The sequence below is a fragment of the Macaca fascicularis genome, chromosome 11, assembly GCF_037993035.2.
Source record: "Macaca fascicularis isolate 582-1 chromosome 11, T2T-MFA8v1.1".
Classification (NCBI taxonomy): domain Eukaryota; kingdom Metazoa; phylum Chordata; class Mammalia; order Primates; family Cercopithecidae; genus Macaca; species Macaca fascicularis.
This window is the reverse complement of record NC_088385.1, coordinates 48870700-49159057: the sequence shown is the minus strand read 5'-3', so window position 1 is coordinate 49159057 and position 288358 is coordinate 48870700. Positions and strand designations below refer to the sequence as shown.

Genomic DNA, 288358 nt, shown 5'->3' with positions numbered 1-288358 from the left:
TGTGAGGCATTTTAGGAAAAATACTTAACTGTATTTTTCAAGTTATTTGAAGTTCAAGGATTATTTGAAATAAATTGAGAGCTGGTTCAGAGTATTGTATAAAGCCTTAATATTTGGAGATTTGACTTTCCTGAAGTTTCACAGAAAATCTCCTTGTTTGTACTGGACTTTATGCTAATGTTAAAAAAAAAAAAAAGACACGTGAAATCACAGCTCACTCTGTCCCTTCAGGTCTCTGCTCAAAGTCGTCTGATGTCAGATAGCCTTCCCTGGTCATCCTGTAAAAAATAGCAGCCTCCCTGCTTTTTCCCAGTCACCATTTAGCACCCCCCAATCCTCTTAAGCTGCTGTACCTTTTTTCATAGCACTGTTAGATATTTATTGTGATAGCTACCTATTCCCTGAAGATGCCTCTGTATAGTTTTGTCTACTGCCATTTTAATGTTGTATATAAAATAAAGATAAGGTCAGGCACAGTGGCTCACGCCTATAATCCCAGCACTTTGGAAGGCCGAGGCGGGCAGATCACCGGAGGTCAGAAGTTCCAGACCAGCCTGGCTAACATAGTGAAACCTTGTTTCTACTAAAAATATAAAAAATTAGCCAGGCTTGGTGGCGCGTGCCTATAATCCCAGCTACTCGGGAGGCTGAGGCAGGAGAATCACTTGAACCTGGGAGGTGGAGGTTGCAGTGAGCCAAGATCATGCCATTGTACTCTATCTTGGTCAACAAGAATGAAACTCTGTCTCAAAATAAATAAATAAATAAATAAAATAAACACAAATAGTAGCCAGTATTCTGTTTTTATCTGAGCTAAAAATTTTTGAGAAAGGAGATAAAGATATTTTGTTTGGAACATTTTTGTGGTTTTTTTCCCCCCAGCTGAAGTGGAGTTTCTCAGCTGTTTACGCTTTTATCTAAATAAAGCCAGAGAAACATGATAGAATAGGAGGAAAGATGCTTATCAAATAACCCTCCTTCCTTTTCCACACCCCCAAGTGATCAAGGAAATGTAATCATCTAGCAAAGGGATGCTGTATTAATAGAAGATTGAATATTTGCAGCAAGGAAGCTGTGTAACTTCCTTCTTCATAATACACCCATGCCACTCTGTAACCTTAAAAAAAAAAATAGAGGTAGAATCTTCAGAGAAGCTTGTGATGTTGCCATGTATGTTAAAACATGGATGAGAGACTGTCTTTCACTCAAAAAATCTCCCAATATAAATTCCAGGGGTGAAAAGCTAATCCTCTAACTGATTTCAACCAGCTTGCTAGGAAACCTAGTTGCTTGAAATTGTTATTTTAATGTCTCAACTTCCAGAGCTAAATTGTCAGTGAGTCAGTTTTCCTATTAAGAAGTTGAGCCAACTTATTTATCCAGAAATTACCATGTTTTAACTTGGGGGTTCTTTATTATAATAAGACTAATACCTCCAAAGTACACAAAATGCTTTCATATTCATCTCATTTATCTTCCTTGCATCTTTATGTGCAGGTCTGACCAAGGTTATCCCAATTTACTGATAAAGAAGCTACCTTTTAGTTCAAGATGCAGCTTCCTGAGGAGCTTTGGTTTGGCAGTTCCTAAATAAAGGAATGTTTGCAGTTAAATTTTTAGAAAGAAAGATAAAAAGAACAATAGAAAAGGAAAGTAAGCAAGCATTTGTAGCTTACCCAAAATTGTTTGATGATGTTTTATTGTTTCATAAATATTGCTGTGCTTATGTGTGTTCTATATTAAATGCTTTTACGTAATTATTGCATCTCCTACTAACTTACATGGCATCTTGGATGAGTCACATAATTTTCTGGCCTTCTTACCCACTCTGTGCCTCAGTTTCCTGAATTGTAAAGTGAGGAGAGGCTGATTGATTTTTTAAGCTCAAAATTTACTTGACTCTAAAAATTTGGAGGCCATAACTTCAGGGGGATAGATAATAAATAACAAATGTGAGCTGGTAATATTATTATTAGTCTCATCATTCTCACTACCTAAATCCCAAATTAGAATTTTTTTAACAGTCTATTTCAAAAGTATTCATATGTGCCAGGTGCAACTTATAGCTTTATATATTATTCAGTGTGGCCAGTTAAAATTCAACAATAGCTATGTTTTAAAGGCATAAGGACCTAAGAGAATATACTCTTCCCCTGATCAAAAGTCTGGTTTGTGGTTTACCTTAGAGTTCAATGTGACAGCTAAAAACAAAATTGCAGTGATATTAGAGAGCAAATTATTAATCTAATGTTGTTACAACAGTGGCATACTTATGTTTATACTAAAAATTACAAATGTGATTATTATATTTATACATGGGAAATGTGGACAATTTTTAAAGTAGTACTCAAATTAGCATGTTCACTTGTTGACGCACAGTGATTAGAACTGTGTTTAAAATGTGCGTGCCCATTGACCAAACAGGGTTTAATTTTGGGAGGCTTAGAGAGGGTTTGCTGGAAAATAAGAATAACCTGACGTTCATTTGAGTTGCATCCCTAACCTAATATTTTCAATAACCCTAATAACTTTCTTATCTTCCAAACTCCTCAGATAAATGCTGGTGTAAATATGCAGTAAGTAGTGAAACTCTTCCTATATTAATCTTTGATAACACATGTTGGCATATGTCCCCATACCTACTGGCCTGGATGTTCCTTTTAGTAGCATTGTAATTAATTAAATCACTCACTTTTCAGCAAATTCTTAGAACCTTAGGTCTTGTTCACGTTCTACTTAGACTGCACCCAAAGTTATAAGTGGCCCACCGGGAAGCATTATACTATCTGTATTACATCTGAGATTAAGCTTTTGAATTGTTCAGATGAACACAGCAGTGAGCCATGGTGTGTCTCCCAGAAGATTCTTCAGTGACTATGAAGTGCTGTACCAATAGGAAGAACTAATAAATGTGACATTAATAATCACCAGTTTGAATCTGGGTCACTTCAGCCATGACTCAAAGATCAGACGCTATCAGATGGTAATGACTGTGTGAAAATTCTGCAGGAAGGCATTTCATTTCTTAATGACACCTTTGTGGGCCTTCTCAGCAGACTGTTAGAGGGCAGAACAGAAATAAAATCGAATATGCCCCTTGGTCTGGAGGCCAGCACTCCAGGGTAGAGTTGGCACACTTCTGCAGAGATGCTTTAGGAGCAGTTCACAGTGTTTTGTGTTGTTCTCTCTCCTTAAATGGATCTGCAGAACCTTTCACCTCTTGCCTCTTTTCCTAACCATTTATTCACTTCAAAGTGATGGGAGCTGTTTTGCATATTCTCTGCCTTGTTTTCTCTTCTCTGAAAAGTAAGGAGAAATTGCACTTACAAACGCATGTTAACCATTTAATGTTAAGCTTTCCCATTTTTATTTCAATTTGGTGGCATGGTTTTCCTTTCAACACACCTTTATTGAGTGCCTGTGGTTTGCCAGGCATTATGGTAGGTTCTGGGAATACAAACATTACATAGGAGTGGTTCAGTTTTTCAAGAGCGCAGTGTTTTGTAAGGGAGGAAGGCATGTAAGCACTTACTGGCAATACATTGTTGTAAAGGCAGGAATAGAGAAATGTACTGGATATAGCAGTAGCACAGAGGCAAAGCCTGAAGTTATTTTTTCTGTGTGGACTATTAAAGGAGGCTTCAAAGAGGAAGAGATGATTGAGTTAGGTCTTAATGACTAAATAGGAGTTTGGCCAAGCCAGTATCAGAATAGCAGAATGGGCCAGTTTAGGCAGAAGGAAAAGTATATACAAAGGCAGGAAACATTAGACAAGCATGATGCTTTGTGAATTTTAAGGTTTTTCTTGTTTTTGTTTTTGTTTTTTTGAGACAGAGTCTCGCTCTGTCGCCCACGCTGGAGTACAGTGGCACAGTCTCGGTTCACTGCAACCTCTGTCCCCCAGGTTTAAGCTATTCTCCTGCCTCAGCCTCCTGAGTAGCTGGGATTACAGGTGCCCGCCACCATGTCCAGCTAATTTTTGTAATTTTAGTAGATACGGGGTTTTACCACATTAGTTAGGCTGGTCCTCAGGTGATCTGCCCACCTCGGCCTCCCAAAGTGCTGGGATTACAGGCGTGAGCCACCGCACCCGGCCCAAATTGCAAGTTTTTCTATTTGGCTGTAAGATGAACTGTACTGTTAGGGACTGATTGCCACCTTTGTAAATCAGTTTAAATCAGAAATAAGATATGAATTTTGACAACTTTTATTGTAATCCTGTCTTTTCTGTGGCTGGCCTTAAGGTTCTAAGTAACAACTCCCTGTGTTCCTTCTTAAATATGGCATTTACCTGGCCAGCCTACCAGCTGTTTATACTTGTGTCTTTTCATCGTTATGTTGTTACAATCTGTACTTATTTACTCTTTAGTTTCACTGCCAGGTTTGAATTTCAGCCTTAAGTGTTTAGACAACATTATGTAATGAATGTTATACTTTTATGACATTTGCTTTAGTACTGTAAGAGCTTTCCATGAAAGCTAATAGTTGAAAAAGAAGCCCGAATGTCACCAAGTGGCCTCCAGATGTGTTTTATTGTGTTGGTATCTGTTTTGTTTTCATATAACCTTTTTTTAATCTAAAAAAAAAAAAAAAAAAAAAAACTTTACCAAGCAGAAATAGCAGACAATAGTCTCATAGGAGATGAACTATTTTCTTCATTTCCTGATTGTTATGTTTTGAACTCGTGCTTAAAAAAATAGCAACAACAAAAACCTATTTTTCCATAGAAGAAAGCCTCCACAACAGTATAAATACTGTACTTTTAAAAGCAAATCATGTTTGTTTGTTTTTTGAAGGTAAACTCACTTCTTAGGTTGAAAGGTTCTGCTTTCTTAGGTTGGAAGGGTCTGTTTTAATATGTTATTCTTCAATGTGGTAATATTAAAATTGTGATTTAACATCTTTGAGAATTTCTGCCATCTAGTTGTTCACTGAGCAATCAGGATGTTTTCAGGCAGTCTGGTGTGTGATATTTTGTAGCATATGTGGCTGAACATGTCAATTTCAAAGAGCTTTACAAGCTTTAATCAATTTTCACAATAACCAGACACAATTTGCTTTATTGATGGAAAGTCCACAGACAGTGGGGTTCAGAGTCTTGCCCATATTTGTATAGCAAAGTGGTTTTCAAACTTTTTTTATTGCTGAATGCTTTTCTCAAGCATAAGATTATCTGGAACCCTAGCATGGAAAGTAGGATTGCTTTTGTTGGGAGCTGGAAAGGTGTTTGTCATAAGGCAGCGATATTTATAAAGACATACACACAAGAATACCTAGTTAAATTTGAATTTCAGATAAATAATGAATAAGTTTTTAGTACACACGTGTCTGAAATATTGCACGTCCCCAAGAAATTATTGGTTGTCTATCTGAAATTTAGGTTTTCCTGGGCATCCTGTATTTTGCCTGGCAACCCTAAACTGGTGACCGTAACCCCATCCCTCAGCTCCCTTCTGTCCTTCCAGCCAGGTGGGGTTCCTGGTTCCTCGAACACAGCTTGAAAACCACAGACAGGAGAAGTCTATAAAAATGCTGAGAAAGAAATAATAGTATATTTTTCTTCTCAGTCCTAAATTTAGACAATATTACCACTTCCTTGGCTGTGTTAGAGAATCTTCATGATGATGCATACATGGCCACACATAATAATTTTAAAGAATTATTGCTCAGCCAGATGCAGTGGCTTATGCCTTATAATCCCACCATTTGGGGAGGCCAAGGTGGGTGGATCACTTGAGCCCAGGAGTTTGAGACCAGCCTGGGCAACATGGCAAAATCCCATCTCTACAAAGTACAAAAACTAGCTGGGTGTGGCAGCATTGGAGGATTGATTGAGCCTGGGAGATGGAGGCCGTAGTGAAGTGAAATCTTGCCACTGCACTCCAGCCTGGGCAACAGAGTGAAACCCTGTCTCAAAATAATAATAATAATAATAATACAAAAAGAATTATGCTTTGCTTTTCCTTTCTTTTATCTTAGAATAAAATACTTTCTCTCCCAATCTTTGGGAATAATGTTTAAGTCACCTATTTGTAGAAGCTAAAGCCTTAACTCCTGTGAGTTAAAGAGAACTGATGGTATAATCAGAATTGCAGTTGGCCACGTAGAGTCAATAAAGAAAAGAATGAATAGGAGTTTGTGAGTATGCCTCTAAAGCAGCCCAGCGCAGAATTGTCTCGTGTGGACTTCTCCTTGTCTATTGGTCTATTTGGCAAGCACATCTTTTAGTGGTCCTGGCTTGATGGCAATGCCCATTGAAGTAATTATGTTATTTTGCCCTAATATTTTAAAGCAGCCCTCAGATATTACTCTTATTTCTCAGGTCAACTACTCCACAGAGCATTTTATTTATTTAGCCATTAAATGTTTTAGTGTAAGTGAGTACAGTCTGATTAGCAATCAGAAAGCACTAAGTTTGTTTAGGCTGAAACACTCCTCCAGTGCCCAAGGAACTCACTGGATTAACTGATTTTTTTAAATCTTTTTTTAAACATACAAGAAACTGAGGGCCATAGCCTGGATCTAAGGAAATCTATGTGCTTTGGGTTTGATGCTCTACATGGGTGACCTACTAACTCTGTGTAAAATTTTGTATTTACAGAATGTTAGTAGTGGTTTATTTCCTGGTGGTATAGGAATGCGTATAATTTTATTCTTAAATTTTTTTTTTTTTACCTTTCAGACAGAGTCTTGCTCTGTTGCCCAGACTGGAGTGCAGTGGTGCTATCATGGCTCACTTGCAGCCTTGACCTCCTGGGCTCAAGCAGTCCTCCCACCTCAGCCTACCAAGTAGCTAGGACTACAGGTGCATGCCACTATGCCTTGCTGATTTTATATATGTGTGTGTGTGTGTGTGTGTGTGTGTGTGTGTGTATATATATATATTAGAGATGAGGTCTCACTTTATTGCCTAGGCTGATCGCAAACTCCTGGACTCAAATGACCCTTCTACCCCAGCCTTCCAAAGTGCTAGAATTACAAGCTTAAGCCTTGATTTTATTTTTTCATGCCATTCTCATGTTTTTTATATATGTGTGTGTGTGTGTGTGTATATATATATATATATATATTTTTTTTTTTTTTTTTTGAGACAGAGTTTTGCTCTTGTTGCTCAGGCTGGAGTACAATGGCATGATCTCGGCTCACTGCAACCTCCGCCTCCTGGGTTCAAGCGATTCTTCTGCCTCAGCCTCCCCAGCAGCTGGGATTACAGGTGCCTGCCCCCATGCCCAGCTAATTTTTTGTATTTTTTAGTAGAGATGGGGTTTCACCATGTTGTCCAGGCTGGTCTTGAACTCCTGGCCTCAAGTGATCCACCCACCTCAGCCTCCCAAAGTTCTGGGATTACAAGCGTGAGCCACTGCGCCCACCCTAGAGGTATATTTTAAACAATGTTCCTGTGCTTAAATGTTCCAAAGTAGAGATGAAGATCATCTGGGATATTAATAATAATTTTTTAAAATCTGCAAATGTTTATATATCTTTCAAGGTTAATTGTATTGTGAAATCTGCCCAAACTGTTTACACTTAAAATTTCTCTTTCATTCATTCATTCATTCAACAAATACTTATTGAAGAAATATAATATAGACATAGTCCTTTATATCGCAAGAAAGGGATTGGTGAGGTAAAAGGAAAAGAAAAGGAAAGTGAAAGATATAACCCACAATCTTTGTCCTTCAAGACTTCACTGTGTAGTGGGGCAGGACTGGGGCATGTACTCATACAGGTGCCCCTGAAATGGGGAGAAAAGATGATTGGCCTCTATAGCAAATGAGCTGTTTGATGCGCAGTGATAGTAAATGACTTTCATGAGGCTGTGTGTTACTATCAGTACCAGAACACCCAGGACACCTGAATTCCTATTACGGGTTCATACCCCTGCATCATAAAAACAAGTGCAAACTCCTGTCCATCAGGTGGGTCTGAAAAGCCATCACAATCCCTGCTGCTTTCCAAATCCAAGGCCTGGGACCAGGGAGTTCACCTGCTTCCTCAGACAAGACCAGCCCCAAACTGGCTGCAGACTGAGGCTAGGATCCCCACCAGCTTTAAACACAGCCTGAATTTGTGCTGGATGGTGTCACCCTTCTGTAGGCTGGTTTCAATTATTTTGTTTTTTAGCTGCTTTTTATATTCTCTGGGAGGAGACAATAGCCTGTAATTTTATTCCTGTAATACCTCTTCATAAAACCTGTTTACAGATCTGATTTTACTCTAAAACTCATACCAAATCTATGATATAGAGCAGTCCAAAATATTTGCGTTTTTTCCTTATAATATTAACACACGAAAAAAGTTACCATTCATTGTGTTTACCTCCTTTCACAGTTCATATAGGGTAAATTTTACTCTGTTTCTCAGTGGCTGGATGAAGGCAGAATTTGACAGGCAATTTGAGGGGATTTGTGTAATAAAGCCTAGAAAACTAAAGATTTTGTATGTGTTAAGACAACCTTTGGGTCAAAGTTAAATTCACACAAACTATTGCATAGTAAATTAAACTGAGTTATTGTTGACATTAATATGTAAATACTTATAAAAATAATCTACCAGATATACAATATAGTTGCTTTAAAATAAGGCTAAATATTTTATTCTTTATTTTGATTGGATATGTTAAAGGTTATGTCATAATTTAATAATTTTCAAGAACTTACTGAATACAGAATATTTATTTATTTATTTAGAGACAGAGTTTTTGCTCTGTTGCCCAAGCTGGAGTGCAGTGGTGTAATCTCGGCTCACTGCAACCTCCACCTCCCAGGTTCAAGTGATTCTTCTGCCTCAGCCTCGCAAGTAGCTGGGATTACAGGCACCCACTACCACGCCTGGCTGATTTTTGTATTTTTAGTAGATACGGGATTTCATCATGTTAGCCAGGCTGGTCTCGAACTCCCGACCTCTGGTGATCCACCCGTGTTGGCCTCCCAAAGTGCTGGGATTACAGGCATGAGCCACTGTGCCCGGCCCAGGAATTTTTACTTTTAAGATGCACATTTGAATTTGGAAATCCACTAAAGTAGATATGAAAGAACTTTCCTAAAGGATTTTTTTTTACTTATGAATAAACTAGGTGTTTTCTAGAAAGAGAAATATGGGTGCCATTCAAAATTGCCTAATCATAATTCTGTGAGCTGTTGAAATCAAACAAATGCCTTGATCAGTTGAGCTGCCGGATGGAATTTTATCTAAAACCAGTTCAGCTGCTTTCATACTTTAGGACTCCTGTGAATTTTATCACAAAATTACTTCATACTCCATTTGGAAGGTAGTTACTTAAGCATGGAGTATGACAATTGTTTAACAGTGCACAGTGAAACTTAAATAATTTATGACTCAAGGAAAGGAGCTATATCTAATTGAAACATCTAGGGTAGTTCAGGTAGGTGGTCATAACCGCTGAGGTGTCATGCACTATTCCAATTCAGATTGGCTAATGAGCCTATAAGGCTTTGCCTTGCTTTTCTTGAAAGTTTAGTTATCCATTAGCACAGTGCCACCTAACATCACGCTGGGACATTGATTTTGAATTGATTCACAAAGGAGTGCCAGGCGTCACTTCGTGACTATCTAGTCAATAGCAGGTGTCCTCTGCAGATCTTTCATTTCAGTCTGTGCTGTTTAGTTGGTGACACAATCTTTCAGCTTTACCATCCTGAGCAAAATTTCCCAGTGCCACAGTGCTCATCTTAAACATGAAGCCTGGTGAAGTGATATGTTCCCATTATTGATCCATCTGTTCCAGAGATTATGTCACCACAAAGGAGTTAATTGGTCTTGTTTTGAGGGTCATGTTTAATTGCATAGGTCAGCAAAGGAAGATAAATGACTACTTCTTTAAGTCTGTGCCTCACTTTTTCTCTAAGACTGCTGAAACAGTACAATTGATTTCCTTATCGCCACAGCTGGCGCCGTAAGAATGAAATACAAGCTGAAAAATGTTACTGGTATATAAAAACCTGAGTTAATGAGTCCAGATAGTTAAATATAGAATATGCCTAAACTGATTGCTCACAGAAATCTTCCCACATCCAACAGGAAGAAAGGAGGCACTAGATGGCAGTCTTCAACAAACTTGAAATGACATTTCCTCTTAAAAGAAAAGCATTACCTAAAAGCAGTTACTTCTGTTCTGGATGAGCTTAGGCTTGAACTCTGCATCATAAAAATTGCAAATCTATGGGCGTTATGTAATTTAATGTCACATGATAGAATTTTGTTTTGAAATGTAAAATGATTCCTTATATACTTTTAAAGGTCCATTGCTAAACTAATTACTGAGTTATTTTAATACCTGTTTTAACTTTACCTTTTAAGATGCCATCGGAGAGCTTTTTTCAGGATGTAAGAGCTAGGGAAAAAATGATGTAAGAGCTTGGGAAAAAATGATGGTATGTCCATAAAGTGAAAAATTATGCAGCTGTTAAAAATAAAGATGTAGAGATAAAGTAGTATGAAAGAATATTCAGGACATATTTAAGCAGAAAAGGCAGATTATAGACTAGTATATATGGCGTGATCACTTTTTTATGGACAATAGTATGTACTCACTGTATATTGGTATGTCTGTGTTGGTCTCTGAGAGATGGGATTATGGATTATGGATTTTTTTTCTTTCTGCTTATCATTTTTCTATCAAAAAACATATTTCAGTAGACACTGGGGACTACAAAAGATGGGAGGGTAGAAGAGGGTTGAAGAATGAGAAATTACCTATTGAGTACAATGTTCACTGTTCAGGTGATGGCTACACTAAAAGCCTAGACTTCACCACCGTGCAATATATGCATGTAAGGAATTTGCACCTGTACCCCCTAAATCTATAAAAACAAATTCAATTAAAAGGTATATTTCTTCTGAATTATGATAGTTTTTAAGATGTACACAATAGAATAAAATTGCCTTGCTGATCTGAGATGAACTTTTTGAAAATACTGCTTACAGTCTTTTCATTTTATTCATCAAGTATATTTGCCACCTTGCCCTATGTGCTTTCTCATGTTGCTCAGTTAGTATTTACACCATGAGATTTTTGTTATTTAAAATAATGCAGTCTGGGCATGGTGGCTCACACCGGTAATCCTAGCACTTTGGGAGGCCAAGGTGGGTGGGTCACTTGAGATCAGGAGTTTGAAACCAGCCTAGGCAACATGGTAAAACCCAGTCTCTACAAGAAAATACAAAAATTAGCCAGGTGTGGTGGCATGCACCTGTGGTCCCAGCTACTTGGGAGGCTGAGGTGAGAGGATCCCTTAAGCCTGAAAGGGAGAGGCTGCAGTGAGCTGAGATCATGCCACTGTGCTCCAGCCTGGACAATCGAGCCAGACCCCATCTCAAAAAATATATATGTAAAATAAAATAATATAAAATAATGCAAAAAGTGTTCCCTATTTTTCAAAGCATAGTGAAAATGAGGCCGTATATATTAGCAAATTCTAGGCAGATCTCAAGGATGATTTATATGTTAATTTATTTTCTTTAGTTTCATATCCAGGTAGGTACTTATGGACCAGATTCCATTCACAGTGAACATTTATGAAACACCAAAGATGTGCAAATCATACATTATTGGGAATTACAAATATTGGATTGCGAAGGAGATGAAGGTTTTCAAGGGTTATTTTTCCCTATGAGCTATTCTTCATCTGTGTGTATATACATGTGTTTAGAGAGGAATGCAGAATGTATATCCCCACCTAAAGAAGATAACACTTATACCCCCTTTTTTTTTTTTTTTTTTTTTTTTTTTTTGAGACTTAAGACTTGCTCTGTCACCCAGGCTGGAGTGCAGTGGCATGATCTTGGCTCACTGCAACCTCTGCCTCCCAGGTTCAAGCTATTCTCCTGCCTCAGCCTCCCGAGTAGCTGGGATTACAGGGGCCCACCAACATGCCTGGCTAATTTTGTATTTTTAGTAGAGACAGGGTTTCACCATGTTGGCCAGGCTGGTCTCAAACTCCCGATCTCAAGTGATCCACCCACCTCGGCCTCCCAAAGTGCTGGGATTACAGGCGTGAGCCACGGCGCCCAGCTGATAACGCTTATACTTCTTATCTTCTCTCTTGGACATTGATATCTTTGCTCCTACAGGTAGAGAAGAATGTGATTTGGGGAAAAAATTGAAGTATTTGAAAAAATCAGTAACAACACACCATAAGTTTACTTCCGTTTGAGAAATACTCCGGAAATAATCTGGCAAGACTGAAAACTTCTATAGCAGACTGTACTGTAGTAGTCTTTATAAAGCAAGTTCACAAAGTACAGCTCACTCATAAGGAGTCAGTGTAGACTTTTGGGGAATATTAGAGATCATTGAAAAGTGTATCCTGCCCTTAATAGAATACCTCGCACAGAATATGTATTCAGTAAATATTTGTTCAATAATTGATGGTATCCATCAAGGAGCCTTGATCCATCAACAGATCGTCTTGGTTGAAAACCTCTGTATACTTGGCATAAGGAGCTGTAGAGAAGGGTACAAAGGCTCAATCTGCGGGACATTTTGTTAAGGTATGTGGATCTCCCATGAGGCCAGTTTAGTTCCATTGTGAATAATTATTTAAAATAGTAGTATTAAATAATCATCTGTTTGCCCCTCATATGTTTGATTTTCTGCACCCTAAACTTTGAGGTCCTTGAGGAAAACAACTGCAGTATTAGGAGTTTCTGTTTTAGAACCAAGCATACAATAGTGGCTCAAACATTTTTTCCTTGATGAGCAGATAAATGTTTCTCAATTGAAAAGCCAAGTTTAGGACACCAGACCCTGATGACTGTATCAACCCCAGTGAGAGTCACTGGCCACTTCTTTATCTCTGGTGCCTGACTTGAAATAGCACAAAATGTTTGATGAATGGAAGGAGGGTGGAAGAGAGAGATAAAGAGAGAAATTTAAATAAAGATTCAGAGTTTAAGAATGCTTTTACACACATTCTCATTTAATCCTAATAACAAACCTGTAGGTCAATTGTCTCATTTTATAAATGAAGAAACAGGTTCCAGATGGTTGAGAGAATCCCTGTGGCCACACAGTTATTGAATATTAGCAGATTAGCCCAGGATCCAGGTCTTCTTACATAGGTCTGGTCCACTCTACCAGCTTGCTTGAGGCCCACATTTGGAGTACTGTCTGTCTCACAGCCACCTCCCCTTCCAGTTGCTCTTTGCCATCATCCATCCTCAAACCCTCTCCACCATCTGTATCCTTCTAGGTTAGTAGCTTCAGCAACCACCGAGTTTTTCAAACTAGAAACCTGGACATTATCCTTAACTCCTCTTCTCATTTTCACATTCATTCAACCACAGGTCCCATCTAATTTGCCTCCTGGACATTTCTGGAACCAGCTTCCCCCTCCCTCCATTCTTTCATCCCATTCAATAACCCACCTAAAAGCAGAGTGATCTGTCCAAAATGAGGATTTCATGATACCACACCTTTGTTCCAAATGTGCTTCTACTAAGAGCCGTCCACAGCCTGCTCTGCACTCCTTCACGAACCCCCTGCCAGTGTCTCCCTGGCCTTTGACCATCGTCTCGCCCCACAGGCTGGCTTCCATTGTCCCACATATCTTGCAGGGTATAATCACCTGTTTCTTGCCCCTCCTCCCATCCCCAGTTCCTTGTTCTGGCTCATTTTAGGAGAATATACTACTCACCGAGTCAGACTTCAAAGCGGAAGACTTGAAATAAAGCCCTCGCTGCTCCCAGAGGGCCGTGTGGCTCTTCCTTCTGTCCCTTAGCCCAGTCTGACCTCAGCACTCTCCTGTCTCACCAGCCTCTGGGATCCTGACTGAGGTCGGGGCTGGTTTAAAAAGAGAAAAAGAAGGTAGGGAAACTGGATGTGGATGAAAAGCAATTAGCAAAAGTAAAAAGCAGATTTAAGCAAGTACACAAAACAAATGGATAAACCCGCAGGTTTGGCCAAGCTCTATATGGCTGATTTGGTTGTTGAGGGGAGTAAACCCATAGAAACGGTTCCCTTTTTATTTACCTTTTCTCTGTCCCTATGCCTTTTAAGGATCCCATTATTGATTTCATGCTGCTTTATTTAATGCCAATTCATCCTAGCCTTTACCACCTTTGAAAAAGTACCAATTTGGGGCGGGGGATTGGGATAGGACAGTTGCATCCCACATTTTCCCTGTTCTGTTCTCCTTTTCCCCAAAACACATCCCTCTTGAGAGAAGTACTTTCTTAAGTTTCTTGGTTCTTAATGTGACCCCAGATCCTTCCTTCCTTCCAGCCACTGCTGTCCCCCATCCCTCCAACTCGCCTGGGCTGACTAGACTTTGAGGAACCCCTGTTTTAAATCTTCCAGAGCTGATGGCCACCCCACTTCCCCTCTCCTCTTCTCAGGCTCCACCCCAGATGTGCTGTGCTGGCCAGTGTTACCCCAGTACTGGGAGAGCCACTGCTCCCAGAACTCTGGGAATTTCCACAGGCAACTTAGATTTCTGTGAATCTGGGAACACAATGAAGCTACTAATATTTGTTATTTGTCCTTGATTATACAGACTCATACTTAGGAATAATGTTTTTAAACATGTGATATCTGTGTTAAGTCTTTTTAGGTATCTTTGTTTACTTTCAGTTTGCTGATACTAGTGTTCCTGCCCCGACGTATTTAAATAAATGCAAATTAAATGCAAGTTAATCCCTTTTGTAATAATTAAGTTACTGTTCTTTATTACCAGTGGTGTTGAGCTCTACATCTGGATACACGACAGTAAGCATATCCTTTTGCTTTTGTTTACATTCTACTAGGACTTAGGAATCCAAATAATTCTGAGATTGACCCCCCAAAATAATAATAACTACATTCTTTTCGAACTAAGTCTTCCAAAGATATTTAGTTGAATACTTCAGTGAAATTTGGGAAATGTTGGTATTCCTAGAATTTAAAATATGACCTCAAGAAAGATTTCTTTTCTTTTTTTTCTTTTTTTGAGACAGAGTTTCACTCTTGTCGCCCAGGCTGAAGTGCAGTGGCACCATCTTGGCTCACGGCATCCTCTGCCTTCCGGGTTCAAGCGATTCTCCTGCCTCAGCCTCCTGAGTAGCTGGGATTACAGGTGCCTGCCACCACGCCTGACTAATTTTTTTGTATTTTTAGTAGAGACAGGGTTTTGCGATGTTGAGCAGCCTGGTCTCGAACTCCTGACCTCAGATGATCTGCCTGCCTCGGCCTCCCAAAGTGCTGGTATTACAGGCATGAGCCACCATGCCCAGTCAAGAAAGATTTCAATAGTGTTTTGGAAAGAGACCTTTTTCTTATTCTTTTTTCTTTTCTTTTTTTGAGACAGTTTCCCTCTGTCACCAGACTGGAGTGCAGTGGCGTGATCTCGGCTCACTGCAGCCTCCGCCTCACGATTCTCCTGCCTCAGCCTCCCAAGTAGCTGGCACTACAGGCATGCACCACCACGCCCAGCTAATTTTGTTGTATTTTTAGTAGAGACAGGGTTTCACCATGTTGGGCTCAATCTTTTGACCTTGTGATCCACCCGCCTCAGCCTCCCAAAGTGCTGGGGTAAGAGGCATGAACCACCACACTTGGCTGGAAGGAGACATTTTTCAAAGTGGGAGAAGGATGGCATAAGTTTTTTTGATGATATTTCACTTTAGAAATTACATTCTGGTTTGTGCCCATTATCCCAACATAATCATTAACTATACGCATTGTACTCTAAAAATGTCCTGTTTTGCATGACAAATTGTATACTCTCCCTGTCTGTATGCTATTTTAATATTAAACAATTGATCAGGATTTTTCTTTGGCTTGCAGATACATGCCACCAGAAAAGATTTGTTTTTTTAAAAACTCCAATATTGTGCAACATACATATACCCATGATAATTAAACATTTAAAAAATACTCCAGTATGTATGTAGTTTGAGAAGAAAAAAATAATATTCTTCATACTCGTTCTGCTGGAATTTTGCTTGCCACAGGCAAGTTTTTATTTGTGGCAGTCAGTTAGCTCTTTATCCAGAACCATAAAATTGTCCTGTTCACAATTTTTTTTTTTTTTTTTTTTTTTTTTGAGACAGAGTCTTGCTCTGTTGGGCAGGCTGGAGTAGAGTGGCACAATCTCAGTTCACTGCAACCTCTATCTCCTCTAGCAGTTCTCCTGCCTCAGCCTCCTGTGTAGCTGAGATTACAGGCGCCCACCACCACACCAAGCTAATTTTTGTATTTTTAGTAGAGACAGGGTTTCACCATGTTGGCCAGGCTGGTCTCGAACTCCTGACCTCAGGTGATCCACCTGCCTCGGCCTCCCAAAGTGCTGGGATTACAGGTGTGAGCCATCGCACCCGGCCCCCTGATCACAATTAAACTTTTTAAATTAAATCTGCCAAAACTTGAAAGTAAGCTATGTCTTCATTAGTGCCTAGTGTTTCTGGGCAATAATAAACTATCTTAGCAGTACAGTTTCTTCTACCTTTATACAGTTTTTTTTCTTTTCCTTCTGTGATTTAGGATATTGAAACCACTCTTCAGATAATATTCACATCTCTTCTCCACAATACAAAGTTGATGTTTAGATTTTCTCTGTGCATCTGTCTGCAGGTCTTTTGCCTTGCTTTGGTTCTTCCTTGTCTACTTATTATTGAATCTTCACATCTTGAGTTTTTTTCTTACAGTTAATCATTTCTCATTTCTTCCATTGTTAGTTTTAATTTTTTCTTATTTTTAAGGTCTCTTCCAGAGATGCTGTGTTTTGGTATTCACGGTAGTACTTTGTCACCTGCTTTCAATACATCTGCAACTTTTCTTACCTTCCTTTAGTTCTAATATATTAATAATATATTTTGACTCTGCCTTTTAAAAAATGTTTATTAATATCTTTTACATCCTCGAACTGAGTTTCATTGTCTTTTACACAATCTCTGGTCAGGTTTCCTTCGCTGTCCTAATCATTCCTTTTGTACTATTACCATGTTAGCATATATTCTTTAATTTTCTACTGCACAAACAATGAGATATCTTTGCCTTTTGACTGATTTGAAAATGGGTGGGAGCCAGGCACAGTGGCTCACACCTGTATCTCCAGCACTTTGGGAGACTGAGGCGAGTGGATCACCTGAGGTCAGGAGTTTGAGACCAGCCTGGCCAACTTGGAAACCCTATCTCTACTAAAAATACAAAACTTAGCTGGGTGCAGTGGCACATGCCTATAATCCCAGCTACTTGGGAGGCTGAGGCAGGAGAATCACCTGAACCCAGGAGGCAGAGATTGCAGTGAGCCGAGATCGTGCCACTGCACTCCAGCCTGGGCAACAGAGCAAAACTCTGTCTCAAAAAAAAAAAAAAAAAAAAAAAAAAAAAAAAAAAAAAAAAAGAAAGGAAAAGAAAAGAAAAAAAATGGGTGGAACATCATATTTTCACTTATTTTCTTTGAAGTAGCCATAAGATGGGAGTCCAATGACTGACAAATTCTCAGTGTGATTTTTAATTGGGAATACGCCTTGCCAGCCTTAGACATAACTTTTCATAGTTAACTGTACACAAATATTTCATGGTTGCTGTATGTAAGCATTGAGTCATTATCATTAAAAATTGACATCTAAAATGGAAAGTAAAATACATTTCATGTACACTCTGATTAAGTCTCTGGTGAGGATTTGTAACAGGCATATTAGCCTGTAGTTAAAAACTGTTTTGAGCCTTAAAAAATATAATCTTTAAATTTGAACCAAATTAGTTTATAAATTCTTGGACAGAATAAACCTTCATACAGTAAATAACACATTTGAAAACACATATTCATAGAAGATAAATGCCATCAGTAAGCAATTCTATGACTGTTATAAAACTTACAAGTTGAATAGAGTAGAACAAATAGTATTTAAGAGAAAAACTTGGGTGGAGTAATGAGAAAGTTTGGTAGAAGAAAGAAGGTCAGAGATGTGATGGGAAGTGGTTAGAAAGGCCCGTTAGTGAAAAATGCCATTGTCTACTTGCCACTTTTCTATTGTGTTATTTTTAAAAATAGATCTTTCCCTTGCAACACACACAACAAAGGGAAAAGAGAATAAAGGTTATTACTAAATATATAGCCCCTTGTTGGCTCAGTCTCCATCTTGCTGTAGCAGATGACAGTTTATTATTAGTGGTAGACATTTGAAGGGTGTTGGTTTGTTAAAGTCTAACCTCTAAGTCACTTCCCTAACACGATTTTTCTAATATCTTCAAAAGTTTCTGAGGCTTATCTCTTTTTAATCTTGTCTGGAATTGTGACAAATGCCTCAAGGAAGAGGGAAGGATATAACCTGTCCTCAGAGATTTATAGCATTTCAGGCATCACAAATCCTGTAAGACATTTTTGTTCTTTTTGAGGATAGGACTCTATTAATAATTTTTATGTGATTAACCAAAGTTAACAGGGTGATTACTAGTTATCAGAATTCTCAATAGAGCATGTGTTTTTTTTTGCATGAAGATGGGCTTTTGACCTGCCAAGCTTAAGGGATGATTTTTTTTCTAGAATTAGATGCACAGCCATCCTTGTCTAACCGTAGTTGTGAATAGTGATAGACATATGTGAGATAGGTTTGGGGATACTGGTTTCACCCATGACAAAGCACAAAAGTAAATACCTGCCTAGTCCAGAATAAAATATAGAAATAATAAATGCTAGCTCTTAATGGAAAACTGGATCACATATTCTCTCTCTTTCTGTTTCTACCCTAACAAATAGTCCCAGATAATGGAAATGGTATAAGTTTGAATACTCATGTCAGAGAATGTAAATACCCAAATAATTAAAGGAGGCTGGGGGCGGTGGCTCATGCCTGTAATCCCAGCACTTTGGGAAGCTGAGGCAGGTGGATCACCTGAGGTCAGGAGTTCGAGACCCCCTGACCAATATGGTGAAACTCCATCTCTACTAAAAATACAAAAATTAACCAGGCATGGTGGGACTATAAATCTCAGCTACTCAGGAGGCTGAGACAGGAGAATTGCTTGAACCTGAGAGATGGAGGTTGCAGTGAGCCAAGATCTCACCACTGTACTCTAGCCTGGGCAACAGAGTGAGACTCTGCCTCAAAAATAGTAGTAATAATAATAATAATAATAAAGGAGATTTCCCAATTATCTGTGATATCTAAATATTTAATACTTTACCTTAAATTTGAAGAGCTGTTTCCTGTTCATTTCTTTTCCAGTATACAGAGAACTATTGGTTAGCACATTAATTTTGTGAAATAACATTTAGGGAACATGATAGGATTGTTTCATTTTTCTATAATTTGTGTATCATATAAAAAACCCTTCAGCACAGGCTCCAAACTTCGCACCTGGAATGTAAGTTCCCCCATTGTGAGAACTTGATAAAGACATGTTTAATCAATCAAATCACGTAGAATCAATACCAGAGCCAAGGGGTAGGTCAGTTGCCTGTATTTAAGGTAAGAGAGAACAGGCCAGGTGCAGTGGCTCACACCTGTAATCCCAATGCTTTTTGGGAAGACAAGGCAGGAGGTTTGCTTGAGCCCAGGAGTTCCAGATCAGCCTGGGCAATATAATGAAGCCCCCATCTCTACCAAGAAAAAATACACACACAGACACACACACACACAGACACACACACACACACATATACATTTGTGGTTTTTTTTTTAATTTGTTGGGCATGGTGGCACATGCCTGTAGTACCAGGTACTTGGGAGACTGAGGTGGGAGGATCGCTTGAGCCCCAAAGTCTGATGCTATAGTGATCTATGATCTCACCACTGCACTCCAGCCTGGGCAACAGAGCAAGACCCTGTCTCTGAAAAAGTTTTTTAAAAAATTAAAAAGAGAAACTAGGATATTGCCATTAGCATGGCAAGTCTTGAGTGGGCTTTACTTTGGTACATGTTAATTAGGAAGGTGCAGTTAAGCATCTTGACATCAAAATAGCTCTTCTGAATTTAAGGTCTCCGACAGTTCAAATGGCTTGTATAGGTTAATGTTGTTTTCTAAAAGCCGCCAGGAAACAGTTTGAAACGAGATATGATGGTAGGGACAAGGAAGAAAAAGTGATTTCTTTGTAGGAATTCTGATGCATGTCTAGCCCTTCACAGAGGCCTGAGCTCATTGTCCTTTGATTTTCTTTTTGGAAGGAGAAGGGCTCCTTTTTCTTTTTTTTTTTTTTTTTAATTTATTTATTATTATTATACTTTAAGTGGTAGGGTACATGTGCATAACGTGCAGGTTTGTTACATATGTATACTTGTGCCATGTTGGTGTGCTGCACCCATCAACTCGTCATTTACATCAGGTATAACTCCCAATGCAATCCCTCCCCCCTCCCCCCTCCCCATGATAGGCCCCTGTGTGTGATGTTCCCCTTCCTGAGTCCAAGTGATCTCATTGTTCAGTTCCCACCTATGAGTGAGAACATGCGGTGTTAAGGGCTCCTTTTTCAAACTCCTTAGTAAATCCAACTTCCTAATTTTCTGCAGAAATTTACACTCTGTATTGCAGCCTGAAAGCTAGGACTTGTTGCAAATGAAAAATTTATACAGTCATGCAATTTGGTTCACCTGGTTAAATATCAGCTGTGTTTTTCAATCTCCTGCCTGTTTACTATTTGATTGACTAAGGAAAATTAACGAATTCCGTATACTTGCTCTTTGAACAGTGTCATTTACTTTCTCATTGTAGTGCGCCTTTGCTGAGTTTTACACAGTATCAACCATATTTTTCAGCTCTAGCTCCTCTGCAGAAAAATGAAGTTCTTTAAAAGAAAATAAAGTCATTAAAGCCAAGAAATAGCACTTTATTACTTTCTCTAGAAGACTTTTAAAAGAAAGTGTTGCTTTGTAGTTTAGTAGCTCAAAAACAGCAAGCTTGTGGTCCAGCGCTCACTCACGGCTGGCATCCACTGGCCCATGGTAAAGCCAGCTGGGGGACCCAGGCAAGCAGGGTCCTGTTGGAGACCTTCACTGCATTTTCCACAACAGCATCGGAATTTTCCTAAGGCAGTTTCACATCTGGAATTTTAAAGAAAGTTTGCCCTTCCATAAAATGGTAGTAAATCTTAGGAAACCTTGTGCCTTTTTTGTTGTTGTTTTAATTAACCTGGCATTTCTCTACCAGACCATTAACAAATGATTGGTTGTTCCCTCCCTTTTACACCCTTCATGGTAATAATGGACAAAGAGAAGGATTATTAAATGCATTTGTGTGTGTTACTTTTGAATTATGGTAGCACAAATATTTCACAGAACATCTTTTACATTTCTTACATGAGAATATGTGTGCATTGATCTAAGGTGTAAGTATTACATTTTATTTCTGTAAAATAGCACCACTTTGTTATGAAGGTACATAGTATGAGTGGTTAAACAATATTGAAACACATTTCTAGTAGGTGGCTTGTGTGTAGACATGCCTTTATCCAGTTTTAAAGACAACTAGATAAAGACTATCTTACTTGGAAGCCTGATTTGGAGGCTGTCGTCACTCCGATGTGCCAATTACTAAGCATGTGAAGTGTCTCTCTAAAAGCCAATTTTAATGACTCTAGCCTGCTATTAGAATAGTCTAATCAAATTCCGAAAGCGACAGTCTCTTATTTTAAAATGTCAAAGCTGTTCACTTTTTGATTGAAAAGATTGTGATGATTCTGGAATGAGTCACTTAGTGTGTGTTTGAGGAGCCTTTTATATATAGAGAGAGAAAAACTGCATGGTTACATAAAACAGTCATGAAACCTAAAATTTTGATTTGCCAATTTTATGAAAACAAGATGACTCCCATAGAATCCTCAGAATTGTACTCACTCAAGTGTTCCATGCATTGTGCATGACGGATAACACAGGGATAGATCCAGGCCTTTTCTAACTCCTAAAGCAACTTTTAAATGAACAAACATGGACATCTTTTAAAAATAGAGCATTTTCAGAAAGGAAGAGAGGAGTTCTGTTTGCTATTTTGATTATTGATTCCCTCCGCCACAAATTTTAAGGGAAGCATATGTTAATAGGGAAGGAGGATGTAAACTAGAGATGATCTGTTGCTCTTGTATACAGATTGAACTACTTGAGCTGGCAAGTTATTTAGAATGTGAAATGCATTTTCCCAAACAATGTGACCAGATAGAGTTAGCCTGCTTCCTTCGTTTGGCCCTTCTTTCATCTATTTAACAGACACTTATTGAGTTGCTCCTCCGTCCAGGCACTGTCCCCAGGCCAGTCCACAAAAGCTTAAAGGATAATGCATATGTATTGAATAAACTGACTTTATTTTAAAAGCCTTCAACCATTGTTTTAGCTAGGTGCATATCTTTCTGTCATTGAGTAGCACTCACCAGTCACCACTCAGGTAGAAAGTAAAGGCTTTGAGCCAGGCAAGGTGGTAGTCCCAGCCACTTGAGAGGCTGGGGTAGGAGGATCACTTGAGCCCAGGAGTGCTAGACCAGGGCAAGATGGTAAGACCCTGTCTCTCTCTTTTTTTTTTTTTTTTTTTTTTTTTGTAAATAAGGGTTCATTCCTTGGTCTTTGTCCTAAACTAAGCCATAAACTCTGAAGGTAGGGCAGTGTCTCATTCTAGTCTGGGTGCCTGGTACATTCTAGGTGCTCAAAAATAATTGTTGAGCAAAGCATAAAAACTATTTGTGAAGAACATTCAAATTTGCAAAACCCATATCTTTGCATTATCCATTTTAATCCTTCTTTGCACCCCATCAGGCATGTACATATATTGGAAAGTCAAGAAGTTGGGTATTGACTATGTAAACTTCTTGACTAATTATAAACTTGACTATATAAACTTCTTGACTAATTATAAAACCCATTTGTTCAGTCACTTAATGAAGATTCATTAAGGCCCTACTTCGTACTGGATCCTATTTCTGATTAAGGATCTAGATCCAAGAGCACAGACCTGGAACCCGAGAGCCTGTGTTTGACCCCTGGCCATGACACTTAGGTAGCAGCTGCATGATCTCCAGCAAATCAGTGAAGCTCCTTCATAAAGTGAGGATAATAATCCCTCCCTTACAGGGTGGTCATAATGATTAAATGAATTGTATAAAATACTTAAGCCCTGTATAGGTATTATTGTGGTGATGGTCATGGTGATGGTTGTTATTAGAAAGAACAAAGATGATCATGTCTTGTGATGGAATGGGGCAGAGGGAAGGAGCCAGGTCTTCCAGGGTCTTGCTGGCCTCACAAACATTTGGGGCTTCATCCTTGGACCTGGGAACCATTGAAACCCTTTATGCAGGGAGAGGGTTGTAATGAAGTCTGTAGCTTTTTGCCTCTCAAAGCCAGAGACGTTCATTCAGCGAATTCAACAATCAATTGCTTAAGGCAACCTAGTAAGTGGCCACTTGCACATAATCAATAGGGCTTTATGCCTGAATTACAGAAAATAATATGGATTGTATTTAGCAACTGAGTGAGGTGGTAAATGTTTGCTTACCTTCAAAGTGGAATTAAGAGATACATAATATTACAGACCTAACCTCAGGCTATTTGTAAAGAAAATCAAATTTGGTGATTAAATAGTGAAAGGCATGATTCTTTTTACTCTCTGGGCCCTTAGAATAATAGAAGGGTTATATGCACTGGGGTTAGGAGTGAGGTTATTGCTAATGCTGAACAACCAAGTGGTATATAAAGAAAATGCTATATAGAAATAATGGCCATTCTAGAAGGATTCTAGGGGGATGCTTTTTTAAAAGCTATTTTTTTTTTACTGTTACCTTTATTTACTAATTATTAAAATACTTAGAATGTATTTTACCTTACAAATACCCATTTGTTCTATCTCAAAATTTTGTGTTAAGCTATAAAAAGCCATAATGAGAACATTTTCAACTCAGAGCTCTGTGTCATTTGAAACTCAACAAAACATTGAAATAATGATCTTTGTGTTCCCTTGTAAGAAAAAGCTAATTATGAGTATGTAACATTCAGGTAAATATATGTTGTGAAAGGTTTTAAATTTTAAAGGTGGGAATAAGAAAAGCAATGAAAAGAAACATTGCTACACTGATTTTATACTCTCACATAAAGGTTATTGTTTTTCGCATATACAACCACAATAATACTATTTAACCCCAAAATAGTTGTGCTAAGTCTATTCCATTTTCCTCTATAGTCTAACAGAAATTACTGCTTTTCATTTTGTTTTGTTTTGTTTTTGAGACGAGTTTCACTCTTGTCGCCCACACTGGAGTACAATGGTGTGATCTCTACTCACTGCAACCTCTGCCTCCCAGGATCAAGTGATTCTCCTCTCTCAGCCTCCGGAGTAACTGGGATTACAGGCGTGCGCCACCATACCTGGCTAATTTTTTGTATTTTTAGTAGTTACAGGGTTTCACCATGTTGGCCAGTCTGGTCTCGAGCTCCTGACCTCAGGTGATCCACCCTCCTCGGTCTCCCAAAGTGCTGGGATTATAGGCATGAGCCACTGTGCCCAGCCTGAGAATTTATGTATTTTAAAGGAGTTTGAAGAATTTTTTTGATAGCTACCCACCCAAAGCAACACTTAAATGAACCATCCCATCTAAGTGTCCATATTGCTCTACCTAGTGAGGTACTCGTGTAAGGAAAAAAAAAAGTTCTAGTCATTTTGTTTTATTTAAACTAGAGGAATTTTCATCTTATTGCCCAGTACCTTAGGGAAAGAGTTGGTGAAGGGAACGTGAGCCTCGATTTTAGTGGGAAGGTTCTGTGTTTTATAACCTTCACCACGAAGAGAACTGGGCTTTGTTGGCATTAGCAAATTCACTCCCTTTATTCTCTTGGGTTTGGTTAAAAGTCCTTTTTTAAACTTGAAACTTCTTTTTATTCTACTAAGAATTTGCCACACCTCTTGTGATGCTTTTCTTTTTTCCTTTTTTTTTTTTTTTTTTTTTTTTTTTTTTTTGAGACGGAGTTTCACTCTGTTGCCCAGGCTGGAGTGCAGTGGTGCGATCTCGGCTCACTGCAAGCTCTGCCTTCCAGGTTCACGCCATTCTCCTGCCTCAGTCTCCTGAGTAGCTGGGACTACAGGCGCCCGCCACCACGCCCGGCTAATTTTTTTTTTTTTTTTTTTGGTAGAGACGGGATTTCACCGTGTTAGCCAGGATGGTCTCGATCTCCTGACCTCTTGATCCGCCCGCCTTGGCCTCCCAAAGTGCTGGGATTACAAGCGTGAGCCACCGCGCCCGGCGGATGCTTTTCTTCCTCACAGGTTTTCAGTTTGCCCTTTGAGTAACTTGTAAACTGCAAACTAGTCTAAAAGGGAAATACAAAAGTCACCTCCCACCTTTGGAAGACATCAGTGTCTATTCCGTCTCCTTTTAAAAAGATAACTAGAGAAATCAATGGCCATAGTTATCTTGGAAATATAATTTTTCTCCAACTACCATTTTGGTCATTTGTGTAGGCCTTTACTCAAATCTAAGTTTTCAATGTGAAATTATGGGTTATTTTACTTTTTCCTTTTTTTAGTCATTTGTATTTTGTATTTCCTTTACAATAAGAATGAGGAATAAGAATGAGGAACACTATGTAATGAGCACATAACATATGCAAGACTTACATGCGTTATTTGTTTTAATCTTCACAGCAACAAACAAAATGAATTGTTTTAAGACCCTGTATAGTGTCAGCTTATTTAATATCATCACAGCTTGATGGGTGTTTTGGTCTCCTGTTTTGTTTTGTTGGTGGTGGTGGTGGTGGTTTGTTTTGTTTTGTTTTGTTTGAGACGGAGTCTCGCTCTTGTTTGAGACGGAGTCTTGCTCTTGTCGCCCAGGCTAGAGTGCAATGGTGCAGTCTCGGACCACTGCAACCTCTGCCTGCCGGGTTCAAGCGATTCTCCTGCCTCAGCCTCCCGAGTAGCTGGGATTACAGGCGCCGCGACCAAGCCCCACTAATTTTTATATTTTTTAGTAGAGATGGGCTTTCGCCGTGTTGGCCAGGCTGGTCTCTAACTTCTGACCTCAGGTGATCCGCCCACCTCAGCCTCCCAAAGTGCTGGGATTACAGGTGTGAGCCACTGTGCCTGGCCTTTGTCTCCGTTTTTAAAGGAGAGAACTGAGGCAGATGTTCAGTGATCAGCTGCATGTCATCTGGCAGTAGAACCAGACTTGAACCTCGGCAGTCCAACCCTACAAGCCATTGTCTTAACTTGCTAGAGTACCACTCCCTCCATCACATTCGGAGTGCCTGCTATTATCTGTATTTTACAGATGAGGAAACTGAAGCTTAGAGAAGTTAAGTAACTTGCCCAAGGTGACATTACCTTGGGCAATGATGGAGCAAGAGGGACACTCAGACCCCCCTGTCCCCACACCCCCCCACCCCCGCCCCCTGATTCTTGAGCCAATCTGCCTTTCAGTAACACAACACAATGGACTTACTGTTTGGAGATTTTTTTTTTTTTTTTTTTTTTTTTTTTTTTGAGACCGAGCCTTGCTCTGTCGTCCTGGTGGGATCTCGGCTCACTGCAAGCTCCGCCTCCCGGGTACACGTCATTCTCCTGCCTCAGCCTGCCGAGTAGCTGGAACTACAGGCGCCCACCACCACGCCCAGCTAATTTTTTTGTAGTTTTAGTAGAGACAGGGTTTCACCGTGTTAGCCAGGATGGTCTCTATCTCCTGACCTTGTGATCCGCCCGCCTCAGCCTTCTAAAGTGCTGGGATTACAGCATGTGCCACCACGCCCAGCCGAGGGAGGGGGGAGGAAATTAAGAACCTGGGGATGACACATAAATATTCATATTCTAAGACAGGGGTCCCCACCCCTAGGCCAAAGACCAGTACCAGTCCTTGGCCTATTAGGAACCGGGCTGCACAGCAGGAGGTGAGCCGCCGGCAAGCGAGCAATACAGCCCGAGCTCCACCGCCCAAGAACGGGATCTAACCTCCCTAGATTGAGCACTTCCTATGAGGATCTACTGCCTGATGAAAACATCCTCTCACACTCCACCCCCGTGTCTTCCATGAAACGGGTCCCTGGTACCAAAAAGATTGGGGACCGCCATTCTCAGAGACCACTTCCCTATTTGTCAGAAATGTGATTGTGTTTACTCCAATTTAAAACAGGGTCTTTACGTATGTTCCTAATACAAGTGCTGCTTGCTACTCCTACTCACAGCGGTCTGTGCCCAACTCTTAACTTCCTTCCTCAAGTCCCTCTGGACAGAAGAGAGGAGATGCCTTCCTCCTGACGGTGGGACCCCCATTGGTGATTCCTGAGACTTTATTGCTAATTCTTTGACTTCGGCTGTAATGACAATAAGAATAATAAAGCAAATACAACCACCTTTGTGGAGCACTTGCTCTGTTCCGGATCTGGACTAAGTGCTTCTCATACATTATCTTACTTAGTTTCCTGTTATTAATATTCTCTCCATTTTACAGAAATAGGAAGTAAGGTAGAGTAACATTAAGGAACTTTCTTGGCCTGGCGCGGTAGCTCACACCTGTAATCCCAGCACTTTGGGAGGCCAAGGTAGGAGGATTGCTTGAACCCAGGAGTTCAAGACCAGCCTAGGCAACATGGCAAAACCCTGTCTCTACTAAAAAATACAAAAATTAGCTGGGCGTGGTGGCATGCACCTGTGGTCCCAGCTACTAGGGAGGCTGAGGTGGGAGGTTCACTTGAGCCCAGGAGGCAGAGGTTGTAGTGAACCGAGATTGCATAACTGCACTCAAGTGCAGTGGGGTGGATCAGCTGCAACAGAGTGAGACCCTGTCTCAAAAAAAAAAAAAAAAAGTAACTTTCTTGAATGTGTACAGGTTGTGAATGGCTAATGGAGATTTCAGTCAATATTTGTCGTACTTGACAAAATCCATCTTCTTAGCCTCCGTGCCATACTGTAGGCTAAGGACTGTAGTAGTTTTAAACATCATAGAAATATAGTGGGGCTTTTTGTTTTTTGGGTTTTTGGTTGAGGTGGGGTGGATCAGCTGCTTCCCACCTCTTTTAAAAATTCAAAATCCTTTATTAAGTTGCTTCAGAACTATATGGTGTCTGCTTATGAAATTAACTGGACTCTAGCATTGGACCCATTGAAAAACAGACAGCCGACCTTTTGGAAGGGAGGATGTCCAAATAAACATCTCCTCTTCCCTTGGACCACACACAGGGAGAAGAAACCAGCTTCAAGCAATTGGCCCTAATGTGTGTGTTAATCTTTCCTCCACTCTCCTCCTTTATTTATTTGCCATCATACAGAGATGGCACCCTTATTCTTTACAGGTGGATCAATATTTACAGCCATTCAGTGGGGACTTTGTTGGCTCTTCCTGTTCTGCAGGCTGCTGTGTAACAAAAGCTGCCTGTTTTTCTGGGACCCTCCACATCTGCTAGCAGAACTGCAGTGAGTATTACTTGGGGCTTTGACTGATGACCAGTTCAAAGTCAGTTTGTTTGGAGTGCTTACAATAATCTTCCTGTTTGCTAGGAAGTAAAATAACTCTGCTACACACAGGTATCAGACCCAGAAGGCAGATATGTGGTTCACAGTAGACATTTATTTCTCCATCTTTATTTTTTCTCATGATCACCTCAACATTCTGATGTGTGATCACAACCATCTGTACAATTATAGTTATTGAAGCTACTGTAAGTTTAAAATTGAAGGTTGCATAGGTGCACATTAACAAGGGTGGTGCTGATAAATTTTTAAAAAGAGGTAGCTGATCACAACAGCATTTTAAAATTAATGAATGCAATTGGCTTTAATTATAAAAAAAAAATACGTATGTCTAGCAGGCTTCCTCAATAAGGCTTTTTTATGCTGACTGTGGCACATTTTTCCTCAAATAATTGCAGAGCTCAGCTTTATCATTAAGCAGATGGTTTCTATTAATTCCCAAAGAAAGTAAATGATTGCAATTAACCAAACACTCAAAACTTGAGGATTTTAGAGTTCAGCCCTAGTACTTCAGGCAGGAATCTGTGTGTTACCCTGTTAGTCAAGGAATGCCAAAAAGGAGACACTCTCTTGACAATTTCATAATGTCTCCTCCCTTATAGATGGGCTTTGAAAGTAACTTCGAGCATTCTCAAAGCTAAGTTACTGCTAAAACTCTGTTGACTTGCTAGTTCTAAGTTTTTGTGGTGTTTTCTGTTGATTTGTTGTTTTGTAGTAGGAAGAGAATTGGTAATTTTCTAGATACATCTGAGTATCAGTTGAAAACAGTTCAGAAACTCTGTAAATTCAGGTAGTACTATAGGGGTTATGTCTTTTCAACAGATACCACTGTGTTTCTTTGCTCTATAGTAGGACATTTGAGAGACTGTTTTGTTAGTAGTTTCAAAGAAAGGATAAACTGATAGAGAATACCCTTATGCAAGTCACCCCTTCTCTTCAAGTAAATAAACTAATGTTTCCAGTGAATTTCTTCAGACTTGTTGGTTTTAACCAAATGATACTGCTGCTTCTTTTCCTCATTTTAAAATTAAGTCATTTACTCAACAGATTTTTTGTTTCTTTCTTTTAAGATAAGGTCTCGGCCGGGCGCGGTGGCTCAAGCCTGTAATCCCAGCACTTTCAGAGGCCGAGACGGGTGGATCACGAGGTCAGGAGATCGAGACCATCCTGGCTAACACGGTGAAACCCCATCTCTACTAAGAAATACAAAAAACTAGCCGGGCGAGGTGGCGGGCGCCTGTAGTCCCAGCTACTCGGGAGGCTGAGGCCGGAGAATGGCGTGAACCCGGGAGGCGGAGCTTGCAGTGAGCTGAGATCCGGCCACTGCACTCCAGCCTGGGCTACAGAGCGAGACTCCGTCTCAAAAAAAAAAAAAAAAAAGATAAGGTCTCACTCTGTTGCCCAGGCTGGAGTGCAGTGGCGCGATCATGGCTCACTGCAGCCTTGACCTCCTAGACTCAAGTGATTCTCCCACCTTGGCCTCTGAGTAGCTGGGACCACAGGCATGTGCCACTATACTCAACAGATTTTTGTTTGGGTGGACTACTGTGTGCCCGGTTGGAGGACAAAAGGAGAAAAATATTTTGTCCCTGATTTCAAGGGGCTTGCAATGTGGGTGCAAAGTCAGACCTTGTGAACAATAGCAATACTGTGAGGTATGTGGACAGCGGAACATTTCAGCATGTGCAAAGGTGTCAAACAAGAATCAGAGCAGAGATGCTACTTGAACTTGGGCTAGAAGGATGAGTGGAAGTTTCCCAAGTTGTCAGTATAGTAAAGAGGGAAGAGTGTGAGCAAGACAGGGAGGCCCCCAAAGCAGGCTAAGCTCAAGGACCTCTTAGGTAATTAGATGTTGCCGGAATGCAAATTTCAAGGGAAGCATGTTGGAAGCTCAGGTCAGACTGGTAGGCTGGGGCCAGATAATGATGCCCTTTGGAGCCTTGCTAAGAAGTTCAGATTGTATCCTGTAGGCGATACTCTATGTGGCAGCAGTGTGGTGGATGGATAGATTAGAGGAGGTGGAAGCAGACTGGAGAGATAAGTGAGCCATCTATTACACAAGCTAGGGAAGAGAGGGAAGAGTCTATGGGGACTTGTAGGTTCGGGTTTAGGCAGTTGTTGGGAGGAGGCTTGTGCATTCTAGAGAGAGAGAATGTGTGGTGCCTTTGAGTCATTGAGGTGGAGATGTCAGTGAGGGGTGGGGGTGGGTTCCATGATTTCGGACCCTAAAGGAAAGATGTGGCTTTGAGTCATAGTAAACCCTAACCTGAGAACTCTGCACGTGACTCCTGAAAATGTTAACAACAGATATTTCCACCTTTGTTTTTTTGTTTCTTTAACTTTTTATGTTGTATTGATGCAAATTCCTTAGGATGTGGATTCTGCTGTAGCCAGTTTGAGGTGTGTTCTTACCCCTGACCAAGCTTCATCAGTTTGATACCATGCACATCTGGGAAATGAGGAACGCTGGGCGGGTAGCAAATTGTTCATTAATATTGCCCCTAATGGTTTTATTCTAGCTTTCTATGGAGAGAAGTGACCTTTATCTAGGTGTTTTTTTTTGTTTTTGTTTTTGTTTTTTGTTTTTTTAGAGAAAGGGTCTCACTCTGTCGCCCAAGCTGGAGTGCAGTGGCCCGATCTTGGCTCACTGCAACTTCTACCTCCCAGGTTCAAGCGATTCTCCCTCCTCAACCTCCCAAGTAGCTGGGAGTATTAGGCACATGCTATCACACCCAGCCAATTTTTGTATTTTTAGTAGAGACAGGGTTTCACTATGTTGGCCAGACTGGTCTCAAACTCCTGGCCTCAAGTGATCCACCTGCCTCGGCCTCCCAAAGTGCTGGGATTATAGGCATGAGCCACCACGCCCAGCCTCACCCTTCTTAAACCAAGTGATGGAATCTTCTGAGACTCAGATTTGCATCTTTGTCATCAATTTCAATTGGAGGTGAGGGATGGACAGGATAGCACATTCTCTCCATCTGAAATAATGACCTCCATGCTACTCTCCTCCTCTCCAAATCCCACCTCGAAGACTCAACACAAATCCCACCTCCTCTTCTTTTGACTGTACCTTCTGAAAGTGAGCCTAGCTTTGCTCTTCGGAACTCCTGTAGTGTTTATTATTTTGCACCCTTTATTTACCACTTAGCATTTACTACTTGTGAAGTTAGTCATTCCAGTGTGTGTAGATGCCTTTGACCCCTTCTAGATGGGTATCTTCTCAGCAGTACCCTATGTTATACTCTTTGGGTTCCCCGCTTTTTGTCTTCTATATTGACTTATGCTTAGGAAGCACATAATAAATATTTATGTGTATGGTTTTTTACTACGGCATATACAGGTTGAGCATCCCTAATTCAAAAATCCAAAATCTGAAATCCTCCAAAATCTGAAACGTTTTGAGCACACCAACATGACACCACAAATAGAAAATTCCACACCTCAAGTAACTGGTTGACCTCAAGTGACTGGTTGCAGTTAAAACTTTGTTTCAGCTGAGTGCAGTGGCTCACTCCTGTAATCCTAATGCTTTCAGAGGCTAAGGCAGGAGAATCACATAAGCTCAGGAATTTGAGGCCAGCGTGGGCAACATAGTGAGACCACATCTCTGTTAAAAAACACAAAACAAACAAAATTTAAAAACTTTGTCTCATGCACACAATTATTTAAAATATTGTTAAAAATTACCTTCAGGCTATGTGTGTAAGTTGTATATGAAACATAATTAAATTTCATGTTGAGACTTGGGTTCCATGTTCATGATATCTCATTACATATATGCAAATATCCCAAAATTCAAAAAAGTCAAAAATCCAAAACACTTCTTGTCCCAAGTACTTCAGATAAAGGATACTTAACCTGTACTATGAATGTATAACCTTAATTTTCCTCTCATAAATTATCAGTTACATAGCTGCCTTTATTAGGTATATAACATTGTTAATCTGAGAACCTTGGAAGTGGGTTTATCCAGCTCCTAGCTTTTAATCTGAATTGACCTAATGGTAATAGATCATATTATTTGACCATAGCATACATTATCCCATTCAGTCTTTAAAAATAATATCATGAATTAGGTGTATTTTTTTTCCCATTTTACAGATAGGAAAACTGGGCCTTAGAGAAGATAAGTGACCTGTCCAGAAATACACAGCCTTGAAGAGACAAAGCTGGGACAGGACCCTGCTGGGTTCAGCTCCAACTCTGAGTCCTGGGGTTTATCCATGGCATGGTGCTGCTGGCCCTTGTATATATGTTATATTACATAATCTGCCCAAGGGCCTCATGAATACCTTTTGCTAGCCTCATTTACAGATAAATAAACTGAAATTCAAAAGTTTTAGGTGGCATACCAGGGTTATTAATTAGGTCTGTCTGGCTCCCAAACCTTTGTTCTTTCCACCATACATCACTTCCTCCTAGTAGTGGTTGCTAGGAAGATGCCTCAGTAAAGGTTTGAAGTAGCTCATCGCTAAGACTCTTCCAATTCTAAGTTTCTATGTTAAAGGAGGAAGATTTATCAGGGAAACAACTTTTCAGGGATAGAAATTATTCCAGCTATAGAAAGTAACTTCACACCTCCTGTTGATTGTTCCTATATTAGTGAGAATGCATGAATACTTGGAACTTGCTGCTAATTCAAAACAAAACAAGCGAAAACTTGGGGTGTATTTTGTCAGAACTGTTAACAAGTAATAAGAATGGCTGGTTCAAGTTTCTTTCCTTTCTTTTCTTGTAAAATAGTTGAAATGAAATGAAAGTGAAAGGCCCAAGGACAGACAACAAGAAAACACATATAAAGGTCTCAGAAAAATCCACAAAACTGCATAATTCAGCCAGTAAATTTAAGAGTTTTATAGCCAGTTTAAGAAATTATCAAGTGCTAAATGGAAGATTCACTATTTTATTTTGTTTTGTTTGAGATGGAGTCTCGCTGTGTCACCCAAGCTGGAGTACGGTGGCATGATCTCGGCTCACTGCAACCACCACCTCCCAGGTTCGAGCAATCCTCCCACCTCAGCCTCCCGAGCAGCTGGGATTACAGGCACATGCCACCATACCTGGCTAATTTTTGTGTTTTTAGTAAAAACAGGGTTTCACCATGTTGGTCAGGCTGATCTCAAACTCCTGATCTGAAGTGATTCTCTCACCTCAGCCTCCCAAAATGAGATTCACTACTTTAGAAGATCTCAAATGAAGAAGAATATTTAATTCTTTACTCAGTTTGCATCAGATATCCCTGAAAGCTGGATAGTATAGACAGTCAGCATTAAGTCAGGTGAAAAGTTCCTTCCATTGTGTGAATCTGTTTTCACTTAATTTTTATATCCACTATTCTCATTTTGTCTCTATATAACATAATTTTGTCTGTGATTGATTACCAGTCCATTTCAAATTTATGTGTACTGTGATTTAATTAACTTTACCCTTAAGCGATGTGTTTTGAGACATATTAATGAGGTGGGAGTCTCTTCAGAGTATTCATAACTTATACATCCTTCTTTCTTTTTTTGACTTGGCATCAGGCTTTGAAATTCTACAAGGCAAAGGTTTCTGAATTCTGAGCCTATGTGACTCCAGGGAAGATCTTCCTATATATTTTCTGGTATGTCTGTTCGTCAGTGTTTATAAAAGATTGCTTTCTTACATCTAAATTCTTTTCTCTATTGCTGATTAAGAAATTACTTGGAAGAAAAATCTTTTGACTGTAGATTTTTTTTTTTACTAAGTCATTCAAATAACTTTCAAGACTCTCCCTCTATATATATATATATATATATATATATATATATATATATTTTTTTTTTTTTCCTTCTTTTTTAACACGGAGTCTTGCTCTGTCACCAAGGCTGGAGTGCAATGGCGCAATCTCAGCTCACTGCAACCTTCGCCTCCTAGGTTCAAACAATTCTCCTGCCTCAGCCTCCTTAGTAGCTGGGATTACAGGCACATGCTACCACACCCAGCTAAATTATTTTATTTTTAGTAGAGATAGAGTTTCACCATGTTGGCCAGGCTGGTCTCAAACTTCTGACCTCAAGTGATCTGCCTGCCTTGGCCTCCTCAAGTGTTGGGATTATAGGTGTGAGCCACCGCACCCAGCCCCAAAATGTTTTAATGTGTTGAGTTTTAATGTTTTCAAAGAACATACTAAAACAAGATACAAATAAACAATTTAATGCATGTGACTTTGGGGAATTATGTATTTCTTCTCCATTCTGCCCATTGCATACTTACAATGAGAAACTGCAGAATGCAGTGTAGCTTTGTGCATTTGGATATGTGTGTCATTCATTGAATGACATTCAACAAGTTTTTTTCAGTGCCTGCTAACTATGTGCTAGGTGCTGTTAAAATTCAGTGTGAGGACAGAGATGGTGGCTCACATCTGTAATCCCAGCACTTTGAGGGGAAGAGACTGGGTAGATCACTTGAGCTCAGGAGTTCTAGACTATCCTGGGCAACATGGTGAAACCCTGTCTCTACAAAAAATTTTAAAACTAGCTAGGCGTGGTGGTGTGCACCTGTAGTCTGAGCTACTCAGGAGGCTGAAGCAGGAGGATTGCTGGAGCCCAGGAGGTTGAGGCTGTAGTGGGCCATGATCATGCCACTGCACCGTGATCATGCCACTGCACTCCAGCCTGGGTGACAGAGCAAGACCTCATCTCAAAAAAAAAAAGAAAAAAAAATTCAGTGTGGTAGTCCTATGGGCTCTTTTCCACTTGTCCTCCAAAGCAAGGGGAAGGAAAGCAGCTAATCCTCATCTGTGATAACAGGAGGTCAGACCAGACTCAAGTTGTAAAATCAAGTGTGGTAGTCTCTACATGTTATTTAGAAATATAGAGGTAAATCTCAGAAGAAATAGCTCCAAGAGACAAAAGTGGTTGCCTTCAGCAGCCAGGTAACTGCCATTTCTGTTGTAAGACTTTTAACCCTCACTGTTTTGCTCTTAAAAACGTGCATATATAATACTTTGATAAAATAAAACATAAAAATTTTAAAGAGTGTAACTAGTTCTCCCAGAGGTTTAGCATTATCCTTAGAGTTTTGGATAGAGAGTGAACTTCCTGATGGAACTCTCCTGTCCTGCAAAGGGTAATGCTCGCCATCTTTTACTTGGCATATCTTTAGGGGTCTGAAGTTAGGTCCATAAATGTAACATTATGGGAGATGGGAAGATGGGAGTAGGGGAGATTTTGCCTCAGCAGATTCCCAGCCCAAATCCTGAAAGTTGCAGAGGATTTTAATTGATAGTGATGATAGATGACAAATACAACAAAAATTAGTTGCAAAAGTGAGAAGGTCATTGAGGATTAGTGCATTGACACAGTACAAAAAAATATATCTACTATATAATTAGCTGTACATTACATATACTGACAAAGAAAAATACATACCTTTCTAATGGAAAAATCTGGTGCTGACCAACATAATCAAGTGATCACTCGTAAATTTGGTAATAGTGAGGCAGCCTAGTATGTTTCCTGATGTGCAGAAATGAAGTACAGTTGACCCTTGAACAACACAGGTTTGAAATGTGCAGGTCCATTTATATGTGAGTTTTCTTCCACCTCTGCCACCCCTGAGAGAGTAAGGCCAGCCCCTTCTTCTCTTCCTTCTTCTCAACCTACTTGACATAAAGATGACATGGATGAAGACCTTTATGATGATCCACTTCCACTTAATGAATAGTAAATATATTTTCTTTTCCTTATGATTTTCTTAACATTTTTTTCTCTAGCTTACTTTATTATAAAAATACAGTATATAACACTTATACAAAATATGTGTTAATCAACTATGTTATCAGTGAGGCTTCTGGTCAACAGTAGGCTATTAGTATTTAAGTTTTGAGGAGTCAAAAGTCCCACACAGAACCTGGATGCAGTGGCACATACCCATAGTCCCGGCCGTGCGGGAGAATGAGGCAGGAGGATCACTTGAGCCCAGGAGTTTGAGTGCAGCCTAGGCAACATAGTGAGATCCCATCTCAAAAAAAAGAAAGTTATACATGAATTTGTGGCTGCTCAGGAAGTCAGCACCCCTGACACCGATATTGTTCAAGTGTCAACTGTACCCAGTGTCACCAGTGAAACCTTCTTTTGAAGAACACTTAGCCTGAATCTTAGCAAGCCTTTCACAGTTGATAGGAAATAGAGGGGTCTCTTCATTCATTTGAGCTGCTATAACAAAATACCTTAGACTGGGTGGCTTATAAACAACAGAAATGTATTTCTCACAGGGCTGAAGACTCGGAAGCCTGAGATCAGGGCACTGGCAAATTTGGTATTTGGTGAAGGCTTACTTTCTGGTTCATAAATGATGCCTCTCGCAGTGTCCTCATATGGTGGAAGGAGCAAGGCAGCTCTCTGAGGCCTCTCCCATGAGGACAATGAATCCCATTTGTGAGGGCTCTGCCTTCATGACCTATTACCTCCCAATCGCCCACCTCCTAAAACCGTCACACTGGTAATTAGGTTTCACTATATGAATTTGGGGATTTGAGGACCAAACATTCAGACCATAGCAAGGGGCTAGCAGAATATGTTAGAAGTCAATGTAAACAACCAAATCTTGAATGTGGGCCCTTCTGCAAGACAACTGTCCTGCAAAATGCCATGCACAACCTTATTGGAACCTGGTTAGGAGGAAGAAATAGCTACTATTAAAACATTTTGTAATATTAACAACAAAGGCAAAACAAATTATTATTATTATTATTATTATTTTGAGACAGAGTCTTGCTCTGTCACCCAGACTGGAGTGCAATTGCACAATCTCGGCTCACTGCAACCTCCGCCTCCTGGGTTCGAACAATTCTCCTGCCTCAGCCTCCTGAGTAGCTGGGATAATAGGCATGCACCACCACGCCCAGCTAATTTTTGTATTTTTAGTAGAAACGGGGTTTCACCATGTTGGTCAGGGTGGTCTCGAACTCCTGACCTTAGGTGATCCACCCGTCTTGGCCTCCCAAAATGCTGGGATTACAGGCGTGAGCTACTGTGCCCGGCCGCAAAACAAATTTTTAAAACAAATTGAGAATATTGAATAGAGATTAAATATGTAATAACATTATGAAAAAAAATAATATAAAAGCCCTAGTTTTATTTTCTTTGATAGCATAAAAAAATAAAACCAAAGACCACACAAACCATATCTTGGTGACATCTTACACCATCATATCAAAGTTTTTGGCATTTCTGCCCCCTTGGCTCTCTTCTCACACCCTGTTTGTGGAGTGATGAGGGAGTAGCTTCTAGCTCTGCTCCTTATTAGGCTGCTGAAATTTCCTGGGCAAGCCGTCTTCCTCTCACAGCTTCATTTTCTTGATAAGATAAAATAATTATACTAGCCCCCTGAGGACTGTGTTCGAGTGAGTTCTAGTGTGACTTTGTAAACTTGAAAGGACTACACGAATGAGAAGTTGCAAGCCCGTTTCTCTTCTTGGCTCTGCGCTTCCTGAACCCTATGGCTAGAGGGGAGCATGGATCCCCTTCTTGACTTGCTGTGTCATAAACATGATCTTAAATGTGAACATGCTCACTATTCTACCTTCAAGGAAAGGTCAGCCTAATGTAGGGAACAGGCATTTCTGATCCTTTCTCACCTGACTGTGCTGATACACAAGCTCTTTGGCTAGTGACAGTCACCTAGCCAGCCTTGGGGGATGTTACTGGGACTGCTGTCTCTTGACTTTGATGAGGAAAACAGGTCTGTGCTCAAAAAAAGAAAAGTGGGGGTCCAGGCATGGTGGCTTATGCCTGTAATCCCAGCACTCTGGGAGGCTGAGGTGGGAGAATCGTTTAAGCCCAGGAGTTTGAGACCAGCCTGAGCTACATAGTGAGACCCCATCTCTACAAAAAATGTAAAAATTAGCTGGGTATGGCAGTGTGCACCTGTCCTGACTACTTGGGAGGCTGAGGTGGGAGGATTGCTTGAGCCCAGGAGGTCGAGGCTGCAGTGAGCCGTGACGGCACCACTGCACTCCAGCCTGGGTGACAGAGCAAGACCCTGTCTCAAAAAGAAAAAGAAAAAAAAGAGAAGAGTGGAGTTGGCATGATTCTTGCATAGGAAACAACAACCAAACTAGATAATTGAGGACAAAAACAATCTTCTTTGTAATCTGAGTAATTTTTTCCTTATATAATACAAATTATGCATATAATCATCACCAATTTCTGTTTTGTTCTAAGCTATCTGGACCTCATTTCAGCAAACGATGCCTAAAAGTTTTCCTCTGGAAAAAAATGCATCTTATGTTACCAACTGTATTTGTATATTAATATATTTCTTGAAATTGTACTTCAGTTCTTTGAATTATTTGTCTTTGAATGGGGGTTATAGAGCAATTCCAAGTGAGCAGCTAACACACTTGTTTAAATGAAAGAAAACCAAATACCTCTCTATGCTACCCATAAATAGATATGTTGTAGAATTTGAAGGAAGATTTCTAAATACAGCCACAAAATGAGAGGATCTTAAGGAGTAAGGAGGTTTGATGGAGGTAGAAGAAAATATTTCGGCCGGGTGCGGTGGCTCACGACTATAATCTCAGCACTTTGGGAGGCTGCGGCGGGCAGATCACCTGAGGTCAGGAGTTTGAGACCAGCCTGACCAACATGGTGAAACCCTATTTCTACTAAAAAATACAACATTAGCTGGTGTGGTGGTGCATAACTGTAATCCCAGCTACCTGGGAGGCTGAGGCAGGAGAATCGCTAGAACCCACGAGGCGGAGGTTACAGTGAGCCAAAATCACACTATCGTACCCCAGCCTGGGCAACAAGAGCAAAACTCCATCTCAAAAAAAGAAAGAAATATTTCATGACCACCGAGCTATGATGAATCTCTTTCAGATATAACAAAAATAATTAGCATTCATTTGAAGCTTACTATATGCTAAATGTTTGTTTACTATAAGTGCCATATGGTCAGTATTGCATTTAATGCTCCCAACAATCCTTGCCTTCCCATTTTACCAATGAAGAAACTGAGTCTTAAAGAGATAATTTTCCTAAGACCAACATGATGAGGAGGCTGAGTAGAGAATTTGTTTTCAGGTAGCAACTCCAGACCCAAACTCTGAACTGTGACACTGCAGCCATCTTTCTATCAGAGCCACTTATCCCCTCCTGGGGGAAAAGTTCTGTCTATCAGTTATCCTCCCCACAGTGAAGTGGGAGTTGGAGGAATCTTAGCACAAACGTTTATTGGCTTATGTTATGTAGCACGAGTAAAGCTATGGATTTAATTCTTGAAATATTTCCATCTTTTAATATGAAAAACACCATCTTAAACAAAACCAGGGAGGTTCATGATGTACACACAATACAATTCCTGATTAACTTGACTAGGTGGAATGAGTCTATGTCGTACTGATCACAGTTGATTTTCTTCTCACACTGCCTAGAATGCCCACTGGGAGAGATAGCAAGTATTCTCTAGGACATTAGATTGTAATTAAAAGGCTCTGTTCCACTGTTTCTTTAACTTTCTCTGAAGTCCAAAATCAAAACCAGAACCCTAGCATACTTGACATTTCTTTCAGTCTTGTGCATTAATAAAACATTTTTTCTTGTTGCTTTGTCAGGAATACATTTAAGAAGGCACAAAGGACTCTTTTTTAAAGAAACAGTGCATAAATATGTGACTTTTTGAAATACAAAAATGACTGACCTTATAAATCTAACTCTAAAGCTTTTAATTAATAACTGATTACAAATAGAGATTGCTGAGATTTCTAGAAAAATAGGAAATTTTGGATGGAAAACTATCATAAGATTTGTGTTCATAACAAGACAGCAGCTCTCTTATTCAGACATTGCTCTCTATTTCAGGGTAAAATATAAAGTCTCAGTAATATAAGGACACAGATAAAGTTTCTGATTGTATTACTTTTTTTTTTTTTTTTTTTTTTTTGAGACTCCTCTCGCTCTGTCACCCAGGCTGAAGTGCAGTGGCACGATCTCAGCTCACTGCAAGCTCCACCTCCCAGGTTCATGCCATTCTCCTGCTTCAGCCTCCCGAGTGGCTGGGACTACAGACGCCCGCCACCACACCCGGCTAATTTTTTGTATTTTTTAGTAGAGACGGGGTTTCACCGTGTTAGCAGGATGGTCTCCATCTCCTGACCTTGTGATCCGCCTGCCTCGGCCTCCCAAAGTGCTGAGATTACAGGCGTGAGCCACTGTGCCTGGCCAGACTGTATTACTTTTGTGAATATTTTAATCATTTTCTAACTTCAAGACAGAACTTTGACATTCAAGTTTTTGTCCTTTCAGGAGACTATTCAGCATTCCTTCAGCTATCAAATTACATTATATTTTTCAGCTAGTTCTTAAATTATTTGATGTATGCTATATTAAAATTTAAAAATCATTTTAAAGTCACTAAACAGAATTACTTCCCATGTTTTTTCTTAAGGTTGAGATAGCATAGCTACTATTCTCTAACTTTTGGGAAATCTAAGGTAATAAATGGTTAGATAAAAGACCTAATGTCTTTAAAAAAGAAATAAGAAACTGTATTTATGTGTCACATTGCAGCAATTTGCAGCAAATTGCATCATATGTAATGCACTTAAAGATAGGAAAAGTTACTTCTCTTGTATCCCTACACTGTGTAGTCCATAATCAGGGATGTGAAGAGCAATAATGTGTGGTTCTGTGTCTTAATGAGCTTAAAATCTAATTGAGAAGACAAAAAAGATACACATCAAACTATTAGGGCCTTAAACCATATGGTATTAACTCTAGTAGAAGTTCAGAGAAGGGAAAAACAATGATGAGCTAGAATCTTGATACTCCATGCTCGGGACATGGAGTGGTCCTCTGACCAGCAGCAGTCCCATTGTTCAGAGTTTATTAGTATTGTAAAATGTCGTCACCTCCACCCCCGCACCCCTACCTTCTGTATCAGAATCAGCGGTTTAACAGCATCCCCAGGTGAATGCTATGCACATTTAAGTTGGAGAAATGCTGAGCCAAAACACTGCAAGCACTGTGTTTTTGACCCCACATCACTATCCAATAGAACTTCTGCACTGATGGAGGCCATCTATTTTTTTGCTGCCTAGTATGAAGCTACTAGTTGATGTGGCTGTTGAGCAACTTGATAAGTAGCTAGTACAGCTGTGGAACTGAATTCTTATTTCTAAATCTAAATTTAAATAGCCACATGGACCTAGTGGCTACCATATTGGACAATGAAAGAGAAGAAAGAGCACTGGATATATATATTTAGAGACAGGGTCTCCCTGTGTTGCCCAGGTTGGTCTCGAATTCCTGGGCTCAATTGATCCTCTTTCCTCAACCTCGCAAAGTGTTGGGATTACAGATGTGAGCCACCACACCCAGCCAAGAGCACTAGATTAAGAGTCAAGAGATTTAATACTTTTCCCAACACAGACACTCTTTGGAAGACCTTGGGAAAGTGTTTTTAACTCCCCTTTGCCTCAATTTTGTTTCCTATAGATGATAGGTTTCATTGCATTATGTCATTGTTTTATTTCAGTATTACTGTAACGATTGCTTTGGTTGAAAGAATACGTCTTTGAACAAGTGAGTCCTGAGGTGGACATGCCCTTTTGGGAGTGTATCTTGGGCAGAGTCCCCAAAGCACAGGAAGGGATAAAAGTTGAATTTACCAAGTAGTGGCTCCACAAAGGAGGAGAGCGTAGTTTGCTAATCAGCACATATGAAATATTCAGAAAATGTCTTGTTTTCAACTAAATCTCCAAGGCTTCAATCACTAACTGGTACACAGTAAACAGTCATTAAATATTTGTTGAATGATTGAATCAAAGTGATGGTTAAATACTCAGTAAAACAGAGTTGGTATTCAAGCCTGTCTGATATGGTCAATATTACTGGGTTTTGTTTGGTTTGGGTTTTTGTTCCCTGGCAGATTTGTTTAAGAGTAGCCTCAGATGGGGAGACATGGTGACTCATGCCTATAATACCAGCACTTTGGGAGACAGAGGCAGGGTGGTCGCTTGAGCCCAGGAGCTTGAGACCAGCCTGGAAAACATGGCAAGACCCTGTCTCTACAAAAAATTAAAAAAAAAAAAAAATAGCTGAGCATGGTGGTGCACACCTGTGGTCCCAGCTACTCCAGAGGCTGAGGCAGGAGGAATCACTTGAGCCCAGGAGGTTGAGGCTACATTGATGAACTGTGATGAACCATGAACCATGATTACAGCACTACACTCCAGCCTGGGTGACAGAGCAAGACCCTGTCTCAAAAAAGAAAGAAGTCTCTGCTTAGGCCCCAGGTGAAGCAAAACAGATAATTTATTAGGCATATTTGTGTTGAGTGAGGTGTTTTAATTTAGCAACGCCTCAATAGGATCTTTATGTTGAAATGTTTGTTAATGTAAGAATCAAGAAGAACCAAAACAACTCTATAGGTGGATTACATGTAGTTTTACCAAAGGGTTAATTTAAGAGCATGGAAGATGCTTATTCCCATTCTTCCTGGTGGGCTCTCATCTCTTAGGGCTCATCTTCAGTGGAGATTGTCCATTGTCAATGGAGAGGCCTTTCCTGACCCCTACTGCATCCGGATCTGCTCTTTTCTTTCTTTCTTTCTTCATCTTTTCCTTTATTTCCCTGACCACCATCTGTAATTATCTGTATGTTTTTGTGTGCTTCTATTACTGACCATAAGCCCTACTTTATGCAATAAGTAGGAGTTTTGGTCTTTATTTCTCAATAAAATAAATCTAGGTCAAATATTTCCTGGACCTACTTGAGGGTAATAGGAACCTTGTTGAGGATACAATGAGGAATGTCAGAATAGCTAGACAGTGCAGAGCTAGTGATGGGGGAATATTGAGAGAAAATGTTGAAGAGGAAGGTGGGCTAGTTTTGTCCTTAGGGCCTTTTTTTGTGTGGGAGGGGAATTGTGAGGGCACAAGATGAAGAGTGTCAGCAGAACAAGGCCCTGCTATGTGAAGTGGGTGCCATGCATGTGACATTCCTTTCTGTTTTGTTTTACTATTCAGAGTAAATTTAGTCTATATTTAGCATCTTTGCCAATTTATGTATTTTCTCTCTCTCTTTTTTTTGTGGGGTATGGCAGTACAAGGAGGTGTTGGTCACATTGCTATTTATTATACAATTCCCCCAAGCACTCTGAATGGCAACTTTATAAATAATGACTATTTATGATTGTTGTCTAGACCTAACAAATGGTTATTTAACAGGCAATGAAATAATTTACCCACGGTTCTTATACTATATTTACACACACCACTTTTAAGGGGCAAATGTTAGGGCTTATGCTCAAAATGTAAGTCTTGTTCACAGTAGTGAATTATTCTCTATGGACAATGAAATTAGTACTCACTGGTATGAAACGCGGGACGAAGACAAGTACAGTTATTTTTTAGGGATCAGGTTCTTGGAGTTGAATGTTTAAGTCATCTTAAATCTAATCAGTGCTGATTGGAAAATATTAAATAACATAACCATTACTTAACTTCACAATAATATAGATTTATTGTCAAACAGGTAAAAAATACAGAAAAAAAAGAAGAAGAAAAAAAAATTTATCCCCAGAATAACATGGTAAACATTTTGGTATATACCCTTCTAGGTTTTTTCTCTTATTCATGGATTTTTAAAGCATACAATTAGAAATATACTGTACTTACATCATGATCTATTTTAATATCTCAATGATTTTCTAGATCTAAGCCTTATCTATAGCTACACTATTTAATACTGTAACCACTAGCAACATGGGCTGTTGAGCACTAGAATTGTGGCTAGCCTGAATTGAGATGTGTTCTAAGTGCAAAAAACGCACCAGATTCCAAACACAATTTTTAAAAAGCAAAATATCTCATTACTAATTTTCATATTGATTACATGTTGAAATATTTCAAATATGTTGAGCTAAATAATATATTAACAAAATTAATTTCACTTGTTACTTTTTACTTTCACTTGTTACTTTTTACTTTTTCTAATGTGCTTACTAGAAAATTTAAAGTTACAAATGTCAGTCATTTTCTATTTCTGTTAGACAACACTGGTCTATAGTTCTATAGCTGCATAGTTTTCTATTATATGAGTAAAATTATTTGACCAGTTCTTAACCACCATCTTGCTGAATCCTCAAGATACTTCTTATTTTTTAGTATTAAAAATTACGCATTGACCACCTGTACAGAGAGATCTTTTTTACATATCTTTGATTGTTTCCTTAGGATTTACTGTTAGAAGTGGAATTGCTAGGAAAATGAAAGTTATTTCTTTCTTTCTTTATATTTTTTGAGGCAGGGTCTTGCTCTGTTGCCCAGACTGGAGTCCAGTGGCACAGTTATGGCTCACTGCAGTCTCAACCTCCGAGGCAATCATTTCCACTTCAGCCTATCAAGTGGCTGGGACTACAGGTGCATGTCACCATGCCCGGCTAATTTATTTATTTATTTATTTTTGGTAGAGATGAAGTCACCCTATGTTGCCCGCACTGGTCTTGAACTCCTGGGCTCAAGCAATCTTCCCACTTCGGCCTCCCAAAGTACTGAGATTATAAGCAAAAGTTACTATACCTAGGCAAAAATGTTTAAATGATAAATAATGTTATAAATAAATGAAGAAAGTAAAAAATAATGCTCTTTCTCTTCATTATTCAATTATATTTCTCTAGAAAGAGAGTAAGTATCATTCTGATCATTAGCAGTTGTTCATTTTACATTGAATCAAAAGCACCATTTCAGCCGTATTCAAATTAATTAATGTTAGCTACCCTTAAGCTGTTTTTGAAAAGTCAGCTCTGAGTTGTCCTGTTTTATGTGAATTACAAAGTATTAAGGATTGGAGCTCAGTGTTATCCTTTCTCCTGAATTAAACTATACACCTTTTAGTTTATTGATTGTACACAATTATGAAATGGAAAAGATTATCAGTAGGTATATTTTTAAGCCTTTCCGAATTATCTTTGTAATACTGCGATGGAGGAAGGGTGTAGGCAAAGAAGTTGTGAGCTTAAAAGATCATTTATCAGATGTCCAGAATATTTGATCTGTTACTTTGTGTGAAGGTATAACCTAACATTTTAATACTATTATTATACAATAAAAACAAAGCCTTAGCATCTTTAGCAACAGGGCAATACCACATGAACAAGGTTGTACTTTTCTTATAAAATTAATCTGATGGCTGAGCATGGTGGCTCATCCCTGTAATCCCAACATTTTGGGAGGCTGAGGCGGGAGGATCACCTGAGGCCAGGAGTTCAAGACCAGCCTGGCCAACATGGTGAAACCCCGTATCTACTAAAAATACAAAAATTAGCCAGGCGTGGTGCTGGGCACCTGTAATCTCAGCTACTCAGGAGGCTGAGGCAGGAGAACTGCTGGAACCCGGGAGGTGGAGGTTGCAGTGAGCTGAGATCATGCCATTGCCCTCCAGCCTGGGCTGACAACAGCAAGACTCTGTCTCAAAAAAAAAAAAAAAAAAAAAAAAAAATTGATAAAATACACTGAATTTTTGCCTAAAATGGCCAAGAGAGCCTCTGTAAAACCTTCCTTTGTGGCTTTCTTAGAATTTTTGCATTTTGTACTTTTCTCTAATGTCTTTGGGATTCATACAAAAAATGTTGGGAACCTTTAGGAGTTGCTGAACTGTCATATCCCCTGGTTATTAAAGAAAATGCTGATTCAAGAAATCGAGCTTATGTTTGACGAGGCGATATAGTGTTATTGAGGATTTAGTGGACTGAACAGTGACTTGAATATAATTTAAGGAGAATGTTTTATGGCATTTCTAGAGTATAAAATGAAGAGTTTCTAGTTCCCCATTAGTGTTTCATATGAAATAAAGAATTACATTGTCTACTAGTGGAAGAAGAAGAAATAAAAATCTATAATTCAATCCAACTTGAAAATTCTTATAGGCCAGGCGCGTTGGCTCATGCCTGTAATCCCAGCACCTTGGGAGGCCAAGGCGGGCGGATCACTTGAGGTCAGGAATTCAAGACCAGCCTGGCCAACATGGTGAAACCCCGTCTCTACTAAAAATACAAAAATTAGCCAGGCATGGTGGCACGTGCCTGTAATCCCAGCTACTCGGGAGGCTCAGGTGGGAGAATTGCTTGAACCTGGGGTCGGAGGTTGCAGTGAGTCAAGATAGTGCCACTGCACTCCAGCCTAGGTGACAGAGTGAGACTCCACCAAGAAAAAAAAAAGAGAGAGAGAGAGAGGGAGGGAGGGAGGGAGGGAGGGACGGCTGGAGGAAGGGAGAGAGGGGGAGAGAGAGAGAGAGAGAGAGAGAAAGAAAATTCTTCCTTTTTTTTTTTTTTGACAAAGTCTCACTCTGTTGCCCAGGCTGGAGTACAGTGAGTGGAGCGATCTCGGCTCACTGCAACCTCCGCCTCCTGGGTTCAAGCGATTCTCGTGCCTCAGCCTCCCAAATAGCTGGGATTGTAGGCATGCGCCACCACACCTGGCTAATTTTTTGTATTTTTAGTAGAGATGGGGTTTCACCATGTTGGCCAGGCTGGTCTCGAACTCCTGGTCTCAAGTGATCCTCCCACCTTGGCCTCCCAAAGTGCTGGGATTATAGGTGTGAGCCACTGCACCGGCCTTCCTAATTTTTGATCTAAAGAATTTGAAGAATCAACCCTGCCTTCACTAAGCAGAAACTGTAAGCAGGATTGTCTGTAAGAATCACATTTCTATCCTTTGGCATTTTAAACAAGAGAACTAATATTTTATTTTGTTGGCATTTTAAACAAGAGAACTAATATTTTATTTGGTATAAACAAAAGCAAAGTATAAACTAACTTGACTCTTCTGTCTCCCAAGAAAGTAGACAAACAGCTGCCACTTTGTCAGTTAGAAGTACTAAAATTTATTTTAAAGGCTATTCATTTATATTTCTTTTACCCTGTCTACATAATTAATAGCTTAGTTTAATTCTATTTTAAACTTTTGCCATCTGCAGGATTGCTATACAGTGGTGACATCAAGTCCCATAGGAACATGTTTGAGTAATTAAGACTACAGAAAAGGCTTCCAGAACAACGTTTTGATTACAAATAAAATTCAAAGTAAAATATCCAGTTTTGAAGGAGTAGGTATTTTTCCTAATTAAAAAACAACTAAAAGCCTGTCATTTATTTTAGTATAATTTTGAAAGTGTTTCCATATGTAATGCCACAGAGCTAAAAGTCTAAGTCTGATACATCCATTCATAAAAAAAAATAAAAACAGTAGAGGGACAGGGGCCGTTTTCAAGAGAGCCTTCCCTTAGCCGATGGTGGCTTAGAGCAAAGAGTCATCTTTTGGTTTCCATATGAAGAATTATTTGAGGTGCTACGAGGATTATTTTCTAACTAGTATGATAGAGAAGCTGTGTAGTCTGTTTTAAAAATTACATGTTTGTTGTCTAGCTTACACATACATGTTATGTATGTGATTATTTTTCTTGATTTCATTCAGTCAGTGGATTTTTTTTTTGAGCATTTACTATGAGGATATCCAGTGGAGTCTCACTAACTGGCATATTCTGAACATTTCCAATAACATCAACTTCTGCCTGATTGACAGAATATGAGAAATTCTGATGGTTCACATGTTTAATACAAACATTTGACTTCTTTATAACTTACTGAACGTAGCTATTTAATAAGATAATATTTTTAAAGCAATAATGTTGTATTATGAAATGACATCTGAAGGCAGATGTAAACCTATGCTATAATTTTTAAGTTCTTTTTATTAAAAGGAAGATTTCTTGCAAATGTTGTTTTTCTGAAAATTAAGAGCCCTCCTTAAACACTATTTTATTTATATATTTATTTATTTTCACTTCAGTAAGTCTTCCATAAAAAGTTTCTCGGGCTGGGTGCAGTGGCTTAAGCCTATTATCCCAGCAGTTTGAAAGGCTGAGGTGGGAGGATCACTTGAGCCCAGAGTTTGAGAGCAGTCTGGGCAACATGATGAAACCTCATGTCTACAAAACAATTAGCCAGATATGATGGTGCACAACTGTAGTCCCAGCTACTCTGGGGGCTGAGGTGGGAGGACCAGTTGAGCCGGGGGGGCAGAGGGTGCAGTGAACTATGATCCTGCCACTGCCCTCCAGCCTGGGTGACAGAGCAAGACTCTGTCTCAAATAAGTAAATTAAATACATAAATAAATAAATAAGATAAGGTTAACTTTACCATGGTAATTTTATGACGTTTGCGTTTTATTTTATTTGTTTATTTGCCTTATGGCTAAAAGGTAGTATCTAAAACTTTGGAGATATATATAGTATAAAGAGTATATATAAACTCCAGTTGGTAGCCCCTATTTAATAGATTACTTATCATTAGATACAGATCTCAGATAGCTGCCCATTCTTCCCAATATCAGTGCTTCTTGATCGTGTCTTAAAGAATTTTTTTTCTTTTAATTCCTAACATTGTACTCTCCATTTTATAAATGAAGAAATCAGAGCATAGAGGGATTTAGAAGACGTGTGTAATTCTGAGACCCAGCCCACTACCTTATTCACTTCCTGCTTAACAAATTGAATGGACAAGCATTTGTTAAGTGCCCTCTCTGTGCCAGGCATATGCCGTGTCTTGATGGGCTCCCAGTAAAGTCTGAGTAATTGGCCTTGTCATGAAATGGGACTTCTAGCAGTGTTTCATCTCATTGCCTGCTAAGTGGGTTTTGAGTTGCATCTTGACTTCCACTCTGGAAGAAGAGAAGGAAGCAGTTTTCCTGTAGAAAACATACCTGTAGGCTGGGCAGGCATGGTAGCTCACACCTGTAATCCCAGCACTTTGGGAGGCCAAGGTAGGCAGATCACTTGAGGTCAGGAGTTCAAGGCCCCCTGGCCAACATGGCAAAACCCCATATCTACTAAAAATACAAAAATTAGCCAGGTATGGTGGAACGCGCCTGTAGTCCTAGCTACTTGGGAGGCGAAGACAGGAGAATTGCTTTGAACCCAGGAGGCGGAGATTGCAGTGAGCCGAGATTGTGCCACTGCACTCCAGCCTGGGCTACAAAGCGAGGCTCCATCTCAAAAACAAAAGAAAAAAAAGAAAAGAAAGGAAACACACTCTTAAATTGTACCCTTTTCCACTAATACCATCTGACTTCTTCACTTCTCCTTTTTTAACTGCTCTAGTCATCTGAATGTGTGGAGATAGTGCTGGTCCACAGTGTGACATTGGGCACATCATCTCGGACAAGCCCCACTCACCGTCACCCCTATATCATTCAGGCAGCGTACACAGTCTCTTGATTCTATCTGGTAACTCTCCCTTGAATCTAAGCCCTTGTCTCATCCTGTTGCCATGCTAGAGACATCATCATCATCGTCATTATTGTACATTTTTCTAACTGATCTTTCCGCCTCAGCCTCTTTCAGCACTCCTGCAAGCCTTTTTTTGTTTGTTGTTTTGCTTAGAGGTGTGTTTTTGGGGGGCAACAGTGGCCATGGTCACTGTTCCAAAAGGCAATTCTGCTCATGACCTGACTGTACTAAAATGTGTACCACTTTTCATCAGTGTTCGCATGCAAGGCCCTCTGCAAACTGGTCCAAGTCGGCTCCTCCAGGCTTCTCTATCCAGTTTTCCCACATGCACTCTCAGCCACACACACACAGAACCTCTCACCACTCTCAAGGCAGAAAAGCTGCTGGGTACGTCCTCCCCTCTCCTAAGCGACACTTCCATCACTTTTTTGCACTGTGTATTACTACTCACTGTCCAGCTCCAGATCAGATGTCCTCTGTGAAGTTTCTCTTAATTCCCCCAAACAAACCTCAACCTCCTGCCCCTGCCAATGCCTCAGCATTTTCTTCAAACCTCATATTCTATTCTATACCTCTATTCTGTAACTTATTGCATCAGCATACAAGCATACAGTTGTTCCTCTCGCCTACCAGGTTGTAAAGCTTTTCAAATACAGCATCTTTTAAAAAAAATGATTTTTGTTACTCTAAGATCTAGATAAGTGCCAAGAAATACCCATGAATCGTGAATGCACCTCTGGCCTGAGTTTTTGCCTACACATTCTACTGGCTGAGCTTAATCCACTTTGGAGGTTTCATTAAGATACAGCCACTTTAGCTTCACAATGAGTACATTAGCATTTTGTAATCCTAGAGCACTCTGCTGCATGTTTCCAAACACAAAAGATCCCTTAATTCTGTTTTCAACAGAAGACAGCTCAAATGCCCTATATTACCTTCTTGGGAAGAGGCATTCATCTCCTCTTTGTCCTTTGTAATGGATTTTGGTCCATTGATCATAATGACATTTAACATCTATTTCAACACTTGGCATGTGGCAAACATAGTGCTTTGTATGTATTACCACTTTTATTGCCTACCTCAACAACATTATGGTGTAGGTGCTTCTGTTCTCTGGCTTTTAGAGAACAGGAAGTGGAGGCACAGAAAGATGACAACTAGTCTGAGGATGTAGGGAAAAAAAATCAAACAAAGCTGCTTTTGCTATTCTCTCACTCACAGCAATCAACACAGAAGACTTCTGGGACCTCTGGTCACCAGGAAGTGTGTGGGAATTTCTCCCTGCCAACCACCAGTCAATCAGTTCTGCAGTGGCCACCAGCTGCAGAATTGTCCTCGAATTCAATTCAATTCTGACACTCCTGCTACCTGGAGATAGCAGCAGATCCCAAAGGTTAAGGGCTCAGTCCCACAGGACTTCTTTCCCCACTTTCAATGCCAATAGCAAGCCCCAAGTTATTTTACCGGTGCTTCTGACTGACCAGCTATATATTGGGGTTCCCTCAACCCCCTCCTTGGGTTTGATTAATTTGTTAGACTGGCTCACAGAACTTAGGGAAAGACTGACTGACTTTTATCAGTGCATTCGTATAAAGGATTATCACAAAGGATCCAGATGAAGAGATGCACAGGGCAAGGCACCTGCAAAGGAGCGTGGAGCTTCGATGTTCTACTGCCCTCCAGGAACCTCATGTGTTCAGCTATCGGAAGCTCTCTGAACCCAGTCCTTTTGACCTTTTATTGTTACGTAGGTATGATTGATTAAATTTACTAAGTTGGTGAAACTCCTGCCCCAGTGGTTGGGGAGTGTGGCTGAAAGTTCTAACTCTCTGATCCTGCCTTGGTCTTTCCAGTGATCAGCCTAGAACCTGAAGCTACCTAGAGGCTGCCAGCAAGCAGTCATCCCATTAGCATACAAAAAAGACTATTACATTGGAAACATGTGAAATCACATCAGAGATTCCAAGGATTTGGGGAGTTGTGTGCCAGGAATCCTGGACAAAGACCAACTATACATTTCACGATGTCAGAACTAGTACGTGGCAAAGCTGGCATATGAACCAAGGCTGGATGACTCCAGAATTCATGTCCTTAACCACTACGTCTCACTATCTTCCAAATAAACATCTATTCTAAAAACAATCATAACTGATACAGAGGGATTTTTAAATAAATGTCAATATTTAAACAGTGATTGGCCGGGCGTAGTGGCTCACACCTGTAATCCCAGCACTTTGGGAGGCCGAGGTGGGTGGTTCATAAGGTCAGGAGTTCAAGACCAGCCTGGCCAAGACGGTGAATCCCCATCTCTACTAAAAATACAAAAATTAGCCGGGCACGGTGGCGGACACCTGTATCCCCAGCTACTTGGGAGACTGAGGCAGGAGAATCGCTTGAACCCAGGGTGGAGGTTGCAGTGAGCCGAGATTGCGCCACTGCACTCCAGCCTGGGTTACAGAGTGAGACTTCATCTCAAAAATAAAATAAAATGAAATTAAAATACAGTGATTATTACCAACAGTTTTTACTCTGTGGCTTAATTTTGCTCCTTTGATTATTTCAGGAAAACTTTAAATCCACCATTGGATTAGTAGGGAAAATACTGAAAAAACAATCAAGATTACATAGCTAAAATGTAGGTGCTTGGACTTACTGTCCTTTCATTTTTCTGTAGTATGCAGTGCTTCAAGACAGCCTTGATTGTTACAATCAAATATTATATACAAAACAACACTTTGTAGAGCTGCTGGATTGTACATGTGCTTGCTGTTTCAAATTACCTGTATTGCACAGGCCATGTTAATGGAAAGAAAATTAGCTTAAAGACAGGAAGTGCCTTATTAGCTCAGTGAAGCCATGGTCTGTTCAATTAAAGTGTTAACAAATATTTCAGAGGAAAGAATGTTGAGGGTCATAAATTAATTCAACACAGTTGTTCCTAAGCACTTACTATTTACCTGGGAATGTGTACCGTGTTTGGTGCTTTGAAGATAAATGTTATTTACAAAATGCCTAGCTAATAAAACCTTGCTTCAGAATGCTGTATTTGACATCAAAGATCTTTATGCTGAACTTTGTGGTTGACAAGGTTTAATTTCATTTAAGTATGGGATAGGAGAGTCTTACTGGATAAGTCTGCATATAGATAAAAGTCACAGGTATCCAAATCACCTGTTCTGACTGTGTTTATAGCTGCATTTCCACCTGTACTGTATAATGTGACCCAGATTTTTTACCCTTTAATGCACCCATATGGCTCTTATTTGTAATTGTGCATCTGTTAAGCCATGTGAAATACTGAGTTTGCATGTCTGTGAAAATTCACTGCTGCTACTAGTCTTCCTTCTTTCCTTTTTTTTTTTTTTTTTTGAGACGGAGTCTTGCTCTGTCGCCCAGGCTGGAGTGCAGTGGCCGGATCTCAGCTCACTGCAAGCTCCGCCTCCCAGGTTCACACCATTCTCCTACCTCAGCCTCCCGAATAGCTGGGACTACAGGCGCCTGCCACCTCGCCCGGCTAGTTTTTTGTATTTTTTTTAGTAGAGACGGCGTTTCATCGTGTTAGCCAGGATGGTCTCGATCTCCTGACCTCGTGATCCACCCGTCTCGGCCTCCCAAAGTGCTGGGATTACAGGCTTGAGCCACCGCGCCTTCTTTCCTTTCTTGGTTGTCTGAAGACTCCAAGAGAAGTAGTTAATATCAGTCTATTGTTTCAAACCACAAACTTTGGAAACAGATGCACTAGTGTGGAAAACAGTTTGTCGACATAACTACAAGATTGCCTCTTTGTGAAAAGACCTAGTTCCCTATGTCTTGTTCAGAATTCAAGAGTCGCCCCTATGTAAACTTGGCTGCAGAAAAATTCAGAAAATGAGCATCTTGGTTAACCTTTAAATGCTTATTCCAAGTTCAAAGGGGATTAAAAACCAAAAAATCTCTTAGAATCACCTTTCAACTAACATGAACTGCTTTGGGACATGGGTAGTTTTTATAATTAAAGTGACTAAGGATAAAACGCGTAGCATATAACTTGCTTTCTTCATGAGAGTCCACTAAAAATTCCTAGATCCCTAAAGATCAAATTTATGTAACATATCCACTTTAAAAATAACTGCCAATTTTCTGCTTTAAAAGAGATTCTATTTGCTAATGGAAAAAACAAAACTTAGTCTAGCCAGCAAAGTAATAAAACTTATGTGATGCAATGGTGCTTTTCTCATAGCAAAATGCCGCATAGGATACAAAGGAAAAGTGCATTAACGTGACCAAGGCCCATACACAGCCAATGTACACAGATCTCATTTTCCAATTTTTAGAGTATTTTAAAATTCTTTGTTAAACTTATTGAAGCAAGATATATTTTCATATATATATTTTTTGATACAGTTTAGAAACCAGATTTGATCTGGTTCTCTTGCAAATGGACTACAGTCATTTGCTTCTGCATCATTCTAGTTGCATAAACATGGCAGAAAATAGCCCTAAAACCCCTGATTTCAGACAAGCATGATGTGTGCCTATAGTCCCAGCTACTGAGTAGACTGAGTGGGAGGATTGCTTGAGCCCAGGAGTTTGAGATGAGTGTGGGTAACGTAGATGCTGTCTCTTACAAAAAAGTTAAGGCTGGCCACGATAGCTCACACCTGTAATACCAGCACTTTGGGAGGCCGAGGTGGGTGAATCACCTGAGGTCAGGAGTTCGAGACCAGCCTGGCCAAAATGGTGAAACCCCCACCTCTACTAAAAATACAAAAATTATCCAGGCATGGTGGCATGTGCCTATAATCCCAGCTACTCAGGAGGTTAAGACAGGAAAATCACATGAACCTGGGAGGTGGAGGTTGCAGTGAGCCGAGATTGTGCCACTGTACTCCAGCCTGGGCGACAAGAGTGAAACTCTGTCAAAAAAAAAAAAAAACACACACACACACACACACACACACCAAAAACAAACGAACTGATTTCACTTGAAACATATAGATAACTAAAACCAAAAGCAAATTAAGTCGTTCTAAGAGTAGTGGTTTCACTCTTCACTATTGCTTTATATAGTCATGGTCTTCACATGAGACGTTCTTAATGGTGGGAGAACTGGGACAGGATAGAAGAAGCTGGCTTGTTCTGGGTTATAACTGGTCAGTTAATTTCTTTTTTTTTTTTTTTTTTTGAGACAAGGTCTCATTCTGTCACCCAAGCTGGAGTGCAGTGGTGCAATCTCAGCTCACTACAGCCTCCACCTAGCAGGCTTAAGTGATCCCCCTACCTCAACCTCCAGAGTAGCTGGGACTATAGGCACATGCCACCATCCCAGGCTGATTTTTATAATTTTTGTAGAGATGGGGTTTCACCATGTTGCCCAGGCTGGTCTGAAACTCCTAGGCTAGATCCTCCCGCCTCGGCCTCCCAAAGTGCTGGGATTATGGGTATGAGCCACTGCAGTAGGTCTATTAACTGCCTTTAACTGTGTCCTGTTCATAACCATTTTCAAACACAGTTAAAGGTATTTTCCTTTATCTATTAAATATATGATTAGTAAAGAAATACAGTGTTTCTCAAAATAATGTCGTAAAGTTTTTGCCACTATTCTTTAAACTTTCAATTGTATAATCAATATTTCCATTAATAAAATATAAATTGCCTACATAGACTCTAAGGTATGTCTTTATTTATTCATTTATTTATTTTTTTATTTTTTTGAGACGGAGTCTCGCTCTGTGCCCCAGGCTGGAGTGCAGTGGCGCAATTTTGGCTCACTGAAAGCTCCTCCTCCCAGGTTCACGCCATTCTCCTGCCTCAGCCTCCCGAGTAGCTGGGACTACAGGCGCCCGCCACCTCTCCCGGCTAATTTTTTGTATTTTTTAGTAGAGACGGGGTTTCACCGTGTTAGCCAGGATGGTCTCGATCTCCTGACCTCGTGATCCGCCCGTCTCGGCCTCCCAAAGTGCTGGGATTACAGGCTTGAGCCACCGCGCCCGGCCTTTTTTTTTTTTTTTTTTTTTTAAGACAGGGCCTTGTGCTATCGCCCAGGCTGGAGTGCAGTGCAGTGGCGCAATCTTGGCTCACTGCAACCTCTGCCTCCCAGGTTCAAGCCATTCTCCTGCCTCAGCTTCCTGAGTAGTTGGGATTCCAGGCGTGCGCCAGCATGCCCAGCTAATTTTTGTATTTTTAGTAGAGATGGGGTTTCCCCACGTGGGCCAGGCCGATCTCAAACTCCTGAGGTCTGCCCGCCTCAGCCTCCCAAAGTACTGGGATTATAGGTGTGAGCCACCGCACGTGGCTAAGGTATGTCTTTAACGTATTTATCCCTCTGTCAATAGATGTGAGCACACACTATCACATCATGACATATCTGATTCAAATTAACACATTTGACATTCTTTGAAGCTTGCATTCGGACTGTAGCATTTGCAACACCTCACTGTATTGCTAGCCAACCAAATCTAATCAACAATTTGACGCCCTGACTAAATTAAAGAATATTTTAAAAGTTAAAAAATGTTTTGAAGTGTATTTTGAGGTTAATGTAGATAACACATGAAGTGAAGCCTCAGTCAAATTAAAACAATGTAAGAGACTGTTTGGCAATAGGCTGCTTCACAGTAACTCACCACTGTGCAGAGCTTTGTCTATGCAGCATCTCATTTAATTCCCATCACAACTCAGTGTAGTTAATTTTGCATTTCCATTGCATAGTCGAGGAAAATGAGACTAAGGGAGAATGAAATGTCTTGCCCCAAATCACAAAGTTAGTAAATGGGAGAGTCATATTCTGTCTCAGCGCTGTCTGCCTCCAAAATTCACTACCTGTTAATATTCTTTTCATCTGCATTGACCACTACAGTCTTACATCTTTCTTTTCCACATTTTAGGTTATGCTGGAAAAGCACAGAGGAATTTAGTCACAGCGTGTATTAGGGACTCACCTGTTCTCCAGTGGAGATTACATATAACTATCCCACATCCACCACAGATCTGGTGGCCTGGATAATTTATCATCCAAACCTGGACACTTGAGAGGGTGCTTTTTACCAGAAATAGAGGCACAAACTAGGATTTTCCAGAGCAGAATGAGGACATAAGATGACCCCATATAAAGCAGTAGTCTCAGGGAAGGCATGCCTTATCAGAATTTGGATGGAGGGGGTTGAAATACCCCATCCTGTGCTACTGTTAAAACACTCAAAGCCATCAAGTGCAGTGGCTCGTATCTGTAGTCCCAACTACTCTGGAGGCTGAGGTGGGAGAATGGCTTGAGGCTAGGAGTTCAAGGCTGCGCTGAGCCGTGATCTTACCACTATACTCCAGCCAGGGCTACAGAGTGAGACCCCATCTCTAACAACAACAACAACAACAAATACTCAAAGCCACAGGTCAGATTTCTGCTTTGCTTTCAAGCTACCCAGCTTCAGCCCACCCCTTTTAGCCACTCCTTCTAGAAGTGTTTCCTCACCTCCCCCATCACTGGTCTAGAATCATGGAGAGCCTCTTGTGTAAGTGTTCAGCCACCTGTGAGGAGAGCCTCTTGTGTAAGTGTTCAGCCACCTGTGAATTAACCAAAAGAACAGGCCATTTTACTAACCATTTATTAATATTCAGTCTCCAAGATCACAGAAGGGGTTGGAGTTGATCAAATATGTTGAGGCACAAAAGTCTGGAATATCTCCTGCATCTGGTAAAGTCTAAAGCTGGTGCTGAAAATTCAGTAAAGCCAGGCACGGTGGCTCATGCATATAATCCCAGCACTTTGGAAGGCCAAGGCGGGTGGATCACCTGAGGCCAGGAGTTCAAGACCAGCCTGGCCAACATGGTGAAACCCCATCTCTACTGAAAACACAAAATTAGCCAGGCATGGTGGCACACATCTATTTTCCCAGCCACTCGGGAGGCCGAGGCAGGAGAATCGCTTGAACCCAGGAGGCAGAGGTTGCAGTGAGAAGAGATTGTGCCATTGCACTCCAGCCTGGGTGACAAGAGCAACACACCATCTCAAAAAAAAAAAAAAAAAAAACAGGAAAAAAAGGAAATTCAGTAAAGCAACACTGTGGAGGGAACAGGTAGTTCCCTAAATAATACCACCTAAGAATTCTTCATGTTGAACACATTTTTCAGTATTACAGATGGTAAGGATTACTACTTGAGGGTCATGTGCCAAGAGGGAAGTAATGTAACCCTTCTTTGCAACATTTCAGGTCTGACTCTCCTAAATAAAGCTGAGAATTATCAGTTCTCAAGCCATGGTGCATTTCATTTTTACTTCCTCCAATAAACTGGAAAATGTACCTGATATTGGCATTATAACCATGTTATAACATTTATACTTCTTAACTCTAATTAATAAATGTAATTTGCGGTTTATCAGAAGGCTATAGGGATATTATTGCTAGTGTTTTGAGAAATATAAGATGTATTACTCCTGCGTCAATCAGTAGATATTGCCAAATAAATTTCAAGGTCATATAACTGAACATTACTATTGAACACAGTTTAGTTTTAAATAACAATGGGATTAAAATTCATCTTACAACTTCTATATAGATAAATTCAGTAATGTTTCAGGTTTTTTTGTTTTTTTTTTTTTTCTGAGATGGAGTCTTGCTCTGTCACCCAGGCTGGAGTGCAGTGGCACAATCTCGGCTCACTGCAAGCTCCGCCTCCCAGGTTCATGCCATTCTCCTGCCTCAGCCTCCCCAGCAGCTGGAACAACAGGCGCACGCTGCCCCGCCCGGCTAATTTTTTTGTATTTTTATTAGAGACGGGGTTTCGCTGTGTTAGCCAGGATGGTCTCAATCTCCTGACCTCGTGATCCGCCTGCCTCCGCCTCCCAAAGTGGTGGGATTACAGGCGTGAGCCACCGCGCCCGGCATAATGTTAGTTTTAGGGTTGGAAGACAGATGCAAGGGAGACAAATATAGGAAAATTAAGGATCAATGAGCTATTTTTAATACTTTCAAATTAGGTTGGCAGCTGTTGTTAGTGTCAGGACTTAAATAACTTTGCTTTGTTAAAAAATAAATTCGCAACATATGGATTTCAGTATGCTGTGAATTTATTGTTTGTGCTTATTAGGGAAAGTCGCTTCAGCTGAAAAAAGTAAGAAATTCTCCAGAGGATTAAAAAACCATCCTTGTTAGTGGACAAGTGATCTTGTCTTATCAAGTCTTATCAAGACATCTATCCTCAGCCGGTTGCTGTGGCTTATGCCTGTAACCCCAGCACTTTGGGAGGCTGAGGCAGAGGATTGCGTGAGTCCAGGAGTTCAAGACCAGCCTGGGCAACATGTTGAGACCCCCCCCCCATCTCTACAAAAATTTTAAAAATCAGCTGGGGATGGTGGTACGTGCCTGTGGTTCCAGCTACCCAGGAGGCTGAGGCAGTAGGATTACCCTGGGTGACAGAGTAAGACCCTGTCTCAAAAAAAAAAAAAAAAAAAAAAAATTCCTCAGAAACTTCTAATCTTCTAAATTTACCAACTTTTTACAGTAAAACCAGTCTTCTTGCTAATTAAATGAAGGAATTGCATTAGACTGGGTCTTAAATTCTTAAATTCTGTTATTTTTGGAATTATAAACCCAGGCCTGGGAGAGACATTCTGAGACCTTTTAATTCCCCCTTCAAACTCAATAAATGCATATGCCTATCTAGTGTGAAGAAAGAAACCCATCTATTATGTAGAAAAAAAACATCTTTCAAACTACCAAAGGAAATACCCCACTTTTCTTGTTAAGTACCCAGTATTTAAAGACACATTTGCTTTTTATCAACTGAAATTCCTCTCCTCTTCCTTTAGACTAGGGGACCTCAAGGGTTTCAGGGTGTCCTTAACACCAGGAGGAGGCAGTAAGGCTGGTACAGTATTTGGGGATGGCCTTAAAGACCAGCCTGTGGAAAAACTGATCTAGGAACCTCTGGTTAAGGATGGCAGATTGAGTACACACAGTTAGTTCTGTCCCCTTGCAAAATTTCATTAAAGTGACAGTAAAAGTATTTTTAAAAAAGAGGTAACCCACAAAGATGAATAAAATGGGAAAGAAGAAAATAACAAAACTTTGGAATCTGAAAACAGGATAATTAGTAGCTGACTTAGGAGACTCAAAGAGGCAGATCCTAATCTGGAAGTACAGATTGAGAAGCAAGTTGAGAAGCAATCTGAGTTATTCCCTAGAACTCCCAAAAGGCTCAAGAGGGTTTATCCTTTGGCAAGGGTGGAACAGAGGTTCTGTACACTGTGAGACACAGTTGAGGGAGAGGGTACCTAAACAAAACCAGAAGAATCGGGTAACACACCTCAACTTGGCTGCCACATCATTCAGCCAGGGATCACCCACCCCGTAGGCAGGAGATGGAAAAAGTATTATCTAAAGAATCTGGTTAGCCAAAAGCAAGAGGTGGGGAGAGGGGGCATGGGTGCATGGAGTGAGGACAAAGCTAAGAATTCTGACTTCGGGGGTTTCCCAAGGAAACAGCCCAACCTAGATCATCTTAGTCTAGATGACAGAGTCAAAAACCTCCCTTTCCCTGCCCTCATCCTCCTAAACACAGACAGATGGCTTCCAGCAGCTTTTTAGTATCTTACTATTAAATATGAACAGACGGATGAGGATGAACAGAGAAAGAGAAAGATAATAAGAACAGATAAAACAGATACGAAAGAGAATACTTAAAGTAAACATATCATTGATATTGTCTGAGAAAGAAGATATCCCCTGTAAACAAGAACAGGATGCTACAAAAAAAGGAACCTTCATGGACATGGGAACTCTTGGATATTAAAAATACGAAAGAAGAGGCTGGGCACGGTGGCTCATGCCTGTAATCCCAGCACTTTGAGAGGCCAAGGCAGGTGGAATACGAGATCAGGAGATTGAGACCATCCATCCTGGCTAACGTGGCGAAACCCCCTCTCTACTAAAAAATACAAAAAATTAGCCGGGCGTGGTGGTGGGCACCTATAGTACCAGCTACTCAGGAGGCTGAGGCAGGAGAATGGTGTGAACCCAAGAGGTGGAGCTTGCAGTGAGCCAAGATCACACCACTGCACTCCAGCCTGGGTGACAGAGTGAGACTCTGTCTCAAAAAAAACAAAAACCGAAAAACAAAAACCATGAAAGAAGAAATGGAAGGCCATTTGCTAGAAGTCTTGGAAGCTACGGTATAGGAAATTGCCTAGAAAGTAAAAACACCAAAGAAATGCAAAATCGGAGAGAAAAGATGAGAAAATTTGAAGTCCAGTCCAGGGATCCAATATCTAAATAGCAGGAAAAAAATGGAAGAAATAATATCATCAAATAAATAATTATAGAACATTTCCTGAACAGAAGGACATGAATTTCTGGATTTAAAGGCTTACCAAGTACCATGTACAGTGTTTGAAAGTAGATTCATACCAATGTACATCATCAGGTACTTTTAGTATACTGGAACATAAAAGGTTCTACAGCCTTTCAGAGAGGAAGAGAACAAATTCTCATGTGAAGGATGAAAATCATAATGGCAATACTGGAAGCCAGAGGACAGCAGAGCAGCACCCTCAAAGTTATAAAGAGAAATCAGTTTTGGCTTAGAATTCAGGAGTCTACCAAAGTATCATTTGAGGTTAAAGATAGAAAAATAGGATTTCCGGCCTCTCGCCTTTCGGCTCAGAGGGGGCGAAGGTGCAACTTTCTTCGGTCCTCCCGAATCCGGGTTCATCCGACACCAGCCGCCTCCACCATGCCGCCGAAGTTCGACCCCAACGAGATCAAAGTCGTATACCTGAGGTGCACCGGAGGTGAAGTCGGCGCCACTTCTGCGCTGGCCCCCAAGATCGGCCCCCTGGGTCTGTCTCCGAAAAAGGTTGGTGATGACATTGCCAAGGCAACGGCTGACTGGAAGGGCCTGAGGATTACAGTGAAACTGACCATTCAGAACAGACAGGCCCAGATTGAGGTGGTGCCTCCTGCCTCTGCCCTGATCATCAAAGCCCTCAAGGAACCACCGAGAGACAGAAAGAAACAGAAAAACATTAAACACAGTGGGAATATCACTTTTGATGAGATCATCAACATTGCTCGACAGATGCGGCACCGATCCTTAGCCAGAGAACTCTCTGGAACCATTAAAGAGATCCTGGGGACTGCCCAGTCTGTAGGCTGTAATGTTGATGGCCGCCACCCCCATGACATCATATATGACATCAACAGTGGTGCTGTGGAATGCCCAGCTAGTTAAGCACAAAGGAAAGTATTTCAATAAAGGATCATTTGACAACTGGAAAAAAAAAAAAGATAGAAAAATATATTTTCAGATATGTAAGCTTTCAACAATTTCACCTTCCATAAAAAGGTACATGGGATAGAGTGTGGGTAGAAGTTAACAGATAATGCCTTAAGGGCTGGGTGGGCATAGTGGCCCACGTCTGTAATCCCAGCACTTTGGGAGGCAGGTAGATCACCCGAGGTCAGGAGTTCGAGACCAGCCTGGCCAACATGGTGAAACTCTGTCTCTACTAAATACAAAAATTAGTCGGGTGTGGTGGCAGACACCTGTAATCCCAGCTACTCAGGAGACTGAGGCAGGAGAATTGCTTGAACCTAGGAAGCGAAGGTTGCAGTGAGCCAAGATGGCACCATTGCACTCCAGCCTGGGCAATAATGGTGAAACTCCATCTCAAAAAAAAAAAAAAAAAAAAGATAATGCCTTAGAGCCAAGTGTGATGGCTCATGCCTATAATCCCAGCACTTTGGGAGGCCAAGGCGGGCGGATCACTTGAGGGCAGGAGTTTGAGACCAGCCTGGCCAACGTGATGCAAACCCATCTCTACTAAAAAATAGAAAAGTTAGCCAGGCATGGTGGCTTGCGCCTGTAGTCCCAGCTACTCAGGAAGCTAAGGCAGGAGAATCCCTTGAACCTGGGAGGCGGAGGTTGCAGTGATTCAAGATCACGGCCACTGCACTCCTACCTGGGGGACAGAGCGAGACTCCATTTCAAAAAATATAGATAGATAGATAGATAGATAGATAGATAGATAGATAGATAGATAGAACCTTAAAAAAAGTTAAAGTAGGCCGGGCGCGGTGGCTCAAGCCTGTAATCCTAGCACTTTGGGAGGCCGAGACGGGCGGATCACGAGGTCAGGAGATCGAGACCATCCGGGCTAACACGGTGAAACCCCGTCTCTACTAAAAAAAAAAAATACAAAAAAACTAGCCGGGCGAGGTGGCGGGTGCCTGTAGTCCCAGCTACTCGGGAGGCTGAGGCAGGAGAATGGCTTGAACCCGGGAGGCGGAGCTTGCAGTGAGCTGAGATCCGGTCACTGCGCTCCAGCCTGGGTGACAGAGCAAGACTCCGTCTCAAAAAAAAAAAAAAAAAAAAAGTAGTAAATCAGTGTGTTATCTAGAGAAATGGAGATAAATACTAAAAGAATCAGCTAACAGAGGGGAAGCAGAAAAGGGAAAAAACTGAGAACTGCTGTTTCTCAAAACAAACCTTTTAGGACTGTTTGGTTTTTTAAATGATGTGCTTATATAATTGTAAAAAAAATTAAGTTTACAAAAGAAAAGATGGAATAGGTCACGATGGGCATACAAACTTTCTTTTCATTTTTGTTTGATAATATGGATCTTTCAATTTGACAAGTCCTTTGACAGCATATAATAGATAAATTGTTCAGATTTAATTTTAACTCATCAGCCTTTGAGTTTCCCAAGGTGTTTCTGTAGGTCTGCATGCATTAGTAAAATCATTCTTTTGTAGCAGTAATTAAGTTATATTTAGATAACTATTTCTTATGGGGACACTGACAAGAGATCCACAGGAAAAAAAAAAAAAGATGATGATCTTTCTTCTTCCACTGAAGAACCATGAGATAAGAGAACTAGCAGGTGGAGGTTTAATCGTTTTCTGACACACAAGCATACACAGAGGAAAATATGAAATGCAAAAAATAAAAGGTTTTTAAATCCCAGAATAGAAGACATAGTTTCAGTTGCTGCAACCTGAAATGAATTGTTTTTATTAGCTGATTAATGTTTCATGATTTGGGGATATATTTGTATACCATGTTGTTGGACTATTTTATTGCAGTGATGATGCCTCAAAGGATTTTGAAAAGGACCAAATGAATTTTGAGATAGTTATAGTTTTGGGGCTATTGCATGTACTAAACTTAATAGCTTTCTAATATACAGTGAGATTGTATCCATGTTTTATTATACAATATCTTTTTTTTTTTTTTTTTTGGAGACAAAGTTTCACTCTTGTCGCCCAGCTGGAGTGCAGTGGTACAATCTTGGCTCACTGCAACCTCCGTCTCCCGGGTCCAACTATTCTCCTGCCTCAGCTTCCCAAGTAGCTGGGATTACAAGTATGCACCACCACACCTGGCTAATTTTTTGTATTTTTAGTAGAGACGGGGTTTCTCTATGTTGGCCAGGCTGGTCTCAAACCTCTGGCCTCAAGTAATCTGCCTGCCTTGGCAGGCAGTGCTGGGATTGCAGGTGTGAGCCACTGCACCCAGCCTGTTATATAATGTTTTTTTAAAGGAGACACTAAAACTTTAAAAAGAGAGAGACATAGGGGACAGCATTGAAGATATGTAAATAGAGGGAGTAGATAGTGAATTAATTAAGAGCAAAGAGCAGCTCTTATTCAGTTTTTTTTTCCTGCCCAACAGCATCTTGTTTTGTTGCCCGGGCTGGAATGCAGTGGCTATTCACAGGCATTATGATAGCACGGTGCAGCCTAGAACTCTTGGATTCAAGCACTTCTTCTGCCTCAGCTTCCTGAGTAACTGGGACTATAAGAGTGCCCAGCTGTATTCATTTAACAAATATTGAGTACCTACTATGCACCAATACACAGGTATTGGAGCTACATCAGTGAACAAAATGGACAGAAATCCTTGCCTATGTAGAGCTTACATTCTAGTGGCGTGGGAGGTGAAGAAAGGGACCAAACAAAATGATTACAGGCAGGGCACGGTGGCTCACACCTGTAATCCCAGCACTTTGGGAGGCCGAGGCGGGCAGATCACTTGAAGTCAGGAGTTCGAGACCAGCCTGACCAACGTGGTGAAACCCCGTCTCTATTAAAATACAAAAATTGGCCAGGCATGGTGGCAGATGCCTGTAATCCCAGTTACTCAGGAAGTTGAGGCAAGAGAACTGCTTGAACCCAGGAGGCGAAGGCTGCAGTGAGCCAAGATGGTGCTGTTGTTCTCCAGCCTGGGCTAAACTACATATCAATAAATAATAATAATAATGCCTTAGGGCCAAGTGGGCTCTAAGGCATTGGGATGCCATCTTGGATTTTCATAGCTTGAGAAGTCAATGCCTGACTTCCAAGCTTCAAAAGACAGGCTGACTCTCTAGTTAGGACCAAAATTAGCTGAGCATGGTGGCACATGCCTGTAATGCCAGCTACTTGGGAGGCTAAGGCAAGAGAATCACTTGAACCCGGGAGGCAGAGGTTGCAGTGAGCTGAAATCACACCACTGCACTCCAGCCTGGGTAACAGAGTGAGACTCTGTCCCCCACAAAAAAAACAAAATGATTACATACAATACATACTATGTCAGATGGAAATCGGTGCTATGAAGATAAATAACTCAGGAAAGAGAGATGAAGAATGTGGAATAGGGAGAGGGCAGGCAATACAGTTTTAAATAGGGTAGACGCACAATAGGCACACTAAAATGCTTGCTGAAATTATTGATAAAAACACAATGTACAGCTGGGCACGGTGCCTCATGCCTGTAATCCCCGCACTTTGGGAGGCCAAGGCAGGTGGATCACTTTTAAGGTCAGGAGTTCAAGACCAGCCTGTCCAACATGGTGAAACCCTGTCTCTACTAAAAATACAAAAAAATTAGCTGGACATGGTGCTGCACACCTGTAGTCCCAGCTACTCAGGAGGCTGAGGCACAAGAATTGCTTGAACCTGGGAGGCAGGGGTTGCAGTGAACCAAGATCATGCCACTGCACTCTATCCTCGGTGACAGAGCAAGATTCTGTCTCCAAAAAAACCAAAATACATATCTGTCCATATCTGGAAAGCTTGTCTGAACCCTGAATTTTTTTTTGTAATGTGACCATCCTTTTGGGCATTCAGGCACATCATTGGAGCTAAAGCAAAGACAAGGACCTGGAAAGAACTAGGGAAGGTCGCTTGAATAGCACAACCCCAGCGGGGTAGAATGATGGTATAAGGAGAGTCAGATGCAGATTATGGCCTCACAGACCTCACAGTCCATTAGTCTTTAGCAAAGCCAAGCTCTTGGCAAAATACAAAAGATTCCCTATAATAATGGGAGACGGTTTGCTTGTTTTTTCAAAATTTTTTGCATCCTAGAAATGTACAGAGCACAATATCTAGCTTTGAGAAATAAAGAAAACCTTTCAAGTAAACCTTTGTTCCAGAAGAGATCAAGCTGTTCCGTATTCATCCCCTGCTTCCAGCATTTAGGTGCCTGGGTTTCTTGGAAATAATACTTTTTATGTGTCTCTAATACACATCTCCAAGCAAGGGCTAGGAAAACTCCAGGGTAAGCCTTCAATCATTTTTACAGACATTGGGTTTCCATACCCCCCTCTCCTGTGGAACCTGATTTGGGAAAGTAGGTTTTTGTTTTTAATTCTCAGGGAAGTTAAACAAACAAGGCCAATGGATCAGAGCCCCCATCACAAGGCCAGACCCTCAGAGGAAATTCAGTAAATACTACTTTCTGTTCATCTCATACCTGTAGGCTTTCTCTTTGCATCCTGCAAGCCAGTATAGTCTTTTATTCTTATTTTTATCCACATCTGCAAAATTCATGTGGACACCTGCAGATTACTCTGGGTTATCGTCAGACGTACTTCTTTCTTTCCCTGTCTCTAATTATGTACTAAGGATGCAGCCCCTGAAGCTCAACTTCCATTTCTCCAGCAGTCTCCTCACCCTTGTAGAATAATGAGACCCTGTCTTTTGAGAGTACAGTGCTTAAAGTAAATGGTGTTTAAACTGAAGTTTCCCTCTGGTTTTCTTGGTAAAGACAGAATCCTTGACTGCCCTGCAGGCACAGTGCCCTTGACTCTTCTGGCTGGTCTTTGTTGTGGGAGAGCTGTTGGAACCTGTGTGTAAACATCACAGTGAGGGGCACACCCAGGGCATCCTCTGTGCTGGGCCTGCTCCTTTTGAAGTGTCTGGTGATTGTACCATTGTCATGCCAGTTGGAGGAGTCCTTTTGTTTTACAATGGCAAAGCTCTGAAGAGCCAGCTGATAAGACTTGGGACCCTAGTGTGAAACTGACCCTTTGAACTAGGAAGAATCTTTTCAGATAAGCAAGCCCCGGCATTTTTATCACACAACTTTTTATTAGAGCTTTTAACAGAGCAGGTTAGTGTCCTTACTAGGCACATACATAAAGGTTTTTCAGGCTCTTCTACAATAACACACACATAGGACATAGCCTCCATTTTTACGAAGGTGCAAACCTTCCAATTGCCCATCTCAATAAAGACCTTTGGGAAAATAGTATCAATTTTGGGAATTCATTGATAGTTATTCATTAAAAAAGATTAATTATACCAGGAATAAAATACAAATGAAAGCCAATTTAAAACCTTTAAAAAAATAAAGTTATGCTTTCTCCCTTAAAAATGCTCTTCGTTTTTTGTGTTTTTTTTCTTTTTTTTCAAAATTTAATCAAGACAGGGTCTTGCTATGTTGCCCAGGTTGGCCTTGAACTCCTGGCCTTAAGCAGTCCTCCCACCTTGGCCTCCCAAAGTGCTGAGATTGCCTACATAAGCCACTGTGCCCAGCCTTTAAAAATTATCCTAATAATCTTTTTTTTTTAATTTTTTTGAGACAGAGTCTCTCTGTCACCCAGGCTGGAGTGCAGTGGGGCAATCTTGGCTCACTGCAATCTCCACCTTGCAGGTTCAAGCAATTCTTCTGCATCAGCCTCCTGATAGCTAGGATTACAGGTGTGCGCCACCATGCCCGGCTAATTTTTGTATTCTTGGTAGAGACAGGGTTTCACCATGTTGGCCAAGCTGGTCTCAAACTCCTGGCCTCATGATCTGCCTGCCTTGGCCTTCCAAAGTGCTGGGATTACAGGTGTGAGCCACCTCACCGGGCCATGATTTTGATAATCTTTTGGACAAAATGGCATGAGATATTTCTTAGTAAAGGCCATTAGTACAGCAGGAAGTAGAAAAATATAATAAGTGGTAGTCATTATTATTATTATTATTATTATTATTATTAAGGACAAGGATCTTGCTATGTTGCCCAGGCTGGTCATTCAGTCATTCAGTTACTCAACAAACCTTTGTCCAGTTCCTTCTATGTGATGGCCTATGATGCTGCACTGAGCATGGTGCTCTAGTTCTCCATCCTCCCAAGTCGTCCCACCCAGCAGAGACCACAGACATCAAATAGACAACCAAAATAAAGGGTGAGCAGAATAAGGCAGGGAAGTGATGGCACTGTGGGAGCATCCTTTTTGATACAGAAAGATCCTTGGAACTTAATTCTGGAGTGTGCTTTAAAGGAAGAATTTTATTTTCCTTTTTCAATAGTTCTTTGAGAGTTTCCATGTTTTATGTTCAATTTTGCTTTCCAACTTTTCCTTCATGTTAGCCTAAATGCGTCTCTAGGCAGTTTCCCAAAATAGAATTTTCCATTTCAGACTAAGGAACTGCAGATGAGATCGAGAATTTAGGGTAAATGCCTTAGCACTTGCATTTGAAGTTTAATACTGTCTAAACCCCAAGGAGACAAAAAGGCCTTGTGTGGCTGCTCAGACTGTCAGGCCCATCACCCGCTGTGGTCTCCTCTGCGAGCACAGGGCCCAGTAGACTGGCAGGCTGCTGTTCTCAAAGGGAGCGCATGCAATTGTTTCTACTTCATCACTCTGGGGTGGAGCAACAGGTTCTAAAATAGCTTTTGGGTTTAAACTGGCCCCTATATATACAACTGACCTTTATTCCTAGGGTTTATAGACTGAAGGAATTGGAGAATTTAGGATTTCATAGCCAAAAGACGTTAGAGATCATCTGCCACTGTAGATGAGAAACTGAGGTTCCCAGGGTAAACGTCTTCTAGCCAGTTAGTGGTAGAAGCAGAACTACAGTGACAAGCCCTGTTCTTCTCCATTCCAGAATCAGAATACAGCGCCACAATTTCCAAGCACCCTGAAAGTGCATCCCTATCCCCCGCTTCCTTTCCACTGCTTCTGGTACTTCTCTGCCCACCTGTGTCTAAAGCCAGACAATTTTGAGATATTTTCTATGTGTTCAACCTACAGCAAATATCTTTTCATATATATATATATATGTATACACATATATATATATGTATTTTTTTATTTTACCTCTAAGAAATAAAGCTATTTATGAAGCAATTCCTTATCAATGAGTCCTGTTGATGAATTTTATATTTCTAATTTGGTGTATGTTATATACCCATGTATAAAACAGTTGAGCCCAGACCAATAAATGTTATCCTGAGAACTGCAGTAGGGATTTACAGATTTATTACCACTTGCCTTCTTTTTTTTCTTTTTTTCCCCAAACAGTAGCTCACTTGTGAGAATTGCTTTGCACATAATGTTCAGGCCTACTTGAATTTTAGACCAAAAAAGTTTAATGGTATAGGATATTCGAATAGGAAGGGATGTTGTGCTGAGGTTACTGCCATATAATAAAGTTCCTAGTGCCCTGAAGCAGTATGAGCTTGGAGGATCCTTTATAAAAAATACTTAATCTAAGGCCAACATTTCACCCCTTTCCCTTTTCCTGTTCCCCCTCCTTCTCAAAGCCATATTCTCTATACTTTCCATTTTCCACTAGAGCTCTTATAAAAGAATTATTATCTTTTCATGAGTTCTTAAAAATATAAAAATGGTATCTCAATCGCCATTGAAATACATTTTCACTGTTGCTTGTTTGTATAGTTAACTTTTATAAAACTCCAAAAAGGGCAAATTGATGGATTAATGCAAATGAGATTGACATCATTGCATTTTATATCCTGATAAAATCACACAGGAACAGGAGCTGTAATCTTATCATACTGTGTATCCTCCAATATGTATTTATCTTATTCTCTGGCTATTGAGGAAAAATTAATACTACCAATACTGCGATTAAAGCCGGAGATAAGCTTATGTCTCGTCTATCACATGACTGACTATAGTCATCTTCTATTTCTCTGCATTAAATCAACACAGATGCTTTGGCTTTATAAATGTCAGTCAACATCATTTAGGCTCTGCCGCCTGCTCAGTGCAATGCAACCTTCATTGACGGTATGATGGGGAATGGAGATTAGTTCCTCCAGAAGAATTCTTCCTTACAATAATATGATCATAACAGCTCAAAAAAAAATTCTTCCATATGATGAAACAAATCAGAAGACGGAGCAAGTGAAAACTATAGAACTGGTGCAAGGAGAAAGGAATAATGTTACAACAGAGAGGAGCAAGAGATACAATTGTGAACAGATTGAATCATTTGTCAGTGGCCATTTTAGGGCAAATAACAAGTTGCGGTGTCCCAGTGAGTTAGGGTATGTTTAGTTCAAAAGGGTTCAAAACCCTTTCCAGCTTTTGTCTGTAAGAGTCATGTGTTTTAATTGTTTTTCTGCTTTGTCTACACAACTTGATCTGCTTAGTATTTTCAGTAACTATCCCCTATCCCCCAAATGACACGTGATCTGCTGCTATGTGTCCGTCCGTGTGCTGGAACACTAATGAACACTCAGAACGCAGGGAGACAGCAGCTGCCCAGCAGCCTTCAAGTTTCAACAGCCCTACCCAGCAGGACAGCAGTTAATTTACATCCAAGGGAGCAGCACTCACCTCAAAAGCTTCATGAACATACAGCTTTTGCATAAGAAATGTGTTGAAATTGCAGAAACTATGCATAATTAAACTTAAGCCTTGCATGTTCCCCAAATAATGGGTTTAAATATTAGATGATGAAATGGCCTTGATTTCTAAATTTCTCATTTTGTGTTTTTCTAACCCCTCCTACAAACATTTTAGAGAAACCGTAGTATTCAAAGGTTTTGTGGCTCAAAACCAGTACCCCAAGCTATGCCAAAAGAACATGGCCGGGTGCGGTGGCTCACCCCTGTAATCCCAACACTTTGGGAGGTTGAGGCGGGTAGATCACAAGGTCAGAAGTTCAAGACCAGCTTGGCCAAGACGGTGAAACCCCCTCTCTACTAAAAATACAAAAATTAGCTGGGTGTGGTGGTGGGTGCCTGTAATCCCAGCTGCTCAGGACTGAGGTCGAGAGTTGCTTGAACCCGGAAGGCGGAGATTGCAGTGAGCCAAGATCGTGCCACTGCACTCCAGCCTGGGCGACAGAGCAAGAGTCTCTTAAAAAAAAAAAAACCAGAAAGAACATTATTGGGCTGGGCACGGTGGCTCACGCCTGAAATCCCAACACTTTGGGAGGCCGAGGAGGGTGGATCATCTGGGGTCAGGGGTTCAAGACCAGCCCGGCCAACGTGGTGGAACCTCATCTCTACTAAAAATGCAAAAATTAGCTGGGGGTGGTGGTGGTGGGTGCCTGTAATCCCAGCTACTTGGGAGGCAGAGGAAGGAGAATCGCTTGAATCCAGGAGGCAGAGGTTTCAGTGAGCCCTTATCACGCCTTTGCACTCCAGCCTGAGCAACAGAGTAAGACTCTATCTCAAAAAAAAAAAAAGAAAAGAAAAGAAAAGAAAAAAGAACATTTTTGACTTATATAATTAATGAAGTTAACTTTCATTTGAGAAGGACATCTTAACTCAGACGGGTCAAATCCCTAAAATCACACTTCCCCTTTGGAACTTTTCATAAAAGAGTCCTGAGAGTCACTCAGCAACACGGGTGCTTCATACGCAATATTGAAGACTTTGCAATGTCCAGGTAGAATTTCGCCTTAACCAACTAATGAATGAAAACTTAAAGTAACTTTTTGTTCTTATTCCACAAATTTACCACTTTTTTTAGGAGAGCTGGTAACCAAAGTGAATGATATCTGTAGACCGGTAGTTCCTACACCTGGGTACAAATTGCAGTTATCTATGGAGACTACATTAAATGCAAATTTCTGGATCCTAATTCAGAGTTACTAAGTCAAAATCTATAGGGATATGATTGAGGGTTCTGTGTATTTTAAGAGGCTTTCGAGGTGATTCTTACATTGTGCCAACCCACTCAGCATCAATTGCTGTTGGAGCACAACTAACAAAGGCAACCTGGGCCGAGCGCAGTGGCTTACACCTGTAATCCCAGCACTTTGGGAGGCTGAGGCAGGTGTTATCACCTGAGGTCAGGAGTTTGAGACCAGACTGACCAATATAGTGAAACCCTATCTCTACTAAAAATACAAAAATTAGCTGGGTGTTGTGGCACGCGCCTGTAGTCACACCTCCTCTGGAGGCTGAGACAGGAGAATCACTTGAATCCAGAAAGCGGAGGTTGCAGTGAGCCAAGATCACACCACTGCACTCCAGCCTGGGCAACAGAGTGAGACTCTGTCTCCAAAAACAAAAACAGAAACAAAAAAACAAAGGCAACCTAATTCCCATGCATCATATCTAATAGCAAGTACTGTTGCCTTATTCTACAAATAGAATGTCTTAATCCATTTAAATGACATTTTTAGAATACCTGTGGAGGACAAAACTGTTCTACCTTTGCTGAGTTACTGGCTTCCAGCCCAAACACACACACAAATCCAGATCCATCTACCCACATAGATACATGGCCAAGGGGTGGACCCTTTGCAGTCATAATGGATCCTAACCCCAGAACTGTGAAGTGGCCGTGTTTTTGGGTTTTTTTGTTTTTGTTTTTGTTTTTTTGTTTTTTTGAGATGGAGTCTCACTCTGTCGCCCAGGCTGGAGTGCAGTGGTACAGTCTAGGCTCACTGCAACCTCCACCTCCTGGGTTCAAGCAATTCTCCTGCCTCAGTCTCTGAGTAGCTGGGTCTACAGGTGCCTGCCACCACGCCCAGCTAATTTTTGTATTTTTAGTAGAGACCGGGTTTCATCATGTTGGTCAGGCTGGTCTCAAACTCCTGACCTGGTGATCCACCCGCCTCAGCCTCCCAAAGTGCTGGATTACAGGCATAAGCGACTCTGCCCAGCCAAGTGACCATGTTTTAACCTTACAGAACGATGAGCCGTAAAGTCCTGTCTGTCTGCAAAGAGAGAAAAATAAAGTGTTAAACCAGAAGTTAGCAGAGACAGGAATGGAGAAAGAATGCTGTCTAAATGTCTGGGGGTTTTCCATTTCTGAATTACAGCCATTTTCTGAAGCTCAGCTGCATTCCTGCCCTTGTGTTAGCCTGAGACACCTCTGTATCCTTCCAATGAATTATTGCCCCTCACCCTTTTCCCCCTAAGTTACTTTGGTTTCTGTTACTTACAACCACAGAACCCTAATACAAATCTCATTCAGCAGTTTCAACAAAATTCATTTTCCATCAACAGTAGCTCCCTCATACACCTACTAAGCTTGGGTGCTGAAAAAGGAGAGAAGCAACACATCCCTAGAGTCAGTTCCAGAAGAACGCTAGTTCTGTGCAGAGTTTTCTGCCCGCTAAATGTGCTTTTTGGAGGCAGGTATTCTTTGATTCCCCAGTCGGAGTATTTTCCTTAAAGTCACTTGAATTATAACTAAGCAGTTTCCCTGTACTCTGCCCACCAAATATTCCTGAATAAGAAGTTTCCTTTCTTGGCACCATGCCCAGGACTCACATCCAGGAGTGATGCCTCTGAGCCTTTCCTGGCCTCTATTTTCAGAACTCTGCAATCAGCTGCTAACATCCCCTGCTTGTTACAGGTCCTCACATTTTATGATACAGACTTTTCCTCAGACCTCGCTTTTCTTCCTATCTCATTTTCCTCCTTTTTTAAATAAACCATCCACAGAGTTGATATTCTGGTGTCACATATTTATTATTTATCGTTTAGAACTTCTAAAATCCACATATGATTTTTGTGAAGAAGTGGGTTTTTGATTCTGTTTTTTTTGCCACAGACCTAGAATTTAAGCTAAAGTTGGTCTCAAACCTCTTTTTCCCAAGAATTCCCTTTGTTACTTAATTAAATCATCAGAACCCGCTTTTTGAATTACAGGCAGATTCATGATGGGAGGACCCTGGGAGGAATTTGGGAGGTTACAGGAACCTCAGGTATGACCTAGCACTCATCCCTTTATTAAGTGAGTTGGAAAAGGTATAAAGAAGGTGAGGAGGTAAATCAGATTCCTAGAGCTGAGAATTACCCCAACGGCTAGGGATATTCGTATATGAATTATTTTTGTGCGTTCACCCTTCTATGACTATAAGACTCAGAAGAGAAATCAGCTTTCTTAATTGTTACTTTCCTTAGAACAAGTATTTCCTTAGAACAAGTATTGAACAAGTATTCCTTGAACAAGTATTGAAGTCAGTGGCTCTTAATTGTTTGTTTTGTGTGTGTATGTTATGCTGAAGAGCTCAAATATTCCATCTCTCATAATCATTCTGTAAGGTCTGTGTCTTTTTCTCTAGTTACTTTAGTTAAGATTTGTATTGTGATAGTCTATTTTGGGAAAATTCCAGGGATTTTCGTGTGTCTTAGTTTCTTTACTACCCAGCACTGCAAAGAATCTATCCCCTTGTGTAAAATGAGTGTGAGGGAAGTCTGAACATGCTCATCCCAGGTGGGAGTAACTAAGCCCAGGACTTTACTAGATAAGTAACAGGTGTGAAGTGTTGTCAAAAGGCTCTTCTCTTTGACAGCTGAATTGAGCCATAAAATTTTTAAATAATTTATGCAAGTCTGCCGGAGAGCAGATATAGATTGTTAATCCAAGGCTCAGAATGCATGAGTGTTGATTTCACAGTGAAATGCTTAAAAGTTAATTTTTGTATTGTGTCTCTTATCTTTGGCCTAGGTGAAAATATGCAGATTGCCCCACAAGTCCAAATTAATTTAGTAAACTGTTGCCCATGGACTTAACATGTTCTGTTTGCTCTTAAGTAGAATCAGAGTTTATTGTAATCATATGTTTCTGTTTACATTTTAAAATATTATGAGATGGCCAAAACCAGGGTTAAGAAACCTTTAAAACATCTTTAATTTCAGCTTAACTGCAAGTTTGTGTACTCTTCTTGTAAGCTGGATTTTTCCTCCTCAAAAAGAGAAGCAAAGCAACATGTGGTTTGTTACATTCATTGCTCTTCTTAGCCTGTTTTGCATTAGGAGGTTATGGAAACCTAAAACTGAAACCTCCATAAAGAAAAACCATACAGGGAAGGAAAGAAATAGAGAAAAAAGACATCTGAGACTCGGCCCTTTTCCCGCATCTGCCCTGAAAATACATTCCAGTGTAAAATGTGCATCCTTGGTAGTTGAAAGTAGAGAGGAGAAGAGAATAAATATATATTTTTTTAAATCACACAAGCCAGACATGGTGGTTCATGCTTGTAATCCCAACACTTTGAGAGGCCAAGGCAGGAAGATTGCTTGAGCCTACAAGTTCAAGATCAGCCTGGGCAAGACAGTGAGACCCCTGTCTCTACAAAAAAATACAAAAATTAGCCGGGCATAGTGGTGTGTGCTTGTGGTCTCAGCCACTTGGGAGGCTGAGGTGGGAAGATTGCTTGAGCCCAGGAGTTTGTGGCTGCAGTGAGCTTTGATCATGCCACTGCACTCCAGCTTGGACAACAGAACGAGACCCTGTCTCAAAAAAAATAAAAAACAAATATATATATATAGGTATATATATATATATATATACCTATAAAGTACTTTAGTTAAGTAGGCCTTGTATTTCCCCTTTAAGAACTATCTAAAACATAAAACCATCAGAGAAAAAACACAAACAGAAAACTATAAATGTCCATTCATTCCAGGCCATTCTGTAAATTAACCGTCACACCTGTTGGCAGGCTTCTAGCAGTAGCATGGCAAAAGTCCCAGCCCACCTTCTTCGAACTGCTCCTAGCAATGTTGATGGCAACAGTGAGTATTTTCCTCACAAGCACAGAAAATTTGCAGTACAGATAATGCACTAGCAGTTGTCTTGAATTATTTTCCCCTTATAATTCCACTATTAATTAAATTTGTTATTATATAGCATGAGCATCATAATGCCTAGATGTTTCTGTTATAGGCTTTCAAGGATCCCAGATATTTATGTGTGTGATCATCATGTTTATTCTCCCTAAGAAATCTCTTAATTAGGCATGAGAAATAGAATGACAAGCATTTTTCTGTAGTAGATTTTAATTTGCCTGACTGTATGGGGGAAAAAAAGCCACTTCATGAAAGATCTTCGTAGGAATCAGTTGCATGGTAGAGAAAGTCATTTTAAAGGTTACTGGAAAGGCAAGAAGATGATCATAAATGTTGCTTGGGTAGGAATTTGCTCTCCTCTTTTTTTTTTTTTTTTTTTTTTTTTTTTTTTTTTTGAGACGGAGTCTCACTCTGTCACCAGGCTGGAGTGCAGTGGCATGATCTTGGCCCACTGCAACCTCCCCTTCCCGGGTTCAAGCGATTCTCCTGCCTCAGCCTCCTGAGTGGCTGGGACTACAGGCACCTGCCTCCGTGTCCAGCTAATTTTTGTATTATTAGTAGAGATGGGGTTTCACCATGTTGGCCAGGATGGTCTCAATCTCTTGACCTCATGATCCGCCTGCCTTATCCTCCCAAAGTGCTAGGATTACAAGCATGAGCCACCGTGCCCAGCCTTGCTCTCCTCTTTTATCGTTTGAGCGGCAGCTCCATTTGCAGAGATTGTCTAGCCATATCATTGGATTTTTCAAAAAACCTTTAGGCTGTTCAGATCCTAAAAATGTGATATCATAAAATGATATCCTAAGTCATACTTATAGTTTTCACTAAATTGCTCCCACCAAACACACTTTTCCAATAGGTAGAAGCATTTCAGAGATTTCCGGAATCTTGTTAGAATTTCTTGAAAGAAAAGCTGATAAGTTCAGAAATGGTTGACCGTGGAAATGTGATCTAGTCTATTATAAATGTAACAACGTACTCAGCAGTCTTCAATTGGAACTAGAGTTTGTGTTAAGTAAAAATGTTTGGTCTTCAGCAGGAAGTAGATTGTCTTTACAAGCCCAAGTGATACGAGTTCCAATAGTCTCCTATTATTTGAGCTCATCTGCAATAAATTTTTGTTCGGGGACATATTGTTAGAATTGCCCAGATATGCTGCCAGACAGAATATTAATTCTATTGCTTTTTTTTTTTTTTTTTTTTTTTTGCATTTGTTGAAACTGAAAGATTTTAGTTAAAAAAAAAAGAAGAGAAAAATAATGGAAAATGTATTATAGTCCTGTGAGTTGAGCTATAATCAATTTTGTCTGAAAAGTTTATTAATGGCTGCATTACTTCATTGCCTTCAGGATATCATGTGAGATACATTCAGTAGAATGCATTACACACAAACTAACAACTGAACCATGTTCATGGTCTCTTGTTCAGCACAATCTGCATTGAAATGGAAGAGGTGATGGTTGGGTTGCTGAACTCATCCAAGAGTGCTGTCTTTGACTAAGTGCTTAGTACATACTGATACTGGTAATGCCTGATAGGCAACAGAGCAACTATTACATAAATATCTTCAAATACAGGCTAGTTTTGTTGTATTTAGACAATAAAACGATTTTGTATCTGTAGAAATTAAGATGGTACAATGAACTGCTTCAGAAAGCTCAGGGTGTCATTTGTCTGATTATCTCCAGGGTTGGTGTGTGTTGGAGGGTCCATGTTTTTGCCTTTGTGCTGTATAACTCTTTGGTCCTAAAGGCCAGCAAAGCCAAAATATTGTCATTGAGCTCCCCTAAATGAGACTGACAATCACTGCTTCATTTCTGGCTCAAATAATATGGTATTAAAAATTTCTAGGCCATGGCTGGGCACAGTGGCTCGTGCCTGTAATCCCAGCCCTTTGGGAGGCCAAGGCAGGTGGATCACTTGAGGTCAGGAGTCCAAGACCAGCCTGGCCAACATGGTGAAACCTCATCTCTACTAAAAAAAAAAAAAAAAAGACTACAAAAATTAGCCAGGCATCGTGGCAGGCACCTGTAATTCCAGCTAGTTGGGAGACTGAAGCAGGAGAATCGCTTGAACCCGGGAGGCAGAGGTTGCAGTGAGCTGAGATCAGACCGCTGCACTCCAGCTTGGGCAACAGAGCAATACCCTGTCTCAAATAAATAAATTTCTAGGCCAGGCATGGTGGCTCATACCTATAATCCCAGCACTTTGGGAGGCTGTGGCAGGTGGATCACCTGAGGTCAGTAGTTCAAGACCAGCCTGGCCAACATGGTGAAACCTCGTCTCTACTAAAAATACAAAAATTAGCCGGGTGTGGTGACATGTGCCTATAGTCCCAGCTACTCAGGAGGCTGAGGTGGGAGAATCGCTTGAACCTGGGAGGCGGAGGCTAAGGTCAGCCGAGATTGCACCACTGCACTCCAGCCTGGGCAACAGAACAAGACTCTGTCAAAAAAAAAAGAAAATCTAGATTTATTCTACTTACATTCTGGTGATGCTGCCAAGAGAAAAGCCAGGAAAAGCAAAGCATATTATTTTGCTACTTATAGGAAGCTCTGCTTTAGCGCATTGGCTTTGATGTCAGACCAGGGTTTGAATACAGGCTCCTTCCCAAATTACCTGATAACTTTATACAATTTATCTTACTTTTCTCTTTTGTAAAATGGGCAAATAAGATCCACCTTATTCGTTATAATGATTTTTTTAAAAAATGTACAGGATTTAGTACAATGCCTAGCATACTAGTACTCCGCAAGTTATAGCTGGTATAATAATGAGAGAGGTTCATTTGGCACTATTGTGTTCTTACTCGATCTATCACCAAAGATAAAGTGGTGACATCACACTGATTGTGAAAAATGACTCAGAATTCTAATACATACTCGAGTCCTCATTCTGTTAGTTTTGGGACAAATGGAGAGTTCTGGAGCAGTGAGAGCTCAGTGTAGAAGCCCTTGGTCTAATGGGGCTTCAGGGAACATTTCCTGGACCCATCCTGAACAAAGTCTTGAAGTAAGAGTTAGGTTAACAAAAACGAGCAGTTAGATGGCTCCAAGTAGAAGAAACAGCAGAATGAAACATATGGTTGGAAACTACCAGTTCTACAGCCTGGAAGTGAGGTATGACCAATGATGGAGACAGAGCTGGAGGATCAGTAGGGACTGGAAATGGAGGGGCTTCTTTGCGAAGAGTCTTAATTTTATCTCATGAAGGTTTTGGAAAAACTGAAGAAGGGATTTTTTTTGAAATTTAAATAGAGATAAGGTTTCATCCTGTTGCCCAGGCTGGTCTCGATCTCCTGGGCTCAAACAATCCTCCCGCCTTGGCCTCTGAAAGCACTGGAATTACAGGCGTGAGCCACCATGCCCGGCCCACAGAAGGGATTTTAAAAGAAAATGAGACCAAGCACAGTGGCTCACGCCTGTATTCAATCGCAACACTATGGGGTACCAAGGTGGGAGGATGGCTTGAGGCTAGGAATTCGATACCAGGCTAGGCAACATGGCGAAACCCCATCTCCACTAAAAACACAAAAAATTAGCCAGGGTGGTGACACACACCTATAGTCCCAGCTACTCAGCAGAGCTGGGATGGGAGGATCACTTTAGCTTGGGAGGTCGAGGCTGCAGTGAGCCATGATCGCACCACTGCATTCTAGCTTGGGTGAGAGAGCAAGACCCTGTCTCAAAAAAAAAGAGAGAGGGAGAGAGAGAGAGAAAAAAAAAAAAGAAAGTGAGACTAGGCATAGAGGCTCACACCCGTAATCCCAACACTTTGGGAGGCTGATGTGAGAGGATTGCTTGAGGCTAAGAGTTAAGAGTTCAAGACAAGCCTGAACAACATAGTGAGACCCATCTCTATTAGAAATAAATAAGTAATAATTTTTTAAAAGAGAATGGCATCATTAGATTTGTGGTGGCCAGTGAAGAATGAACATAGGGATGGGCAGACCTGAGAGAGTGAGTTAGGCTATGGTCGTATCCAGACTGGGGAAATGGGCAGGCAGCAGCCATAGGGGTAGGGAGGAAAGATACCAGCATGCTTCGTTTTACTGCACACCACTGTATCATGCTTCACAGATACTGTGTTGTGGCAATCCCGTGTCAAGCAAGTCTACCAGCACCATTATTCCAACACTGTGTGCTCACTTCGTGTCTCTGTGTCACATTTTGGTAATTCTAGCAATATTTCAGGCTGCTTCATTATTTTTATATCTGTGATAGTGATCTGTGATCAGTGATCTTTGATGTTACTATTTTAATTGTTTTGGGGCACCATGAACTGTGCCCATATAAGAATGTAAGATAGGTAAATTTAATTGATAATTTTTTTTTTTTTGAGACAGAGTCTTGCTCTGTTGCCCAGCCTGGAGTGCAGTGGCCGGATCTCAGCTCACTGCAAGCTCCGTCTCCCGGGTTCACACCATTCTCCTGCCTCAGCCTCCCAAGTAGCTGGGACTACAGGCTCCCGCCACACGCCCGGCTAATTTTGTTTTTGTATTTTTAGTAGAGATGGGGTTTCACCGTGTTAACCAGGATGGTCTCGATCTCCTGACCTTGTGATCTGCCTGCCTCAGCCTCCTAAAGTGCTGGGATTACAGGTGTGAGCCACCGCGCCCGGCCATCGATAAATGTTTTGTGTCTGACTACTCTCCCAGATGGACTTTCCCTCATCTTTCTTCTCCTCCTTGGCTTTCCCTATCCCCTGAGATACAGCAATATTGCAGTTAGACCAATTAATATCCCCACAGTGGCCTGTGTGTTCAGGTGAAAGGAAGAGGCACACATCTCTCACTTTCAATCAAAAGCTGGATATGATTAAGCTTAGTGAGTAAGGCATGTTAAAGGCTGAGAGAGGCCAAAAGCTAGGCCTCTTGTGCCAAACCAGCTAGCCAAGTTGTGACTGCAAAGGAATAGTTACTGAAGGTAATTAAAAGTGCTAATCCAGTGAACATGAATTATAAGAAAGTGAAACAGACTTATTGCTGATAGAAAGTTTTAATGGTCTGGATAGAAGATCAAACCAGCCACAACATTCCCCTAAGTGAAAGCCTAATCCAGAGCAACGCCCTCTCTTCCATTCTATGAAGGCTGAGAGAGGTGAGGAAGCTACAGGAGAAAAGTTTGAAGCTAGCAGAGGTTGGTTCTTGAGGTCTCAGGAAAGAAGCCATCTCTCTAACATAAAAGTGCAAGGTGAAGTAGCAAGTGCTGATGGAGAAGCTGCAGCAAGTTATCTGGAAGATCCAGCTAAGATCACTGATGAAGGTGGCTACACTAAACAACAGACTTTCAGTGCAGTTGAATTCCTATATTGGAAGACGATGCCATCAAGGATTTTCATAGTGTGAGAGAAGTCAATGCCTCACTTCCAAGCTTTGACAGACAGGCTGACTCTCTAGTTAGGAGCTGATGCAGCTGGTGACTTGAAGTTAAAGCCATTGCTTACTGACCATTCAAAAAACTCTAGGGCGCTTAAGAATTATGCTAAATCTACTCTGTGCTCTGTAAATGGAGCAACATCCATATGGCTTCTGGACAACAGCACATCTGTTTATAGCATGGTTTACTATTTTAAGCTCAATGTTGAGAACGACTATTCAGAAAAAAAAAGATTTCTTTAAAAATATCACTGCTCATTGACGAGGCACCTGGTCACCCAGGAGCTCTGCTGGAGATGCACAAGATTAATGTTACTTTCATGCTTGCGAACACAACATCCATTCTGCAGCTCGTGAATCATGGAGTAGTTTCATCTTTCAAGTCTTATTTTAAAAATACGTTTCTTAAGGCTATAACTGCCATAGATAATGATTCCTCTGGTGATCTGGGCAAAGTAAATTGAAAACTTTCTGCAAAAGGACTTACCATTCCAGATGCCATTAAGAACATTCACGATTCGCAGGAGGATGTGGAAATATCAACATTTTGAAGAAGTTTATTTCAACCTTCATGGAAGACTTTGAGCAGTTCAAGACTTCAGTGGCGCTGGGCATGGTGGCTCACGGCTGTAATTCCAGCACTTTCGGAGGCTGAGGCGGGTGGACTGCCTGAGCTCAGGAGTTCGTGACCAATCTGGGCAACATGGTGAAACCCCGTCTCTACTAAAATACAAAAAAAAATTAGCTAGGCCTGGTGGCACGTGCCTGTAGTCTAGCTACTCAGGAGGCTAAGGCAGGAGAATCACTTGAACCTGGGAGGCGGAGGTTGCAGTGAGCCAAGATTACACCACTGCACCCAGCCTGGTGACAGAGCAAGACTCTAAAAAACCAAAAAATCTTCAGTGCAGGATGTAACTGCAGAAATATCAAGAGAACTGGAATTAGAAGTAGAAGCCAGGTAAGGTGACTTTACACCTGTAATTTCAGCTGCTTGTGAGGCTGAGGTGAGAGGCTTAGGCCAGGAGTTTGAGACCAGCCTGGGCAACATAGTGAGGTGACATCTCTCTCTCTCGCTCGCTCTCTTTTTTTCTTTCTTTCTTTTTTTTTTTTTTTTTTTTTTTGAGACAAGGTCTGGCTTTATCACCCAAGCTGAAGTATGTGGTGGCTCAATCTCAGTGACCTCTGTCTCCCAGGCTCAAGTGATCCTCCTGTCTCAGCCTCCCAAGTAGCTGGGACTGTAGATGCGCACAACCACTCCTGGCTAATTTTTGTTTTGTTTGTTTTCTTTTTTTGTTTTGTTTTGTTTTTTGTAGAGATGGGGTTTCACTGTGTTGCCCAGGCTGGTCTCGAACTCCTGAACTCAAGTAATCCACCCACCTTAACTTCCCAAAGTGCTGGGATTACAGATATGAGTGACCACGCCAAGGCCCCATCTCTTAAAAAATATTTTTAAATTAGCCAGGCATGGAGCACATGCCTATAGTCCTAGCTACTCGGGAGGCTGATGCAGGAAGATTGCTTGAGCTCACGAGTTCAAGGTTGCCCTGAGTTATGGTGGCACTACTGCACTCTAGCCATGGTGAGAGCAAAATCCTATCTTAAAAATAAATAAATAAATAAATAAATAAATAAATAAAGTAAACCTGAAGATGTGACTGAATTGCTGCAATCTCACAATCACATTTTATCAGATGAGCAATTGCTTTTTTTTTTTTTTTTTAGAGACACAGTCTCACTCTGTCGCCCAGGCTGGAGTGCAGTGGCATGATCTCTGCTCACTGCAACATATGCCTCCCAGGTTCAAGAGATTCTCCTGCCTCAGCCTCCCAAGTAGCTGGGACTACAGGTGGGCGCTACCATGCCTGGCTAATTTTTGTATTTTTAGTAGAGACAGGGTTTCACCATGTTGGCCAGGCTAGTCTCAAACTCCTGACTTCAAGTGATCCACCCATCTTGGCCTCCCAAAGTGCTGGGATTACAGGTGTCAGTCACTGCACCGGGCCTGAGGAATTGCTTCTTAAAAATGAGCAAAGAAGGCGGTTTCTTGATGGAATCTACTCCTGGTGAAGATGCTGTGAACACTGTTGAAATGACAACAGAGGATTTAGAATATTACATAAAGTTAGTTGATAAAGCAGCAACAGAGTTTGAGAGGATTGACTCCAATTTTGAAAGAAATTCTACTGTGGGTAAAATGCTACCAAACAGCATCACATGCTACAGAGAAATCTTTTGTGAAAGGAAGAGTCAATTGATGCAGCAAACTTCATTGTTTCCTTATTATAAGAAATTGTTGTAGGGACATGGACGCAGCTGGAAACCATCATTCTCAGCAAACTATCGCAAGAACAGAAAACCGAACACCGCATGTTCTCACTCATAGGTGGGAATTGAACAATGAGAACACTTGGACACAGGAAGGGGAACATCACACACCAGGGCCTGTTGTGGGGTGGGGGGAGTGCAGAAGAATAGCATTAGGAGATATACCTAATGTAAATGACGAGTTAATGGGTGCAGTACACCAACATGGCACATGTATACATATGTAACAAACCTGCACGTTGTGCACATGTACCCTAGAACATAAAGTATAATTTTAAAAAATTTTAAAAAAGAAATTGTCACAGTCATCCCAACCTTTACCAACTACCATCCTGATCACTCAACAGCCACCAACATTGAGATAAAACCCTCCACCAGCAAAAAGATTACTGAAGGCTCAGATGATCGTTAGCATTTTTTAGCAATAAGGTATTTTTAATTAAGGTAGGTACTTTTTTTTAGACATTGTGCTATTGCACACTCGGTAGACTATAGTGTAGTGTAAACATAACTTTTATATGCATTGGAAAATTAAAATACTTACTTTATTGCAGTGGCCTGGAAGTGAACTCACAATATCTCTGAAGTATGCCTGTACAGAGTCAATAGATAATTTATTTTTCTCTTCTCTTCTCTTCTCTTCTCGTCTCTTCTTTCTTTTCTTTCTGACACAGTCTTGCTCTGTTGCCCAGGCTGGAGTACAGTGGTGCAATCAGAGCTCACAGCAGCCTCTAACTCCTGGGCTCACATGATTCTCCCATCTCAGCCTCCTGGGTAGCTGGGACTATAGGTGCATGCCACAGTGCCTAGTGGGAAAAAATTTAAAAGACAGAAAGATCTAACATATAACTGAATGAAGATAGGCAAGAAGGAGAGTATCCTGAGTAAAGGAGGCACCTGTGATGACTGGGTTTCTAGGTTACTCAGAGTATTAGTGGTCTCATAAACACACTGGGAATAGAAGAGGAAGGAGGATATTTGTTTGGAGGGAGGTGGATCATGTGATTTAGAAATTCAGGCTTTCTAAAGAGATTTCAAGTGAGCCAATTAGTTTGAATTTCTATCAGATCTTTTTTTTCTGGTTACCCATTGTCATATCAGATCTTATAAGCCAAAAAGAGCAAATGACCTAAACAATAAATTTGATTTTTTTATTTTGAATTTTTATGGGTACATAGAAGGGGTATATATTTATGGGGTACATGAGATATTTTGATACAGGTTTGCAATGCATAGTAATCATATCATGAAGAGTGGGGTGTCCATCACCTCAAGCATTTATCCTTTGTGTTACAAAAAATTCAGTTACACTCTTTTAGTTATTTTTAAATGTACAAGTATTATTGACTATAGTTACCCTGTTGTGCTATCAAATAGTAGGTCTCATTCATTCTTCCTAACTATTGAGAGTTCTTTAAATATTCAAACTGGAACATTGAAACTCTAATGAGTTGACCCATTTTTTAAAATCCAAATAAAATTAAAAAAAAAACAGAATAAATGGACTGATAATTAAGACTTAGTGTGCGCAAGATTCTGAGTCAAGTTCTGTGGAGGATAAAATATGAACAAGACAGTCATTTACCACTCCACAAATATCTATTGAGAATCCCCTGGATGCCAGGCAAAGTATCTGCTGTATCTAATGTACCAGGCCAGAGTATCTCGGCACTTTGGATATATCATTAAACAAAACAGACAAGATTCTCTTCCCTAGTCCCTCTATAATCCAGTGCAAACTCAAAGTTGAAGAGAGTAAAGCTCTCCAAACATAAAGGAGAAAATAAATATTAAAAGTAACTTGGACCAAAAGACAGTTACTTACTAGAGCTATGTGTGATTCAAGATCAGCAGAACAATTTGAATTCCAAATCTTGGCCCTGGTGCAGTCTAATTAAAGCTTGTAAACCAGTCTTCACTACAAAATCACCTCCTTTTAATTCGTACAGTTGCAGAAAGGGTCTTGGGATCTCAGATAAGATAAAGAAATGTTATGGAAAGCTTTGCTGGCTGTTTTCTTCTTCCAGGAGGCTTCTGGCTGCTCAAAATAATTCTTTACTGACACCTCTCTAAGAACACCTTGGTTAGTTATAGCACATGGTAACAGTGTTAAAAGCTGGCATACCCAGATTTTCCCTTGTGGAGAACCAACCATCCTAGTTGGTGGAGAGTTTAAATATCAAAAGAAAATACCTGGTGAGCAAAATAGTTTTGAGCACGTAGTTCATGAAACAAAGCAGCAAATATTCTATAGTTTTAAAATTTAGCTGGCTGTAGTGGATCACGCCTGTAATCACAGCTACTTGAGAGGCTGAGATGCGAGGATCACTTGAGCCTGGGAGGCAGAGTCTTCTGTGAGCTATGATTGTACCACTGCACTCCAGCCTAGGTGACAGAGCAAGACCCTGTCTCTAAATAATTTTTTTTTTTTTTAATTTAAGATGGAACAGGCAGGGTGCAGTGGCTCATGCCTGTAATCCCAGCATTTTGGGAGGCGGAGGCAGGCAGATCATGAGGTCAGGAGTTTGAGACCAGCCTGACCAACATGGTGAAACACCGTCTCTACTAAAAAATACAAAAAATTAGCCAGGCGTGGTGGTGGGCACCTGTAATCCCAGCTGCTCAAGAGGCTGAGGCAGGAGAATCGCTTGAACCTGGGAAGGGGAGGTTGCAGTGAGCCAAGATCACGCCATTGCACTCCAGCCTGGGTAATAAGATTGAAACTCCGGCTCAAAAAAAAAAAAAAGATGGAGCAGTATCTATTATTTCAAAGTTGTGTATAAAACCCTAACTACTAGATTGCACACCCCCATTTAACATACTGCTTTCCAATGGCATTTTAATCTCTGCAGTGGGTGTTAGTTGGGTAGTTCTTCCACATGGATTACATTTCAACCTAAAAATCATGTGCCTACTTCTTTTATAATGATAGGCCCCTGAGCTCTTTTAATTGTTTTATTTTTTAATTTTTTGAGACAGAGTTTCTCTCTTGTCACCCAGACTGGAGTGCAATGTTGTGATCTTGGCTTACTGCAACCTCCGCCTCCCAGGTTCAAGCGACTCTCCTGCCTCAGCCTCCTGAGCAGCTGGGATTACAGGCACCGGCCACCATGCCCAGCTAGTTTTTGTATTTTTAGTAGAAATGGGGTTTCACCATGTTGGCCAGGCTGGTCTTGAACTCCTGACCTCAGGTGATCCGCCCACCTCAGCCTCCCAAAGTGCTGGGATTACAGGCGTGAGCTCCCGCGCCCAGCCACTGAGCTTTTCAATATTACATGTGAATAGTGTAATATTTTAAAATACTCTATTTTAAAGGTGAATATCAACAGGAAGATAAAGTTTGAGCTTAGAAGCCCGGCACAATGGCTCATGCCTATAATCCCAGCACTTTGGGAGGCTGAGGCGGGCAGATCACCTGAGGTCAGGAGTTTGAGACCAAAATAGCCTGGCCAACATGGTGAAACCCTGTCTTTCCCAAAAATTAGCCAGACATGGTGGTGCATACCTGTAATCCCAGCTACTTAGGAGGCTGAGACAAGAGCATTGCCTGAACCTGCAGGTGGAGGTTGTAGTGAGGTGCGATCACACCATTGCACTCCAGCCTAAGTGACAGAGTAAGACTATGTCTTAAAAAAATAAAAATAAAAAAATAAGTTTGAGCTTAGAAATATGAGTCTTTCAGGTTACTGTGTCTTCCATGGGCAGCGAAAAAAATGGCAATTCCAAGTGAGAGCTTACATTGGGGCTAAATTGTTGGTTGTCTTTCAAGTAAACCATGGAAATACTGACTCATTTACGAATGTCTGGGTCGCTCCGGCTACCCCTTCCACTGCCCCTACGCATGCTGTACACACCGAGCAGCCACAAGTCCAGTTTATCCACCCTGAGAAATCACGCCCTCCGACACACTATCTTCTCTCCCCTTGACCAATGGGGCAGCTTCAAGACTCTTCCCGCCGGGCGCGGTGGCTCACGCCTGTAATCCCAGCACTTTGGGAGGCCGAGGCGGGCGGATCACAAGGTCAGGAGATCGAGACCACGGTGAAACCCCGTCTCTACTAAAAATACAAAAAATTAGCCGGGCGCGGTGGCGGGCGCCTGTAGTCCCAGCTACTCAGGAGGCTGAGGCAGGAGAATGGCGTAAACCCAGGAGGCGGAGCTTGCAGTGAGCTGAGATCCGGCCACTGCACTCCAGCCTGGGCGACAGAGCGAGACTCCGTCTCAAAAAACAAAAACAAAAACAAAAAAGACTCTTCCCATCTGGTTTCTCTGCAGTTTTCTCCACCCTTCCTCTAATTAGGGCATAAATACAATCATGTCACTCTTCTCTGCTTAAGCTTCTGTGGCTCCCCACTACTCCTAGAATAACTTGGCATCCTTCTGCTGGCTTACGCAGCCATTCACAGCCTGGGCCTGCTGCCTTTGGGCAGTCTCCAGCCTCTCCCTCCTGTGTTCCAGCTCTTTTGGTCCTCAAATTTTGACCGGCTCAGCCTGTACTAGGCCCCCTTCCCTATCCCAAACCCATTCCGTTCACCACTCTGATCAACTACTTTTAGTCCTTAAAAATGCAGCTCAAATGTCACCCCAACTTCATGGTTCCTGAATCTTCACTTCTTACCAGAATCAATGTATCAATACTTCCTCTTATTCCTATGTTAGAATTTAACCACACCTCAAATATTCCTATAATCACCATGTATCATGGTTTGTTCTGTAGGTCAGAAAATTAGACCAGTCATTTATTTTCCTCACTTTTTTGTGTATTTTTCTCTCTTCTTTTTGGAATAAATCAAGATATAGAATATGGATTTAGAATGCAAAGTCTCTAGGTCAAGGGAAAGGTCTAGGTCGAACAGTGGTGCCCTTCAACAAGTAATACCCTGCATCTCAACCAAAGAGTCTACCAGTGAATCCATAGATGGATGCATGAGGGATCAGATAGCCCCTGCCCTACTATGTCTGGCTCTGTGGAAATGTGGGACTGGTGACACCCTCCTTCTCACAGTATCATAAGTAAATGCAGCAGAGAGTCCACTCTTGAAGCTTGTGACTGGAAGGAAGAAAGCATAGAGAGGAAGTATGCATTCATGTATCTTCTCATACCAACTAATACTTAAATTTGGATTTTTTTTTTTTTTTTTTTTTTGAGAGAAGTCTCACTCTTAAACCCTAGGTTTGAGTGCAATGGCTCGATCTCGGCTCACTGCAACCTCTGCCTCCCGGGTTCAAACCATTCTTCTGCCTCTGCCTCCCAAGTAACTGGGATTAAGTCACCTGCCACCATGCCCAGCTAATTTTTATATATTTTAGTACAAATGGGGTTTCACCATGTTGGCCAGGCTGGTTTTGAACTCCTGACCTCAAGTGATCTGCCCACCTCGGCCTCCGAAAGTGCTGGGATTACAGGTGTGAGCCACTGCACCCAGCCTTAAAGTTTCTGCTTTCAAACTTTTCTTCCATATATTAATATTGTAGTATATTTTCTTTATTGTTTCTTCAACAATTTACAAAATTTTACATGAACATTATAAAATGAGGCTGGGCGTGGTGGCTCATGCCTATAATCTTAGTACTTTGGGAGGCTGAGGCAGGTGGATTGCTTGAGCTCAGGAGTTCGAGACCAACCTGGGCAACATGATGAAACCCCATCTCTACAAAAAAAAAAAATGCAAAACTTAGCTTGGGGTGGTGGTGTGCACCTATAATCCCAGCTACCAAGGAGGTTGAGGTTGCAGTGGGCCGAGATCGTGCCCTTGCACTCTAGCGTGGGTGACAGAGCCAGACCCTGTCTCAAATAAATAAATATTTATAGGGTCTGGTGATAGCTCCAGACCCTATCTCAAATAGACAGATACAGCCAGGCACAGTGGCTCACGCCTGTAATCCCAACACTTTGGGAGGCCGAGGCAGGCAGATCACCTGAGGTCAGGAGTTCGAGACCAGCCTGAAAAACGTGGAGAAACCCCATCTCTACTAAAAATACAAAATTAGCCGGGTGTGGTTGCGCATGCCTGTAATCCTAGCTACTCAGGAGGCTGAGGCAGGAGAATCACTTGACCCTGGGAGGCGGAGGTTGTGGTGTGCCAAGATTGTGCCATTGCACTCCAGCCTGGGCAACAAGAGAGAAAGTCTTGTCAAAAAAAAAAAAAAAAAAAAAAGATAAGTTGATAGAGAAAAGGTTTATATATAATGTGAAAATATAAAAATTCATTTATTTTATCAATATAATTTTTAAATGATAATTTCCTATAACCTGCCCTCCCCTGGAAACCATACTACTGGTGTGATATTTATAGTATCTAAATAATTTTGTAATGTATATGTCAGCTTACCAAATATTACTTACAACAATATGATCACACTGTATACTGGGGTTTGCAATTTAATAAATGTTAGATATGTTGCCATGGTACGGCACTCTCAATATTTATTGGAAGATTTTGTCTCAGTTTCTTAACTTTTTGATAGTTTTTCAGGAGTGAAATTTAAGAGTGTATCAAACCACAGACAGGCAGGAGAGGAGTTGAGAGGGTTGCAGAGCCTAAGGTCAGAACCTGAAGTTACTTATTCAGTTAAGCTGAATGCCAGTTTAATTATCTGTTCATGAAAAGTAACAAACATTTCCTGGGGTAGGGGAAGGAGTATTTCAGAATAGTTAGTAAGGGGTAGGGTGGGCAAAGATGGCAGTATGTCTTCAGTAGTAGATAACAACCCTGAACAAGGTCAATGAATGGACCTGGTCCTATATACTCCCTCACAACTTGGGCTGTGGACTCCAGACAGCACAGCTGTAAACACCTATCTGGTATTAGTGTCATAACCAGCTATTGAGTCTTTAGAGACCCACAAAATACTAGAACTGGTGGAGCTTCTGGGAGCATCTAGTTAGAGAGGGAGGTGCCCTGGGGGCTGCCTTGGAAGAACAGGGGTGAGGAGAGTTGTAGGAGGGTGTCAGGAGGAAGCCAGTCCAGAACTTCAATAAAGCAGTGACACTTCCGTCTGTTTCTCTATCGAGATGTTCATTTCATTTTATTTATTTATTTTTTGGAGACAGGGTATCACTCTGTCACCCTAGGCTGGAGTACAGTGGCATGATCTCACTGCAACCTCTGCCTCCTGGGTTCAAGCAATTCTTATGCCTCAGCCTCCCAAGTAGCTGGGACTACAGGCACCCGCCACCATGCCCAGCTAAGTTTTGTATAGTAGAGATGGGGCTTCATCATGCTGGCCAGGCTGGTCTTGAAGTCCTGACCTCAAGTGATCTACCGGCCTTGGCCTCCCAAAGTGCTGGGATTATAGGTGTGGGCCACTACACCTGGCTGATTTTTTTATTTTAGTTGGAAAATGGATTGTGTTCTGTCCTCAAAAGTTCTAAACATTGACCTAATCCAAACTCCAGCATTTTTAGAGATGAAAAAAACAATACCTTAGAGAAGTGATTCCTCCCATTGTCACAGATTTAGTAATTGACAGATAATAGACATTTAAGTCTCCTAACTTCAAACCCAGTGCATCAGGGTACTGTGAAGGGGGAGTTTACCTCCCTCACAAAGGAGGGTCAGGGAGGGGATGGGTACCTCGGATTATTGGAGTAGTAAACCTAAAGAGGGATTGGGTGTAGAAAACGTTAAAGAACCAGTGCTCTCTAATCACATTGCTTTAAATATAATCAAAGGGGAAAGAGTAATTGGAGACCTTGGGAAACTGCAACCTATTATAAAACTTTATAATGCCTGTTAGCCCTAAGAAGAGCTTGGCATCTGCCTTGGGGCCCTTCCCTAGGGATGCTACAGACCCAGGTAATGGTAAGTAGAATTTGCAAATGTTCAGTGACCCACCAGGGTTTAATGACCAATCCGGGATACAACAGAAATGTTTAAAATTGACAAGAAAGTAACACATTTGGCATAAACTTTCAGTGGCAACAAATTTGGAAAGAAACAAAGAATCGTTACAGTGATTCCTTTGGATATCAGTTTCTTCATCTGGGTAAGATGGAGGATCCCAAGGGTTTTGTGAACTCTACATTCATATGAGTGATTTTGTGATTCTTTTAGGTGCCTATCTACATAGTCAGAACAACCAAACTGATGTTCTGGAATATGCTCGCATTGAAAACTAGAACTGTCACCCTATTTAATACTACATCTGCCAACTGCCCCTCAAATTTAGGTCAGATGTCATTTGTGATTATCAGAGCTTTTGATCTCTCTTTTCTATTAAGAAACCTGAAAGACATCTAATCATTTAAATACATTCTTCCTAGATTGCTGGCACTTACAGTAGTTACAAATCCTTTCAAATGTCTGAGACCAAGAGCAACTAACTCTTACCCTTAAAACTAAAAAGGAGGTCTGTTTACAAGGGAAAAAATGAAGGCAAGGAGCAGACAAGACCTCAAGGTCACTATATACACAACACGGAAGAACCAAGGATTAGCGCCAAAGTTGACTTATACTGTGTCCTTTATCTCTTTCTACCAGACCCAACGCAGCTGGCTGACATTTGACAAACAAAATGCTGCCTCTTTCTCTGCCCTTGGCATATTTCTGATTTTCTATTATCTTCTCCTCCATTAGGACATTGTAGTTCAGCTTGACTTTAGATTAGAAACAGAGTTACTTGTACAGGTATAGTATACTTTTGAGGGCCTGAAAAGAATATGTCTAAGTATCATTCATCCACTTATGTTTATGAAATTTGTCTGCTATGTGCCAGGCATCATTCTAGGTGCTGAGAATACAGTAGTGAGTCCCCAAAGTCCCCAACTTCTAGGAAAGGAGAAAGACAACGAACAATAAACAGACATGTAAATACCGGGCAATGCTAAGTGCTCTGCAGACAAATATTGCAAAGGGAGGGAGGGTGATATTTTAGTTAGGGAGTTGAAGGCCTCTCTGTAGAGATGACCTTAGAGCAAAGACCAGGATGGAGCGAGGGAACCAAGCCCTGTGAATTTTTGGGCTTCCTTTCTCAACTGGCCCCTAAAGTGTGATCTGCAAGCATGAATATTCCACCTGGCTGAAACAAAAGGATGCTGGTTGGGGGCCTTGCTCTCCATTCTGCATAAGTTCACCCTTGACAAAAACAACCTCTTTCAGACCAGACTGAAGTCTGTTTCATTCAGATTGAACTCTTCGTAGAAAGCTTGCAACTGTCTGCACACTGCTTCATCACTAAAAAACACTTACAGTGGGTAACTGTGACAGTACCTGTTGAAAACATAACAAAACGTATTTACAAGTAACTGCCCTAGAGGAAGCACGTTTACAACGGCTGACATTTGATAGTGATAAGTGCCGCTGTAGTTTGTAGTTGGAAGTGTTTTGTGGCCTAATGGGTAGCTGTCCTTTAAAAGCTATTCCAAAAAGGGTCTGCCTGGCTTAATGCATTCACCTGCTGATACTCCCTTTATCATAATGACATGATATTTCAGGGTTTCATTTAAATCAGTAATTGATTGCACATTTCTCCTATAGGTAAGTAGTTGAAATCTTCCCTGAGGAAGCCCAGAGTGAAGCAGGGAAAAGGAAATCTGACCTAGGTATTCATGGTTAATTTTACAGATCCACAGAGGAAAATGGTAGCCTTTGAAGTCTTCCCACAAATCCCTAAACCCTAAGGCCAGAAGAGTTCTATATCAGAACGTTTTGGGAATCGTCTTCAAAACCGGAATCCATTTGGCCAATAAAGAGTCTTATTTGAATTACAGATTGTGTTGTCTGAATCAGTGTTTCCAAACTAGTCTACCAGCGGAGCCACAACTTTTCTGTTTCTGCCCCTTTAAAAGAGTAACAAAAAAAAAAAAAAAAAAAAAAAAAAGAAGTCTTAGCTGCCTTACTTTGTAGCTGAGATAACAGAATTTGGTCACAGAGTGATTTACTTGACTGATCTATTTATGGCAACTTGTTTATGTATTTTTAAATCACGGTTACAATGAGCTATTGTTCACTTGTATGCTGTAGAACCATATAGGTTGCAAATCACTCCCAAGGAATCCTGATGGCACAGGATTATTTTTTAGCTTAAAAAAAAAAAGATACCAAAGGAACTGGTGACCACTTTAAATTGCTCTTATTTACTGACATTTTACAAATTGATGAAGCTCTTAAATATTGCATTTTCCCCTTCATTCTCTTGGTATTTCTCTCACCTTGTGATAAGGAGGCTATGGTAGAAACTAAAATTTGTAGTTCAGAAGAGATTAGACCTCTACTGATGATTACTAATCTATCATTTTTTTTTTCTGGGCTTGCTTTGAGGGTATGTTTTGCTTCTCTTGATCCTTTCTGTAGACAACTGAAGCCCAGCTCCACTTTCTCTCAGTGTACCTACAAATAGCTCAGAAACAAGATTAGCTTCAGTATGGGACACTTCCTTGTGTTTGAATAATGATATTCACTTAACCTATTTGTAAAAACTCTCAATAGTGTACTTGAGTTAGTACTTCGCGTGACCTTGGCTCCTATTCTTTGCTGTTATTTACTGATAAAAATAAATCTCCTGCGCTATGCGGTAGGAATCACTACGAAATTCAGGGAAAGTCCTAAGAGGATTCATATGCTAATGAGCCCTTCCAAGTGAGAACTTGCTTAAATGTGCCATTTGCTGACATCATTGTTATGGGCAGAGTGGAGATGATTTCTTTAAGAGGTGGCCTTTCATATTCTCCCAGCGTTTCGTGGCCCGCGCGTGCACCTGCGGGAGGGGGAAGTTTACATAAGCGTCCTAAGGTATTTGCATCTTAGCGGCTTCACTCACTGGGCTCCGGAGAATGGAGCGGGCGGGCGGCGGTAGGTGCTCGAGCGGCGAGGCTGGCCAAGTGGGTGGGTAACTTTTCGAGGAATTGTGCGCGCAGGACCTCGTGGAGACCTGCCAGGGGCACGGTCAGCAGTGACAGTTCCTGGAAAGCGGGCGGCGGCGGGAGCAGGCTGGGCAGGCGCCGCCCGCGGGCGGGAGCGGGGAGCCGGGCCGGGCTGGGATTGCCAGTCGGGAGGCGGGAGGAGGGCGGGATCGGCAGGAAACGAAATGGTTACTTTTTTTTTTTTTTTTTTCCCCCTACTGCGGGGTCTGATTACTTCTGAAGATCGCCGGCCCCAGGCGGGCTCCCGGCGCTGAGCGGAGACGAGTTTTTCTCCCCGCAGAGAAGGATCCTGGAAGGACGCAGAGCTAGGGCCTGGGGGATGCAGTGGCCTGGACGAGGCGACTCCAACCCGGGGGATCAGAGTCCGTCACGCCGGCAGGGACCGAAGGTCTCTGCGGAGCTGGAGGACGTTTTGTGGGATGCCTCACGGCTGCTGAGGGGCTGCCGCGGGTGAGGATCCCCGCGCTGCGCCGCCAGGGAGCTCGGCGGGGACCAGCCGGGGGGAAAGTGCGTCACGGTGGGGCGGGGGCGACCCCTCGCCCACCAGGTGGGGCCAGCGCCGGGACGCGACCCGGGGGCACGGCCCGCTGCGAAGTAGTGGGGAACCGGTGCTCGCTGCCCCGCCCTGCTGGGGTCTCCTCCGGAAATGGATGGGCGCGGGTGAGCCGTAGGACACCCAGCCTTCTTTTCCTTTGGGAGCCCTCCGCGCCCGCTCCGGGCCGCCAGCCGCCGCCAGCCTCCGCCAGACGCAGAGCGGGTGGGCGGCTAGTGTGCGCCGAGGGCTCTGGGGCCGGCGCCGCGAGGGGCTGCAGGCCGCGCTCGGCCGCTGTCCAGGCCGCAGGTGGGAGCCGCTGTCTGGGTCCCAGGGCTGGATGGCAGCCGGCGGCGGGGGCTGAACGCGGGAGGGCTGCAGGGTGCGCGCCGGCTAGGGGCTTCTCGTCGGAAGCTGAGGGACAGAAGTGGGGACCCGTGGCTGCTCGGCCCCACCGTCCAGCCGCAGGGCAAGTGCCGCTCGATGGAGGTGACGCGGCGCCAAGAGCGGCGCGAGGCTTTCTGCTGGAGGAGGGTGACGGGGAGTTCGAAGGCGACTGTTCTGTGCTGGGGGACAAGGGGGAATGCTCTCTCGGGGCTTCGCGTCGGCGCCTAGGATGGGTTCCCTCGCAGCCTCTGGGTCTTGAGGTCGGCCTCTGGCTCCTTGGGCCGGGGACGCAGAGAGGGACTGGTGCCCGTCGACCCACGGCCCAGGGCGCCCCCTCGCGGCCCAAGCAGCCGCCACCGCGCGGAGCGCAGGGTTTGCGGGACCCAGGGGGCGCCGACGCCCGCTCTGAGGCGTCTCTGCTGCTGCGGCGGCGGGGATGGGGACGACCCAGGGGACCCCCTGCACCATCACTGGCAGCCCCATCAAGAATTGGCCGGCTGAGTTTTCCCGAAGTAGGGTGACATCCTTTCCTTCCCGCTTCCTCCAGCCCCGTTTTTAAAAGCTTGGCCGGTCCCGTTAGTCTATGTCCTTATAAGCCAGGCTATGTGTGGAATTTGTTTTTACAACTCGAGTCTTGTGATTTCTCAAACACTTTCTTGAAGTGTTTTCTCTGGAAACTTGTTTCAAATGAGTGCTGTAAGTTTCACAAAGAGGAGTGTTGTTCAGGAGCCAACAGGTGACGGGGCGAAACCTGAGTCTGTGTGTACATTGGAGTCAAGTCGGGCTGCTGTTTCCTCGGGCCACTGTTGAAAATAGAAATCCAAAAAATCAATAGAAGACTAAGGGGAACACGATTTTGAGAAAATACCTGCATCCCCCATTATGGAAAATAATGGGCTCATTAGAGCAGCGCCTTGTGTAGTGCCCCTCGTTCCACGGCGTGCATTTTGGATTTTGTCTTTACATACCCGTGTGTGGATAACCTGACTCTAGAAGCGCCGGCTGGCGAAGGACCAGGCTTTGTCGTCATGTTTCCTCCTTTTGTTTCTTACTGTCATGGAATGTATTTGTGCATGAAATTAGAATGCTTTGAAAGAGTTCCACATTTCCTCTTGGAAAAATGGATAATTTCTTGACCATTGGGTGGTGCGTGACAGCCCACTCCGCTGTTGGGAAATGTACAAACTGGATGGAGGTTCACGTGGAAAATACGGAAAATACCAAAGGGCATATGGCCTAATGCCACTAATTGTATGGAGAACTTTTAGTAAAGGAATGTTTCATAAACAATATCTTATAACTTCATTGTGTTTTTACTTTTCAAATAAGTGAAATTGAATTGGGCTTTGTTGGCAGTGACTTTGTCTTTAGTAGACGGTAAGCACTGAATGCTCTTTGAGTGTGTGAAACCTTTAAAGAAATGACAGTTTAGTGTCTCTTTTACTATAACATTCACATCTCGATTGAAGTTAAGGACATCATAAACAAGGAAATGTGTATATCCAAAACGGTGGTATATTTTGTATTTTGAAAAGAATGGATGTGTGATATGTTTCTGTACTGCTAAATTAGTCTGTAGTTAAATTTAATTCACCTGCATATGTAGCCGGGGAGAATTGGAGTAGCTTTTGAATGGAGAACCCGTGATATGCATCTTCCATGCACTAAGGCCTTGTTAACAAGCAGTTTAACAAAGAAGCTGTTAAACAGTTTGTAGCCCACGGATGGCACTTAGCAGTGGGGGACACCTAGGGAATGTTGGCCTAACTGACTTCACAAATCAATATCTGTTCTGGCTTTTGGTGATCAAAGGATTTCTAACTTCCCTGGGCATGTTCACACAAGAAATACCTTTTCATAGGGATCTTACAATGCCATGGTAGTCTTCATATAGGAACTACAGTGGGATTGCACTGGAGAAAAAATTGTAATTAGGGATATGACCTTAGACTTCATTTTCAATGGCAGGCCCTGACAATTACTGTTTTCTGTTTGCATGATTTTGATTTGGTGACTTGGTTCAAGAAAATTATGAATACTAGGAATCATACCAGACTTGATATACAGTTACAGCCTCAATATGTATCTGATTAAACTCATTCTCCTCAAATCCCTCAAATCCTCATTCCCCTTCTGAGTTGCCCTGAGGTACTTATGTATTGGTATGTCAATCACCTAATACTCAAAACTGTCTTTGGCCCAATTTCTTCCTTTCCTATTAGTTCCTTTTACTTTTCCTCCCAAGTCACCATGTGTAGGCTTGTTTAGGGACAGTGTACTAATTGGCCCCTCTTGGGTTCTTTATCTTTTTCCTGACCATCACTACCATATTAATATTTAAGACCCAGAAGTATCTTGTGGCAGTCTCCATTCATGTCTTTTGCAGTTTCCCGTTGCCTGTAGTGATAAACCCACAGTTTTCTGCCTGAAATGTATAATTCTTGAAAATAGGATTCAGACACCATTGCCATCTGTTGTTGCTTCTTTGGAGGAATCTATCTTCTGGCAAAACTGTCCACTCTTCACTGCCTCTGGACCTTCATATACTGTGCTGACTTATTAAGCTCTTTATAGAAACATAGTAATGGCTCGTTTATGTATATGTCAAGGTCAATCAAGATAATAATCCTTAGCTATCCTGGAAGCAGCATACAGACCAGTAGAAAATGAAATGATCCCCAAGTGGCCAAAATAGCATAACAAAATAATAAACTTTCTCTTTGGTTTGAATAACATCTTCTCACACTGTATGCTATCTTATTTCACCAGTGGTTACTGTGCTTATAGGAGAAGTGCTTAAGCCCTCGTCCATGCCGTAATTACTACATATACTTTTTTTTTTTTTTTTTGAGGCAGGGTCTTGCTGTATTGCCCAGGCTGGTCTCAGATTCCTGGTCTCAAGCAGTCCTCCCACTTCAGTCCCCAGGTAGCTGAGAGTATAGGCACATGCCCAGCTTCTATGTACTTTTAGACAAACTTTTTCAAAGAATAGTTGCCTAATACTGGAAGCAACACATTTTAAAAGGTTTGGAGGTTGTTGGTTGTGGGCAAAAGGGAAAGGCAGGGAGAGACAAGTAGCAGGGATGAAAACATGAGGGCAGGGAGAAAAACCTCCAAAAAGTTTGCTAGTTGTCATACATTTATGGGTCAGGGGCCATTCTGTTTCTTGAATCCTGAAGCCAGTGTTTTCTACTGTGCCCAAAATGAAAACAAATGGTTAATTTTTATATGTGCCACCATGGAAGAAAGCAAGGAGATGAATAATGGAATTTTCTTTTTCTTTCTTTTTTTTTTTTAGGTGGAGTTTTGCTCTTGTTGCCCAGGCTGGAGTGCAGTGGCGCGATCTTGGTTCACTGCAACCTCTGCCTCCCGGGTTCAAGCAATTCTCCTGCCTTAGCCTCCCAAATAGTGGGATTACAGGCATGCATCACCATGCCCAGCTAATTTTGTATTTTTAGTAGAGATGGGGTTTCACCATGTTGATCAGGTTGGTCTCGAACTCCTGACCTCAAGGCCACCTCGGCCTCCTATAGTGCCGGGATTACAGGCGTGAGCCACTGCACCTGGCCATTACATTTCTTTTTAAGATCTGGCTTTTAATGGAATAAATGTCAGTTGGCTTCTTTTGACATTCCCCAAACGATTCAATAACAACTGTAAATATAAGGATGAATTAATGAATGCAGTGAATGAATCTAGAAAGTAAATTTCACAAAGGAACCCCTCATTATATCACTATGTTATATGAATGAGGCCATACTCGAATTTGGGGAACAAGCTTTACCTAAGGCAACTAGAAAAACTGCCATGCTCCATAGACCACTACACATGCTGTGTGCGAATGTGTGCACGCACACATGCTACGTGTATGTGTTGGCGGTTTTATGCGGGGACTGGTTAGAAGCTGCTTCCAAAGCAGCTGGAAATGTTGGCCAATAACTTGGCAAATATGTCTGCTGTTCAGAAGGCTAAAGCCCTCCCAAGCTCAAAAAGAAGATGAAACTCAGGTTTTGTTATTAACATATTGTTTCAATTCCATTTGTCACTGGTTAGCTTCAAGAAAGTCTGTTTGGTCCCAGTGGAAGCAGCAATGCCAATTGGTACGTTGCAATAGGAGCTTTAATTCTTTATGGTCATGAAATTCTTTTCTGTTTTCTGTCTTTTCTATTTTTAAAAAATCAGGTCTCAAGATGTTTGTTGACTTGTCAAAGCTTTGAAGACATCAGGACCAAGTTTACTGAATGCTGAGAGCGTCAGATTCCATTTCCTAAGTCTAGCCCTTATCCTTTGGGTCAGATATTCTCTTGACAATGATGATTGAGAAGTCGTACATCTGCTAGCTGCTTGACTTTGTTACTAATGGTGAGAAATAGCTATTTAATTATTTTGAAGGAAGAGGCAAGAGAAAGGACAAAGGAGGGAAATGGACTGTTCCATTTTCTATTGCATGGAATAGCCTCATGATAATCCTTGCCTTTCTAAAAAAAAAGTATCCCAGCTCTCTCTATGTGACCTTGGGCTTCTTTCTCACCTCCCTTGTGACCATACCCTTCTTTTCTGTTTGACATTTGTTTCTCTACTGGACTCTGATAGTAGGCTTTTAGTCTTCAAAATAGTGTCTGCGAAGAACTCATGAACCTGCTAGATAATTAAGTTTTAACAGCTGTTCCTTGTGCTTGACCACGCCCTCCCATTGCCATCTTTGATGGTGGTGGTAGCTGTTAAAAGGTTCTGTGCCCTCCACATACCTCCTTAATGGTCAGACTGTTTGGAACCTGAACAAACCCATCTCTGAAAACTGTTTTGCTTTTTTTTCTCCTGCATTATGAGGTTTACTTACATTCAGAATTATAGAGAGACACTGGAGAAACAGGATGCCTACTGATTTATTTCCAAACTTCACACAGGATTGGTTAATGCATAGTTGACATTCATTTATGATTAGGGTCGCTACAACATTTTAAGACCAAGACAATAAGCCTGCCTTAGAATAGTCAAGAATACTGATGTTTTGAGCTGTGGCTTGGTAAAAGAATGTAAAAAATACACTCTCAAATGGATCCCACAGAAGTGTGTATACATGTGAGACAGAGAGAGGAAGAGGGAGGGAGGAGGATGATGCAAAAGCAAATGGAGCAAAATGTAAACCATTGGTGGGTCTGGGTAAGGGATCTATCAGAGTTCTTTTACTATTGCAACTTTTTGGAAGTTTAAAGTAATGCCCAAATAAAATTTTATCAAAAAAAAAAAAGTATAGGGCAGGGCCACTGTTAGTTCATCTAAGCATGGTTCTACAAAAGAAAGAAGCAGCATCATTAAAAAAAAGTTTTACTCTCTCATAACCCCAACTTTGAATAGTTCTATTTCCATTATAACGCAGACTAGTTTTAAACCTGATTCTGCCCGTTTCATGTCATCAACCTTAAGAGACAATACCTGAAAATAAAGTTATTAGAATTTTTCTATTAGGTCTAATTTACCTGTGGTCTCATATGCTTGGCTTAAAACATGATGTTTTGGCAGACTACATACAGCCATGGTTAGGTATCCTCAGGAAGAACCTCAGCCATGACCCGGAGCAGAAGGAATGGCCAGGCTCCCTTCTTCCTTCTGTGCTGCCAAAGTAAATACCATATAGTGATTTAAATGCCTAAGGAAGGGATATTGTGAGGTCACATATACATATATATGTGTGTGTGTGTGTGTGTGTGTGTGTATGGTTTTGTTTGTTTGTTTGTTTGCTTTGTTTTGTTTTGAGATGGAGTTTTGCTTTTCTTGCCCAGGCTGGAGTGCAATGGCATGATCTCAGCTCACTGCAACCTCCACCTCCTGGCTTCAAGCGATTCTCCTTCCTCAGCCTCCCAAGTAGCTGGGATTACAGGTGTGCACCATGCCTGGATAATTTTGTATTTTTAGTAGAGACAGGGTTTCTCCATGTTGGTCAGGCTGGTCTCAAACTCCTGACCTCAGGTGATCCACCCGCCTCAGCCTCCCAAAGTGCTGGGATTATTACATGCATGAGCCACCATGCCCAGCCACATTTTCATAATTTTTAGTGTAACTTTTTACAAGCGTAAGAACTATGTTTAGCTGCCACTGCTTTCACCCAACTGATATACTTAAGAATAGACTCTCAGGATCTCTTGGCAAGTACAAGCAATCTTTAAAAATAAAGTCAGATGCCATGGCTCACACCTTTAATCCCAGCATTTGGGGAGGCCGAGGCAGGAGGATATTTTGAGTCCAGGAGTTTGAGACCAGCCTGGGCAACATAGGGAGACCCCATCTCTACAAAAATCAAAAACAAAAAACTTCGGTGTAGTGGCACATGCCCATGGTCCCAGCTACTTGGGAGGCTGAGGTAGGAGGATTGCTTGGACCTGGGAGGTAAATAGGCTGCAGTGAGCCACTGCACTCCAGCCTGGGTGACAGATAAATAGGAAAAAGAAAAATCTAAATTGAAGTTTTTGTGGGCCGGGCGCGGTGGCTCAAGCCTGTAATCCCAGCACTTTGGGAGGCCGAGACGGGCGGAGCACGAGGTCAGGAGATCGAGACCATCCTGGCTAACACGGTGAAACTCCGTCTCTACTAAAAAATACAAAAAACTAGCCGGGCGAGGTGGCGGGCGCCTGTAGTCCCAGCTACTCGGGAGGCTGAGGCAGGAGAATGGCGTAAACCCGGGAGGCGGAGCTTGCAGTGAGCTAAGATCCGGCCACTGCACTCCAGCCCGGGCGACAGAGCGAGACTCCGTCTCAAAAAAAAAAAAAAAAAGAAGTTTTTGTGTTATCAGGTAAACAAGTTGCTAGAAGCCAGGTACCATGGCTCACGCCTGTAATCGCAGCACTTTGGGGGGCCGAAGTGGGCAGATCACCTGAGGTCAGAAGTTCAAGACCAGCCTGACAAACATGGAGAAACCCCGTCTCTACTAAAAATATGAAATTAGCTGGGCATGGTGGCGCATGCCTGTAATCCTAGCTGCTTGGGAGGGTGAGGCAGGAGAATTGCTTGAACCCAGGAGGCGGAGGTTGCAGTAAGATAAGATCGCGCCCAGCCTTGGCAACAAGAGCAAAACTCAAAAAAAGAAAGGAAAATTAAAAGAAGTTGCTAGTGATGATGTCGCGACTCAGCACAGCCTGGTCCCAGTGGAGGCCATGCCATATAACTTTTTTTTTTTTTTTTTTTTTGAGACGAAGTTTTGCTCTTGTCACCTAGGCTGGAGTGCAATGGTGTGATCTGGGCTCACTGCAACTTCCGGTTCAAGCAATTCTCCTGCCTCAGCCTCCTGAGTAGCTGAGATTACAGACACATACCACCACGCCCAGCTAATTTTTATATTTTTAGTAGATAGGGGGTTTCACTACGTTGGCCAGGCTGGTCTTGAACTCCTGACCTCAGGTGGTCTGCCTGCCTCAGCCTCCCAAAATGCTGGGATTACAGGTGTGAGCCACTGCGCCCAGCCAACATTTTTTTAATGTTTGTGTTTTGATGAGCTCTGAGAACTTGCCAGTGAATGTAATGTTTTGTCATTTTAAATATTCTCTGATATAAAGGAAAAAGAAAAACTTACCTCAGTGAATAAACTCTGAACCAAGTGCTCATGAGACCATTGAATTTTTACAATCCTTTTTGACTGTATATCCTTAAAATGCCTTCTGTGGGTGAAGTGGGCTCCCCTCCAGTTGTGTCATTTTGTGTGTCTGCAGCGCAGTAGCTTGGCTGATTCACTCAAGAAAAGGGAACTGGCTCCATCAGCACTCCCCACAGGAGGCAGCTTGGGGTTGCAGGGGTTTAGGATCACAGCCAAGACCGATCCTAAGACCACTTACTGACCTTGGACAGTTTACCCTGAGGCACATTGCTCTGAGGCTCAGTTTCCCCATCTGTTAAATGAGACACCACTTACAGTGGGTTGCTTGATAGAGTGATTAAATGCCGTAACACTAATGGTACCAGCCAGGCATGGAGAAGTAAGTTAACTGTCTACTAACAAATGAAACACAAAGCCATGCCTATAATGGAAAGGATATTGTCACTCATGGTTCTTCAATTGGACTCTTTACTTTGTGCATGAATGACAGTCAGTCCTCAATGTACTTTGTTGAAAGGCTGGAATGAACTTGTGGGAATTGTAAGTTTGAGATGTGGCCAGAACTTCCAGGTGATTGGGAGGAGGGGATGGTGGGATTGTGGCATGTCGTGCTAACGTTGATTTACCTTGATTAGGATAGTAATTTACTGTACGTTTTTCACAAAAGGCTAATCAGGGAGTACAGCTAGCCGTAAAAGTAATTCAAATCTTCGGCAATCGGTATCTTTGTGCTAGCTTGGAAAATCCATGGCTTGTCTTAATTTGTGATGTTTTCTCTTGTTTTATAATCCAGTGGCATTTAATTTTTAGGTTCTATTGAATATTTATGTTCTTTGTAAGTCTGCAGAGCGAATACCTTAGTGTCTCCCCACTTAGCCTGATTTAGCAGGGGGCAGATGTTCATCTTTCATGATTTGGGTTAAATTGCATTGAAGGCACTCATTCTCCTGGTAGGAGTTTTAGAGTTACTAATTAAATTCTTAACCTCTGGTTCCCTTCCTTTGACATGTGGGAGTAGTTTTTTCAAAATATCCAAGACATTTTCTGACTCATTAACACATCCTTTTTTATTGAGGAGTCAGAGGAATACGCCTATGTTTAGAAAGCCTTTCCTTAGTCAAGACATGAATGAGTTGCACCTGTGTGAAATAATGCCTTGTTTAAAAGGTCATAACCTCCCAATGGTAGTGTAGGAAATGAGGTCATCTTCACTTTTTGTTCAGGGTGAATGCAAGTTAAATTTATTAGTTGGAATAATATATGTGTGGCATTGCTCCTACTGCTAATATAGATTGTAGCTATGAGGCGCTTGCCCTTCATTTGTTACAATGTTAATTTTCTCAATGTCCTATCATTTATAAAAGAGAAACCAAATATTTTAATCAGGTTTTATTTTATTTTATTTTTTTCGAGACGGAGTCTCGCTCTGTCGCCCAGACTGGAGTCCAGGGGTAAAATCTCAGCTCACTGCAACCTCTGCCTCCTGGTTTCAAGCAATTCTCCTGCCTCAGCCTCCTGAGTAGCTGGGATTACAGGCACCCACCACCACGCCTGGCTAATTTTTGTGTTTTTAGTAGAGACAGGGCTTCACTATATTGGCCAGGCTGGGCTCAAACTCCTGACCTTGTGATCCATCCGCCTCAGCCTCCCAAAGTGCTGGGATTACAGGCGTGAGCTACCTCACCCGGCTAATAATCAAAGGTTTTAATAGGTAGTATTTTTCAACACTCTTAGCATTTAGAGTTGAATTGAGATAGTTGCTGAAAAATGACTTAGTCTCAGGCTGAAAGTGTATGGGTTTTCACTGCCTTTCCTACTTGTTTAAGCAAATGAAAACTTTCTTTTTGTTTTTGACATCCTTCCTGAGATGGAAGAACGTTTATTAAGGCAGAAGAATTTTTGGAAGTCTGACATGTCAGTGTGTATGTGTGACTAGACTCTGGCTTTTAGCCATATGACCTTGGACAAGTCTCTTGACTTTCCTGAACCTTGTTTTCTCTAAAATGATTGAGTTGGGATAATTATATGTAATTTTCTTTTTTTACCCCATTTTTTTGTGGGTGAAAGGGCCAGGTATAAAAAAGCTCCATCTCTCCATCTGGTTCTGAAAGTTCTGATACTATTATTTTTTTCTTTGTGCCCTGGGATGAGGGATGATTTTTAAGAATCAGAAGAGACAAAGAGCATAAATGGTAATAGCAAAGGTCCTGGGTGGTAGGGCAGGGAATGTTGTCCTGACACTTTTATAGCCCTTCATCCAAGGAGGCTTTTTATTCAGAGGAGGATTTACATCTTTCTCTGCCCATAGCAGGCTGATGACATTTCACACATAGTAGGCACTGACTGCATAACTTTTCAGTGAATGCCTGCTTATGATGCAATTAAACATTAACAGTCACCAAGCTGGATTTTATTTTCACATAGTGCTGTATTCAGACTGTTTGTTGAAGGAGCTCATTGATGAATGTCTGGCTGACTTTAGCCCTTAGTAAAGGCTTGAGGATTTCATGTGCAGTATAAGGATTTAATTGTGCTATTTCTATTTTGTGTGTAAACTCAGTTTAGCGTCTTACAAAACATAATTAGAAACCTGAAACCTAAGCAGTTTGGCTGAGAGGACCCACTCTCAGAAGGCAGCACTGCCTCAGTTGGAAAAATTGCTTAGGAAATACGGGGGACCGAGTGGGGGTCTTGAGCCATTTTTCATGGGGCATAGTAGTGGGCAAGGCAGATGGCCTGATCCCTGACACTTCCTTCTACAACTTATAGGATGTCACAAGGATTTGCGGGCAAGTTGGAAAGTCAACACATCAACTTTCTTGAGAACTTTTCTAAGGAATTGGCTATAGAGAGGCACCTTTTAAAGGCTCCTGGAAATAAACTAGCTTTGGTGGCATGTTCTGAAATTCTGAGCTGGCAAAGGGACTACTACCAAATTATATAGCTCTAAATTTTGAATTTCAGGGGGCCTGGGGGCTGGGGGGTGGTGACAGTAGTAATTTGGTTACTTTCTCTGGGCCCAGCTGTGTGTTAACAGCATTCAGTAAAAGCTCTGGGTCAGAGTAAGAGACATGCATTCAGGTTTTAGATGTCTTTGTTTTTTCTTATATTGTCCACAGCAGCCATTGTTTGATGTCCTGTGCCTGAGAAACCAGGCTTTAAACTCTATGCCTTTGGAGATGGAGCCCAAAATGAGCAAGCTGGCCTTTGGCTGTCAGAGAAGTTCCACATCAGATGATGACTCTGGCTGTGCGTTGGAGGAGTATGCCTGGGTTCCCCCGGGCCTGAGACCAGAGCAGGTAGGAACTTCATCATCCTATATTTACTCTTTGTTTTTCAGTGTGAGTTCAGACTTCAGAACATTATTTTGCAAATGGATAGAACATCACTGAGATGCTGGAATACCACCCTCCTCAGTCCTTATTCTTCTTTGTATGGCTTTGAAGTTTTACTTTTGAAGGTCATATTTAGTTTCTCAATGGAAGTTTCCAGTCTCGTCGTACCTCATGGTTCCAGAAGCCTCATAAGGATCCCATTTTTGCTCTAATGAATGAAATCCGGAGTACTACATATGCATTGGTTATATGTATTTCGGATGAATCCCTCTTGAGAGTGAGAGGAATTTACCTTTTGAAAAACTTCTGTGACAACAAAAAGGCAATAAAAGAGAAAAGTTTCCATGCCAGTTCTCAGCAATGCTTTTGCTTTGGAAGCGAGATGGCAAGCTATCAGAAACCCTCTGAAGTGTTACTGCTTAGACATTTGACCTTTGATAACTTTGCATATAAAAGAGCCTGTCACTTACACCAGAGATTGGGAAAAAAAAATTAGAGAGTTAATTTTATGCTTTGTTTGTGTTGTTATTTTAAGGAAGATGAGAACATTCTATATGCCTATTTAATTTTCCCAATATCTTTACAATGATTAACTTGTTGAAAATCACGTGATATTATTAAAAGAGCAAAGGCATCATTTGAAAATAAAGTTGACAGTGGGGTGTGTGGTTGCTTTGCTCTGAGTTAGGGTTCTGTTTCCTGTAGGGGGGGACATTTTTTGAGAATAGGGTATCCTTATTTATCCATGGCATAGCACAGTACCTGGCACGCATGTAGCTGATATTCAGTAAGTGTTTATAACTGTAAAAAGCTTCTAGAGCTGATAGAATGGGGAGAGGGTGGAGTACTGGTGAAGCAGTTAGAAAAGCAGTATTTGGACAAACTACTTAGAGAGAATCCCTTCTTACATCTAGGGTGGGTAGGTTTTGTGTGGTACTAAGGTATTGAAGTAGACAGGCCCTAAATTCCTGTCTCATGTCTTTTTTTTTTTTCATTTATTCCTTCTCAGCTCTGCAGTATCCTTTGCAGTACTCATTAAGGGATGTTCCTTTAAAGATATCAGAACACAAACAGGCAGAAATTAAGTTTTCCTTTCAGAATGAGCAAAGTACAGCTCAATATGGCTTCTCTCCAATTTCCCTAGGGAGACTGACTTCAGGTATTCAGAAAATAGCATACATGGAAGCAAAGAAAGCTGATGTTTGAGAGCACCTGATAAAGAAGAGTTTACAACATTTAGCTAAACAGCTTTTGTCTTTGTGATGTGTAAACTTCAGAGAGCAAATTCAGTGTGTTTGTGTACTGGGTGGATTTGGGGCCATGTCACATAGTCTGTGTGGTAATTTGCACAATTCACCCAGAACTCTCTCTCTTGCTGATCTCTTAGTTGACCCGTTGGAAGATTGGCTGAGGAAGAGTAGTCTTTTTTTTTTTTTTTTTTTTTTTGAGATGGAGTCTTCCTCTGTCCCCCAGGCTGGAGTGCAGTGGCGCGATCTCGGCTCACTGCCACCTCCGCCTCCTGGGTTCAAGCGATTCTCCCGCCTCAGCCTCCCGAGTAGCTAGGATTACAGGTGTGCACCACCACACCCAGCTAATTTTTGTAGTTTTAGTTAGAGACAGGGTTTCACCACGTTGGCCAGGCTGGTCTCAAACTCCTGACCTCAGGTGATCCACCTGCCTCGGCCTCCCGGAGTGCTGGGATGACAGGCGTGAGCCACAGCACCAGGAAAAGTAGTCTTAAATGTGCATATTTTATGGTGCATAATTTATGATGTCCCTAATTTTCACTACAAATTACATTCCTGAAGAGCAATTTAGCAGCTGGGTGCTAGTTATCTGAAGGTTTGCAGTTCTGCTGAGTTGGCTCAGCTGGTCTTCTCATTAGCTACAAGAGGCCAAACCCTGTACCTAGGGAAAGGTAACTTTTAAAGATTAAGTGAGCTGAAATGCTCAGTTCTGTATACTGATGCCATTCTCACTGTCTCTTATGCAGATCCAGCTCTATTTTGCTTGCTTACCAGAGGAAAAGGTTCCTTACGTTAACAGCCCTGGAGAGAAGCATCGGATTAAACAGCTTTTGTACCAGTTACCACCACATGATAATGAGGTAAAATAGCCGGAAGAAGGCTAATTAGAAAAAAGAAAAAAATGCATGAGAAGCATTGAGATGCTGCTCATAAACCCCATATCCTCACTGGTGAGTCAGGCTCTCTTTTGCCTTTCTTTAGTTAAAATTTGGCCAGAGAATACAGCTTTCCATTCTTTGAGAGAAGAGAGAAAAGAGTATCAGTGTAATCAACTTAACACAAGTTGGTTTTTATAGTGTTTGCAGCCACCCACCAATGATCAGGAACCTACAAATGCCGGAGATTTCCCTGCCCCTGCATCCAGAGTGAATGCTTTATGGTCATTCAGGCCTGCAGTTGAGTTGAGTGCATGTAGAATGGAGAGTAAAAGTGGCAGTTAACAAGTTTAAACCTTTTGTGGAAAGGTTAATGTCCTATTTTTTTTTTTTAATGTCTGTGCTGATAAGGGTTTTCAATTAAACATTTCTTATTTAAAAAAAAAAAAAAAAGACTATTCCTTCACGCTGCATTTCCCTTTTTCTAGAGAGGCTGTAAAATTTGGATATGGTGTCATTTTAAAATCGTGGAGGTGTGACACAGGCGAGCTAAACTTACTATTTTATTTCCTGAAACCCTAACTCTGGAAGTAGAGAACTGGTGAGAAAGACTGTGCACTCAGTGTGGTGTTTCTGTTTTGCTTTCTGTGAAGGTGCGGTATTGCCAGTCTTTGAGTGAAGAGGAGAAAAAAGAATTGCAGGTGTTCAGTGCTCAGCGGAAGAAAGAAGCACTGGGAAGAGGAACAATTAAGCTTCTGTCCAGAGCAGTCATGCATGCTGTGTGTGAGCAGGTGGGCAGCCCCTTCTCCGATGTGTAGCTTGTGGCAGTGATGCGGATGGGGTGGATAGTTAGGGGTTATCCACTAACTATCTAGCAGAGGTGTGGGCCCTGAAAGCCTCCAAAAAGTGAGAGGAAGACAGCCTGGCTTTTTATTAAATAGCAATTCATGTTTCATATTTGTAACTAGCTACACTGCTGTGTATGACAGCAGGAGTCAGTCACCCTTGTGCAAACATTGGGTGAAATCCTGCCTTTGGTAGGATCCTGGCATGGAGGTAGGTGCTAGGATACATCTCGTATTCAAAAGAGGCAGAAACATAATGAAGACATTCAGATCTTTGCTGGCAGTTCTCAGAGTAGGAAATGTATCCAGCAGGAGACTGGCACAGGAAAACCACTATTTGTGTGAATCACATTACACCGTCCTTAGAAACAGTCGTAGTATGTCTGAGACACATGCCTTACAGTGGAGAATCACCAGTAATCCAGCATTAAAGAGCTATTTAATCATTAACAGAGGTGGCAAAAATGAACACATTCCTGACAAATTCGAGATTTATCCTAAAGTAGGAAAGCCTGAGAATCCCGTCTTTAAAAAATGATCCTTTTACATTCAAACCCATTTGTTTGTAGTGTGGGTTGAAGATAAACGGAGGTGAAGTTGCAGTGTTCGCCTCCCGCGCGGGCCCTGGCGTGTGCTGGCACCCATCCTGTTTTGTCTGCTTCACGTGCAATGAGCTGCTGGTCGACCTCATCTATTTTTATCAGGATGGAAAAATTCACTGTGGCAGGCACCATGCAGAACTGCTCAAACCACGGTGCTCGGCATGTGACGAGGTAAAAAAAGTTCATCCTTTCACACTGGGAAAAATAAGCTTAGATTAAGCCAATATTCCACTGTTTACATCTAAGCAAAATATTAAAATTTCCTGGATTTTGTTCTGTGTGCATGTTTTAAAGATAATCCTGTACATTCATACAATGAAGTAATCTATATTTGGTTGGTGCAAAAGTAATTGCGGTTTTTTGCCATAATGGTCAAAACCGCAATTACTTTTGCACCTACCTAATAGAAAGGGAAGCAGATGTCTTTGTACTTTGATAAGCATTATATCTTCAGTGCGTTGTGAGAAAATACAAGTTGCAGAAGAACATGTAGTAGATGGTCTTTTTTTGTTAAGGATTTAAAAAACAGTATGATACATGTATTTGTTTATACTCAGAAAAGGTATGGAAAGACAAATACCAAATTAGTAGTAGTTACCTTGGGGGAAGGTGGGAATGGATGATGGCTTGAAAGGAAAAATTTTTTCCCTTTAGCTTTTTAAAATAATTTTAGATTTACAGAAGAATTGCAAAGCTATTACAGAGAGGTCCTGCATGCCCTTCTCCCAGCTTCCCCTGATGCTAACATCTTACATAACCATAATATATGTATCAAAACTAGGAAATTATCATCAGTATAATACCATTAACTAAACCATAGTCTTTGTTTAGATTTTCCTAGTTTTGTAACAAATGTTCCTTTTCTTATCCAAGATCAATCCAGGGTGCCTCATTGCATTTACTCGTTGTATCTTAGTCTCCTTCCATGTGTGACAATAAACTTTGTTTTTATTTGTATACATTCATTTATTTGATCCTTTTTTTCAACAGTGTTCTATTTGAACATATTTTGGTTTTGGTCTTGGTTTTGTTTTGTTTTTTAAATTTTTTTGAGATGGAGTTGCTCTCTGTTGCCCAGGCTGGAGTGCCGTGGTGCAGTCTCGGCTCATGGCAACCTCCACTTCCCGTGTTCAAGTGATTCTTGCACCTCAGCCTCCCGAGTAGCTGGGATTACAGGTGCCTGCTACCACGGCCAGCTAATTTTTTTTGTATTTTTAGCAGAGGCGGTCTTCACCATGTTGGCCAGGCTGGTCTCGAATTCCTGACCCGAAGAGATTCGACTGCCTCGGCCTCCCAAAATGCTGGGAATACCGGGGTGAGCCACCGTGCTCCACTGAACATATTTTGGACACCAAAAATAGAAGAACCTGCCGGGCTCGGTGGCTCATGCCTGTAATCCCAGCACTTTGGGAGGCCAAGGCGGGCGGATCATGAGATCAAGAGATAGAGACCATCCTGGCCAACATGGTGAAACCCATCTCTACTAAAAACGCAAAAATTAGCTGGGCATGGTGGCGGGTGCCTGTAGTCCCAGCTACTCAGGAAGCTGAGGCAGGAGAATTGCTTGAACCCAGGAGGCGGAGGTTGCAGTGAGCTGAGGTCATGCCACTGCACTCCAGTGTGGTGACAGAGCGAGACTCCATCTCAAAAAAATAAAAATAAATAAGTAAAAATAAAAGAATCAGCCTGGACCCCATGGTGAGACCCCATTTCTGTCCCAAAATGTTTTTCAAATTAGCTGGGCATGGTGGTTGTGCCCTCGTGGTCCCAGCTACTCAGGAGGCGGAGGTGGGAGAATCACTCAAGCCCAGGAGTCTGAGGCTGCAGTGAGCTATGATTGTGCCACTGTGCTCCAGCCTGGGCTACAAGTGAGACCCTGTCTCAAAAAAATAAAGAGTCCTTAATCTGGAGATGGCCACCAGGTCAAATAAAGCATTATCAACACAAATGCTGTTCACTCAATTCCAGCATCTGTGTAGCTATAACTGTGTTGAGTCCACAGACATTTTTATGACTTTTCTTTCTACTGAAACACCAAATTATTTCACTAAAGTATTTCCGTGTTAATGTGTTCTTTGCCAGATTATGCCAAGGAAATGTTATTGGGGAACAAAAATAAGACCCAGTGAATTACTTCTAATGTAGAATCTGTTTTGTCAGGTTGAAGCAAGTATTTATTATTTAGTTTCTTTTTTCAGTACTGTCAATTTATGCTCTAGTTTGTAGCTAAATCAAGTTAGATTTAAGCTTGTGACTCTAAGAAACAAGGTTAGCTATTTGATTTTTTTAAGAGCCAGTGTCTGTCCATTGCCCAAAAAACATGCAGTTACTTGGCCTTTAAAATAGTTCCTAATGATTTTCTTTCATTCTCTGGTTTCACGTTTCTTTTTGAAGATAATTTTTGCTGATGAGTGCACAGAAGCTGAGGGTCGCCATTGGCACATGAAGCACTTCTGCTGCCTTGAGTGTGAAACGGTCCTGGGAGGACAGAGGTATATCATGAAGGATGGCCGCCCCTTCTGCTGTGGCTGTTTTGAGTCTCTCTATGCGGAGTACTGTGAAACCTGTGGGGAACATATTGGTAAGTCCACAGCCAGCCCGTCTGCCCTGTCACCTAGCCATTAGTCTGTCTAGAATTATCCACAGTCTTATTTTTTCTTTTCTGTTTTTTAAAGTTGAGATATAATTTACATACAGTGAAATGTACAGATCTTAAATGTTCCAGCTGATGAAATTTGACAAATGAACAGAGAGTCGATTCTTGTTTTTCATAGTAGTCGTGTTCTGTGAAGTTACTGCGAACGCTGGATTAGTGAACACTGAACCGTTGCTCGTGGGGGAATACAGGGTTAGGTTCCTATGAGCCTCTGGGCACTGCCGTTTCATCAACCCATCAATGCATAATCTTGTTTCATGTGTGTTTTTGCTTAAAGCCACTGCTTTATTGAATGTACATTGTTGATGCATTAATATTGAATTCACAGCCAGTAGTACCATACTCAAGATTAGGAGCTTATGTAATACGTCTTTTCTCCATAAGGCACATCACAGCCTTCTTGCCCTTAGGAACATGACAGCATTTCAGCACTGTCAGCATTACACTTGGGGTCATTTTAAACAGCAAACTCACCAACAAAAAGCACAAAAACGCAGAAAACATGGCAGTAGATAGATCAGGAATGCGACACTTGTCTACAATATGAGAGCTGAAACAAAAGGCTGGAGCATCTCCTGGATCAGTGCGTGTTGGTTCAATTCATATTTTTACCACTTTGCACATCTGCGAATGACCATGAAAGGGTTGCCAATATTAGTTTGGGGGTTGTGAATAAATTTTTATGAGTAGGCAAATTCACAAATACAGAATCCACAAAGAATGGGGATTAATTGTATCTGTGTCACCCACACGGCTCCCCATACCCATAATCTTTATTTTCTTCATTTCTTCCTTATACCTTGTTTCAGGCATTAAATCATAACTTATTTATTCTGTCCTTTTCAAAACAGGTGTGGACCATGCGCAGATGACCTATGACGGGCAGCACTGGCACGCCACAGAAGCATGCTTTTCTTGTGCCCAGTGTAAAGCCTCTTTGTTGGGATGTCCCTTCCTTCCCAAACAGGGTCAGATTTACTGCTCAAAAACGTGCAGTCTCGGTGAAGACGTCCATGCCTCTGATTCTTCCGACTCTGCATTTCAGTCAGCTCGATCAAGAGACTCCCGAAGAAGTGTCCGAATGGGCAAGAGCAGCCGGTCAGCAGATCAGTGTAGACAGTCTCTCCTCTTATCGCCCGCTCTGAACTACAAGTTTCCTGGCCTCTCAGGCAATGCCGATGACACCCTCTCTCGAAAATTGGATGATCTGAGTCTCTCCAGGCAAGGAACGAGTTTTGCCAGTGAAGAATTTTGGAAAGGCAGAGTAGAGCAGGAAACTCCAGAAGACCCTGAAGAATGGGCTGATCATGAAGATTATATGACGCAGCTCCTCCTCAAGTTTGGTGATAAAAGCCTCTTTCAGCCACAGCCCAATGAGATGGATATTCGAGCCAGTGAGCACTGGATATCTGATAACATGGTTAAAAATAAGACCGAGTTAAAGCAAAATAACCAGAGCCTTGCAAGTAAAAAATACCAGTCTGATATGTACTGGGCACAGTCACAAGATGGCCTGGGTGATTCTGCTTATGGCAGCCACCCAGGCCCTGCAAGCAGTAGAAGGCTCCAGGAATTGGATCTGGACCATGGGGCTTCAGGGTATAATCATGATGAAACACAGTGGTATGAAGATTCCCTGGAGTGTCTGTCAGACCTGAAACCAGAGCAAAGTGTTCGGGATTCGATGGATTCTTTGGCATTGTCCAATATCACAGGTACGTAATCTAGGGATTATGGGGTATTTGAAAAAAAGAGCTGCTAATTATTGTTGAATATTAGGATGATTGAGAAACACATCTTGTTTTGGTCTCTCTTCTAGGGGCTTCAGTGGATGGAGAAACCAAGCCAAGGCCATCATTATATTCGCTGCAAAATTTTGAGGAGATGGAAACAGAAGATTGTGAGAAGATGAGCAATATGGGAACTTTGAACTCTTCCATGCTGCACAGGAGTGCAGAGTCCTTAAAGAGTCTAAGTTCAGAGTTGTGTCCAGAGAAAATCCTGCCTGAAGAGAAACCAGTACATCTGCCAGTGCTCAGAAGGTCCAAGTCTCAGTCCAGACCACAGCAGGTCAAGTTTTCCGATGATGTCATCGACAATGGGAACTATGACATTGAAATCCGGCAGCCTCCGATGAGTGAAAGGACTCGGAGACGCGTCTACCATTTTGAAGAGAGGGGATCCAGGTCTCATCACCACCGCCGCAGGAGAAGTAGAAAGTCGCGCTCCGACAATGCCCTGAATCTTGTTACAGAAAGAAAATACTCTCCCAAGGACAGACTGAGGCTGTACACCCCCGATAACTATGAGAAATTTATACAGAATAAAAGTGCCCGGGAGATCCAAGCATACATCCAGAATGCTGATCTTTATGGACAGTACGCCCATGCCACTTCCGATTACGGCCTGCAGAACCCAGGAATGAATCGGTTTCTGGGACTCTATGGCGAGGATGATGATTCCTGGTGTTCTTCCTCTTCCTCCTCTTCCGACTCGGAAGAAGAAGGATATTTTCTTGGACAACCAATCCCTCAACCCCGGCCACAGAGATTTGCCTACTATACAGATGACCTTTCTAGTCCACCGTCTGCACTTCCCACCCCTCAGTTTGGTCAGAGGACAACAAAATCCAAGAAGAAAAAGGGACACAAGGGCAAAAATTGTATTATTTCTTAACCAAGTAGTGATGGAGAGCATTTGTTTAAAACTTAGCCATTAATCATCTGAATCGTATCCTTTTCTTCCATAGGAAAGTTGTGAAAATAGTTTAAAGTGCTTCCTTTGCCCATGTAAATGAGAACCCAACTGCTGTTTACGTGTCAGATTAACATTTGAAAGGTGTGATTTCTCCAATTTACCCTCCTTGGATGGTGCCAGGTGGACGTGACATCTTGTGCCTATCGGGTGCGTTACAGATCGATACAGCTGCTTTGGTTTCCAATCCTCAAGGGAATACTCAAGATGCTGTCTCAAGGGGATTGGATGTGGGTGTTGATTTTAGAAGATGGAGAACTCCAGCCACCTTTGTAAAGCAATAGTGTTTGTCATTTATGTAAGTCAGGTCGGTTCAGGTCTTGGTAGTCCGTCTTGGTGTGAGGCATGCCAGTCACGATGACCTAGCTAACACTGTGCATCTTATTGTGAGGCCAACTTGTCCCTTCCAACCCTCTTTGGCCAGGTAAACATTGTATTGTATCAGCGCCAGCTACAGATTGAAAAAAAAAAACAAAAAACATTGCTATTTATAACTTAGTATTTCATAGACTTAAGTGTATTCCTAATTTAACGGTGCAAATATTAATGTATATACTGTACAGTTCAGATTTTAAAACTGATATTTTTATATCCCTGAATTGTAAGCTGTTTGTTACGCTGCAGTGCTAGATTTGCTAGGGAACCAGAATTTATGGATGAACTGATTGCTTGTATTTTAGTCAGGGTTTATAAATGTAGATGGTCAAATTTATATTGCTTAGTGATGGAAAATTCAATTTTTTTGATTTTTTTTTTCCAAATATTAAAAAAGGCTCTGTATGCATGGTGGGGCTATGTAAATACTCTACAAGTATGGCCCTGTTAATCTTCCAAGTGTTATTTATGGGTCAAGCAATGTAAACTGTATAAATGTAAAAACAGCCCCCCACACATAACCCCTGGAATATATGGTAAAAACAAGTAGAAGCTGTTTCAGTGAGTGGGTTTTTTCCCCCTGCCTGCGGAGGGTGCCTTTCTCATTTTCAGCAAGGTGATGATTATCTCATGGGAAATGACAAAGATCTACTTTTGTGGCAGAGGACTTTGTAGATTTGTTATTTTAAGAGAGGTTATTCCTTTTTATTCCTTCCCTCCCGCTAATTTGTTGGCCTTTAACAGCAATTTTGGAAACTGGGTCTTCTGGTTATGTTTTTGTTTTAAAATCTTTAAATTAGAGGATGCTGTGCCATTGGGTGCTTTAAGTTAATATGAGTTTCTGGTTCAAGGAAAACTTATGTTGGATCTGAACTAATGAGCAGATATTTTGATATGTGCCATTCTTGCATATACATCTCAGTCCTAACTAAAGGTTCTAGTGGCATCCAGGACCTTTGGGGAGGCATTTAAAATAAACACTTAATAAATAACAAAACTACCTTTCTGAATATAAATATTTGCAGATGTATCCAGATAACTTCCATTTTGTGCCTGTGTTCAGGCATGATTTATTTGGCAGTTGTTCTACCATTAACAGACCTCCATTTGTCTCGTGTGTCCACACGCCCCACTTGTAGGCCAGAAATAGGGCTTCAGACACAGAGGCATTATTTTTTCCATATAGACTGGAGTGGGGAAAATTTGGCCTTAGGGAGGACAGACACAAGTCCAACGGGTAAACCAGCAGTAGGTGGACAGCCTTCCCACGCAAGGGTTTGTATCTGGGCTACACAGATCCCCTTCAGAAAAGCACCAACGGTGAGCGAGTTCTTTACTCAGTAACTTAACAGTCCCTGGTCTGGTGCCTTTAAAAAACCATCAGCAATGAAAAGGAAGTGCATACACATCACAAAAAAATTCAAATAGGGCAAAAGTCAGAGACAGCATCTCCTTTCCATTCTTCATCGCAGATCCCCAGTTCCTCTCCCTAGAAATAACCACTCTTACCCAGTTCTAGTGTCTCCTTCAGACATTCAAAGCACATTTGTATAAATGTCTCTCTTAAAAGTGGTAGTGACCTATATGTGCTGTAACTTGCTTTTTTTCCCTTTACATGTGGACATTTCACACTAGTGCATATAGGTCTACCCATTCTTTCAGTAACTGCTTAATAAATAGCCTGCTTTTGGAATATCTTTAACCAATCTCTTAATGATGGGGTTGACTTTCCTCATACATTATGCTACACTGGCACATGTGCACATAAATTGGGAGCAGTGTAGTTACTGGGACAAGGTTATGTATTTAAGACTGATGGATATTGCCAATTTTTCTCCAAAAGAAATTCTCCTGATTTACATTAATATAAATGAGAGTGTTCCATCACAACTTCTCAGTGTATTAGCAGATTTCTTGATTTTGAAGAAATTTTCAGAACCTGTGCTGCCATGAGTGGGCATCCTTTTAGAAAAGACTGTTGCAATATGTTGCTTATAAAGGATGGATAATAAATAGTAAACAGGTGATACTTAGCCTGGAGAAATGCAGGTATAAGGTGAAGGTACTGCCCTCACTTTTCAGATACATTCTCAAAACATAAGGGTTACATAGCCTGCAAAAGGCTTAAGGAAGTGCAGAGATACTTATTCACAATAGTAATGTAACTTTTTTTTTTTTTTTGAGATGGAGTTTCACTCCTGTTGCCCAGGCTGGAGTGCATCGGCACGATCTCAGCTCACAGTAACCTCCGCCACCCGGGTTCAAGCAATTCTCCTGTCTCAGCCTCACGAGTAGCTGGGATTGCAGTTGCCTGCCACCATGCCCGGCTAATTTGTTATATTTTTAGTAGAGACGGGGGTTTCACCAAGTTGGCCAGGCTGGTCTCGAACTCCGGACCTTCAGGTGATCCACCCGCCTCAGCCTCCCAAAATGCTGGAGATTTACAGGCATGAGCCACTGCGTCCAGCAATAATGTAACTTTCAAGCTTAAAAATTGATCCCAGTTTGTAGCAATAACAGAAGACTATCTACAAAGGAAGAAGGAAGCAACTGCCTTACAGTTCTGTAAAGAATTGGCAAGAAAATAAAGCCTGTAGTTGCTTAGTCTGTTCTCACGTTACTACAAATAACTGCCAAGACTGGGTAATTTATAAAGGAAAGAGGTCTAACCCAGTTCCGCACGGCGGGGGAGGCCTTAGGAAACGCAATCATGGCAGAAGGTAAAGCAAACGTCTTACATGGCAGCAGATGGAGAGACCGTGTGAAGGAAGCGAAGGGGGAAGAGACCCGTTATAAAACCATCAGATCTCATGAGAATTCACTATCATGAGAACAGAATGGGGGAACTGGCCCCATAATCCTATCATTTCCTTCCCTCCACAGGTGGGGATGACAGAGATGAGATCTGGATGGGGACACAGAGCCAAACCATATCATTCCGCCCGTGGCCCATTCCATTTGCTCTAAAAGTTGTTACTAGATCTACTTAACAAGAGTTCAAAGTATCTGGTCAGTCACTAAACTCCAAAATTGGATCTTGAGATAATTTTTTTTTTTTTTGAGACAGTTTCGCTCTTGTTGCCCAGTCTGGAGTGCAGTGGCGAGATCTCGGCTTACTGCAACCTCCGCCTCTCGGGTTCCAGCGATTCTCCTGCCTCAACCTCCCAAGTAGCTGGGACTACCACCCCAGCTAATTTTGTACAAAATTACAAATTACTGGTAATCCCAGCTACTTGGGAGGTTGAGGCAGGAGATTTAGTAGATGGGGTTTCTCCATCATTGTCAGACTGGTCTTGAACTCCCGACCTCAGGTAATCTGCCCACCTGGGCCTCCCAAAATGCTGGGATTACAGGTGTGAGCCACCGTGCTTAGCCTGATAAATATCAAATGTTAAAACGCTGCAACTGGCCGGGCACGGTGACTCACGCCTGTAATCCCAGCAATTTGGGAGGCAGAGGCGGGCGAATCACTTAAGTCAGGAGTTCGAGACCAACCTGGTCAACATGGTGAAACGCCATCTCTACTAAAAATACAAAAAAATTAGCTGGGTGTAGTGGCAGGTGCCTGTTAATCTGAGCTACTCGGGAGGCTGAGGCAGGAGAATCTCTTGAACCCAGGAGGTGAAGGTTGTGGTGAGCTGAGATCACGCTGTTGCACTCCAGCCAGGGTGATAGAGTGAGACTCCATCTCAAAAAGAAAAAAAAAAAAAAAAAAAAAACTCATCTAATCTCTACGCAGGTGAAGCAGAACTTTAACGGTTGCATTTTCCTCACTTCTCAGCAGTCACTGGAGAACACTTTGCGGAAGTCCTATGGAAGAATACTGGCAAGAAGTCAGTGGGAACTCCTTTCAGCTCTGGTTAAAAAGATTCCAAAAAAAAAAGGGGGGGGGGATTAATTTCGTGTGTGCATTTGTTGTTGCTCTGTATACTCTGCTTTATTTTCTTTTTCTTTTTTTTTTTCTCCCATTATCGTCTGGGCTGGAGTGCAGTACCGCAAACTTGGCTCACTGCAACCTCCATCTCCCAGGTTCAAGCGATTCTCCTGCCTCAGCCTCCCGAGTAGATGGGATTACAGGCGCCCGCCACCACATCCGGCTAATTTTTCGTATGTATAGTAGAGACAGGGTTTCACTATATTGGCCAGGCTGGTCTCAAACACTTGACCTCGTGATCCACCCGCCTCGGCCTCCCAAAGTTCTGGGATTACAGGTGTGAGCCACCGCATCCAGCCTATACTCTGCTTTCTATTAAATAGTTTCTGAGTTACAAAAGTACCAGAAGAGAAAGGAGATGTCATTTGCTGTCTAACCCTCTCACTTTAGACACAAATCATGTGTCTTATGAAACGGGTAGTGAAATTGGAATGGGTACCCGAGACTGCTAGATCTGCATGTATGGCATGGGTCCCTTTCAGTTTGGGTGATGGGACCCAGGGCTTTACATTGTGCTGGAAGTATTGGGTGGACATATTTCAGCAGTGCCCAGAGGATTTCAGAACCATTTATGATGATGATGATGATGATTTTTAAGAAGGCTAGTCAAGTGAAGCAGTGGGAATGGAGAAGGAACAAAGAAATCTGTAACTGGTTGTGACCAACTAGTTGTAAACACCACTGCACTTGAAGCAGCCGATTTCACAACCTTTTTTATTTTTGAGATGGAGTCTCACTCTGTTGCCCAGGCTGGAGTGCAGTGGTGCAATCTCGGCTCACTGCAGCCTCTGTCTCCTGGGTTCAAGCGATTCTCCTGCCTCAGCCTCCCAAGTAGCTGGGATTACAGGCGTGTGCCACCACGCCTAATTTTTGTATTTTTAGTAGAGAAGGGGTTTCACCATGTGCCAGGCTGGTCTCGAACTCCTGACCACAGGTGATTGACCTGCCTCAGCCTCCCAAACTGCTGGGATTACAGGCGTGAGCCACCGCGCCCAGCCTCAGAACAGTTTTTAACAGTGTAGGCACACTTTGTTTCTTGGGCTGCTGTTTTCTAATAAACTCCTGACTACTGCCATGGAAAAACAATATTGCTTGACCATCAGATTTTTCAAAAGATACCAGAAATCTGAATTTTTGTAGGCATCTCCCAGCTTTTAAATGCTAGCAACAAATTTAAATGTTTCTGAAACACTGTTGAACAAAATGAGCCTGTCATTAGCCAGTCTCCAACCCCTGAGTTGTAATTTCAGTAGTCTAGAGCTGATTCCCTTAACTCTTAGAACTGTTGAGGGGAGGCACAACTAATTCTTGTTTATAGAAATATATGTGTCCTTTATTCAGGTGCAGTGGCTCATGCCTGTAATTCCCGCACTTGGGAGGCTGAAGCAGGTGGATCACCTGAGGTCAGGAGTTCGAGACCAGCCTGGCCAACATGGTGAAACCCTGTCTCTACTGAAAATACAAAAATTAGCCGGCCGTGGTGGCCTGTGCCTGTAGTCTCAGCTACTCAGGAGGTTGAGGCAGGAGAATCGCTTGAACCTGGGAAGCAGAGGTTACAGTGAGTCGAGATTGTGCCACTGCACTTCAGCCCGGGCAACAGAGTAAGACTCCAGCATAAATAAAATAAAATAAATAATAAAAAGAATAAAAAATAAAATAAAATATAAAATAAAATAAAATAAAAGTGACCTTTTGGGATGCATGAAGAAGAAAATCTATTGGGATCCAAGAAAATTCCATAAAAGTCTCATCAATTCAATCTTAGTAACGCAATTATGATAAAATCATTTTTAATTCAGTCAAATGAGAAAATTGCTAATTGCCTGGTTAGATTCTCCAGCCATTCACCAGAACAGTCTAAAAACAGAAGGCATAGGAGCATGGGTTTTCTGTAAACACACACCATTAGAAAGGCTTCCAGGTAAACTGGGCCACGGAGAAATGTGCAGAAATAACTGAATTTTGCATCTCTGAGCTCACATTTTGCCGAGGTTATAGAATCATAAACTTTACTGGGGGAATAAGGCTTAAGGATGGCCTTTTCTTTTTTTAAAGAGATGAGGTCTCACCCTGCCAACTAGGCTGCAGTGCAGTGTTGGGATCACTGCAGCCTCAAATTCCTGAGCTTAGACGATCCTCCTACCTCAGCCTGGCAAGTAGCTGGGACTACAGAGGTACGCCACCATGCCAGGCTAAGCATGGCTTTCAAAATGGTTTGGGTAGAGAATATGGAGGAAAAGAAAGACACTGAGTGTATAAATAGACTTGGCCACAGGATTAGAGCCAATTCATTCTGTTTGAACAGACCCAAGTAGCTGGTCAAACATTACCATTTAAGGGATCAGCTTCAGCCTCAACTTTTTAGAAAAGAAATTTCACATCTCTATTACCATATGCACAAGGTGCTGTTATGCCAGCTTTCAAAACAACTTGGGACATACTGTCAAATCATTAGATTCCAGACAATGGTAATAGTACAATTAGGAATACGAACCTTAAGCCAGGTGTGGTTGCTCATGCCTGTAATCCCAGCACTTTGAGAGGCTGAGGCGAGTGGATAGCTTGAGGCCAGGAGTTTGAGGCTGCAGTGAGCTATGATCACACCACTACACTCCAGCCTGGGTGACAGACCCCATCTCTTAAAAAAAAAAAAAAGGATGAAATTTTTTTTTTTTTTCTGGAGACAGAGTTCCACTCTTGTTGCCCAGGCTGGAGTACAATGGCGTGGTCTCAGTTCACTGCAACCTCTGCCTCCCAGGTTCAAGTGATTCTCCTGCCTCAGCCTCCCAAGTAGCTGAGATTACAGACACTCACCACCACACCTAATTTTTGTATTTTTAGTAGACACAGGGTTTCACCATGTTGGCCAGGCTGGTCTCAAACATCCTGACCTCAAGTGATCCACCCGCCTCATCCTCCCAAAGTGCTGGGATTACAGGCGTGAGCCACCGTGACCAGCCGATAATGTTAGTAATTGTTTTAGCATTTTTCAAAAACTGAACCAAGCAATTGCCATTGGGAAAGCCGATTCCTAGTCTGATAGAAATCCACCACAAAGTTGATCTTGCATTGTGGCTGGCGCAAAGCACACCTGGACTCCAGGATTCAAATGTGGGTTAGGAGACCCTCCTCTCTCATTAGCTCATGCAGGTTAAGTGCTCTGACCGTTTCCACTCTGTAAAGTGAGAGTGCTAGACCAGCTCAAAGGCTTCCTTCCAGCCTCAGTCTTCTGTGGTGACTGGACTGAATTTATTAGGTCAGCAGGAGTCTTCCTACTCAGTATAAAGTGTCGTTTCTCTTTTCCCTTTCACTTACCAACATATTTGCCTGGCAAGGATTCCTTAAAGGATGGAACCCTACCTGTCTCAAAAAAAAAAAAAAAAAAGAGAAAAAAGAAGCTTGGGGATGGTTATTTCCCTATCAGTGCATATGCTTCAAGTTGGCTTTATTGCCATTAAGTAGACAGTTTGGAGACAATTACAGAGTATGTGGAGAGCAAGATATTTTACTCCACATTATTTCTCCCCAGTTACCAGGAGGAAAAGTAAGATTTTTTTCCCTACCTCAGAGTGCTATCAGCAGCAATCTTAGTCTTGAATCTCTGAATACGTTGTAAGCAAAGCTGAAAAGGTGCTACATTTAATTAATGTTGGTTCCTAAATAGGAGAGTTGAATTACCAGGTTCATTCTACTTAAATGGCTCTTCTCAAACTCCGTGTGTTCTGGTGCAGCAGCCAAAGAGACTGAGTCCCCGGCTGTGCTGTGGCTTTGGGAGCTGGAAGTCCCTGTTCTACTTACCCCCCAGCAGCTCCTCCTTACCAATCACAATGGTGTTTTCTAAAACAGCTCCAGCCCAGGCATGGTAGCTCACGCCTGTAATCCCAGCGCTTTGGGAGCCCCTCTCTGGGAGGCCAAGGCAGGAAGATCGCTTGAGCCCAGGAGTTTGAAACCAGCCTAGGTAACATAGCAAGATTCAGATAGTCAAATAATGGAATAATTTGGTGCTTCTCAGAATTCTATAAAATATTTAGTATATTAAACCTAAAATTAAATTATTTTAAAAGACATCCAATATAGTATACAAAAGTAGCAGATTAGCAGAATATAAGGATGTTTGTTTTTGTTTTGAGACAGTCTCTCTTGCCCATGCTAGGCACGATCTTGGCTCACTGCAACCTCCATCCCCTGGGCTGAAGTGATCCTCTCATCTCAGCCACCATGCCTGGATGCCTGGCCAATGGTATTCTAATGCTACAGCCTTATCACTAAAATTGTCTAAGGTTTTAAAGTTTTTTCCCCATTAAAAAAAAAAAACAAACACTTGGCTGGGTGTGGTCACACCTGTAATCCCAGCACTTTGGGAGGCCGAGGCGGGCGGATCACTTGAGATCAGGAGTTCGAGACCAGCCTTGTCAACATGGCAAAACCCCATCTCTACAAAAAATACAAAAATTAGCTGGGTATGGTGGTACACGTGCCTGTGGTCTCAACTACACAGAATGCTGAGGTGGGAGGACTGCTTGAGTCTGGCGGAGGTTCCAGTGAGCTGAGATTGCGCCAGTGCTCTCCAGCCTGAACAACAGAGTGAGACCCTGCCTCAAAAAAATTCACACACACAAAAAATCAATCTGTGGGAACAGAGCTGAAAAAACAACATGCTATATAATGAGGCTGTGTCTGCTGCTATACAAATGTTCACAAGGCTGTAACAATACTTATGAAGATTTAAAAGACAGCTTAAAACTCTTAATTCAAAGCTTTTTTAGAATCAGTCCCTTACCCCAAGATTTCCATTATAATGGAAAAGCAGGAGTGGTGCGGTCTGCTTAGGGCCTACACCAGTGAAGTGAATGCTTAGATGTTATTTGACAAAAATAATCAAGTTTGAGCAAAAAGTAAGCTGCTATAACAAGACACCAAACAAAAACGTGGCTTAAAGAATAAAGACATTTATTCTGCTCTCACATAACAGTGCACTATTCCATGTGGTTATGCAGGTTCCTTCCATCTTGTGGCTCTGCAAAAAAAAAAAAAAAAAAAATCAAGGCTGCATTGCTATTGCTACTTTTGGGAGGGGATAAAAGAGCACAGAGGAGGTACAGTCACTGTCATCAGGTTCCTAACCTGGAATTAGCAGCATTTCCACTCAAATTCCATAAAACTTAGTTGCTTCATCACACCTAAAACTACAAGGAAAACAGCAAATATAGTCCCAGTTAGGCAGACATGTTATTCAATGTCAACCCCTATTACCATGGAAAACAATGGGAGAACAGATTGTGGTAACTACCTCAGTTACTGGTCCGCCTCTACCTTTTTTTTTTTTTCACTGAATTGGGTAACAGTTCTCTCAAAGAGAACTGGCAGGAAGGAAGTGACAAATACACCACGCACAACCCACAAGCCTTGACCTGGCAAGCAGAGAGTTGCTCTCAGGAACTCCACGAGCCAGCCTGAGCAGTGTTACAGCTAGAAAGCAACCTGGGTGGCTGGCTGCTGGCAGCACTGAATGTTGTCTAGAATGAATACTTCAGAGATGATCAGATCACCATCTCCAAAACTGTTGCCAAAGAACTGTCAGAGACTTCCCTGGAGCTCAGGATCCATTACAGGAAACTCTGAAGTGAAGCTGAAACCAAAATATATTTTGGCAGTATAGCCGAGTCTTTCCTTAAGGAGATCTGGCCTCGTCCTCCTTCGAGAGGTTCTAGATCTGTGAAGTTGCTGAGGGCTATGAGAAATCCACGTCTCTTGTAAGAACACTACATAGGTGTGTTTCCAAATTTCATTCTTAAGTAGGACAGAAAGGTTAAATAAGCTATAAACATTTAACATCCTTCGCATTCTGCTCTCAACTTACCTTTTCCCACCTTCATCCCGTCATCTTCAGCACACAGCTTTAGGACACAGGACCCCTTTCCCTCCTCCTGGATTTCTAACAAATAGAAATCTCTGCCTTATAAACTTATTCTCTGCCTGAATAAGTCATATTCCTCCAAGACCTAGGGGTCAAATATAATTTCCTTTGTGAAGCCACCTTTAAGTTAACAAATATGAGTGTCTCCTACGTTCCAAACTATGCTAAGAACTAGAGTCCCAAAGACAAGTTTTCTGCCCTCCAGGAGTTACTACAAAGATAGAGGATCTTAATCCTACAATTCTTTGAAATTCAGATTCATAATTACACAACTATTGAGTACTACTGTATCATGCGCTACCTTTCTTAACTGCTTCTCAGAAGTCAAGACGCCCTAAGTCACCAAAGTGAATACAGTAGTGCCCCCTATGTGTGGAGAATATGCTCAAAGGCCCCCAGTGGATGCCTTAAACCATGGATAATACCAAACCCTATATATACCAGGTTTTTCCTATGCATATACACCTAGGGTAAAGGTTAATTTATAAATTAGGCACAATAAGAGATTAACAACAATAAAATAGGACAATTTTAACAATATACTGTAATCAACTCTTCCTCTGATGATGGGATGTGAGATGGTAAAATGCCTGCATGGTGAGATGAAGTGAGGTGGGTGACGCAGGCATTGTGACACAGCGTGAGGCTACTATTGACTTTCATTTTTTAAGACAGGGTCTGGCTCTGTCACCCAGGCTGGAGTGATCTTGCCTTACTGCAGCCTCAGCCTCCCGGGTTAAAGTGATTCTCATGGCTCAGCCTCCCAAGTAGCTGGGATTACAGGCGCCCACCACCAAGCCCGGCTAATTTTGGTATGTTTAGTAGAGACGGGGCTTTCACTATGTTGGCCAAGCTGGGCTTGAACTCCTGACCTCAAGTGATTCACCCGCCTTGGCCTCCCAAAGTGCTGGGATTACAGGCATGAGCACTACTATGACCTTCTGACAACACATCGGAAGGAGGATCATCTGCTTTGGGTGATCCTGGATCATGGAACCATGACATAGTCAATGGCTGGATGTCAGGAGTAAATGGCACAGATGACTAACAGGTGGGTAGTGTGTACAGTGTGGATACACTAGAGAAAGGGATGATTCACGTGCCAGGTGAGACAAAGCATGGTGCTGCAAGATTTCATTCAGAACGGCACACAGTTGAAAACTTAAAAGTTGTTCTGAAATTTTCCATCGAATATTTTTGGCCAATAGTAGCCATGGTTTACTTATACCATGGAAAGCAAAGTCAGATGAGGGGGGCACTGCTGTAGTTTCTCAGTTCTTACACTTCCTCTATCCTGCTGCTGAGTAAGTAAACTGAAGACTAAGAAGTAATCTTGCAGTAGAGAGTAATAAAGCCCACATTTTAGCAAAATGCGTTAAGCCTGTTAAGAAAAAAGACAATCTACTTAAACGTGGTTGCTTTATTTTGCACTTTTAAAATTCACAAAAAGCTTTACAATATCTACATTCTGCCTGTTGGTAACCAAGGCTTTATGGTAAGACAATGAAAATTTTATCACACCAACTGGGCATATGCAAAAAAAATGAATAATTTACAAACAAGTCTTTCTAATCAAGAACATTATGTAAAATATACACTCTGGTAAACATCTGAATTCATCCATCCTAAAATTAGACTTTAAGAGGCAAAAAAAAAAAAAAAAAAAAAAAAACCCAAACAGATTTTAGCACTAACAAGCCTACCAGAATAATGCTGATGGCAAGCCATAAACAGCTTTAAATGCTGACTGTAATTTGGGGAAAGGGGAGAAAAAGAAATTATCTGTTGTATCTATATTTAAATACATCTGTTAGTGAGACTTCTCTAATTTAATGAATTTCAACAAAGTGAACAACTCCTGCGCCTTTGGTAGTTTCTCAAGTTTTGTTTTTAAACTTGTAAGGAAAAACCCCAGGGAAGCGGGGAGAAGGAAAAACAAGACTAGAACTTTCTTAGTCTTGAACACTAGAACACTGCTGCCCTCCTTGGCGGGGAGCAGTCTTGCGCTGGATGATCAAAGGTTGGGTTCCGGAGGACATCCGTAAACAAACTTATCCAGATACATTTCTAAGGTGGGTAACAAATAAAATCACTGCTCATATAAGGGAAGAATACCAGAGTTGTCATGTGGGATTTGGCTTGGCTTATGTTTTATTAAAGTTAAATAAATATAAACATCTAAATGGCAAAAATAAAAATCCAAGGTGGTCTCATTTAGAAAATTAAAAAAAATAATTAGTGTCCTCAATTAGTTTTTAAATTTGTGGAATGGCACAATACATATTTTGAGGCACCCGTTATAGAATCTGTTAAAATTATGCATACTACTACTTCCTCTTTTAATATAATTTTTATGTACTCTAGGGTAGGTATTATCAGTAGAGGCCACTAAAAATAATGCCAGAATTCAAGTGAGAGAGAATAGAAATGGAAAGAGGAAGGGAGGATAATGAAATTGGGTGGTAAGTAATAACAAACATGAGTTTTAAAGTTTCCTCACTAATAACACAGAATTGTGTATTTTGGCTCAATGCCACTAGGCTGCTGAAGTGACCAGGAAGTGAGTGGAATATCGTAATTGTCCCAGTTAGATTCTTAACTAACCCGTGATTTGGGTGAGGGGTCATTTCCACAGACTGCTCGGTAAGGGGTAGCTGTGCTGTGCTAACTGCCTATTTGCTTTGTTTCTTTCAAGAACACTTTTGAAAGGACAAGAACCTATAAAAGGCAGCAGAACAGAACAAAGAACTCATTAGACTACAGAGATTAACACAGCAATAATCTGCCAATAGTTTAATCATGGACATGTTACAATCATCTTGTTTCTTGAGATGGAGAGTATGGGCCTACAAAAAATAGAATAAATAAAATTCCACTATTCTTGGCATATTCCAAAATTTTCCTCTTTTGATCAGCATTTTTTTGGACAAGTCCCATGCCAAGTCTGTCCTGAAGACGCTGGCTGAGCGATGGATGAAAGGAGTATTCTGACACAGGTATTTTGTGTGAGAATGGCTAGGCGACTGCTGACTTTAGTGCAGCCGAAAACAGAGTGCAGTCCTGATAAGCTGGAGCTGTTTGTATTTATTCAGTACAGACACAATACCAAAGGCCTGAAGCCAACACAATTTGTGAGTAATGAACACTGTCGCCTCCCCTTTGCAGGGAGCAGTCTTGCACGGTTTCTGGAGGACATAAGTAAACAAACTTACCTAGATAAATCCCTTTACACACCCTTGTTACCTACTGTTCGCCCTCAGCCTCAGGGTACGAGAATTAGCTGCCTTCAGCTTTATTCTCTCCCGAAGTTTTGGAAAACCTCCCTGCCTTCCAATTGCATCTTTCCTTATAGCGTCTCCTACCACCCTGACCGATCTCCTACATCACCCCTTTTCTGTTTTTTGCATCAGGTTTTGTTGATTGACGACTACAGATGTGTGCAGCAACAGTTTTGTCAGGCATAGCAGTTACTGCTTGTTTTCCGGCTTTAGATCCTAGAATTAGTAAACAACAAGAGACAAACATGAGTGTGATTAGTAATATTCTTTTCTAATTAAGAAGTGACCCCCAGGAGTGGGGGTCTATCTAGGAGAGATGTTTTCGCATATCCTTCTATATGGCTGTTACTGAGGAACCCCACTGGGGGTATGTTAATCCCTCCTAGCTAAAAAGTCACAGTTAGAAGCTGGGAAGGGGATGTCTGCCTAAGTAATAGGGCTGAAAAAAAGGCAGATTTAGAAAATGGGCTTAATAGGGTATAGCAGGTACAGGTAACAGGCAAAGTGAGAGAATAAAAAGGATTAATACCTTACGCGAGTTGCAATGTACAACAGAGAGCATAGCAAGGAACAAATTTTCCTGAGTGAATGGTGTCTGTGTTCGAAGCAGGATTCGCTCAGCCTCCTGAGTTGTCTTCTTCAGCATCCCCCAGGTAATGTCCGGGGCTCCTGTCGTCCGACGAAACTGTGTCATCCGACGAACCCGTTTCTTCCGGGCCTGTGGGGGCTGCGGGGGCTGCAGGGGCTGTGGGGCCTGCGGGGTCGTTTCCTTCATTTCTGGTACCAGGTTGGGTCCTAGCCCCACTATGGTATGGTTTGATGCATCGTGCTGGAATCCAAAGAGGGCCTGAGGGAGTGTGAACACAAGCATATCCTCTTCCCCATGTTAGCAAAACATTTGGACCATGCCATATATTACTATTTACATCTTTCCATAAAACTGTGGTTTTATGTCTTGAGAAGTTTTAGCAAAGTGCTTTTCTGTAACTGATTGAAATTTATCATCTAAATTTCAGAAATTAAGGGTAAATAAGGCTTGTGCTAGTAGTGTTTCAGTGTCTTTACTCATAGTCTCCCTTTTTTGTTTTCTGAGCATATTTTTAAGGGTGAAGTGGGCACGTTCTACTATGGCCTGTCCTTGGGGGTTATACGGGATGCCTGTGGAGTGTTGGACACTCCAAGTGTGACAAAATTGTTGAAACTGTGAGCTGGCATAAGCCAGACCCTTATTAGTTTTAATTTTTGTGGGCCGCCCCATAAACATAAAAGTTAAAAGAAGATGTTTAATGACAGATCGGGTGGACTTTCCAGGAAGAGCATATGTGCTAATTAGGTGAGAACAGGTATCAACGGATACATGTACATATCTTTGTTTTCCAAATTCAGGGACATGTATAACATCTCTTTGTTACAACTGATTAGGTTCTAGTCCTCTAGGGTTAACACCTGTTGAAGGAGGGGACATGCCTGTGAGGCAGCAATCTGGGCATTTACAGGAGAATTTGTTTAGCTAGTCTTTGCATAAGTTGAAATTGTGTAGTTAAGTCTCTCTAATTTTGGTGGAAAAACTGATGTGATTGGATGGCTTAGTTAAGCAGTGACATCATAACTTGCAGGTCTGCTTGATCATTGTCATAATCCAGTGGGACAAGCAGTGAGCTGTGGGCTCAAATATGTGTGATAAAAATAGAATGTGTACATTGATCTAACAATTGCTGAAGTCAAAGAAAAAAGGCACACAGGGTGGGCTCGAGAATAGACTTAATGAGGGCTGTTTCAAGGTTCTGCAATAAATAAGCAGAGTAAGCAGAGTAACTAACAATACTGATGGGCTGAACGGAAAAAGGTTCTAGGGCCAATATTAGGGCTCCAATCTCAGCTCTCTGAGTACTAGTAAACCTAGATAGAGTGAGGGAGTTAGGTGGTTTCCACCAGATAGCCGCTTTTCCATTTTTATGAGAGTCATCAGTAAAAAGCATTACAAAGTTAGGTATGGGGGAGGGAACTACTTTTGTAGGCATAACTACAGGAGTACTAGATAAGAACTGAAATAGTTTGTCAGCAGGAAGAGCATGTTTTATATGGCCTGCATAATCAGAGAGTGCTTTCTGAAGGTCTAGAGATAGGGGCAAGACTGCTTCAAATTGTTTTTTACTCAAGGGAATTCTTATGCATCAGGGTCATGACCTAGCAACTGACTGCATCATCTGCTGACTGTATAGATGACTTTACTAACTAGCTGGAAATAGGGAGATAGTGTTTTAGTCCCAGTATGTGAGCAAAAAACCTATTCTAGGAAGTGCAGCCCCAGGGCCATTTGTCCTATTAATCCCGTAGGGGAAATATTTAATAGGAAAAACAAACAATTGGACTGAGTATTGTGGGTCTATGCAATCTAGTTGCCTCTGAGAAATAGCTTGATTTCCTCAATTTCTCTTTTTGCTGTGGGGATTAAATACCTGGGAGAGTCTAGGGCTATATTGCCTTTTAGGATAGAAAACAGGTTTTGTAATTTATCAGTAGTTATGCCCAAGGTGGTGTGAAGACAGTTAATATTGCCTAGCAATTTTTGATAATGATTTAAGGTATGTTAGTTGCTAGTATTTAATTTAACCTTTTGAGGTCTTATTGACCAGGAAGTTAGTATGTATCCAAGATACTTCTAAGGTGAGGACATCTGTACTTTTTACTTTTTCAGGCGCTATGATTAAATCTCTTAACTGTGTATTCCTTACAACAGAGACATATAAACTCAAAAGTACTGGCTCCATTGGGGCTGCTAGTAAAATATCATCCATAAAAATGAATAATCTTGCAGCTAGGAAATTTTTTTCTACTGGGGAGCAAAGCCTGATTTACATAATATTGACACATGGTAGGACTGTTCAGCATTCCTTGAGAAAGTACTTTCTAATGAAATAGGTCAGCTGGCCTTTCATTATTGATAGCTGGTATTGTAAACACAAATTTTTCTCTGTCCTGTTCTGCAAGGGGAATAGTATAAAAGCAGTTTTTTAAGTCAGTAACAACTATAGGCCAATCTTGAGGAATTGCTGCAGAGGAATGGAGCCCATTGAAGGGGCCCCATAGATTGCAAATTAGCATTGATAGCTTGTAAGTCATGCAAAAGTCTCCATTTGCCAGACCTTTTGGGAATGATGAAAATGGGCAAATTCCAAAGGCTGTTTGCTGGTTCTGTATGGCCGGCTTTTAATTGCTCCTCAACTAATTCATTGGCTCGGCTTTTAATTGCTCCTCAACTAATTCATTGGCTCGTTGTAATTTCTCTCCCTTTAAAGGCCACTGTTCTACCCAAATAGGATTTTAAGACAGCCACGTCAGGGATAGGGGAGGAATTGTAACAGTAGCTATTACTAAAAAGAGGTTTGCTGTTTATATAATTCATCAAATTCTGTCCTCCAGGGGAGGTACTGACTGGTCTCTAAAATTGTTTTTAGCTAGCACTGACCAGTCATATAGGGTTATATGGAAGTTGTCTGCTATGGCCTCAATTAATCTTTTCATAAATGGGCTAGCAGCTCCGTTTTCTCTAACGCTTTTTCTTCTCTCTTTATAAGCATAAAAAGTAATGGTTCCTATACTTGATTGCCTTGTCAATTTTGTATCACTGGGCAGGCCAAGAGGTCCCCTTCTAATGCCGCTTGCCTAAGACAGGGTCCCATAGCTGTAGCGTACCCCTTGTCTTTTTTCCAATTTATTGGGGGAGGGAGCTCAGGGAAAACCTCCGATTCCTCTTTGGTATCTTTATCCAGTAAAGGGGGTAAAAGGGGACTGAGGGAGGAAGAGGAGGCGATAAGGTGATGGTTCCTCCTCCCTTCCCTTCTTAGGCTCTTCTGTGTACAGCTGGACCAAAGCAGCCTTAACTAAGGCCCATAACGTTAAAGATGTTACCAGAACCCATTGCCCTTGTGCATGATATCGTTTAAGATTTCTCCCCACTTGTTCCCAAAGCGCTAGGTCCAGCGTGCCTTCTTCTGGGAACCATGGGTTTTGGGAAACAACAGTTTGCATTAGGTCCCTTAACTGAGCCTGCGAAACTGAGGCTCCACTGGCTTTAGGCAGTTGTTTCAATACTTTTATATACTGTTTCTGTTGTGCAGATAGCTGTTGTACCATGATGAAACCCTAGCTTGAGTACTCCCCTGAACTTGGAAATCCCGAGCGAGCACCAATGACTTACTGACTGCGCAGTCTCTTCACCTTCGTTTTCGGGGGTTCCGTCGTGATCCATTGCGGCGTTCCTCACAGGGGGCACCTGCTGCCAAGTCTGTCCCGCAGACTCTGGCCGAGTGACGGATGAAAGGAGTATTCAGACGCAGGTATTTTGCGTGAGAATGGCTAGGGGACTGCTGGCTTTAGCGCAGCCGAAAAGAGAGTGCAGTCCTGATAAACTGGAGCCGCTGCTTGTATTTATTCTGTATTTATTCGGTACAGATAGAATGCCAAAGGCCTGAAGCCAACACGATTTGTGGGTCATTAACACTGCCGCCCTCCTTGGCCGGGAGCAGTCTTGCGCTGGATGATCAAAGGTTGGGTTCCGGAGGACATCCATAAACAAACTTATCCAGATACATTTCTTTACACTACCTTGTTACCTACTCTTCGCCCTCAGCCTCAGGGGAAGAGAATTAGCTGCCTTCAGCTTTATTCTCTGAAGCTTTGCAAAACCTCCCAGTCTTCCAAGAAGGTTTGCGTCTTTCCTTAAAGCTTCTCCTACCACCCTGATGGATCTCCTACAGTCCCAAACTTAAAATATCCCTCATCTTCCACCTCAAATTGCCTCTTCTATTTGTTAGTCTTGTATATGATACTATTTAAGTCTCATACATCAGTGAGAGAGTCAGGAGTTTCAGGATTATTGTAATAGAAGACATTGAGTTCATTACTTGGAAAAATGGATTTTTTTCTGAGGTATCTCTCCGAGATTTAAGTGCTCTATTTTATCATTGAATGATAATTATTCTCAAAGCAAATATTCTCTAAGTTACCAAAGTATTCAGTTTATTAGGATAGTACACTTTAACATATTACAAGTTACAAAGCCTAAGAAAAAGCAAGCAACAAGTCAATAAAATCACAACTTAGAATTCTAACATTTTCAGATGGTATCATGTGTCGGCTGGGAGCGGTGGCTCACGCCTGTAATCTCAACACTTTGGGAGGCTGAGGCAGGCAGATCACTTGAGGCCAGGAGTTAGAGACTAGCCTGGCCAACATGGTGAAACCCCATTTCTAAAAAAAAAAAAAAAATACAAAAATTCTAATTAAACATTTTAAACAGACTATTTTAGATGTTTATTTAATATTGAAATGTGGTCAACTATCATAAAGTATTTCACTGCATCACAAAAATTCCATATATTAAGGATTTACACAATCCAGGAAAAAAATTTTTTAGAAGCTGTTTTTTTTTTCTGGTCTGAGCAAAAAAATCTAAAAAGGCTCTCCAAAATCTTGAGTGGAAGTATCATACTCTGCAATGAAATGCTTGAGTTCTTCAACACACCGCTCACCTATTTCATGTAAATTTTGCCTCAATGCAAACTGTATAGACTTTTCTAATGAAGGATCTTTTTCAATCAGCATTTTCACCACCATCCCGAAAGTTTCACAGTCTTGTCGGTAAACCTAAAAGGTAAAACACATTCTGGTTAGCTGAGAATGAAAATAACTAGCCAAATACTTAGCTGACTGAGTTGGCAGAATTATGACACTAACATCTAAAAGAGAGACACAATATTACAGCAGAACCTTTCTCGGCCTTGCATTGTCACTATTACCAGAGGCCACTTAAACTTCTATCCTTGAGATCTGCTGACAACTTGAATGAGAAGGAAAACATTAACATACCACATTCTGAATGCAGAAGTGTAAGGCAGTCTATTCAAAGGACATCAGACTAGAGATGAGAATAAGAACAAAGGCTAGGGAAGACATATCAATGACTTTGTTCATTTATTTGTTTGGAAGAAAAAAGTTTCTGAGCCCCTAACTTTAGATTGTTTGAATCATGATCAGATAACAAATTCTGTTTAGTGGCCAGGTGTGGTGTCTCACACCTGTTATCTTAGCAATTTGGGAGGTAGAAGCGGGTGGATCACTTGAGGTCAGGAGTTCCAGATTAGCCTGGCCAACATGGCAAAACCCCATGTCTACTAAAAATACAAAAAATTGGCTGGGCGTGGTGGCGCGCATCTGTAATCCCAGCTATTTGGGAAGGTGGCGGCCTCAATAAACTGGGAAACGCAAGGGAATATATTTTCCCTAGAGCCTCCAGAGGAAATGCAGCCCTGCACTGGACATTCTGATTCGGGTCCAGTGAAACCTGTTTTGAACTTTATATATTATTCTCAGGTTCTCATGGACTATTAACCAAGTTAGACAACACTCTGGGCCATAAAATAAACCCTAAATTTGAAATAATAGGTATCATATAAAGTATGCTTTCAGATCACAATGGAATTAAATTAGAACTCAAAACAGAAAGCTAGCTGAAAAATCTCAGAATATGTAGAGATTAAACAACACACTTCTAAATAACACACAAAATCCACTGGAACTAATAAGTGATTATAGCATGGTTGCAGGACACAGGATCTTTTAATATACAAAAGTCAATTAATTGCTTTCCTACATACCAGTAATGAGCAAATGGAATTTGAAATTAAAACACAACACCATTTATATTAGCACTGACAAAACCCCTTAAGTTTGAGTCTAACAAAATACATACAAGATTTATATGAGGAAAACTATAAAATGTTCATGAAAGAAGATACAAATAAATAGAACATAAATAAAAGATAAACTATATATTTTAATATAAATATACGTAACATATAAATAAGATATAGAGAGATAGTCCAAGAATTGACAGGAAGAGACAATACTGTTAAAATACAAGTGCTTCCCAACTTGACCTACATAAATTTCAGTCTCAATGAAAATCCCAGTAATTAATTTTGTGAATATTGACAAACTGATTTTAAAGTTCATACACAAAGGCAGAAAACCCATAATACTGAATATAATATTGAAGAAAAAAAGGAAAAAAGTCAAAAGACTGACACTATCCAATTTCAAAACTTACTGTAAAGGTGGCTCACACCTGTAATCCCAGCACTTTGGGAGACTGAGGCGGGCAGATGACCTAAAGTCAGGAGTTTGAGACCAGCCTGGCCAACATGGTAAAACCCTATCACTACTGAAAATAAAAAATTAGCTGGGCATGGTGGCGTTGTCTGTAGTCCCAGCTACTCAGGAGGTGGAGGCAGAAGAATTGCTTGACCCTGGGAGGCAGAGGTCGCAGTGAGCTGAGATCGTGCAACTGTACTCCAGTCTGGGTGACAGAGTGAGATCTTGTCTCAAAACAAAAAACAAAACACCTTACTGTAAAGTTACAGTAATCAAGACTGTATGCCATTGGCAGAAGAACAGACAAATCAAGGACAGGACAGTCCAGATACCGACCAATACAAATACAGTGAACTGAACTTTAAAAACAGAGCACAGAAGTAATTCAATGGAGAAAAGACAGTCTTCAACTTGACAGTTAAGTTCAAGACTTCATTGAACTTCAATGAGTTGAGCGGTGCTTGAACAACTGGATATCTATCTACATGCAAAATAAATAATCTAGACACAGATCTTACACCTTTCAAAAATATGTTAACTCAAAATGGATCATAGACCTAAATATAAATGCAAACCTGTAGTATTTATAGAAGGTAACAGAGGAAAAAATCTAGGTGATCTTGAGTTTGGTGATGACTTTTAAATATAACATCAAAGACAATCCAAGAAAAAACCCAATATATTGGATTTCATTAAAATTTAAAAACCTGTGCTTTGTGAAAGACATTGTTAAGGGCATGAACAAACTAGCTACAGACTGGGAAAAAATCTTTGCAAAACATGTATGTGATAAACTGGTATCCAAAATATACAAAGAACTGATAACTCAACAATAAGAAGGCCGGGTGAGGTGGCTCATGCCTGTAATCCCAGCACTTCGGGAGGCTGAGGCAGGCAGATCACGAGGTCAGGAGTTTGAGACCAGCCTGACCAATATGGTGAAACCCCCATCTCTACTAAAAATACAAAAAATTAGCCAGGCACGGTGATGCATGCCTGTAATCCCAGCTACTCGGGAGGCTGAGGCAGGAGAATTGCTTGAACCTGGGAGGCAGGGGTTGCAGTGAGCCAAGATCGTGCCACTCCACTCCAGCCTGGGCTACAGAGTGAGACTCTGTCTCAAAAAAACCAAAACAAAACAAAAAAATAAAAAACAAACAAAAAAAATAAGAAACCCAAATTATTTGCCCAATTATATAACGGGCAAAAAACTGAATGAACACCTCACCAAAGCAGACATTCAGGTGGCAAATGAACATACGAGAAAATGCTCAACATCGTTTGTTATTAGGAAATTGACAATTAAAATGATAAGTAGTGAGATACCACTACACATCTATTAGAACGCTTAAAATCCATAACTTAAATTTAAATTTAATTTAAATTTAAATCCACAAAAAAATTTGACACCACCAATTTCTGTCAAAAATGTAGAGCCACAGAACTCTCCTTCATTGTTGGTGGGAATGCAAAATGGTACAACCACTTTGGTAGACAGTCCAGCAGTTTCTTACAAAGCAAAACATTGTCTTACCATACAATCCAACAATCCCACTGCTAGGTATTTATCCAAATAAGTTGAAAACTTATGTCTATACAAAAACCTGCATACAAATCTTTATATCAACTTTATTTATAACTGCCAAAAATTGGAAGCATCCAAGATGTTCTTTAAAGGATAAATGGACAAACTGCAGTATACTCATACAATGGAATGTTTTTCATTAAAAAAAATTAGCTATCAAGCCACAAAATGACACAAAAGAATCTTAAGTGAAAGAAGCCAGTCTGAAAAGGTTATACACTATGATACCAACTATATGACATTCTGATTATTAAAAAAACAAAAACCCATAGACACTAAAGAGATCATTAGTTGCCAGGGGGAAGGGGAAAGGACAAACAAGTGGAACATAGGACATTTCTTAGGGAGATGAAATTATGCTGTATGGGACTGTATGGTATGATACTGAATGATACATTATGCATTGGCCAAAATTCACAGAACTGTAGGAGACAAAGAGTGAATCCTAATGTAAACTATGGACTTTATTTAATATTAATATATCAATATTAGTTCATCAATCATAACAAGTGTATCACAGTAATGCAAAATGTTAATAATAGGGGAAACTGTGTAAGGAGAAGGGGCATGTAAGAACTCTCTATGCTCTTGCAGGTTTTCTATAAATTTAAAACAGCTCCAAAAAATAAAATCTATTAAACATTTTTTTTCAAAAATAATCACACAAAAGTGAAAGAAGAAAAAAAGTTTTCTTAACTTTTGTGCCTGAGTTTCAGTACCTATACCAGACTGTGCTGTTTAACAATTAAATAAGATAATACAGAACACTCAGAATAGTGCCTGCTACATAGGAAGTATTTAATCTAAGGCAGCTAAAGTGATGATGATGGAAAGAGGAGAAACAACTATTCTGACTTTGTCTATAGAAGGGAGTACTAGAAAATGATGTTAGAGCTGATAAGTTCTCTCTAGGAAAACAAAGAAAAGGAAAAGGAAATGGTGTTTGGGGGAAATGCTAGTGGCTTAGTACAGCAGATAAATTAATAAAGAGGGAAAGAGCTACAAGTAGAAATTGGAACCTTTGGATGTATCAGGAAGAGAAAAATGAGAAAGAATCTATGCTTTGGGTTCCTGCTACTGAGAGCCAGGACAATAAATATGAGAAGATGTGTGAAAGAAAGATGAGATTAGAGGCTTTACAAGTACAGTAGTCCCCACTTTATCTGAGATTTCAGTTACCTGCTATAAACTGCAGTCCAAAAATATTAAATGGAAAACTCCAGAAACAAACAATTCTTAAGTTTTAAACTGCATGCTGTTCTGAGTAGTGTGATAAGATCTTGCGCCATCCTGCTTCATCCTGCCCCAGACATAAATCCTCCCTTTGTCCCATATTCAATTTTTATCTACCACCCACCTGTTAGTCACTTAGTAGCCCTCTCAGTTGTTGGATTGGTAAAACATAGTATATACAGGGTTCAGTACTATCTGAGTTTCAGGGATCCACTGAGGATCTTGGAATGTATCCCCTAAGGATAAGGGGGGATACTATAATGAAGAAGCAGTAGATATATGATAATGTGAAGAGTGATAGGTGGAAGGTTTTTTACTTTTATATATTTCAATGGGGAAGGTACTAGGAGGAGATAAGTTCAGTACTAAGTAGTCACTTGAGTCACTCATGAGACAGCCAGAACCAACTACCAACAGGAAGTTAAGTACATGAGTCTGGACTTCTGAAGAAATAAACAGAAGTGAGGAAGGGATCGATTTTATAATCTTTAGCAGTAATGTCAGCTGAGGCCAGGGGAATTTCTTGAAGGAGGGAGAGTTCTTCCTAGCACCACAAAACTGATACTCAGTAAATGTTCAATGAATAGCTAACATGTGCTTTAAGAGAATGTAAGAGCCAAAGAGAGCCAAGTGCAGACATCTAAAACCATCAATGTCATCCACAGAAAAGACCACAGAAAAGTTAAGAATCAGGAGACAGTGAAGGCACAGATGCCAAAGAAAGAGTTTATAAAATAAGGACATAGTCAATCAAATGCCAGAGAAAGATCAAAGAAACATACTGACTAGATTTGGCAGTTAGGAGGTAAACCACAAGAGCAGCTTGTTGGGATGGTGGAGACTGGAGAGCTGTGCTGTCCAATACAGTAGCCACTAACCACACGTGACTATATTTTATTTTTCATTAGTGAAACAGAAATAATTCTGTTTCTCAGTCACACTAGTTCTATTTCAAATGCTAGTGGCTGCCATACTGGACATGAGGATATAAAACATTTTCATCACTGCAGACAATTCTATTTAGCAGAGTTGTCATGGAGGACTGAGGAGTGAAAAGAAGGGAAAGCTGTCATGGTAAGTGGTGATCTAGTAAATTAAATACACATTTGCAACTATTTTACCATTAAAGTGGAAAATAAAAGCTTACAACTTTTATAGGAGCATTGTGAAATAAAATTAGCATCTGTAAAATGTTCTACAACCTTTTAATGAAAGGTACATAAAAATAAGTTAAAAAAAGAAACTCCAATTGGGGCGTAATATACAAGGAACCATTCATAATGTCTAATGTGTTGATGAGGTCAGGAAAAAAGTGATAGTACATTTATATTAAATACTGGAGATAAATTTAAACCCTTTAATTTGGGCCTCTGCAATGCAGAAGGTGCCAAAACTATTGTAATCTATGTTGCTGTTTGTGCTGTATTAATAGAAAAAGATATCTTTGAGTCCTCCTCAAAGCTGCAGTATCACTGCCTCTTAAAAACACAGCTTCTAAAAAGAATACTGGTGCTTGCTAAGAAATGCATTACGAACACATGGATCAGAGCTATAGTGCCTGCATTCAATATGTGTGAAATTATTACAACCCAAAAGGAAGCAACTGCAAAATCAATGATAAATTAAGTACAACTTGCAGCAGCTTTTCATGAGGAATTTGTTGTGAGAGAAGATTTAATGGAGGTGGCAATAGGAACACATGGTAGTAACATTCAGCAAGCTAGGAAGGTTCCTGGAGTTACCGCCATTGAGCTAGATGAAGACACTGAAACATTAAGAATCTATAGAGAGAGTGCTGATGCTGTAAAAAAGGCTAGAGGTTTCTTGGAATTTGTGCAGGATTTTATTCAGGCTTCTAAGAACCTCACTGGAAAAGTAATTGGAAAAAAATGGCAAAGTTATTCAAGAAATAGTAGACAAATCTGATACAGTTCAGGTGAGAATTGAAGGGGATAGTGAAAATAAACTACCCAGAGAAGACGGTATGATTCCATTTGTATCTGTTGGCACTAAAGAAACCACTGGAAATGTGCAAGTTCTTTTAGAGTACCATATTGCTTATCTAAAGGAAGTAAAACAGCTAAGAATGGAACGCCTACAGATTGATGAGCAGTTACAAGAGATTGGTTCTAGGTCTTATAGTGGAAGAGGCAGAGGTTGTCGGGGCCCTAACTACACCTCCAGTTATAGTACAAATTCTGAGCTGTCTAAACCCTCTGAAATAGAATCTGAGGGTAAAGACAAGCTGAGTGATTGGTCATTGGCAGGAGATGATGATCGAGACAGCGGACATCAGCGTGACAGTAGTAGACACCCAGGAGGAAGATGCAAAGTGTTTCAGGGGGTTAAGGTCGTGGTGGACCACATGGTGGCAAATCCTCCATCATTTCTGTGCTCAAAGATCCAGACAGCAATCCATACAGCTTACTTGATAATACAGAATCAGATCAGACTGCAGACACTGATGCCAGCGAATCTCATCACAGTACTAATCGTCATATGAGGTCTCGTAGACGAAGGACTGACGAAGATGCTGTTCTGATGGATGGAATGACTGAATCTGATACAGCTTCAATTACTGAAAATGGGCTAGGCAAAAGATGTGATTGAAGAGCATGGTCCTTCAGAAAAGGCAATAAATAGCCCAACTAGTGCTTCTGGCAATGACATTGCTATAGCATACTCTGGGAGAAGACAAGATTAATACCTTAAAAGAAGAAAACAGTCAAGAAGCAGCAGTCCTCAATGGTGTTTCATAAACCGAAGAAGTCCTAGTTTACAGTTCTTTTATATTACATTTACAATAATGCTTGTACCAGCTTGCCAAAGATAGAATATGGATTGCCAATCTTTACATCGCACTTTCAGTTCCACCATTTGGAATTCAAAAGGGGAGGGATCCTGAATAAATCATATGTTAAACATACTTTGACACCTACTGTGTTATAAAATATATCATCAGATATGCCTTGAGAATAGTATATGTAAATTTTTAAAAAGTTGCTGGCTATAGGAAATGTTATTTTGTTTTCAAAATATGGCAGAGATGGGGGGTGGTGGGTGGGGTGGGATCCCTAACGTAATATTCTTTATAAAAGCACTGGCTGCTTTTGTAACATTTTTAATATGCAACCACTTCTTCATCTGAGGAAAACTAGAATAAAACGCAGTCTAAAATATTGTGCACTGAATTGTAATTTCTTCATTAGTTTAGTCTAGGAACTGGTCTGTTTTAACGTGTTTTTTAAAAGCTGTATGTAGTGGAAAATCTGCAGACCAATGGAATACATTTGTTAAACTCTCATCTGCAGGGACACTGTGTGATATTTGGCAGTGACTGTTCTACCTTGAGGTTTTGTTTGGTTTATTTATTAAAGTGCACAGTATTTAAACATCAAACATAGCTTTAGTTAAAACACTAAGCTGAATCAGTCATGTCCATTCAGACATAATCGGAACTACTGAAAAGATTAATTTCCAGAAGGTTTATTCTATATAAACTACACACTAGTCTTCAGTAGAGTATTTTTTTCTTGTTTCGGTTGTTTGATGTGCAATATGTTTTTGTATGCAGATAGTAAATAAACTTTGATCTTCCAAAAAAAGAGAGAGAATACAGCGTATTGGCCAGGCATAGTGGCTCACGCTCATAATCCCAGCACTTTGGGAAGCCAAGGTGGGTAGATCACCTGAGGTCAGGAGTTTGAGACCAGACTGGCCAACATGGTGAAACCCCATCTCTACTAAAAATACAAAATTTAGCTGGGCGTGGTGGTGGTGGGCGCCTGTAATCCCAGCTACTCAGGAGGCTGGGGCAGGAGAATTGCTTGAACTGGGCAGGTGGAGGTTGCAGTGAGCTGAGATCACACCATTGCACTCTACACTCCAGCCTGGTTACTCCGTCTCAAAAAAACAAAAAACGAAACAAAACAAAATGAATATAATATATATAATACGTATAGCATACAAAATATGTGTTAACTGACTATATTATTGATAGGGCTTTTGGTCAACAGCAGACTATCTGTAGTTAAGTTCTGGGGAAGTCAAAAGTTATACCTGAATATTCAAATGTTGCGGCGGGGGGACAGGCAGGGAGAGACAGCATCACAAATCCCTGAGTTGTTCAAGTGTCAACTGTAGAGGTATATGTATCTGTGTGTGTGTGTGTGTGTGTGTGTGTGTGTGTGTGTGTGTGTGTGTGTGTGTGTGTGTGTGTGTTTATGAGACAGAGACAGAAGAGCAGTTAAATCGAAGACCCATCACAAAAACACAACTGATGAGATCACTGGCCTTCAGAGAACAGCTCAACCTTCAGTCCCTCTCCACCCCTTTAGAGGTTAAGGGGGTAGGCTGAAAGTTCCAACTCTACAAACACATGATTGGTTACCCTGGGCTATCAGCCCCTAAACAGAGGCTATCCAGGAGCTCCCCCAGCCATTAGTTCCCTCATTCACATACAAAAAGACACTTATCACTTTAAGATTCTAGAAGCTGTGTGCCAAGAAATGGGGGCAGAGGCCAAATATATATTTCTTATTATATCCAGAAATGGAAAGATAAGTGACAAAATAAATAGAGCAAAAGCTTAATTATAGAATCTAGGTGATATGTAGATGAGTGTGCGCCAGACAATTTCTTCAACTTTTCTTCATGTTTGAAAATTTTCAAAATAAAATGAAGATGGATCTGTTCTGCTTTGACCCTGGAGGATGAGCTTTGCATCTTCTCGATATGGGTTAGATATTAATAAATCTGCAAATGCTGACACAAGTGTGAATGACAGATAAATGTGCCTGCCACACAACTAGAGCTCACCTTCTATGTTAAAGCACTGGAACTGGTCAGAGTACAACATGCTCTGTTCAAGGACTTTACATTCTAGTAAAAGACCAATAGATTAAAAATTACCAAACAACAAGGTAGAATATGGTAAATGCCATAAGATAAATACAAAGTGTTGTAATTATTCCAAATAAAAGATCATGGGGGGTGCACTAAGACAGTGTGAACTGTTCTAAGCACCTTGAAAGCAAAAAAGCATAGTGTGTTTAAAGAGTAATGAATCTTGGAATATAGGGAAGTTTTGGGAAAAATAGTAGACTGGAATCAAAATGCAGCTAGACATGAGCAGGTAAGGCAAAGACCAAACTCTCAGACTTAAAATAACTTACGGTAGAAACACTGTAGACATTTTTTTCTCTAATTCAACAGACAATAAACAAACAACTAAAGACTGTTGATTAGGGAAAAAAACCATTGCTCACTGAATTTTGAGAAAAGTAATTTTGTATTCAATGTCAATTACTGGCTTGGGAAAAGAATTTCTAAGATGCAAAACATATAGAAAGGCTAAACCTAAAGAAAAATATTCATGAACACAGGATGAAAGGCAATTAAATACATAATAAAATAGGCTTTAAAATTCTAACTGCTGAGAAAATGAGCACAAATATTTTGCGATATGATATAATTTCACTTGGCTTTTGATACTGTCGTGTCTGAGAATAAAAATTCTTTAACAGGCCGGGCGCGGTGGCTCAAGCCTGTAATCCCAGCACTTTGGGAGGCCGAGACGGGCGGATCACAAGGTCAGGAGATCGAGACCAGCCTGGCTAATACGGTGAAACCCCGTCTCTACTAAAAAATACAAAAAACTATCCGGGTGAGGTGGCGGGCGCCTGTAGTCCCAGCTACTCGGGAGGCTGAGGCAGGAGAATGGCGTGAACCCGGGAGGCGGAGCTTGCAGTGAGCTGAGATGCAGCCACTGCACTCCAGCCTGGGCTACAGAGCGAGACTCCGTCTCAAAAAAAAAAAAAAAAAAAAAAAAAAAAAAAAAAAAAAAAAATTCTTTAACAAAAGCAAGGAGGAGTAGGCTTAATTTGCACATTTCCCAAGTCATGTCCAAAACATCCATCATAATGAAACAGACCACAGTTTAAGATGGCAATTCAGCTCCCTAAAAGATATCTGTAACTTAGAAAGTCCCTTAAGTTTTTTTTTTTTTTTAAAAAAGAAGTTAAAGTGGCAAAATTCTTTTTTTTTTTAATTAAATTTTAAAAAATTTCCATTGGTTATTGGGGAACAGGTGATGTTTGGTTACATGAGTAAGTTCTATGGTGGTGATCTGTGAGATTTTGGTGCACCCATCACCTGAGCAGGCAGTATACACTGCACCCAATTTGTGGTCGTTTTTATCCCTCACCCCCTATCCACCCTTTTCCAGAGTCCCCAAAGTCCACTGTGTCTTTCTTAGGCCTCTGCATCCCGCACAGCTTAGCTCCCACATATGAGTGAGAACATACGATGTTTGGATTTCCATTCCTGAGTTAGTTACTTCACTTAGAATAATAGTCTCCAATCTCACCTGGGTCACTGCAAATGCCACTAATACACTCCTTTTTATAGCTAAGTAGTATTCTATTTATATATATATAATACATATATTCTATATTCTATATATTATATATATATATTCTATTTTATATATATATATCACAGTTTCTTTATCCACCCGTTGACTGATGGACATTTGGGTTGGTCCCACGATTTTGCAATTGCAAGTTGCGCTGCTACAAACATATGTGTGCAAGTATCTTTTTCATATAATGACTTCTTTTCCTCTGGGTAGATACCCAGTAGTAGGACTGCTGGATCAAATGGTAGTTCTACTTTCAGTTCTGTAAGGAATCTCCACACTGTTTTCCATAGTGGCTGTACTAGTTTACATTCTCACCAGCAGTGTAGAAGTCTTCCCTCTTCTTCACATCCATGCCAACATCTACTGTTTTTTCATTTTCTTGATTATGGCCATTCTTGCAGGAGTGAGGTGGGATTGCATTATGGTTTTGATTTGCATTTCTCTGATCATTAGTGATGCTGAGCATTGTTTCATATGTTTATTGGCCATTTGTGTATCTTCTTTTGAGAATTGTCTATTCATGTCCTTAGCCCACTTTTTGATGGGATTGTTTTTTTTTTCTTGCTGATTGGAGTTTAGTGTAGATTCTGGATATTAGTCCTTTGTCAGATGTACAGATTGTGAAGATCTTCTCCCACTCTGTGGGTTGTCTGTTCACTTTGCTGACTGTTCCTTTTTCTGTGCAAAAGCTCTTTAGTTTAATTAAGTCTCAGCTATTTATCTTTGTTTTTATTGCATTTACTTTTGGGTTCTTGGTCATGAAATCCTTGCCTAAGCCAATGTCTAGAAAGGTTTTTCCAAAGTTTGTCTTCTAGAATTTTTATAGTTTCAGGTCTTAGATGTAAGTCCTTAATCCATCTTGAGTTGATTTTTGTATAAAGTGGGAGATGAGGATCCAGTTTCATTCTCCTACATGTAGCAGCACCATTTGTTGAACAGGGTGTCCCTTCCCCACTTCATGTTTTTGTTTGCTTTGTCGAAGATCAGTTGGCAGTAAGTATTTGAGTTCATTTCTGGGTTCTCTATTCTGTTCCACTGATCTATGTGCCTGTTTTTATGCCAGTACCATGATATTTTTGGTGACTATTGCCTTACAGTCTAGTTTGAAATTAGGTAACGTGATGCCTCCAGATTTGTTCTTTTTGCTTCAAACAGCAAAATTCTTATGTAAACACTGAATTGATTTTTATATACAGCTTACAAAAGAAATATTTGAGAACTATCCAAAGAAAATTTACTTTAAACACAATAAATTCAAATAAATAATTTTACAATTTCACAGATGAGGCAGTCTAGTCTTCATGAAATGATTTAATATTATCCATCAGAAAAGTGTAATATCCTGACTGTACAAAAGGTCACATTTTAGATCTGACTAAGGCTAAAAGAAAGTAATTAACTGGCAACAGCCAGTTCTCAAAGTGAAAAAAAGTCTTACATTGGTTTGAGAAACCTGTAAGGCACAAGATCCACCCAGTTACTCTCCAACAGGAGAGAAATTTGTCAGCAGGAGTGACTAAGCAGGAAACAGCTTAGCTATTTCAAGACCCACCCCCTCCACTTCCTTCCCAGCTCATCTACCACAAAAGAGGTTGGAGACAATTCAATATATAGGTCTCCTTATCTTCTGAAGATATGGAAGTTACATCTCAGAACCTAGAAGTTTTAACTGTTACAGGGTCCAATGAGTTGAGCTCTCAACTCAGGGAGGCCTCAACACACAAGAATAATTTTTGGAGAAAAGGGAGGAATCCTAGCAAAGGTCTCCATGTCTAAGGATGGCTGTGGGTTACAATTCTAAAGGTCTTTTTATTGGCTTATTCAAATATAATGGCATTTTAAAATTCCTGGCAAATGAGAAGTATTTTTACTAACTTAACATTTTCATATAGACCTTCGTATTTTATGTACCAGAATCCTCAAAAGCACTCTGGAGTTACTGGCCTTATTTTATAAAAATAGTGAAGCAGAGAGATTAAAGGAGTTAATTGTAAGAAATACAATGAACATTCACAGCCTAAATTTCAAATTCACTCCTTATCATACTGCTGCTACCAGGCAAGATAATTATTTAAATCCAAAACAGAAATGAAGCCATGACTGAACTAAATCCTTAGCAAAGATAAATGAGCCTGCTTGGTTTTGAAGAGTGGTGTAAAGGAACTGGCTTGGAGGAGTCTGGAAGCAGGTCATCTGATTATGATTCCTAACTGCCATGAGACAATACATGAGGGGGGTGTGTGTTTGTGTGTTTCCTGTCTAATACTGTACTTTAAGGTACTCAAGTCATTCCCCTAGTGAAATTTGAAACGTGGGTTATTTTTCCATATAGCTTCAAGGAAGCCACTAAGATAAACAGAAATAAATAGGTCAGATCACCCATCTGCCCCATGCTGGGAAAAGCATTATTGTTCTGTAAGCTACTTAACGCTGTGGTTGGTTAAAGAGCATTTTATGGTTGAAATGGGACATTTTCAACGTATCCTGCAGAAGAGGCAAGTTCCCCTTAGTTTCTTTTGACAGATGATCCAGTGGACCAGGCACATTCACTCTACTATCCCACTTCTTTCATTATTAAAATCCTATATCGTGTATACACACACAGGACCTAGAAGGACCATCAAACTGTAAACTACTTGTAAGTATGGATGACTTTGTTCCTTGCTTCCTTGTTTTTCAGTTATCTATGATGCACATGTTAACTTTTAAAAAATAACAGTCATCTTAAAAACCTGAGGAGGCCTGGCACGGTGGCTCACATCTGTAATTCCAGCACTGTGGGAGGCCAAGGCAGGCGGATCACAAGGTCAGGAGTTCGAGACCAGCCTGGCCAACATGGTGAAACCCCAACTCTACTAAAAAAATACAAAAATTTTCCGAGCATGGTGGCGTGCGCTTGTAATCCCAGCTACTCAGGAGGCTGAGGGAGAATTGCTTGAACTTGGGAGGTGGAGGTTGCAGTGAGCCAAGATTATCGCCACTGCACTACAGCCTGGGCGACAGAGCAAGACTCTTGTCTCAAAAAAATAAAATAAAATAAAATAGGTCAGGCGCGATGGCTCACGCCTGTAATCCCAGCACTCTGGGAGACCAAGGTGGGCCGATCACCTGAGGTCAGGAGTTGAAGACTAGCCTGGCCATGGTGAAACCCCGTCTCTACTGAAAAAAAAAAAAAAAAAATTAGCCAGGTGTGGTGGTGCACACCTATTATCCCAGCTACTCGGGAGGCTGAGGCAGGAGAATTGCTTAAACCTGGGAGGCAGAGGTTGCAATGAGCCGAGATCACACCATTGCACTTCAGCCTGGGCAACAAGAGCGAAACTCCATCTCAAAAATACATACATACATACATACATAAATACATAAAATAAAATAAAAACCTCAAGGAAAAATCTGTATTGGAAAGCTGACTTTAGTAGAAGTTACTTTTGCTACTATGAAATTCCTCCATGTCTTATACTGAAAAACCATGTAGTATCAGTACATGTGTTATTATGCTTTTTTCTTTTTCTGTTTTCTGTGACATTAAAGTTTAAATATTCTGTATGTTTAGAAAAGCTTTCTTTTTTTTATAGTATCAAGGTATTGTGACTTTTCAGCTCAAGAAAAATTAGTGTTTGTTCATGCAGTATTTCTGGGAGACTTTCAAAATGTATGCCATAATCTCTCTTTTTGTCGCTGAAGCGAGTGGGGGTAGCTAGAAGGTAACAGGATCAGAAAGTGCTAGTGCAGGGTGGTCAGGATTACCTACAGCTCCAGTAAACAGGCAGTTTCTGTTTAGCTGCTCCCTTTCCAGCCTCCTAAGATAGGCCCCCGAAGCTGTATTTACACTACATGCCAACCAAAAAATATGCATTTATAGAAGATACGATTTAAGAGTTTTGGTAATAAAGATGAATCCTAGAGTTCACTAGTTTACAAAAAAATTGGGCTTATGATGTTGACATTACCAAGGAATACGTAGGAAACAGGGATGGCAGGAAGGTGGCGGAAGGAGGCAAGGGAAGAAAGAGGGAAATTATGGAAGAAAGTAAGTTGCCTCGTGCTCTTCTAGTTCCAGGTTCTAAACTTCGTTTCAGTCCTGTTACATAAGAAACCCCGCAATTTTTCAATACTTTGCCTTTACTTGCTGAAGGTAGTTTGAGTGGGTTTTAAAATGTTTTTAAACTTTTAAAATGCAAGATACCTACCCTGATAGACTGCTTCATGGAATAGATGTTACCTGGCCTTCTGGGAGCAGTGCAGGCCTGTATACTTGCACTGATAGGCTTATCTGCCTATCAGCAGTGCTTTAACATTGGCAGAAATGCCATCATAATGTTATAAATCTATTTTCTCATCAATGTAATTGCAAAACCCATCAAAGGTGCTTCACAAGCCTCTATTCAATGTAGTTAAAGATAGGCTATAATTTTCCATGGTCGGCCGGGTGCGGTGGCTCACGTCTATAATCCCAGCACTTTGGGACAGTGAGGTGGGAGGATCACCTGAGGTCAGGAGTTCGAGACCAGCCCGGCCAACATGGTAAAACCCCATCTCTACTAAAAATGGAAAAATTAGCTGGGCATTGTGGTTCACGCCTGTAGCCCCAGCTACTCAGGAAGCTGAGGCAGAAGAATCACTTGAACCAGGAGGCAGAGGTTGCAGTGAGTTGAGATCATGCCACTGTACTCCAGCCTGGGCAACAGAGTGAGACTCAGTCTCAAAAAAAAAAAAAAAAAAAAAAAAAAAAAAATTTCCACGTTAAAAGCTAAACAATTACTAATCCTTAAAGTTTCCATTGAAAATATAGCTATCGCTACTCCTACTGGAAAAAAAGAATAATGTATCTGCTTTCAGCTCATCACACACAAATGTAGGATAATAGAATATTATCAGTTTACTTAATCATACTTCTCCCAGAAAGGGACTTTTCAATTAGGTAACATACAATACCACTCTGAATACTTCCAAGATGTGTTTTTTCTTTCCAGAAGAAAGGAATTATTCATAACTAATATAAATAGCACAGCTTTATTTTAAAAATAGGAACTGTTGTATCAGGTAGATTAAAAGTAGGTTAAAGTTAATTAATATTTAAAATAATTCATTATTTTACTTTTATTTCTGAAGGCATTATGTACAGTGGGGAAAATCCATAAATACTATTATATATAAATGGAAGTCCATATTTTCAAGATGTCTGTATATATTTCCTAATCCATACTTTTATAGCAAAATTCATAGAGTAACTGGTATATGAATTATAATTAATATTGATTTGTCCAGCTAGCAATACAAATATAAACTGCTACTGGCTTCTCAAATGTTACTAAGTTCCTTCCAAGAATCAGAGAAATACTTAGAACAATACTGTGCACAAAAATGAACAGACTAATGTTAGAATCATGTTGTCATTATTACATCAACTAGTCACATTGCTACTTCCACTTTATGCTCAAGGTAAATACCAGGTGTCAGTTACTAAGAACAGTGCTATTAAGTTTTAGTAAATGAAGATATTAATCTTATTTTCAAGCAGTTTTTTTGAAAATAGAATTTACCTACAGCCAAGGATTCAAGGTAGGAATCCAGTCAAATTAAATTAATGTATTGTTTGCAGATAATTTGGGGTAAGTATTAAGGAACACATCTCAGTATTTCTATTTATTAGAAATTACAAGGGCAAAAATGGTAGTATTATAACTAACAAATTCTACTGAAATCCTTAAAAATCAAATGAACCTTGCTATACATATTTTCAGTATGTAGCATTTTTTTAAAACTGATTTTTTAAACTTGAACTATTAGTTTACAACATTGTAACTTTTTTGGTTAGTAAAATCACTAAAATGGGAATGACTAGTCAATTTTAGGAAAGAATAACAGGGAAAGCCAGGAATAAAAATCTTTGTTTTAGCAGTACTGAACATTTGATTGGTTCAGATAAGAGTCAGAAGGCTGACCACCTTAGTACAAGAGCCAAAAGAAACAGCAGGCTGTCATTTCCCCTTTAACCTTACTTCGTGGAAGACTACCATGTGCTCATGTAGATACAACATAAACAGAAATTTTTCATGTAAACACATCCTGGAAAAAGGCGTTAAACCATTCTTCTCCTCATACACATTTTCAGTGTCCTATCACAATAAAAAGCATAAACATCAAAATGTGGCTTTGCTGAGGGTTTAGTGCTATTTGTGTTACAGTATTTAAAAGTTCAGAAATTATTACTTATGGTTTGACTTATTTTCTGAAAAACACTAAGTCATTTGTAAAAATTAACTGCTAAATTATTGTAGTATTTTTAAAAGGACTGATTACATGCCTTTAGAGGTACCATTAATGCTGAAATCTGACTCTGTGCACTCTTACTTCTGGTTTCAGTATTTCTACACTTGTAACACTAGCATGGACCTAACCAATACAGCACTGTTACATCACAGCACAGTAGCTTTCTTTCTAGCAGTTTTGCTTCTAGCCTATTTTTATTCTAAACTTTCTTATTCACAGGTGCCATCTTTCTTAAAATAAAATTAAAATAAAAACAAAATAACAAAAATCCTACATCAAAAAAACCCTCCAACCTTCCCAGTATACTGCTCCTCTGGTTTCTGAAGATCTGATCTACTTAAATTCAACAAAATCTTAGCTACTAAAACTTTCTCATCACCCATTAAAATACTATGTACCATACGTTTTAAAGCATTTTAACTTCTCTCATATGCCATCTGCATTCCCCTGGCTGCTTCTCTAATTTCTTCAAAATTTTGTTTAAGATATTTGTCACAGCTCAGCATAATGGCTCATGCCTGTAATCCCAGCACTTTGGAAGGCCGAGGCGGGTGGATTGCCTAAGGTCAGGAGTTTGAGAGCAGCCTGAACAACATGGTGAAACCCCATTGCTACTAAAAATACAAAAATCAGCCAGGCCTGGTGGTGCATGCCTGTCATCCCAGCTACTCGAGAGGCTGAGACAGGAGAATCGCTTGAACCTGGGAAGTGGGAGGTTGCAGTGAGCCAAGATCAAACCACTGCACTCCAGCCTAGGCAACAGAGCGAAACTCCATCTCAATAAATAAACAAAATAAAGATAGTTTTCACAAAGTCTTTCTAGATCAATTTTTCTAGGTTACTCTAAATATTTAAGAAATGTAAGTATCTTTCTGTCCTCCTACCTCCTCCATTATCTTGAGGACAGAACCACTTCTTTTGCTTCCTTTGTAACCACCTCAGAGCCTCCCAGTGTAAGGCTGAGAAAAAGTTGATTTTTAATTATCTCTGATTTATCTAAAACTCTAAAATCAAATGTTCTGGCCTTGGCTCAAATTTTAATTAGACATTTTGATCATCCTAACCAACTGATCCACATGCAAAGTAACTGATATTAGTGAATAAATCTGTTCAAAGGGAGGTGGTCAATAAAAATTATTCCTTGGTTAAGATTACAACTAAAACCATAATAGATTTAGAATTACAAGGAAGGTGAATTATAACAAATAAGTTCTGAAATCAACCAGGGAAGAAAGTTTACACTATAATGTCATTTCAAAATAGTGAAAAGCATAAAACACAGTATCCTGAAAGCTAATAATAATGTTATAACTTTTAAATGTAAACACTTTGTTGTAAATACTTGTTTTTGACAAATAAAACTCAGTATTTAGTATCAATTATTCATATATAAAAAATACACACAGAATCTTGCTGATAGTTGGCTTAGCAAAATGTTTTGTATGCAAATTGTGTAAAGTGATCATCAATCAAATGCACAAACCATACTCTAGTTAAAATACCCAATTCCTGTACTGGATTAACAACATTTTATTATTTTGTGAGAATCAAATCCTGACCACAATCAAGATAAGATTTGGACTAAAATTGTTTTCCCTGTAAGAGAATTCCTACACTGTGGGAAGAGAATAAAATTCAATCAGAGGCCAGATGCGGTAGCTCACACGTGTAATCCCAGCACTTTGGGAGTCTTGAGGTCAGGAGTTTGAGACCAGCCTGTCTGACATGGCAAAACCTCGTCTCTACAAAAAAAAAAAAAAAAAAAAAGAGAGAGAGAGAGAGAGAGGAAGGAAGGAAGGGAGGAAGGGAGGAAGGGAGGAAGGGAGGGAGGGAGGGGGAATATGTAGCTGGGCATGGTGGCACACGCTTATAATCTCAGGTACTCAGGAGTCTGAGGCAAGAGAATCACTTGAACCTGGGAAACGGAGGCTGCAGTAAGCTGAGATGGCACCACTGCACTCCCCAGCCTGGGCAACAAAGTGAGACTCCATCTCAGAAGAAAAAAAAAAATCACTTAGAAATACCCTGCCTCACTGCACATACAATTTTCGCCACAAAACCATGAACACCAAAGGAGAAAAACATACACACACACAAAGAGACAAGTTTCAAAATGTCTAAAAACCTATTTATATTGTCTTTTTCAAAAAAAAAAGTATGCACACACTCTCAAACAAAACTAGTCCAAAAGTTGTACCATTCAAGATGACATTTATTTAAAATGTATATTACTAAGATGAAGCAATAATTAAAAGGTAAACATATATAAAAACAAAAGGGAAAATTTTCAGTCCATTGTGTAGGTGTGACAGGAAAGCTCTAAAATTTTTCCTCTAACACTGAATCCTGTCCAGTGATTCAAGCCAGTATTTATCCCATATAGTTCAATTGTGTAGCAGCTGCATTCTGTACTCTATTTTTTGACGGCAAAGAAGTCATGTTAATTAAATTGGAACAACCTAAATATAACTTTAAAAGTCAATTTTGACTATGATATCCTATATTTCTGTTAGAAGGAGCAGAAGCAGCGACAATCATTCTCCTCAAATACTGAACACACTCTCAACTATCCATATAGAAATCATCAGGTTAAATTGCTTTCTTAGCCTTCAAGTCATCATATACAGATATAATTACACAGTGAAAGTTTCAAATTCAACTACTTTGTACAATAAGAATCAACTTGTTATAATCTTGGGAAATTAGCCACTCATATCCACAAATATGCCACATGGAAAGGAAAAAATGTAAAAATATTACCACAGGTATAATTTATTTTCTTTCTATTTAGGCCAAACATAACCAACACAAGTAACTTCTTATTTGAAGTAAACAACACAGATATAATTTAAATACGATTCAATCTTCAAAAGTGAAACTAAAAACCACCCTACTCTTCAATTTTTAATTTCCATAGATGTAACTACTATATAGAAAGTACAAAGGCCGGGCCCAGTGGCTCACGCCTGTAATCCCAGCACTCTGGGAAGCCGAGACAGGCAGATCACCTGAGGTCAGGAGTTCGAGACCAGCTTGGCCAACATGATGAAACCCTGTCTCTACTAAAAATACAAAAAGTAGCCAGGTGTGGTGGTGGGTGCCTGTAATACCAGTCACTCAGGAGGCTGAGGCAGGAGAATCGCTTGAACCCAGGAGGCAGAGGTTGCAGTGAGCCGAGATCATACCACTTCACTCCAGCCTGGGCAACAGAGCGAGACTCCATCTCAAAAAAAAAAAAGGGCAAGAAAAGCATGCTGTAAGCATTTAAAAATGTCATTCTCTCTTACTTTAAAACACACGTATGAAAGAATTTAAGCTATTAATGAGATGACAGGGAAATGTGGTAGAGGGATGAAGATTTTATGGTCATGGAGCCCTAAGTTTGGGGTGCTAGGTAACCCTACTCTAAGTCCCAATTTATTTGTTTTTATTTTAAATTTTATTTTTAACTGACAAATAATGATTGTATATATTTGTGGGGTACAGTTTCCTTATTTGTAATGCAGGAATTATAATAATATCTTACCTTTTGTGAGGATTAAATCAGAGAATGTACATAAAGCACTTATTACTTAGAAACCATTAATTCATTCAATAAACATTTGAGGAGTTATTAAGTGAAGCCTCAGTACAAGTGGTGAAAAAAACATGTAGTGCCTATCCTCAGGAAACTCTCTTTTTAGCTGGAAAGATATTTTTAAAATGTATAAAAACAAAAAAATGTATAATTGTGGTAAGTTATTATAAAGGAAATAAAGTAGGTTCAATGATGGAGAATTACTTAGACTGGTTAGGGAGATAAAGAAAAATTTTCGGGAAAGGGTAACATTTAGCAGAGGCCAGAGAGAGAATACTTAGTAGAAGACAGAATCAAGAATGGCTCTAAAGAAGGGGAAAATGCATGCCCAGTAGAGCGGAGGCCAGTATGACTGCAGAACAGTGAGCCACGAGGGTAACATGAAAGTAATTTGGAGGGTGAGGTAGTATACAGAGTTAGCAGGTCTCTATAGCCATGGTGAAGACTTTGGACTTTTATTCTAAGTATAATGGGAAACCACTGGAGGGTTTCAAATAGGGAAGCCATTGCATTTAACACGTTTACACATCAGGAAAAAAAAAATATTGCAATACTCCATTTGGCTAGGGAGACTGAGTTTCAAAATACTCTGCAGTGCTCATCTTTGTTTTAAAATAGTATTGTTCACTCCATTTAGGTGGAAAATTTTAAATACGTTCCCCATTTCCTGACTTGATTTAAAAAAAAAAAATAACGGCTTTTTTCTTTTTTCCCTCTTTAGAAGCATTATGATCAACAGTTCAGCTGAGTTATGGATATAAGTTTAATTTTTATCACTTGTCTTTTTAATTTTGAACTGTCCCAATAATCTAGTTACTCACAGAACTGGTCAAACTTCTTGGCAAATAAACAACTGAGTTAAAAACTAAAAGAGACTAAGTTTGTGTCGTTATTTTTTTTTTCTATAAAATCATCATCTTCACCACCTTATCGGGGGCAACTTTTATTTAGTAACATTTGAAGTGTTCTTACTTTGTCAATTATGGATAAACAATCCGGTTTGCCTTTCTACCCTTACTCAAAGGATGCTGTGAATTGCTGGAAAAAGTCCAAAACTGCAATTATTTGATCCATCATGAACTCCTTACTTAGTCTCTCTTGTTGACCTCTATATCAACATGTTACATATGGGGTATTCTAAGCCCTTTGCACACCCAATTCAGGAACTCCAACTGCTGATAGGACTCCTCCTCCTCCCTATCCCATTTCCCCCTACTCTTGGCAAAACTGCCTCTTTCCCAAACTTATCTCCTGTCCACCTCAAAAATGTTGTCCTTTATTTTCCTTTCCTCCTATCTCAGAAAACGGTTTCTCTGAATTTTCAAGATTAGTTACTGTATCTGTGCTACTGATAACCCCTCTTGCTTTATCAGTTATTAAATCTGTTTTTCCTCTTCAGTCTCTCATACTACCCTTCTTCTTTCACAAGTGCTCAAAAGTAAACAGATCAACAGACAGACAAATCGGTCGCTGAGTTTTACTTACGTGCCTGCCACACACTCTTATGCAGTTATTCTTCTGTATTTCAGACTCGACCAATTTAACCTAGGCTCTCATTATCCCTCCCTCAAAAAGTAGCCAAACATTTCTGTATAGCCAATCTAATCTTTCAACAAACATTTTAATCTTAATACTCATGTATTCAAAATTCTTCCACAAGCCCATCAATATAATTCAAACACTTTTTTTCTGGCTTTCAAATTTTTCAACAATCTGGCTCTGATCCACCTATCCTCATACAATGATACTGGGTTGCTATCTATTATCTTTATTCTACCTACAAAATTCAGTAAAATACAAATCTACAATTTTCAGTAAAATACAGTCTATAAATTCACATCCTATTCCATACTACCTTAATTTCTCAGTTATTATTTGAAGACAGTGTCTTTTAACTTGTAAGGTCTGTACTAACTCTGAGTGGTTAGTGCCAGAATTGAGTTGCAGTAGACTAGTTAAGGTTGAAACAGAATACTTCCTTCCTGATTTGTACCCTTAATAATAAAACTGTAATCATAAGTATAACACTCTCCTGAATTCTGTGAGTTGTTCTAGCATATTCTTGAACCTTACGGGGTCATGGAAAACCCTGGATTTGTAGCCAGTTGACAGAAGTGCAGGTGATCTGGGGATACTCAAAGTGAGGCTGAAGTCTGAAGTAAAGGCAGTACTGTTGGACACTGTAAATTGTGGGGTATGCATTGACTCCAGGTGGTTAATGCCAGACTTGAATTGCACTACACCTGTTGGGGTTGAAACAGAACACTTCCTTCCAATTTCTACCAAGTCAAGACAAAGTTTCTGTGATCATTATTCAAGACTACTCAAGCTCCTTCTAATTTACCACAGTAAATAAAAATTTGTACTCTGTGAATTCAATGCCATTAAATGCTGTGACTGGGAAGTAGAATGGGAGAATGAAGGGTACAGGAGGCAAGATTTTAAAAATTCACATGTAAGATGATTTTACCCACACTAAACTACTTACAATTGTTGATTATTCCCTATAGCTCCCTATTTTCCTACTTACATGCATGTCATTCACCTTTTTGTAAAACCTTTTACCTCCTATCTCTACCAATGAGAATCCTACCTGAATTTTAAGAGTCTGATCAAATGTCACTTCCACAGAGAGGCCTTCTTTGGTTCTAACTGGAAATAATTTTAAATCTCAGATTAAGGCAAATAAGCATATTAGAAAGCAATAAATAAGAAGTGTTCACAGTTCTACCATTTCTAGTATGAACTTGAACAAGTCACTTGAGCTTTTCAAACATGTAAAATGAAGATAGGACCAAACAACATACTACATTTCTCAGAAAATTCTTCTGCCTCAAAAAATTTAGAAACACATTCTTTTAAACTGTCAGGAGCTGTCGATGAAGAGAAAGCAAAAAATCAGAGTGATACACTAATACAGTGGTAAAGCCATGGCTGCCCCCAAAAGAACCACAAATCAGCCTGGGAGGGACGACAGATATTACCTTGAGCCCATGTAAGAGTGAGCTGGATCTGAGGTATCTACATAAAGCTAGGATCTCTGTGAAAAGATGAATGAGAAAACAAAAACTGCCTGCTGGTCAAAGAAAATGACAGGTTTTGGCCAGGCGTAGTGGCTCACGCCTGTAATCCCAGCACTTTGGGAGGCCAAGGCAAGTGGATCATGAGGTCAGGAGTTCCAAGACCAGCCTGGCCAAGATGGTGAAACCTTGTCTCTACTAAAAATACAAAAATTAGCTGGGTGTGGCGGCATGCACCTGTAGGCCTAGCTACTCGGGAGGCTGAGGCAGAAGAATTTCTTGAACCTAAGAGGTGGAATTTGCAGTGAGCCAAGATCACGCCACTGCACTCCACCCTGGGTGACAGAGCAAGATTACGTCTCAAAAAATAAAAATAAAAAATAAAATAAAATAAAAATGACAGATTTTGGCCTGTGGTCTTAAGTAAAGACATGCAGTTGCCCTTGAGTATTTGTAAGGATAGGTCTACGTTCACACATACTTTAAATTCTGAATATAAGCTCATAACCACAAAATGTAATACACGCAAGGGAAACTGCTACCACGAGTAAGAGTCAGCAGAAACAACGCTGAATTAAAACCCTGACACTTCAGTATTAAAATTATCAGTTACAGATTATAAAATGTTTAAATACATAAGAGAGAATAACACAAGCTATAAACAATCTAATTCTAGGCAAATTTGCAAAGAAAACCAAATTGAACTTCTAGAAATGAAGAATATAACTAACGTTAAGAATTCAATGGAGTAGGCCTAGCCAGAACAATCAGGCAAGATAAAGAAATAACGGGCATTCAAATAGAAAAAGAGTAAGTCAAACTATTGCTGCTCGTCAATGATGACTATATACCTAGAAAACGTTAAAGACTCCTCCAAAAGACTCCCAGGTTTGAGAAACAAATTCAGTAAAGTCTCAGGTTACAAAATCAGTGTATGTGAATCAGTAGCACTGCTATACACCAACAACGACTAAGCTAAGAATCAAATCAAGAACTCAATCCCTTTTACAATAGCTGCAAAAAAATATAAATAAAATAAAATACCTAGGAATATTCTTAACCAGAGTGATGAAAGATTTCTACAAGGAGAATTACAAGAAGCTGCTGAAAAAGAAACACATCCCATGCTCATGGATTGGAAGAATCAATATCATGAAAAGGACCATACTGCCAAAAGCAATCTACAGATTCAAAGCAATTCCTATTAAAATACCAACATCGCCGGGAGCAGTGGCTCATGCCTGTAATCCCAGCACTTTGGGAGGCCGCGGCTGGTGGATCACCTGAGGTCAGGAGTTCGGGACCAGCCTGGCCAACGTGGTAAAATCCCGTCTCTACTAAAAATACAAAAATAATTTGGGCGTGGTGGCAGGTGCCTGTAATCCCAGCTACTCGGGAGACAGGCAGGAGAATCACTTGAACCAGGGAGGTGGAGGTTGCAGTGAGCCGAGATGGTGCCACTGCATTCCAGCCTAGGCGACAAGAGCAAAACACCATCTCAAAAAATAATAAATAATAATAATAATAAAACACCAACATCATTTTTCACAGAATTAGAAAAAAATTCCTAAAATTCATAAGGAACCAAAAAAGAGCCCAAATAGTCAAAGCAATCCTAAACCAAAAACAAATCTGGAGGCATCACGTTATCTGGCTTCAAATTATACCACAAAACTGTAGTTATCAGCTAGGCGCAGTGGCTCACACCTGTAATCCCAGCACTTTGGGAGGCTGAGGTGGGCAGATCACTTGTGGTCAGTAGTTTGAGGCCAGCCTGGACAACATGGCTGAAACCTCATCTCTACTAAAAATACAAAAATTAGCTGGGTGTGGTGGCAGGCACCTGTAATCCCAGCTACTTGGGAGATTGAGACAGGAGAATATCGCTTAAACCCAGGAGGTGGAGGTTGCAGTGAGTCAAGATGGCGCCACTGCACTCCAGCCCGGGTGAGAAAGTGACGCTTCATCTCAAAAGAACATATATATACATATACATATACATAGTTATCAAAACAGCATGGTACTGGCATAAAATAAGGCACACAGACCAATGGAACAGAATAGAGAACCCAGAAATAAAGCCAAATACTTACAATTAACTGATCTTCAACAAAGCATACAAAAACACAAATTCATGAAAGGACACCCTATTTAATAAATGGTGCTGGAAAAACTGGATAGCCACATGTAGAAGAATGAAACTGAATCTCGATCTCTCACCTTTATACAAAAACCAACAACTCAAGATGGAACAAAGACTTAAATCTAAGATCTGAAACCATAAAAATTCTAGAAGATAACCTGGGAAAAACTCTTCTGGACATTGGCCTAGGCAAAGAATTTATGACTGCAATCCCAGAAGCAAAAGCAAATAGGACCCAATTAAATGAAAAAGCTTCTGTACAGCAAAAGAAATAATCAGCAGAGGAAACAACTCACAGAATGGGAGAAAATATTTGCAAACTATGCATCTGAAAAAGGACTAATATCTAGAATCTACGAGGAACTCAAATCAGCAAGAAAAAATAATCATCTCATCAAAAAGTAGGCAAATGACAAGAATAGACAATTCTCAAAAGAAGATACACAAAAGACCAACAAACATATGAAAAAATGTTCAACATAACTAATCATCAGAGAAATGCAAATTAAAACAACAATGAGATACATTACCCTAGCCAGAAGGGTGATTGTTAAAAAGTCAAAAAACAACAATGTTGGTGTGGATGCAGTGAAAAGGGAATACTTTTACTCAGCTGGTGGGAATGTAAATTACTACAACCTCTATGGAAAACAGTATGGAGATTTAAAGAATTAAAAAGTAGATCTACCATCCAATCCAGCAATCCCACTACTGCATATCTATCCAAAGGAAAAGGAGTCATTGTATCAAAAAGACATGTGTTATATAATATGGAGGGAAAAAAATTAAAAAGACACCTGCCTGTATACGTTTATTGTAGCACAATTCACAATTGCAAAGATAAGGAACCAACCTAAGTATCTATCAACCAATGAGCGAATTTAAAACAATATGGTATATATACACCAAGGAATACTACTCAGCTGTAAAAAATAATGAAATAATACCTTTTGGAGCAATTTTGATAGAGTTGGAAGCCATTACTCTAAGTGAAGTAACTCAAGAAAGTGAAACCAAATACCGTATGTTCTCACAAGTGAGAGCTAACCTACTGGGTAGGCAAAGGCAGACAGAGTGGTATAATGGACCATGGAGACTCACAAGCAGGAGGGTGAGGTGGGTGAGAGATAAAAAACTACTTTTTCTTTTTTGAGACAGAGTTTCGCTCTGTCACCCAGGCTGGAGTGCAGTGGTGTGATCTTGGCTCACTGCAACCTCTGCCTCCTGGTTGTTCAAGCAATTCTTCTGCCTCAGCCTCCCGAGTAGCTGGCACTACCACGCCCAGCTAATTTTTGTATTTTTAATAGAGACTGGGTTTCACCATATTCACCAGGTTGGTCTGGAACTATTGATCTTGTGATCCGCCCATCTCGGCCTCCCAAAGTGCTGGGATTACAGGCGTGAGCCACCGCACCCAGCCTTTCTATTTTTTTTTTTTTGAGACTAATTCTCACTCTACCCCCCAGGCTGGAGTACAAGGGCATGATCTCCACTCACTGAAAACCTACACCTCCCGGGTTCAAGTGATTCTCGTGCCTCAGCCTCCCGAGTAGCTGAGACTATAGGCATGCACCACCACGCCCAGCTAATTTTTGTCTTTTTAGTAGAGACAGGGTTTTACCACGTTGGCCAGGCTGGTATTGAACTCCTGACCTCAGGTGATCCACCTGCCTTGGCCTCCCGAAGTGCTGGGATTACAGGCATGAGCCACCACGCCTGGCCTAAAAAACCTATTTATTGAGTACAATATACACTACTTGGTGGCGGGTATACTAATCTCAGACTTCTTCTCCACATGTTGCCTTTCCTTAAAACAGTTTGTTTTTTATCATTTCTATGTTAGTCCCTTCATTTAGTCTCGTAATGATGGTCTCAGGCAGTAACAGTAGTGACTGCTGTAATGACAGTCTCAAGCTGTAACAGTAGTAACTGCTGTAGTGACCATCTCAAGTAGTAACTGTGGCAGTCAGCCACAAGTGTGGCACAAGTGTGGCTATACAATTCATCCAAATAACTAAAAGCCACTTGTACTCTAAAAGTTTTTGAAAAAAAAAAAATATATATATATAAAAAATATATTCAATGGATCAATTACATGGCATATTAAATACAATTAAAGACTTAGAGATAGTCTTTAACAAGATATGAAAGAAACAAAAAAGTGTAAGGAAAGTAAGTCAGGATAAAAAAAAATCGACCTAATTTCAACTGGAGGACATAAAAATAGAAAATAGAGGATATTAAATATTCAAAGGGATAACACTATAATTTTCCAGCTCTAATGAAAAACATAAACTCTCGGATAGACAAGGCATAATTTAACATAAATTACCTTAAACAGAATAAATTTCAAAAACAATCCATACCTAGATATATTATGGTGAAACAGCATATCAAAAGTAAATACATTTTAAAATAAAAATAGGCCGGGTGCGGTGGCTCACGCCTGTAATCCCAGCACTTTGGGAGGCCGAGATGGGCAGATCACGAGGTCAGGAGATCGAGACCATTCTGGCTAACACGATTAAAACCCATCTCTACTAAAAATACAAAAAATTAGCCGGGCGTGTTGGCAGACGCCTGTAGTCCCAGCTACTTGGGAGGCTGAGGCAGGAGAATGGCGTGAACCCGGGAGACAGAGCTTGCAGTGAGCCAGATTGCGGAGCTTGCAGTGAGCCAAGATCGTGCCACTGCACTCTAGCCTAGGTGAGAGAGCGAGACTCCGTCTCAAAAAATAAAAATAAAAATAATAATAATAATTTCTTCCTCTCCCAAATCAAGTTGTTGTAAAGATCTAATGAGAATATATAATTTACATACATCTCAATAAATATTTTAGTCATATGTACTAACTTTATGAGAAATCCTCTCAATCTTGTGTGTTTTGAAAATCATTACAGCCTGGCTGGCTGTGTTTTTGCAACCAAATGAATGAAATAGTTTTGCTGCTTCTTTTACTTTCTAATTGTTTAAAAGCAAAGGTTTTTGAAGACTCACTGTAATATTTATCTTCATTGGCTGGAATTAGCAAATGATAGAGCCAAGCTACATGAGACCGAAGCACCCTTTCCAGTTCCATTCATAACTGTTAAACAAACATTTACGGCAAGCCTACAACAGGCAAGGAACTTCAAATGATGCAAAGATTATTAATTAGGTAATTTTCCTTTCAGCCTGTTAATAAGGTAGGCAGTATCGTATCTGAACACATGCTAGCTATTGGTAGGAAGAAAAGATATTAAACTTCTGGCTGTGCACAGCTGGCTATGCAACTGATGAATTCAGTGAAGAATATATTTTTAGTATAAATAAAACAAAGTTTAAAAAATTAAACATGCTTCAAACTACCCTCCCTTAATGCCAGATTCAAGTAAAAAGTCAATTTAACATTATTTACTCTTTTGCTTTACATGGGGCCATTAGAGTTTTAACAATCACAATAGAGAATGTACTGCAGAAAAAAACATGGAATGAAAACATATTTGTATGTAAGAAAGCCCTCTACTGAGAGAATCGTATGTTTCTTCAAGCTTTTCCAAAGCTACAAAGAATTACTGAAACAGATAATTAGAGATTTATAATGAGTACTATTTAAACCCTCTAGATTTAAAAAATGTTTATTATTATTAGGACTTCATATGATCTGTAACTTCTGGAGAACAATATAAAACTGTCAGAACTCTGGGGCAAGAATTATAATAGAGACTCCCAATTTAAGACAATGAAACTAATGAAAATAGACACATAATAGACAAATAATCTTCAATTATCTTAAAGATAGAAATAAGCAACACAATTCAATACAGTCTCTTTAACAGCAAAAGACAATGGAGTGGATATGTTCAGGACAACGTTCAGGGAAAAAAAAAATCTTAAAGCAGTTTTTCATGGGAGGAAAGTACACTATCTGTATTTGCCGGCAAGGAATTTACATACCATAAATGATTATTTCAAAGGTACCATGAAAGAAAACATTCCTTACCAATCTAACAAGGAGATTGTATGACTAAAATAATAAATGAAAGACAAAAATCCCTATCCCTAAATAACATTGCTGTTACATATTTTAAAGACTGTTTCCCAGGCACATTAACCTTTAAAAGACATCTGCACAAAAATCAGGTCTCATTATCCTCAATACAATCACTACCATCATAGGTAAATTATGGAGATGACAATATAACAGCATATTATCACCAACCTGCACATTTCAGTTCTCCAGTATCTGCACTGCCCTTTTCTTTGACTTCTACTAAGAAAGAATCACTAGATAAAAGTGACAGGAGTTGTCATGTTTTCTTTGGGTTTAATGAAGTAAATTTTAATCCATTCACAAAGACTACACAGTAGTCCCCCCACCTCTAATCAGCAGTTTCACTTTCCATAGTTTCAGTAATCCAAGGTCAACCATGGTCCAAAAATAGGTGATAGGTGTCCAAAATATCTCATAAAATAAGATATTTTGAGAGAAAGAGAAGGTAGAACACATTCACACAACTTTTACATTATTTTAATTCTTCTATTTTATTTTACTTACTGTTAATCTCTTACTGTGCCTAATTTGTAAATTAAACTTCATCTTAAATATGTATGTATAGGAAAAATATAGTGCCTATAGGGTTCAGTATTATCTGTGGTTTCAGAAAACCATTGGGTGTCTTAGAACCCAGTTAAGTGGGAAAACTACGGTAATTTACAATACAAGGAATTACCAAAGGAATAGCTTTTTCTCAGTGTGACTTACCAGTTACTTAATTGAAATTTGGGCCTTATTTCAAGATCCCAGGCTAATCCACAAAACAATAACAGCAGATATTTTGATTACTGACAATGTCATAGGCCACATAAATATATATACTCACTTCATTCTAACATTACTATGAAGTGGGTAATATCAGCAATCCCATTACAATGATGAGCAAAGCAAGGCTCAGAAAAGTTAAGTGACTTTCCCAAAGACACATATTAAGCAGTTGAACTGAGATTCAAGCCAGATCCCCTAACACCAAAGTTCCTATGCTACTTACCTAACTACTAGAGTAATACACCATTATGTACTATGGTAATTCTGTTAATCCTTCTACTGCCTATATACAATTCCATAGCGTGGCTGCACTAGAATTTACTGGGCTGGTGCAAAAGTAGTTGCGGTTTTGGCCATTAAAAGTAATGTTTGGAGAAAAAAAAAAAAGCCACCATGCTTGGCTAATTTTTGTATTTTTTTTAGTACAGACAGGGTTTTGCCACGTTGGTCAGGTTGGTCTCAAACTCCTGACCTCAAGAGATCCACCTGCCTCAGCCTCCCAAAGTGCTGGGATTACATATGTGAACCACCACACCTGGCCAAGAGTCAGAATTTAAAAGAATGTTAAAAGAAAAGCTGCAGATCAATAAGCATCTAGCTCAGGAATTTTTTTTTAAATAGTAAATTAAGCCCCCCCCCAAAATAGAAATAAAATTATTAATAAAGTTAGAAATTAGCAAAGTATACTAAAGAAGAAAGAGATAAATAAAATCAAAAGTTAGTTATTTGAAAATAGTAGTAAACCTGCTAACTTCAGTAACACTGATCATGGGAGGATATGATGGCTAATTCCCCAAATAGCCCCGAGTGACCCCTGCCCTCTGGTACAGTTGGCTCTGAGTATCCACGGCTTTCACATCCATGGATTGCCCAACCACAGATCAAAAATATTTGGGGGAGAAAAATGAACGGGTATGGGTGCATTTGTACTGAACATGTACTGAATTTTTTCCTTGTCATCATTCCCTAAACAATATAGTGCAATTATTTACACAGCAATGATTTGCAAACAATTATTTACATAGCATTACATTGCATTAGGTATTATAAGTAATCTAGAGATGATTTAAAGTATACAGGAGGATGTGTGTAGGTTATATGCAAATACAAGGCCATTTTACATAAGGGATTTGAGCATCCGTGGATTTTGGTGTCTTTGAGGTGTCCTGAAACCAATCCCCCATGGATACTGAGGAATGACTACATTTACCTCCTTGCCAAATTCCTTCCTTTTGATTTTGGGCTGGGCTTAGTGACTCACTTCTAATGGATAGAACAAGGCAGAAATGATGGTATGTGACTTGGAGACTAAACCAACGAAAGCATTAAGGTGTCGCTCTTTTAGGGGAGGCCATGTCATAAGCAAGTGCTGTGAAGAGGCCCATCTGGCAAGGAAAGGAACCAAAATCTTCTGCCAACAGCATGTGAATGACTATGGAAGTCAATCTACCAGCTCCAGTCACGTCTGTAGCCCTGTAGCCCTGGCTGCTAGCTGAACTACAACTTCTTGAGATATCTTGAGCCAGGATCTCAATGTCTCTGAGAGCTTGAAAAACTGACTCTAAAATTTCTACAGAATTCAAACCTCCAAGTACAGGCACACTTTTAAAAAAAGAAAAATAAGGTAGGAAGACTAGCTCTACGGATATCAAGACTTATAAAAGTTATAATAATGAAGGTGGGGTAGTATTGTTGCAGGATCAACGACCAATGGAGTCCAGAAACAGATTCATACAGACCTATATGGATACCTTATAACACAGGTGTCAATGCAGAGTACGGAGAAACGCATGGTCTTTCCAACAAACGGTATGGGGTCAAATTGATGTCCACGTGGAAAAAAATTTTGATCCCTGCTATATTTAATACAAACTACACATAAAATCATTTTCAGATGATTATAACTCCATGTAAAATACAAAATAAGAAAGCTTCCAGAAATTTTAAATAGTAAGACAAATAACAATAGGAAAGAATGAAAAGTATAGATTACAACAAAATTAAGAACTTTTATTCCTCCAAAGATATCAAAAGAATGCCACAAAATGGGAAAGAAAATCTACAACACATATAACCAACTTGTATTCAGAATATATAAAGAACTTCTACTAATCAACTAAAAAAAAGACAACTCATTAGAAAAATGGGCAAGAATTTCATAAGCATTTTACAAAAAAGGATACTCATGTGCCAATAACCACAGGAAAAGGTCCTCAGCATCACTAATCAGGGAAATGCAAATTAAAACCATAAGCAGATATACAACATGTAACAACAACAACAAATCTCATAAACACAATGTTGAACGAAAGACGCTAGACACAAATACTATATTCCATGAGATTCTATTTGTATAAAGTTCAAAAACAGAGGCCGGGCACGGTGGCTCATGCCTGTAATGCCAGCACTTAAGGAAGCTGAGGCGGGTGGATCACGAGGTCAGGGGATCAAGACCATCCCGGCTAACACGGTGAAACCTCGTCTCTACTAAAAATTAGCTGGGCGTGGTGGCGGGCGCCTGCAGTCCCAGCTACTTGGGAGGCTGAGGCAGGAGCATGGCGTGAACCTGGAAGGCGGAGCTTGCAGTGAGCCAAGATGGCGCCACTGCACTCCAGCCTGGGGGACAGAGCGAGACTCCACTACGGGGCGGGGCGGGGGGGTGGGGAACAGACAAAACTAAAATACAATGTTAAGAATCAATTTAGTAGTTACCTTGAAGGGGGTAAAGGTTACGAGGGGAGATGAAGGGATTATTGGATGCTGGTAATATTCTATTTCTTGCCTTGAACGGTAGTTCTCACGAGTATTTGCTTTGTGGAAAAAGCACTCAGATTAACAACTAGGTTTTGAACACTCTTCTTTCTGTATTACATACATCACTAAAAGTGATTTTTTTAAAAAAGCAAAACATAATAACAAACATAGCAGAGTTTAGCATGGCTAACTTCAGCCAACCGGAAAATTAAATTATGCTGAACTGCTCATTTTACCCCCAAGTTCAAATAACTAAGGGATTAAAAATCTTACATTTGACTTTGAGGCAGACCAAAAAACTCCTACAAATATTCCCCCAGCTAATTCATGTAAATCAGTATTCAAAACAGAAATGACATATATTGCATTGTCTGATGTCCTATAATGGTTTTCTTTTTAAAACCCAAGAAATAAAAAATACAAAAAGAAAGAAGAGTAAGGAAAGAAAAACAACGAAATGTAACATAATTAGCTCCCAATAAACCACACATTAGACAATCATCAATTCACTTCTAGTGTTTACTTTCAAGTTACCGTTAACTAAAACACGAGATTTTCTTAGTGCAGCTTTTAAAATGTTTCTTATAAATGGACTGAAAATATCAATTAACTCACATTGTAATTACAAGCACCACTCAAGTGCATATAAAACATGCAAGTTTATTCTCTCCTGGCCCAATACCTGAATTAAACAACAGTTAAGAGAGGACAGCAGATGCTTCAAGACAGATCACATCTTAAAAATGAGAGATGACAGATGAAGGGGAAAATATGAGAACTTATGCTTTAGGAAGAGAGGGATGGTAGAGAATTCTAAGGAGGAAACATTAATCGTTTTATGCTACTTCTTATATCTAGCAAACAGATAAGGAACACTGAGATAAAAAGAGCAAGCCAAATGAAAAATGTAAAAGCAAAATCACAAAGTCCCCCAAAATAAGCAAAACCAATTTATTTTATTTTTATTTCTTTAGACGGAGTCTCACTCTGTCACTCAGGCTGGAGCGCAATGGCGCGATCTCGGCTCACTGCAACCTCCGCCTCCCAGGTTCAAGTGATTCTCCTGCCTTACTCAGCCTCCCGAGTAGCTGGGATTACAGGCACACGCCACCATGCCTGGCTAATTTTGTATTTTTAGTAGAGACAGGGTTTCACCATGTTGGTGAGGCTGGTCTCAAACTCCTGACCTCGTGATCCGCCCGCCTCGGCCTCCCAAAAGGCTGGGATTACAGGCATGAGCCACCGCACCTGGCTGCAAAACAAATTACTTTTTAATAGCATTTTTACATTTCATTTTTAACAAATTAGGAAGGAGGTAGGGGAAAGGATAAAAACAACAAACCAAAGAAGTGAAGAGGTAAGAGTCAAATAGCCCAAATCTTGACGCTGACCTTTCAGAGATAAACCTATATCACAAACTTGCTATAAAATATTCCTGTTGTTGTTGTTGTTGTTGAGATGGAGTTTTGCTCTTGTTGCCCAGGCTGGAGTGCAATGGTGCGATCTCAGCTCACTGCAACCTCCGCCTCCCAGGTTCAAGTGATTCTCTTGCCTCAGCCTCCTGAGTAGCTGGGATTATATGCACCCACCACTATACTGGGCTAATTTTTGTATCTTTAATAGAGATGGAGTTTCACTATGTTGGCCAGCCTGGTCTCAAACTCCTGGCCTCAAGTGATCCACCCACCTCGGTCCCCCAAAGTGCTGGGATTACAGGCGTGAGCCACCATGCCCGGCCTAAAATATTCTTAAGAAATAATTTGAAAGTAATCAATATTGCAAAGCTGCAAAGAAACAGGCAGAAAGTATTATTTAACACTACCATAACCACCTGTATGGTGATCTTCATACAGAAGGGGCTTTCACATATAACAGGTTGTCAATTCTGTGAGAGAACTTATAATTAATTCCATTTAACAAGGGAGGAGCCCTGTGGTTTATGCCTATAATCCCAGCTACTTGGAAGGCCGAGGTAGGAGGATCCCTTGAGTCCAGGGGTCCTACACTAGCCTGGAGAATGTAGCGAGACCTTGTTTCAAAAAAAGAAAGAAAAAAAAAAAGAGGAAAAGGTCTCTAAGATGTAAAAACACTAAGTGCAAGCATCCAGTGTCCATTATACCATGCCATTTATAAATGTCCTTACCATGAAATACTCAAGAGACTAAAAAAAAATTGTTGACTTAAGAAAACAAAATTGAGCAGCATGGAACAGTAATTTGGAACCACTAGGTAAAATGCTTACCTAACACTGGTAGACAGTGGATGAAGAGAAGAGGTGAGAAAATGAAGCTTATACTTGGGTTTATGCCATGGGGAAAACCTTTACTGAAACTGCTTTATAACTGGGTATTTTTTGTTTCAGTGGTAACATCCCCAAGGATAAGGTCCAAGATGGTCTCATCCCTTAAGGTACTCATACCATTTTAAGCATGATTCTCATAAGACTTGGTATCTGTACTGTCTATATTTTATACTTGATGTAAATATAACATCTTAACAGATTCAGCAAACTTCCTACTTAAAGAGATATCAGGTACAAAATAACTAAATTACCTTTAGAGATGCTTGCTTTTAAATATGATACTAATTATCTTATAGAGATAGCTTTAGATTTTCTTAAAATAAAAACTTTATACTTTTACTTCAACAAGCTTCTGGAGTAACAACATGACCAGAATCTTGTAAACTGTAACTTTCAAACTCTTTGAAATTCGGTCAGAATAAATCATTTCTTTTCAAGTTGTTTTGGGAATCCAGACTTTCAGAAGTAAATCTTATGTGAGTATATTTTACTAACCGTATATATATAAAATCTGAACAAGTGGTTGGTAATAATGGATTGTTAAATACAGTAGGGTAGACTTGATGTCTAGACAAGATAATGGTGAGAGCTGCACTTTTAAGAACATTGGTTACTTGCTCTGATAAAAAGGAAAAACAAAGAATGTTTCTATTATGTAAGGTTACTATGAAATGCTTACATCTTGAAACGACAATAGATACAGCTGCCACTACTTTGAAAACAATTTCATTGGAATCCATCACATGCTAAAAGCTGATTATTTTCCATGTCCACAACTCTAGTTAACATTTTCAAGACTGTACATTTGACTAATCTTTACTTCCAGCCTCTTTAAACGTAAAACAAAAACAGATTATAAAAGAGCAAGAGCTAGTGAGTGTTGGGAATCATCCAGCAATGAGTAGTAGCTGAAACGAGATACTGTAAGAAGGGAAGAGGGCCACAGCTACAACACTTACAACTAAATGTAACACCCCATTTACGGAAGAAAACCTCCTCTGCACAATTCATTAACTCAACAAATACTAATTACTGACTGACACACAACAGTGGTATATTCGAAGGTTACTTAATTTATTTTAACGTTAAGAGCCCTGTGTCCTTAAAACGGTTTTATTTAAAAAAAAAAAAAAAAAAAAAAACTTTATAGTTAAATATGAAATTAGCTACACACAATTGTGTACAGAAAAAGTAATATTTAACTTTTAATTTTCAGTATGATTTAGATCAGGAAGGGACCTAAGATTATTCAGCCCAACCTTTTTATTTGGAGGGAAAAGCGAAGAAAAGCTAGTAAGTAGACCATATGGTCACACCAATGGTGATAGTACGGAATTCAAAATAAAAAATATATTAATAGACTCTTAATAAAGCTAATAACTAAACAATCAACAAAATAAATTCTGAATTAACTCAATTTTCTTAGCTAATTGTAATAATGAACGAGGTTCCTAAATGGCTACGAAATAAAATTTCTTTTGCATAACAAGGTTGGCATAGCTATGACTATAATAAAAATTGTCTTTACAGAAACAAATAAATATTCAGGATAAGTGTTTTGAAGTTAAAAGAAAGAAAAGTACATCAAAATAATCAATCCCTTTCCCCAAGTGTCCCTGATTACTCTATCTCTTTATGTTTAAGAAACTCAGAATGGGCCGGGAACAGTGGCTTATGCCTGTAATCCCAGCATTTTGGGAGGCCAAGGTGGCTAGATCTCTCGAACCCAGGAGTAGGAGACCAACATGGGTAACAAGGTGAAATCCCATCTCTACAAAAAATACAAAAAAAGTTTAGCTGGGATTGGTGGCACACACTTGTAGTCCCAGCTACTAGGGAGGCTGAGGTGGGAGGACTGCTTGAGCCTGGGAGGTGGAGGCTGCAGTGAGGTGTGATCGTGCCACTGCACTCCAGCCCGGACGACAGAGTGAGACTCTGTCTCAAAAACCAAACAAACAACAACAAAAAAAAACACCTCAAAATGGTACTGTGCCTGTATCTAAAATGATTCCTATCTATATTTTAACTATAAATTACCTGATGAATATATAATCAGCCCTTTTTTCAATAGATAGCATACTTATAGGCAGCAGACACCAACCTTTTTGGCAACAGGGACCAGTTTCGAGGAAGACAATTTTTCCACGGAAGGAGTGAGGGGGCACACAACCTAGATCCCTCGTGTCTGCAGTTCACAATAGGGTCTGCGCTTCTGTGATAATCTAATGCCGCCGCTGATCTGACAAGCAGTAGAGCTCAGGCAGTAATGCACACTTGCCCGCCCTCCCTCTCCCCTCCCCCTGGCCACTCACCTCCTGCTGTGACACCCGGTTCCTAACAGGCCACAGACCAGTAGTGGTCCGCAGGCCCAGGGGTTGGGGACCCCAGCTCATAGGTAGAAAAATAAACATTTTCATAAAACAGCATTATATTAGGAGAGTACTCTGAAAGAGCCAAAGAGGTTTAAAAATGAATTCATGGTACTTGTTCTTTTTTCAGTTATTATCTACCAAATAAAAACAAAGATAGACATGTCCTTCTACAGACGGCAAGTTTTTGTAATTTGAAGCGTATAATGTATTTAAAAAATATTTTCAGGCACATCCCTGCAATTGTTTTGGTTTAGGTTTTATTAATTGTATTTACAAATACAATTTTTAAGAAAGATTGACAGTGACTAGTACAAGCAAGAAATTAAGATTCTTTGCAAACTCATATTCTGATTATTCTCAAATCTGGCATGTGACATCTACAGTATTAAACCCAAACGTCCCAAAATTATTCATTTTAAATGCAATGCTTTACTTATTAAAAATATACATGCATATCTTTTTAAATATATGGAGAAATCGGGGACTGTATTTAAAAACGTGGTTCATAACAGATGTAAATATCTATTAATAATGGGCTAATATGGAATGACTTCTAACAATACTGAACAGAATACAGAGTATAGTCACTTGTGCGCACTGTGTGTGTGTGTGTGTGTGTGTGTGTGTGTGTGTGTGAGAGAGAGAAAGAGAGAGAGACAGAGAGAGAGAGATACACAGAATTTCCATATGACTCAGGGCCTCTTGCAGACAGACCCTAGCAGAAAAGCAACTATGCCCAGCACCATTTGTATTTAAAGAAAAAGAACGGAGAGATACACACATCAACTCTTATCTCTATTCATCAGGATCAACTATGATCCAGGTATATGCACATGTATGTATGTGTTTATACATACATATGCATACTGTATGTGAATTGTGTGCATACACATACATATGCAGGTCATATCAGTATGTCTATTTGCTAAGAAAAGAAACTGGGCAGCTGAGAGTTATGGGTGAGAAGAAAACTCTTTACTGCAGGATCTCTTGTGTCTTAAATTTTATGTTTTGGTATGGTATCACCTAAAATGCAGTCCTTACTGGATGGGTTGGAGGATACTCAATAGCAAATCAGAACACAGGCTTTTGAGATATGAACATAACTTTAGTTCCTAACTATATCCTTATTATAGTCAATAAAATCAACTATTCGTATCTGAAAGGACTTTCATATGTATTTGTTCTGAATGATGTTTACAGTGTGTTAACTGTCAAAACTCATCCAACTAGTTGGGTGTGGTGGCTCCCACCTGTAATCCCAACACTTTGGGAGGCCAAGGCAGGCAGATCACCTGAGGTCAGGAGTTCAAGACCAGCCTGGCCAACACAGTGAAACCTCGTCTCTACTAAAATATAAAAAATTAGCCAGGAGTGGTGGCGCATGCCTGTAATACCAGCTACTCGGGAGGCTGAGGCAGGAGAATCGCTTGAACCTGGAAAGCGAGGTTGCAGTGAGCCGACACTGCACCACTGGGCGCCAGCCTTGGCGACAGAGTGAGACTCCATTTCAAACAACAACAACAACAAACTCATCCAACTGAATACTTAAGATTTAAGCATTTTATTGTATATTAATTATACCTCTGTTAAAAAATATATAGGATGGAACGTCTCTAATCCTCATAATACTAAGGTGGTAATCGTTCTCAATCTTTTAGCACATTAGAAACAGCAGAATTAAAGAGAACAGTCACTTCCTTCCAATTTCTTGTTATTCCAAATACGGATCATAGACTAACAGAATCAACATTAAATGGGAGCATGTGAGAAATTCAAAATCTAAACCTCCCATCCCATATCTACTGAGTCAGAAACTGTATTTTAACAAAATCCCCAAGTCACTTATGTACATATTCAAGTTTGAAGAGTTCTGATAATTTTTTTAATGGATTTTACTTTTTAAAATATTTTTATTTTATTTTTCATTTTTTAATTTATCAGAATATTTATGGTTGAAATCCAAGAAGCTTTACTTTTGAAAAGCTCCAAAGATGTACAACAAAGACAGAGAATCGCAATATAAGCACTGTAGCTTGAGCATGAAGATACAGAAGGTGCTCATTTTTTCAAGACTAGTTTGCATAGTAAAATATTCCAATAAAATGTAGCTACTTACTATTCTTAGTTATTTCATTAAGTAACTGTTTCTCGCTACTTGTCAAGCCTTTAAAAGATTTTGGCTACCTTAACACTCTTAGACTCTTAGTCATAAGATTTGCATACACACACACACACACACACACACACACACACACCCCAGGTTTACTGAGATTATCTGATTCCGTCTGAAGAAAAAAGAATTTATCTATTTATTTATTTTTGATATGGAGTCTTGCTCTGTCATCCAGGCTGGAGTGCAGTGGCGCAATCTCAGCTCATTGCAACCTCCATCTCCCGGGTTCAAGTGATTCTCCTGCGTAAGCCTCTAGTAGCTGGGATTACAGGCACGCGCCACCACGCCCGGCTAATTTTTGTATTTTTAGTAGAGACAGGCTTTCACCACATTGGCCAGGCTGGTCACGAACTCCTGACCTCAGGAGATCTGCCCACCTCAGCCTCCCAAAGTGCTGGGATTACAGGCATGAGCCACCAAGTCTAGTCAGTAAAAAGAATTTAATCTAGACTTTTCAAGTAGGAAATTACAAAACGACTTTTTAAAAAATGTTTTAGATCCCAGGAAAACAAAGGATCTCACTGACCTACTAAGCATACTTTAATCAAATTATAAGGGATCTTGCAAATATTAAATACTAAAAGGAGTTAAAGTAAACATTGTTTTATCTCTAGAGGTGCAATAGAGGGAAGTTGGGTATGCGATAATGAAGGATTTCAATCTGTGTGGTTCAAAGTCGCAATGTGGTAAAAAAAGATTTCTCAATGGTAAGATAGCAAATAGTGGCATAGACTTTCAAGTCAAATAGTAGGTATAGGAGGGCTTGCAGGATTATCATTGTCAAGGGATTAATGCCACACATGTGAACCAGAGTACATATCACACAAACATTTGTAGGTTGGGTCTCTCTAGGAATTAGTATACTGACAGGAGACATTCTGAAATTTGTTTAAGCTCCGAAGCCAGAAAGCCTGCGAAAATAGCCCAATAATTGAGCATTAAAGGCAGCCCAATAGAAGTAAGAGAAGATAATCTGAGAAAATGAGAAGAAAAGAAGATACACCTTAGGATCCAAAGCATAAGGAGGTGAGTTGTGCTGTAATAGAGTGGATCATATCCAAAGGACATTCAAATAAAAGTGGAATGATTAAAAATGACTCATCTCTAGCAATACAATATTTCAGAGATACAACTTGGTGTTTTCTGGATTAAGGATTTTAGACTAGGGGTTCTCAGTTATATCTGATTAAAATCTAGGCGGCTTTTTCAAAAGTCATCTGCACCCCTAATTCTAAAACAATTCTTACATGCCCAGGGATGAGACGGTGATACATTTGCCCCCTTCGTTGAGGTGACTTTGATACAATCCACTTCCATAAACATGCCTTTGAACATCAAGAACTGGGGCATCTGTGGGCATTTGGGTTAAAACAAATTTTGGCCTGGAGACTCAGTTTATGTTACAATATGTCCTCAAGTTAATGACTTTCTTGGGATTCAATAGACTGGAGGGACCCAATTTATAGAAATCCCCACAAAATTATGTATTGTAATTTATCTTTACAAAATACTTGAACATATTGCACTCGAAACAGGAAGAAAAGGCAGCTTGGGTATTACAATAATATTTACATTTCTATATTATCCTAGTTTGATTTCCTGGTCACATCCATACTGGGCTTTTTTTGTGTTATTATTTTTATAAAAAAGTATAAAATATTTTAAGCATATTTAAAAAAGAATAATTACTGGATAATTGGCTTTATCAAATCTTTAAATTTTTCTTACCTAGTTGGTATTTAATCCATAAAAATAAAATGTTTAAAAGTGCACATCAAAATTACATACACACAAATTGTAAAACTTTTTCATTTTCAAAAATTACAAGTTCTAGATATAAATTTATAAAATAATTATGTATCATTTACTAGTTTTCTAACATTTTACAGGGATTTGTTTTGATTTCTTGTCAACATATGAAAAGCGAAGTACCCTAGCAAAACCAGAGTCATTATACTCCAATGTTTAACATCATTAAGTCTCTATTTTATAGCACTTCAAATAACTGTTTTACTTTTCTAGTAACATCAGAATATAATAATTTCCCTTTATTTTTCTTTCTTTAGGTTATTTGTCTTTGCCATAATAACACGTGTCAGATTTTTCATGTACTTGAACAACAGACAGATGAAAACAGAGATATAATTAAACTTGCAGATGAAACAGATACAAGATTTGTATAAAGTATCACAAAAACTGACTTCATGCTAAATAATTTTATGTGTGTACTGCTAAGGTAGGCTGTATACCCGACTAGTAACCCATTTTCTCAAGATTGAATAGATCATCTATGAATAACAATAGGAGATAGCAGAAATATTAATACATGGTAATCCAGGCTGGGCGCCGTGGCTCACGCCTGTAATCCCAGCACTTTGAGAGGCTGAGGCGGGTGGATCACTTGAGGTCAGGAGTTCGAGATTAGCCTGGCCAACGTGGTGAAACCCCGTCTCTACTAAAGATACAAAAATTAGCTGGGTGTGGTGGTGTGTGCCTGTAATCCCAGCTACTCAGGAGGCTGAAAAAGGAGAATCTCTTGAACCTGAGAGGAGGAGGTTGCATTCAGCCGAGATCGCACCACTGCATTCCAGCCTGGGCAACAGTGAGACTCCATCGAATGAATGAATGAATAAATGGTAACCCAAAATAATCCCTCTCCCCTGTTATTTCAGTCAAGTTTTTCTACCAGTTATATTCTTAAGAGAACCTCTCCTTTAAAGAACTGCAACTTAGCACAGTGGCTCACACCTATAATTCCAGCACTTTGGGATGCTGACATAGGAGGATCACTGGAGGCTAGGAGTTTGAGATCAGCCTGAGCAACAGGCTGTGAGATTCTATATAGTACTTAGGGACTACTCAAAGGTCATTTGCAGGTTTATGACTCCACCCATCATCCATCCAACAAGTATTTCTTATAAGCCTACTACACATACTGTTCTAGGTGATGGCAGATGTAGCAGTAAATAAAACAACACAAAACAAAGCCCTTGTTTTCACAGAGCATCCATTGTGGTAAGGGGAGAAAAGGAAATAAAAACATATGTCAAGTAATTATTAACAAAAAAAAGGAAAAAAAGGATAGTAATTTTATATAAAATAAGGACATTCATCTTTGTGTTAAAGATACATCTACTGAGCAAACCTTTTACTTACGCTTTCATTTAATTGGTATCTTGAAAGATACCAACTGCCTCCCAATCACCAAATTAAACAGAATTTTCTCAGTTTCCATTTTGCTTATATTCCTCTAAGCATCTGATACTGCTGACCACCTTCATTTTGAAACTCCAATAGTTTGCATGACAAATTTCCTATTCTGGTTCTTATCTTTTCACATTAGTGTGACATTAACATAAGCTACACAGTCACATCTAGGATTTGAGACCATTCCCTATCCAACAAAAGAAAACAGATTTAATTGATGTGGAAATTGGACAGCACCCAGAAAAAAGTTTTCACTTTGTTTTTAATTTCCAATAGTTTTTAGCAGATTATTAGCAATGTAATTACATTTATTCAACTCACTAGAGAGTAACAACTACATCAATAAGCACCTGTACAAAATGTTACATTTTGCATTTACTTCATTTAATCCTCATAAAATAATAACCCTGTAATAGTTGCACATTAAAAACAAAGTCTTGCTTTTCAGAATGACTTCACTAAAAAACTAGACTTAAATAGTATCCTTTATTTTTTCTTTAATATTTGGAAAATACTTTAAAGTATAATGAAAAACATAAGAAACATCTGTAATCCCAATATTCAAAAATAATATTTGCTAACATTTTGCTGTATTGAACATTTCTTCCATCCCATCCCTATTGTTTAATAATTTTTAGTTGCTTCATACTAACTAGAATATTAATATTCTGCAAAAAAGAAGTTTGTTTTGTATTCAAAAATAAACAATCCAGGTGGGGGACCATGCTGATCAAACTGACTGTGAAGTCAACTCAAATAATTTTTATAATTTTTTAAGTTGTAGTTTTAGAGTTACAGGTGGAAAAAGAAATAAAGCATATTTATTCAATAAATGTTTACATGTGCAAAGCAACACAAACAAAAATTATGTACATGTAGACAACTAGATTCTCACCTGTTCAATCTCTTTGGTTTTTGATGCTATTGCTTTAGAGCGAGTGGTTAGCTGACTATCTTCAAATAATTCTATCCCATGCATTGTGTTTGACTCAGGTTCCTCTGGCTGATCAGTAAACAATGGTGCTGTGGATCCCGCCTTGAAAAGGAATTAGAAATCTTTAATATTTTCTTAAAAAACAGAGCATTTCAGATGGTTGTGTATAGGCACTAACTGGCAAATTATATTAAGTGCTAGGTTTAACATGTTTTAAGAAGAGAAAACTCTTTCGATTTCACTATGCATAATGAGCATATGTGAAATGGATTAACCAGGAAATAACTGCTATTTTTTTTTTTTTAAATGTGGAACATTTCATGAATCTGCGTGCCATCCTTGCACAGGGGCCATGCTGATCTTCTGTTTCATTCCAATTTTTAGTGTATATGCTGCTGAAGCAAGTGAGACTGTTACTTCTTAAATTTTAGGTAAGACAAAGCCTCTAGGCTTATTCGATTCCAAAATATTATTTCATATTATATTAAGATATGTATAAAAAAATTCTCGTCCCATGACTATTCCTTAAGCGATCAGTTTATGAAATACTGAGGAGAAAAAGTCCAAATGGAAGTGAGAGGTGTTGTACATGCATAAAGAAATATATTTAAAGAGAATATGAGAAGAGGCTGTACCTTTAGAAGTTAAACCACCTTTCTCCTGTGGCCTAACAATTCATTGAAATCATTAAAAAGAAAATCCCATAAATCAATAATGATCACTTCAGTTTTAGACCAATAATTGAAAAATGAATAAATATACTGTGAATTACATCTAAAACAGTCAGGTGGGGGATTAAGTATTGGAATACATATATATAAGCATAGACTATCTCTGGAAGGACACTATCTACAGAAAAAAATGATCAAAGGAGTTGTCTCAATAGTAACAACTTACAAGAAGTAGCAAAGAAGAGCCACATTGTAAATACTTTGGTGCCATTTGAATTTCTGACACATACATGTATGATCTACCAAAAAAAAAAAAAAAAAACCCTGAGGCAGGCAGATCATGAGGTCAAGAGATCAAAACCATCCTGGCGAACATGGTGAAACCCCATCCCTACTAAAAACACAAAAATTAGCTGGGTGTGCTGGCGGGTGCCTGTAATCCCAGCTGCTCAGGAGGCTGAGGCAAGAGAATAGCTTGAACCCGGAAGGCGGAGGTTGCAGTGAGCCAAAATCATGCCAGCGCCACTGCATTCCAGCCTGGTGACAGAGCAAGACCCCGTCTCAAAAAACAAATAAACAAACAAAAATTCCTAGTTTTTTTACAAGTTTGAGTTACATATGTTAAGGGACTTATACCAAAAGCATAAAAGTCATTTAAGAAAAGAATTCCACTAGCAACATTCTTTGTAAACTGCCTAGTCCCTGGTGTTCTGTTACTGCAACACAAAACTAAGACATAGGCCTACACACAATACGTAAACTGGTGAGCACAGAAAATACATCAGAGAAGACAGGAGCTTTCAGAAACAAAAAGCAAGTGAAAAAGGGGAAAAAAAACTGACAATTAATTTAAAAGAGCTCATCAGTAATTAAATTTATTTTAATTAGATACATATGTCCTAGGGAAAACAAGGCAAGTGTTTGAGATACATTCAACATATATTGCTAGACATAAAAATTAAGGTCATCAATGAAATACAAAGTGGCATAAAATTTTACAGTAGGTAGAAAAGTAGAATCAAGAAAGATCTTGAGTTGTATTATCTCCAACACTAGTGATTCCAATGAATGAGTATAAATCTGAAAGGGAGCCATGGAAGATGGTCATTCTAGACTAGGGACAGAATAAGCAGAGACATTGAAGCCGAAAATAACATCCTGTATGTGAAAACAACCTAAGTCATAAATTTAAAATTTTTCCTCCATAGCAGGAAGTAACCTATTCTATTGAGACTTTATTTTTATTTTTATTTTTATTTTTTTGAGACAAGGTCTTGCTCTGCCACCCAGGCTGGAGTGCAGTGACGCAATCACAGCTCACTGCGGCCTCAATCATCCAGAAGCAAGATTCTCTCACCTCAGCCTCCTGAACAGCTAGAACTACAGGCACACGCCACCATGCCCAGCTAATTTTTTGTGGTTTTTTTTTTTTGTACAGACGGGGTCCCACTGTTTTTGCAGGTGTGAGCCAGTGCACCTGCCCCCCCATCCCCCCCCCCTTTTTTTTTGAGACAGAGTCTTGCTGTCACCCAGCCTGGAGGGCCATGGTGTGATCACGGCTGACTGCAAACTTCAATTCCTGGGCTCAAGTGATCCTCCCACCTTAGCCTCCTGAGTAGCTGGGACTAAGGGGCCACCACACACAGGTTTTTTGTTTTTTTGTTTGTTTGTTTTTTGTTTTTTTTTTTTTTTTGTAGTGACAAGACCACACAACAATTCCTGGCCTCAAATTCCTGGCTGGTCTCCAATTCCTGGCCTCAAATAATCTTCCTGCCTAGGTCTCATCTACCAGGACATTCTAATATCCTTCAAATAATTTTCTTTTCATTCTGATAAACAAAAGAAAACTCTCACAGCTATTTGTTTAAGGACAACAAATTGTATCTCTACAAAACTTGACTGCACCCTTCTTGATGGCTAGGATGGCACCTCAAAAGCAATATATGACACAAGTAGATATACAATGCATAGTTAGTGAACTTAAATAAACTATATAAACTATAAGAAAACTAGTACAGTATTTTTTAAGTGTACCTTAAAACACTAATCCTGAAATATATGCTGTGAAAAAAATTACATAGTCAAAAGTTTGGTAAATTATGCAAATTCTTTTATTCATCCTCTTACTGAACACCGATGAGCATATTAATAATACATTAAAATCTCTAAAAAGTGTTGAAATATCAAAACCAACCTAACTCTTTTAAACTTGGCATCTCCCAAATAAACTGGCTATTAGAATCTTTTTTTTTCTTCCTCAGACCATTAAGACCCTTCAGACTATGCTGTCAAATACTTTGGGAAATGCTGTAGCAGAGCTCAAAAGATGAAAGTACAAAACTGAAAAGTGGCAGGAACCACAACATGCCTGAGTATTTAAGTATATTATTGAATTTACCTTCAATTTTACTGGACTTTCTATAAACCACACATTTTCCCAAACTGCTTAGAACTGTAATGATGGAAGCAAGTGAAGATAAGGTGGAAACTTAAGCATTCTATCTATCTCAGCTCATAATAATGAAATTTACACAATGTTCCTGAAGTACATGAACCATTACTTAAAAGGCTCATATAAAATAAAATATTGCCACAATTAGATTTAAACAGACATGCACATGCACACACACACACAGTTCTTTGCCAAACTCTTGCTTGGCATCAAAGGCCTTTCTTCTTTCCAGGTTATTCTGTCAAATTAGATATCAGTTTACAGGACCAAGGCCAAAATTACATTTCTCAAAAAGCATGGACCACAGAAATGAGTAACTATTCAACAACAGCCCGAGAACAAATTAGCAAAATATTAATATGCAAAAATATTAATAAGAGAAAAATATTAGTAAGAGAAAAATATTAATACGATATGGGACTAAGTCTACAAAAACTATCACAAAGATTTCCCAAATGCTTTATTTCCAGTATGAAAAAGTATCAGTCTAAGTAGAAAAACATTTTAGAGAATGGGATGAAATTGATGCTGCCGTTCAACAATAATGATATACACAAATAAACATATTATGGTTATCAGTGCTACTCTCACATATCTTGCCTTTGATCCAGCAAAAGAACATGTCTGACCTATGACTCAACTTACAGATTTTTTTAGGGTTATTTACTTTTCATTAATTCGAAATCTAGCAAATCCTGATATTTTAGAGGAAAAAAAAAAGATGTTTAAAAAGTATTTCTAGATCCATAGTCTCTCATGGATTATTCAGTGTCAAGATGCATTCAATAAATGAGAGAACCCAAGTAGAATATTTAAAATTTGAGAACAGTAGTGAGCTTTTATAAAAACCTGAGATAAAAAAATGATGGGAGAAGGGAGGATAAATATACTATTAATGTTCATATATTAATAAAGTCTTGCTAACTGAAGATAAAGTATTAAGTAAAGAAATTATTCTTTTTGGAAGTTTTCGGTTCTATAAAACAAACTACCAATATTCCAAAGCAGCAATTTTGAAGCATATTTATCAATGATTAATATAGAAACATTATTCTAAATTATTAGAGAAAATAACCAAAATAATCCAATTAAATGTATTACCGAAAAGTATGGTTCATGCTTTTAAATAGTGCTGGAAAAGTACCAAGGAGGAACAGCTTGGTGTTTTTGATACATTTACTGGAGAATATGCATAAGTATCTATTATTATAGCTACAATGAGGAGGAAACCTTGACCCACTTAAGAACAATTGATATCTAAAAGACAGATCAGCATTTTTAAAAAGAAAGGCTCTGTTTGCGTAAGTTCTGATAGGGGTTGTACTTTTTATGAGCAGTGTACATTAGTTACTTTGGAAAGGATTTTTTCACTGTATAAAGATGTAGTTAAGTATTATTTTTACATACAATATTAATGCTTGATCCCTTTTATCAAATAACATTCTATAAAAGTCATTCCAAAAGTAAACAAAAAAGCCAGAATGCTCCTTCAAATAAAATAATTTGTCACAGGACAGATTTTTATATTCTCTACGTATCATGTCAAAGAACTCCTATAGTATCAAATTCTGAACCTAAAAGCTTAATTGTGCCCATAAAATTTCTATATTTCCCTTTTAGAGATGTTATAGGTTATACAGAAATTTTTCAGTTCATTTCAAAATACATTAATACAAACATGTCATAAACCTTTTTCTACGGTCCCAAAAATGTTCCCATCTTTCGGTATTCAGGACTCATCAAGGTCTCAAGTTGCCAAGACAATGAATAATTTTATTTCTTGGGATATTTATGAGATAATCTGCATGAAGTATAACAAGCAATATAAATATGGTCCACAATCCAAGGTCAAATTAGATTTCTGTTCTGAATTCACTGGCTTATAACTAGTGGCTCAGCATGATTTCCTGAGATACTTTTAACAGCAAATGCCATTTAAAGAAGTACATAAATAACACATTTTTCTTATCCATATTTATACTATTCTTACACTCCAAAACTACTGTAAACATTCAGACAAAGTGTGATTACTGAATTCAGAGTCATTCATATTCAGACTATCATTCTGTGTGGTAATTTTAATACCTGTAATCCATGAGGATATATTTTAAAGCACGGGAATAAACCAAATATTTTCCACCCATAATTTAAAATCCAGACAAAACTTTCAGATGTGAAACATAAAGGAGACATGCCTTACCTCATACTCAGAAATTTCAGGCAAGTTACTTTCATCTGATTTCTCTAGCTTTTCAGCAGCCCACTTGCTTGCAGCCTCAGCAAGCTCCTTTTCAGTTAGCCTACTGGGTTTGTCTAACACCTAATAAAAATAGAAGAACATTTCTGTTACAATTCTCAAGGGCTTTTAAACTTCAAATACACCAAGAAGTACACTGCACTTACATTTAAAATCACATAAGCCTTCGAATTTATACGGAGAACAGGTATATTCTTTATTTCTTCCTTCTAAAATATTCAACATGGAATTACTTTAAGTAGCAATTCCTTTGGGACATACAGACCAGATCTAATTCTTAATTTCATTTACATAAGACTCTAGAAATTCATCTAAGTAACAAAGCAAAAGGCACTGACAATTAACTCATACACTAATTATATTTAGAATATAAAAGACATCATACTGATTTCAATTTTGTGCCTTTAAGCATATTTAATGAAATAAGTAATGTCTAAATTTCAGTAAGGCAAACTCCTAATACAACAGAAACATATAGATATGCTGTTTTTACAGTGTATAGTGAGTTACATAAATCCTATGCCTTACACAAAATTTTAAAACTCAAATTTCATTTTGTGATCCTAGTACTAGTTCCTTTATCTAACTGCATACAATACTAAACAAGGTATGAACTTTGCAGTTATATGCAGACCTGGCTTTGAATCGCAGTTTAATGACTTGCTAGGTAGATGACTTTATATGCATAACTTATGACACCATGAGCCTTGCTTTCTTCATTTACAAAATAGGGATTAACAATGTTCATTTTACAAAACAGTTGTGAGAATTGAAGGAGGTAATAGATCTGGAAGTATCCACAATAATGCTTGGTGCCTCAGGATTTCTTTCTTTTCCATATTCGCTGATGTGAATCTACTATACTAAAACATATCTGAAAATCAATCAGCCCATGGGCTCAATATAAAAATAAAGAAAGTAAAATGTCTTTTCCGGATCAGATATAATTCCCCCAGTATTGTTTAAAGGCTTATTTTTGTAAATAAGATATGACTTGTAAAGCACACATTTAAAAATTATTTCCTTAGGGCCGTTATGGTAATTCTCTGATTCCATTCTACTTCCTTGGCATACATTTTCAACCACTTTGCCCTGCCATGCCTAGTGGCATAACCATCTCTTACGTAAAAATCCTTCTATTACTAAGGTTTACTTTTCTAAAGTCTCATCACTGATTTCAAATATACCTCTCGGGGATGACAGTGCTGCGCGCTGAACTTATGGGGCACTAACATTTATAAAGTGCTTTATCTACGAACGAAAAAAAGTACTTTAATTAAATAGAATTCCATGAAGGTGATTAGAGAGGCTTTATTATCCCAACTTATAAACTAAAAAACTGAATGATGGTGACTTGCTCAAAGTCACTAATAAATGCTGAGCTGGGACTTAAATCTAGGCTTTTTTGAGAGGGGCCGGGGGGAACGGAGTCTCACTCTGTCACCCAGGCTGAAGTGCAATGCCGTGACCTTGGCTCACTGCAACCTCCACCTCCTGGGTTCAAGCGATTCTCCAACCTCAGCCTCCCAAGTAGCTGGGAGTACAAGTGTGCACCACCACACCCGGATACTTTTTGTATTTTTACAGAGACAGGGTTTCACCACATTGGTCAGGCTGGTCTCAAACTCCTGAGCTCAGGTGATCTGCCTGCTTTGGCCTCCCAAAGTGCTGGGATTACAAGCATGAGCCACCATGCCTGGCTTAGACATTTTTTTAACTGAAAAGGTCATTTGATGTTTTTCCACATCTTGTTAAATTCATCAAACTACTGGCTAGCCATCTATAACATTTACTGGAATATCATAGCAATATATCTATATGAAGTATATTCTACAGCCATCGAGGAACCTTAAACAGCTCATTCCAAAGCCCTGCCCATATATAAGGTTAAAAAGGTATTATAAGTAATACTTTTATTATTACTTAGTAATAGAAGGTTTTTTAAAAAGCTAGTTAGAAGAAGAAAACACATATACAAACACAAATATATCACTCTGGACGACAGAGTGAAACCCCGTTCCCCCGGTCCTTCAAAAAGAATGAAGCAAAAGCCTACTATAACTTATCATCATTCTGTCCGCACATTTGAAAACCTATCATTTGAAACTAACAAACTCTGAAAAAGTATCCCAACATATGGGCAGCCATAATGTTACATCAAAGAGTTCACCAAATCAGGAAATCTAGGCTCATAAAGCTCCCCACAGCTACCATGTGACCTTGGGCAAATCAAAGAAGGCACTACCTTCTGAATACATAAAATAGCTATGGATCTAAAATTGTGATATTTTTATTCCATTTTAAGATTTTATAGTCTGGCTAGGCAGAGAGGCTCATGCCTGTAATCCCAGCACTTTAGGATGCCAAGGTGGGATGATCATTTGAGACCAGGAGTTTGAAACCAGGTTGGGCAACATAGCAAGCAAGACCCCATCTCTATTTTCATATACAAAAAAAAAAAGACTTTACTATCTGTGAAACAAAATGCAAACATTTACATGAGGGGTGTCCAATCTTTGGCTTCCCTTGGCCACATGAGAAGAATTGTCTTGGGCAACACATCAAATACACTAACACTAAGAATAGCTGATGAGCTTAAAAAAAAAAAAGGAAAAAAAAAATCACATAATGTTTTAAGAAAGTTTAGGAATTTGTGTTGGGCTGCATTTAAAGCCATCCTGGGCCACAGGTGCATGTAGATCAAGCTCGATCTACATGAAACTATCAGACAAAAGTAGTTAAAAATCCAACACGGGTTTTCCACTAAACATTTTAACGTAGCACAAAACTCTATGTTGTAACTTATATTCAGATAGCAGTATATTTCAGAGAAAATATTTCATATATAATAATTTGAATTTTTGTAGTGACTTTGGTAGGCAGGTACTATTTACTCTTCTTTCATCTATTACCTGACATGAAAACCAAGGCAGTCTTCCAGGTGGGTAAAGTACCCTTGATATGATTAAGAGAGAACCATAATCCAGTTGGTCTTTGCTATTCAAAATCCAGAATCCCAGAACCCTCAGACTTCTGGGAAAGTTCCAAAGATACAAGTTGTCACAAAGAAGCTTGTTTTTTCCTTCTGAGGCAGGGAAGCAGCTGCCCCCCCGAACACCCAGTATAGACTGCTAGATGATATCTACTCTTCCTGAAAAGCCAAAAAGTATGTAAGGCAGAATGAAAAGAAGTGAAGCAGATAACGGATGTAACAACCGTTATGGCTAAGAGAAAGGGTATGGTATCTGTGAAGAGAACTTCTAACTGGAGAAAACAGATGGAAACAGCAACTTGTCAAGCTTGTAATTTCTGAGGATTTATGTTTTGAGATGCTAGGAAGGTAGGAATGAGAAGAATGACATAGTGAGGGGTAGCTGTGTCCGTAAGAAATTAATTTAACTCCTGAGTCCTCACTCTACTATAGAATAGAGATATGTACCTACTAACATAAGATTTCTGCATGAATTAATAAGAGAAAAAATACACCATACATGTTAGGTCTCTGCCTACACTCTCAACGCCCCAAATAAAAGCACAATCCACCAGATATAACCCATCCAACCTGGTTATGGTCAAGATGAGAACATGGGTTGCAACAATAACTACTAAATTTGGCATAGACTGTGTTAAAAATTCAATGAGAAAACTGCCCATTTTTCTCATAGAAAATAGCAAACTCGGGCTGCTATTTTCAAGCTGTGGTTACTTAAAATGTAAGGGGTTTTGGTTTTTGTTTTTTTGAGACACAGTCTCACTCTGTCACCCAGGCTGGAGTGCAGCGGCACGATCTCAGCTCAGCACAACCTCCACCTCCCGGATTCAAGCAATTTTCCTGCCTTGGCCTCCCAAGTATCTGGGACTACAGGCGCCCACCACCACACCCGGGTAATTCTTCATTTTTTGCTTTTCCTTTTTTTTTTTTCTTTTGAGATGGAGTCTCACTCTGTTACCAAGCTGGAGTGCAGTGGCGTGATCTCAGCTCACTGCAAGTTCTGCCTCCTAAGTTCACGCCATTCTCCTGCCTCAGCCTCCCAAGTAGCTGGGACTACACGCACCCATCACCATGCCTGGCTAATTCTTTTGTATTTTTAGTATAGACAGGGTTTCACCATGTTGGCCAGGATGGTCTCGATCTCTTGACCTCATGGTCCGCCTGCCTCGGCCTCCCAAAGTGCTAGGATTACAGGCGTGAGCCACCACGTGCGGCCAATTCTTTGTACTTTTAGTAGAGACAGGGTTTCACTGTGTTAGCCAGGATGGTCTCGACCTCCTGACCTCATGAACCACCCTCCTCGGCCTCACAAGGTGTTGGGATTACAGGTGTGAGCCACTGTGCCCGGCCTATTTTTATTTTTTAGAGACAGCATCTTGCTCTGTCACCCAGGCTAGAGTGCAGTGGTGCAATCATAGCTCACTGCTGGCTCAACCTCCTGGGCTCAAGTAATCCTCTCACCTCAGCCTCCTGAACAGCTAGGACTACAGATACATGCCACCACATCTAGCTAATTTTTAATTTTTAAAATAAAGTCTTGCTATGTTACCCAGGCTAGTTGTGAACTCCTGGCCTCAAGCAACTCTCACATCTCAGTCTCTCAAAGCCCTGGGATTACAGGCATGAGCCACCACACCTAGCCAAAAACTGAAGTTTTTAAATGCAGCAAATTAGCTCCCTTGGTGTAACAGTAAAGAATAAAAGCATCTATACTAGTCAGTCCATCTCAATTTGTAATTCTTCTTTAAACTGATTTTAGAAATATAACAAACCTTTGATGAAGAAACTGCTGAACCACTTGAGGGTGAAGTATCTCTTGATGTTTTCAAAGACTGGACAGGCCTCTCTTTATCTATATAAGAAAATATAAGATGTAATTTTTTTCTAGCTAATTTGTTTTTGATAAAGTAATTTTGTAATGGAATTAATGAGGGGGTCATACACTTTATTTTACTACTAAAAACTTTAAATAGGTTACTATCTAAAACTACCTCTGAGAGGCTGATCACCATCAACAATCTGAAATAACCTGGAACCAAAGGATATCATAGAAGCCAGTCTAGGCCACAGCACTGCCAGTAAGTAAACATGGAGCCACAGAGACTTCAAGAAAGTTTTTTAAAACCATGAATGCTACTTCTTTCATGCTCCTAAATACTAATGTTTGATATATCACAATAAAAATACAAAGATAGTTATTATATATAAAGATGCCAAGGAGGACTAGTTAATTAAGGGGTAGCTCAAGGAGGATCTATATAGGAACTTTAACAGATATTCCTGAAATGTTTAGATAGTTTTAAACATAAAGTTAGAAAGCTGTAATTCAGAACACTAATCCAGTGCCTGGCATTAATGAATGCCCAAATATTTGTTAAATGGTTAACAATAAACCTGTTATGAGATAAAGTCACTAATCTTTACCTTTAGTCACTTTACTCACATAGTGCTGTATGTATATCATTTTTTATAGAAACTTGAGCCAGAAAATACATTTAAACAATATTACTTTAGCAGGTTCAACAACTCCCTAAAAGATAGGTTTAGTTAAATATACTCTTAAAAATTAATAACAGTGAGCTGTTACAGAAAAACATTTCATTAAATTGTCTATATGTGTCAAATATATAATCCTCTGCCCTTTGTTGCTAGAAAAACTAACAAAATTAATAACACGAGAAGAGAAAGTGGCATCAAATTTGGAGTCACACAGAAGCTGGTCGAGACTGGACAGTGGATTAACAGGAAAGCAGTCAGGAGCAAAAGCAGAGATAAAGCGACTTTGAAACTGAGGCAAAGCCAGCTTCAGTCAAAAAGCCTCTTACGCTCTTCCTGACACAGCCAAGATAGATAAGAAGGTCCTGGAGGCTCAAAGACTTCCAACCACCTAGGAGAGTGGTGAATAACACCTTTCTAATGTCCTACAGACCCAAAACGCTTTCTCTAGCCCAGTGGTTCTTAACTAAGGACAATTTCACACCTCCCCTCTGCAGACATTTGGCAGTATGTGCAGATATTTTCGACTGTCACAAGTTGGAGATGGCTACTCTAGCACATATTTAGTAGAAAACAGGGATGCTGGTAAATATCCTGCTATGGGGGACACCCCCAACAACAAAGAACTAACTGGCCTTACATGTCAATTGTGCAGAGGTTGAGGACTCCTCCCCTAGGCTGAATATTCCAATTTTTAAGCTCTAACAGCACTAGAAAGATACAACCCTAGAGTCTTTTAACAGGTGATACCACAAGAGGCTTTCACCCTAAGCAACTTTAAAAGTTCTTGTAGACCTTAAAACTCAAAAGAACCACTGCTGTATCCCAAATGGCCAAGAACATGATTTATTTAGTCATTCCTTATTGTATTTCCATTGCATGTGGCAAATTTCACATTGTAGTGTGATAGTGTCAGTGTATCCCACTACAACAAAAGCTCTCGGAGGAACAAGTGTCATAGCTTATTCATTTCCAAATATCCGTGGCCTACTTAGCTCAAGCCCTTCAAGAAAAGGGTAGGCACTCGAAAATCAGATAAAAAGATGAACCTCACTTTTCTTTCCCTAAGATGCAATGACCTCCCAATCCTATTCAGATAAGCAATCCCTTCAAAGGAGACGAGGCACTGGACCAACCAGCACAGCACATCATGCTTATTAAAGGCATAATTACAGGCTCAATTCTTTAGCACATATCAGCTAGACACAGAGGGGGAAAAAAACCTGTCACAAGCAGCTGTTGATCTTTTGCTTAGTGTTTCCGTTACAAACATATGATCCCAAAGTATAGTCTTAGACCTTTCCTGATTTTAGCTGCCCGAAGGCTAATTTAAGTCGTTATCAACCAATTTCATGCACAGAAGCAAAGGAACACTGAACGGTGGTGCAGGAGGTTTATCATATATCCACATATATTCATATATCCCTGTTGCAACAATGGAAGCAGAAAGCAAGTAGCAAAGGATAAAGAAAACAATGATACAAATAGCAAAAGAAAGAGCACAAAAAAAGTAAATAGAAATCACTTGATCCTATTGTTGTCAGGTCCTATCTTCCAATGGCCTGTCTATTCTACAGATCTTCTATGGAGTGGCTATTCCCAACCAGGAATGGTTAGCCCAGATACCAGCCCACAAATGCCCCCTAAATCCTAGTACCTAGGTCTACTGTTAACTCTGGTTCTGACAACAGACTAATGGAGCAGTTATATACTTTCCCCATTTCCATAACCGCTATCAATTCAAGTCTCCCACCCCTTCACAATCCCAAATCAGAGTCTAGCTCAAAACTCACCTCTTTCAGGATTTCCTTCATTCTGCCGTTTGTAGGAGGCACCAGGACGCACGGACTCTATGGAAAGGTGGGCAGGGAGGAATTAACAGCAGCACCTCTGTGCCCAAGAGGAACAAGAGAAGAACTCAAAAGTAAGAGTGATGAGAACAGGGCCTTCTGAGCATTTTCTGGTGACCCTAAACTCTTTCCTACCCTACTTTCAAGTTGGGCTGCCTAAGCAATCACCACTGAAGGGGAATAAAGAATGGGAGGAAAAAATCTCCACTTAAGGCGCGAAGCCAGTGGGAACTGTCAGGATAAGACCAGTCAAGGATAACAAGGGCAGAAAGGAATGAGAAAAGGGTCATAGCAAGACAAGACATTGAAAGCTGAAGACAAAGATCACATCTTATTCATCACTGAAAGTACCTAGTCGAATTCTCTCCATCCATAAAGCTGACACTGGAAGGCCTGGGAAAGGAGCACACCTGCATACACAGTCAAAAATGAAAGATGGATCACTCCTACCAGTTAAAAAAGGATACTAGTTGAGCCCCTAATTATCCCACATTTAGAATCTTGAAATATTTTGTTAGCTTCCTTGTCTGCAAACTTTTAATGATATGGATGGAATCATCTTACTAAACAGCCTAAATATACCAGTAGTCAGGGCTCCCAGGTATTTTTTCAGTAAGATACAAACTCCATAACAATGACTTCAAATCCTTCTCTACAGATCCCAAGTTGCCAATTTTATATTTTTTTCTGAGAAAATAACATTTTTTCTGAATTGTTTTGGCACTATCAGCATCTTGCCTTAAAACGTTTCAAGAAACATCATGCAAATATTGCCATTTTACTTTTGCAATAATGTTGAGGATGCAGTATCCTTTTATTATTCACTGATCTCTCTCTAGCATCCCAGCAAGTTTTGTTTCTCCTGATAAGCTGACTTGTTTTTATTTGCTGACTGTCAACACTCTTCTTGATTCTTGTTTTTTTTTTTTTTGAGACAGAGTCTCACTCTGTTGCCCAGGCTGGAGTGCAGTGGCATGATCTCGGCTCACTGCAACCTCCGCTCGCCCTGCCCCCTGCCGTTTCAAGCAATTCTCCTGCCTCAGCCTCCCGAGTAGCTGAGATTACAGGCACTTGCCACTACGTCCGGCTAATTTTTTTTTTTTTTTTTTTTTTTAGTAGAGACGAGGTTTCACCATCTTGACCAGGCTGGTCTTGAACTCCTAACCTCGTGATCCACCCGCCTCGGCCTCCAAAAGTGCTGGGATTACAGGCGTGAGTCACCACGCCCAGCCAAACCCTTAGTTCAGCTACAGCAATTGCTCAGAGCCTCACAATGGACAATCACTTCATACACTACTAACTTTATTCTTGATTCTTTTAGCTTTGTTTTGGCCAAACTCTTAGTTCACCTATAGCAACTGTTCAGAGCCTTATGATGGGCATTTATTTCATATACTACCAACTTTATTCTTACTTTTACTTTCCTATCCTTATTTTCCTTTTACATAAAATTCCTGCTCCACTTATTTAATCCTATTTTATTAAGTGTTTATTTCATTAAGCTGCCTCAAATTCTTTCTTGAATGAAGAGATAATGGTGATATTTCAGAGAAAAGTACTGGAGCCTTAAGCCAATTCATATTAGCTCCTGATAGTGGATTGCATGCATCCCTTTAACTTTGTCTTCAGTTACTCCATGTTGGAAGCTGAACTATGATGAGAGATACACTCCATAGGTATCAGCAAATGCTACAAATCTTATCTTTTTAAGCTTGGAGAGTCAGTTTACCAACACACCACTGTGGATGTGTTTGATTTTGATTCCAAACTTCAGAGACACTGTAGGCATTACCACATATAATTATAAATTCCCGTTAGTATTGTCTTAGGTAGGCTTGGACTATTTAACAATCTTCTAACAGACCAGTAAAACTACCCAGCTAAATTGCAGTCATGAACAAGTAAGTAGTTATTGTTTTAATTCTCTAAGTTTTGGGTTTTGTTTTTTTTTTGTAATGCAATAAGAGACAATAGAAACACCACCACTGTACTTAAACTCTTCATCCCAAAGTTTCCACTGATGTGCTCATATTAAAACTAAAAGGTCTCGTTCTTCTTATCCTCTTATAGCACTTTAATGATTTATAAACAAGTTTTTCTTAATATTTTGCTATTTGTTTTTCATATCTTTTTACTTCTGTTTGCCCCCTTACATCTTCACGGCTACCGCTTTCTCTTTCATTTTTGTTGGTTATTGTTCCTTAAATGTGAGTGTTCCTCCTAACCTTAATCTTTTTTTCTATTTTTATTTGGCTCCAACCAATACAATGAATATAAAAGTCTCTAAAATCTGCCTCTTTCACTCATTGTTCTACCTTCTAACTAACAGACTGCTACTCATTAGCTATTGAGCTATTACCTCAAATTCATCTCACTCATGATCTTTGTAAGCAGACACTACCTCTGTGCTTGACAGCAAGCTAAAAAGGTTGAAAACATTCCTGCCTTTGTTGTGACTTGCTAAAGAAAATGAGTTCCAAATTAGGATGGAGAAAAGAAACCAGAAAAAAAAAATTCTGAAAGTGGCAGTACAGAAACCAAAATCCCTGTCTCTATATTAATAAGTGAAAGAATAAATGGGGAAAAAAGGAAATAAAAAGGAATTTCAAATACTGGTTCCATATAATGTTTTTCCCATTGAAGTGAAATCAAAAGCCGGAGAAGCAGCTTAACATTCCACAACACAATCAGGAAGTTCTGCAAGAGTTTCAGAGTATTTGGTGACTCCTTGAATGCAATGGCTGAATGCAATCTAATAGGATCTTTTAGAAATACACTTTCTTGCTGTTGTGTTTTCCTGCTAAAAGAAATGATAAATCTAACCAGATTCATCCAATCCTACATCAAGTGAACCCAGGTAGGAAAAAAGGACACTGCAGGGGAAAAAAATAACATAATCATAAGAGATGATAAAGTTAGGGGCTATGTCTTGCAAACTATCAGATTCTCAGTGCAGTGCTTGGCAAACAGGGACAAACCAGGTATTTTTGAGTGCAAGTCCCATCAAGAAACAAACTTCACCAACACAGGTAGTACATTCATTTCTTCTTCAACAGCTGAATATTTGAAGAGAAATTAAGATATAAATAAATGAAGATGTGGCTACACAGATGATGAGAAAATTCTTTTACTGGATCATGGATGAAGATGTGGGTATTTGGGACTCTTGGTTAGGAAAAACATGTTTCTCAGAGATCTACTGATTTACTCAAGAACATATGAATTAGAAAATGGAGAGACACAAGAAAAATGTTCTCATGTTAAAGACACCAAAAAATACCAGAGAAAAGAAACAGGTAGAGGGGTAGAGAAAGCATTGCATCACCTCTGCTTCCCTCAAGATCTGTCTTTTGGAGGTCAGAGTTGCAACAAGTTAAAGCAAAGGCCAACTGACTGAATACTTGGAAGCACACTTCTGAGTAGAGATCTCCTTTAATACATAAGCTAAAACCATGTGGGCACACTTTTAAATATATAAGGAAAACATCATCTGCACACATTATGAACGTTTGCTACTGACAGAATATACTAAGTGCTAAAACGGGGATACAATAAAATTCCTATGCATATGGCATTAATTGATTTGTTTTAGAACCTTGATCATTAAGATGCCAGAAAAGCTATAGCTATAATCTTAGGATTTAGCTACAAAACTCATAGCCAAAGCTCTCCTGTGAGTAAACAATGGATCCTCAAACAAGAAGAATATGTTATAGAATCTAACTCAACAGCGCATTAATAGTCTAGATCAAGTGACAGCCTAAAATGTTTCAGGGAACTATTAAATTATACTTTAGGGACTCCACATGATGTAACTCATCCCCATAAACCTTCTCCACTAGCATCCTTCACCTTCTACTAACCCTTCAGATGTCACCTAAAATGTTTACTCCTATTTAATTTCTTGTTTGTCTTCCTGACTAGATCATAAACTCAGAGGGCAGAGATTGAATCTGTCTTGCTTGGCAAACAATTTATGTTCAATACATGTGTGTTGATTAAGAGATGTACGTATTGAACACAACATAGTGGGCTTCAAACCAAGAAATGCTACGATATTTCACTGCTAAGAGAATGACTTTATCCTCTCTTCTTGTTGCCTAATATACATGATCTGAAGATAAAGCCTTATTTCTATATTCATATTACTTCTTCAAATCTGCACAGAAAAGCCTTCACCTAAAAGCAAAATTAAAGTTCAAAATTTTATCAGAATTTCGGCTATATTACCAATAAGTCTAGAATAGTTTTTTTTAAAAAAAAGAATTTCAGCTATAATCAAAAAATTCATGGAGACTTCAAATTTTATAGCCAACCAGTCTTAAGACATATGTCTTCTTCTATTAGATTGACATTCAAAAATGAACTCTATCTTCCAAATATACTTGTCTCAAAACAGTACTTTTAATTCTTGTACACTTTCAGTTCTCTTAGAAGATGTATTTTTAAAAACAATTAAACACTAATGACTAATAGTATGTTTTTTAAAAATACCTTCTATTCTTAATAATGGTCGTTGACATAAGAAAAATAAGGGAAGCTAGGCCCAAAGTTACAGCTACAGAAAAAACAGAGGCCAAGCAAAATAAACAATAAACTTGCAAATTTTGCAAAGTAAAAGTATTTTAAAATTCAACCAAAATGTCACAGAATCTAAATATGTAAGTATCTCTGATAAATGTGGGATTAATCCCTAGCAAATGTTTAAAATGAATTAACAGAGAGGTAGTTTCATCTCTAGGAGCCACAGTGGATTTACAACAACAAAGCAAGATAATCTCTATGTTACTGTTTTGATAGAAGAAATATTTGTAACTTAAGAGTTTCAAGAAACACCTGAAGGGTCTTCCTTGAGATTCTCAAGTGGAAATGAAAATAAGATAACAGTAAAGATAAGGGATCATAATTGTTGAATAGCAACAAACAATGCCGATAAAAGGTTCAGGTTAACAGATCTCTAGAGGTTTCCACAGTTGGCCTTATGCTCCTCAACATAAATTATTAACAAATAATACAAAACATATCCAGCATACTTAATTTGCAGATAATACAAGCTGTTCTTATCAGGTACTAATATACAGAATCGCTAAATGAGATTTTGAGAATTCTATAAAACAAAATAAGCTAAAGTTAATTAGATAAAATGTAGCATTTCTAGTTTGTTTTTTTTTTCAGTGCATTAACTACACACAAACAATTGCACCTGAAAAAGTACAGCCTGAGAGGCATTTGTTCACGTATTTTGTTTACGTGAAAATAGCTTAGGTTTCAGTTGCCTACAATCCAGTAATGAAATGTGGTTGCTAAAATAAAAATTCACTTCTGGTATTATAAATTACAAGAAACAGAAGGAAAAATAGGGAAAGCAAAAGGTCTGGAAACCATGACAAATAAAAGGAACAGCAAAATAAACCAAATATATTTAAACCTGGAAAAAAAATCATGAAGAATATGATAGTACTCCTCCAATATATAACAGGTTACAACATAAAAGGAAGAAATATCTTTATATATGGCTCTAAAAAGAATAACTAGTATTAAGTAGATGTTACTGAAGAAGATTTTAATTCTTTCATAAAGAATGAGCTATACAGAAGGAGTAGATTGTGATTTAGTAAATTTATCACAAGAAGTACTAATACTTTAACAAAAAATAGGTGTGGGAGACCAAACTTAGTGATTTTTTCATCACTTTTAATGTTATAGCTTAAATAAAAGGCAAATGATAAAAGTGTAGGATAGGAAAACATGGGATCATTTCAAAGAGGGAAAAAAAGAAAATAAGTATTAGAATTGACAAATGTGGAGATATTTAGATTAATTACGATAAAAATAAACTTCGAGTATACGAGGTAAATATAAAAAAAATTTACTTGGGAAAGCATCATAATACACAGGGAGAAAGGAAATGAGGTTAACTAGGACAATCTGCACTGCTAGCATGTGAACATGGACAACAAAAAGGAACTAAAAATAATATTGCATATCCAGGTCAGCCCAACTAAGTTATAGTAAGAATATTCTTGCAAGTAAAGTACAGGATGAAAACAAGTTTGATTTAGAAGGATAATTAGTTTGAAGAAGTACAAAGTTCCAGAAGATTAATTCAAAAGGCTAAGTAGAAGAGATTTAATTAAATGTGTGTGTATGTGTGTAAGCACAAAATGGGAAATAAGCAGTTGAATTTAAAAATGAGGTAAAATCACTATAGCCAAACCAATAGTGATCATTAAAATAGGAAAAATTAATCTAAAAGTACAAACAGAAAGGAAAAAATTGTTAATTTTTTAAAATGAGGGCATAATTATTTTAATCTGTTATTTATACTTATAATAATATTTTAAGTCTTTGTCAAAATTTCAATTTATACCAGAAAACTTAATTTTAACACGTGGGTAATTATCCCAGCTTAAGTGACTGATAAGTGAAGAACCCCATGTCTTAGTTCTCTTTTGAAGAAAAGCCAGGTGCTGCAATATTTGTGACATTTAGATTTAATGCAAAAACCGGTATCTGAAATAGGTCAAATAATAACTTTTCCCATGTATTATTTAAAATACGACCTCCATTAACTTTTATGCAAGATTTCTTATGTAATGATTCTGAAAACAGGAAAGGAAAATAGAAAAAATTTTCGTAGTTCAGCCCAAGTAGTTAAGGAATACTTGAAAATAGAGTTTTCCCAGAATAAACTTTTTCTTGATTAAAGAACTTTACTTTCAAAGCTAAATAACTTGAAAGAAAGAAAGAAAGAAAGAAAGAAAGAAAGAAAGAAAGAAAGAAAGAAAGAAAGAAAGAAAGAGAGAAAGAAAGAGAGAAAGAAAAAGAAAAGAAAGAGAAAGAAAAGAAAGAAAAAGAAAGAAAGAAAAAGAAAGAAAGAAAGAAAGAAAGAAAGAAAGAAAGAAAGAAAGAAAGAAAGAAAGAAAGAAAGAAAGAAAGAAAGAAAGAAAGAAAGAAAGAGGAGAGAGAGAAAGAAAGATAGATGCAGGCATTAACAAAGTCATATGCTCTGTTTCATTCAATTTACCCCATATTTTAGTCTACCAACTTAATCTTTAAATCACTCCAAATACTAAAGGTATGAGCCCTCAAAGGATGAGTGAAGGATATTGGAGACCCTAAGACAGGAGCATCACATTATGGCTCATCCACATTTCATCCCAAGACCTTAAGAGTTTTGGCCACTAAGAGGCCCAAAGCAGGTCAACAGAGAGAAGATGCTTTCCCCGCAAATTTCTGTTTTTGAGGATAAAATAAAAGCTAATTCACCAATAACTACCCTTAATAATTTCATTATAAGCTGTCAAGTAAGAATCTCTTTTAAGCTTCTTTTATTCATGTTTTGTTAAAAAGTTTTCATAATCAGTTTCCAAAGATACTTTCTTCGTTAATGAAAATCATTATTGGATATGGATTTAAGTCATACACATCCCAAAAAAAGATCCTAAGGGCAGGGCACAGTGGCTCATGCCCATAATCCCAGCACTTTGGGAGGCCGAGGCAGGTGGATCACTTGAGGTCAGCAGTTCGAGACCAGCTTGGCCTATATGGTGCAACCCCATCTTTACTAAAATACAAAATTTGCTGGGCCTGGTGGTGCATGCTTGTAATCCCAGCTACTAGCGAGACTGAGGCAGGAAAATTGCTTGACCCGGGAAGCAGAGGTTGCAGTGAGTGAGATCACATCACTGCACTCCAGCCTGGGTGACAGAAAAAGACTCTGTCTCAGAAAAAAAAATAATAATAAAATAAATAAATAAATAAATAAATAATTTTTTAGGGTCTTAGATGGTATCTGGCTAATTTTGGATATGTCTGTGCATGTGAGCATTCATAAGAGCTTAGGGCAGGGGTGTCCAATCTTTTGGCTTCCCTGGGGTGCACTGGAAGAAGAATCGTCTTGGGCCACACATAAAAGACAAACAGTAACAGTAGCTTGTGAGCTTTAAAAAAAAAAAATTTTCACAGAAAAGCCTCATGTTTTAAGAAAGTTTACTAATCTGTGTTGGGTTGCATCCAAACCCATCCTGGGCTGCATGTGGCCTGCAGGACGGGGGTTGGACAAGCTTGGCTTACGGATTATCTTCTTAAGGTTTTTTTTTTTTTTGTGGTAGGGGTGGGGTACATAGAAGCAAAAGAGAAAATACTTGTATACTTGTTAACATTAGTCTCCACAATAAAACCTTCAGTTACCTAGAACTGTCCCAAGCACATTTTGGACAATCAGGCATATATATGTAAGTGGCTTATTTATTTACTTATTTATTTATTTTTAGAGACATAGTCTCGTTCTGCTGCCCAGGCTAGAGTGCAGTGGCATGATCACAGTTTACTGTAGGCTCAAACTCCTGGGCTCAAGTGATCCTCCTGCCTCAGCCTTCCGAGTAGCTGAAAATACAGGCATACATCACCATACCCAGCTAATTGTTTAATTCTTTTTTTTAGATACACGGGTCTCACTATGTTTGCCCAGGCTGCTCTCAAACTCCTGGGCTCGAGTAATCCTTCCACCTTGGCTTTCCCAAAGTGCAAGGATTACAGGCATGAGCTGCTGTGCCCAGCCTGTGTTTGTTTTAAATCCTTAAAATAACCTTCTGATCTCTTGCATAATCATGAATATGCCTGTATCCAAAAATATGTTTTTTGGGAAGCCCCACTCTATCTATCTCTGCAAACAGTAGACAATAAATGTTTGCTAAACTCAACAATCTTGCAACAGCTTCAAGGGAAGACAATCTGATGACTCCAAATGGTTTTCCATCACCTTCATCATGTAAGAGGCAAAGGCTGTTAAATTAAAACTCTTATTATTTGAAAAAAGACAGTTAATGAGAAGGACATTCAAAAGGAAATATCCTGAACTTTTCTGATTTCTGCACCTTGGCCCGTAATTCCTTCTAACTAGAAGACACTTCTTTACTTGTAGAAATCTGAAATAAGGCTGAGCCCAATGTCATCTCCTTTATGACATGTTCTTACATCCCCAGAGTGTAAATTAATTTTTCTCACCTTGACATGCTCATGTCAACTCATTTATGACATACCAATTATTGTATCAGTTATATTTTATATATATTAACATATTGATAAAGTTGACATTAGCTGGTGAGAAATATACACATATATTCTAGTTCTTTAGTGACAGGGACGTCATTATTTAACACTAACACAGTGCCTTGCATACAGAAGGCACAAGAAAATGTTTTGTGAACAAGTTCCACCGCAGGCTGCAAAGATAAGAATGTTTTCTCTAGAAAAGTAGTTTTGTCATTGATTTATTCAAACACATACTAACAACTCAGCCAGCATGACAAGCTAAGATTGTACAGAATACCATGTAGGTTCAGGCATGCCAAATTAAAAATAAAAATAAAAATAAAATAAAATTGGGGGTTGGAAAAGAGTAAGGGAGGTTTTCATTCTAAATTTTACAAGGCTGGCCGGGAGGAGTGGCTCCCGCCTGTAATCCCAGCACTTTGGGAGGCAGAGGTGGGCAGATCACGAGGTCAGGAGTTCGAGACCAGCCTGACCAACATGGTAAAACCCCATCTCTACTAAAAACACAAAAATTAGCCGGGCGTGGTGGCGCACGCCTGTAATCCCAGCTACTCAGGAGGCTGGGGCAGGAGAATCACTTGAACCCGGGAGGCGGAGGCTGCAGTGAGACAAGATAATGCCACTGCACTCCAGCATGGGAGATAGAGCAAGACTCCGGGGGAAAAAAAAAAAAAAAAAAAAAAAGTCCTCTTTTACATGCTGAAGAAATTAAAGGCAAAGTGTCATACAGAATGCCACTTCAAATAGTTTGAAAAAAATGTGTGTGTATGGTGTTTGTTATACTATTCTATCATCTTTTCTGTAAGTCTGAAATTTTTCAAAATAAAAAGTTTAAAAAATAAATCTCTTACACCTATAAGGAAATCTGACTCAGTACATTCTCATCAGAGGAGACTGTGAGAGAAAAAAATGAAGTCTTAAAATACATACTTCTATGTTGAGACTGATGGAAAGAGTATGATTTGCTCCTTTCTGGAGAGTAGCTTCTGCTACTGACACTGGAACCAGATCTGCTGTGTGGAGAATCCTTTCGGCCAACAGGTGATTCTCTGAAAAAAGTATTGTCCCTTTTATGAGGAGACCGCTCTCTCGCATAATGGGAAGAGTAGAAACTTTTTCTTCTAAAGCCATCTCTCATTTCCCTTTGGGGAAAAAAAAAAAAAAAAAAAACGTAGAATAAGTTAATTACACTCTATACCCTATATATATATATAAAAGCACAATGGCAAAAGCTCTGATTATAAGCTACTCTTTAAATTGTACTCTTGGTTCTCTTTTTCTATCACTACCTAACTGCTGAAGTGAGCTAACAAAATGAAACAGTATCAGTGAAATATGATTTAGAATGTACCCTTTTTCAGTTTGGAATAGAACCAGGTGGCTAAGTGCAAAAGTTACTTTATTTTAGGCAAGCACAAATTCTAAAATGTAAAAAAAAACCTATCATATAGTTTCCATTTCTCTTTGCCATTAACAATATACCACACAGCTACCATATTCTCAAAAACGCTTAGAAACGCCAACGATTTCCCAAGTAAGACACTTCATGGCCAGTTACCCCCTTCTAAGTATAGAAACTACTGGTTTTCAAGGGATATGCAATTTTGCCCACCCACCCCCAGGACAATGTGGCATTGTCTACAGGTATCTTTGATTATCATAATGGGTGAGGGGAGTTCCATTGATGGGTAGGGACCAGGACTGCTGCTAATTTCCTACAGTGCCCAGGACACGCCCCTGACACTACACACCAAAAAACTCTTCAGTCCAAAATGTGAATAATGCCAACACCGATAAACCCTGCTATATACCTATTAAATTCTCGTTCTCTGAGTTTGCATCCTCAGTACATAGATTGTTGCCCATCTCTAAATAACTACTTTTTATAAATCACCTCTACTTTTATAAATTAAATTTTTTTTATTGAGAAATGCCATCAACTCAAAGCACCAAGGAAGCCCTAGTAGTAAAACCTTATAAAGCAAAACCATTTTAAAATGTCAAACCAAAATTACTAAATGAAACCATCATCAACTGAGCCTCTATTAAAAGAACACTTAAGAGTCAAACAGGTTTTAATCCATGATTTAACAAATGTACTGCAACATTAAAGATATTAAATTTCAGACAGAAGAGTGCTAAGAGACAAACCAATAGCATGCAATTTCAAGTGCTTGGAAAATCATTTCAGCATCTTGATTGGCATTCTATAGGATATAAATAGGCTGTTGTCCTAAAGTTCATTTGAACACTAGCTGATTAATACCCCAAATATATTGTCCCTTCAGACACAAGTCAGTCTCCCTTGGAAAAAGCAGAAAATAGCTTAAATTCATTTATGGTAAATGAACTGGTATAGAACACTAATACTGAAATAGAGCATTAAGGAATTCTGGCACTAGAATTCCTTGGTCACTAAAACTACAAGGGACACACCAACAGCACTGGTTAGCCAGAGTGGTGACATGGTTGCTATTAAACAAAAAGCTTTTGGAAATTGTGTGAGGTGCTGGGACCCAATGGTGAGCCAAATGTACACAGTCCCTGCCACCACAGAACTCTCAGGATAACAGGAGAGGCTGACATTAGACAAATATACATAAAACATGTGAATGCAGTCAAGAATGGATGTAGAGAGACTAACAAGGAACCTAACTTAGTCCAGGCAAGAGACAGTGGTAGCTTAGATGGGACAGGAGCAGGCGAGGGGTCACAAATTTTACATGTACAAGAATATACCCTCTAGACTTAATGGGATGTAGTTAATGTTTTTACTAATGAAGTGTGAAAGATGGGATACCAAGCTGATTCCCATAATTTTGGTATGATAGATTAATGAAATTAGAAAAATAAATTTCAGAAATGAGGATGCAGGTGGGAGGTCCAGATTTTGATGGGAGCATGTTATGTTTAAGATGTTTGTGCAATATCTAGGTGAGCAACTAAAGATAGTAGTCTAAACCTCAGAGCAAGTTTTTGGCTGTCAATATAAATTTGTAAATAGGCAGTACTTAAAGCCTGGTGCAGATGAAAGCAAAGGAAAAAAGGATAGCAGGCCTAGAACGTGGGGCTAAAAAACTACCATGAAGAGAGAAATGGGCTACTGAAGATTGAGAGAACAGCCAGAGAAACATTAGAAAGGAGAATGCATTTATCATGGAAGCCAAGGAAAGAGGATACCAACAAGGAAAATAAAGGTTTCCTACATTGAAGTTAAGTGACTCTTATTGGTAACTTGCTTACAGGATAGAGAAGAGTAGGCCCACGTTCAGAGGAAAGATTGCGACAAAATGTTGAACTACAGTTTCCGAATCTGACACCAGATGGCAGTAAAATCACAGCAGTTCAGAGCTATCAGTGGCCTGAGGTGGCAGGATACACTTGGGGGATGTTAAGTGTCAAATGTTAATAGCTCAGAATAGAATAATATCTCTTCTCCCCTTCACATCAATCCTTCTCCTACTCCCCACCAATTTAGGTAAAAACATCACAACAGGCCTCAATTTTCATAAGTATCCTTTTTGATAAAGTGGTAACATTAGCCATTTTTTCAGATGTGTGTGTATGTATTACATAATGTATATAGTGTCCACTATATGAACAACACTATGGGGAATTACTCTTGCTTTGAAGAAGCTAAGTATATTGGGAAGGATGGTAGGGTGAGAGGGGGTGAGAACCAAATGTTTAAGAAGGCTGTTACTTTGTACCAAATGTTTAAGAAGGCTGATCAGAAAACTGATCCCGGTCTTAAGGAAATATGAGATTTAGATTAATATTATCTAACAGAAATATAGCCAAGCCACAGAAGTAGTAGTCATATCTCAAGTAAAGAGAAACAAGTCAAATTAATTTTAGCATTTTATTTTACTTAACCCAATATATCCAAAGTATTACCAACATGTAATTAAAAAATTTGGTAAGCTATTTTACATTCTCTTTTTCAGCCTAAGTATTAAAAATCCAGTGTGCATTTTATGCTGACAGAATATTTCAGTTTAACCTGATGATATTTCAAGTACTCAAAAGGTACATGCAGTTAGTGGTTCCCATAATGGACAGCATAGATTTAGATGGTGGGAAAAGTATCACAAACTTTAGAAAAAGCAGTACAGATTAAAGTACTATGTGAACAAGAACTGAAGTAGTTAGAATAGTGAGACCTTAAAAAAGCAGTGAGTGAAAAGCAAAGGCAGAAAACGTTTAAAAGAAAAATGACAGTATCAAATACAGCAAGTCTGGGGGAGACTATGCATTTAAGACCTAGCAGTTGGCCAGGTACAGTGGCTCATGCTTACAATCCCAGAACTTTGGGAGGCAGAGGTGGGAGGACTGCTTGAGTCCAGGAGTGTAAGACCAGCATGGGCAACACAGAGAAGCCTGTCTCTACAAAAAATTAAAAAATAGCTGAGCGAGGTTGCACCCACTGGTACTCCCAGCTATTCAGGGGGCTGAGGTGGGAGGATCACTTGAGCCCAGGAGAGACTGCCGTGAGCCATGATCGTGCCACTGCACTCCAGTGTGTGTGACAGAGCAAGACTCTGTCTCAAAAACAAAACAAAACACAACACACCAGGGTGGGCGCAGTGGCTCACACCTGTAATCCCAGCACTTTGGGAGGCCGAGGCGGGGTGGATCACTTGAGGGCAGGAGTTCCAGACCAGCCTGGCCAACGTGCTGAAACCCCATCTCTACTAAAAATACAAAAATTAGCTGGGCGTAGTGGTGTGTGCCTGTAATCCCAGCTACTCGGGAGGCTGAGTCAGGAGAACTGCTTGAATCTAGGAGAAAGATTGCACTCCAGCCTAGGCAACAGAGTGAGACCCTGTCTCAAAACAAAACAAAACCACCTAGAAATCATTTGATCTGTCAGTCCAAGAGTCCAGTAAAATTTTGGAAACCAAAGCAGACTGCAAGAAATTAAGATATAGCTAGTGAAGAAGTTAAAAGCCATAACTTTTCTTCCAAAACAGGCTGAAGGAGGGAAGATGGGAGGGAATGATATTTTGAGGAAATATTACTGAAGGCTGATAGAAAAAAGTCAATTCACTATAGAAGGGGAAACTACTAACCCAAGACACAAAAATGTTAATGGTAAAGAAGGAGCCAAAAGTCAACTGGAGAAAGTGAGACAAAGGGACTAAGTAGAAGAGAAGAATATGAAAAGAGTAAATAGAAAAACTCTTATTTCAAGAAAATAAAATACGACAGAGTTCTCATCAGAAGGCCTTTGTCTCAGTAATTACAGAAGTCATCAAAAAAGTAAAGAAAGAAAGAATATGAATGGAGGCTTTAGGCAGATTAGAAAGTTTTACTGATCCTCTGGGGCAAAGTATTAATTAGAGCAATCCTTCTCAAAATGTACCTCCACAGACCTACCTGCCTCAGCATTTGCAGGAAAGGTGATAGAAATGCAAATTCATGGGGGCATCAACCCTCACCAGCTGAATTAGAATCTCTAGGGGTGTGACCCAGGCTTCTGGATAAGGTTTTCCAGGTGATTCCTATGCACACGAAACGTTAAAAAGGACTGAATTCTTCACTAGCATGTAAGAGTTATATATAAGTGAATTGTTCAGAAGTCAGAAAGCAGAAATTCAGAGTTCATGATAAAGGCAAAACAATTCCCAGTGATAAAAGTAGGGCCTGACCATGCCTGTGGATATATAAAGTTGAAAAATACAAGAAAGAACTCGAGTTAAAGGTGGCATTAAATCAGGATACAGAGGCAGACTGGATAGAGAAGACTGTGAGCCAGAAATTGTAATCATCAAGGAAGAAGAAATGGACTGCTGGAAATTCATCAGAGAATACAGTAAGACAGGGTGGTGTAAATGAGGAAGTTCAAAGATGATGTGGAAAAAGAGGCCTGGAGAAAGTAATGAGGAAGAAGAAATATGCCCGAACTCATCTCAAGAATCAAGGAATTACAAGGCAAGTAAGTTGGGGGAAAAGTTAAAAATCTCATTCCATTCCTTAAGAACTGGATGACCCTGACCAAGTTATTTAATTTCCCTATGCTTTAGTATCCTCAACTATAAAGTGGGGATAATAATACCTACTTCACAGAATTGATGTGAGGAATAAACAAAATAACATATGTAAAAAATTTAGAACAGAGCCTGGCATACAGCACTCAAAAGATGTTAGTTATGTCTATTTACCCTAGTACCCTGGTATAATTTCCATTAAACCAGTAAAAGGTTTGCAGCAAGAAAGAGCCAGGCATGCCAATACAACTGCTGTATTGATAGCTGCATGTCATTCAGGAAAGCAAAACTATGGAATCTTGCATGTCTGTAAGAGTTTAAAACTAAGCCATAATAAAGCTTCTAGAAAAAGACTTCAGCATGACTTCCCAGGGAACTTACTTTACAGAGGATGAAATGCCAAGAACTTCGGTGAAAGAGTCTTTATGCAGATAAAACATACGAAGTAAAGTAGGCAAGAATGCAGCTCACTAAACTGGGGATCAGAAAATGTTTGCTCTTTCAAAAGTCAAATAATATTTTAGGCACTGTGGCTATATGGTCTCCCAACACATCTTCTCAACATTCCTCTGACAGACAATAGCAGCCACTGATAACATATAAACAAATGGACATGGCTGTGTTCCAATATAATTTTAATTACAAAAACAGAGAGCTGACCAGATTTGGCCTGTGGGTTGTAATTTGTCAACCTCTAATCTAAATAATTATGCACTTCCTGAAAGTTTTCAAGCACAATTATTAAAGAAGAAAGAGGCTACCTACAGCTTCATATTTCCCACAGATTATCAAGAAAGGTATGGAGTTTTTCACCCCATCTTTTACCAATATCTTAAAATTTTTGTGCTTTAAAAGTTTAATTGTATTTTGGAAAGAAAAAATAATTAAATAATGATAGAAATGTTTTGGCTGGTTCATATTTTGTTCTCTACCAGAGATCTGACGAAAAGCCTTTCTTAAAATATGTTGCATAGAACACTAATCCACAAAATATTAGTATTTCCCATTCTACTACAAAACATAAAAGGGGGTTCTGTGAGTAAATAACTTTGAGAAACACATTTACTTAGAGTTCCACATCTCAGATTACTCCTTAATGGCAGATACAGATTCAACAATTAATTCATCTACTTATATATGGCCTTTTGACCTTAATATAATTAACCTCTCTGAGCTTCATTTTCCTAACCTCTCCAGACACAGCAATTCTGACATGAATGGTATCTATATTACAATTTTAGGTTTTAGTCTTTTCATCATCAGTTATCTCATTTTTAACCTTACATGAATACATGGACTCTCAAGCTTTAAAATATTTTATATAACTGAGACAATATGGGGAGGACAGCAATCACGTATCACAATAAATTCAGGTGAATTGAAAAGTTAAATGTTTGGATGGAAAAGACAGAAGAAAAAGACCCCGCCACCCACCCAAAACAACTGTTTAAAAAAAAAAAAAAATTTAAGTATACAGGAAGAGCCATTTTGTATCAAAATACCAAGTATAAACTATATACAGAAAGGCCTCTAAGGTGAAAATTAGAACTAGATTGAAAGCAAATTTCCAATTAAAAGAGAAAGTTTCAACATCAATGCCAGTCTTAAATATTAATATTTAATGATTTATTTTTGGCTGGGCACAGCGTTCACACATGTAATCCTACCACTTTGGGAGGCCGAGGCGGGACGGATCACTTGAGGTCAGGAGTTCGATACCAGCCTGGCCAACATGGTGAAACCCTGTGTCTACTAAAAATACAAAAATTAGCCAGGCATGGTGGTGCACGCCTGTAGTCCCAGCTGGTCGGAAGGCTGAGGCAGGAGAATCGCTTGAACCCAGGAGGCGGAGGTTACAGTGAGCCAAGATCGTGCCACTGTACTCCAGCCTGGGGTGACAGAGCGAGACTCTGTTTCAAAAACGTAATAATCATAATAATAATAACTTACTTTCAATCTTTTAATGAATGCTAGCAAAACCACTAAGAATAAGATGAACACACTAATAAAAAATAGACAAAGGATATGAAGATAATTCAATGGAAGATAGACAAAAAATATTGCCTCACTAAATATTAATATTTAAGATAACAAAGTTAAAATAAGTTTTCTCTATTAAATAGGCAAATGATCTCCTCTAACCAGTTACTGTGCCAAAGAATTAGATCTAGGAAAGGGTTTTGTTTAAATATAAGGTAAGTCATAAGGTTGCTTAGTTTGACCTTTCCATGGTACCTTAATTTAAAAAAAGAAAGGAAACTAAGACTTTGATTTTTCATTTTTACTTATCATAAATTGTGTTTTTACACTAGGGGATAAAAATTTAACAGAAATAGGACTCAACTGCTTTGTAAAACTAACATCATGTGCACTAGTACCTAAGAGTATTTACAGAGTACCCACCATTATTCATAGTAGCTGTGTATGAGCCTCTGTGCCCCTGTTAGTGTTGGAAGGAAAATAAAACAGTAATAAACATCAAGATGCCCTTCTCATTTATGGATTAGTGGAATTCTTTTATAATCTCTCCTTTTTTCCCTCAGAGATAGAAACTCTCATGGTTGACATTTGAAGCCTAGTGCAAACTATGTTCAGCAGTTAATTGTGATGACAAGAATGAGAAGGAATTAAAAGTATTCTGCAACATCTTGTGAAGTAGGCCTAGAAAAAGCCAGATATTTACAGACGTGAATATACAGATGTGTACAGAGAGAGAAAAAAACTTGTTAATGAAGATAAGAAAGGTGTTCTAACAGTCAGAAAAGTATAATATTTGCAGTCCTATCTAATATTTTCTGTGTGGACCCTAGAAGTTTAACCCTCATTTATGGACCAGAGTAGTATTTCCCCTTTTAGGACCATTAAACCCCTAGCGATTTCTAGCCAAACCCAAGTGTTGCATATTATTCATGACAAAGCTTAAGTAGACACTTAATCTTTAAAAATATTCACTCAGCCTTCAGGAAAGTTCTAAAACCTGTGTTCAAAATGCCAACTCACTGGGGCATGGTGGCTCAGGCCTGTGATTCCAGCACTTTGGGAGGCTGAGGCAGGCAAATTGCTTGAGCCTAGGAGTTACAGACCAGCCTGAGCAACACAGGGAAACCCTGTCTCCAAAAAAAAAAAAGAAGAAGAAGAAAAGAAAGCCCAGGCGCAGCGGCTCATGCCTATAATCCCAGCACTTTGGGAGCCGAGTAGGGCAGATCACCTGAGTTCAGGAGTTCAAGACCAGCCTGGCCAACATGGTGAAACCCCGTCTCTACTAAAAATACAAAAATAAGCCAGGTGTGGTGGTGTGCGCCTGTAATCCCAGCTACTCAGGAGGCTGAGGCTGGAGAATCACTTGAACCTGGGAGGTGAAAGCTGCCGTGAGCCGAGATCGTGCCACTGCATTCCAGCCTGGGCGACAGACTAAGACTCTGTCACAAAAAAAAAAGTGTCTGGTACTAGCAGTTAGCTGTAAAACCATTCAGTATCAACTAGTATAATTTTCTTTGTGCAAGTATCATCTTGATTTTAAGAATTTTTTTTTTGTTGTTTTACCCATAACCCTGAAGCATGCCAAAAAGAGAAAGAGTATACTAAAGTCTGGACATATTTTTAATACTGTTCCATAAATCACCAGGTAAAAACTGCAAGTAAGACAAAGGTCCATTTACCATGCAGAGAAAACTTACAACAAAAGCCTTCCAACTATAGGTTTCTAGCTATGTTGAAAATGAAGGTATCAACATATATGATACAACGCATTCAATACAGTGAATTTATACGGCAAATCAAAAAGGGCCTTTGAAGAAACACAAATAACAATACAACCAGGATTATGAGGCCTCCAAAAAACACACTTGACGAAACTGATGCTTTTTATTATCACAGAGTACACAGCCTGAGAGTTAGGACAGTGTCTTTGGCTACATTGCAAACACTTCAGCTATACTGCCCGGCATATAAAAGATGCAAAGTCATCAGGAGAATGGAGGAAGGGAAGAACTAAGGCAGTCTCTCAAAATGTGTTCCTTGAACCATGTGTGACTGCAGATTACTTTAGATGCTTTATTTGAAAAGCAGATTTTTGAAGCTCAGATTCTCCTGTTAATACACATCCCCACGGTAACTCCAGCCCCTCACATCAGTCAAAACAGGTAAGAGGTGACAGAACCCTCAGTGTCAGCAGATATATGTTCACTGCTTATGAGTAAAATACAACAAAATGGGAGAAAGGGATATAAGGGAAGGGAAGAATGTAGAGATGGAAAGCATTTACTTCTTATTCTGAACCTCATTTTTCTCTCCTTCCCACATCCAAATATGCACAAATATTCACATAAAATATTGGCTACTTCCTTTCCAGTCAATAGGGACTTCCAAAAAGAATTAAGATTTCAAGAATTATTTTGAGAAAGCAGCCTGGTAATTAGCAAGGCAAGCTTAAGAATAAGTGAAGTACAACCACAAATATCTTTTATTTTAAATGAAACGGAAAAGCACAGGCACTGTGACTTAAGCCAAGGAATTTTCCCCATCACTTCTTCTATCCTATCAAAAAATCAAACGTGTCTCTCTGCTTGAGTTCAGATTAGAAGTTTGGTGGTCAAGTTCAAAGCTCTTTCCACAAAATCACATGTTTACAGTTAAAAGTATTCTAGGAAAAGTAGAACAAACAAACCAAAAAAGTATTCTAGGCATAAGATATGGACTAAGAGATCTTCCAACTAGAACTTTTTTTGTTTTTTTAAGGCGAAGTCACCCTCTGTCACCCAGGCTACGGTGCAACGGCACCATCTCAGCTCACTGCAACCTCCACCTCCCCAGTTCAAGCGATTCTCCCACCTCAGCTTCCCCAATAGCTGGGATTACAGGCACACGCTACCATGCCCAGCTAATTTTTGTATTTTTAGTAGAGACCGGGTTTCACCATCTTGGCCAGGCTGGTCTCGAACTCTCGATCTCAGGTGACCGCCCGCCTTGGCCTCCCAAAGTGCTGGAATTACAGGCGTGAGCCAGCCTAGAACATGTTCTTTAAGAACAGAAATCTTATCTGTGTTATTCACAGTTTGATCTCTAATACCTAAAACAGTGCCTGCTCTTATAAAGGTAAGATATGCCTAAATTGCTAAACAAAAATACCAAAAAATGTAATGATTCAAAGACAAAAGAAGTCTATCTAACAACGACGAAAGAGTCTAGGCATCCCAGCAAGGTGAGAAACGGCCCCATGCAATTTTATCCAAGGACCTAGGGTGACCACTGTTCTATTATTTCAACATGTGGCTTCGAAGGTCACATGTTTGATGTCATTCCACTCCAAGGCCTACCCTGCAACATAGAAGAGGTAGAATATGTGTGTAGAAGAATACATGTAGAGCTCCTATTCCATTCCACTGGAGCTAGGTTGGTTATGTGACCACGCCTGTCTGCAAGGATGGCTAGGAAATATAGTCTAATCATGTGCCCAGGGAGTGTGAAGAATAGGCAGCAGTCACTGCAAGCATTTCAATGAAAAAATGTGGGATTCTAGGTGAAGATGTCTAATAGGCAGTTGGACACAGAGATCTAGAGTTCAGAAGAAAAGCCAAAGCCAAAGATACAGATGTGTCAGTCATTAGAAAACAAAATACAGGTCAGTGTTTCTCAAAATTCCAGCCTCCAGACCATTTGCATCACAATCACCCTGTGGGTTTGTTAAAAATACAGATTCCAAGACTCCACTCACTGAATCAGAATCTCTAGATAAAGCCTCAACATCTTCATTTATAATGAGCCTCTAAGTGATTTTTATGGACACAAGTTTTAGAAACATAAGCAAAGGGAATTGCTACCATTGATACAGAGAGATAAAGTTACCATAGCTGAGAGAACATGGCCAAGAAAGTAATTGTTAACATGATCCTATGGTTTCTGGACTTTGTCACTTCGTGCTATTTGTTAGACCAGTAGTTCTCAAGTCTAGCTTCACATTAGAATCACCTGATGAGCAACCCCCTCTTTTTTATTATTTTACTCATTTATTTATTATTTTTTAAAAGACGGAGTCTCACTCTGTTGCCCAGGCTGGTCTCAAGCTCCTGGCCTTAGGCAATCCTCCCACCTGAGTCTTCTAAGTAGCTGGGATTCCAGGTGCAAGCCACCGTGCCTGGACTGATGAGCTTTTAAAAAATACTGATGCCCAGGCTTTACCCAAGACCAACTGAATGAGGTCTCCAAGTGCGAGACCCAGGCAGTAGCATTTAAAAAAAAAAAAAAAAAAAAAAAAAAAGCCTTCCACATAATTCAGAGATTTAGAATACTGCCAGGATTGAGAACCACTGTATTAGTCAAACTACATTACAGGCTCTTCATTCCAGAATCTCAGATTGTTACCCTACCCCAGAGATTGCAAATTCTGGGGTAAAAACTCTGCTTTTAATTAGCTGTGAACAAAAAAAAAAATTGAGAGATTTCGCATTTTAAAAATCTGGATTTCTGACTTCTTTTGAAGCAGGCCATGCTGGGCTTACATACTCAAATAGCAAAGATCGGCTGATAACAAGAAGCAGCTGCTCCAATCTGGCATTCATTCCATTCCCTGCCTAGCTACTCTAACTCTATAAGTAATATAGGATAATAGGAGCATTATCACCACAGATAAATATGTGAGCTGTTTACCTGTAACCATTAGAAGCACTTTATGCGTAGTGAACGTATTTGTGTACACAGTAATTTAAGTCAATCTTGTAAAAGCTTTCACATCCTCGGCCTCTTTATGAATCAACCCCTCTAACTTCTTCCTTTGAGACCTGGCATTTGAACATAAATACTATCTTTCATCAAGCTCTTGAGTAGTAAATACACATTGAGAACCCTACTTCAAAGGCCTGGGCTATATGAACCTCTAAATTCTCCATCTCCTAAGAAAACAGGGAGAAGCCCAAAAAATTCCTGATATAAGTTCATGCCACCCTACTGTACCCCACATTACCAACCTCCCGGTAACTTCCTCGAATTCCCTGAAGAAGTTAACACAATGGCACAGTCCACATTGTTACCACACATCCTACCCACACCGTGGATGACTTTCAAAATTCACATAATCTGTGCAATAATGTAGGTTCGTGTAGGTTGACCATCTCCTCTCTCTTCACAATTCCTTAGCCATATGTGTAAATCCTAAACTCTGCCATTCATTATCGGGTGTTCTGCAGCTACATTTTTATTGCATTTTCACACTCTAATCACGATGTCTTATCCTTCAGTTTTTTTCACTCCTACAATAACTCCATCTCCACTTTACAAATGCCCTTAGTCTCCTATATTTTTGAGCAATCAATGAACCCCATTCTATTCATTGCCCTTTCAGCCTAAAGGGCAGTATTTGGATCACTCTATAAATACCAACAATTTTTCTGCCCTTGCAATTCTGATGTATCATCTTAGCCAATCCAAAGCCTGAATCAATTCCAAAATCTGTGATTTCCTCACAGATATATACTTGGATTGCCATAAAGAGAAAAAAATCACACTAGAGAAAAATCACACAAACCAACAGGTTGGTCCCACTATAGCTTCATGGTCTCTAATTTCTACCGTGTTTTCAATTCTGCTGAGTATTTTATCATTGATGACCTCAATCTCCCAAAATATACTGTTTCAAAAGTTTCATTTTCCACCACAATCATAAAGGTGTTGCCCTGGGTTCTGACTTTATAGTTCATCAGTCTTGTCTAACTACATCTCATTGGACAATCTCAATTTTGAATGTAACTCCTCCCTTGAAACCATTCCTCCTATATATGGCAATATATACTGTACACACAATAAATAAAAAATACAGATATTTCTCTCTGCCTTATTTCCACATCCAACAAGCATGCCTGTTAATTTTCTACTTCCTAAGTATCTGTCAAATTTAACCCTTTTCCCCATTCCAACTCCCCTTCTCCAATTCAGATATTCATAATTTCTTGTTCAATCTCCAATGTCCTCTTTAAAAGTCATCCTCTACACTGAACACAAAATAAACTATAATCTCATTAGTTTACCTTACCCCTCCTCTCCCTACCTGGTTAATATTTCTCAGCAGTTAATATTTTCTTAGTAGTAACTGCTAATAGGATAAAGCTCCTACAGTGAACTTTTTCTAGAACCATAGCACAGGATAAGGGTTGCTTTGTCTTCCTCAAGCACTTATACAGCTTCACCCTATTTCAGATTATGTTATCTACTTGTACATTCATTTCACTCTCTAAATGGTAAGCTGGCGATATAAGCATGGTGCCCTACATATAAACATTTGTACTACTCAAAAAACATTTGCACCACTTAATTAAACCAAAGATGTTCTATAGTATTGTTCTCTGTCAAACAGTAAATTGCCTAAGATAAAACTTGCTACAGTAAAATTAAACAGAAAATCTACTCTATTTTTTAAAAAAAAAGTATGAAAATACTGAACACTACTTAATCAAAAATTTCCATAAGTGAATACAGAAAAGTACCCCAGTACTTTTTTTATTTTATTTTTTTTATTGTTTGAGACAGAGTCTCACTCTGTTGCCCAGGCTCACTGCAACTCCGCCTCCCAGGTTCAAGTGATTCTCGTGCCTCAGCCTTCCGAGCAGCTGGGATTACAGGAGCATGCCACCACACCCAGATAATTTTTGTACTTTTAGTAGAGATGGGGTTTCGCTATGCTGGCCAGGCTGGTCTCAAACTCCTGACCTCAGGTGATCCACCCACCTCGGGCTCCCAAAGTGCTTGGATTACAAGCGTGAGCCACCCAGGCTGGTCTCAAACTCCTGACCTCAGGTGATCCACCCGCCTCAGGATCCCAAAGTGTTTGGATTACAAGCGTGAGCCACCTGCCTGGCCTTTATTTTTTAAAATTTTTTGAGAGGTTCTCACTCTTGTCACCCAGGCTGGAGTGCAGTGCTGTGATCACAGCTCACTGCAACCTCAACCTCCCAGGTTCAAGCAATTCACCCACACCAGCTTCCAAAGGTACCAAGCGCACGCCACCACACCCAACTAATTTTTTTGGGTTTTTTTTGTAGAAATGGGGTCTCCTTATGTTACCCTGACTGGTCTCGAACTCCTGGGCTGAAGCTATCCTCCCACTTCAGCCTCCCAAAGTGCTGGGATTACAGGCATGAGCCACCACACCCAGCCCCTAGTATTTAAAAATAAAGTATATTGGCCACTTGATGATACTCTTGTTCCATATTTTAAAACATTATATAATATTTTAAATCAGTTCCATCCTAAGATTTATCACTATTATTTTATTCTATTTTGAGACAGAGTTTCGCTCTTATTGCCCAAGCTGGAGCGCAGTGGTGCAATCTTGGCTCACTGCAACCTCCGCTTCCCAGGTTCAAGCAATTTTCATGCCTCAGTCTCCTGAGTAGCTGGGACTACAGGTATGTGCCACCATGCCTGGCTAATTTTTGTATTTTTAGTAGAGACAGGGTTTTGCCATGTTGGCCAGGCTGGTCTCAAACTCCCGGCCTCAAGTGATCCGCCCACCTTGGCCTCTCAAAATGCTGGGATTACAGGTGTGAGCCACTGCGCCCAACCACTAAGGTTTATTATAAGATCTCATAACTACAAGGGGAGAAAATGACCTGAAAACAACTCATCCTAAGTCACTAACTCTTGGTAGAGTATGGCATGTTTCTTTGATACGAAATGAAATAAATCCTGATATATTCTGAATTTCATCTACAAGCATGTTTTGAAAAAAAAAAGACATTATAATCATTGTGTAAATACAGAAACAAGGTGAGCAGGTGATGACACACTTGAAATGTAGATAACTTTACCAGGCATGCCCAAATATGAAAGTGATCACTTTCAGAGTGGGGCAGGGCAGTGGGGGAGTGGGCAGCAGGGAAAAAGACAGAAAACTTGACACATGCTCTTTTCTTCCATTAGCTGTTATTTAATTCAGTTGCTTCCAATGATTCTACACTTCCATTAGTAAAACACATTTGAATATAAACCACTAATACATGTATGCTAGATTTATAAAGTATATAATGTTCTACAACATGAAACACATAACAACGTGAAAAAAAAAACAGCTAGGGCATAAAGTTCCACTGCCAGTAATAGGCCTGTGGAAAATGGTGTGAAAGCAAGGTGGCCCTGTAACACCCACCCAGTGGTGGCAAACTACAAAAAATAAAAAATAAAAAATTTAATTAAATAATTAATTTTAAAAATGGTGCTGGAGAGAGCAAGAAGGAAGACTCATGTGGTCAGAACAATAACCACTTTTAGGGGTGTGAACAAACACAGTGATGATACTGGTGTCAGGTCTGGAATTTGACTTTACCTTACCTACAAGGTTATAAATTAGACTGTTACTGTTTCCTGGATCCTAGCAGACTTCTGGGTCAGAAAAAAAACTTTATCACTCATAGCACGGCAAGCAACACAAGCATTGGCATGTTTGTGTCAGTTCGCTCTGGTACCACGTCCAGGGGTAACGTGATATAAGCCTAGATATATGTGGCACATGCAGTGGGTGTGGGTCACAACTGAGGAACACTGAACTTTTTACACCAAGCAATAAGCAAGCCTGCTATTTGACAAACCGGGAGACATTACTGTGGCCTTCAAGATTGCTCACTACAAACACATCTCTGAGAACTACCCTGAATAATGAGTGAACAGAGTCTTGCATATCTCGACAAGATGTGCAGAAGTGTAAGACACCCACAGAGGACTGTCTCTCCTAACAACTGGGAGCCAGATTTCCCACAGATGGAAAAAGGAGATAAAAGTATGAAATAAAGGAAAAGGTACTGCCATGATCTCATAGTCATGAATACATATAAACACTGTATAAAAATAAATGCAGAACTAAAAGTCTATGTGTGTCTGTGTGTTCAGATTCTTGGCTTCAAAAAATCACTCTCCACTACAGAAAGCCTGTGTTCCTTGGAGAAACACCTGCATTTAGAGTGAGGCAGAGAAGCCTGAGACTGAAACATCTTGTGTCAGAAAGAGGTGACCAAAGAATGATGTCGACATGTCAAAACAACACAGATGACCCTGGTTTGGTGATGGATTCTTAGATATGACACCAAAAGCATGAATAACAAAAGAAAAAAAATAAATTGGACTTCATGAAAATTTAGAATGTGCATCAAAGAACATTAGCAATAAAGCAAAAAGACAATTAACAGAATGGAAGAAAATATTGCAAATCATGTATCAGGAATAGCTTACTATCATACTCCTAAAATTCAACAACAAAAAGACAAAAAACCCAGTTTAAAAAAAAAAAATCAAAAAACTCAAAACAGACATTACTCCAAAGATATACAAATGACCAATAAGCACAAGAAATGATGTTCATCATCACTAGTCTCATTAGGAAAATGCAAATCAAAACCACAATGAGATACGACTTCATGCTCACAAGGATGGTTACACACACAGACACAGACACAGACACACATGGAATATAACAAGCATTGGCAAGAATGTGGAGCAACTGGGAACCTTCTACATTGTTAACAGGAAAGTAAAATGGTGCTGCCACTATGGAAAATGGCTTGGTGGTTCCTCAAAAAGATAAGCATGGAATTACCATATGATTCAGTAATTCCACTCTTACAAATGTACCCAAAAAACTGAAAACACGGACTCAAAAGAGATATTTGTACGCCAATATTCACTGTAGCATTTATTCACAATGCCAAAAGTTGAAAACAATTCAAATGTGGGTTTCTGTACCCACTAGAATTAAATTAATTCTATTCAACACTGTCAATAGAATTAATGCTCATGAATTGTGTACTTAAAAATTACGTAAATGGCATACTTTATTGTGTTATATATATTCTGTCACAAGAAAATATTTGAAAAACAAAACCAACCAACCAACCACAGAAGCTAACTTGAAGGGACTCTCACTGGCCAAATTTGAGCATCAAAATAGTGACAGCAATGAATTACAACCCACTGAATAAAATAGGAATCTATTAGTCCATACATACATAAACAAAGTTTTGTCTGTTTTAAGGGGGTAAAGAGGTGAAGAGAAAGTTCTTCCTTACAATAGAACGCCAGCATAATAAATATAGAAAGAATGGGCTAACCACCCATTAAAACCCATCATATTTGTTTAGTAGGGTTGGACTGCCGTAACAAATTATCATAGGCTTAAACAACAAACTATTTATATTTCTCATAGTTCTGGAGCTGGGAAATCCAAGATCAAGGTACGAGCAGATCTGGTGTCCAGTGAGGACCTTCTTCTTGGTTTGACAATGGTTGTCTTCTCATTGTATCCTCACATGGTGGAGAGCAAGCTCTTATGTCTCTTCTCAATAAGGTACCAATCCCATTCATGAGGAATCCACCTTTATGACCAAATCTTACCTCCCAAAAGGCCTACCTCCTAATACCATCACAGTGGGGAGCTAAGATTTCAACATGAATTTGAGGGGACATAAATACTATGTCCATAATATTAATAATTAACTCGGGCAAAACCATCAGTGGATGCTAAAACTAGCAGCTGAAAGTGAACAAGAAATGATACAATCACATAGTTTCAAAGTATCTCCACACAAAGCAATTTCAGGGGGAAGGACAACTTAATAGTAAAGAAACTTTGCAGACTCCATTTTAAACAAGTGATAAAAGTCAAAGATACCAATAAGGGCACAAACCAACAACACGTGCAGCCTATAGGAAGAAAAAGAATTCAGCGGCTGGGTGCCGTGGCTCATGCCTGTAATCCAAGCACTTTGGGAGGCCAAGGCAGGCAGATCACGAGGTCAGGAGTCCGAGACCAGCCTGGCCAACATAGTGAAACATCGTCTCTACTACAAATACAAAAATTAGCCAGGTATGGTGGCACACGCCTGCAGTCCCAGCTACACGGAGGCTGAGGCAGGGGAATCACTTCAATCTGGGAGGCAGAGGTTGCAGTGAGCCAAGACCACGCCACTGCACTCCAGCCTGGGTGACAGAGTGAGACCTCGTCTCAAAAAAAAAAACCAAAAAAAACTTAGCATCACTTCAGGAACAGTCCTGGCAAAAACGTACAACCTAGACCTAATCTCTAATCATGAAGAAATACAAGACAAACCTAAACTGAGAAAGAAAAAAAACAACTTGCCCTGTATTCATCTTGCCAAAAACAATAAACCATAAAAATCAAGGGAAGACTAAGGAGCTGTTCCAGATTGAAGAAGCCTATGAAAATGTGATTTGTGAGCCCAGATTAAATTTTTTTGCTATAAAGCACATTACTGGGGGCATTTCTGGAGACATTAATGAAATCTCTAGTGAAAGGTTACAGGAGTTCTTTCAGTTATTCTCGCAATTTTTCTTTTTCTTTTTTTTTTTTGAGACGGAGTCTCACTCTGTTGCTTAGGCTGGATGGAGTGCAATGGGTGATCTCAGCTCACTGCTGCCTCCATCTCCTGAGTTTAAGTGATTCTCCTGCTTCAGCCTCCCGAGTAGCTGGGACTACAGGTGTGTGCCACCACGCCTGACTAATTTTTGTATTTTTAATGGAGATGAGGTTTTGTCATAATGGCTAGGCTAGTCTCAAACTCCTGACTTCAAGTGATCCACCTGCCTCAGCCTCCCAAAGTGCTGGGATTAAAGGCGTGAGCCATCGTCCCTGGTCAGTTTTTCAAATCTTTTAATATTTTCTTCCTACAGGACAAAGAATCACTTTGTACACCCCACTGACAGAAACAAAAACACTGACATGGCTTTCCTAATTGCTCAGAACATTACCAACAGATACAACTATTCTCTTTGCATGGTTTACAATGCATTAAATCTTTTTCTACAACAACAGCTATTTTCTGTTCACAAAGTCTTTCAAGTAGGAAAGCTTCAGTGAGCCCACCTGATATAGAGACCAGCTTACAGAAGCCAGATAGATGCCAGGCAGTAAAAGCTATAGCTACTGTGATAGCATAAAACCTGAGACATTATTGAAGATACTCAAACATCAAGTGAAGACATAGGCAGATATGGACAATACAAATACTCTCTATTCCCTGCTTTTTCTTCGTAAAAATTATGTTTTGTTATTTGTTAAATATGTATAATTCATATTAAAATGTAGGCTACATGAAGTTGAAGGCTTTATATTCCCAAAGACTAGAAGAACATCTGACACATCAGACACCACAAGAAATATTTAATAAATGAATGAATATACCATCCAGAATGAACTCCATACCCTGAAAACAGAGAATATACCTTGTTTTAATGCCCATGGTATAGTTATGGAAGCTGATCAACTAATGAACCATTAATAATCATGGATTTTAAAAGTAAAATTACAGTACAGGCAACACTATCATCACAGAATAATTAGAATACAGTATGTCAGAATCTGTGTAAATTACTATATATCAGAATCATGGGATACAGTTATGGCACTACTTAAAGGAAATTTCAAACTACTTACATTAAATAAGAAAAATAAACTATCCAAATTAAAATGTTAAGATTTTTATTAAAAACAAATAAAACACATGCGTAAAAGCATTTTTAGCAGGCAAACTGACATCTATTAATATTTACAATACATATATATACCCACTGACCCAGAAATTCTGCTTCTAGTAACCTATCTTATAAAAACTAAAGTACTAATTCATGAAAATATTATGTACCAGAATTTACTGCAGCACTGTTTTGTACTGTAAACAGAGTGACTAGCTAAATTATTTGGCATATCCTCACCATGAACTATTACTTGGCCATTAAAAAGACTCAATTTGGTTGGATTATAGGCTCATGCCTATAATCCCAGCACTTTGGGAGACCAAGGCAGGAGGATCGCTTGAGCCCAGGAGTTCAAGACCATCTGAGGCAATAAAGTGAGACCTCATCTCTACAAAAAAGTTAAAAAATAAAATAAAATAAAATAGATGGGTATGGTAGTGCACACCTGTGGTCCCAGCTACTCGGCAGGCTAAGGCAGGAGGAATGCTTAAGCCTGGCAGTTCCAGGCCACAGTGAGCCGTGATCACACCATTGCACTCAAGCCTGGGCAACAGAACTTTGTCTCAAAAAAAAACAACAAAAAAGACTCAGTTAAACAATCAAAAACCCTAAATGTTTATGAATATAGAGAAAAATCTGGAAGAATTTATACCAAGATGTTATCATGGCTGTGGCGATTAGAGATGTATATATGTGTTTTTATTTCATTTATGTGAAATTTTATATGCATACACAAAATGTTTTTTAAAAAAGACAGGAAGAGAAAAGTAAAATTAACATAAAAACTGTTATTTTACAAACTGAAAAATCACAATGGCAAAGATATAGAATCAACCTAAATGCCCATCAATGGATGACTGGATAAAGAAAATGTAGTACATACAGACAATGGCATACCATTCAGCCATAAAAAAGAATGAAATCATGTCTTCTGCAGCAACATGGATGGAACTGCAGGCCATTATCTTAAGTGAAACAACTCAGAAACATAAAGTCAGAGACTGAATGTCCTCACTTCTCACTAATAAGTGGGAGCTAGATAATGTGTACATATGGACATAGAGAGTGGAATGAGAGAAAAGAGAGACTTGGAAGGGTGGGAGGCGACTGAGGGATGAGAAATTACTTAATGGGTACAATATACATTATTCAAGTGGTGGGATACACTAAAAACCCAGACTTCACCACTACACAATATATTCATGCAACAAAACTTCACTTGTATCCATTAAAATTATACAAATAAAAAATAATAAAAATAAATAAAAACAATTAAGTTAAAATAAATTTATTTGCAGATATTTCTTTGGAGGAGAAAGATAAGCCACTAGATGATCTAATTTTTCAAAGTGTTTTACAATTCTGCTTTTCACATAGGTCTTAATTATATCAGACATTATCTGGATATATCAGGCTCCAGTGTCACGTTTTTTAAATGTTTATCCCAGCACACTATTTATTGAAAAGTTCATTCTTTCTCCATTGGATTTGTAATGCCACTGCTACTATATCCCAAACTCCAGATATATTTAGATTTATTTGCAGATTCTGTTTCACTGGTCTATTTGACATCAACAGTACAACACTGTTTACATCACTACAGCTTTATAATTACGCACATATGGTATCTTGAGTCCTCACGTCTTTTTCAAGGTATTTTTGCCATTTAGCCCTTTACTCTTTCATCTTACTTTTAAAAATCAACTTGTCAACTTCCATGCAAAATAAAAAATAAAAAAATTTTGATTTTTGACTGGAACCAAATTAAATTATCACCTTAATTTGAGGAGAACTGATATTTATATGACATTGAGTCTTCCTAGCTGAGGATGTCATGATTCTCCTTTTACTCTGATTTACTTTTATTTCCTTTAGAAATGACTTGTAATTTCCTTATATAGGTCTCACACACTTTTGGTGTGTTTATTCCTATTATTCATTACAGTTTTTATGGTAAAGTATTTTGAAAACAAATTTTCTAATTTATGCTGATAGCTGATCTTATTACATTGAACCTTGCTAATTTCCTAATAGTTCTTGTAGTCTATAGACTTTCCTAGATTTTCTGCATAATTATATTATCTTTAAATAATTGTGTTTTTCATTCTAATTCTTACAACTTATTTATTTTTCGCTTTACTGTAGGGGTTGTTACCATGTTGAGTGGAAGCAGTGACTAGGTGTCATTGTTTGGTTCTGATTTTAAAGCAAATGTTTCTAACTTTACCACTCAGTATAGCAAATGCCCAATTACCCAGTCAAGGAAATTCTCTTTCCATTCCCAGCTGGCTATTTTTATAACTACTCAGTGATGAATTTTATCAAAGCATTTTTTTCAGCATCTATTCTATTACTTCTTTTGGAAGAAACAGTCTGCCATGGGTTCTGAATGTCCCTGCACATAATTGCCATGTATGTCAAATTCCAAGACCAAACTATCCACTGACACTGAACAGTTTCTGAGGCTGGTTACAGAGACGATTAAAAAGGTTAAGGTGACCACAATGTGACTACCATGGCAGGTCACTCCCAGGGAAAAGAGGACTAGCTTGCTTTCTGCTTTCTACAAAAGGTACCAAGCTCTTGACCCTGGGTTCCACAGCCACAGTGTATCCCACTGTGTGCATAGCCACCATCTCTGCCTATCACATCGCCCTGTGGGATTTGGGGACAGGGAACCTGCACTACAATCCTGATCCTCTTGCTGACTGCTGTGCTGTGAATAAAAATCTGTCTTGCTCTGATTCACCGAATCTTGTCTACTTTTGGCATCTATGAAGTTGTGACAGTTGATGCCTTGCCACTCTCTATGAGACTGGGGTTCTTTTCCCTGATAGTTCATAAGAAATCTTTACAAGGCTCCTTTTACAACTTCCAATACCACCACTGTGATGTCATTTAAAAACAAAAACTATCAATCGATTTAAATGTGTCCATCGTTTCCTTCCCACAACTATTCTATTAGATGCCCTCTATAAGTAATCAAAGCCAACAATGATGGAGGCCCTTGCAAAATGTGTTTCCCAAAAGAACTTTATTAAAGAAACTGAGATAATGCCTTACGATACTCTTTGTAAGAACCCAAGTATTTCCAGAATACTTCTGAAAAAATGCCTTACTTTCTAATTAAGCAAACCTATCAAATTAAGTTCCAATTAAGTAAACCTCATAATCCATACCACACATTAATTTAATAATTAACTTGCAAAACTACATCAATAGTTTTTTGTTTTTTTTTAAAGACAGAGTCAGAGTCACACTCTGTTGCCCAGGCTGGAGTGCAGTTGCATGATCTCAGCTCACTGCAACCTCTACCTCCCAGGTTCAAGCAATTCTCCTGCCTCAACCTCCCGAGTAGCTGGGATTACAGGCGACCACCACCATGCCTAGTTAATTTTTTTTTTTTGTACTTTTAGTAAAGGCGGGGTTCTACCATGTTGGCCAGGCTGGTCTCGAACTCCTGACCTCAAGTGATTTGCCCACCTTGGCCTCCCAAAGCACAGAGATTACCAGTGTGAGCCACCACACCAGGCCCAAATATTTTTAAATATATTTTTTATGATTTACAAAATGCCAAGAGATGTGGAACACTAGTTATCAGTGCTATTATACTGCATAGTCACATAAAGAATATAATGCTTGTTGCTTTCAAACTTTAAAATCCCAGTAAAATATTTCATCTATGTGCTTGAGTCTATATTTCAAAAGCAGACATCTCGATGAGTCAAGTATCAAAGTACTTATGCTATTATTTTTATCCTTTTACCTGTATTCAGGTTGCCTGCTTGCAGAATGATCATCTCTTGTCCATCTATAGCCAGATTCATCCTGTAACATAAAAAAGCTACTTAGCTATTTGTTTACATTATTTTGGACAAGTGGGATATATGTAACAATACTACCAGAAACTAGTCTAAATTTCCCTCAACTTCAAAGGCATTTAAAGGAAAAAACATTCAGCAAGTCATCCATTTCAACAACTGAAAGAGTAGACTGACTGAGAACCTGTGGTACCATTTATCTCTATTAAAATGTTTAAATTATTTCTTTGGTAGACTCAAACCACCTAATTGCCAAAGACACATATATCAATATCACAACAGTAAAGGGCTATTTGAGGACATAGTCTAAATTTAATAAAGCACACATTTCTCAACCTCACATTTTTCCTTCTGTCAAGTTCTCTCACTAATTTTCAGATTCAAGCCCAATGAAAAACTTGCCACTTTCCCATTTTCCTGCTCAAGTTTTATTTTCTCACCTTATTTTCAATTAAAAACCAAACTGGAAACAATATAAGAAACTGTCACTTACTGATAATCTGTATCAGAATAAGATTTAAATTTAGTTAAGTTTAAATAAATTTAAAATTAATCAAATAAAGCACATTTTGTTCTCTAAGACAGACATATATGCAAAGGTGCATCAAAAAGAACCATATAGCAATCCACGCCAAATTACTTTAAAATTACACATAGAATTGGCTGGGCATGGTGGCTCACGCCTGTAATTCCAGCACTTTGGGATGCCGAGGAGGGTGTATCACTTGAGGTCAGGAGTTCAAGACCAGCCTGGCCAACATGGTGAAACCCCATCTCTACAAAAATTAGCCAGGCACGGTGGTGTGCGCCTATAGTCCCAGCTACTTGGGAGGCTGAGGCAGGAGAATTACTTGAACCCAAGAGCTGGAGGTTGCAGTGAGCCAAGATCGTGCCACTGCACTCCAGCCTGGGCAACAGAATGAGATGCTATCTCAAAATATAAATAAATAAAATTATACATAGAATAATACAATATGCAAATTATGTATCAGGAAAATGGATTCATCTAAAATAAATCTTCCTCTTTAGCATCACATACCCTATTCTTATATAAAATATAATCATTTTCCATCTCAATATTAAATATAAACACAATTCGAAACTTAACCGCAATAATAAAATATTAAATCAAGTAATCTGCTTGCATTACATAACTGAACTCTAGATAAGAATTAGTGTCATGAGAGTCTTAAGGATCAAAAGCATGCTTGTTGTCTGTTTGAAGGGAATTTAAAAAAAAAAGTTACACACACAAAAGTATAAAGACAAATACAACTGGTAACAATATTAGAAAAAACTGCCATTGAAGCTCTATTATGCTACAAGTTTTTAGGAAAAAAAATCATTTTCATGAGATTTCAAATACAAACTGATCCAATGAATAGAAAACTCACATAGCGTTTTCATAAAAGCGGTAACAAATGAGAGGGTGCACTAAAATCTCAAACTTTCACCACTATTCAACTCATCCATGTAACCAAAAGCTACTTGAATCCCAAAAGCTACTGAAACAAAATAAAAATTTAATAATAAAGTAAATATGAGGGCCACAAAAAAGAAACAGCATGACATACAAAAACTGAATAAAATAAAAATCAATTCTGTGAAAAGTAAGAAAGCTATAAAACCCCTAACTTTAGAAACAAACACAAGAAAACATTGAATAGTCTCATGACAACTTTGGAATTGTTAGGGGTCACTATGACGCAGTCGGAAGAAAAACCAGACCCCCATACATACCCATCCTGAGTAAATCACCTTACCTCCATTTCTTCAAGCGTAAAATATGAAAACTAATTCCAACAGCCAAAGTGAGGTCAAAATATTTTATAAACAGGGTTTGAATATGTACTGTTAATAGTCATATTATACAGTAGGAAAGGAGGGGAAAGAGAAAAGGTGGAGAAAAAAGAGAAAAGGTAGGAAAACAACCTAACTGAGGAATACTGAAAACATGCAAAGTGGGACAGAGGAATTCCATCAAGGAATAGTATTAAGTTCAATTACAGATTACTGCAACATTAAATACACACTTCTAGATTATTAAGAATGCTCAAGAGAAACAAGTTGTAATCATAATAATAGCAGCTATTTTTTTTTTTTTTTTTTTTTTTTTGAGACAAAGTCTCGCTCTGTCACCCAGGCTGGAATGCAGTGTTGCGATCTCAGCTCACTACAACCTATGCCTCCCAGGTTTAAGCAATTCTCCTGCCTCAGCCTCCCAAGTAGCTGGGATTACAGGCAACTGCCACCACACCTGACTGATTTTTGTATTTTTAGTAGAGACAGGGTTTTACCATGTTGACCAGGCTGGTCTTGAACTCCTGACTTCAGGTGACCCACCTACCTCAGCCTCCCAAAGTACTGGGATTACAGGTGTGAGCCACCACACCCAGCCAGCTAACATGTTTAAATTGCTTCCTATGACAATGTTTTGAGTGCTTTCTAATCTCAGTTAATAAACAGACTTTAGGCTGGGAGTAGAGGCTCATTCCTGTAATCCTAACACCTTGGGAGGCTGAGGCGGGCAGATCACTTGAGGTCAGGAGTTCGAGATCAGCCTGGCCAACATGGTGAAACCCTGTCTCTACTGAAAATACAAAAATTAGCCAGGCATGGTAGCACGTGCCTGTAATTCCAGCTACTTGGGAGGGTGAGGCAGAGAATCACTTGAACCCAGAAGGCACAGGTTGTAGTGAGCCAAGATCGCGCCACTGCACTTCAACCTAGGTGACAGAGTGAGACTCTGTCTCAAAAAAAAAAAAAAGAAAAGTAGGTCATCTAGTAAGAAATGGTAACCACCTGCCCATCACTTATTAAGTACCAAGACAATAGATTACCTTTAAATGGTTTTGCAAATCCCTGCCAATTTTAGGGGATTAAAAAAAGCAGGCTGGTTGGAATTAATTTCATTTAGATAGTGCCACCCAGAGTGCTTACCTACTTTGTCCAGCACCCCAAGATTCTTGACTACTAGGTCCCATCTGACAGCTCCAGCAGGCAATTCACATGAGAGCATCAAGCAGAAAGTGTTTATTCAACTGCTTTCATGGCCGTCACATAAATTTTTTAAATTACATTAATTTTAAACTTATAAGAAATAACAATTAGTACATGGGGGAAATTTACATACTCCTCTGTGAGGTGGACCACTTCTTCGATCATGAGAAAAACTGCGGCCCTCGTCATAGTCTCGGTAATCAACATGACTGTAATATCTACTGTAGCTTCCTTCACCAGGTCTGTCTAGCAGTGGTGGTTTCTTTGGCACAATATTAACTAGTCTATTGTAGCCATCCTAAAACAGACAAAAAGAAATATATACAAATCACTAATTTCTCTATTTGGTTTTGGAAAGGTTTTAAAAAAAGCACAGGAGTTCTTACCCTTAATCAAATAAACTAAATGTATAAACAAAAGCATTAATGAAATAACATAAATATAACTCAATACTAAGGTCTTCACATGGATTAAAAGAAATCAAGTTGTTCAATGAAGAAAGCCAGGTGTTCAAAATAACATGCAGCAATGCAAAAACCAATCATAAATAAAAGAAAAAATACAATATTATCATTTTAATAAAAAATAAACAAGACAGAATGTTACAGTAGCTCTATCCCTAATTGCCTAACAATTTTAGAAATAAAATTATGTAAGACAGCACTCATATTTGGTCTACTGTGTTTGAACTACACTATTTAGAAGAAATATAAACTATTTACACACGAGCAACAGCTAATGATGATACTGAGCCAGAATGATCAAAAGGAAACATTTTGCTATTTTTCCAGCAGTAATGGAGAGAGGAGAGCCTTTGGCTTTACAGGTCTAGAAGCAAAATAAAAGCTGATATAAATTTTGAATTAATTTTCAAAGTACTGCAATACATTGTTAATGTTTTAAAAAATGAGTAGGTTTTTTGTGAGACTTGGGGAATTGGACACAGGGAGAATATATGTCTTAGGTTAGTGGCTGCTATAAAATAACAAAAATGATTATCAATGAAAAGAAGTAGAGAGCTACAGAACATATATCCATACATAATCTGGACTTGGGCATTCATGGCACATCAATCAATATCAAATGAAATATATGTTTAAAAAAAAAAACTGTAAAGCCTGATATAACATAGGATCAATATGAATTAACCAATCTGGAAAAAACCAAAACTTACAAAATATAAAGCCCAACATTCAGAGCTGTTTATCCATCATCCCAAGCCTGTAAAATGAAATTAATTCTAACACCTACCTCATGGCATTGTGAGGACTAAATGAGAAATGGAATGCAAAGTGTTTAGTACTGTGTTCAGGCACACAATAAGTTCTCAAAAAATGTTTGCTATATTGATTACTACTGTGCAAGTCTATGGAAAAAAATACAAAGTACGTCAAACTGTTTCCTTAAATTACTTCTTAGCCCTAATGACTACAACTATTCAATTGTTATTAAATGACTATATACTATTCAAATCTCTCAACATGTAGGAAATTTCTCAATGGGTCAGGAAAAAATAAAATCAGTAGTTTATATTTATTTGAGAGCTTAAAAGATCTAACTAATTTTTCCCATGGGGATCTAAGGTGGTTACCTGCTTTAGTATGTTAGATATTAAATTATAAGATATATTCTACATTTACATAAAATGATACCACAAATCAATATATGACTCATTCTTCTACAAACTACCTTTCACAGAGATTTCAATTAAATTTAAGGAAATATTAAGCTGCGCCCCCCCCCCCAAAAAAAACCTGGCATTAAGCCAAAATTAGTAAAATTACAATTTACAGCATTTCTAATTGAAAATTTGTCACTCATAAAATCAGAATAACTGACTTCTCCAAATTCCAATAAACCATAAAAAGCCATTACACAACAGTCTTGTTTGAATATGATTATCTGGAGGGATGGTGGGGCGAGTATGCATGCCTAAACGCTTCTATGAATAGAGAGCTTATTGTTTTACAAAGCACTCTGTTCCTCTGTTCAACTGCCCCAGTTAATAGAAAGTTATCTGGGGACTGTAAAATGTATTTGGTAAAACTTTAGGAGAAGTAAAATTCAAATCACATTTAGTTACTTATTTAAAAAGTTGCTTTACCAACTGAAGTAAATGAAAACAATCACTCTAAAAGTTGTTTAATGCCAGGCATGGTGGCTCACACCTGTAAACCTAGCACTTTGGGAGGCCAAGGCTGGTGGATCACTCGAGGTTAGAAGGCTGAGACCAGCCTGGTCAATGTGGTGAAACCCCGTTTCTACTAAAAAAAAAAAAAAAAAAATTAGTCAGGTAAGGTGTGCATGCCTGTAGTGCCAGCTACTCAGGAGGCTGAGGTAGGAGAATCGCTTGAACCCGGAAGATGGAGGTTGCAGTGAGCCGAGACTGCACCACTGCACTCCAGCTGGGGCAACAGAGCAAGACTCCATCTCAAAAAAATAAATAAAATAAAAATAAAAGTTGTTTAATCAGCAAAAGAAAAAAAAATTCAGTAACAGCTCTTATACCTGGCTATAAGGACCAAGTTGGTATTTTGAGAAAGTGTTCAAATATATGTACATTATACCATCTCTGCTCTGTAGATACCTAATCTTAAAGAAAACTCCCTAGCTACATGAAAAGATTTAAGGAAATAAAGATGACTGCAGGAGCCTGTAACAAAGCAGGACTGTATTTTTAAAGTGTTCATGTCTTATCCAGGTATACCATTCAAGGATTTTTGCTCCCAAAAAAATCTATGATGAGTGGCAAAGAATTTAGAATTTCCCTTTCAAATTTTTTTTTTTTTTAGATGGAGTCTCACTCTGCAGCCCAGGCTGGAGTGCAGTGGTGCAATCTCAGCTCACTGCAACCTACTCGTCCTAGGTTTAAGCAATTCTCCTGTCTCAGCCTCCCGAGTAGTTGTGATTACAGGTGCATGCTACCATGCCCAGCTAATTTTTGTATTTTTAGTAGAGACAGGGTTTCACCATATTAGTCAGGCTGGTCTTGAATTACTGACCTCAAGTAATCCACCTGCCTGGGCCTCCCAAAGTGCTGGGATTAAAGGCATAAGCCACCACACCTGGCCCTTTCAAAAAGATTATATTGTTGAAATTCAAAGAGTATTTTTATTACCTGCATTGCCAGACATGAATAGAAATAACAATACTGTTTGAAATTCTTACGCAAATCTCACATTAAGCTGTAAACATGTAATTTCCCTTTCTATATGCTAACATAGGTACACAGGCTTAAGGTACTACTGATATGTTTGGAACCTCCATTTTAGAAACATATTGGCAAAAAGTCAATTTAAAAATGGACAAAGACCATGAACAGGCATTTCTCCAAACAAGACATAAAAATGGCCAGCTCCCTAGCTGTAGGCAGCTGCCTAGGTTGCCTTGTACCTAGGCAAGCATTACACTGCTGGGAGAACAGTAGCCAATAGCTGACTGGCATTCTGGCCCTGGTTCATGCCAACTCTGTGTTGACTACACCAAGATGCTAGCATAGTTGAAAAGAAAAAGAAAAAAGAAAAAAAAAAAAAACGAGGCCAGCTGAGCACAGCTGCTCACACCTGTAGTCGCAGATACTTGGGGGGCTAAGGTGGAAGGATCCCTTGAGGCTAGGAGTTCAAGGCTGCAGTGAGCTGATTGGTGACTGTACTCCTCCAGCCTGAGAAAAGAGAGTGAGACCCCATCTCCAAGTAATAATATTTTTTTAAAAAAAGGTCAACAGGTATATGAAAAGGTGCTTGACATCACTAACCATAGGGAAAATGCAAATTAAAACCACTAATGAGATACCCCCTCACACCCTTAAGGATGGCTATGATCAGAAAGACAAGAGACAACAAATGTTGGCAAGGGTATGAGGGAAAGAGAACCCTAGTACACTGTTGGTGGGAATGTAGATTGGTACAGCCATTATAGAAAACAGTATGGAAATTCCTAGAGAAAGTAAAAATAGAACTACCACATGACCCAGTAATCCCTCTTTTGGGTATATTGTATACCCAAAGGTGATGCAATCACCACCTGTTCAAGATATTCACACTCTCATGTTCATTGCAGCATTATTCACAATTGCCAAATTTAGAAACAACTTAAGTTCCCATGGATGAACAAAAGGATCAAGAAAATCTGGTATATAAATATATTAGTGGAATATTATTCATCCTTACAAAAAGAGGGAGATACTACCATTTATGACACATGGATGTACCTGAAGGACATTATGCTAAGTGAAATAAGCCAGAAACACACACACACAAAAACATTGCATGATGTCATTTATATGTGGAATTTAAAAAAAACGAAACAGAGCTCAAATACAGAGATAGAGGTAACTGGTTACCACAGGTAGGGGAAGAAATGGGGAAAGGCAAGTCAAGGAATACAAAATATCAGATAAGTAGGATGAATAAGTCTAGAGATCTAATGTACAATATGAGGACCAAAATTAATAAAATTGTACTGTATTAGAAATTTTTGTGAAATATACAAATTTTAGGTGTCCTTATCACACAAAAAGATAGCTATGTGAGATGATGAATGTTTGTCTCCTTCACTACAGTAACCACTGTACTATGAATATGCATCCATGTGTATCTGCATCTATATATGTATCCCTTAACATCATGTTGTAAATCTCAAATATACCCAATAAAATTTATATTAAAAATAAGTAAATAAAGATAAAAAATGTAAAGAAAAAACAGGCAAATACCTTGGAAAACAATGGCCCCATAACATACAAACCAGAAATAAAAATTATGACTTATAAAGAATATCTTAAAAGGTTAAGAATAACAGGGTAATTTTCAATTAATCAAAAAATAAACTCAATGGAGTTGAAACGTTTCTATTATTTCAAATGCAGATATTTCAAATCTTGAATTTAAATATAAAATCTCAATTTACTCCATCAATGATATCAATTTTCACTGCTTCTGTTTATTAGTAAAAATATCTACATACTAATATAGATATTAATATATATCTACATATTAATGATTATATAAGTATCCTTATCAAAAAGATCAGAATTTTCTGCGGATGTTACTAGCATTTCCAAAAAATATGCATAGAATTTATAGGATTTGCTACTCCAAAGTTAGTATTAATGGTATGATCAGTCAGACCAAAAATAAAAAGTACATGTAGCTCATTTAAAAGAAAAGGTCTATCTATTGATAATTTATCTACTCTGGCAGGATATTAAAAACAAACAAAAAAAAACTTGCACATAAACTTAAATACTTTTGGAAAGTTATACTACAACGAAATTTAAACTTTCAAATCTGTCATCATCTTAGGGGTGAGGTTTCACCCCTAAGATTACTACTGCAAGACCCTCTAAGTGTGTGTAATAAGAATTCTTCAGTTTGCTTATGTTAATGAGAATCTGGTCAGAATAAAATACCTAGTTTTCCAAATGGTGAAATGGTTTTGTTAGAAAATAATCAGCTACTTCTTAATTTGCTACACATTCCAATATAACTATCTGTTACAGGGAATGCTTTCATTTTAGTAAGTAAAAGCACCAAGTTGAAGGTTTTTATTTGATTCAATATAAAAATCTGTATCAAATTTTTCACACTGGCTGGGCATGGTAGCTCACACCTGTAATCCCAGTACTTTGGGAGGCCGAGGGGGGGCAGATCAGCTTGAGGCTAGGAATTCAAGACCAGCCTGGCTAACATGGTGAAACCCCATCTCTACTAAAAATACACAAAATTAAACAGGTGTAGTGGCACACGCCTGTAATTCCAGCTATTTGGGAGGCTGAGGCACAAGAACTGCTTGAGCCTGGGAGGCAGAGGTTGCAGTGAGCCGAGATTATGCCACTGCACTCCAGCCCGGGCAACAGAGCAAGACTCTGTTCCAAAAAAAAAAAAAAATCCATACGGTGGTTAAATCTCATAATTAACTAGGTAAAAATTATTAAATGTTTCTTTAAAAATATTTTTTTTTCCAATATGTCATTAAAATTTACTCATTTTAACAAAAAAAATTTAATTTAAAATGAAAGTATTAATATAAAAGTATTAAGACCATCCCCCCTAAACATTTTTATCTTCTAGCAATAGATACTGAAATACTTAATGACATCTGAAGTGTGGTATCATGGATTTACTTCAAAATAATCTAGGAGGGAAGAAAGTGGTAGAGGCATAGACAAAACAAGATTGGCAAAGAAGCTGATAATTGATTTCTCCTTTGGGAGTTGATCACATTAATGTTATTATATGCTTGATTTTTTTCCCCTTACAAAACATCAAATAACAACTAAAACACACTAACCTACCAAAGAAGTAAGTAAATACAATGGTATATGTAAATAACGCCATTATGTCCTATCATAATCAACTTACAATGCAAATGTAAGCCTATAAAAACCTTATTGGTCTTATTTACTGCTCTAGTCCCAGCACCTAGAACAGCACCTGGCATACAGTAAGCACCACATCCATAATATATATATTATACCCTGGCATCACATGCTTTTTACAGAAAAGTACCATACAAACTATATCTAACTAAAATATTCTATTACACAGGCTGGTAGGCTTTTGCTTTCAAAGGTTGTGATTTCCTAACTCTGATCCCTATAGTCTACAACATGCATTTCTATTGTAGCACTTGTTGATTTATTTCACTCACTGATTCTTCAATGAAATATTGGTGTTTCTGAGTCATTCCAACGTCTTTTGGTGACAGTGGGTCAAAAACATGAAAACTGGTATTGACCCAGAGAGCTAAGACATGTTATTAGAGAACGTAGCCAAGAATTGATCACATGGCCGGGCGCGGTGGCTCAAGCCTGTAATCCCAGCACTTTGGGAGGCCGAGACGGGCGGATCACGAGGTCAGGAGATCGAGACCATCCTGGCTAACATGGTGAAACCCCGTCTCTACTAAAAAATACAAAAAAACTAGCCGGGCGAGGTGGCGGGCGCCTGTAGTCCCAGCTACTCGGGAGGCTGAGGCAGGAGAATGGCCTGAACCCGGGAGGCGGAGCTTGCAGTGAGCTGAGATCCGGCCACTGCACTCCAGCAAGGGGGACAGAGTGAGACTCCGTCTCAAAAAAAAAAAAAAAAAAAAAAAAAAAAAAAAAAGAATTGATCACATTTCTTCTGAAAATAGTGACAACAAAAAGAAAGTTAAGTCCTTGCAATTCTGTCAGCAAAGAAAGCAAAACACCTCTCAAGGCAACTCTACACAAGGGAATATTACTAAATCAAACTCAGCAAAGAAACACTTTTTTTACATTTCATGTATGTAACTTTCCCATTTAAAAAAACTATTTAAAAAATTGCACTCTAGCTAATAATATGTATGCTTGAGGAGTTAATGGGAAGGATACTGTTGTCCACAATTTACTCTGAAATGTATTCAAAAACATAGATGGATTAATAGCATGAATAAATACATGATAAAGCAAGTTTAGTAAAATGTTAATAGTTGAGTCTAAATGGGGAGTATATGGATGGTCACTATAAAATTCTTTTGACTGATGTATGTTTGAAAACTTCCATAATAAAATATTGGGAAGTTGTACGCACATGGAAAAATTTACATGAACACTGATGACTGTATAAAATAATAAAAAAATGTGGGGCATAAAAAGAACAGAAATTTAAATATGCCTGTGAAGATTTTGAATAAAAGTGTTTCATGAAATAAGAATGGAAAGAAAAAATATTTCAACATTAACACATTTTAAACAATGTTATATGAAATATCTATATAACTGAATTACTAAATTAAGTAGATTTGACTGTCAAGTTGGTCAAAAGAAAAATTTCTGGATTATGGTTTGAGTACATTTACATTTGAGAACAAGTGGAACTGATATGCATCCCATCTATTCCCTACAAAGGCTCAGATACTTACAAAATTATGTTCTGGATTTACTAAAGGATTTATTTTTGATTGGCTAAACTCTCTAGGAGAGAGAAATAAACAACGACAAGAATTATAAAAAAGATTCAATTAATCTAAGGAAGTAAATATTGTTATTTAACTACTTAATTACAAAAACTATGTAACTCAAATTTACCACAAATGTGACAAAAAAATAAAAAAAAACTGCTCTTGACATCACTATTCGTCAATATTGTTCTCCCTGCTGCTGCCAAAACCAGAAAAAACTTTTAATGTAAAATAATGTATTTGTTAAAGAAACAGAAAAACGAAGAGGGATAAGCAGATAGGACTGCTTCAGCCCCAGCTCTATTGTAATTGTCCAGAATATAAACTGCTAGTGCTCTGATCCTAATTTCCAAACTTTACAACTTTTAAAAATTCTGAAACTGGAACTTCTCTCCCATTTTCAAATAAGCTAATGGAAAACCTGACATTTTATGTTGCGACTTCATTAAAATGTTCCATATTACCTACCTGTTTCCCAATAGGCTAAGAAGCTGGACCCCTATAAGTGGAAGTTTACATGTATTTAAAAGCCATTCTGGGCCAGGCATGGTACCTCATGCCTGTAATCCCAATTTGGGAAGCCAAGGTGAGAAGATCGCTTGAGCCCAGGGGTCTGAGGCTGCAGTGAGCTATAGCTGCTCCACTGCACTTCAGCTGGGTGACACAGCAAGACCCTGTGCGTATGTACGTACAAATGAATGAATGAATGAATAAATAAATGCCATTCTGTCACAAAACTTGATAAAGGTTAAGAAATCAGATAACTAAGCTCATAGAAATTATAGGTTTAAAGACAGAAAGTATGCTTTAAAAACAAGAGCTTTACAGGTATCTGGAAGTATAGATATTCTGTGATGATTGATTTCCTTCCTATAGAAGAAGCGTATATATTTACATACAAAGTCTCTGTAGTGCACTTCTTTGAACTTTAGTCTTCCACCTACCTACCCAAGTTTAAGACCAAATAAAAATTTCTGCGAAAGCCCCTTATAAAAGTGACTTACTATTTATACGTAAAGAATTTAAAAGCATACCATAAAGTGCTAAAATAATGACTAGTAAATTTGTTAAGCTGTACACTGAGGATAAGATTGCCAAAACTCAAATTAAGTATAATTTAACATCAAAACCAAAGTATATCAGTGTTCAATTGTCTTTTCAGGTTTATCAAGGCTAGAAACTCAGAAAACAGCTGCTTTTATTAATGAGGTCATACTACTACAGAAGGTACCTTCCCAACAGTCACCACTTCACGTTGCACTTTATGTCACATCTAGTAGTTCCTCAAATACATTTCTTTTGTATCAGAATTGATCATAAATGGGGCAAAGGGTGTACTAAGAAAAAAGGGAGAAGCCGGGCGCGATGGCTCCCGCCTGTAATCTCAGCACTTTGGGAGGCCGAGGCGAGTGGATCACCTGAGGTCAGGAGTTCGAAACCAGCCTGGTCAACAAGGCAAAATCCCATCTCTACTAAAAATACAAAAAATAACTGGGCGTGGTGATGGGCGCCTGTAACCCCAGCTACTCAGGGAGGCTGAGGCATGAGAATCACTTAAACCCGGGAGGCAGAGGTTACAGTGAGCTGAGATTATGCCACTGCACTCCAGCCTGGGCAACAGAGTAAGACACCATCTCAAAAAAAAAAAAAGAAAAAAAGGGAGAGAAATGTAGTAAAATTGTTTTTTGATAAAGAACAGGATTCAAATATACAAAACAAAATAGAATGTTACCTTCCTCTCTTCCAGGCACTAACAATAGTGGGTTACCAACTTAACTAGTTTTACATCTTGAAAAAAATAATCTGCCTTTTCAAAACTTTGGAGGTATGACATACATACAAAAAAGTGTACAAATCACAAATGTATTGCTGGATAAATTTTCACAAGGTGTAAGTACCACCCAGATTAAGAGAATATTCCTAGCGCAGCAAAATCGTTCATTGTGCGGTCTCCCAGTCACTACTTCCTCTTCCCAGAAGAAACCACTTTCACTTGTTTTGGAATGTGACATAAAATAAAACACGCAGAATAAACTCTTGTGACTGACTTCTTTCTTTTAATATTATGTTTGTGAAGTTTATCCATGTTGTTGCACCTGGGAGTAGCCCATTTATTCTCATTGGTGTATAATTTAAACAATCAACTTTGCTGTTGGACATATGGTTTGTTGACAGTTTGACACTCTTACAAATAATGCTTCTTATGAACTTTCTCATATATACCAATATGATACGCTAATATGGTTTTTAAAATAACATTAGATTATCTAAGCGAATATTTTGAAAAAAATTTTTCCTTTTTTTTTTTGAGACAGGATCTCTCCCTCTGTTGCCCAGGCTTGAGCTCAGTGGCACAAAACACGGCTCACTGCAGCCTCAACTTCCTGGGCTCAAGCAATCTTCCTGCCTCAGCTTCCCAAGTAGGTGGGACTACAGGCATGCACCACCATCCGTGGCTAATTTTTAAAATTTTTTGTAGAGACAGGGTCTCACACTGTTGCCCAGGCTGGTCTCAAACTCCTGGGCTCAAGTGATCCTCCTACCTTGGACTCCCAAAGTGCTCAGATTATAGGCATGAGCCACTGTATTCAGCCTCAAAACTTTTAATAAGTTATATTTTCATTAGATTAAAAGTAAGAAAATATAACTATTTACATTTCTAGTTCAACTACTTTAACCCGAAGATTCAGTGGGTCCATTAAATCAGATGTAAATACAAAACTACTTTTTTCAACTAACTTTAGATAAAAACAACAGCAGTGGACGTATCTGTGACTTTGTTATTAACAGAAATCACAGATAATTTTATGCCATGTTACAGCTAACTGTTACAGGTATTGCAAAATATCATTTGGAACACTCATCACTACTTTAAAATTACAGCAATGAAGCCGCCACCACTAGCTTTTGATATTTAATGGCCTACTAAAGAAGTAACTCTATTACTAGATCACAAATTTGGTTTTTAATAGTTTGATAATCATTCTCAAATGTAAGTGCACTTAGTTCTGTGCATTTTATTTATAGGTTTAAAAATGTTATTCTGAGAAGGGATACATAGGCTTCACCAGACTGCTATAGGGATCCATAGCACAAAAAAAGGTTAAGAATCTACGCTTTATTTAACTAAGATGCAGATGTAACACAGAAGGCACAGGGGATGATCTTCAAGAGCCATTTATTTCCCTATTGAGGGAAAGAGAAGGCTTTAAATTACTAACCAAAATAAGCCCAAAAAATGTACCAGAAAAAAATGTACCAGAAAAGAAAGAATGCACCAGAAATAAAAGGACCTGAGCCTTGGGAAGGAGGGATATGGAAATACAGAAAGAAGGATTTGTATAAACTAGGAGAGGCTGATTGGGGGAACAGAAAGACCAATCTAATGGAATTGAAGAAAAAGGAGAGAAATGACCCTGCAAAAGGTCTGCTCAGGTCCTGTGCTCTCAAAAAGAAAAAAACAATCTAGGCTCCTCCATGAGGAACTAAGCAGTCAGTTGACTTAAGGAAGTAAGGTTTACCTTTAGGCATTTAAGAGACAGCTGAATACATCTAGTCTGATTTTAAGGACAATTGTGTTATAAAACATATCTCCCTACCTGCTTACTTCTCATAAAATTATGAGGAATGAGAAGCCTGTTTCATATTTACACAAACACAGATAGTATTAAATGAAAATGTTTGGTTTTGTTTAGATTTTTCCACAATATGCTGATTCATTAAAGACTTCCATCACCTGTCATTTTTACCTCAACTCCTGTCACTATCAATGACTTCAATTCATATACATCTGTATTTTTTAAATTCTGCATGTAAGAATCACTTAAACTTTTAAACAATACCAAGGTCCACATTACACCCACAGAGACGATAATTTAATTATCTAAGACGGGACCCATACAGTGGTACTGAAGAGCTCTCCAGGAAATCTTAATGTACAGCAAGGATTGAGAGCTTCTGATCTAAATCACAAATCTAAAGTCTATCCTAATAGTCTCCTTGCTCTCAACTCCAATAACTTACACTAGCTCTCTATTCTCATTGTCACACACTGAACTTCACTCAAAATTGTTCCATCTTGGAAATCCCACACTCTAAAATACTGATTACCTATCTTTCTGCTACACCAAAGCCTTCCCTAAGCCTTTCCTGTCCCTCAACCACTCATTTCGTTCAATCTCCTGTCCCTCTCAGCCTCACTCTCTTTATCAGCCCATACCAAATGGCATATTACTTCAATAATTCTCTGGGTTAGCACCGTCAACATCCTTATCTCCCTGGGTCCACCACTCATTTTACAATCTTAAATCAATACAATAACCTGCCTTCCTCTGCCCCAAAGTAATAAAGCACACAATCCTACAGACTGGTGCCCAGTTGATGGCATAACCATACAGAAAACCCTTTTAAGTATCTTCAAAACACAGAATTTAAAATTCCTAATGGGGCCGGGAGTGGCGGCTGACGCATGTAATCCCAGCACTTGAGAGACCAAGGCAGACGGATCACTTCAGGCCAGGAGTTCAAGACCAGGCTGGCCAACATGGCAAAACCCCGTCTCTACTAAAAATACAAAAATTATATGTGGGTAGCAGTGGCAGTGGTTGATGCCTGTAATCCCAGCACTTTGGGAGGCTGAAGGAGGTGGATCACTTGGGGTCAGGAATTTGAGACCAGACTGGCCAACATGGTGAAACCCCATCTCTACTAAAAATACAAAAATCAGCCAGGCGTGGTGGCTTATGCCTGTAGTCCCAGCTGCTCAGGAGGCTGAGACAGGAGAATTGCTTGAACCCAGGATGCAGAGGTTGCAGTGAGCCAAGAATGTACCACTGCACGACAGCCTGGGTAAGAGAGTGAGACTCCATCTCCAAAAAATAAATAAATAAAATTTTTAAAAAGCCAAGCATGGTGGCATGCAATCCTAGCTACTCAGGAGGCTGAGGCACAGGAATTGCTTGAACCCAGGAAGTAGAGGATGTAGTGAGCCAAGATCGCACCACTGCACTCCAGCCTGGGCTACAGAGTAAGACTGCCTCAAAAAAAAGAAAAGAGGCTGGGCATGGTGGCTTATGCCTATAATCCCAGAACTCTGGGAGGCCAAGGTGAGCAGATCACCTGAGGTCAAGAGTTTGAGACCAGCCTGGTCAACATGGTGAAACCACGTCTCTACTGAAAATACAAAAATTAGCCAAGTGTGGTGGCGGATGCCTGTAATCCCAGCTACTCAGGAGGCTGAGACAGAAGAATTGCTTGAACCCACGAGGTGGATGTTACAGTGAGCCGAGACTGCGCCACTGCACTCCAGCCTGGGTGACGAGAGTGAAACTCCATCTCAAAAAAAAAAAAAAAGGAAAAGAAAAATTCCTAATGGGATATATCCTTGGCAGAGTGGCAGAGGGGAGAGGGGAAATAAAGAAAAAAGTCATCCCTTTTCCCTACAAGTAAACTACAGAATAACCTTATCAAGTAAAAAATATAAATAAAAACACTGGGATTTTGATTAAAAACATAAAGTCTACAAATTAACCTGGAAATAAATGACATAGAGTAATAATTAAGTCTGGCCATCCTGAAATATAATGGGCATCTTTATTTGTTCCATCTTAAATCATTTTAAATAACCCCAACCTGGACTGTAACTTAGGACAATGACAAACCTAAAGACGATACCACCCATCAAAGTGGGCTATAGGATTAAATGTGACATAAGTAAAAAATAACTAAAATAGAAATAAATATTTGTGGCTTCTGATGGTATATAATGAATCTATAATATATTCATATACCATCACCACAACCTTAGTCCCTTGGTGCTTAGAATGGGTCTGTGCAAAAGTTTAAGTTAGCTTTTTGACCTTCCCCAAACCCTCCTTTAGACCTCCATAGGGGATTCTGGGGAGTCAGTACACATAGTCACTCAAATAAATATTGAGCTTCTATTACCTGCTAAATACTAGATGTAGCACTGGAAATAGTAAACAAAAATAGAAAAAATAGTAAACTTTTCTAAGTTCTTTGGGCTTAGAAAAGACTTGGCTCAAAATCCCCAATTCCCAAAAGCAACAAAGAGACAAGAAGTAGGAGAGCACACCAGAAGCTGCCTGTCTGCCTGACCCTGAGCCTCAAGGCATTCTTACTTACCATCCAGACTGCCTGACCACAGGACAGCACACCTGCAGCAGTCCTAACAAGGGATATTAACATGTTTCCACGCTAGGAAGAGAGTTCCTCTCTCTTAGAATGAAAGCCTACTTTTAGAATTTCATATATTCAATTTGTAACATTTTTAGGAATATAGAAAAAAAACAGGTAACAGCCAATAACAGCAGGAGCAGGTACCCAAATACTTCTTTGTTAACTGATAGTATAATCTTTATAAAATCTGTAATTTTGTCCACAAATTAAATTAAATATAAACCCTTCATTTTAGAAACTTAAACAAGAAATATAAATAATAAGTTTTCTACTTAAATAAAACGTTGTCTTTTATTTTCGAACTTTTAACTTTTAAAAGATAAGCTTGATCTCTTTTGTAACCTACACTGGTAAATTTCTGACACTTGGCCTAGCTTTGGTCTATCAAATTAACTCAGACACTAGGTTTTTTAATCATTCAATATGTAGGAGTAACTTACACTGGGATGACTTCGAGGAGGTGCTCGTTCTCTCGGAATTCTATCATATTCGTATCGTCCCTCAGACCACATTTCGTCTCTTCTGTAAGCCACTAAAGGGAAAAAAAAAGAATTATGGTTTTTATGATACTAGGAAGTAACAGAAAAGATAGGAAGGAATAAATGATTACTTTCCAACACAAATATTTTCCAGAGATCTTAAGGGGGGGAAAAAAATGAAAGTGACCAAAAGGAAAAATGTTTCTTCCAAATAATTGAGATTTTCTTTAAAAAAAAAAAAATAATAATACAGAAAGCCCTATCTTCCTTCTTAGGCAAGACTATTTAAAGTTTCAAAGAGATTATTGCCACCAATTATGGGAGGAAAATCCATAATACTTCAGATCACAAATACTTCTTTATTCTCCCATAGCAAAAAATAGAAACGATTCATTTTAATGAACACTTTAAATGGCTGATAAGCAAAGCTATTCCTATTTCTTGGTGAATAGTTCGTATAAATAACATTAGTTTTTTGCTTTTCTATAGTCTTCATTTAATACATATCTACTCTATGTTAAATAATGTGTTTTTAACTGAAAAATGTGTTAAATGAACAATCCTGCAAAAACACACTCAACAATCCCTGAAAGAAACCACTCCTGATTTTTTTAATGCTATAAATTTATTTTAATGCAAAGGCCGCCTCACAAAATGTGAAATTAAAAGTTCCGTCAACATTTTTCAGGTTTGGGATTCAAAGAAGTGGGGGTGGGAGGGTGTATTCTTTACATAAATGCTTCCTACTTTGACAGCTGATACATTCTGGGTAGAGGGTGAATACAGTGTTATAGAATTCAAGGGTATACAGCCACAAGAAGAGATGAAAATAGAAACTGAACAGACAAAAGACAAGGTAAACAAGGCAAACAAGAGATGAGAATAGGGTACGGGAAAAGAGATCATTTATATGAAATGGCAATACCATAAATCAGAAGTTGGCAAATTTTTCTGCAAAAGATCAGACAAATATTTTCAGCCTTGTAGGTCACAGATCTCTTTTACAACTACTCAAATCTCCAGCCACAGACAATATACATAAATGTATGAATGTGTAAACTGTATTTACAAAAACAGGCTAGCGCTTGCAGGCAGTAGCTTGACAACTTCTGGAGTGGATGACAAATGGTTAACAGAGAAGAATCAGGAGAAAGTGAAGTAATCATGGAGCAGGTTCTAAGGCAAGAACGGTGAACCATCCTGATGTGTAGAAGAACCACCATGAGCAAAAAACGAAAATGGTCCAGGTAGTAAGTTAGTGCCTTTCAGTACATAGAAAGTAGGGCACAGATATGTGAAGAAGAAACACATTTCAAAAAAGACTTAATGTCAAAAGATTTTTGGTGGCTCCTTATAATGTAATACTATGGGAGGGGGAAACAGATCGCTATTCCATTTTGGCAGTACAGAATAGCTATAGCATTCTAATGATTCAGTTAGTTTAGGTTAAGGAAAAATTAAAGGCTGCAAGAAGGGTGGAACTTTTTTTTTTTTGATGTTATTATAGTAAAGCAACCAATTTTCTCTGTAAAAACATACCTATAATATTTTCTAATACAAACAGATCCAATATAATGAATTAGCTAGCCAAAGATGCCTAGGAAAACATACTTTAAATCAAAAATTAACTTTTTCTCAAAACACACATTCAAGAGAAAAAAATTAGCTTTTAACATTATGCATGAATAAAACTGAATTCTCTGTCTACAAAAAGACCTCATTTAATAATGTATGATTCCAAGCAATCAGTCTTTTAGGTGCAAGAATTTATGGAAGCTTGAAAGGTAAGTAAATTGTCAACATTACTCCTCCTCCACCACCTTTACTGAATCCACTAAAGGTGTCAGTCTAAAGAGTTAGATTTTATCCTTTTTAAGATACAGTACAGAGAAATAGTAATAGCAATGAATTAAAATCAAATCAAAGGGGGAAAACATCAACAGCTATACCCAGAAGAAAAACAGACATATGAGCAAACAGTTCACAAAAAAATACAAATGGCTCTTAAAAATCTTTTGAAAAGACGTTCAACCTCCTTCAAAATAAAGAAGATGAAAACCAAAACTATAATGGCATACTTATTTTCATCCAAAAGCTCTGCAAAAATCCAACTGCAGTGATGAGATTAAAGAAAGCAACACTTACATAGGTTAATAAAGGAAGTTGGCCAGGCGCGGTGGCTCACGCCTGTAATCCCAGCACTTTGGGAGGCCGAGGAGGGCGGATCACGAGGTCAGGAGATCAAGAACATCCTGGTTAACACGGAGAAAGCCCGTCTCTACTAGAAATACAAAAAATTAGCCAGGCGTGGTGGCGGGCGCCTATAGTCCCAGCTCCATAGAAGGCTGAGGCAAGAGAATGGCATGAACCCAGGAGGCAGGGCTTGCAGTGAGCCAAGATCGTGCCACTGCACTCCAGCGTGGGCAACAGAGTGAGACTCCGTCTCAGAAAAATAAATAAATAAAATAAAAATAAAAAAGTTTAAAAAAAGGAAGTATAACTGGTACAGATTGGGAAGAATTTGGCAATATTTATTAAAATTTTAAAAACACATATGCTTTGACCTGGCAATTCTACTTCTAGGTATAATTGTACACCTTTGCATAGCAAAGATTGAAAGGAACTTAAAATATTCATCAAAATAGCACAAATTAAATTGCTGAACCAATCAGTTACATTTATACAAAAGGAATATTTTGTACTCCTTTTGTAAATTGACCAATCAGTTACATTTATACAAAAGGAGTATTTTTGCAAACCATTTCAAAGAAAAGTAACCCCAGTAACAATATGAAAAGACTGCCAAGATACACTGCTAAGCAAAGAAAAGCACAGTAAAAAGGCCAGGTATGAATATATATGCATATGTAGAGACTACTCCTGGGAGTAACAACAAGAGAATGTAACAGCAATTACCTCTGGGGAGAACTAGGTAGCTGGGCAGAGGATGAATACTTTACTGCACAATGTATATATACTATTATGTATTACAAAAGTATATAACTGTTTTTAAAGTTCCTGAAAATCATTCAATAAGCATAACATGTGAAGTGATGGTAAAAATGATTAATGTAAATTAATACACTAAAGGAGAATGTAAATAAAAATAAGGTTTGTAATAAATGAGAAAAATAAACAAGAGTTCTAAAGAAACACTATGTAGTTTAATACTGAAACATTAAAATTTACTGGTGTCCCACAAAAAATGTAACAATAACTACTATATTAAATACTACTATACCATACTTACTTGAGTCCTTTTAGGAATCAAATTTAACGTTTTCAACAATTTCCTGTAAGGGGGGGAAATACAGACATAAAGATTTGTGTCTGTATAAACCAACCAATATAGAGAAATAATTAAACCTTCATTAATTGTGTAAACAGAACTCTCAAGCCAAACTCCCTTCAAACATACTCTTGAAAATAGAAGATACTATTTTGGCCACCAGAGGCCACCCAAGTTTCATAAGAACAAAATTATAATAAGAGAATTCTAGTCCTAGAATTCTAGTCTAGAATTTTGCCAGTTGAGAGCTGGGCAAGTCGTCTCTCTTATCCTTATCTCTGAGATTGTACTAGATGTTTAAGGTTGTTTGTTAGCTGTTATTATAAACACTGGCTTCAAAATACCTCCATAGTTCAGTATGATGAAAATTACCATCTCCTATGGTAATTAGAAGACAGAATACACTAATATCATCTTACATTCAAATGGAAACTTGCAATTTTCTTTTTCTTTATTTTACTTAGACAAGGTCTCACTCTGTTGCCCAGGCGGGAATGCAGTGAGGCAAACACACCTCACCGTAGCCTTGACCTCATGGGCTCAAGCGATCCTCCCAACTCAGCCTCCCTAGTAGCTGGAACCACAGGAATACCACCACACCTGGCTAATTTTATTTTTCAGCAAGTCATGTCTTACCATGTTGCCCCCATGATAGAACCTTGTAATTTTCAAAGGATTTAAAAATAGCTGATAAGTACAGCAAGCTTCCTGATTAGTGGCATATGTTGTTTATGGTATTATCCAGGCTTAGGAAATTGACCAGTTAGTGATGAAAACAGACTCCCAGTGAGTGATCCTGCTACCTGCCACATCATCACTACGTCTCCGCATATCAGTGCAGTTTCAACGGTACTCCAGAAAAGTTATCTAAGCCCCCAACAAGATATGCAAACTGAAGAACCAACAGAAAAATAGAAGGACCCTCTACGTCACAATTAGGCAGAGAACAGAATTAGAACTCAGTGTGGAGAATACATGCTTCATTTAGAAGTGTACTAATAACTAGCTCTGGATTATAAAAATCTTGTTCTCTTATGCCATATTCAATGAAGACAGTATGCTTAATATACCATCATGGGATATTTAATTCCAGAAAGAAAAGAAGCCTTTCTTAGAGCACTCCATTGGGCTACCCAACCAGTGTTACGTTAACTTCACCTGAGGGCTGAGAGGGTACGGAGGACTTGCACTCTAAGCAAAAGTGTCATGGAAATTGAGAAAACAAAGTCACAGGCAACATCCTTCTGTCAAACCATTAACTCTGAATCCAAAGCCAAGATAATGGATCTGTTTTTTCATTTTATCCAATCTGGTTATAGTAGCAACTTAGGCTATAGTAACTCTGCATTCCAACCTAGTCAGCTTCCATTATTAAATATACTCAGGATAAATAGCTTCCCCTCCCCCCCAAACTCATTCCTTCACTTTTTATATTCATTCAACAACTATTGATAGTCAACTAGAGTTACTGAACAGCAGTCACATTTGACCTCAAACTTTAGCTGAACATAGGTCTTTGCACTGGCAATTCCCTGCACAGAATGTTCCTCTCCAGGTGTAGGGAAAAGAGAGATCAGACTGTTACTGTGTCTATGTAGAAAAGACATAAGAAACTCCATTTTGATCTGTACCATGGCCGGGCGTGGTGGCTCACGCCTGTAATCCCAGCACTTTAGGAGGCCGAGGGAGGGGGATCACGAGGTCAAGAGATCAAGCCCATCCTGGCTAACACAGTGAAACCCCGTCTCTACTAAAAATACAAAAAATTAGCTGGGTGTGGTGGCAGGCACCTGTAGTCCCAGCTACTCAGGAGGCTGAGGTAGGAGAATCGCTTGAACCCGAGAGGCAGAGGTCGCAGCGAGCCGAGATCTCGCCATTGCACTCCAGCCTGGGTGACAGAATGAGACTCTGTCTCAAAAAAAAAAAAAAAAAAAGATCTGTACCCTGAACAACTGTTTTGCCTTGAGATGCTGTTAATCTGTAACTTTAGCCCCAGCCTTGTGCTCACAGAAACATGTGTTGTATGGTATCAAGGTTTAAGGGATCTAGGGCTGTGCAGGATGTGCCTTGTTAACAGTATGTTTACAGTCATCGCCATTCTCCATTCTCGATTAACCAGGAGCACAATGCACTGCGGAAAGCCGCAGGAACCTCTGCCCAGGAAAGCCGGGTACTGTCCAAGGTTTCTCCCTACTGAGCCAGACTGAGATATGGCCTCATGGGATGGGAAAGACCTGACCGTCCCCTAGCCTGACACCCGTGAAGGGTCTGTGCTGAGGAAGATTAGTAAAAGAGGAAAGAAGGCCTCTTGTGGTTGAGGTAAGAGTAAGGCCTCTGTCTCCTGCATGCCCCTGGGAATGGAATGTCTCGCGGTATAAAACCCAATTGTACATTTGTTCTGTACTGACATAGAAGAAAACTGCCCTGTGGCTGGAGGCGAGATATGCTGGCGGCAATGCTGCTCTGTTCTTTACTATACTGAAATGTTTGTGTGGAGAGAAGCATAAATCTGGTCTACGTGCACATCCAGGCATAGTACCTTCCCTTGAACTTATTTGTGACAGACATCTTTGCTCACATGTTTTCTTGCTGACCTTCTCCCCACTATCACCCTGTTCTCCTGCCGCACGCCCCTTGCTGAGACAGTGAAAATAGTAATCAATAAATACTGAGGGAACTCACACACTGGTGTCGGTGCAGGTCCTCCATATGCTGAGCGCCGGTCTCCTGGGCCCACTGTTCTTTCTCTATATTTTGTCTCCGTGTCTTATTTCTTTTCTCAGTCTCTCGTCCCACCTGACGAGAAATACCCGCAGGTGTGAAGGGGCAGGCCACCCCTTCATCCAGGTATCTGTGGAATTAACTTTCCTGCCCTTCAATGTCACCTTCTTAATGTCACTTAACTAACAGATCCCCCAGTTGTGCTATTTTTAATTAGCACTAATAATCTAAGATACTATATAATGTACTTTTAATACACATTAGTCCTTCACTAGTAGTATTTCTACCAGTAGTATTTCTAGTAGTGAGGGTGTAATCTGTATTAAAAGTACACTATATAGTATCTTAGATTATTAATGCTAATAATAATAAACAGCAGGAATGTCTACTTGTTCATTGATGAATATTAAGCTCCTAGAACAATTTGCACACTGTGCTCAGTATTCAGAGTGAATTAATATTCTAATGTTTCTATTAGAAAATATTTGAAATTCCAGGCCAGGCGCGGTGGCTCACACTTGTAATCCCAGCACTTTGGGAGGCCGAGTGGGGGTGGATCACGAAGTCAGGAGATCCAGACCATACTGGCTAATAGAGTGAAACCTCATCTCTACTAAAAATACAAAAACAAAATTAGCCAGGCGTGGTGGTGGGCACCTGCAGTCCCAGCTACTTGGGAGGCTGAGGTAGGGGAATGGCGTGAACCCAGGAGGGGGAGCTTGCAGTGAGCAGAGATCGCACCACTACATTCCAGCTTGCGTGACAGAGTGAGACTCCGTCTCAAAAAAAAAAAAAAAAAAAAAGAAAATATTTGAAATCCAGACAACTAAACATAAATTTTAGAACATAATTAGTTAAGGTCGTTGAAAAAAAAAATTAACTGATGCCGGGGCCCAGTGCAGTGGCTCATGCCTGTAATCCCAGCATTTTGGGAGGCTGAGCCAGGTAGATCATTCGAGATCGGGAGTTCAAGATCAGTCTGGCCAACATGGTAATACCCCGTTTCCACTTTAAAAATATACAAAAATTAACCGGGCATAGTGGCACATGCCTGTAATACCAGCTACTCAGGAAGTTGAGGCAGGAGAATCCCCTGAACCTGGGAGCTGGAGGGTACAGTGAGCCATGATCGTCCCACTGCACTCCAGCCTGGGCAACAGAGCAAGACACCGTCTCAAAAAATAAAAAAATATACAGTACTGTATTCTCTACTAGTTTCACAAGTCACTTGACTTTCCAACGCTCTAAGGATATTTCTTCTATAAGCCCGAATGTACTGCACTAAACTTAGTAGGAGATCCCTGATTGTCCATTATAATTGATCAATTAACTGAAATTACACAAGTAAACAAAAATGCCAGATGTCTGCCTCCATATAATATTTATAAATCTGAATCTTATTTCATATATGGATTGAGGTTAAGGTCTTAACTGGTCAGCCTCCTTCCAGTGTTTTACCCTCCATTTTACCCTAAAAAAGGATAATCAACAGTTAATGCATATTCATAATGTGAAGTTTCCAGGATCAAGAATCCAAGTGGTTTATTAACCATAATAAATCCAAACTTCTATCTTCCATATGCCACCTTCTATTATATCTAACCTTCTATTCTCTCCAAAAGCATATAATTATGCCAGTTTCCTTATTGTGCCACAAACAGACTAACACACACTATCATAGAGCTGTTTATTTTCCAAACTGGATACCTTTTCCTATTCTCTCATTTGACATCCAACAGTCCATCAAGGCCCAACTCAAAACCTATTATTCTCCACAAAGCCCATTAAATAAATCCTACATGACTTAAAACAGATTCCAAACTAGTGACTGATAGGCCACATGAGACTTGTGTTTGACCCATTTTTTTTTTAATAAAATTCTATTCCACCGACAACATTTAAAAACTGGGAGAGGATGCTTTTTTAAAAATTCTATTTCCAACTTTTTTTGAAAAAAGTAGATGTTCTGGCAAAACTAGGATCATATTCTCACAGAGCCACAACCAGCTGTAGCTGAGTGGCAGGTGACCCCTTTTATGGGTGAAGTATTCATTAACGTTAACTGTCTGATCTCTGAGACCATACCTTCAGCACCTGCAATCATTCAAGAAATACCTGACTGTCTTATGTGCCAAGAACAGTATTAGCTACTGGAGTAACAAAGACCAACAAAACAAACACAGTCCCTCACCGATAGCCTCGCTTAGTAGGGATGGCAAAGAAACAAGCAATTAGGATACGTGTGATAAATGCCGTAAGGGAAGTGCAGGGCAGCTAAGAGTACACAGCAAAAATACCTAACTCTATGGAAGTTAGGGAATACCCCTCAAGTAAAGTGACAGCTAAACTCAGATCTTTAGTAGAAGTTATCCAGAAAAAGGCAAGAGGGAACAGGGAGCTCAAATGTCCCAGAGAGACAAAAGAGCCTTTGTGAAGATACTGAGGGAAGACAGTATTTTAAGGAATTGAAATCAGTTCAACATGGCTACAGCCATGCCCAAATTTTAAATGCAGGGTCAGAGAAAGGGCTCAACTGAAATGGCTGGCAGGAAAAGCTACGTGTTATCAATAGTAAAGGTTAGGAGATGAAAGAGAATTTCACTAAAGAAGTTGAATACGTAAAATAGTTTAAGCAGGAAATAGATGTTTCAGAAAGCACAGATGGGGGTGTTGAGGGGTTAAATGGGGAAGAAACGAAGAAGTAGTGATAGCCTAAGTCGAAAGGAAGCACAAAGCAGCATGGAAATGAGACTATAGCACAGAAGACCAAAGAGGCTTACATCTTGTGCGGTAACCAAGGATAACAGGGATGTAATGCATAGTAGGTTTGGCCGGCCACAAGTTTGCCAAGAGACTTAGTCCCAGCGGTCCCCTGGCGGCCACGGAGGTATTCAGGCCTCTCAAAATTCAGCTGCGCCCTGGATGGATTGCACTTCCGTCCCTCTAGAAGACATCGGCTTCACTCTGGATAGATTGTGCAGGCTCCAGGCGAGGCTCTGGGTTCCAGGCTGCTAGAACGCAGGCTCCCAGGGAGTGGTTAGAGGCCTGGTCTGTATGTGCTGGTGGGCAGAAGTATAAACTACCTTGCATTATGTTCTGATTTTTCTGTAGGAATGATGGGCACGTTATGGCCTCTTACAGAAAAAGCAGTGCGTAGCCATTATAGATTTACAGGAAGAGAAAAGGTGCCAAGAAGTTCAACATTTGTCCATACCCACGCTAAAGATGAGTCATTCTGTGAATCTAACTCTCCCCAAGTTGTCCTTGTCTCCCCAACTAGACTGAGATCTCCACCAGAAAACAAAACAAACCAAAAAAAAGGTCCGTTTATTTTGTAGTTCCCAAAGTGCCTAATAGCTGGGTACGGCGAACACCTTCAGTACAATTACGAACTTCCTGACTGCTCTCGGGTTACTGAAGTTACCTAGCTCAGTCTTCTTTTTGCATATTAAGGCGCTACAGAGAGGCGAACCCGTATCTTAAGACTCAATACTTCCCTTTATTCCAAACTCCACTGCGTCTCTCCACCCTCAACCGCATGGGCAGAATTGCTGCACAATTCAAAGGCAGGAGAATCCAGGACCCGACACAGAAAACTCCCGCCTGCCCCCGCTAAACCCCCAGCGTTTAGCAGCCCGCACTCGCTCTGCATCCATCTCTGGGAAAGGTAAAAGTCGCTCACCGACTCTGGCCCTCCGAGACACCCCGTAAACGTAGTCGTCCGCTCGCCGCCGTTATCCCAGTAGGCACTTCCGGCGCGCGCATTGACGTCAGCGAAGCGCTCGCCTCTGGGCCCGCCTTCGGGGCCCGGATCTGAAACAACCGGGAAGAGGCACCGTGGCTGCTACCATCTGGTCCCCGCGCCTGACCCCTCCCAGGACTCGTGATGCCAAGGCCGCTGCGAGCGGCTACGAAGAGTCGGGGTTGAGCCCCAGCTGAGCTGAGGGCTCGCACTCTTCTGGTCTCCCAGGCCCAACCCACGTGAAGGTAAACGCCTCCTCAGCTGCGGCCTTCTTTTCTGCGGGACCCCCTCCCCAGACTCGGCTGCCAAAATGCTCTGCCCCTCTCTCCCGCCACCCTTTTTATTCCAGGACCTTAACGTCTACCTGCCTTCGCGGCTCTCAGCAGAACGTCTAAGGCATAGTTTCAAATGAGAAACTTTTAAAAAGCGACCTATCTATGTTGAGTTCCTGAAGTTTTCTATATAATTCCCCCAAAACACCAAACATGAGGCAGTTTTCTCATTCCTTCACGAATTGGCATGCCTTAGAGTCAGTACTTTTCCGTTTGTGATGGTTCGTCCCCCATCTCAAATACACACCACACGCTCTTTTTAAATCAGAAATTTGAATTTGGTTGAGTCTGATATTCTCACAGTAATTTGCTGACTTTGTAAGATAAGGTGTGAAAATTACTGATTACATTTGTAAATTTTATATACATATACACACATACATACAAGTCCGTCTCTTCCAGGCACCAAGCCTATTTATATAATGTATCATTTCATAATTTGGCAATAAGCAAAGTTAACATTTCGAAAGAAGTTTATATTGTCAATACGTAAAGCTTAAATTTCCTCCTTAATATCATACTAAATGGGGAAAAGAAAATTTTCCTCTTTACACACCACTCCAGAGAAAAAAAAATTAAGACAAACAAAAAAGGTACCCAGCCATAGTACAGGCATGCACAGCATAACAACTTTTTGGTTAACAACAAACCACGTATACCACAGTGGTCTCCTAAGAGTATAATACATTGTACCATGTTTTTAGTGCACCTTTTCTGTCTTTAGCTACGTAAATATTTACCATTGTGTTTCAATTGTCTACATTATTCACTACATTAACATGCTATACAGGTTGCAGCCTAAGAGCAATAGGCTAGACCATCTAAGTTTGTCTCAGTACACCCTATGATGTTTGCGCTATGAAATCACGTAACACACTCAGAACATACCTCCTTCGTTAAGCGTAGCATGACTGTGTATTAGCAAAAATCAGTGACTAAGGTTCTTTCTGAGTCCCCATGCTCTTTCTGATCTGGGTGAGCAAGGTGTAGGTATTGTCCATATACAATACATATGCATTAAAGCATTTTTTGCTCATAGTCTGAGTGGAAGTTAGGAGTAGCCTTAGGGTTTTTCCTTCATCTATTTAAAACCCATCTCCATACCCATACAGTCTGGCACTGAAAGTGTTGATGTAAAGAATACTTGAAAGAAGAAGAACCAAAAAAGAATTTTTCTTGAGTGGTGACTGGGAAAAAGGAATTCCTTAATTCAGCCTGCTGGAGTTCCTAACTTGTAAGGAAGGTGTACAAATCTGGCATAGTTAAATCGGTGATTGTTAATACTGTATTGATTTTTGTTTTTTGTTTTTTGTTGTTGTTTTTTCAAAATAATACCTAGACTGGTCTGATTGTTTTATTTGGAATTAAGAATACCTGGTTTAGGCCACTTTGGGACGCTGAGACAGGTGGATCACTTGAGGTCAGGAGTTCAAGACCAGCCTGACCAACATGGTGAAACCCTGTCTCTACTAAAAATACAAAATTAGCCGGGCATGGTGGTGGATACCTGTAATCCCAGCTACTCGGGAGGCTGAGGCAGGAGAATTGCTTGAAACTGGGAAGCGGAGGTTGCAGTGAGCCGAGATTGCGCCATTGCACCCCAGCCTGGGCAACAAGAGCGAAACTCCGTCTCAAAAAAAAAAAAAAAAAAGAATCCTGGTTTAGATTGATTGCTGATAGGTTTATTTTCACTTTTAGAAATGAGTGGTGGATTGGCTCCAAGTAAGAGCACAGTGTATGTATCCAACTTGCCCTTTTCCCTGACAAACAATGACTTGTACCGGGTAAGTAAATCTTATCAAGTGACTGCTATTTGAGATACAGATAACCTTAAGCAAATAGTTCTCCTTGGCAAAATTCTTTTTTTCTTTTTCTTCTTTTTTTTTTTTTTTTTTTTTTAAGACAGTCTAATTCTGTCACCCAGGCTGGAGTGCAGTGGCACTATCATGGCTCACTGCAGCCTCCTGCCCCCTCAGGTGGTACTCCCACCTCAGCCTCCCGAGTAGCTGGGAAATACAGGTGTGCGCCACCATGTCTCTACAAGCTACCTGGGCACCTAAGGTTGGAAGATTGCTTGAGCCTAGGAGGTGGAGGCAACAGTGAGCCAAGATCACACCACTGCACTCCAGCCTGGGTAACAGAATGAGACCCTGTCTCAAAAAAAAAAAAAAAAAAAGAAAAAATAGAAGCTGTATTTATTGAACATTTAAGTCAAATTATATGTTAGATACTAAGGAGATGCTAAGATGTTAGGTGCTAAGGAGAAAAAATAAAGCGGGAAAGGTGGGCTATTGAATGTTAAGTTGGGAATGGAGGTGAAATTTTACACAGGGAGGTCAGGAATGCCATTATTGAGAAGGTGACTTTTGAATAACGACCTGAAACGAGTAAGAGGCACCTGTGCAAATTCTGGAGGACAAGCATTTCAGGAAAAGAGGGGTAATCTTAGGTAAGCCCACTCAAGGTGCCTTATAGGACCTATTTACATCATGGTAAGGACTCTGGCTTTCACTCTGAGTGAAACGAGAGGCCATTAGTAAGTATTATGTAGAAAACTGTACTGGCCTTCAGAACCCAGTGTTGATAACACTGCAATCCAGTTATATTACATTCCAGCATTATATAGCTTAATCATAGAACGAAAAAATTCATTATTATTGGTTGCATATACTAACACGTTCTAAAAGACTTTTTATATAATAGGAACTCTTAGTATATGGGTAATGAGCTGGAACCATAGAAATAAATGAGATTGCATAGGATAAAATAAAAGTAACAGAAGAGAGAGCCAACTATAAAGTTCCACCAACATATTAATGGTGGGCAGAGGAAGAAGACTGATAGAAATGGATTTTTCATTATAAAAGCTTTTTTTATGAGGTTTTTTTTTGTTTTGTTTTTTAAATAAAGCAGTCTAAGGATCTGTCTTCTCAAACAGGGATTGCTTCGTAGGAATAACAAGGTAGAGGTGAGGGTAGAATTGGAAAAGTGCTACTCCATAACATTGATATTTGAAGCACAGGTACAGCTGGCACTATGATGGAGTTGATAGTTGCCATGGGTATACCTCAGGAACACAGCAGCTGTCCAGTGTGTATGCCTTAGATCTACCACATGTGTAGAGTGAGTTTTTTTCTCTGTGTTTACTCCATTGTCAAATTTAGGAACTGAGACAGATACATGTGACTCCAACAACAGTAAGAATATTATTCTAGTAACCAAAAAAACCATTTTTTTAGGGCCTGCCTTATAGACTGAAGGCTGAAATTTTTCATAAACTATCACAGAATTTTGTCAACATCTGCAACCTAAAAATTTGATGTTTTCATGATTTTAAAATAAATTGTAAATATGTGGTCTTTTGTTTCAGATATTTTCCAAGTACGGCAAAGTTGTAAAGTAAGTATTCACATTAAATTTTGTAACTTCATTTAAAAGTTTATCTGAATTTGCTTCTCCATTTTTTTCAATGACAGTAAATTTTAAAAAATAAAACATACTTGATGTAACAAAGAAAATAATACTATTAACATTTTTATGACAATTTTAGTTGCTTTTCCATGTACATAAACATGTAGACAATTTTTCTTCAAGACTGTATTCCATACATTCAATTTTATTTTCTTTTTTAATTTGATATATCATAAATGTCTTTCCATGTATTATAAAGATACATCTTCATATCTAATGGTAAACAAATATTTTGGTTACTAGGAAGTGTTATCAAGTATACTATAAGTAACCTACTTTCAAATAAATAGGGGTTTTGTTTTTTTTTTTTCAAATAAATAGTGTAAAATCTAATATTTCTGTGCATCTGACTTGCAGGATGCTATGAGACTGATAAATAGAAAACGTATTATCTTCCTTCAGAGAAAGCTTAGAGATCATTGGAAAGACTAGAAACATACAAATGGTATGGATGATAACAGGGCTGAGGGTTAGGAACAATAAAAAGAACTTGAACTCGTATTTCACTGTTTTAAATCAAGCAACTATATTATGGGGCAAAAAAGTAAAAGGATACTGTCGTCCTAACTATCTTATAACCAATATACATTCTGATATAAATTTAAAATCCCAATAATTTTGAGCATATTTCTCTTGGCTAATTTCTTCTAGTGTTCCATAAATGGATATTAAACAGTTGAAGCTCATTTGCATCTTGAAATTACTAACTTCTTTTACAGTTACTTTGCTATTAAAAAATCATTACCAAAAATGCTTCTGTGTAAATTTTTGGGTGTTCAGATTTTAAAAAGTCATCGTCATCAGTCCAAACACTGGTAATGATGATGGTATGTAATACTTAAATGAGCACATATATATGCCAGGCATTGTTCTAATCTCTTTATGTGTATTATTTAATTCTCACAACTACCCTTTAAGGTAGGTACTGTTATTATCTCAATATTATAAATGATGAAACTGAAGCACACAGTAAACCTAAAGTCATCTTGCTAGCTAATGGTGGAGAAAATATTTGAATCCAACAGTGAGATTTCAGAGTCCACTCCCTTTTACCTTTTTTTTTTTCTGCTTTGTCAGAATCTTTGAGTGGATCTCCATGTCAATATATAGTCCTGAACCATGAAACTGCAATGGAATTAAAGACACAGGGTTATAAGCACCTAGAAACAGGGAAGACTTTAGAGAGCCAGAGAAGGCTTACCTGAGTCAGTGTTTTTTGAGTGGAAACCTAAGGATGAGTAACAGTTAAGTAGGCAAAAATAAGGGAGGAATATTTCAGGTAGAGGGAATAGCTTGTGCAAAGGCCTTGTGGCAAAAGAAAATAAAGTGACATCAAGAAATAGAAAGAAGGCCAATGTGACTAGAGATGAGTGAGTAAGGGGGACAAAGCACAAGATGGCTCCAGAGATGGAAGCAGTTTCCTCATCTTCTTGGCCAGGTTACAAAGGTATTTGGTTTTCATTCTAAGAATATCAGGAATCATTTAAGAATTTTAAGTGAGGGGTGACATGATTTAAATTTTTTAAAGTTTATTCTGGCCTAATGTAGAAATTAGATTGGAGGGGAACAAAAGCAAATGCAACTGGGCACAGTGGCTCACACCTGTAATCCCAGTGCTTTGGGAGACCAATGTGGGGGGATCACTTGAAAGGTCAGGAGTTCAAGACCAGCCTGACCAACATGGCGAAACCCCATCTCTACAAAAAAATACAAAAATTAGCCGGCTGTGGTGGTACACACCTGTAATCCCAGCTACTTGGGAGGCGAGGCATGAGAATCACTTGAACCCAGGAGGCGGATGGAGGTGGAGGTTGCAGTGAACCGAGATCATGCCACTGCACTCCAGCCTGGGCAGAGCAAGACTCCATCTCAAAAAAAAAAAAAAAGAGAAAAAGAGAAAATGCAGTGAGACCAGTCTGAAATCTAAAACTGTAGCCCAGGGGAGAAATCTGTACTAAAATAGTACAGGTAGAGCTATAGAGACTGGTCAGATTTGAGAGGTGGTAAGATTTCAGAAATCATTATGAAGTAAAATGGGTAATACTTAGTGATATGTATAGGAAGGAAAGTGGGTAATATTTAGTGATGTGCTTACTTTGTACATAAGGACTTTGTGAACAGGAAGGAGATGTTATGGATGACATTCAGGTTTCCCAAAATAGTGTATGCTTCATATTATGTGCTTAAATAAGTACATCATATACCTTGTATTAGGAAATTAGGTGCTACTGTCTACCTCTTTTCCCTTGCCAGAAACATGGGAGTCACAGTAGATTTGTCCTTTTAAATCTCTGGTGTAAATTTTTTTTCTGTTACCACAGAAGGTATCTCTATCAAAGTATTGTATGATAGTTGGTTTGTTGGTCTGTCTCCACCACTAAACTGTAAGCTTTCTCCTGAGGGTAAAAACTACTGTTAGTGCTTAGCACATGGGCTTGAGGCTAACAGAGTGACTGAATGACCGAATGAATGAACACATACAATGTACTCTTTTAGAAACTACTTTTCCTATTTTTTTTGTCTATTTTTCCCATTGAATATAAAGGTATATCTATCAATGAACATATTGAGGTAGGCACGTATGGATTACAGAGACAACCTTAAAGGAGTTTACATTAAAATAGATGAGATGAGGCATTTTTTATGAATAACACAATTCAGCAGAGACTAGCATAATGGAGGAGAAATGATATCCAGTTGAAGCTATTAGAAACTGACACATTGACTTGAATCCCGAAAGAATGAGGAAAATTTTAATGGGCAGTGATTCAGAGGTGAAAGAAGATAGAAGCTGTGTGAACAAAGGCACAAATTTGGGGAAATACAGGCCATGCTACTGGAGCATTGAGTGGTTTCTTTTGAGTAGACTTCATAGTTTGTACGTGGGAAGGAGCAGTGAAAGATTAAGGAGATGGGAGCCAAATCATCAAGGATACTGACTGGGGGACAAAGAATAGGCAATTTACAGAACCAAAGATTTTTGAACAAAGGAATGGTGTGATTTTATTCCTTAAGTAGAAGACCACTTAGGGATATGAGAAAATTATAAGAGAAAAAATTATAAAGGAACCAATAAGAATAGACTGTTAAAACAGTAATGCCCCTATGGACAAGAAAAAAGCAGTGGAATCAGAAAAGAGGCAACAGATGAGAGATCATTAATTGAGGATGATGTAGAAAGCCAACACTTCTTTTGAAATAGTACTTTAAAAAAAAAAAAAGATAACTTTCACAAACATTACGAAAAATTCCAAAATGTAAAGCAACTACCTTATTCAATATTTCTGTCAAAATTGGTTAAAATGTTTCCTGCATATTCTCATAACTGGTGCTTTGACGATAACCAGTCTAAATTTGAACCTTCTTACCTTGGGTGCTTGCCTCTCCTTACCTTCTAAGCCCATTGAATGTACAGGTGTACCGTTTGAGAAACTAAACCATTTTAGTTGCCCATTTTTCCCTAAATTATTTCAACTTGTTCTTCTTTTAAATGAAATTGGACATCGCTTTTCTTAATGTGATGGCATCTTTTTATCAGTTTCATTCCGAAGACTATGTATGTACCTTAACCCAAACCCAAATAAAATAATTTTAATATGGGAAATGTTATGCTGAATAAAACTTCTATTTATTCACTTGTGTCCTATTATCTATTTTCCTGTAATTCAAACATGAGAAAATTACTAAGCTTTATCTTGAACATTATCTTTGTTTTAACTTTGGAAATAATTTCAAGTTTATAAAAAGTTATGACAATGTTAGGTACTAAGAACAGCAAAATATCCTTCATGTAAATTCACCTGTTATTAACATTTCCCCCATTTACTTTATCACTTGTACTCTCTCTTGCCCCGTATGTGTGGATATATACACACACAACTTGTTTTTGTGAGGTATGTAAGGGTGAATTACAAACATCATCGCCCTTTATTCCTACATACTTCAGTGTGTTATTTCCTAAAAGTAAGGATATATTTTATATAACCACAGTACAATTACCAACTTCATAAAGTTATTTTGATACAGTAGTTTTACTAAATCAACCATTCATGTTCCAATTTTGTCAGTTGACCTAATAATGTCCTGCATAGTATTTTTCCCCTCTATTAGAGGATCAGTCTAGAGTAAAGTATTGTATTGTCTTTAATTTTTCTTTTTAGGCTCCTTTAGTCTAGAACATTGTAAGGAATATATAGCCTACCCTCTTCCCCTCCCCCTCATTTTGTATGTTGCTGATGTTTCCTTGTTATTACATCTAGTTTACATTTTCTTGGCTACTATACTGCATAGCGGATGTGTTGTTCTCAGAATACCACATCTGGAGGCAGACACTGTCAGTCTGTCCCTCAGTAGTGATAGGAATTTTGATCACACAGTCAAGGTGTTGTCTAGATTTTTTCACTGTAGACTTATTTTCCCTTTGCAATTAATAAACAATCCATGGAAGACACTCTAAGACAGTACAAGTACTCTGCTCCACATAAAAATCTCATTTTAGACTTAGCATTTGTTGATGGTTCTTGCCTGATCCAGTCTTTACCATGATTGTTGCCAATTGGTGATTTTTCCAACTCCAGCATTTCCTCTACATTCACCAGTCATCCCTGGGCATTCTGCTGTAAGCAACAGCCTTCCCTCCCATCTCCTCCACTTATTTACTGGTCTATTATCAGTAAGAATTGTAAATTCCTACCTTCTCTGTGGCCTATAATTTATTACTGTAATGAATTGTTTTGGTGCTCAAATTGTCCTTGATTTGGCCAGTGGGAGCTCCTTCCAGCTGGCTGCTGTATTCTTGGCCCCATCATTCATTCATTCATTCATTCATTCCTCTCTCTCTCTCTCTCTCTCTCTCTCTGTCTCACTTGCTCACTCACTTTTGCACTCTCTTACTTTCTGGCGTAAGATGTTCCAAGCTCCTCTTGTACCTGCCCTGCTCTAGCCTTTGAATCAGCTATTTCTCCAAAGAGCCCTGGTGAACATTGTTTTTAAACTATGTTAATTGACATAGGGTGAGCAAGGGCCTTCAGGACTAGGGTTGTGGATGGGGCAAGAGAAAGAGCAGGCTCTGTGCTGTCATAACTCTCCTTATCACTCAGGTACACCCTAGTAGGTGGTATGGCTGAAAACCACAGAACTGGAGATTCTTTTTCCCTAAAGATTGGGGTCTCACTATGTTGCCTAGGCTGTTCTCAAACTCTTGTTCAGGCATCCTCCTGCCTCTGTCTCTCAAGTAGCTGGAACTACAGGTACGCACCACCACACCCAGCTCTGAAGATTTTTTTTTTTTTCTTATTTTTCTGAAGATTCTTTAAAAGAATATTAAGAATATACTTTGATTCTAACACTTAAAAAAATAAGTAAATCATTTTACTTTTTGTGTAAAGTGTACCTTTATTTTGTTTTGTTTTGCAAGCTGAGGGAGTTAGTATGGAAGAGGGATTATGGTTACTCCTTAAGATTTCATTGTCTCTGTAATCTCTTTACTTCACCCTTCAATCTCTGATTAACTCCTAATCATAGGTGTGCTCACTTGTGTTAAATCAGTATCACCCTTTCCCATTTCCATGCTTGATATCCCTTGACTTTGAAGAGATAGCTGATTTTTCAAATGTATTAATTTATCTTATAAATTTTTCATTTAGCCCTTTTTAAAATGAATGTTTCAAGTATTAATACCTGTTTTGTTTATTGCTGCCTCATTTTTAACTATTTGTTTATGCTTTAAGGGTTACCATAATGAAAGATAAAGATACCAGGAAGAGTAAAGGGGTTGCATTTATTTTATTTTTGGATAAAGACTCTGCACAAAACTGTACCAGGGCAATAAACAACAAACAGGTAAGCTGTTCATCTCCATCGAGGTTTTTAGCCCCAAAGTCTTTATGCTCATCCAGGCCAAAAATGTGGGGATATAGTGGATCATCAGGTCTAATAGATATCTGTAGATTCTTAAGATAGATCTAACTTATGGAAAGAAAAGAGGTCAAACTGTACTGGGTTCTCAAAACATTGGTGGAATCTCAGGAATAAGAATACTACAGAATAGAATTTATCATACCTAAGTGACAATTGCTAAAAAATCCAAAATAAACTAGAATTGAAGGTTTGAGAAAATTGATTAAATAATTAATTTTAGATTTCAATGAAATACATTCTACATTTACAGTTTTCTCTTGTTTAGTTATTTGGCAGAGTGATAAAAGCAAGCATTGCTATTGACAATGGAAGAGCAGCTGAGTTCATCCGAAGGCGAAACTACTTTGATAAATCTAAGTGTTATGAATGTGGGGTAAGTAAACCTAAAACTTAATGTAACTTTCCATAGTTTAAGATACTTTTCACGTCAGTCTTTTATTTTTGCTCACCAAAACTTCTGACTGGCTAAACCAGGTTATGAAAATGCTTTATTTTTTAATATTTATTTTTTTGAGACAGGGTTTTCCTCTGTCACCCAGGCTGGAGTGCAGTGATGCAATCACAACTCACTGCAGCCTCCACCTCCTGGGCCCAGGTGATCGTCCCACCGCAATGTCCAAGTAGCTGGGACCACAGGCATGCACCATCACACCCTGCTTAATTTTTTAATTTTTTTGTAGAGGCAGGTTGTTCCTATGTTGCCCAGGCCAATCTCAAACTCCTGGGCTCAAGCAGTCCTCCCACCTCAGCCTCCCAAAGTGCTACAGTTACAAGTGTTAGCCACTGTGCCTGGCCTAGTTGTTTCACTTAGGGACTCTAAACTCATCAAAGTAAATTCAGTTGAAATGCACTGTGTAAAGATAACCTGAGTTGGGTAATACAAAGTGGTGTTTTCTCTAGTTCCTAAATCTTTGAAAATCACTAGTTTTAAAAGTGTTAGACTGATTATTTATGTCACTGTCTTGCAAGATTTTAGTAACTCATAAATTTTTGTTAATAGGATATTGCCTGTTTCTGTACCAGTTTTTAAGTGTCACAGTTCAATAGCAACATTATCATGTGACCTTATCCACTATGGGATATTGTGTTTTGAAGTTTTTTATTTTTTCCTATTAGTATTGCTAGTGTTTTATAACTGAACTATCCTCACATTTTCTTCTTTGGTTCTCTTCATGATCTGTCATTATCCATTTAAAGTTTTGGTGATGAGGAGGAAAAGACAGCCATAGAATAATTTTGTATAAGATCTGTATTGGTACCAAGAGAATTTTAGTCTGGTTCTCACAGGTGTAAGTTTGTAAAATGACCATATAAAATACTTAAGAAACAGGCCTGGCACAGTGGCTCATGCCTGTAATCCTAGCACTTTGGGAAGCTGAGGTGGGTGGATCACTTGAGGTCAGGAGTTCAAAAGCAGACTGACCAACATGGTGAAACCCCGTCTCTACTAAAAATACAAAAAAATTAGCCAGGTGTGGTGGCAGGCACCTGTGATCCCAGCTACTTGGAAGGCTGAGGCAGGAGAATCACTTGAACCCAGGAAGCAGAGGTTGCAGTGAGCCGAGATCACTCCACTGCACTCCAGCCTGGGCGACAGAGCGAGACTCTGTCTCAAAAATAAAAATAAAAATAAAATACTTAAAAAACAGAGTCGAGAGGTAGTAATGGGGAGCTGGGGAGAGAATCATGGAGAGATACCATCCTGGCTACAAAATCACATGGAAGATGCAAGGAAATGGCTTGAGGTCCTCTACCCCACTGTCACTCCCCATACCCCCCACAAAAAAGATAACTAAATAAACAGACTGACGGATGAATGAATAGAAAGAGTGAGCAAGCAGTCGCTTGGATACATACTGATTCTGTCAATTCCTATGATTCTGAAACCTCTTAAGTAAACACTTTAGAAACTTTTCCAAAGTTCTGAGTTTTGTAAAAGAAAGAAAGGGAGGGAGGGAAGGTAGTTACATTCAGATTGGTATATATCTTCATATTCACAGTGAATATTAAGTTATCTGAGAAATCCTAGATGAATCTGTTAATTGGTTCCTTTTGGTATATGGATCCATAGAGTTGTTATCTTTTTACATTTTTATATTTAATTTCCCTCGCTCCAAAAAAACCTATTTATATTTACTTAGCCTGGTTTTTCTAAAGTTATTTCATTAAATCCTTTTTAGTATGGGATATGTTAATATGTTTTGCTATAATATTATTCCAAAACACAGTTTCAGATATGCTTCTCTAACTATATTTTCTCAGCAGCTCATTAACAGTAAGTAACCTCTCTTAGGTTGGGCCATGTCCTAGGTATACAAAGTGCACAGTCTGTCTGCTCTGTCAAATATACTGGAAAAGCATGATTATTGTTCCCTTCTATTGTTCTAACCTTGGCTCAGTCCTCACACCCTACCCTGACATACCTCTTAAATGGAATTGTAGTGAGCTGATGTCCAGATTATAGTTGAGCTCTTATGTTTTACAAGTCAATGTTCTAGCTAAGTAGGAATAATAGCCTAGTCCAGCATTGTCAAATGAGAATATAATGCAAGCCACGTATGTTACTAAGTCTTCAGAAATCCAATGTTTATTTTACCTTTACACTACATATCAATTCAGACAAGTTCTCAATAGCCACATTGGCTGGCTAGTGGCTACTGTAATTGGATAGTGCAACTGTAGTCAGCATATGAAAGGGAAAAAACGAAAGTAATTCATAGGAAAAGTGAGGAAGAAATTTTCCATTTGTTTTTTGTTTTTTTGTTTGTTTTTTGAGACAGGGTCTTGCTCTGTTGCCCAGGCTGGCGTGAAGTAGCACAATCTCGGCTCACTGCAGTCTCTGCCTCCCGGGTTCAATCAATTCTTGTGCCTCAGTCTCCTGAGTAGCTGGGATTACAGGCGCGTGCCACCACGCCCAGCTAATTTTTGTGTAGTTAGTAGAGACAGGGTTTTTCCATGTTGGCCAGGCTGGTCTTCAGCTCGCTTCCTCAGGTGACCCGTCCGCCTCAGTCTCCCAGTGCTGGGATTATAATCCCAGCAATCCCAGTGCTGGGATCCCAGCGCTGGGATTACAGGCTTGTAATCCACCATGCCTAGCCCAAAAGAGTATTTTTTTTTTTTTTTTTTTTTTTGAGACGGAGTCTCGCTGTGTTACCCAGGCTGGAGTACAGTGGCACAATCTCTGCTCACTGCAAGCTCCGCCTCCCGGGTTCACGCCATTCTCCTGCCTCAGCCTCCAAGTAGCTGGGACTACAGGCACGCACCACCACGCCCGGCTAATTTTTTTGTATTTTTAGTAGGGATGGGGTTTTACTGCATTAGCCAGGATGGTCTCGATCTCCTGACCTCGTGATCCACCCGCCTCGGCCTCCCAAAGTGCTGGGATTACAGGCTTGAGCCACCGCGCCCGGCCCAAAAGAGTATTAAGCAACATATCGGAAATTAACAGGAATAGTTTTATCCTCATTTTATCAGTAACTTAAGATGTTTACATTTAGGGTAAATGATCCATTTAAGTTTTGATTTTTTTTTTTTTTTTTTTTTTGAGACAGAGTTATTTGCTCTGGTCACCCAGGCTGGAGTGCAGCGGCACGATCTCACCTCACTGCCACCTCCACCTCCTTGGTTTAAGCAATTCTCCTACCTCAGCCTCCTGAGTAGCTGGGGCTACGGGTGTGTGCCACTACGCCCAGCTAATTCTTTTTTTGTTTGTTTGTTTTTTAGTAGAGACGGGGTTTCACCATTTTGGCCAGTCTGGTCTCGAACTCCAGACCTCAGGTGATCCACCCGCCTCAGCTTCCCAAAGTGCTGGGATTACAAGCGTGAGCCACCACACCTGACCGAACTGTTTTATATCTTGAATTTTGAGATTTAAATGTTTGAGAGAAGACTACTACTTCTACTCTTAGTAAAACCACTAAATAGTCCTAAATGTTAATTTTAACTGAGAGTTACAATATCACCTTCTAAATAGTAAAGTACTGGGTTTTATCATTAATGTCTTTCTATGTGGTCCCAGTATGGGAATATTCCTTTTTAAATTCGAAAACCTTTTAGTAAGGCCGGGTGCGTGACTCACACCTGTAATCCTAGCACTTTGGGAGGCCAAGGCGGGTGGATCACGAGGTCAGGAGATCGAGACCATCCTGGCTAATATGGTGAAACCCTGTCTCTACAAAAAATACAAAAAAAAATTAGCCGGGCATGGTGGCGGGTGCCTGTAGTCCCAGCTACTCGGGAGACTGAGGCAGGAGAATGGTGTGAACCCAGGAGGTGGAACTTGCAGTGAGCCTAGATCGCGCCACTGCACTCCAGTCTGGGCGACAGAGCAAGACTCCATCTCAAAAGAAAAAAAAACCTTTTAGTATTAGAGTACCAGGCAAGATTTTGTAAATAACAAATATGGTATTTTTTCTTTCCTTTTTAATGGGAAACAAAAGGAAAGTGGACACTTAAGTTACGCCTGTCCGAAAAATATGCTTGGAGAACGTGAGCCTCCAAAGAAGAAAGAAAAAAAGAAAAAAAAGAAAGCTCCTGAACCAGAAGAAGAAATGTATGTATATTATTCTTACTAAATACATTATCATGTTGCTTTTGTCTTTTGGTTGGTTGCTTTTGCCTATTGGTTGGTTACATTCCAATTTGTTTTTCTTTATTTAAGTGAGGAAGTAGAAGAAAGTGAAGATGAAGGGGAGGATCCTGCTCTTGACAGCCTCAGTCAGGCCATAGCATTCCAGGTATTGTTCTTTTAAAAGGCATCATGCAATAGCTGACTGGGTTTATAGTCCTTGCTTACTTCATTGATCACCTCATGGCAACCTCTCTTTTTCCCCCTAACCTCCTAAGCCTTAGGAGACAAGCTGTTTCTCTGAGGTAGTGTGAATGAAAAGTTCCCATTGGTTCTTCCTAGATTTTTAAGGGCCCCACAACACTTACTATCTTAATCTTTTTTCATTTAAAAAATGAGCAGAACTATTTACTCAAAGTGAGTATAGCCCAACAGAAAAGATTTTTTTTAGAAATTGCCTAGGATAATTTTGAGTAAGATTGTGAGATGGGACAGAACTCAGGGGAAGGGAGCAGATCTTATTGTCTGCATGGACTGGGAGGGTGGGAAGTAATGGGATTTGTGGTATGTTTTTGCCATGTTTTGAATTAACGAACCATAAATAATATTAAACAGGTTATTGGTTTTGTTTTGTTTTTTGAATCACAGCAAGCCAAAATTGAAGAAGAACAAAAAAAATGGAAACCCAGTTCAGGAGGCCCCTCAACATCAGATGATTCAAGACGCCCAAGGATAAAGAAAAGCACATATTTCAGTGATGAGGAAGAACTTAGTGATTAAAATCTTGCCCTAGCACAGTAATAAAAATCAAGATTTGTTAATAACAATCTTGAAGAGCTAATTTTAATAAAAATAAGAAAAGTTAGTACTATCATGTTAATACTATTATTAGTCTCCCAAGAAAAAAGATATTTTAAAAATTTATTTGAAAAGTTCATTATAAGGGCTTTATTCATGCCTGATTTGTTTACATGAGGACTTCTGAAATTAATCCTTAAAACTGAAACTTCCTGAAGACCGAAAAGTTGAATGATTTATTGTTACTTATGTTAATAAACTTTTCAAGAGAATTTTGTCTTTAAATATGGGTGTTTTGTCATCATATTTCTTGTAGCTTTATCCCAATCTGGATAAATTGTAAATACCTATAAAATAAATTGTATATGCCTATAAAATATAAAGTTATATAGCTCTAAAAGGCTTAAAATCAAACACAGGTGTTACTTGTCTGCCCTACCCATAGCACCAAATTCCATTCCCTAGAAGAAACTACTCATATGTGCACACGTGTTGTTAAATAAAATACATATATTTCTGTCAATAAAAAAAAAAGGAGAATTATTCAATCTCTTATACTTCTACCTTCCTCAATCTTCCCAATGTGGCTGTGTTAAAAATTAGGGGGAAATCCATACATATATTTTTTAATGACCATGTAAATAGTTTTCACTTCTGAGCCAAGGAGTATGCTATGATTACATTTTTCCTAGAGTTAATAGTTGTCTATTTTTTTCCATGTATCGTCTTTGTATTTATGACTAAATCTTCCCATTCTGTCTGCAGGTGGTTATATGGGAGTGGGATTAGCCTTTAATTTTCTACTTTGTATATTTCTATATTGTTTAACTTTGTAAGAATATCCATTAATTACTTTTTAACTAGTAAAAGCAATAAAAATAAGTTAACACTATTATGGTAATACTATTATTGTCATCCCAAGAAAAAATATATTAAAAAGAGATTTGAAAAGTTCATTATAAAAGCTTTATTTGTGTTTCCACTTTGAAAACTACAAAGTGTTAACCACCCATCAGCAAAGAATCTTCCAGATCACAGCAAGACAATGATTGAATGCAGTACTCAACCATCTGTTTGGCCATTAGTCAAATACAACAGTTTTGGGTTTTTGGTTTTTTTTTTTTTTAATTTTTATTTATTTATTTATTTTTAAAACGGAGTCTCACTCTGTTGCCCAGGCTGGAGTGCAGTGGTGCGATCTCAGCTCACTGCAACCTCCACCTCCCCAATTCAGACGATTTTCTTGCCTCAGCCTAAGTAGCTGGGATTACAGGCACACACTACCACATCCAGTTAATTTTTGCATTTTTTTAGTAGAGATGAGGTTTCACCATGTTGGTCAGGCTAGTCTCAAACTCCTGACCTCATGATCCACCTGCCTCGGCCTCCCAAAGTGCTGGAATTACAGGCGTGAGCCATCATGCCTGGCGTACAGTTTTAAAGCAAAGAAAAAAATTGGGAAAAGATTTGCCACAAATTTAAGTTTCTATGAATACCTGAAGACAGACTCCAGTAGGAAATAAATTAGTGACAAATAGAGTATTTAGAAGATAAAATAGGCCAGGTGCAGTGACTCATAACTGTAATCCCAACACATTGGGAGGCCAAGACAGGAGGACTGCTTGAGGCCAGGAGTTTGAGCCCAGCCTGGGGAAAATAAGGAGACTGTCTTTACAAAAAATAAAATTAGCCACTCGCACCTGTAGTCCTAGATACTTGGGAGGCTGAAGCGGGACAACCTGGGAAACAGCATGATCCTGTCTTTAAAAACAAAAATTTTTTTTAAAGTAAAAAAAAAGTTTATCATTACTTATCAAGGAAATCTATTACAACCAGGAATACATCAAAATTTACCTAATTAAGAAAAAAAACTTCATTGTTGGTGAGGATGACATTAAGAGCACTTGTGGTATTGTATACTGGCCCTGAATCAATTCTGAAGGGTAATATAACAGTAAATATCAAACGTTAAGTATGTTCTATTTTTTGAACTAGAAATTACATTTTATCCTAGGGTTCTAATCAGAAATGCAGGTATTTATGTACAAACATATATTATTTAAAATTCAAAACAAATAATTGTCAGCTGGGCACGGTGGCTCACATCTGTAATCCCAGCACTTTGGGAGGCCAGGGCAGGCAGATCACTTGAGGCCAGGAGTTTGAGACCAGCCTGGCCAACATAGCGAAACCCCATCTGTACTAAAAATGCAAAAGTTAGCCAGCCACGGTGACACACACCTGTAATTCCAGCTACTCAGGAGACTGAGGCACAAGAATCGCTGGAACCAGGGAGGCAGAGACTGCAGTAAGCCAAGATCGTGCCACTGCACTCCAGCCCTGGGTGACAGAGTGAGACTCTGTCTCAAAAAAAGAAAGAAAAAGAATCATCAACAGCAAACTAAAGCATGATGCATTTGCAATAATAGATTATTAGGAAGCATTAAAATGTTTCAAAGAATTTTTAATTGTATGAAAAAACATTCCAGATATAATGTCAAGTGTAAAACACTTGTTATATATGGATACATATCTACATACGGAAGGGGGAAATGCGTACTGCTAAAGGAGCAATGCAGAGTGGTTCAGAGGATGCTCTTTTTTTTACTGATTAAGGAAATTCTTTTTTGTTTTTTGAGATGGAATCTTGCTCTGTCACCCAGACTAGAGTGCAGTGGCACAATCTCTGCTCACTGCAAGCTCCGCCTCCCGGGTTCACGCCATTCTCCTGCCTCAGCCTCCTAAGTAGCTGGGACTACAGGCGCCTGCCACCAAGTCTGGCTAATTTTTTGTATTTTTAGTAGAGACGGGGTTTCACTGTGTTAGCCAGGATGGTCTCGATCTGACCTCGTGATCCGCCCGCCTCGGCCTCCCAAAGTGCTGGGATTACAGGCGTGAGCCACCGCGCCCAGCAGAGAGTATGCTCTTTTTTTGACAGATACACTTACGTTCCTATGGCCATGTTGCCACTTAAAACTGCTGATCGTAGGTAATTTACTTAACCTGAGTTATATGAAAATGAAGAAGGTTAAAGCAACACAGAAGGACAAATATCGTATGATACCACTTACATGAGGCACCTGGAATAAGCAACATAGAGACAGAAAATAGAGGTTACCAGGGTCTGAAGGGAGGTTAAAAGGGGGGGGTAGTTATTTAATGCATACAGTTTCTGTTTCAGTTGATGAAAAGTTCTGGAAATGGCTAGTGGTGATGGTTGCTCAATACTGTGAATGTACCTAATGGCACTAAGTTGTACATGTAAAAATGGGTAAAATGGGCCGGGCGTGGTGTCTCATGCCTGTAATCCTAGCAGTTTGGGAGTCTGAGGCAGGCAGACTGCCTGAGCTCAGGAGTTTGAGACCAGCCTGGCCAACAGGGTGAAACCCCGTCTCTACTAAAATAGAAAAAAATAGCCGAGTGTGGCAGTGTGCGCCTGTAGTCTCAACTACTCAGGAGGCTGAGGCAGAAGAATTGCTTGAACCCAGGAGGCGGAGGTTGCAGTGAGTCACGATCATGCCACTACACTCCAGCCTGGGCGACAGAGCAAGACTCTGTCTCAAAAAAAAAAAAAAAAAAAAAGGTAAATTTTATGTGATGTATATTTTATCACACACGCACAAAAAAAAAAAAAACATGTGCCTCAAGTGACAGGACTGCATAGAAAAAAATGTGCAAACATAACTAAAAATTTTTTGTAAAGTGTAATTAGGCCACCAAGCCCTCCCCACAGCCCACCAAGTCATGCTGAACCATCACACCTGCAAGCCCCTTCCTTGTGGTCTACGTCCAGAATAATATTAAGATAGGTTTCCCACTGCAGGCAAGGGATTGGAGGGGTCCTTCCCCAGGAGAAAATACACACAGCTTGAGATATTCGCCCTAAAGAAAATGTTCAGTAATAAAGACCTCCAAGTTAATATGTCCAAAGCAACACTAGTGAAATATGCTTTAATCAGGTTTTCAGTGCTTCACATTCAAATATGAACAGACACATAAGCATCAACAAACATTTGAGGAAAGCCTGTAATACAACAGAAACCCAAACAAGCATACCACAAAAGAGAGCTTTAAGAACAATTCTGGCTTTGAAAATCTATCTATCCCCTACGGTTTCAGAAAAAGAGACTGTGAACCTGTGATGAACTTGGCAGTTTCTTTTTTTTTTTTTTTTTTTTTTTTTTTTTTTGAGATGAAGTCTCGCTCTGTCACCAGGCTGGAGTGAAGTGGTGCAGGTGCAATCTCGGCTCACTGCAACCTCTGCCTCCTGGGTTCAAGTGATTCTCCTGCCTCAGCCTCCTGAGTAGCTGTGACTACAAGCGTGCACCACCACCACCACACCCAGCTAATTTTTGTATTTTTAGTAGAGATGGGGTTTCACCATGTTGGCCAGGATGGGTCTCGACCTCCTTACCTCATGATCTGTCCACCTTGGCCGCCCAAAGTGCTGGGATTACAGGCATGAGCCACCGTGCCAGGCCTGTTTTTGTTTGTTTGTTTGTTTGTTTGTTTAGAGTTTCACTCTTGTTGCCCAGGCTGCAGTGCAATGGCATGATCTCAGCTCACTGCAACCTCCACATCCTGGATTCAAGTAATTCTCCTGCCTCAGCCTCTCATGTAGCTGGGATTACAGGTGTGTGCCATCATGCCCAGCTAATTTTGTATTTTTTTAGTAGAGATGGGGTTTCACTGTGTTGGTCAGGCTGGTTTCAAACTCCTGACCTCAATTGATCCATCTGTCCTGGCCTCCCAAAGTGCTGGGATTACAGGCGTGAGCCACTGTGCCTGGCCAACTTGGTAGTTTCTAATAAGTACTTGTCTAGCAGAGAATGCCCCTCTTGCCCTTCTTCCTGGATATGACTAATGGTTTTTTTTTTTTTTCCTTCTGCAGTCATTTACTCATTTGCTTTTTTGACTAGATGCCTTATTCTGAAATTGTCAATTACAGTTTTCAGAGTATCATGAAATTCAATTATGCCCACATAGGACATTTATAAATTCTGCATGTTAATTTATTCCTTTGTTTTATAAGCTATAAGTGTGTGTATATATGTGCTCTACAGCCAGGTGTGGTGGCATGCACCTGTAGTCCCAGCTCCTGGAGAGGCTAAGGTGGGAGGTTCCCTTGAGCCCAGGAATTTAAGTCCAGCTGGGCAACAGAGTAACACCTTGTCTCTAAAAAACAAATAAAATTGAATTTAAGTAATATTTTTGGCAGGGTGTGGTGGCTCATGCCTGTAATCCCAGCACTTTGGGAGGCCAAGGCAAGAGGATCTCTTGAAGCCAGGAGTTCAAGACAGCCTAGGCAGCAAAGTGAGACCCTGACTTTATAAAAATAAAAAATAACTTTTTTAAATTAAAAAAATAAAAACTATGTTTTAAATGCTTAAATATTAAAACCTTGATTACCATACCTAGAAAAGTACTTGAAAGCTTTACATAGAATATGCCATAGATCAGTAACTTAGGTTCAATCATTGATGGAGGACTGGAAACCTAATTTTTAAAGTGGGGAGGAAACTATTGGATCATATAACTAAGCCATCCAGCTTCAGAAATGGATAAAAGAGATAAAAATGTAATTAGAAATATCTTTTTCTTTGTCTTACCACTGCTTTCCTCTGTACTTCCTTTATTTCTCAACAAGCTTTCTTCATATGATGGTAGAGATAACCATCAGTATCTCTAAAACTAAGAATCCCAACAAAGAAAACCCCTTTCCCAATGGTCCCAGCAAAAGTTCCTGATTGGCTAGGTCTCTGTCACAGTCCCCATTCCTGGAAATAAGGAGTAGAGTCAGTCCCACCCAAACTACATAGAGTGAAAGTATTCCTGTGCAACGCAGTATCTATCTTCAGTTTGGAATCAATATGGAAATTACCCTGTCAAAAGCATCTTAAGCTTAAAACCCTCCTTTCAACATTTCCAAGGGCAGAACACTGAGACAGCTGAGCAGAACACACAAAGAAAATAAAGATTCAGGCCGGGCGCAGTGGCTCACGCCTGTAATCTCAACAGTTTGGGAGGCTAAGGCAGGTGGATCACCAGAGGTCAGGAGTTCGAGACCAGCCTGACCAACATAGTGAAACCCCGTCTCTACTAAAACAACAAAATTAGCCAGGTGTGGTGGCGCATGCCTGTAATCCCAGCTACTTGGAAGGCTGAGGCAGGAGAATTGCTTGAACCCAGGAGGCAGAGGCTGCAGTAAGCTGAGATCACGCCACTGCACTCCAGCCTGGGCAACAGAGTGAGACTCTGTCTCAAAAAAAAAAAGAAAAAGAAAGAAAGTGAAAAACTCCTTGGAAAGCAATTTGATAAGCACTATTACTTAAACTAACAACGTGAACAGTTGCAGTCAGACTGAGCCCTCAGTCCAGAGAATGGGCTTAAGCCATTGTCAATTTTTTTTTTAAACACTGCATTTATAAGACCCAAATTTTAAGAATCCTTATATACTACTATAGATAAAGACAACCAGTTAATAATTTTAGTTAAGCTATGGCACCTAGAAGAAATAAGCAGACCAGAAACATAAAAGCTTTTATAGAAGGCAGATTCCTTTCTGGCATGTTGCACTTTTCATCAGCACATCTTTGCAAGATGCATGGTTTCATGTGAAACACATAATCTTCTTTTCAAAGAGATGGTATAGTTTGGTTAGAGCCTCATAAGTATATTTAAGCTAAGTTAAATACTAAAAATGGCTTTTAACAAATTACCTGAAAGACAAATTATATCACATATTTAGCACTATGTTTAAGGCACTGTTCTAACACATTATAAATATAAAATAATGGAATCCCTTTTAGGTATTGTTTTCATCATTATACAGATGACAGAACTAAGGCACAGAGAGGCAAAGTAATTCACCCAAAGCCACAAAGTCAGTAAGTAGCATGATGAGGTTTTAAATGCAGGGTACAATGTATGTTATTTTGGAGATGGATACACAAAAAAGTCCTATGCATGACTTACCAAAAATAAATAAATAAATAAAATATAAAAATAAAGGAAAAGCCTGGGCAGGTGGCTCACACCTATAATCCCAGCACTTTGGGAGGTCGAGGCGGGCCAATCACCTGAGGTCGGGAGTTCGTGACTAGCCTGACCAACATGGGAAAGCCCCATCTCTACTAAAAGTAGAAACTTAGCCGGGCACATGCTTGTAATCCCAGCTACTTGGGAGGCTGAGGCAGGAGAATCACTTGAACCAGGGAGCTGGAGGTTTCAGTGAGCCAAGATCGGGCCATTGCACTCCAGCCTGGGCAAAAAGAGTGAAACTCTGTCTCAAAAAAAACAAAAAAGAAAAAAAGAAAAGCCCTGACTTCACCATCACTAAATATGTACATGTAACACTTGTACCCCATAAATTTATACAAAGACAATTTTTTAAAAATAAGAGAAATAAAGCCAAACAAACTTGCTCTAGAGTCAATATGCTATCTCTATGCTATGATGCTTCTCTCAAAAAGTACTCAAATGATATGACTGGCTGGGCTCACACCTGTAAACCCAGCACTCTGAGAGGCCGAGGGGGATAGATCACCTCAGGTCAGGAGTTCAAGATCAGCCTGCCCAACATGGCGAAACCCTATCTCTACTAAAAATACAAAAATTAGCCAGGCATGGTGGCATTCACCTGTAGTCCCAGCCACCCAGGAGGCTGAGGCAGGAAAATCACTTGAATCCAGGAGGCAAAGGTTGCAGTGAGCAGAGATCGTGCCACTGCACTCCAACCTGGGTGACAGAGCGAGACTCCGTCTCAAAAAAAAAAAAAAAAAAAAAAAATTATAGTACTGACTTATCAACTAGGAGATGGTGGTTTTAAATTTCATTTTACATGCATAAGAATAACAATTTGTTTTATTCCATCTTAAAGAATTTTCACAGGTAGAAGTACTCTTGGAATAACCAACAGATTTTAAAGTTAAAAGAGTAAATATATTATGCCCTAGTGCTTTCTTTAAAAAAATTAAAAATAATTTCCACTTGGAAGTTTAATGAGATCTCAGACTTATCTGTCCAAAACTGAACCCCTGGTCTTCCAAACCAGCTATACTCCCACCTTTTCCTATTTCTGTTTGGTTTCGCTTTGAGACAGTCTCACTCTGTTGCTCAGGCTGGAATGCAGTGGCTCACTGCAGTCTTGACCTCCCAGGTTCAAGTGATCCACCCATTTCAGCCTCCCAAGAAGCTGGGACTACACGTGTGTGCCACCACTCCCAGCTAATTTTTGTTTTTTGTTTTCCTGTAGAGGTGAGGCCTCCCTACGTTGCCTGGTCTTGAACTCCTGGGCTCAAGCAATCCTCCCACCTCAGCCTCCCAAAGTGCTGGGATTACAAATGTGAACCACCACACCTGGCTTCCATTTCTGTTAATGTTAACTCCATTAGCTCAGGCCAAAGAATTTGGAGTTATCCTCGTTTCCTCTTTTTTTCTTTCTTTTTTTTTTGAGACAGAGTCTCGCTGTGTCATCCAGGCTGGAGTGCAATAGCACGATCTCGGCTCACTGCAACCTCCACCTCCCGGGTTCAAGCGATTCTCCTGCCTCAGCCTCCCAAGTAGCTGGGACTACCTGTGCCTGCCACCACGCCCAGCTAATTTGTTTTGTATTTCTTTTAGTAGAGATGGGGTTTCACTATGTTGGCCATGCTGGTCTTGAACTCCTGACCTCGTGATCCGCCTGCCTTGGCCTCCCAAAGTGCTGGGATTACAGGCATAAGCCACCGCACCAGGCCGTCTCCTCTCGTTTTCTAACACCCCCACATCTAAGTCACAAGCTCTTGGCTCTGTCTTTAAAATATGTTCAGATATATGAAGTTAATCTACTGCAATCACCTTGGCCCACAACACCATCTCACTAGAATTACTGCAATTGCCTTTTTTTTTTTTTTTTTTTAAGACAGAATCTCGCTCTATTGCCAGGCTGGAGTGCAGTGGTACAATCTCAGCTCACTACAACCTCCAACTCCCTGGTTCAAGGGATTCTCCTGCCTCAGCCTCCCAAGTAGCAAGGATTATAGGCATGCGCCACCATGCCCAGCTAATTTTTGCATTTTTGTATTTTTAGCCACTGTACCCCACCTGCAGTTGCCTCCTAAGTACTCTGCATAGAGCTGCCAGAGTGATCCTTTTAAAAGTAAGACAGGCCAGGCACGATGGCTCATGCCTGTAATCCCAGCACTTTGGGAGGCCGAGGTGGGTGGATTACCTGAGGTCAGGAGTTCAAGACCAGCCTGGCCAATGTGACGAAACCCCATCTCTACTAAAAAAATATAAAACTTAACCGGGTGTGGTGGTGGGTGCCTGTAATTCCAGCTACTGGGGAGGCTGAGGCAGAAGAATCGCTTGAACCTGGGAGGCAGAGGTTGCAGTGAGCTGAGATCACACCATTTCACTCCAGCTTGGACAACAACAGCGAAACACTATCTCAAAAAAGGTAAGACAGACGTAACCCTCCGCTCAAAGTCTCCCCTGGCTTTTCATCTTCCTCAGAGTTAAAGCTAAAGTTTTAACAATGACCTAGATACATAAGGTCCCAAAAGAAGGGCTCTGTGTCTCTCATCTCATCACCTACAATTCACCTCCTAGGTTAGTTTACTGTAGCCACTCTGGCCTCCTTACTGTCTCTCACATTCAACAGGCAGGCACCCACCTGAGAACTTTTGCAATAGATACTCTGTCAGTTTGAGCATTCTTCCTCCTGGTTTGTTTTCCTCCCTCCCGTCCTCCTTCCCTCCTCCCTTACTCCTTCACTCTTCCTTCCCTCCTTCCCTCCTCCCTTCCTCCTTCTTTCCTCCTTCTTTCCTCCTTTCTTCCTTCCGCCTTCCTCCTTCCTTCCCCACCATGCCCCACTATCCTGTACCCATATAAACCCCAAACCCTAGAATCGGATGAGGAGATGACAGGACAACCAGATGAACAGCAGAACGACATGGCAGAGAAAGAGAAGAGAAGGAACATCTGAATGACAAGAGGAGTTCTGCTGGGGGTGGTTGGACAGGAGTTCAGCAGCTGGACAGCCAAACTCCAGTGGGAGATCATCGTCCCACTCCATCCCCACTTCTGGCTCCCCATCCATCCCACTGAGAGCCACCTCCACTGCTCAATAAAACCCCTGCATTCAGGGGTGTTCATGTGTGACCTGATTCTTCTGGGATGCTGGACAAGAGCCTGGGATATAGAGAGCTGTCACACTGGCCCTGTGCCCTTGCAGAAAGGCAGAGGATCCACTGAGCTGGTTAACACTGAAGTTGTCCACTGACCACAAGGCCAAAAGGGCACACTGTAACACACACCCACTTGGGCTCCTGCACCTGTCTGTGTGCTCCCTTTCCTATAAGGGGTTTAGCCATGGCAGTGACTGAACAGATGAGCCACACCCCTGTCGCATGTCCTGTGAGGGGGGTCAGATAATTCTCCAGTTTCATCTGGGGGCTTGTCCAGGATACAATTGAAGAATGGTGAGCTAAAATGTGATACTAGGCTGGCCACAGTGGCTCACACCTTTAATCCCAGCACTTTGGGAGCCTAGGTGGGCGGATCACGAGGTCAGGAGATTGAGACCATCCTGGCTAACATGGTGAAACCCCATCTCTACCAAAAATACAAAAAAATTAGCCAGGCTTGATGGCGGGTGCCTATAGTCGCAGCTACTCCAGAGGCGGAGGTAAGAGAATGGCGCGAACCTGGGAGGCGGAGCTTGCAGTGAGCCGAGATCGCACCACTGCACTCCAGCCTGGGGCACAGAGGGAGACTCTGTCTCCAAAAAAAAAAAAAAAAAAAAAAGTGAAACTGTCAGATCTGCCTCTTTTCCAAGACCCTGCCACCCCTGTCTTTCCTGCTCGGTTTCCCTCCACGGAGGTCTAGTTGCCTAGTTGACACATGGGACTGGAGTAAAGCTCTAGGGCAACCGAAGGCATTTTTGCTGGAAGATCCCAAGACTGAACTCCAGTGGCCAGGACCTCCAGACTTCACTCGGTATCTTTTCTTCTCTCACAGTTTGAAATGGCTCTTATCTCTTCCTTTATAATGTTAAGGTTTTGCTACAGACTGCAGCAATGATATTAAATAGAATGAGTGTTTGGCTCAGTCATCAAAGGTGCAATTCAGAACAATGTGGTTTCCATTTATTCTTAGAGTTGCCATCCTCACCCTTACCCCGACAGCCACAGGCGCATGCGGCACACACCTCCTCTCCTTACCCACTCCCCTCCTGGCTCAGACGTGTGGCATGTCCACAGCATGCAGCATGCAAAAGCCATACCCGACCGCCCGGAGAAAACCATGGCTGCCACTGGGACCCTGCGCGGCCCTACGCGGCAGACTGGCTGTTGCTTCCCACCCACTGAACCAACACCAACTTTTCCTCCCCTGGCCAAGGAGTTCGGCCCTGTCGGAACCAGGGGAAGGATACACTTATGAAAGGAATCCATTTGCACTGAGCAAGGGGTTCTTCCCGTAGGACCTCCCCCTTGCGTTCCTTAAGCTGTTTTTTCTGTTTTTCCTTTTCTAAATAAGGGTGTTCTGTGGCCAGCACTCTGCTTATGATAGGGAAAATAACAGAGGAGTGGCCCTGCTGGCTGATAACTGCAAATTCGGCAGGGCTCATTTGAGACTTAATCTAAACAGATACAGACAGCCCCTGCAATACTTTTTTTTTTTTTTTTGTCTCAAACTTGATTCCAAGTTTCAGGCTGAAGCCCTAGAAAGGAAAACCAGGTCTGCTGGATCCAAAGCCAGGCAATAGGCACAATGTAAATGGACAGGACCAATTCCTGCCAACTAAACCCCTCACCTCATGGAAAGAGGTCATGCTCCATGGCATAAATGAGGCCCAGGGAGCCCAAAGGTTGCCAGCAGTAGGGAGGAGGGAGGCATAGGTGAGTGTGGATAAATCCTATTCTCTAGGCCTTTCCTGCCTCATGGGTGCATGCCACGTTGGCACCCATGGGTGGCACCTGCCAAGGTCACTGGGACTTGGGGATAAGACAGAAGAAAACAGGGGGACACTCATTTTCCCTCTCACACCCCAAGCTGTCACTGAAAGAAGGAAGGGAAATGAAGGACACCTCTATTCTCTGTCTTTCAGAATGGGCAACCAGCTCTCTTCACCACCCCCAGCTTATACTCCTCAGGAGCGTATCCTGAACCACTGAGGCTGCTTTGACACTCAGAATCTGGAGGGAAAATGCCTTATAGCCCACTGCACAAAGGTTTGGCCAAATTGGGAAGGACTGGCTTGGCCTCAGGAAGGAACTACTCATTTCAATGCCATCTCGGCAGTTGGAGCTTTTCTGTAGATGTGAGGACAGATGGTTTGAGGTCCCATAGAAACAGGCAGGACAATCCAGACCTTTGCTGACAGTGTAGGATTGATCCAGCCCTCCTGTTTTGCCATCTCAGGAAAAGCTGCAAGGGGCAAGCCCAGGGAACTAAAGAATCCCAGAGGCACCCCCAGCAGAGAAGCCAGCTCTCTCTGGCCCTGCTCCTCCAGGTCCATCCCAACCTCCCTATCCAGCTTCAGCCTCTCACTTGTCCCCTCCTACAAAATCCTCACACTAGACAAGCCTCAGTCTCACTCTTGCCCCTCCAACAGACACCTGGTGAATCTGGCCCCAGTAAGATCCAGGTCCCGTTCTCTCTACAGGACTTAAGGCAAGTTAAGGGGGATCTTGGTAAGTTTTCAGATGACCCTAACAGATATATAGAGGCTTTCCAGAATTTTACCCAAGTATTTGAACTGTCCTGGAGAGACATTATGTTACTCTTGAACCAGACACTGACGGACACTGAGAAGCAAGCTGCTCTGCAAGTGGCAGAGAGATTTGGGGATGAGCTTTGTATCACATACAGTGTCAGGGAAAGGGAGAACTTTATCCAACTGTAAGAGAAGCAGTACCAATGGGTGACCCTAAATGGGACCCCAGTGACAAGCTGACAAGTACAGATAGTACTTTAGAGAACCTCCTGAAAGTAGCCATGTCGGTTCTTTTTTTTTTTTTTTTTTTTTTTTTTTGAAACGGAGTCTCACGCTGTTGCCCAGGCTGGAGTGCAGTGGCGCGATCTCGGCTCACTGCAAGCTCCGCCTCCCGGGTTCACGCCATTCTCCTGCCTCAGCCTCCTGAGTAGCTGGGACTACAGGCGCCCGCCACCGCGCCCGGCTAATTTTTTTTTGTATTTTTAGTAGAGACGGGGTTTCACTGTGGTCTCGATCTCCTGACCTTGTGATCCGCCCGCCTCGGCCTCCCAAAGTGCTGGGATTACAGGCTTGAGCCACCGCGCCCGGCCTTGTCGGTTCTTTTATACCAGAGATAGGGAGGCCCAGGAGAGAGAGAGGAAATACAGGAAAGAGACAGAGGCTTTAACGGCCACCAGACAAGCCCACAAAGTCCAGAATTCCCAGGGTACACCTGTTAACTGCTAGAAGTGTGGCAAGCCATGGCATTTCAAGAAGGATTGCCCAGGCAGCATGAGGAAGCCATCTCAACCCTGACCGTATTTTCAAGAATTTGTCAGAAGCATAGCTGTTTCCTTTTAATACCGCCTGGATTTCTGGAAACTCAAAAAAGTTCTAAATTAACATTAGACTATTAGGAAAGACCACAGAATGGTTGTATGGGTACTTGAGGTATAGTTTCTACTGAATATGTATCACTTTTGCACCATCATAAAGTCAAAACATTGTTAAGTTGAACCATTGTAAATTGGTGACCATGTGTAGTTAAATAAGCTGGAGCAGACTTACCAGCTTGGTTCACAACCTAATCTTTGTCTCATTCCCCAAGGAAAAAAATGGAAAAATACTATGCTAAATGCTGTTCATAGTGACAAATAATTCAAATTACAAAGGCAGAAGTGTGGTCAGGATATATAGAAGTTGCACGATCACTGTTCTATATTCAGGTTGTAGTTATGGGGAAAAGTCTGTATACTAAGTTTCCACATGGAGAAAACATACAATTAGAAGCAGAGTGTTACTAACTTTATAGGCAGAATATGAGGTTTGAGATTCAAGCCAAGTGCAAAGAAACTGATCATATCCAGAGGGGAAACGGTTCTGGATCCAAACTAGAGGGATGAGGTCACACAGTAATATAAGCCTGGACTAATACACCTGTCCACTGCTCTCTTAGTAGTTTAATAGGTTGAACAGATTAATCCTATTGAGTGTAAATTACTCCTTAGAACACAACATGTTTCAGGAGATGTCATCTGATGTATTTGTTTGTTTGAGACAGGGTCTGTCTCTGTCACCCTGGCTGGAGTGCCGTGGCATGATCACAGCTCACTGTAGCCTTGGATACCTGGGCTCAGGTGATCCTCCCACCTCACCCTCCTGAGTAGCTGAGATTATAGATGCATGCGACTATGCCCAGATTCTTTTTTAATTTTTTGTAAAGACAGGGTCCCACTTCATTGCCCAGGCTGGTCTCAAACTCCTGGCCTCAAGCAATGCTCCCGCCTTGGTTTCCCAAAGTGTTGGGTTTACAGGCGTGAGCCACTGCACACAGCCTTATGTGTATTTTATTTTATTTGTATTTATTTATATATGTATTATTTATTTATTTTTTAGAGTCTCACTCTGTCACCCAGGCTGGAGTGCAGTGGCATGATCTCTGCTCACTGCAGCCTCCACCTCCTGGGTTCAAGCAATTCTCATGCCCCAGTCTCCCTAGTGGCTAGGATTACAGGCATGAGCCACCATGCCTGGCTAATTTTTGTATTTTTAGTGGAGATGGGGTCTTGCCATGTTGTCCAGGTTGGTCTTGAGCTCCTGACCTCAGGTGATTCGCCCGCCTCAGTCTCCCAAAGTGCTGGGATTACAAGCATGAGCCACCGCACCCAGCCTATTTATTTATTTTTTTTTAGACAGCGTTTCACTCTTGTTGCCCAGGCTGGAGTGCAATGGTGCGATCTCAGCTCACTGCAGCCTCTGCCTTCTGGATTCAAGCAATTCTCATGCCTCAGCCTCCAGAGTAACTGGGGTTATAGGCGCCTGCCACCACTCCCGGCTAATTTTTTGTATTTTTAGTTTCACCATGTTGGCCAGGCGGGTCTTGAATTCCTGACCTCAGATGATCAGCCCACTTTGGCCTCCCAAAGTGCTGGGATTACAGGCATGAACCACTGTCCCTGGCCATATATTTTAAAAAGAAGTAATGAGGATCCTTTAAAAAATGTTTTATCACTTATTCTCTTTATCTCTAATAATACTGAAAATAAGAATTCAGAGGTTTCTTCTAAATTAGGGCTTTGTATGTGTGAAAACTACTTACCAGATAACTACAAGATGACTCAGAAATACAAATACACATACAGAGCGTGCGCGCGCACACACACACACACACACACACACACACACACACCACAGAGAGAGAGAGACAGAGAGAGAGAGAGAGAAAGAGAGAGAGATACACAGAATTTCCATATGACTCAGGGCCTCTTGCAGACAGATCCTAGCAGAAAAACAACCAGCAAAGAAATGTGGTTTGCAGAATCCCGGAACCAACATCACAAAACAGGTCTAAAGGTGAAAGACAATAGCTTAATAACCAGCATGCTTTAATCCCTATACTTTTTGCTATTCACTGAATGTTTCTGTCCCCCACCCCAAAATTCATACGTTGAAGCCCCCACCCAATGTGATGGTATTTGAGGTGGGGCCTTTGGGAGGTGATTAGGGTTAGATGAGGTTATGAGGATAAAGCCCCCATCACAAGGTTTGTACCCTTAGAAGGAACCTGCGCTTGCTCTCTCTGTCTCCACTACGTGTGGATATAGTAAGAAGGCAGCTGTCTGTGAACCACTGGGAGGGCCCTTACCATGTTGGCACCCTCATCTCAGACTTCCAGCCACCAGAACTGTGAGAAACAAATATTTGTTGTTTAAGCCACCCAGTCTATGAGTTTTTTTGTTTTGTTTTGTTTTGTTTGTTTTTTCTGAGATGGAGTCTTGCTCTGTCCCCCAGGCTGGAGTACAGTGGCATGATCCTAGCTCACTGCAACCTCCACCTCCCGGGTTCAGGCAATTCTCCTGCCTCAGCCTTCTGAGTAGCTGGGATTACAGGTGCGCGCCACCACACCTGGCAAATTTTTGTGTTTTTAGTAGAGTCGAGGTTTCACCATGTTGGCCAGGCTGGTCTCAAACTCCTGACCTTGTGATCCACTCCTGACCTTGTGATCCGCCTGCCTCAGCCTCCCAAAGTGATGGGATTACAGGCGTGAGCCACTGGGCCTGGCCCAGTCTATGGTATTTTATTACAGAATTCTGTCTGGCACTATGACAGCATTTTTTTTTTTTGGTGGGGTTGGGGGGGCTTGTTTTACTGCTCTCACTAGAGCCACCACAACACTAAACAGAAGTAGCAATAGGTAACTTTGTCTTACTGCTGAGATTAAAAGGAAAGGTTTCACCATTTCACCATTAACTATGTTGCTTACTGTTCATTTTTGGTTGGTTATGAAGATTCCTGGGCTGGGCATGGTGGCTCACACCTTTAATCTCAGTACTTTAGGAGGCCGAAGTGGGTTGATCGCTTGAGCCCAGGAGTTCGATGGAGGTCAGCCTGGGGAACATAGCAAGACCCTGTCTCTACTAAAAAATAAAAAAGTAATCAGGCATGGTGGCACACGTCTGTAGTTCCAGCTACTCAGGAGGCTGAGGCAGGAAGATCCCTCAAGCCCAGAAGTTCAAGGCTATAGTGAGCTATGATCACTCCACTGCACTCCAGCCTGGTGACACCAGTGACAGACCCTGTCGCAAAAAAAAAAAAAAAAGAAAGAAAGAAATTTCCCTTACATTCCTAGTTTTCTAAGAAATGTTAAGTTTTATCAACTAATGGATACTGAATAGCATCATATGCTATTTTTGTGCCTCTGTTGAAAGGATCCTATACTCTTTTATTCTGATAATGTGTGAATTACACTGCATTCCTTGAATAAATCCCACTTGGTCATGATGTAATGTTATGGATTGAATGTGCACCTGCAAAATTTATTCTTATGTTCGAGGCCAGCCTGGGGAACATACAAGACCCTGTCTCTACTAGAAAATAAAAATAAAAATAAATTAGGCACGGTGGTACACACCTGTAGTTTGTTAATATTATCATTATTAGTATATGTACAAACCCTAATCTTCAAGGCAGCTGTATTTGGAAATGGGGCCTCTTAGGAAGTAGTAAAGGGTAAATGAGGTCATAAGGATGGGTAGGGGTAATCCCATAATATTAGAGTCCTTATAAGACGAGACATCACAGGCCGGGCACAGTGGCTCACGCCTGTAATCCGAGCACTTTGGGAGGCCGAGGCAGGTGGATCACCTGAGGTCAGGAGTTGGAGACCAGCCTGGCCAATATGGAGAAACCCCATCTCTACTAAAAATACAAAAATTAGCCAGGCATGGTGGCAGGTGCCTGTAATCCCAGCTACTCAGGAGGCTGAAACAGGAGAATCGCTTGAACCCGGGAGGTGGAGGTTGCAGTGAGCTGAGATCTTGCCATTGCACTCCAGCCTGGGGGACAAGAGCGAGACTTCCTCTCAAAAAAAAAAAAAAAAAAGAAGAGACATCATCTCTCTTGTGCTTTCTGTCTTCCCACATGCTTGCTCTCAGAGAAGAGGCCTTGTGAGGATAAAGCCTCCATCTACAAACCAGGAAGAAAGTTCTCACCAAAAACCAAACCCTGCTGGAACCTTTCCCTTGAACTTTGTAGCCTCCAGAACTGTGAGAAAATAAATTTCTGTTTTTTAAGCCACAGAGTCTCTCTGGTATTTTGCTATGGCAGCCTGAGCAGACTAATATAATGTATTATCTTATTTATGTCTTGCTGAGTTTGGTTTGTGAATATTTTGTTTAGGCGGCTGGATCGCCTGAGGTCGGGAGTTTGAGACCACCTGGCCAACATGGCAAAACCCCATCTCTACTAAAAATAACAAAAATATGCTGGGCGTGATGGCAGGCACCTGTAATCCCAGCGACTCGGGAGGCTGAGGCAGGAGAATCGCTTGAACCCAGGAGGCAGAAGCTGCAGTAAGCTGAGGTCACGCCATTGCACTCTAGCCTGGGCAACAAGAGCGAAACTCCATCTAAAAAAAAAAAATTTCTTCACCTACTTTCTGAAAGGATTTTAGTTTCTCATAATAGTCTTGCCATTTTCATTTCTCATTATATTCTTGCTGAGTTTTGGTGTCAAGGTTATTACATTGGTCTTATATCCTGTAATACAGATTTTTTTTTAATTGGCATTATTTCTTTCTTAAATGTTGCATGAAAGTATACAGGACTTGACTTGAAGCTTTTTTCTGTGGCAATTAATTATGGGCTTAATTTGTTTAACAGCTATAAGGTTATTTTGATTATCTAGCTTTCTTTTCTTTCTTTCTTTTTTTTTTTTTTAGACAGAGTCTTGCTACAGTGCAGTGGCACGAACATGGCTCATGGCAGCCATGACCTCCCGAATTGAAGTGATCCTCCCACCTCAGCCACCCTAGTAGATGGGACTACAGGCATGTGCCACCACACAGAGAGATGGGATCTCATCATGTTGCCCAAACTGGTCTTGAATTCCTGGGCTTAAGCAATCGGCCTGCCTCAGTCTCCCAAAGTGTTGTGATTACAGGTGTGACCCACCATGCCTGGCCTGATTATCTAGTTTTCTTGTATCATAGTAGATAAGTTATATTTTTCTAGGAATTTGATCATTTTTTCTAACATTCCAAAATTGTTAGTATAAATTGTTCATAATTGCCTCAGCGACTTTTTTTAAAAGCTTAGAACAAACGGTTATTTGTGTCTTCTCTTTGTTTTTATTTATCAGTTTCACCAGAAGTTTATGAATTGAATTTTAGCTGTGTCGATCTTTTCAACTCTATGGGTTTTTTTATTTTGTTAATTTCTACTCTTATCTGCATTTTTTCCTACTCTGACCTTTTGGGGTTTATTTTGTCGTATTTTTCCCTACCTTCCTGAAATGAGTGAATAGATTCATTTCCTGTTTCATAATATACACATTCAGCTTAGAAATTAACTTCTAACTACTCTTTAGCTGCATCACACAGCCTTTTAATAAGCTATATTTTTATCATTCAGTTCAAAATATTATTTAATTTCCACTGTGATTTCTTCTTTGATCTATGAGTTATTTGGTAATGTATTTCTAAATTTCCAAACATATTAATATTTTCTATTATCTTGTATAATAAATTGCTAGATTAGGTTAATTTTGGTCAGAAAATGTACTATACATCACTTCAATCCTTTGAAATGTGTTTAGGCACTACTGCACCACACATAGTCAGCTTTTATAAATGATCTTTTTATCTTTGAAAAAAATGTGAGGGCCGAGTGTGGTGGCTCATGCCTGTAATCCCAGCACTTTGGGAGGCAGAGGCGGATGGATCATTTGAGGTCAGGAGTTCAAGACCAGCCTGGCCAACATGGTGAAACCCCGTCTCTACTAAAAATACAAAAATTAGCTGGGCGTGGTGGCCAGCACCTGTAATCTCAGCTACTCAGGAGGCTGAGGCAGGAGAATCACTTGAACCTGGGAGACAGAGGCTGCAGTGAGCCCAGATCATGCCACTGCACTCCAGCCTGGGCAACAGAGTGAGACTCCATCTCAAAAAAAAAAAAAAAAAAAAGAAAAAGAAAAAATGTGAATTCCACAAGCAATTAAAGCAAGTAATAAAAGCAAGTTTGTTAATTATATTTTTTGAATCTAGGAACTGATTTTCTTTTCTGTTTATCAATTACTGAGAGAGGAGTATTAAGATCTTCCATTATGATTAAGGATTTATCTATTTATTCTTATGGTTCTGTCCATATTTGCTATATATTTTGTTAAGGCCATGTTACTAGTCGCCATAGAAATTCAGAATTTTTTATACCTTCCTGTAAATTGAACCTTTTTATCATTATAAAGTGCTCCTCTTTATAATGGTAGTTACTTTCGCTTAACAGCTGGAACAGCTTCTTTCGGTCAGCCATTTTGTAGTATATATTTTTCCATATTTTTACTCTCAATCCTTCTGTATCATTATGTTTCAGCTATGCCTCTTGTATGCAAAATACATCTGGGTATTTTTTAAATTGGGTCTGAAATTTTCTGTCTTTAATTAGAACATTTTAGTCCATGTATCTGTCTAGGTCCAATCAAGAGTCAGAGACCACAATGGTAATTTGAAGAGGAAGTATAATATAAAGAAGTATTAAATAAAATGGGCGACAGAGCCGACCCTGTCCCAAAATAATAATACTATTAAATGTTATTTAATGGTACTAAATAAAGTTGAGGTAATAGGGGTGGATTAGTAAGAAGCAAAGATAATTCTAATAAATATAGCAGGTAAAAGGAATAACCAAGTCCAGGTTCCGTGGCTCACTCCTGTAATCCCAGCACTTTGGGAGGCTGAGGCAGGCGGATCACTTCAGGTCAGGAGTTCAAGACCAGCCTGGCCAACACGTGTCATTGCACTACACCCTAGGCAAAAGAGCGAGACTCTGACTCAAAGAGAAAAAAAAAGGAACAGCCACTACTCTAGACCCCGAGGTAGAACGTCCAAGGAAAAGTACAATTCACACCCCTGCCACTCTAGGGCAAAGAGATCATGACCATGGCTCACCAGATTGCAAAAAAAAAAAAAAAGCAAGTCTCTCTGGTACCAGATGAGTGGAACGTTCTAGAAATCCACCCTCTGTAACTTACCAGAATTCCTCACACCAGGGTGCCAGGGAAAGGGAAAGCTGTTTGCAGGAGGCATTTGACATGAGCCATTCTGCCTCAAAGGCACACACGAAAGACGACTCTGCCTGCCACGGTACACTGCGGGAACCTGGCGCCGGAGAAGCGGCCAGGGCATCACTCTGGGGAGGTCATGTATGCCGCAGAAGCTGGATGCTAGGAACGGGCGCATGCTGCAGGAGCCTCAGGATGGAGTGTAGCAGCCCCAGGAAGTAAAAACGTTTTCTTTTTGCAATGTCTGTCTAGCGCCCTCTACTGATAGTTTCTGTGCCGTCTGGCAAGAGAAAACTTAAAAGGCCCAGAATCATTTTCCCAGAGCAGAAAACAGGGTGAATTTGGAGCTGAGAGACCATAGATAAATAACACACAGTCCATTTATATTTTAACATTATTACTAATATATTTGATCTTAAATCTATGTGTTTTGTATTTGTCCTACTTGTTTTATGTTCCTTTTTGTCCCCTTTCTTGCCCCTTTTTTTTTTTTTTTGATACAGAGTCTCGCTCTGTCCCCCAGGCCGGAGTGCAGTGGTGTGATCTTAGCTAATTGTATCCTCTTCCTCCCAGGTTCAAGCGATTCTCCTGCCTCAGCCTGCCGAGTAGTTGGGACTA

At 39.7% G+C, this 288358-nt stretch overlaps 4 protein-coding genes, 1 non-coding gene and 1 pseudogene across 68 annotated transcripts in view; 4 read left to right on the top strand and 2 right to left on the bottom strand.

Moving 5' to 3' along the window:
• Positions 1-116424, top strand: part of PRICKLE1 (prickle planar cell polarity protein 1) — a 126628-nt gene extending 10204 nt beyond the window's left edge. The window contains exons 1-9 of one of the 12 annotated variants that reach the window (XM_074006611.1): positions 94440-94681; positions 105858-106037; positions 108067-108180; positions 108684-108739; positions 108849-108986; positions 109610-109813; positions 112037-112223; positions 113150-114013; positions 114118-116424. In XM_074006611.1, the coding sequence (XP_073862712.1) occupies positions 108966-108986; positions 109610-109813; positions 112037-112223; positions 113150-114013; positions 114118-114974 (2133 nt within the window). In that variant the 5' untranslated portion in view covers positions 94440-94681; positions 105858-106037; positions 108067-108180; positions 108684-108739; positions 108849-108965 and the 3' untranslated portion in view covers positions 114975-116424. The other 11 variants (XM_074006614.1, XM_074006613.1, XM_065524049.1 and 8 more) reach the window with 11 other exon arrangements.
• On the top strand, positions 60621-61901 carry LOC102133916 (large ribosomal subunit protein uL11-like). The gene has a single exon (XM_074006649.1). It carries the CDS (start codon positions 61115-61117, stop codon positions 61844-61846), a length of 732 nt encoding a protein of 243 aa, XP_073862750.1. The 5' UTR covers positions 60621-61114; the 3' UTR covers positions 61847-61901.
• Positions 116425-126680: 10256 nt separating the features above from the next.
• On the bottom strand, positions 126681-251928 carry PPHLN1 (periphilin 1). Of its 50 annotated transcripts, none has more exons than XM_074006630.1 (15): positions 251860-251928; positions 248139-248252; positions 245418-245460; positions 244313-244448; positions 242129-242220; positions 227701-227865; positions 224513-224574; positions 201218-201429; positions 188657-188736; positions 183836-183955; positions 178474-178614; positions 134091-134205; positions 132758-132858; positions 129086-129385; positions 126681-128772 (listed from the first exon to the last, which is right to left on the bottom strand). In XM_074006630.1, exons 5-15 carry the CDS (start codon positions 242198-242200, stop codon positions 128746-128748), a joined length of 1395 nt encoding a protein of 464 aa, XP_073862731.1. In that variant the 5' UTR covers positions 242201-242220; positions 244313-244448; positions 245418-245460; positions 248139-248252; positions 251860-251928; the 3' UTR covers positions 126681-128745. The 50 variants fall into 50 exon arrangements, with proteins under 50 accessions (XP_073862731.1, XP_073862721.1, XP_073862741.1 ...); XM_074006620.1 differs by lacking the exon at positions 244313-244448 and adding an exon at positions 191174-191230 and having other exon boundaries at positions 129086-129403; XM_065524051.1 differs by adding an exon at positions 191174-191230 and having other exon boundaries at positions 128045-129403.
• Positions 137645-141288, top strand: LOC102140244 (RNA-binding protein FXR1 pseudogene; annotated as a pseudogene).
• Positions 178815-178916, bottom strand: LOC123567729 (U6 spliceosomal RNA). The gene has a single exon (XR_006690836.1). It is a non-coding gene; the product is annotated as a U6 spliceosomal RNA (small nuclear RNA).
• A 45-nt stretch (positions 251929-251973) lies between the features above and the next one.
• ZCRB1 (zinc finger CCHC-type and RNA binding motif containing 1) lies at positions 251974-267898 on the top strand. 4 transcript variants are annotated; one of them, XM_065524055.1, is made up of 8 exons: positions 251974-252164; positions 255622-255650; positions 256080-256167; positions 261452-261563; positions 261907-262014; positions 266081-266193; positions 266302-266377; positions 266857-267898. In XM_065524055.1, exons 4-8 carry the CDS (start codon positions 261462-261464, stop codon positions 266986-266988), a joined length of 531 nt encoding a protein of 176 aa, XP_065380127.1. In that variant the 5' UTR covers positions 251974-252164; positions 255622-255650; positions 256080-256167; positions 261452-261461; the 3' UTR covers positions 266989-267898. The 4 variants fall into 4 exon arrangements, with proteins under 4 accessions (XP_065380127.1, XP_045222423.1, XP_045222424.1 ...); XM_045366488.2 differs by lacking the exon at positions 256080-256167 and adding an exon at positions 253950-254035; XM_074006650.1 differs by lacking the exon at positions 251974-252164 and adding an exon at positions 253957-254035.
• The last annotated feature ends 20460 nt before the right edge of the window (positions 267899-288358 follow it).

Excerpts from the sequence above, each read along its gene's own strand:
- LOC102133916 (XM_074006649.1), top strand. The coding sequence starts at position 61,115 with ATGAAAATCATAATGGCAATACTGGAAGCCAGAGGACAGCAGAGCAGC.
- PPHLN1 (XM_045366480.2), bottom strand. Across the intron at positions 188,737-191,173 it reads TGAAGGAAATCCTGAAAGAG|ATAAAGAGAGGCCTGTCCAG; the intron begins GTGAGTTTTGAG and ends TTTCTTATATAG. Across the intron at positions 178,615-183,835 it reads CTGAAATTTCTGAGTATGAG|GCGGGATCCACAGCACCATT; the intron begins GTAAGGCATGTC and ends TTCCTTTTCAAG.
- ZCRB1 (XM_045366488.2), top strand. The coding sequence starts at position 253,952 with ATGAGTGGTGGATTGGCTCCAAGTAAGAGCACAGTGTATGTATCCAAC. Across the intron at positions 255,651-261,451 it reads AAGTACGGCAAAGTTGTAAA|GGTTACCATAATGAAAGATA; the intron begins GTAAGTATTCAC and ends TTATGCTTTAAG. Across the intron at positions 262,015-266,080 it reads CTAAGTGTTATGAATGTGGG|GAAAGTGGACACTTAAGTTA; the intron begins GTAAGTAAACCT and ends GGGAAACAAAAG.